The sequence below is a fragment of the Clupea harengus genome, chromosome 15 (assembly GCF_900700415.2).
Source record: "Clupea harengus chromosome 15, Ch_v2.0.2, whole genome shotgun sequence".
In the NCBI taxonomy this organism is placed as follows: Eukaryota; Metazoa; Chordata; class Actinopteri; order Clupeiformes; family Clupeidae; genus Clupea; species Clupea harengus.
Genome location: NC_045166.1, coordinates 4,312,381 through 4,554,707, shown reverse-complemented (window position 1 = coordinate 4,554,707; position 242,327 = coordinate 4,312,381). Strand labels below are relative to the sequence as shown.

Sequence of the window (242,327 nt, the reverse complement as noted above, 5' to 3'; positions counted from 1 at the left end):
AAGGAAGATAAAGAGGGGAGAAGGATTAGCCAGCCTGACAGAGGAAGACATGACACTGATCCCAGAGGTCATCAAATTGATGTCCCCTCTGAAAGTGGCAACCACACTCCTCAGTGAGGAAAAAAACACCATCTCAATGATCTTCCCAATCCAGGCCAAACTGCAGAAGCATTTCCAGCCAGATGAGAGCGATCTACTGGTAATTTCTCTGATGAAGGAGCGATTCAGACAGAACTTTGATGGTCGCTACACATATCTCCAAAACCTCCTCGACTATGCCGTTTGTTCTGATAGGAACTGTGCCAAAAGTTATAAAACAATGTTGATTTTAAGATGCATGTATTATATATAGTGCTGTCAGTTTAACGCGTTATTAACGGCGTTAACGCAAACCCATTTTAACGGCGTTCATTTTTTTTTCGTTTCGATTTTTTTTTTTTTTTTAGATTAACATTCTTTTTGGCCTCGCAAACTGTGTAGTAGGCTAACGTTACGGTTTGAGTGAATGGTGAGCGCGATACGGCGAAATGGATGATAAAAAGCTTCAGAATGGAAAGTTTACTTTTAAAAGTTGTGTTGTGCAAAAGAAGCGAGCTTCACTGTTGTCTGAAAATGGCAACAGGCAGCTGGCTGAAAGCAAAGAAGTAGTAGGCTTACCTTTTATTGGTAACCTAACTGTTACAGTTCATTGTTTCTGAAATAAGAGGCCTGACTGCTATGTTCCCCGCAAACTTGGAAAAAAGAAAATATTAAGCCATGGTTTAACTGCACTATAGGCTGAGTCCTTGTTTACCTGAAATGTGCACTTTATAATTTTATTTTGTACCGCCCTGTTTGGCAATGTTGGTTTTCAATCAAATAAAACATTTGCATAAAGCAAGCCAATCCACTTTTCCATGTTGATAAGGGCATTCAAATAAAATTAAAATGATGGAAAAAATACATAAACAAAGGGACATTTAGAATAGATAAAAATTGCGATTAATCGCGGTAATTTTGAGTTAACTATGACATAAATGCGATTAATCGCGATTAAATATTTTAATCGTTTGACAGCACTAATTATATATATATATAGTTTTATAGTATTATTTAAATACATATATAGTAAGATAGTATTGTAAGCCATAATTTTGACATATTTTTTAACACAACTGATAATCCACTGTGCTATTCTGTTCCATTCCATAGATGATGTCCCCCCCCCAAGAAGACAGCCTTGGACCAGATGTTTGGGGATTTCCTCGCTGCGAGAGCACCAATGAAGACCACAAGGGAGAGAGCTAGGGCAGAAATCTTAAAGTACAGAGAGGGGGATTATTTAGCTCTGAGTGGTGATGTGTTGCAGTGGTGGAAAAAACAAGTGGATCTTCCACTGCTTACAGCCTTGGCAAAGAGCTACCTGTCCATCCCAGCAACAAGTGTACCCTCTGAAAGAGTGTTCAGCACAGCTGGTGACATAGTTACAGCACAGCGCAGTTTTCTTCATCCTGATCATGTGGATCAACTCATATTCTTAAAGAAAAACCTTAAAATAGGACAAATGAGTTAAATTTGGTGTGTGAGGCAGTTGATCCACATGTTTAGGATGAAGCAAACTGAGTTGTGATTGCCAGGTATAGTTAAAAAAAAAAAACGTTACATTCAGAGAACACTTACACACATATACACATACATGTTATCTTTTGTCAGAGACCTTGTTAATGATTTGTTGTCTGACAAATAAATGAATCATTATGTACCATATTAAATTGCATAGAATTATATTTTTTTGCATCGCAATAGGGGTGAATCGTATCGTATCGCATTAGTAGCTGCTTTTATGTATCTTTAATGTATCGGATTGTTGGCAGTGCATCGAGATGTGTATCGCATCATCCTCAGTGATGGAGATGCACATCCCTAATGTATATGTGAATGTATATTCATGTTTGGTCTTTAATTGATCCTAGTGATAATCCTCTGTGCTATTCAGCTACAAACAGCCAACCAAAGGGTTGCTTGAGCCAAACGGTATGGCCTTAGGACACATTGGATTGGTTAGTGGAACTGTATGGAAATGGAGATTATGGTATTTCTTTTTTTTCTCTCGTTCTCCATCTCATCTCTTTATCTTATTCACTCATTCTGGTTGGGTTTCATTTCTCTTGATGCATTCATTGATGCAATCATGGTTTATCAAGTTCATTGGGTCATTCAAGGGTATTTTGTTTAATTAGCATCAAACCTGTTTTTTCAATTGTTATTATTTACAATTGTACTCATCAATTAGGGTTACACCTTACAATCAGTTTGTCGATCCCTGTAACATTTAAGCTTAGCCTATCATGTATTGCAGTAATAAACTGTTCATTGATGAACCATCCATTTGAAGGCAATTCCCCAAAAGACCACAATATTCCTCCAATGGTTAACTCACTGTGTGCCATGCCATTACTATGCCACTAGCTTACATACTGCTTAGTAATATTGGAGCTCCTTTAATAATTTCATGGAGTCAGATTAATCACGTTTTCTGCTATATTTACCACTCTAATGCATTCTTCTGTCCCATTAAGTTCAGACGTACGTACTGTATGCCTTCCAGCCTGGTGTTTTTCCATCAATTTTTGATGAAAAACACTTTTGGCTGTCTTGTACAAGTACTTTCAGTGATATCATTGACTGGTTACTTTGAAGGCTGTGTGCAATGGTTAATGCACGAGAGGGCCCACTTACGACAGTAAAGCAGCAAAAAATTGGCCCCCCTACATGGGCCCCTGGCAGCCTCTGGGCTCTGGTGCACTGCACTGCTTGCACCGTCGATAGTTACACCAGTGAAGAGGTCTTCAAGGATGAACCTGGAACCTGAATACCATCATTTGTATTAGTGCTGATGCCACACCACAATTGTATTGCCCCAGGTCCATGCCCTTTGCCATGCTGGCAGGAGGTGACCAATTCTACAAACTGGACTGGCTACATATACCAGCAAATTACGATGGATGATAGATAATAAATAGCACAAGGAATTTACCTTATCCTGTGTAAAACTAATATGAAAAATTGCCATGCCGGGCAACTTCTCCCTCTTCTTATACCGCTTCCTTTTTTATATACCATATTGTACATGTCACGAGTCTGGGCAGCGATGGCCACGATTTCGGACATTGGTGGTCTCTGGTGGTCAAAAGACATTATTACGGACGTGGTTATTTGTGTTCACATGTGTCTTTGTTTTCTTTGTGTGCCCTCACCTGTTTCGCATTGGGCGATTGCCACTTGTCTCAATTAGCCAGGATATAAATACTGTGAACCTTATCGGTTAGATTGTTCTTGAAGACACGCAGCGCCTAAGAACACACGTAGTGCTCTTAAGCACTTTTTGGCTTAGTCTTTTCCCAGGAAGACAAGTGTGTGCCCTAGCTAGTTTAAGGTACGTGTCGCGTTGCGGTTCTCAAGCCGTCTCGGGTAGCTATTGTTCAGGTCCACCTGAAAGATGCATTTGCATCTCTTTAGTTTATGGCCTTTTGCCCTGCGCCTTATCTTCTGTGTTTTTGGAGTTTCCACTGATCTTCCGTGTGTTGGGACTACCGCTGTATGGAAATATCCCTGTTTGTAACAATAAAGAAACTAAGTTGACAACATCCGATAGATTTCCGGTTATGGAGAGGTGCTGAGAGGCTGCACTAAAGACATTGGCCCTCATTCTCGAACATTTTCTGAAGTTTCTTCTGAAATGTTTCTTACGGGCTTCGGAAAAACAACGTAAGCAAAAGACATCCGCCAAATTCATGCACGCTTGAAAATGTGGTCTTACGCAGCAGAAGTTTTCTGGGCTGTGTTCCCCCGGAAGAGTTTTCTTAAATTGAAAGCGCGTTCTCGTGCTCCTGAATTTGCATACATACACGCCCTGCCAGCTCCTTATAAGGGCACGCAACCGTAGTGACGTGTGCAGTCGGAATCGACCGAATCTACACGAAAGCAACTCGTAAACGAGTCATGTCAAAGCGGAAAGCGATCACCCTCGAGTAAACGCAGATCTAACTTCAACTATATATGTCTATGACTTGAACGGTGCAGAGATGGACTGTTGCAGGATGTAGATGTGTCCATTCTATTCCACTATAGCTATATCAACGTAATTGAGTTTAGTGCTTATTTATTTATTCACTTACATTTGCAGTGTTCGTGTACATTACATTTAGTCATTTAGCAGACACTTTTGTCCAAAGCGACGTACAAGGGATAGAACAGTCAAGCTACGAGCAATAGAGACCTAGTGTAACAATAAATACTACTTTACATAAGAAATAGAAAAACGAAATAGGAAATAAAAACGAAGTGCAGGAATGTAACTGCTATAAGTGCAAGTTAAGCACTAGTCGAAGTGCCAGTTAGGAAGGGAGGTGCTCTCTGAAGAGTTGGGTCTTCAAAAGCTTCTTAAAGGTAGAGAGGGACGCGCCTGCTCTGGTAGTGCTAGGCAGTTCGTTCCACCAACGTGGAACTACTTGAAAATTCTGGATTGCCGTACTTGCACAGACGGCAGTGCCAAACGACGCTCACTAGACGAGCGCAGCATTCCGGTGTAGTGCTTTTATTTATTTTATGACATCACAGTGCCTCGTAGAATCATGACTATAGGCCTACATGTGAAACGTAATTGTTAATGATACTTTAATCCGAGGATCTGTAGAGTTGATGTGAACGCAATCACCAACGATTTCTCACAAATTCATTAACACGGAGAGTTTTCTTAAATGCGATTCCTCAAAAAACCACAAGATGGCCCACGGGGCCATCTTGTGGTTTTTTAAGGAATCGCATTTGAGAAAACTCTGGCCGAGTTACGACTGCTATTTCGAGTTCGGAAAGTCTTCTGAAGTTCAGAGCAAATCCCAGATGAGAAAACTTTCATGAATGCCAAATGTTGTCCTAAATCCAATTCCTCTTAAATTCCTCTTAAATTCTTCTTAACTGCGTTCGAGAATGAGGCCCATTGACGCTAGCATTAGCACTAGCCCTATCAATACAGATGTCATGAATGCCATGAAGGGTTTGGTCCACCCTGTAGGATTATTTTCGAAGAAATTTAATAGTAGCCAAATGCACTATTCGACCATAGAACAGGAGACGTTGGCTTTGCTGCTCGCGCTCCAATTTTTTGAAGTTTATGTTGGGTCTAGTGCGGAGCCTATGGTGATTTACACAGAATCCACTGGTGTTTCTGCATCGCATGCACAATCACAACCAACGACTAATGCGTTGGTCTTTGGTTATTACAAATTCCAACCTGGTGATCCACCACAAAAAAGGCACAGAAAATGTGTTTGCAGACGCTCTGTCTCGTGTGTAACTATTGTGGGTTAGTGGTTACTGGGTTTTGATTGATTTGGGGTTTTTTACTATTTAAGTTGGGTTTACAGGATGGTTTGAGGTATCGTCAGCCATGGGCTGACTCTTTATGGGAGTGTTACGTACAGTGTTCTGTATGTCTTGAATGTATACATGTTATAGGCCTACATGTATTGTGTTCTGTTTTGTGTTGTTGTCGTCTCCCCCTCCTGTTTTCATTCTCCTACTTCACCGATGTGCACACCTGCTTTCAATCATCAAATCACCACACCTGTTCCAGATCTCCCATCAACCATTCCCCTTTAAATAGTCCTGTGTTTGTTAAGAGTTGTTGTTGCTTTTGGGTTGAGCTGTGGCAGAGCTTTGGTGGAGCTCTGATTGCTTGTGTTTGTTAGCGTTTGCTAGTGTTTGCTATTGCATGTTTTTTTTGCTGGTTTATTGATTTGTTATAACACATTTGTTTAAACTCTATTACTTGTTATCAGCCTACTTTTGTTTTGTCTTTGTCTTTGTTAATTATTTTTGTTGTGCGCACAGGGTCAATGAGGATAGGTAAGATACTCCGGGGTTTACATATTACATACACGTAGGTTTACTTGTTGTTAATACCCTAGGTTAGAGTGAGCACCACCCACTGTACTTTTGGGTGCTAAGCACCGGTCAATGGGGGGTGGGTTTATTTATGTTCTTTTCTTTGGTGCCACTGACAGTCCTTGTTGATCCCTGTGTTGCTTTCTGTAAATAAATACTTTCTTGACTTCATATTGTGTCTTGGCTTTTGTGTGACTGCACCCTCACTTGCCCAAACCTGTTGCCTTTATGTTGCGTCCTACTCCGAGCCACCAGGGGGCGTAACAGGGATGGAGAAACGGGGTCACAAATAAAATAGACGGTGTGTTCCAAGTAATTAAAGAAGTTACTCAAAGAATGAAAGTTGCAGAGGAGCACATTTCAGGGGCAGAGGATGAAATAATTCAGCTTCGGACCCTCACTAAAACTTTGGATACTCAAGATAAGTTGCTGACTGAGAGGGCTGACAATATGAAGAACCGAAGTCGGAGGAATAATCTTAGGCTTGTGGGACTGTCAGAGAATGAAGAAGGGCGAGATGCATGCACGTTTTTGGAGAAATGGATTCCTTCAGTTCTAGGAATGAAAACTAGCACACCGCTAGCATTGGAGCGCGCACACAGAATTGGCCCACAGCCCCAGAACATGAATAACAGTACACCTCCACTCTCATCATGAAGTTTCTTAACTACAAACAAAAAGAAGAGGTGCTAAGGGCAGCTAAAGTGAAGGGGACGTGTAAATACAAGGAGTACACCGTTCAACTATTTCCAGACGTTTCTGCCGAAACTCACAAGAAACAGAGAGCCTACGATGGAATACGACAGAAGCTACGTGAGAGGGGAATTGACAAACATAGGATCATCTTTCCATCGCGGCTGCTTCTGACACAACGGGAACAATCCAAACTGTTCAACACGCCCGCTGAGGTGGAACATTTCGTCGAAGTATTGGATAATGAGAGAAGGTAGAGAAGGACAACTATGTGCATTTAAGTTTATGCCAAAGATAGTCAGGGTGTTTTTATTATTTAAATTTCCATAAAAAATACAGAAGAGAAGGCTTAAAGTTTTCAAATGTTAGGCAGTGTGCTGTTTTCTCCACGTGTGGGCAGTAGGCTAGTATAAAATAGCTAACCTTGATTTGACCATGCTGCCTATAGGAATCTTTTTTGTGTGTGTTGTCGTTAATGGCAGCGCATTTGGAGGATTTAAGTGGACAAGGGCACTCATTTTTTTTTCTCTGGAGGAATCAGGTACTTATTGATGCCAAGGTACTATTTACATTTTTTTGCTCATTCTGTGCATTTCTCTCAGTTCTGAGAATTTAGGTCAATATAATGTTGCATTGACCAATAAGTGTTACTTTTCTCATTTTGAAATGGCTTGATTTCATTACAGTCTAGATTCAAACTAAACGGCATGTTCATAACATGAGTAGAAGTAGACTAGCAATGTTAAGGGTTGTAATAAGATAACTGGCGAGAAGAAAGAGGGTAGGCCCATCAGCTGTTAGTTCCTCACATACGTGTGGACCAAACTACCCCATATAAGAAGCGAACTTGAGGGGGGAGGGGGGATTTAATAGGATTTGAATTTATGTTGAATGTATGTGTTATGTTTTCTTTTCTTTTCTCCCCACCAGGTTAGCTGTCCACGAAGCTCAGTTTGCGTGGGCTGCTGGCTCTCTACTCCACTGGGGCTCCGCTTGTGCCACGGCGGCCCATTCCTAGCCCACACACCTACAGCATCCTCTGTTTCCCGCCGGAGGAATGCTCCAGACCCCCATTGTCGATCACCGTGTCTGCTGTCCGGTCTGCTGGTGCCCCTCCAAACATCTTGGCCCCTCCAGTAAGGACAGACCTGTCCCAGGTCCCTGCCTTCTACCATGACCTGGCTACCACTCTCTGTCCTCATCGGCAGTATGACTGTGCCATCGACCTCTTGCCTGGAACCTCTCCCCCTAGGGGGCATCTCTACTCCCTTTCTGTCTCGGAAACACAGGCAATGAAGGATTACATCTTAGATGCACTGCGCCTTGGGCTGATTCGCCCTTCTTTGTCTCCGGCTGCAGCGCCTTTCTTCTTCGTCAGCAAAAAGGACGGCGGACTGAGGCCGTGCATAGATTACCGTGGACAACATCACACGGAAGACCAAGAACCGTTTGCCCCTCATGTCCACCGCCTTCGAGCGCCTTCAGAGAGCCATGGTGTTCACCAAACTAGACCTCAGGAATGCCTATCACCTGGTACGCATTCGGGCCGGGGGATGAGTGGAAGACCGCCTTTATCACACCCAGCAGTCACTACGAATACTTGGTGATGCCATTTGGCTTGTCAAACAGCCCTGCGGTCTTTCAGGCCCTAATTAATGATGTCCTACGCAAATTCTTGGAAGTTTGCGCATTCGTGTACTTGAACTTGATCTTAATCTTCTCCAAGTCCCTCAAAGATCACATTGGTCACGTCCGAGCCATCCTGAAGGCCCTCCTACACAACAAACTGTTTTTCAAGGTGGAGAAGTGTGAATTCCACTCCGAATCCTAAGAAGGTGGTGGAGGAGTAGTCGGTCCCCAGGGTCCCTCTATGGACTCCGAAAAGGTCAAGGCCATCGTGGATTGGCGTGCACCGACCATCATCAAGCAGGTCCAGAGATTCCTGGGATTCGCCAATTTCTATCGGCGCTTCATCAGCAACTATAGTGCCCGGGTGCCCCCTATTATAGACCTGGAATACATTTGGGAATCCAAACGACTTAACCCCAGGCAGGCCCGCTGGGCCCTGTTCTTCGTCGTTTCAACTTCGTGGTTACCTACCACCCAGGCTCTAACAATGGTAAGGCTGACGCCCTTTCACGCCTCCACACATCTGAGGCCGAGCCAGCAGCTCCGGACCCCATCATACCTGTGCTACACCTCCAAAGACCCCACCAAGTGGAGTCAGAACCTTTTGTGGGTAGAGATTGCCCACAACCAACCCACGGCTACCTCTCCCTTTGAGATAATTTAGGGATATCCCCCACACTTGTTCCCTTCCTCCCCAGAGAATGGGGATGTTCCCGCAGCTCACAGTTCGGTGGCTCTCCTCCGCACCCGCTGGCAGCAGGCTCGTCAGGCCCTACTCCAGTCCCAGAGACAGATGAGACAGCAGGCAGTCCGGTGACGACGACCAGGTTTTGAAGCTGCATATAGGCCAGCGAGTCTGGCTGGCCACCAAGGGACTGGCCCTGAAAGGGGAAACCCAGAAGCTAGCCCCACAGTACGTCGGTCCATTCCGTATCCTCCGGAGGATATCCCGAACAGTCTTCCATCTGGAGATGCCACGCGCTATGCGGGTTCACCCCGTCTTCTATCGCTCAGCACTACGCCCAGCCACCTCTTCCCCCCTGTGCCCAGAGCCCCCAGCTCCACCACCCGCCAAGTTCATCGGCGGAAGTGTCACTTACACCGTTCACTGGCTGTTGGATGTGCGCAAGGTTGGGAGATCCACCCTGTACTTGGTGGACTGGAAGGGGTTTAGAGGAGCACAGCTGGGTTCCGGCCAAGAACATTGTGGACAATACCCTCATCCGACAATTCCGGGCTTCTCCCCCTGGGCCGTCAGGAGTCGCCCCTCGGAGGGGGGGAGGGGGGTCCTGTCACGTCCGTGCATGGTCGCCACTCCTCAAGAGGGCAACGCCTGTCCTAAAGCACCCTAGCACTAACTTTTCCTCTACACTGGGCTCAGTCGGAACTCACCTGCGGTGATCACCTTCCTATTTAAACACTGGGTGTCCTTCCCTCTTCACTCTGTCATGGAGTTACGTGGGTACGAGTCACTGCTTTCCCTCTTCTCTCGTGAAGTCTTGTTGGCTAACCTCGTTACTACTTATTGAATGCGAACCTATGCGAGATTAGCTTATGCTAAGCGAACCGCGATTACCTATTGTCTGTTGCCATCTATGTGAACACCGCGGACGTGGATTATACTTTCTGTTGGAAATATACCTTTTGTGGATTACTGTTCGTGGATCAACTGTTCTATTTTGGAATATACTTTGTTGGATTAGACTTTCTGTCGCAGACTTTACAAACTTGAACCTGTGTATTACACTTTGTGCATCAGGCTAGCTAGCCTGTGCTGAAAGCCTGTGAGTTAATAAACTTGTTTGTTGCACCCGACCTGCTGTCTGCAATTGCACCTAAAAACCAGAGCCTGATAGAAAGTTATGATTCCTATATATTAATGTCTTATGATTCTACTCACACGCCATTGTGTTTCTTAGAATTAGCGTTAAGCAGATATCTCTGTGTTGTGCAGTATTGCCAACATTGTGGTGTGCCAATCTGTACTCAATGGTTCAAAATGAGTATTTTCCCGAGTAAATTAGTATTTTTCCTTAAGTGAAATCTGTACTGCGTTAGTGGGTGCCACAGCCAAAATTTTGATATGTACTTGTAAAAGAAACACTATTGTGGCATTCAGCCTACAAACATAGAGTTATTTGTAGTCTGTAAGATCACTTTTTGAGAGGGTCTCTTTTCTTAATCACGTGAATTCGGCTGTCATAGTGTATTTTGGCAACCCTCAGTAAGGCAAAAAAAAATGATCATTGTCTACAAATTGAGCGAAGTAAGAAGAGAGCTCGATTAGAAGGAATACCGTCACGTGGAAAGTACTGCTCTACGACGCCTAGAAGAACAGTGACAGCAGGGGTGCTCGTGTCAGTTTGTTGCCATGGGGATGACAACAAATGTCTGTTCCAACTTCAGTCTTTTGCCTTACTGAGTCGTTTCATTTAGCTCAATCTTTTGAAAGAAAAATACCTTGATTCGATGGAAATTCTGCGTTAACCATTCGTATTTGAGTTAGAAAAATATATAGCTGGAGTCAAAAAAGTTGTATTCTTGATCATTAGTTTAATATTCTTTCATTGGGGGCATAGGCGGAGATCCCGGGGGAGACGTGTCCCCCCCTACCATAAAGTTGTCCCCCCCAACAATCATTGGAAACTAAAAAAAAAAAATTTGGGAAAAATATAGTAATATGAAATAAAAATATGACACAAGCGGTGCTAATTATAGACGTAAAACAATGTGTTTTTTTAAGTGTTGAAAAATAATGTTCCCCCTATTCCTCAAAGTGGGTTGGTTCACATGCTGTTTCCAACGGGCAGGGCTACCTGCAGCTCCGTGTTTCAGTTAATCTACAGTAGCCTACACACCATAGACATATATACATGTCTATGCTACACACGGTCAGATTGTTTCCTCCTCTGTCCCCTGTCGCTGCCGCTATGATACACGATATGTAAAGAGATTTACCTCATTCTCGAACGCAGTAAGAACATGTAAAGAAGAATTTTTTTTCTAAACTTCATTTACGAAGTTCAAGTCACTTATGCTTGCCTACAGAGTGCTTGCTGGTTCTGCTCCCACCTACCTAAATGCTCTTGTAAGGGCAAATGTTACACCCAGGACGCTGCGCTCGTCTAGTGAGCGTCGTTTGGCACTGCCGTCTGTGCAAGCACGGCAATCCAGACTATTCTCATTTGTAGTTCCACGTTGGTGGAACGAACTGCCTAGTACTACCAGAGCAGGGGCGTCCCTCTCTACCTTCAAGAAGCTTTTGAAGACCCAACTCTTCAGAGAGCACCTCCCTTCCTAACTGGCACCTGACCAGCGCTTAACTTGCACTTCAGCAGTTACATTCCTGCACTTCTTTTTCCTTGTTTCTAGGTCGTTGTTTTCTAATTCTCATGTAAAGTAGTATTTATTGTTACACCATGCTTTTTATTGCTCTTAGCTTGACTGTTCTCTCCCTTGTACGTCGCTTTGGACAAAAGCGTCTGCTAAATGACTAAATGTAAAAGTAAATGCAATCGGCACAAGTATACATACGTTTATTAATGGATTGGCATGACAACGTGAACGTTTGCCGATAACACACGCATGCCGGTAATTAACACCGTTAAGATAGCTAGCTAGACAGTCTAGGACACTGTCCTGTCAGGGGCAGGTTCACGCCAGTTAATAAACGTAGGTCTACATCTCAGTGCCTCTCCAGAGTTGTTAAATTATCTGAAGGTAAATTAATGTCATCTTTTCCTGCGGTCCATTAACTATGCTGGTATTGCCACATGGGGTGGCAGTGGTACAGGGGGTAGAGAAGTCGTATTATAATCAAGAGGTTACTAGTTCGATTACCTGTCAAAGTGTCCGTGAGCTGTCTTATAACTTATTTTGAGCATCAAGTTCTCTTGAACTTTGGACATTATTTGTCTGTAAATAAATACTTTGTGTTAGTACATTTAATGCTGTTTAGAGAATTCTAAAATGACTTCGAATTTCTGTTTGTAAATGTGATAAGAGAATTCTGTATTTAGCAGTTCATGCTAAGTCTCGTGAAAGCAATTTTTTCATGTCCCCCCCCGGAATTACTCTCTGAAATGTGACCATGTATTGTCCCCCCCTATAATGAAATGGGATCTCCGCCCCTGATTGGGGGTTCCATATTAAGCAGTAGTTGATAAAAAAAACATCACAGAAACTTACCCAAACCTGTTGGTAAGCTGTAAACTAAGAGCAGACGCTAGAGGGTAACTTTATCCATCAACGTCAAAAGTCAATAGGCTTCATATAGCGATTTTGTAGACGTTAAAAACACATTCCCAATCGCATGTGCACGCATAAAGGTACAATGAACCGAGCTTACCTATTGGTTTCCGTGTCGCTGCAGGTATAATATCGACCAATCAGCGCAAGCGTATCACGGCGGTCAACGTAAATAACAAATAGCTTGGGTGTTGGTAAGCAGGAGGCCAAATTATAGCACATTTTTGCTTATTTCTCGAGTTACCGCAAATATTCTATTAATTGAATAATATTGCACGTTGACCCCAAATTTGTATGAATTAGTCATGATATTCGTATTGCCGTATTTCCACCACATTTTCGTATTAGTATGGATCAATTAGTACGAGTTGGCATCACTGGTTGTGCCATTTGTGTGCCAGTTCTATCTATGTACCTCTGTGATAAGGATTGGGGTGTTTTGATGTCTTAAAGGCCATAGAGTCGCTCTGACCCCTGACTGTAATCCGAGCTCTGTGATTAACACCCCTCTTCTGTCAGACTTCATCAACATACTTAAACTGAGACTTTTACTTTTCTAGCCAGAGAAGCTGGTGAATCTTTATGTGAAGCCATGCTTTTTCTCCCTTGATGCACATCATTGTAAACAAAACCTTGTTCCTGATTTTTCTACCATTGCCTGACTGAAGTCTCCATTCCTGTGGTATAAAATTAGATTCTGGAGGTAACGTACCGAGATGAATTGATAAAATTACTCAGATTCAACTCTGCTGTCTGCTGAATGATCCTCCTCATCACCCCGGTTAGCAGAGCACTCTGTTAGGTGAGTACTATTCTTTATGTAGTACTTATATGGCTTATATTGCTGTAAAAAGATTTTGGGATTGTGGAAGTAGACCCCTGTGATTTCACATCAGCCCATTTCTTTTTAACTTCAGCCGATGTGCGCCCCTGTCCTGACACCACGTTGCAGGTATAATATCGACCAATCAGCGCAAGCGTATCACGGCGGTCAACGTAAATAACAATGGCGGCCTCGATGTTGGTAAGCAGGAGGCCTCACGTGTTAAGCCCATGTCCCATGCTTCATTTTTCTGGGTGGGCTTGTACCCCTTATTAACACTGCTGAACAATATGTGACGCTTATGCTCCACACCTTGCAGCAATACCTTCACCTCTGCACCGGTGAAGTTAGGTCTTTGTTTACTGACCTGTGCACCTAGCCTGGGTACCAGACGAACTTAGCCCCGCCCACAACATTTGAGGTCGGGAAGTTTGGGCTGGCATTGCTCCGTTGAGGAGGAATTATGCCCGAACCAGAAGCTGTACAGACCAATCAAATTGTCATGGCGGGCTTTATACGATGATGGACAGATGTTCAACAGTAACGTAATCAACCACGTCACCAAAGAGCTTGGGTTGAATTCGTTTAAAAAAAACATGGCTGCCGCTGGAGAGCTGAGATGTTTAGATTCGAGTCTGTTTTAGAAGACATCGACAGCGCATTCATTTTGAAAGAGGAACAGAGAAACGTGATCAAGGCATTTGTCGATCGAAAAGATGTTTTTGCCGTCCTTCCTATGGGATCCGGTAAAAGTTTTATTTATCAGCTGGCCCCGATGGTCTACGTCAGTGGTTCCCAAACATTTTACAGTCTGCTGCGTCCCCCCCCCCCCCCGTTTTCACCTTTTACTTTAATTCCGTTTTAATCCGTTTCGGCTCATTTTGTTCACCCAGAGGTAGATTGATGGCTTAAAATGAGTGAATAATATGTGCCACAAGTGACCCAAACCTTCTAAGGTTGTTGTTTGCCAGCCATCAACAGAACAGAAGACTAAAAAAACATTATTTGCAGGCGATTGGGAAGATGAGCGAATTCATTTGACAGGCTACGGAGGTCTGTGTTGAATAGGGGGGCGTGGCCTGAGCGGAGTTCAGCACAGACGTGACATTTTCTCTTGTTTTCTAATTAATGCTTGTTCATCGTTGCGATCGTTGTTGTGTTTATAAGAAAGAAATACAGCCTTGCAGGAAAAAATACAGGGGAATTTGGGCGATTTTGATGCACAAAATGATGTTTCCGTCTGAAAGTTGCAATTCTGTTTCAAACGGTACATCCTGCGAATTCCGTCCGTTTTCTGTTATCGCGGAAATTTTCTCCCCGCGTACCCCCTGAACCACTTTGCGTACCCCTGGGGGTACGCGTACCCCAGTTTGGGAACCGATGGTCTACGTTATGGTCATACTACGTTGCTCTGATTGGTTGTAGGCATATCAAATTGAGCGAAGAGGCATTTTTTTTCCTGGTTCGGTTGAAACACGCCCCATAATCACAGCCTAATGGAACAGTATCAGACTCATATTCTGACTAGAATTATGAGTATGACAACGTCAGGCTACTGTGCACCACCAGTGTTTGATTTCCGCTTAGACATGACTGTCGATTGTGCTTCTTTTGTGTTGCTTTCGCATTGATTCTGTCGATTCTGACTGCACACGTCACTACGGTTGCGTGTCCTTGCGTGTGTGTATGCAAATCCAGGTGCACGAGAACCCGCGTTCAATTTAAGAATCCTCATTCGGGGGAGCACAGCTGCGAACACTTCGGGTGTGTAAGAAACCCATTTTCAGGCGTTCATGAATCGGGCGGCGATCTTTTCTTACGTTGGTCTTCCGAAGTCCGTAAGAAAACATTTCAGAAGACACTTTAGAAAATGTTTGAGAATGAGGCCCACTGTGTTTATCAAGAAAATGGACAAGGGATATAAAACATTTAAAATGTGTTAAGTTAATATAAAACTAGTGCCAGCACTCAACAATTCAAGGGCCTGTCTGGGGTGTCAAGGTAGGTCCGTAATGTTTAAGCGCTGTGTGCGTCAGTCTTGTTCCCAGGCCGCTCTTCTGCCTCTATGGTCAGTCACCCACAGCACAGCATGGTCAGGGTCAAAGGCCTGCAGTCTCCAAGCAACCCTCTCGTACTGGACCAACCTTAATACACGGACACCCGGCGTTAGACAGCACTGCCGTCAGCTTGTGAACACAGGTATAAATAGGAGCTATGTGAGAGGAACAACCTAGAGAGGAGTGGCATAGTACTACGCACCTGTGACCAATTAGTGATTATGCTACACGCATGTGGCAAAAAAGGTTTGTGTCAAGTGCTCATTAAGGGTGTGCCAATTACCACTACAATCGCTGTGAAACACAACAAGTCACCCAAAACTTACTGTGGACCACTGCGAGCCAACCTCAGGCCCAAAATACCATGTTAAATCAAACACAATAAGAAAAATATAAAATGCATGGACTTTCCGGCCCCCTGCATCGCCACTGCTGCCTATGATTGCTTTCTTCTGTCGGACAAATTTGTCCCGAACTTTTCTTCATCTTTGAATGCATTCCGGGACCTCCAAACCTACGTTGCCCGCTATTTCCCTCCAGGAATTAGTGGTCATCTGTAAGTCCTTACAGACCTTTCACACCTACGCGTTAGAATGCTTGATCCAATGGATGTCGGAGGAGGAGTCTGGCGCGTGGGGTTCTGTTGATACCAGAGACGTTATAGTGAGATTGACAGGTCAACAAACCAATCACGCCACTAGCAAGCTGTTTACCTTGTAAGTAGTAGCATGCTAACATTAGATAGGGGACTCAGACACCTCGCAAATCCTATCAGACGTATTTTTCAGTTACAATAAAGGGGTTTTTACATTGTACAGTGTCTATTTCTCTGTAACTTTAAAAAAATCTAAGCAAAAACAAGTAAAACAAACAACCTTTAGGTACAAATGCGACCATCTACGGAGTTTGGTCCGCCATCTCTTTTCTTTTTTGAGCTTCCCGCTTTCCAGACGTGAGCATAAACGCGATCTGATTGGCTGACGCATGTGTTGCCTCCCGAAAAATTATTGCTGAAAGCAACGCATGAAACGCAACGGAACCCAACGGAGCCACAATTCAGTACGGCAAAGAATGACGTCAATGTGAATGGGGATGCGTCAACCTTGCCGGATCAACGCATTCTGACGCAACCGTGTGCATGCTCTATAAGTGTCTGCAATGTGTTGACATGGTTATTCAATTAGGTTTTGTGTCTTTCTCTGAGAAGTGTGTTAACTGTTTTGAAAAGTGTGTTAAAACTCAAAGAAATGTGTGTGAAAGCAATGAGAAATAGTTAACCCATTCGCCAAAGAAGACTCTTGCTGTGCAAAGAATGTGTGAGCATATGTGTATATATATATATATATATATGTTATATGTTAATCTATTGTATTGTTTTTGTGTCTGAGAGCTGCTACCTTAATTTCGTTGTACTTGTGCAATGACAAATAAATATATTCTATTCTATTCTATAATGCGCTTTGGATTGAGACTTTTTTTCCTTCTCAATCATAAAATCGTATTACAGTTGACGCTCTAAGAGCTCCACTCCAGCGTACTGCAACAGAGGAAGACTCAAATCAATGAGGTCATTCAGCAACTCCCAGCCACCTGAGAAATTGCTTCAAATAAGAGGAGCACAAGAAGAAGATCAAGTGTGTAAGCAGCTGTCCTCCCTGATCCACACAGGGTGGGAAAGAAACAGTTCTGTGCCACCTTTTGGCAATACAGAAACAACCTGTTGATGGTGGATGGCCTGTTGATGAAAGGAAAGAGAGTACTGATTCCAGCAAGCATGCAACAGGACATCGTGGACAAAATTCACCAGGGAATGGTGAAATGCATGGCCAGGGCCCAGTGTGGTGGCCTGGGCTGACAAAACAAATCAGAGAGAAGGTACGTCAGTGTGAAATTTGTGTTAAAGAGAGTCAAAATGCCACAGAACCTCTGATGACTCCAACTCGATTTACTCAAAATGGTGGAAAACAAGACTGGGCCCTAGCCTACTTTGCGTATGTATATCCATCCGTGTGTGTGTGTATGCGCGCTTGTGTGCAAGTGCAATGTGTGTGTGTTAGCGGCTGATATCCGAGGCAGAAGGGTGTCTTTCATGTGTGGTCGCATCACTACTGTCACAAGGACGGAAGGAGCAATTTACCTTGAAGTTCCAGGTAATACCAGGCAACATTTTTGAGAAATTGTCCTTGTGGTTTTCTGGATAGATCCCCATTTCTTCATAACTGGACTGACTGGGATTCATTGTATATCACAACACTCATCATTACTATCATCAGTGCTGCTTGGATTTGCAATCGAGTCAACTAGACATTATTCAGTGCAGTCTTTATGCTTTCTTGACTCATGCAATGTGAATGTAAGAGAAGACCCTGGATATCCTCACACTTGCTACATAAGTCAAAATGACATGTTAAATCTCCTGCACTATCCAGTCTAATCATATTATTTCGATAAGTGTGAAACTTGTAGGCTTAAAACTTAGAAAAAGCTCTTGTGCGTTTTGTTACAACAAATCAATGGAGGATTACATCTTACCCCAAACATTTGAAAAAGCTAATATAATTTAGCTTACTAAGCTATCTTTCTAATTTCTAAGTTGACTTAAAATCATACGTACAAAATCAATCCTGTGGCTTAAAAATCAAATACATCAACACAACGATATGAAATATAAATCGACAGAAAGATAAAACATTTTGTCCACTCTAGCAGAGGGGAGTATGCGAGCTAATGTTAGCTAAAGTTTGGTAAGATCATAATTGCCCAAGATCATAACTCAATAAGTAAACCACAGGAAAAGGATGAATTAAGGTGTGCTGTGTTTTTTAATACATTTTGTATTGGCCCACCACCACCCCCCGCTCTTCAGAGGACATGTTTATTTATATTCCAGTGTAGTTACAATCAATTGAAGCCGTTCGGAAAACACCCACCCCAGTACAGTGTGGGAAAAAAACAGACAGACAGACCAAAAGACAGATAAGTAGACAGACAATAGATCAACAGACAGGCAAGCGGACAGACCAGCAAACAAAGTGTGCTGTATGCTGTGTTTATAGGTGAGGAGGAAAGCAACATGTGTTGGATTGACCATTCAGGTACTGGCAGGCTTATAGTCGAGGTGAAAATCGTCTTCTTCGATTCTTCCTCTTCTTAATTTTTCCTTCCATCTTGAATAAAATCACGGACCTATAATATTTTACGCCTATATTTAAATTTCTTTACGTTGACTGTGTGCTAAATGAGGTGGTGGGATGCAATGGGATTTTGCTCAGATGAGTTTGGCGTGTTTACCAAGAGTCAGACTAATTTAATTGAAAAAGAAAAAAATACTGTAATATATACCGTAAGATTGCACAGTAGCTTACAACAGCAGGCAGCAACATTTACAGTATTCAACAGTATTTACGGAAAACAGCATAATAATTCCTGTATTTTCACAGCACTTTGACACAGTGATACTGTATTCTTCTGTAAATTTTACATCAGCATTCTGTTTATGCAGAATGTCCTTTCTGGCTATCAAAAAACTTTTTTACAGTAATTTCCTATAAATAGGGAAAACGGTCCAATACTGTAAGAAATTGTATGTATTTGTACAATTTTTTTTTTACAATTAACTTTCTCCCAAAAACTTTTTCCAAAGTGACTTAGAGTACAGCTGCACATTTTCAATAGTTTGCTCCCTTCGCTGATAAAATTAGAGTTTTGTTTATTTCATGCTGCAGCAAATCATAGCTGATAAGATTCCCAGCAATGGTATTTTAAGGTACATAAATCTGTTTAGATAAAGCAATAAATGGAGGGGCAGAAAAAAGTATAGACCTATAAAAAATAACAGTCTTTGCTGTAGATTCACGCAAGGTACAGATATAATTTCAAACACTGCGATTAAACTTATGCGCTGAGAGACGTGTCTGCAACGGCAAAACTAGTATACCTTGGAGACACAAATGCATATGCATCTGCGTTGTGCTTAAACTTTTACTCACAAGGCAGTGGTGGCAAGGAAAAACTCCCTTTTAAAAGGAAGAAACATTGAGAAGAACCCAGCTCAGAGGGGCGACCCATCTGCTTGAGGATGGCCAATAGAGGGATAGAAGGATAGGGGGGCGGCAAGGGGGGTCTACATATTGGGGGTCTTATTGTACACATAGGGTTACTAACATTAGGTTGAGTGGATGCTTGTGATGGTATGTATTAGCGAAGTAATGGGTAGGTAGGCTGGCAATCAATATGTGTAAAGCATTGTAAGCAATGTGTAGTAGTACATTGGACATGATCATTAGGTAGGAATGGGCAGCAAGAGGCAGGGGACTTTAAGGATCAATGGATATAATGTGGCACCACCTCGGGGAAGAGACATGGTGAGATCTTGGAATTACCAAACTGCCCCCTTTTAACAAAAGACTAACAGCTAATGTCAAGTCATTCAAGATAATGGAGTTAGATATCCGACTAGATATGCCGAGCATATGTATGTAAAGGTCAGTTATAGTGGTGGAGAACAATGCTCATCAGCCATCAGGGTTGCAAACAATGTAGTACTACTATAGGGAGAGAGACAAGTTAGTAAACAGATTAAAAACAATGGTACTTTTATAGGGAGAGAGACAAGTTAGTAAACAGATTAAAAACAATGGTCATTCAACATCAGGGCCTGTATTCATAAATCATCGTAAGGCTAAAAATAGCCCCAAACTTGCAGATTTAGGAGAAACTTCTGGGTGTGTCAGGCCTAACTTTGGAACTCCACATAGCCCCTTAGTACTAAAAGTAGCACCAAAGTCTGAGAGAACTAAGTAGTCGAGAGGACTCCTAACTCACTATGACCAACTCCCAAAGAATGTGTGTTGCAATGATTTGGAATGTAGATGAAGAATTAGTGAAAAGATCCGGTATCAACCATCAGGGAATAATGATGACGCTTGTAGGCCTAAGGAATGATATAACATCACCAACCAACCAACAAAATCGAAATTAAACATTAATAAAACTAAGCAAAAAGTATTGACTAGCAATGCGATATTTATGTTAGTGAAACATGTGATTGTCCTATATTTTGCCTATGGCACAGTCATCCTCTGGTAACCCCCAGCCGTTAGGAGTCCTCTCCAGCACTTCTAAGAAAAACCTTGGGATAGGAGTGAAATTGTATCTTCAGAATGATGACATCCTTTTATTCCTACGTCTAAAAGTATGTGATGTCATTGTGATGACCACATTTGTTGGAGTCCCTGTCATACAACCATTTAGGCTATTTTGTACTTATGGATATTCCATATTCAATTCCTATTTGCCAGAGACAGGATTGCAGGAAAACGTATCCTTCAAGGACATTAGTGTGTGCATTTGGTAGTATAATAATTTAAAGTATTGTTTCTAATGGAAGCCCTAAGATACCATCTGTTTACATTTATTTTAGACCCTATTTTCTCGAGCTCTCGACTTATTTATGTCATGATCTCAAGATAACAAAACTTTGTTTCCCTGAGATAACTACATAAATAATTTCATATCTCATATCTTGGGAAAATGATACATAATGAAGAGGACGGCTAGCAAGCTCCACCGGCAGGGCATCAACATGAGCTTGATGTTGTGCCAACAGGCCTTGGTTTTCTGATGAATGATTTAGCAGGAATAAAACAAACCATGTTGAATCTTAATGCTTTCATCCTTAAAGTAAAAGCATGCTATGTGGCTGGTGTTTGACTGGGTCAACGTGAAGCCTAGCAAATAGGTTGGGATACCCCAACATTTCTGGGGTGGATATTCTCTCCAGCAAAGCAAGCTATTTAAGCAGCCATCAAGGCTTGGGAAATGTGATTTCATTGATCTATGGAGAGAAAAATGTCTCAAAATTATTTGTAAATGCATGGACCATGATCCACAAATATGCAATAGTTAACAGATGTGCTTTTCTATCCACAAATACTCCTTACCTACAAGTTCTAATGTCAGTAAATGTACTATGATGTACAAAGTAATGTCTATTTGTAAATATATACTTTATAAATAGTAAAAAAATACATCATACTTTGCATGTGTATTTGTTGTGACATGTCATTTGTAAATCTGTAATTCTGTGTGTGAAGAGTTGAATCTGCATTTGTGGATCATCCAACACGTCACACACAGATTTACACATTTCACGACAAATGCACATGCAAATTATGATGTAGGATATGTATTTTATTTTTATTTTTACAAATCAAGTATATATTTGCAAAAAGACAAGAATTTGTAAATCATAGTATGTTTATTCAAATGATAACTTATAGACACAAGTAAGGAGTTCTGTATTTGTGGATTGAAAAACATATTTGTAAACTGTTGCATATTTGTGGATCATGGTACATGCATTTTCTCAATGTAGGCTACTCCTGCTCCATCTGCTGTAGGCCAGGACACTACATGGACTAGCCTGTTCATTTGTCATCATGGGAAAACAATTAATTGTTTTCCTGAGATATCGAATTAATTATGTCATTATCTCTGGGAAACATTGTTTCGTTATCGCAAGATAATGACATGGATGAGTCGACATCTTGAGGAAACGAAATAAAATAACTCAATATCACGTGAAAACAGAGACAACATTCAAATGCAAATTGATGCAGCCTAGCACAGAGCCCTTTAATTAAGAGCCATGATGGTGATTTCCTTCTGAGCTTTTGTGTTTCCTCACAATAAATGTTTCGTTATCTCGCAATATGTTTTCATTCCCTTGCAATAGTTTTTGCAGTACCTCGAGATACCTGTTCTGGAGGTAAGGCAAAAGTACTGCGAGGAACGCAAAAATTGATCGTAAAAAAATAAAGAATCATCACCATGAGCCTTAGGGGGCTATGTAGCCTCGGGCTTCCGTAGTGGCTTTTTTTGCCATATATACTTTCGTTGTTTTTGTAAATTAAGAGTAGACTGAATCCACCGAGCTCTATCCGGTGCCCTACGCAGGCTACTATTTTCGTCATGTTTGGGCATGATTTGTGATGTGTCAAAGTCGACCAGAGCTTATTGTCCTGGTGAATCGCAGAGGGAGTTCCCCGCCTGCAATGCACCCTGAAGGAGCTGAGAAGCGAAGCTTCCAAGCTCTCCCCGTCTCTCCCTGCCCTTTCCGTGGGTCTTAGCCTCTCTCTGGGACACGCTGGGGGATCCAATGACGTCACGGACGAAACACACTTACACACTCATACGATGTAGCAGACTTGCTATTCTGGGAAGTGAAGCCAGGAATAGGCCGACTCACCCTGTCTCTTTATCGCGAGTATTTCCACTTGTCTTCGCGTGTCGGGGGCACAAGAAACAGTAATAATCGTCAGATTATGCAAGAATGGTTATGGAGAACATCGGTTCAAATTGTATTTGCGGAAAGTGAATGCCTCTTGCGTAGGCTGTGATCCTTCGAGAGGTACATAAACGGCTCAGTATCATCTCTGGTAGTTTATGCTGTTAGACATTACATGCAGCGCACTTCAGATGTGAAACGGTAAGTGAATCGTTGAAGAATAACTACATAGATTGAGATGTCATTGAATTGGAAAAGTTTACTATGCTTATGCACGACGTGTTGCTTATACTAGGGGAATACCCAGTTACTTGCATGAAGACTTGGAATGTTGCGTAATATCCTGTGGAATTTGCTCTATACATTCAGCAATCAAAGTGTTCCATATTGGTATTTGGGAACCTTCCTTATGATTGATTAGGGTTCTATGTATACTGAGAGTCAGCGTAACTTGAGGAAATTAGTATCTTCATCTTATGTGCGTGTTTGTGTATTTATGTGTGGGTGTGTGTGAACAAATAGGTGTATGTCTGCGTGCGCTGTAGAGAGAGTGGGAGGGACGCTGGCTCGTTCCGGGAATGTTCCATGACGTGTTTGCCGTCAGGAAGGGCGGCGGAAGGGGGTTTTCAGCCAGGCGCCACTTTTTTCTCTGTTTTCAATAGACTGCAGTAAAGATGTAGACAACCTTCTTAGTTGATTATTGAGCACATTTGACACACTACCTGAAAGAATGGCCGCTTCATTTGGATAGTAACCGAAGTTAAACTGCATTTCAATTTCTGTTCTGTATTTTTGTAAGATGATGTCAGAGATGTAGAATAGAAGCCTGTCACTGTGGATGCAAATGTACAGCTAATTTCTCTCACGTCTCACATATCACAAGTCTTACGTGGTTATGTCATTAATTCATTAATTTCAGATGCATCCATGTCAGACCTGTGAATGATCCATTAGTGAGAACTACTGCCCGGGTCAGCCACAACTTTACTTATAGAATGATTTATGTCTCTGTGAATGTTGTTCCTTGTTGCCATATTTTTCCACCTCTCTCTACCTCTGATAAGAAAGTAATAGGCATGCTTGGTCATAGGCTTCCAAAACCCCTCAAAGTTAACCATACTGATTATGAGCTACAGCATTATTACCTCCACCAAGGTTGTTATGTTTTCAGTTTGGTTTGTGTGTCTATCTTTGTTTGTCCGTCAGCAGGATTATGCAAAAGCTAACAGACCGATTTTCATGAAACTTGGTGGAGAGCTGGATCCAAGGGCTGGATCCACTTTTCACTTTCTTTAACATTGTGAGTTAGGGCATATCGGCCTTGGTGTAGGTCTGCGCTCTCTGAGTGCCCTATTTAGGCTATAAGGTTGATATGCCACTTAAATAACCATCTGTTTCCAGCTGTGAATAATACATTCATTTAAGTGTATCGAACAGAGTCAGTGGTTACATTGGTAGTGCGCTGAAAGTAGTCAATACCCATAAGTGGCTATGTAATAGGCCTGCCTTTTAAACCTCATCCTGAAGTGTAACCTAGCAGCCGTGTACATATAGGCATGGTTACCCAATAGATACTTCTACAAATGGTGTCGGCTAGGTTTTAGCAGTAATGTGTCTGCTGACACGTTCTAGGAGTGTGAATGTAGTGTGACGTCAGCGCTGATCTTAGCTGCACAGTAAGAGCAGTCTCCCCTCTCTCCTGGGCTCAAAAGAGGTCTGATCTAAGTGTAACACCCTTACTTTACATCCTTACTTCTTTGTAATCTCTCATTTCTGTCTGCAAGCGGAGCTAATTGTAGAGAGAGTGAGAGTGACAGAGAGAAACTATGAGCAATGACAGGGATATATGTCTTCATTTAGGACTGTTAACAATAACTGCAGACATCTTCTTGGAGTCAATTAATCTCAGACGCTTGGATTTTGTGGTTTGTCCAATGATGATTTGTACCGAGACGGCCTACTACGACTGGCCTGAGTCTGCACTGGCTGTCCAGACTGTCCAGATTCTGAAGAGTGAAAAGAATAGGAGAGATTTGGTATCACTGGCAGCAGACTTGCACAATGATGCTGCTTAAAAGACAGAAATCAGTGGAATGCTGTGTGTATGGGTAGAGTGAGCACATCTGATCATTTGAACGGACCTAGGTTCAGATTTTAGCACATAAGCAGTTTTGTTTAAATAGCATCTTTCCACTGTAGGAACTTGTGGGACTTTCAAGTGGCTTGAATGTTTACAAGTAGCCTAATATTTTGCTCTTCGATCGGAACATCAATTCCGAGCATGGCAAAAGAACTATATATTTCTCCAGCGGCAGCACTAAGATTAGACCGTTAAACCAGAGATGCTTTAAAGTTGCAAACACTTTGTGGCATTACTTTATTTAGTTTAGTATTACTTTATAAATCAATATACCAGTACCACTATGATTAATTAAAGGCTATATTTTAGTGGACATTTTGCTTGTGTCCATTCAGTGACTGTAACCTCAACAAGCTAACTATGTAAGCTATCATTTATTTTGCAGTGTTCACCGTGTAACCTCTGTTCGCATTTAACAAATAAGCATCAACCATCACTCAAAGCACCACCCAGCAGTTTCAGGGCAACACAGAAGTACCTTCCCCAGAGTAGGTACTTATTTCACCCCTGAAAACGGCCCTGAAAGAGGTCCTACAGGGGCGGTTTCTGCAGTGGAAAACCGCCTTAAGGTGCCGGCCCCCCTAAAACAGCCTGTGAGTTCCTGAAGTGGAAAAGTGCCTCATTAAACCAGAGAATCTGTAGATAGGATTAAACCCACGGTCGAGTTGACAGTTGAATTTTGCCTTAAAGTTGTTAACGTTTGATTTAAATGTCTTCATGGCAGCTGTAATATAAGCGTGTATTGATCTGATGTTTTGCTTGTGTTCATTCAGCGTAACAGGGTAACTCTAATTCCTTTTTCTGTATCCTCCTCATAACCTCTGGTGAAAATATGCTTGCTGGTTTTAAAAACGGCCCTTGTTATTGTCTTCCACCCATGTCGTGTTTAACCAATAAGCACCAATCATCACTGCAAGCCCAACCCAGCAGTTTTAGAGCAACTCAGAAGTACCCACCCCTAATTTCTCCCCTGAAAACGGCCCTAAACAGGGTCTTAGGGGAGTATTTCCTTTGGTTGAAATGTGCACATAGGTTCAGGCTGCCCTAAAGAGACCCTTGAGTTCCTGCAGTGGAAAAAGGTTTAAAGATGCCTCTGTCAACATCTCCTGAGTTGTCAAGCCTATCATGTTCTCAAAGCAAATAATGCAACTATACTGATTCTGCATTCAGAATCTTTGCTGATTCTGCAACAGATGCATGTGAAGTCTGCAGGTCATCATGCTGATGACTAGTTGCTGGTTACACTGTAATGCCATGCATGACCCAGCCTTAAAGGGACACTTTGGGATGTTTAAACCTGGGCCCTATTTTTTAGATCTTTTAGGGTCCAAACTTTTACTAAGGACAATTAACGATTGAAATCTTTCCAATATTGAGTTTGAACGCTATAACCGGCAACCGCAAAGCAGCTATACAATTTAATCCCATGGGGCAAGCGTGTACGTCACAGAAAACTGCTTGTTTTCACCACTGACAGGCTCATAATGTTATTATAAGTATCTGACCTGTGTTTGTTTACCTCAATAACTGTAAAGAAACTGTAGAAAACAGTTACAGTTTCTGTAGTTTAAGTTTCAGTTTCTGTTTTGGTCAATGTTGCAGAACACTGTGGCCAGCGAGAAACATTGGACCACATGACTTGCCCACTAGTTTTACTGCACAACGCAGAATTATTTTATTGTGTTGTTTACTGCAGTTTCCATGTATGAAATTGTTTTGTGCACATTTTGCTATTTTGAAAGGTTTAAACACAAAATGTAGTCTTATTATTTTCTCTGCAAATGTCCATGTCAATCATAGGTGTACAACACAATTGATAATTTCACAGTTGGTTCGCCCTATCCTAATCAGTGTCATGTTTTGTGACAATTATTACAGTAAAGCACAGAAAACAAATATGCCTTGTGTACAAGATGCAAGTCATGTGGTCCAATGTTTCTTGCTGGCCACAGTGTTCTGCAAGTGAGTTGGGTGTGGTGATGCAGTCACCACATAGCAGGACTACCGCATGGCTCTGACATTCTTTGGGATGGATGTTTCCTTTGTGGTAGAAGAGTTTGCCTCAAACTATCCAGTCTGTCAAGTCATGTGAGGGCAAGAAACACCTAAGACTCAACCTTTTGCAACGACATTTGTTTCCTGTTTTTATTGTGGGTCATTGTGTTTCAATTCATTAATTATCAGAAAATGTTTGTAATGCAGGCTTGGTTCAAAGCATGGTTACATAAAGGGAAGCCACACATAGTTTGCAAATAGTAAAGTACATTTAATAAAGAATTTAAGGACGAAATCATAGTGAATGATCAATCAAAAGTCTGTGTAGGGGAGTCAAAACTGTCAAATGGAAGTGGAGGGAGTGGGGAAAGTCAGCCAGAGTGGGGAGAGCAGGCCTCTGATCCAGAGTGTGGGGAGAGAGCAGGCCTCTGATCCAGAGTGAGTGGGGAGAGCAGGCCTCTGATCCAGAGTGAGTGGGGAGAGCAGGCCTCTGATCCAGAGTGGAGAGAGGAGAGAGCAGGCATCTGATCCTCTGATCCAGAGTGGAGAGAGCAGGCCTCTGATCCTCTGATCCAGAGTGGGGAGAGGAGAGAGCAGGCCTCTGATCCAGAGTGGAGAGAGCAGGCCTCTGATCCTCTGATCCAGAGTGAGTGGGGAGAGCAGGCCTCTGATCCAGAGTGGGGAGAGCAGGCCTCTGATCCAGAGTGGGGAGAGCAGGCCTCTGATCCTCTGATCCAGAGTGGGGAGAGGAGAGAGCAGGCCTCTGATCCAGAGTGGAGAGAGCAGGCCTCTGATCCTCTGATCCAGAGTGAGTGGGGAGAGCAGGCCTCTGATCCAGAGTGGGGAGAGCAGGCCTCTGATCCAGAGTGGAGAGAGCAGGCCTCTGATCCTCTGATCCAGAGTGAGTGGGGAGAGCAGGCCTCTGATCCAGAGTGGAGAGAGCAGGCCTCTGATCCAGAGTGGGGAGAGCAGGCCTCTGATCCAGAGTGGGGAGAGCAGGCCTCTGATCCAGAGTGAGTGGGGAGAGCAGGCCTCTGATCCAGAGTGAGTGGAGAGAGCAGGCCTCTGATCCAGAGTGAGTGGGGAGAGCAGGCCTCTGATCCAGAGTGGGGGAGGAGAGAGCAGGCCTCTGATCCAGAGTGGAGAGAGCAGGCCTCTGATCCAGAGTGGGGAGAGAGCAGGCGTCTGATCCAGAGTGGGGAGAGGGGAGAGCGGGCCTCTGATCCAGAGTGGGGAGAGAGCAGGCGTCTGATCCAGAGTGGGGAGAGGAGAGAGCAGGCCTCTGATCCAGAGTGGAGAGAGCAGGCCTCTGATCCAGAGTGGGAGAGAGCAGGCGTCTGATCCAGAGTGGGGAGAGAGCAGGCCTCTGATCCAGAGTGGGAGAGGAGAGAGCAGGCCTCTGATCCAGAGTGGGGAGTGGGGAGAGCAGGCCTCTGATCCAGAGTGGGGAAAGGAGAGAGCAGGCTTCTGATCCAGAGTGGGGAGAGGAGAGAGCAGGCCTCTGATCCAGAGTGGGGAGTGGGGAGAGCAGGCCTCTGATCCAGAGTGGGGAAAGGAGAGAGCAGGCCTCTGATCCAGAGTGGGGAGAGGAGAGAGCAGGCCTCTGATCCAGAGTGGGGAGAGGAGAGAGCAGGCCTCTGATAGTCATCCAGAGTGGCGAGAGAGCAGGCCTCTGATCCAGAGTGGGGAGAGGAGAGAGCAGGCCTCTGATCCAGAGTGGGGAGAGGAGAGAGCAGGCCTCTGATCCAGAGTGGGGAGAGCAGGCCTCTGATCCAGAGTGGGGAGAGGAGAGAGCAGGCCTCTGATCCAGAGTGGAGAGAGCAGGCCTCTGATCCTCTGATCCAGAGTGAGTGGGGGGAGCAGGCCTCTGATCCAGGAGTGGGGAGAAGCAGGCCTCTGATCCAAGAGTGGGGAGAGCAGGCCTCTGATCCAGAGTGAGTGGGAGAGCAGGCCTCTGATCCAGAGTGAGTGGGGAGAGCAGGCCTCTGATCCAGAGTGGGGGAGAGCAGCTCTGATCCAGAGTGGGAGAGGAGAAAGCAGGCCTCTGATCCAAGTGGAAGAGCAGGCCTCTGATCCAGATGGGGAGAGAGGCAGGCGTCTGATCCAGAGTGTGGAGAGGGGAGAGCGCCTCTGATCCAGATGGAGAGAGCAGCGTCTGATCCAGAGTGGGAGAGGAAGAGCAGGCCCTGATCCAGAGTGGAGAGAGCAGGCCTCTGATCCAGAGTGGGGAGAAGAGCAGGCGTCTGATCCAGAGTGGGAGAGAGCAGGCCTCTGATCCAGAGTGGGGAGAGGAGAGAGCAGGCCTCTGATCCAGAGTGGGGAGTGGGGAGAGCAGGCCTCTGACCAGAGTGGGGAAAGGAGAGGCAGGCCTCTGATCCAGAGTGGGGAGAGGAGAGAGCAGCCTCTGATAGTCATCCAGAGTGGCGAAGAGCAGGCCCTCTGATCCAGAGTGGGGAGAGCAGGCCCTCTGACTCCAGAGTGGGGTAGAGAGCAGGCGTCTGAATCCAGAGTGGGGAGAGAGCAGGCCCTCTGATCCAGAGCGGGGAGAGGAGAGAGCAGGCCTCTGATCCAGAGTGGGGAGTGGGGAGAGCAGGGCCCTCCTGATCCAGAGTGGGGGAAAGGAGAGAGCAGGGCCTCTGATCCAGAGTGGGGAGAGGAGAGAGCAAGGGCCTCTGATAGTCCATCCAGAGTGGCGAGAGAGCTAGGCCTCTGATCCAGAGTGGGGAGAGCAGGCCTCCTGATCCAGAGTGGGGAGAGCAGCGCCTCTGATCCCAGAGTCGGGGGAGAGCAGGCCTCTGATCCAGAGTGAGTGGGGAGAGCAGGCCTCTGATCCAGAGTGGGGGGAGAGCAGGCGTCTGATCCAGAGTGGGGAGAGGAGAGAGCAGGCCTCTGATCCAGAGTGGAGAGAGCAGGCCTCTGATCCAGAGTGGGAGAGAGCAGGCGTCTGATCCAGAGTGGGGAGAGGGAGAGCGGGCCTCTGATCCAGAGTGGGGAGAGAGCAGGCGTCTGATCCAGAGTGGGGAGAGAGCAGGCGTCTGATCCAGAGTGGAGAGAGCAGGCCTCTGATCCAGAGTGGGGAGAGAGCAGGCGTCTGATCCAGAGTGGGGAGAGGGGAGAGCGGGCCTCTGATCCAGAGTGGGGAGAGAGCAGGCGTCTGATCCAGAGTGGGGAGAGGAGAGAGCAGGCCTCTGATCCAGAGTGGAGAGAGCAGGCCTCTGATCCAGAGTGGGGAGAGAGCAGGCGTCTGATCCAGAGTGGGGAGAGAGCAGGCCTCTGATCCAGAGTGGGGAGAGGAGAGAGCAGGCCTCTGATCCAGAGTGGGGAGTGGGGAGAGCAGGCCTCTGATCCAGAGTGGGGAAAGGAGAGAGCAGGCCTCTGATCCAGAGTGGGGAGAGGAGAGAGCAGGCCTCTGATAGTCATCCAGAGTGGCGAGAGAGCAGGCCTCTGATCCAGAGTGGGGAGAGCAGGCCTCTGATCCAGAGTGGGGAGAGCAGGCCTCTGATCCAGAGTGGGGAGAGCAGGCCTCTGATCCAGAGTGAGTGGGGAGAGCAGGCCTCTGATCCAGAGTGGGGAGAGCAGGCCTCTGATCTCCATGCCAGTTAGGGAGGAACCACCCACACCTGAACACCATTCCATCTGCTGCAGAGAGAGGGGCGTGAGCACAGGAACACAATGTGGGCAGGGCACTAACAGTTTAGAACTCAGATTTGACTGTGTTTTTATAATGAAGGTATATAGCCATATGATTTGAAATGCAGAAGTATATATTACAGAAATAGGTATGGAGGAGCATAAGGTCCTAATATTGATTCATAAAATGACATAAACCATGGCATGGCAAATTGATGAACATATCAATTGTTGCTGTATTGAATATCACAATGAGCTCTCACAGTTTGCCTCTGAGTCCCATAGATTGAAGTAGATCTATTTCACTGTTCTGCTCTTGGCTGCATCAGCTACCCAGAATTGATTCGGTAAGCTTGTGTTGATACGCAAAACACATGAAAAGCAGTCTGAGGAGCAGGAAGTGAGTATAGTCCGCCGTCAGAGAGCACGAGTGCAAAGCAAAGAGTACTTTCTTTTTTCCATTTCCCCTTTGGTGCTCATGCAAATGATAGACTGAGAAACTTGGCTGCTGTGTGCACTTCCTCTTCACATGTGTGGCCTACATGCATGCACACACACACACACACACGCACACACCACACTTACACTGGCTTTCCAGCGCAGGTGACTAACTGCTCAGAGGCTTTGATGACTGATGTGCCTGAATGTTGTGGTCTGAAAGTTGGTATGAGTATGTGGATACATACTGGTATGAGTATGTGGCTTTATTTAATGCTGAAGGCATAACAGATAGGAGCACACTATGGTTCAACAGGAGCACAAAATACTGCATTTCAAATCTTTCCTCAGACTTTAAATCTAGTCCAATCTCTGTTGCTTAGTTACAGTGTAACATAGTTGCTTCTATTTGCGGAGGTGTGCTATATCTGCTGAATTGTCCTTGTTGTAGAAAAACAAGATATTATTTGAATGGCTTAATGTTATTTTGTTGCATATAACTGTAGCAAAATTCCAGATAGTTAGCAAGAAATATGTGCAATGAATTATTTTCACTCAAGGACTCGTGCCTGCATCCTCTTGTGTTTCGTACAGATTTTGTAGTTATATTTTGATGGTTTGACAGCGGCGATTGATTTGAGACTGCATGGGAAGCACTGCTTCCCCTTTAATTTCTTACAGTGAAATATGTCAGTAAAATATAGCTTATTTGCATGTCAACATTACACCTCATTGTTGGTTCAAATTAATATATTTTGAGAATATATACCGGTCTGACCAGCACAGCTGCATTGCTTGGTTGCTTTAACTAAATCTGATTTCACATGAAAATCGTTGTGTAACGTTCGATTGACCACAATATGCTGTGGAAGCACGGCCCTTAAGGCCCCAGTGATGGCAGACTTCAATGGATCCTATGGCAGCTTGAATTACACTTTATTTAAATGCAGAAACTATCAACGTACAGTATATTGGACAATAGGCTTTGAACTTGTCATTTTGGGACACACTTGGATGCTTGACTGGGAGAAGGCATTTTGAGAATGTAAAGCTTGGTAACTAACTCAAACTAGCTAGGCTTGCTTTCAGTGGGAGAGTTGGCTGACCAAGAAAATATCAGTTTGTGAATTTTTGGTGTTAGGAAATCAACAGCTCAATAGTGCTTCTCCTGTGTTCAAAAGGACCAGCTGCCACTTAGGAAATGTTTGGGTGTAGTTTGCTGTTTTTTTTTCAACCTATTCTTACAGACAGACACACATACACACACATATAGAGGGGAAAGACAAACAGACAGAAACATAGACACACAAACCCACTGCACATGTCAGATACTGTGTTGGAAGATATAGCCTCTGTCAAAGTCATGTGTCTGCCACATCCTGGAGGGACTGCCTTTACTGAGTTTACCTCAAGTAGTACAATGCCTTCACTGACTGGATTGGAAAATCTCAATAGCAGGCATTATTATTCAGTCTTTATTATAGCTGTTATAACTCCATTTCCATCAAGCTTGTGTGTACTATTTCCACTATGCCACTCTCTATAACCTCTCTTATTATCTCTATTATCTGCCTCTGCATGGGCTTTTAGTGATGGCATGAAAAACAGAATGAATATGTGTTGGCAAATGGCAACGGTTCTGACTGGCAGTGTTATATGGAATGATTTCTATATACTTACTCAGAGTATGAGAGATTAGATGAGTGGTGGGGTGATGTACTTCTTACTAAACACATGCCAAAGAAAACATGAATGTGCGCGTGTATGCACGCATGTACACAGAGCAAACCCAAAATGTGCACGGACATATATCGCTGTTTTCTCCTTTCCTGAGGCAGTGAAGCTGTAGGAGAACAGGTGGTAAGGTTCCTGAAGCACCAGTTGGTATCCGCAGAGCCTTGAGCTGTGCCAGGCAGTGACTAAAGCGCTTACTCAGTCCACCCACACACAGCGAAGAGAGCGAATGGCGAGAGTGTCACTAAGCCTGTGCTGACGGATGTTGCCTTTGAGTGCAAAGGCAGAAGAGGAAACCGAAAGGGCAAGAGAGGCACTTATCAAGGTAGTGCTGGAAGAGGAGTGTGTGGAGAAGTATATGGAAGTTAGCATAGAAAGAAAGAGGAGAAGAGAGAGAGAGACATTTTTCTTTGCAAAAAATAATAATAAAATAATAAAAAGCAAAAATTGTGTCTATGTGTAACTTAGATATAGTCCGTGGTCAGAAGTCCTGGAGTGTGTCATCATGTGATGGAAAACAATATACAGACACAATATACAATATACAGACACAAAAGACTATACACAACACAACCATAGACTAAAAATATGCATGCAAATTTGCAATATGCTTAATATGGATATAAATTAAATGAAAGTGAAAAGAATGTGTACAATAGACAACACTGTACAAAAGCTGCGTGTATATAATACATTTAGTTGGCAGTGGGGTGGGACCAAAGCTCATGTTAGTGAAGGCTCTGAGCCTTGTTAATGAGACTGACTGCGCTTGGGATCAGATCTGTTCTATTGGTCCTGATGGAGAGTTTAAAAAAAAATATATTGTCTGGGGTCGGAGGGGTCGGCCATAAACTTTACTGCTCGCTTTACGGTTGTGCAGGTTCTGAAACTATGGCAGACTGCATCCAATCACCCTCTCAACGGTGCAACGCTCCACTCTTATCTTTGACAGTGGAAGCAGTGAACCAGATGGCGATGGAGCAAGTCAAGATGGACTCAGTGATTGCAGTGTAGAAGTACACCATCATTGCCTTTGGCAGGCTACACTTCTTCAGCTGCTCTGCCTTTTTTTCTTAGGGATGTAATGGTTAGCTCCAACTTCGGATCCTGGGTGATTGTGGTGCCCAGGATGTGGAAAGACTCCACAGTGCTAATTGGGGAGACAGGGCAGGTGGGCCTAAGCTCTTCCTGAAATCCACAAGCTCCACTCCACTTTAAGAGTATAGAGCCCCATTTTGTTTTGGCCACACCAGGTTACCAGATGGTCAGTCCTCCTCCTGTAGCCACTCATGCCCACCAGAAATGAGCCAATTGATGGTTGTGCAATCTGCACACTTCAGGAGCTTGGCAGTCTGATGATTGGAGGTGCAGCTATTTGTGTACAGGGAGGACCATAGAGGGGAAAGAACACAGCCTTGCGGGAAATCAGTGCTATTGGTTAGGGGGTTGTAGATGTGTTCATGTGCTTAACGTACTGCTTCCTGTCAGTCAGGAAGTCAGTACTCCATCTACAGGTGGGGTGAACATACCTTTCTCCTCTGTCCGAACACTGCTTGTCAATGTAAACGGACTTGTTAGATTCCTCTACTGCTTGAAACTGTCATGTACTGGAATAGAAATGTATTTAGCAACCCATAACACAGGTAGCCTGAAGACGGCTCTAACATAAGCTAGCTATAGATATAGTTCAGATAGCAAGCTACTCTCAATTGTTTACATAAGTGAAGGTAACATTAGCTTGTAAAGCACACCGTGGCTAGCATAGCATGCTAATCGTTTCATTCAATAAAATAGTTTTAACAATCATGCAATAAATGTTTATTAAATATCCATATATCCATATTTCATTATCACATATCCATGTGTTCATTTGAATATCCATATTTCATTATCACATATCCATGTGTTCATTTGAGGCATTAGTGTTTATTAAATATCCATATTTCATTATCACATATCCATGTGTTCATTTGAGGCATTAGTGTTTATTAAATATCCATATTTCATTATCACATATCCATGTGTTCATTTGAGGCATTAGTGTTTTGTATTGAAATATGTTGAGATTAGATCCATGTTGTGGATCATGACATGCACAGTGTCAATAGCCTTGAGGTAGTCGTGCAACTTGAAATTTTTTAGCTTTTATACCCATCAAACAAGTCAGAACGGCATAAACAAACATGGCTGTGAAAAAGGAGACGTTTCCTTTTCACCTGGTCTCTACATTTTACATTTAATCATTTAGCAGACGCTTTTATCCAAAGCGACTTACAAGGAAAGTACATTTTTACATCAGGAGCAGTTAGGGGTTCAGTGTCTTGCTCAAGGACACTTACACACTTGTTAAGGAGGAAAGGGGAATCGAACTAGCAACCTTGCGATTACTAAACAACTCCTCTACCTCCTGTACCACTGTCACCCACTGTCTCACTCCCAATGCTCTAGAACTGTTCAGGGACTTCCATTGCCATTCTCAAGGACATTGCGCACATGCGTACACTTAGCTTCTCCTTTACATTTGAGGGGTATTTCATTTAATTATGTTATTAGCAGCAGTGTTCTTGACTACAGGATCCTCACAAAACAGATATATTTGAAGAGAGTAAATAATAACAACAGAAAATAATAAAAAAAGGTAATTGATAAAAGAAGACATAAATAGTTTTAGAAGAAAATATATTGTACAATAACAGACCTGTAATAATCTGGGGCTGAGGATGAACTTACTGTATAAACTGCCAATGCCTACAATAGCACATGTTATACAGATCAGCATTTTGTTTTGGAATTCTCTGGAAGTAGTTGACAGTTAATAAAGATGATTATAAAATGATGTTGGGGGTGAACTCATCATCCTTGTCAGTTTCGGATTGGGGAGCTCAGCAAGGGTTCATTGTGCACAGCCATTGTTGCAGTCCATCTGCAACAAGAGACAGAAAGATTAAAGATAATAACATTCCCACACATATCCACCATGATCAGCCAATCTTGGAAATGTCTGAAATGGTAGGCTGTTCTTCGCCATGAATCCAGTAGATTCTTCACTACCTGGTGTCTGACATGAACAATATGTCTCCAGTATCAGTGTCTGAGCCAGCTTTTCTGTCACAATGGCTTCTGAAACTTCTGGTGCTGAAAGCATGACAAATCCAAACGCTCTTTTTGAAATTAGTTTATGTATCCCTTATCCCTTTTGTCTGTAACCATGCAAAATGGTTGGCCTCAGGTTTGTAAGCCTTGTAATTTGTTATTGTGAATGGCTAGACCTTCTTGTCTGCAGTGATATGGATGTGCCTTCACATCAGGTCGATCCCTGGTGCCCCCCTTCACACCTTTCCTATCAGGGGGATCCCTGGTCCCCTTCCTGCTATTCATATGTCACACCTTGTATCACCCCAACCAGCCTCCGAGACACACACACCCCCTCCATAGCTACCTTTATGGTTACCTCAACCATGGTGGTCTTGTTTTCAGTTTGTTGATCTAGAAGCAGGTTTACGCAAAAAATACTGTTTCAAATTTTAAAGTACCACAGATTTTAAATTATTATATTTTATACTGAAGGTGAGCAGTAGTTTCTTGCAGTAGGCAACAGCCTCTTGTGTTGAAGGAGCAAGTGCAACAGTAAAACAGCTTAATTAGGACAATGCATTTTAAGTAAAGTTTCATACATACCCAACGGCTGGCAGCACCACAGCGGAGCTCTGGAAAGGCATGGATGATGGACTGAAATTGACTTCATTTACTTGTTCACTTCAGGCTGTAAGAGTGTTGGTCTGCCTGTATCTTGTGTCTTTGTTGCCTTTTGGGTTACCATTTAATTGGTCTCGTTGTGTCAGGTTTGCAAGGTAAAGCAATTAGTATAAAGTGTTCTAATGACTACCCGACCAAGAGGTCTTTGCCTCAAGCTTTGTTTGGTGGAACAATTTTGATGTTTCTTCCTAGTTGCTTAGTGCCTGGGTGCCTTCACTGACTCAACAGCTCTTTTTTAAAGCTAGTGTTTACAGGCTTCTTAGTTCATGCATTTTCAATAAGGTATCATGTTTTAATACATCATTATTTGCAATTTTAAATATGTAATTGATGACTTTATTTGTGGTCATATCTAGTTTAAAAAAAAATGTAATACTGGCTATTTCTCTATAGTGGAAAGGGAAAATGACTTTGTGTACTCTGCAAAAATGGAGCACAACAGGCACCAAGACTGCGAGCTGTAGGGCTGCTGGAAATGCCTCTAAATGTAGTCTGTTGTATAATCCCTCTAGGGCCCCTTTTGCTATTTTTGTTCCTGGATATGCGTCAGGACTGGGTATTTTCTCTGGTGACTAGCTTACATCAGTAGCCTAGGTTTCCTAGCATATGCTCAGTGAGTGGCCTTTGATTGATGGGACTTTCTCCTGTTATCTGGTTTGTTAGTGACCTCAGAGAATGTACACAGTGAAATTTGGCTTGACAGAATGCCATGGACAAGAGGGATCATGTAAAGCAGGTTAGTGGTGAAATCATTTTCTTTCTATCTCCCCTTCTTTTCTGTCTTTTTTTTCTGTTGATCACCAGAACCTATTTTTTTGGATGTATGTGTTAACATAGAGTTAACCGAATCTGTAGACATGTGTGCACTTTGTTTTCTGTTGAGTGTGTTGTTTTTGGGTGTATAGATGACGTTTCTCTGAAGTTGAGTTACAGATTGTGAGTTTCTAGTTTTAGTGGTTATCTGACGGCTTTGCTCTTGTGGTTACCTCAGCCTGGGACAGATCCAATAGTTGAACACATACATACAGTACTGGAATCAGTGGTGACATAATGACATAACCTACATCAGGCACAGTTGTTTACACATCACTTGTCTGTCAAATGGAGTTTCTTTTTTTTTCTCTCTGGATCTAAAATTGTTTTGCTAATACATGGTTTTTGTGAACGAGTGGCTGTATTTTAAATGCCCCCATCCCCCCCACAGCTAGGAGACGTTGCAGAAATGTTGTTATTTTCCATGCAGATGTCCAGCTCCAGCTGGGATCTGTTACAACTTGATCTTTAACTGTAATGCTTTTGATCTTTGGCCAAGGACACAAACAATAACATGTTTATTGACCATGTGTCAGTTACTACAGTTATAAGATCCCACCCTCACATAAACATTCAAAGGTGAGGACATTTCTGAAGCATAAATTGGCTGTGAGAAATCCATAACTGAAGAACTGAGATGGAAAAAGGCTTCTTAAAACATGGATTAAATGTATTACAAATCATTTTCATCAAGGTCTTGATATCATCAACATCCATCTTGTTTATTGGTTACTCTCTCTGAGCTTGGGTTCTCAGACACCACCCATCACTCTAGTACTGACACCACAGATGACACTGGATATTAGTTGATGGCCTGTTTTTTTTAAATGTAGTGTGCTGGAGGTGGCATGATGACAACTTCTAAATGACTTAGTTATGTGTGGTGGTTTCAGGGGAGCTGGTCCTGTTAGAGGTGGTGTCTTTAAGTAGTCAGTTGTGTATGTCGGTAAAATCCTCAGGTCAGTCTTAGGATTCTCAAAACCTCAGAATTCTATACCATCCGCCTCAGTGTCTGTTTCTGCACAGGTGCCCTCGCAGACCCATGCAGTCATGCTGGGGAAAAAGGTTTCAATCCTACTAAATTCAAATGTGTTGTTTTCTTTACACTGGTTAGTCAGAGGATCATGCACAGGCCTTGATGAACCACTCACACAGAGTCTGTCAGATTGCTTGAGTTCTTCACTATGCCTCTCAGAACTAATGCAAAGAGGAGAACGCAGAAATAAAACCAGACAGCATGGAGTCAGCGTTGTCTAGTATATCAACTGGTGAAGCAATGGGCGCTTTTCCACTGCAGGAACTTGCGGGCTGTTTTAGGGGACCGGCACCTTTAAGGCGTTATCCACTGCAGAAACCGCCCATTTTTGAAGGTCTATATAGCAGCTATGATTTCATGTTTGTTTGGTGGTTCAGTGCTTTTTAATTTGATGTAGTGAATTCATTTCTTACTGGCATGCTTCATTTTTTCAATATCGTATTGTCTCTGTGGTGTTCGGTTCGGTTCTGTTCATTCCTTCTGAGCTTAAACTAAATAAGAGCTGTCACCAGGCGGTGATCGCTTTCTACATAAGCTCCTCTTTTAACACTCACATTTAACAGGGATCGTCTCCATTTTCCAGTGATAACAATGTGATCTATCTGGTTCTTGTCTCTCAGGTGTAGAAAGTACAATGTCAAATTATAATCTCTTATGACGCAGTTGTTTGTCATACATACCATTTTCATTCATGCTACCACACCCATTGTTTCCAGTAACTCTTTCAAAGTTTGTGTTATTTGATCCAACCTTTGCATTGTCTCCCATACTAATCTTAATGTCATGCTGTTGGCATCTTGGTTGGTGTCATTTGTTGGGGCATAGCATTGGAAAATTGTCATATTGACTTGCTTTCCTTTCAGTCTTCCCATAATCAACCTAATAAAGGTTTTTTCACACCATCTTAATTCCTTTCTTCAATATGACGGCTACACCTTTGTGATGTTGTCCATCATCACATCGACCTGGCGGTTTTCATGTTGGCTGTGTTGAAGGCCTCACTAGTCTAGTGCTGGATGCTGGACATGCTCTTTTCCTGCTGTTTCTGTATCAAAAGGTTTTTCCAAGTCAGGGTTGTTAGCCCTGAACTCACCCCCCTAAAACCTGGAGGACCAGTGAATTTTCTGTCGAGGTATTCCTCCCCTTATACGCATGTTCCAGTTATTGGAAGGCGCCGGAGGCTTGCCTTTGGCCACAAGACACAGCTATAAAAGCGTTTCCAGGGTGACCAAACATGTAGGTGTCACCGTTTTGGTGGTGAAACTTAGTGGCAACAGTTGCACCCCTCAAGACCATCACCAGCATTTGACCCCTATCATAACAGAAATTCATGGTCATTTGTATCTAAGGATAGCGGCCCTTACAGTAACCATTTTGTCCATCGTGCCACTACACCCGACCTGTTGCAATATCAAGAGCCACTTGAACAACAAATTTGGCCCCATCCGCCAAACGGATTTCAGATTTATTTACTATTGTGAATGGCCGATTTTCATTCAATTTTGACCGCTCACACTGAGGACATGATCTTGTGAGATCTTGTCAATTGGGGGTGTTATATTTGACACATTTCAACATCTCTAAACCTCAACATGCAAAGCTGAAATTTGTTGTATGTTTACATGGCCACACTTAGTAACATTTCCTAAAATTGCATTTGTTTCATTTCACTTATTGCATTGTTGAATCATTCGTTTTATTTGTTGAATCATTTAGAATTCTGCCATTTGCTACAACTGTACCTTCTGTTTGGACTCTGATTGCTGATTGCCACTTGCAGCTATGTTGCTCAAATTATTTTCACTGTTTATTCTTAAAGTTGTTGTAACAAACAATCTAACATCCAGTCATACTGCTATGTCTATCTACAACATTCAAGTTTTCTGAACTGTATGTTGACCGGAACACCATAGATACTATTCCACTCTCATTGTCTTTCATATGTTGTCATTGCTGATTCATAGCCTCCTCTGTTGTAACATGTTAATGTGCAAATGTACAAATAGGAAAAAGCACATGCCTTTTATGTGCTCGAGAAAACATGAAGAGAGAAACTTTCCTGAGGTCTAAAACTACATGTTTAGTGTGTATGCCTGGCTTTTGGAGAGGCAGGAATGTGGGAGTTGCATTGAAAGTCTGATTTTCCATTCCTGCTGAGTGCACATCCCATTATCAGTTTTATATGAAAGTAGGTTCATTATAGTTGCCTGAGGGAGCACTCATTGAAGGGGCAATGCCTGCTTGGCATGCATGGCCCTGTGTTGTCCAAAAGAGCCAGTTTAATTGTCATATAAAACTGGTATGTTACTACACCCAGAGCTACGCTGCAAAACAACTGCACTTGTGGCGATAATGCAGCTCTGGTGATCATGCAGTTCAACTGCACTTGTGGCGATAATGCAGCTCTGGTGATCATGCAGTTCACGTGGTATTTAAACTTGACTTTCTTGTCCTTGGATCAATATTATTGTGGAGGTGGAAGTCAGTGTGATTTCTCTTAAACAATTAGATGGAGAGCATTTATGTAAGAGTGTTCCTAAATTTCTAATGTATGGCATAGCATACAAAAATGTTTTCTAAGTCAGTGCAATGGAATTTATGTTGATTATAGTAGAGAAACTATGTACTCTCTGCTTTAGAAGACAAGACAAAATCCATAAAGCAGCATGGAAACAAAGAACCTACTTCATTCAAATCAACTAACATGTGAGGCAGAGTGCAACACAAGCATTAGCAAAGTGAGGAGAAACAATCAAGAACTGTGTTGTGTTAAAAAAAAGTTTTGGGAACCTAAATGTAGACATGGCTGCATATACATAAGGACATAAGTAAGAAGTGCATAAAGAGATATGATATGGTAGTGAGTGATGAAAATCTTTTTCTTGGAGAAACATTGTTTATGAAGAACTTCTTCAGTGTTACTTTATTGTCAGCCTCAACATAGCGAACCATTGAGTCTCCAAGAAGTCATCTTTATGGAAGTGTGGAGTGATTGTTTATTTGCGGACACTCCATACCCATCTTTCTAGGCGTACCTCCAGACACATAAGCGTGCCCACAAAACACACATAGACACATAGTATGTAGGTTATGTGGGCTGTTTGTCTGCATAGGCAGTGACTTCAGTGTGCCTCCACCCTGGTGAGACAGCAGCTGTTGCAGTTACGTAACCTCAGTTAGGTCACTTGTGCGACACACATGCGTGCACACGTATGCATGCACGCGCGCACACACACACTCCCATAGCCACACACTTATGTCTCCATCTGGTTTAGGATGAGCATATTTTACTCACTCATAGCATTCTGAATTAGACTCAGTTCTAGACAAGTCAGTTATATATATGTATAAGACAGCTAATACTATGCATTGAATTGTCTAACCTTGAGTGGACAAACTACTAATGTAATCTCAGTATTTTTACATGAATTTACATACAGTAAGGGAATGTATTGGCACCACGTTGTCTATGCATACATCATTAGTAGTTCTCTGATGAAAACAAAAGGAGGTGAACTTAGAAACCTAGAAAACAACAGCCCCTCACTCAGTACCCAGTAAGGTTTATAGGCTTTTATAGTCGTGATTCTTTTAAAGAAACCTCTGTTGTGTGCTCTCCTCATTCTCTTTTTGTCAACTTCCAAGAGTGCCTGAATTTGGGATAGTCATATCTTCTGATTGGTTGCAGGCTGAGGAGCACAGGGAAGTGTCAGAAGGGAGTATCTCTGTAATGCTGCCCATATTGTTGAATGACACACGCCAGCCTACAGGCAGCCTTTGATCTCATTCAAACAAATACGCTTGGATGTTGTGTCTTTTCCTCTACTATTTACTAAGCCTCTATTCACCACAGTTCTATTATCATGGTCACATGAATTGAAGCTTTCGTACAAAGTGAGTAATAAATGACATGATTAGTAGCCTCTATATATTTCTCATTAAATGATGTAACAGACTGAAGGGTGCATGGAAAAAAGCTTTTGTTATTGGTTAGCTCTGACCATCGTAGTTGTCATAGTGATCCAGGCTCATAAAGTGCCCTATCCTCAAGTAAGGGATAAAGGATGATATTAACAAGAAATAATGCCAATTCAAGAGGGAATTAGTGCATTATTTTCTGCTATGCAAACACCATGTCTACCACTGTCTAATATCTCACTTCTACCGTGATCACCACCCTTCTGTCACATTTATGTTAATTTGTGGATATCATTTTCATATTGTGAACTTCTCTTAAGTTACTGGTCAAACTGCCAGTGGTTGTAAATGGATGGTTGCCATGGTTATAGTCCAGTTTTTGTTATAGCTTTTCAATTGTCAGATGCTTAGTCAAATGTTGGCAATAAATGCTAAAAGTTGGGAATGAGATGAGAGACACATTTTGACAGGGCCATTTATAGATGATGCGTTCACATAAAGTAAGTGCACCACTAAAAATGTGTTATTACGCAATAAAATAAACATCTTTGAAAGCATTTCTCACAATTTCTCAAAACTCTTTGACTTTGAATATCTGAAGGCAAAACTTTGAGACACAACCAAATAAGCATGATTCATAAGCAAAATTTGGTCTGTAATCAAAGCTAACGATATTTTCCCACAAACTATTATCATTAGCTGCTATTATTAACTATGGTTATTATTAATTGATTGTTAAATTGATACTTTTTATCGTTTATTATTTGAATGTATCAGAGGGATGAAAAACCATATCATGATGATATCAATATTGCAGAGAATGATAGGCCAGATTAAAGAGGTATGTTTTAAGGTCACGTTTAAAGTTTCCACCGTTTCAGCCATGGAAGCCATTTCTATGGGAGCATAGAAACTGAAAGCTGTCTCTCCATGTCTCTTTGTCCTGGCCTTTGGAACTGTTAAGAGTTCAGTGCCAGAAGATTGAGGGTTCTACTGGGTGTGTACCTTGAGAGGATGTCTGACATTTATTTAGGTGCATGACTGTGGAGTGATTTATATACTAGTCAAAGAATCTTGAAATCTATTCTGAAACTAACAGGTAACCAGTGCAGTGATTTTAAGACTGGTGTGATGTGCACCCTCTGTCTTGTTTTGGTGAGGACTCTCGACAGTGCTGCTGCATTCTGTATTATTTGTAATTGACTAATGGCTTTTTTTGGTAGACCAGACAAGAGAGAGTTACAGTAGTCTAGCTTGGTCGTGATAAAAGCGTGCATCACGCATTCAGTGTCAGCCTGAGAGAAAAAAGGTTGCACGGTTGTTATTATTCCATAAAGGTAATAAATCTTACTAGTTAGTGTTGCTTTTTGCAATGCAGTTCCAAAGGAGTCAGATGAGACAAATGTCCACCGTATAGAATTAGGGTGATGGATAGCATGGTTCATGTTCCATGTGACCAACTGAATGAGTTTTGCTATTGTGATAAATTCATCAGTGTTCTAGATGATACCATGCCATGCATTTCTGGCATTAGTCCACAGATTCCCTGGGTTGTGCCTTTGGCTTGATGATCAAGTGCTTGTTGAGTAAACTGCATGTGGCCTTTGCTGATGAGAAACAATAGTCCCATGTAGTGGCTGCCCATGACATGATCTTTTGGTTAGATTGATGTTGCCCTACTTTGGCTGTTGTTGCAGGAAATGGATCAACTACAAGAGATTGAACACTGGACTTAGAGCTCTCTGCAGGACTGGGAAATGCCATTGAAGTTATGAGGAAGGCATAAGCTGATTTCTCAGCCATTGACTCATGACACGAATGCGGATGGCTCTGCAGCAGAATTGGACGGAGAAGCCTGACGTGTCGAAGTACAAGTTTGTAGATAAATAATTGTCTAGGAATGTCTAGGGCTTTGCCTTACTATGTTTCAATATTGCAGTGATATTAGTCATGGTTCTCTGTGTGCTAATGTGGAATAACTTTTTCTTGACAAACTCAGTGGTAAAAACACATACAGAAATTGTAGGCTCTTTCCTTGTTTCCACTTCCTGTTTGGTGGCTTTGCCGTCAAATTTGAAAGACTGTATCGGGTGAACTGTTTTGAAAATTTAAGAAAATCAGTGTGATAGCTTTTGTGAGGCTTTGTCCAAAGATAATCTGTGCTAATTTGGGGAAAGATTGGACAAAATATGTGGCCTGTGAAAACTTGTTAAACCTTTCAATAAAATCCAATATGGTGGACGCATCAATGAGGTTGTCAAGTTGGCATGTCTCAAACTTGACACCTTCCACGGTAGTGCAAAAGTTATTTTTTTAATGCAAACACATATTAGCTATTAGCTATAGTATTTAGTCAAAAAGCATTTGTGCTTATTGCATGACATGAAACAAATCAGGGGCCTGTCCTCAGTAAATGTGTCAATTTTCAAAACTTTTTACCATATGGTTCTAGGGGCTGCCTTAGACTCCAATGGCAGAAGAACAAAGAAGAAATCAATAAGAAAAAGTAGAAAACAACGGCAAGTAGCCAAGCAGGGCATAGTTTTCACTATGTCAAGGGCATTGCTGTAAGTACTCACAGCAAGTTTATGTCAGTTGACCAAAGATTAGCAAAGATAGGAGCTCACTTCCAGTCTGATCAAATTCTATATGCTGTATTGCAGCGTCTTCAGTAGTTTAATGGTGTCATTTCTGAGTCCTGACTACATATCCAATAATACATAAGTTTGGTGTCAATTCATGATACAGCTGCTAAGACATGATCTGAATTTTGATTGGCTGTACCGGACAATTGGTTTTGAAAATCTAAAATCCATCCGACCCAACCAGGTTGAACATGGCTTGATCCAGCACCTAATTTTTGAAAATCGGACATACGGTTCAAAAGTTACTTGCATTAACGCGCCTCCAAATTTGACCTGTTGGTGGCGCTGGAGTGCCCGAGGCACAAACTTGTTGAAAAGATTTTAGGGCACTGTCGCCAATCAGTGTGCCAAATTTCTAAACTTTTTACCATACAGTTGTAGGGGCTCCAATGGCAGAAGAAGAAAGAAGGAGAACATGAATAATAAGAAAAGGCTAGCGCAGCCTCACTGCTTGGTCCCCCAATAAGAACAAGTAGAAACACTCTGGACCCCAGATATTATCAGTAACTGCTGTACACCTCCTCTTGCACTTCCGTAAATGCAGACACCTGTTCAATCAGCACTCAAGTGGGAATAAAGGGGGTGGCAACAGCACTAATTAAATAGCTATGTGAGTGAGAACAATCTGTATCACCAGTATATTCTGTTATTCTGACTTGTTAAAATCCATGTGTCATAGCCCGAAATGCTAACTACCCACATCATACTTATACAGTTATGGAATTATGGAGCACTATTTCTCTTTTCTACATTGCTTATTTGGAAACATTTCAGAGATGGATTCAACAAAGGCTGGAATGAAGAGAGTGTGGATGCTAACCTTTAGAGGTCTGCAGATTAATATGAATATTGTGTTATGCCTTTAGGAGGCTCTGATGTAATTATTATTACAATGACAATTTTACAATACGTTTATTTGATCATGATTTTGGTCTGCCATGTTCTGTTCGCCACTTGTTATTTGGGAACAATACCAACTGCACCTCAGTGTAGATTGATGATGGACAAAATTCATTTAAATCAGTCATAAGGCTGCAACATAACAACATGTGAAAAAAGTGAAAGTCTGAATACTTATTGAATGCTCTGTACTTTGGAGTGGCTGGTCTGTATCATTGTACTCAAACAAGATGACATTTCAAGCTCACAATGTCCATGCTTTTTACAGTCATCAGGAGAAAAGTCAGTTATGTATTTTCCCCAACATGTTGCGTTTCTGGGGCATGCCATTTAACAGGAGTGTTACACCATATTATGTAATGATGCTGCATTTTGTAATAACTTTCTAAAATGTAATACGATTTTACTTTATTATCCTGCAGGATGCATTTTCTAACCACTTGTAGGCAGTGTGTTATACATTTTTCTGCATTTTGTGTTGATATTTCTTGGAAACATTCATGACAATGTAATAACACTACACATTTTGTAAGAAATGAGAGATGAGCGATGTAAACACCTTTACATGGATTGATTATATAAAACTGGGGAATATTGAAGTTTATTCATTCAACCTGGGAAAATGTGTTGTTTTCATTGGCCATTGCATGAATCGTAATACTGAGTTAAGAGGTCAGATCGACCTATGTTGAACACAATGATGAATTAAAAGTTCTGCCAGGGCATGTATTCTGGACACGGGTCACTGGACAGCCATGGCTGCTGAAAGAATATCCGTATCCATTTCTCGTTTATATATACCTCAATACCTTTAATACCATTCTGCAAGTTGCAAATGGGTGCCATTAGTATGCATGTTAAGCATTTTTAGACATTTCACTGATTAACTAAAAGTTCTAGAATTCAGAGTTGGACAGATAGATAGACAGAGTGAGTACTTTATTGGTCCAGGCAGCAATTCACATAAAACACACATAAATAACAAAAACAAAAAACAAACACACACATTATTTAGAATATTATTATTATATATACATATTTGTATAGCTCCTGTACATATTTATGTATATATATATTCACAAAACTAATACACTAGATAAAAATAAGTTGAATAAATAGAGTTTAACTTAAATGCGAGATGTAAGATAAGATAAGATAAACTTCTATTAATCCCGTGAGGGAAATTCAGGTGTTAGGTATTACTGTTGCCTGAGATAGTTTCCAGTGACCTACCCAATCTATACCCCATCCCATTGCCATACTGTAATTGGTTGCTGTCACTGACACCTCAGTTGATTCTGAGACTCCAAATGACACTTTTGTAGCACGGTTTAGATTGTCATGATTATTGACAACCTTATCAATCAGTATCTATGAGATGTTTATGATCAATGGCAGAGAAGCCAATTCTTTTTCAAGCTTTTTTTAATGGTTGATGGTGGCCATCGGTGTATAGGTAAATCTGTACTATGTGCATGCTTCACCATAAAATTGGTTTTAAGAGTTTGTGTATCAGTAAACAACAATCTCATTTAGATATTTCTGCAGACCTAACTGCTTTTGTAAGGAGTTGTGTATTTGGCCTGTCGGGTACCCATGGTCTAACAAAGGAAAGGGAATAGAGCAAGGGACATACATTTACATTGATCATTATCGGTACAGAGGTGTCAGGTTACAGCAGATGGAGATGACAGCACTGTTGTTGGTTCCCATGGTTTCACCCTTGTTGAGAAGAACAGAATTGTTTTGAGAACTCCACAGCCCTAAGGCCTTTTGAGAACTACACAGCCCTAAGGCCGTTTGCTCTAATAATATCTATATATAAATTACCAAAAGCTGGAGCAGTAAACACTTTTTAAACCACAGTACAATATTGGATGCTTTCTTTTTGAATCTTCCATTGCCTTGTGGCTTGCTACAGTGATGCTGCTTCTTCTCTTTAAGACAGAATGTAGTACCATGTGTCCTTGTCTTTGTATTGGGTCATTCTGTGTTGTTCACCTATACTACAAGCAACCAGTTCACCATCTCATAATTTCTTGATTTTGTTTGCAAGTATCTGCACATACTTGAAGAACCATTGAAGATAAAAACACATCATTGTTTCTCAGCTTTCTCCACATGTGTATCTAGATAGCCTTTAAAATAGTTTCAAACTCCTTTGAAACTCTTTAGAACTTAACTCTGGTTAAGTCACACAACATAAACATCTCTTAGGCAGCCTTGTGTGGTCCTCAGCTCTGACATATGTCAAGGGAAACAGAATTGACCTGGTCCTTGGTCCACTTTCTTCAAACATGATTTCAGTGTAGCAGTGCTTGGTGATGAAACAATTGTACTTTCGAATGAATCTGTGCATGTCAACAGTTTTAGATTTTTGTGTGCTCTGACATGTGGCATGAAGATAATTAATTCATTGCACTTCAGATGGCGGCACCATCTGGCTGAAACGTTGTGTCTGTGGCCCAGTATCACAGTATTTACAACACAGAAGTACCCTGAACTATGACACAGTACCCCCAAACTGTCTGGTTTAGGATGAGGTACGTCACAGTTGGAAGGAAAAAAAGGATTGCCTTTAAGGAAATAAAGATCGGATGGTCAACTGTTGGCCCTGTAGACTCCCAGGTTACTCTGAAGATCGTGGTGTGCATAATAATGGGCTAAACAAGCTGACTATGTTGATACACCAGTCTGGTCTGATGACAACTCCTAGAATCATGTCTCAATCAAATTTCAAAGTTCATAGAATCATGCTTACATTAAAATGCTCTGTTTCAGCTGTTGTTGCGATCATGTATAAAGTTAGTTTGCCACTATCAGATATGGCGGTATAACACACATTATGCACAAATATGGAAAACTTACCTATTACCTTACCTTAACTAGTCCTTATGGTGCAGCAGAACCAGTAAAGTTCACATTGGAAAGGATACAATTAATGCAATTATTCAAACTTGTTTTTCATACTATGACCTGACTCCGTCTACAATCATTTACCCCAGACAGGATGAAAAACATTTGTTCACTTCCAAATGCAGACGATATAATTATCATAATTGGAGTGATCTTCACATTTAAAATGAAGGTTTTCTTTTTTGTGTATTCCCAGTGGTCTGCATCGTCTTTGAATTTTGGCCAAGGGATGTGTCTGACTGATCACGGGATGCACAAGCCTCAGAGAGAAGAAATAGCCTCGGACTACAGACGTGTCCTACCGTTCCCACTGTGTCACTGAATTCCTCTCATCCGGTCACCCACAGCCCTAGTTACAGGTGAGCTCACTGACAGTTCATTGCATTATACATTTAACCTAACGAAAGTTAAGTTCATCACATTACACTAGAGATGATCTAAAATGATCTGAAATTGGAACATTTGTTTGAATCTGGGGGTTAAATTATCAAACTGTAATGACCTGGTCTAAGTTTACAGTCCATGAGTGCTTCAGATCGTTTCAAGTAGGTTACTTTGTGGTTCAGCAATGGGTGCTCTTAAAATTCAATATCAGGTTGACGTATTGTCACCTTATTGTACAACGAGAAATCTGAGAACTCTATTAGGGGTCGTATTACAGCCGGCAACGCTAGAATGGAGGCCAGTCTTGGGGGAAAACAATTCCAAGAAAGGCTTGCTGTTCCATTCTCACAGTATATTCTCATCCAACACACACCTGATGAGAAAGTGTGATACCTAACTTAATTGGACACTTCCAGGGTGGATTCCTACCTTTGCATTATGTCTGCTTGCCGTTACTAACTTAGCCAGTTAGCTGGTGTGAACTAACAAAAGTTACAAATTTGGGGTTCAGCTTCTCTGCTAGTGAATTATAGGAGTTATAGGGGATGTGTATTAAGATTACATTTGATACAGAGGGAGTACATTAGGGGGCTGCTTCTAGAGTCTTTGGGCTAGCACCAAACAGCAGTTATCTTTCACTTTTAAACAAGACTCTGGGATAGCCAGCAGATCAAGGTTAGAGGACCAAAGAAAACGTAATGGATACAAATATCACTGATATAAGATCCCATATGAAAAACATCTGCACAATTCATATATGATTTTATCAGCAAATTTATGTAGTTTAAATATATGTTATACGAATGTTCATTTTTATGTAGTCTACAATAACAGGGTATCATCACACATAATTATGGCCACTTTCATATACATAGAAACATAGAAAAACAATGAATGAGACAAATGTACAGCAAATGTGTGATCACATTTCTAAGCATCTAAAAGCTAACAAGTAAAAAGCAAACTAAGAATGTCCAAAAAAATGGCAAAACATTAAAAGATATATATAAAAAGTAAAATGCGTAAGTGTTGGGACAATGTATAGGCTCATTTTAAGTGCCTCATTACCCCAATCAATCAGATCATATTTATTTAAATGTGCCTGCTGGCAGTAGGCTTAATGGAATGAATCATCAAATGAGATCTTGCTAGCGAAAATAAATATCTCAGCTCTTTCAGAATAAGTAGATAAAAACAAGCCCAAAGAGTATCTAATTGATACAATTTACTAGATACTTATGAGGATATATGTACTGTATGCGCTTATGTATCATGTTCTATATATGTGTATATACATGTATGTGTAGATGACCATATAGAAGTAGAAGTTTGAATATGTGTGTGCGAATCTGTGTATGGGCGGATCAGTATGTATGTATGTATGTATTTCGATATGTGTGACAGTGATACAGGGGGTAGAGGAGTTGTTTAGAGGAGTAGTTTAGTAATCGGAGGGTTGCTAGTTCGATTCCCCACTCCTCCTTACCAAGTGTGTAAGTGTCCTCCTTCATATTTTAATTAAATGGGGAAATATTGAAAACTCAATTACCTGCAATTCCATAAAAGCCCTCTTTGATTGCATTTACTCGGACATGGCCAGGGAATGTAATGAACACATCCATACGTTTCTTAAGCGCCAAATAAACTTTACGAACAGCATGACATGCAGCGGCTTTCACTGTACAAAAATGAATGTACCACTCGCAAAAAAGCGCAAGGCTATGCATACAGTCGTCTCGGTTACTTACGTAACCTCGGTTCCTTAAGCAGGAACCAGATATAACACAATGGTACATGACAAATGTCATGGCTACAAATCGAAGCATTTATCTATTCACGCCTGAAAGGCCGCGAGATCTGTCAGCGCGCGCTCCTGGCCCCGCCTGCCAGGAGTACTATAATACCATTACGCGCGCCCAGATCTGCCTTGGAAAGAAACTGAGCAAGACAATCAATCCAAGGTAACACTGTACACGCCAACCTTGTTATATCTGGTTCCTGCTTAAGGAACCGAGGTTACGTAAGTAACCGAGACGTTCCTTATCGCAGTTCACTGCGATATAACACAATGGGACCCTATACATTCCCGCGTGATAATACAGTGGCAGCCAATTACACACACCAGCTCTACTGAAGCCTTTGCCCTCATAGAGGTTCATACGGCCGCTGGCGGTGAACATATTAACAGGGCAACCTTTGTCATAGGCGGCAAGGATCGCGATCCTGCGCCTGTAGTAAACCACCCTGGAGTGTTTCATGTGCAACAAACATGTAGACACCGATGAACACACTTATCATATACATCGTTCTCAGGTCAGGGGATTCAGAGATCGCTCGCCTGCAGAACACCAAGAATTTAACAGGGCCACCTTTATCATAGGCGACAGGGATCCGTGATCCTGCGCCCGTAAGAAAACCCTGGGATGTTTCATGTGCGACATAACATGTAGACACTAATGAACACACTTATCATATCTATCGTTCTCAGGCCAAGGGATTCAGAGATCGCTTGCCCGCAGAACGCTATGAAGAAAACTAGGTTCAGCCACATCTAACATATAGAATCTAATGAAAGTGTGGCGAGAACTCCAGCTTGCAGCTTTGCAAATATCTTCCACTGAGACGCCCTTTAGTAAGGCCCAGGAAGACGAGACCCCCCGCGTAGAGTGCGCATGCAACTTCTCCGGGGGATCTAAAGACAAGCTCTTATAAGACAACACGATAGCCTCTACTATCCAACGGGAGAGGCTCGGTTTTGATAGAGGTCTGCCTTTTGCGCGTGCACCGAAGCACACGAATAGCTGATCTGACTGTCTGAAAGCTCTAGTGCGCTCTGCGTAACAGCGGAGAGCGCGCACTGGACAGAGTTTATTCAAACGTTCCTCCTCTGCTGACGCAAAAGGAGGAGGCGAGAAAACTGCTAATTCAATCACCTGATTGCGGAATGGGGTTACCACCACTTTAGGTGTGTAAGCAGCATTAGGTCGCATAACCACTCTGTCACCAGCGATCGAGAACTGAAGGCACGATGGACTGACTGACAGGGCTTGCATGTCACCAACGCGTTTTGCTGACGTTAACGCCAGCAGCAGCGCGGTCTTTAAAGAGACAAACTTTATGTCCACTGTCTCCAGGGGCTCGAACGGAGGCCCTGTGAGAGCACGTAACACCACTAGCAGATCCCAAGAGGGTATGAGGTGTCTCTCTGGCACCCTGAGCCGTCTCACCCCCGCCATAAAGCGTGACGCTAGCGGGTGACTGCCAGGAGAACTGCCATTAATGCCTGCGTGGCAGGCTGAAATGGCAGCCATGTACACTTTGAGAGTAGAAGCCGCCTTCCCCTCATCAAACAACTGCTGTAGGAATTCGAGAATAACGCCCAGCGCGCAGTTAACGGGGTCGTGCTGACGCGCAGCACACCACTGCTCAAAACTGCGCCACTTCAGCGTATACAGAGCCCGTGTTGATACAGCTCGGGCACTCTGTATTGTAGCCACCACCGCGTCCGACAAGCCTGACGCTATGAGCCTGCACCTTTCAGGTGCCAGGCTTTGAGACGCCACCACTCCGGATGGGGGTGCCACACCGTCCTGTGCGCCTGCGTTAGGAGGTCTCTCCGTAGAGGCAGCTCCCAAGGCTGCTGCACTGACATATTGACCAGATCTGCCACCCACGGCTGGTTGGGCCAGTGGGGGGCTATCAATATCAATTCCCTGCCCTCGCCCGCAATCCTGCACAGCACCTGCTGGAGGAGCGGGATCGGGGGAAAAGCATATAGGGGTAGGGCTGGCCACTGGTGGCCCAGCGCGTCTATGCCTAGTGGGGGATCGTCGCCCCCTAGCGAGAACCAGAGCGGGCAGCAGGTGTTCTGCCTGTTCGCGAACAGGTCCACCTGCGCCTTGAAAAAACGCACCCAGATCTGACCTATCACTTGTGGGTGAAGGCACCAGTCTGCTGCTCGAGGATCGCCCCTCGATAACAGGTCTGCACCGTAGTTGAGGTGGCCTGGTATATGAACTGCCCTGAGGGACAGGACGTGCCTCGCTGCCCACAGGAGCAGGCGAGTCGCCCAATGGTGTAATGACGGGGAGCGCACTCCGCCCTGGCGATTTATATACGCCAAGGTCGCAGTGTTGTCCGTCCTCACTAGTACATGCTGACCACTCAGCCTGGGCAGAAAGTGTTGTAGAGCTAGGACTACTGTTCGCAGCTCTAACACATTTATGTGAGACGCGGCTTCTGTCACAGACCAGAGACCGTTCACGCCTCTCCCTTCGCAGACCGCTCCCCAGCCTTTGGTGGAAGCGTCTGTGGTCACCACCACGCGACGCGACACTATGCCCATAGTGCCTGACGCGGCGAGAAACCAGGGGGTTCTCCAGATCGCCAGGGCTTTCCTGCATCTGGAGGACACCACTACTCTGCGATGCCTGTCTGTGACTGCGTTGAGCTTCATAGACAGGTACCATATTTGGAATGGCCGCATACGCAACATCCCTAACGGGAGCGCTATAGCGGCCGACGCCATCATTCCTAACAGGCGTTGGCAGCGCAGCGACGAGACTGACTGTCCCCGTCGGAACTGGCGCACGCATGCTTTGATGGCACTTATCCGTTCTTGAGACAGCCTGACCTCCATGGAGGTGGAGTCTAAGATCATACCCAGAAAATGCGTAACTTGCCTGGGGCAGAGAACGCTTTTCTCTCTGTTTACAACAAAACCCAGTCGATACAGGTGTGCCACCACTAGATGGCCATCCTGCACTGCTGCAGCTTTTGAATGGGAAGCAATTAACCAGTCGTCCAAATAGTTGTACACGCGTAAGCCGCGTAGACGTAATGGGGCGATAGCTGCCTCTACGCACTTTGTGAATACCCTCGGCGCTAGGGACAGGCCGAATGGGAGTGCGTTGAATTGGTACGCTATTCCTCCGAACGCAAACCTCAGATATTTCCGATGTCTGTGGTGGATCGGAATGTGGAAATAAGCGTCTTTTAAGTCTATCGTGATAAACCAATCGTTTGGCCTTATAAACTGCACAAGCCTGCGTGGGGTCAACATTCTGAACCGTAGCGGCATGAGTGCTTTGTTTAACACACGTAGATCTAATATAGGCCGATAATTCCCGTCTCTTTTGGGTACGAGGAAGTAACGGCTGTAGAAGCCTGCATTCCTTTCTTTGAAAGGAACTCTGCTTATGGCCTTTTTTCTGAGCAGGGAGATAATCTCTTCCCGTAGGAAGTGAGACTGTTCTCGCTGTATCACAGACTGTATTACTCTGCTGAAAGGCGGAGGGGAACGGGCGAATTGCAGAACGTAACCCTTTGAGACCGTCTTTAGCACCCATGGTGACACTGCGCATGCGCGCCAACTTTCTGCACAACCAGGGAGGTTGTGCTCTGAGTTGAATTTGTCGGGGACTAACCCGCTCATGGTCAATGAGTCTAAGCCTAGATCTACACCCACTCCGCCTAGGGAGGGGGACGAGATCTGGGGCTGCCCCCTCATGTTTTCGAAAAAAATTTGGGGGTGCGATTGCACTGTGTGCATCGCGGGGGGAGTTGCACAAGCATGCCTGGGCACTGCGCCATCTGGGACAGGAGTTAGGACATATGATTGTGGTGCTTGTGAAAACCTGCTTACCGTGCTGGACATGATTTCCACATGTGAGCGACGGGCTGATTTCTTTGGAGGCGGTGTGGGCTCCACCGCTCCCCCCTGTGTGACGAGTGGCTGACTGTCACGGTCAGGGAGCCTGAGGTCTCCCTCTGCCTCGCCCGCGGCGAGCGGAGTGCTGCCGCGGAGCCTGGGCTGCGCCCTGGGCAGGGCGCGCAGCTGGTTGTTGTGCTGCAGGCTGCGCTGGAGGGCGGAAGGGATGTCTCTGCCAGCCTCGCCCGGTGGATACCTTTGCTGGAGGCGCTGGCGAGCGGAACCCGCTTCTCTTCCGGCCCGGTGCGGGTGTGGTGTGTCCTGAGGAGGACGTCTCACCCGCGCCACTAGAGCGAGGCATCCAAGCCTGGAATACCTCTCTGCTCTTCTGCTGTTCTTCGAACTTGGCAGCCATTGTGACCACTGCCTTCCCCGAAGGCGCCCTGGACAGAGACCGGGGGCGTCGAGGAGTGGTGCTTTTTCTCTGTCTGACAGCTTAGCCAGTGATAGCCACAGAGACCTCTGGGTAGCCACCGCGGCACCCATCACCCTCCCCAGTGCCTGTGCCGTGCACCGAGTTAGTCTGAGCGACAGATCCGTCGCGCGACGGAGTTCTGCCACAGACGGGTGATCTTCCCCCAGCGACAAGGCAAGCTCAGTCAGGAGCTTTGCCTGGTAGCGCTGTAGCAATGCAGCCGTATTGGTCGTGCAGGCAGCCTGCCCTGCAGCCAAGTAGGACTTCTCTGCCAGCTGAGCCTGGTGTCTGCCCACCCGCGTGGGCAGGAGAGGCTTCTGGCCGAGACGCATCGTGGGGGATGCGGGCGAGAGGTAGCCCGCTACTGCATCCTCCACCTGAGGAAAGGAGAGGTAGCCCCTCTCCTTAGCCATGTGGAGCTGCATGTAGGGCGCGAACCCCGGCACCGGGGCTCGGCCCAGTAGGGTATCGCCCATGTCGCCTGCAGTTCCTCGTGCACCTCCTCAAAGAAGGGGATGCTGGAGGGAACTGACGTGGCGGGGCCAGCATAGAACTCCCCGTCCAGCAGCGAGGACCGCACACTGGGAGGGGGAGGGAGAGGGAGCCCGAGGCAGCTGGCTGCTCTCAGCGCAACCTCGTGGAGCTGCTGGCCCAGGAGCCGAGACGAGGTAGGAGGTGTCTCCACCCGCAACCTGACGTCATGGCTCGTCTGCATTGCTTCCGCGATTGAGCTGTGCCATCGGAGAAGTCTAGCAGACTATCATCATCCAGGCTGATGTCCAGCTCGAGCGCATCGTGGGGGGATTGCCTGGACACCGCTTGGTTGAAGCTCCTCCGCCTCGCTGCCCGCAGCCCCAGGGCTGACAGGCGGCGGAGACGGGGAGAGACCCGGGAGCGGAGCTGCCGCCTGCAAGGCGACTGCTCACTGCTCACCAAGTCCAAGGCTGAAGACCGCACTCATTCCTTACGGGGGCGTCCAGCCCCCGGATGGAACTAGTGCAGTCTCCTCGGCGTCCTTGGCGCTTCCAGAACGCAAGGCGCCTGGTAGCCTAGCTAGCGGGAGGCTAGCACAGATGGGAACAGACAGGGCTTCGCCTGAGAAGGCGCCCTCTCGCGTGGTCCCTGCCTAGGCAGGTCACGCACCGACGGTGGCGGTCGCCCTTGGGACGGACCGTGACCGCAGTCGGGGTAGTGTCTGGCCATCTTTATCAATCTGAAAGTAGAGAAGAATGTTAAAACACAAGCACACTATCTGCAACGAACACGTTGTTAGCAAGCTAGCAGGCTAGTCAGAGACTTAGCCAGCCAGGCAGCAAGGATAGCAGCAACTACTTTCAAATGAAATTAAGCCAATGAATTTCGTGGCGCCCTGAGCTAGTGAGGGTTAAGGAACCCGATAACTCACCAACCCGTAGAGAGCGAAAGCACACAAAACTCTTTTGACTGTGGTAAGCGTTTGAGATATACTCAGAGATGTTCACTCCGTCTTGCGAAGTTTCAAAAGAGGCAGATCTGGGCGCGCGTAATGGTATTATAGTACTCCTGGCAGGCGGGGCCAGGAGCGTGCGCTGACAGATCTCGCTGCCTTTCAGGCGTGAATAGATAAATGCTTCGATTTGTAGCCATGACATTCGTCATGTACCATTGTGTTATATCGCAGTGAACTGCGATAAGGAACTGTGAGACAGTCAATGCTCGGCTGCGGCGTGTGGTGTTCGCAATATATGGCTCGAGAAGGTCTTGTAAATAAATGATTCCTTGTCGGCAGAATCGATAGCGCTCATATAAGAAGTCATCATGATGTGATAACGGATCTTGGCGATCTTAGAATAACTCTCTCCCTATAAAATGCTAATCTAACTGATATCGCTCCTTCATCAATGAGATCTCTCAGGAAGGGAGTTGCCATTTTTTTTCCGGGGGAGTGGTAAGCTTATCCAGCTCGCTTAAATTAGCCTGCACTGGAGCAGGTTCAAGTTTATGGATGTGTTGCTATGGTGATTTTGCCAAAGTTGCTTAGTGGAACCGAAAAGGCTGACTTTTATCTTGAAAATTATCTCGGTAACTCAGTTAGCGAGGTACGAGGAACGGGGCCCAGGACTGAAGCACAAGGACAACAATAACAAAAACAGAGCACACGGTGATAACAAAACAGGTAGAGAGTCCTTGGCAACCTCTAAACTCCTGACACCATGACCCTAAAGCTAGCATGTTCCTGTGGGGTAAGTATGAGGTCAATTAAATAAACTCTTTATAAATGGGTGTAGCCATGAACAATAACTATATAAGAGTAATTTTGTAATTAATTGGAAAGCTATACTTAATCAATCAATTAAGCAATCTTAATTTCTAGATAGTAAAAAATTAAACTTGGACTGTTACCAACATTAACCTTGGATAACAACAATTGAAACTTGAATTGATGGGTAATAAAGGTGACTCTTATAATTTGTTGCCCACTTTCCTTGGAAGTACACAATTACATCTAAGTTATTACCAACCTAAACCGGCCACAACTACCTGGTACTTAGTTGAGTTGAGGGTAATAGTGGAGCTTTGCTTGCCAAATAAATATGGGTGCAATTGTACATAAATATTAATACTCTCCCACCAAGAAAATGTTGGTACTATCCTGACAACAGCACCAATAAAATGTTGGTGATCTCACCCGACTGGATAGGCATCAACTATTCAACACAAAAGCAGATCAGTTAAGTTGAACACATGGGGGCGCCACACATAATATTTACAATCAAAATTACCATATCAATAGCTAGTAAGGGTTGAAGGTCTTTGTAGTTCTGAATAGTAGAATTTGGCAGCATTCACTCTTGTGCCACAGTAAATAGACCAGCATATATAATCAAAAGTATTTATTTACAAAATGATCAGAATAAACACACAATATGTAATCTAACTATATGTACCTAACTAATGAACTAAAGTCGGTGTGTGTGTAAGTGCGCAAGCTCGAAGTGTGCTCTGTACCAGAAAGAATGTGTGCGTGTTTCTCTGTTTAAAGAATGTGTGCGTGTTTCTCTGTTTGGTCTATGTATGTTCTAGGTGCATGTGTGGTCGTGAGCACAGGGTGAGGTCAGACAAAGAAGTAGCCGATGTGGAGCCTATTTTTGAGTTTTCACTCCGTGTGTGGAGCTATGTTTAAGGCCAATGTATGTGTGTGATAACGGTGCCAAGTTAGAAGAGAAAAAAGCTTAGTAAGGCATGCAAGACTGTCTATGGGGAGCATAACTAACATTAACCCTTGCATGGTCTGGCAAAGCCAACTACCTAACAACCTAACCATGAAAATATAACTAAACAGTGATGTTCAGTGAACAAAGCAAATCAATAAATGAACATTGACAAATATTGAGCAGTCTTCTGTTTAGCCGTGTAGCGATTTCTGTTAGCTAGCTAGATGTGCCCAGTTATTGTTACCAGTTCATGAAAGGGAAGCGGTTCCTTGATATGCTTCTCCTGTTGGCCTTTTACCTAAAAAAATCTCTTTACCACAGATACATCATGCAAGTATAGTATATGTATAAGGCTACTTCCGAGCACCACTTGCCCATATGAAAGCCCCTCTGCCATCTGGCCCACATGATCATGAGCAGTGGATGTAGCTCAGGCTCAACTGCCACCAGGCCGTGTGATTCAGTGATTCGGTGTTTGATAGTGATTCGATGGTACTGCTGCTGTTTGTTCTGCAGTCTTCTGCTCGCCGTTACCATAGAAACAAAGACGACAGAGGAAACACTCTTTTCTGTGGTTTGTTTCAGTGTTTTTTTATGCAAATAAATGATTCCGCCCTCTGCTGTCGACTGGCAGCGCCACTCTATCTGACTCTCAAATTAATTATTCCGCCCTCTGCTGTCGACTGGCAGCGCCACTCTATCTGACTCTCAAATAAATGATTCCGCCCTCTGCTGTCGACTCTATCTGACTCTTCCGGGGCACTCACACGTTGTGGACTTCCACTGAGATGCTTCTTATTCGATTTACGACTGCATGGTATTAATACTTTCAACTCCCACACAGGAACTGTCACCTACACTGCTCACCCCACCCTAAGATGACTATGCATCATACGCATGTTATTTCTTCACTGTAGCTTTTTTTGCAGACGCGCATACATCCAGACACGCTTTCTCACTCATTCATGCACATACGCATACACATAAAAACGCCTGTTTCTTGTCTCTCTTCACTGTCCTATCCAATTAAAGGAAAAAAGCCCAAAAATAAATCTTTAAAAAGGAGTTTCTTTCAAAGAACGAATCGAGTTGTTGCACTGAACGTTAGCCATCTTGACAAAATGTGACTTGATCAAAGCCGTATGACGTCCTTATACGCAGTTACGTTTGAGGATAGCACAGTGGGGCGAGCCCTCCCGGAAGCCATAGAGATTGCATTGAGAGCCCTGTTTTGTAAAAAAAATGGATTTAACATGAGAGTCAATGAGAGAGGTCCGGGGCGATTTTCATTTCGCCCAAAATCACCCCAAAAAGGGGCGGGACCATTTGAAGCACGACTTTAGCCTGATTGGACAATGACATTCAGAGGCAGATCAGACGGTCTAGTGAATCGGACAGAAAAAAAATATCTCCTTTTCCCATTTGGCAGTGCGTCGCCCAAATCGCCCTTATGGACAAACCGCCCCTGGCCTGGGGATATACATTCTGGAGGCCCTAATGCTCAGTGAGATACCAACTGCCAGAAAGCATGTGTGTGAAAAGCCCGCGCCTGGGTTGAGATGGAACCTCAACAATTCCTTGGGCCTGCCTGCCGACTATCCGGTCTTATCCCGTTGACTCTGTTGGGAATGGTGGTCCTGACCAGTGCAGAACCCTGTCAGGGTTTTGATAATAGTCTCATGTGTGACAGGCACCACAAAGTGAGAGTCAACAGTCTGAAGTGCATCAAAAACAAGATTGTCCAGACCAGCCTCCTATTTGAGACCTACCTGTAGCTTCTACATTTCCCTTTACTTTTAGCTAAAGATGTTCAATCCCCCTTCAATCCCCCTTCGGACTCAGCAGTGGACTGTTGCAAACAGACACATGTATACCATGTCTAGAATTCCTCACTTGTACCGCTGCAACATACATGTTTGAGTTCAGGAGACTGAATAAATCTGCAATAAAACAAGCTGCAAATCCTTTTGAACCATGAAGAAGTATTCCTGCAACACAATGCAGCTTGGCTTCATAACATCAAGCACCAGTGCATCAGTGGATATGCTTGTTTATGTTTCATATTATACAACTGTTTGGTTCAGTTCAGTCTGGTCGAATGATTTATTCATTTCTGAGACATCCTGGACCAATCTCATTCAGACTCCTCACTGTTAGTAATCACTCTGCGTCTGATATATTTCAACAGCAGCAATTTTATAATGTTACATTTGACAGTTTTCGAGTGTGGAAAGGGAGCAAATTGAGTAGTAGGAATGTAATAATTAACATGTAACTTGAAGACAGGTGAGTGTACAGTTAATGTGCTCAAGTAGCCTTTCTGACTCAGAGTGACAGTATTCGTTGCTTGGCAGCACTTGGCAGGAACTATTTTTGGGGAACGAGAATGAATGAATAATCAAAATGGAAAAAAAAGAAAAAATACACAATCTGGTGTCTTCAAACTCAATTAGTCGATAGTAGAACTGTTCCATAAAAGCAATATGATTGGCAAGGGATGTCCTTACAGCTGGGATTGGGCTGGGGCACTCATGCTATATTGCTTAAATAAGCAATGCAATTCTTAAGTCATCGTTGTATAATAATTTACAGCCCACAAAATACCCTGCTAACAGACTAACAGCACTTTTGTCCTTCTCTGTGTAGATCTGATCATTCACACTGGTCTACCTATACTCTTTCAATCAATGTTATGTATTGATTTGATCATTCACACTGGTCTACCTATAGTCTTTCAATCAATGTTATGTATTGATTTGATCATTCACACTGGTCTATCAATCTTTCAATCAATGTTATGTATTGCTATAGTGTCATTAACAATAGACATTTTCTCGAAGAGCATATGGTGACAGTGGCAAGGGAAAACTCCCTTTGAACAGGAAGAAACCTTGAGCAGAACCAAGCACAGAAGGGGGGGGGGGGTCTGCTTATAATGAGCAGATCATTCATACATCATATTGGCATACATGAAGCCATTGTACATAATGCATACATTGTTGAGAATTAGAATCTTTGATATTATATGCTGTATATTTCAATGTCTGGTTGAGTCTAACATTTATGTTTTTCAGGGTCCTGTGACCTTTATCAATGAAAGAACCTTTTTTTTCAATGAGCTTGATGCATTCAATTTGAGGGTCTAGGCCTATTTCAACTGATCATATTAGCTACTATATGAAGTATGCTATAAATAATAGTGTGTGTGTAGATGACTTGAACTGTTTGTATATCAACTACAGCTTATATTTTCATGACTATTCTCCAGTGTCATTGTTAATTTTACTTACAATTTTCTTACATTCATCATTTAGAAGACACTAAGGTAATGTAAAAGTTTGTAAAGAATGTATCCATGTAGCAACCACAAAACATTTTGTGAGCTTTTCTTTCTGTTTTTTTTTTATAGATAATACGAGGATCACACCATAGTTGACACACTGGAAAGACCAGGACAACATCAAGCTAATCATCAAGGAGTTTTTCTAGTACGAGGTGTGACAGAAAAGAAATTAACTGATGGGAAAGGATTTTATATCAGTGAAATATGGAACAACCTGAAAAGGATGTATCTCTTCTGATGTTTGGCACATCTGTGAAATCAATTTAACAAGCATCATAACACCATAGAAGAAAGGGGACAATGGAGCATCATGAATCTGCTGCAGAACAGAAATGCAACAAAGAGACTAGAGAAAAGATTCTCCAGAGGAAGTGGGTTTCTGAGCCATCGCCTGATATTAGACTGTATTCTGATCTAGATGGGAAAGGTCACACAGAACTTGAAGGTCTACAGGGTGGGGGGAGTGGGAGCAGCTCTACTGGGTTGGGACAAAAGTATCACCCTGGGAAAGTTCTGTCATCGTCAGTGAGTCAGTCATATCAGAGCAACCAGTATCCACAGGTCAACCCCAACACTTACTCCCAAAAGTTACCACATGCATATCCACAGCTAATGCAAGATTCTGTCTTGCCTGGCACAAAGCCACAGCCTGGTCTGGATACCTGGCGCCTGAAGTGTACCACCTCAGATGACATGTTCCTTGAACACACCCACGGCCATGGAGCCTTCCCACGACAGAAGTCTCCAGGTTCACCTATGTTATTTGTACAGTATTCTCAGCCAGGATCTGAGCAATATGAGGAAACACATAAAAAGGAACTGAAACCCAAAAAGCCAGGAAAATATATCTGCAACTACTGTGGCAGGGCTTGTGCTAAACCCAGTGTGTTGAAGAAGCACATCCGTTCACATACTGGGGAACGGCCCTATCCCTGCGGCCCGTGTGGCTTCTCCTTCAAAACCAAGAGCAATTTGTATAAACACAGAAAATCCCATGCCCATGCTATTAAAGCAGGACTTGTTCCATTTTCTGAACAGGCAGCTACACGTGCAGACATGGACCAGGCCTCCTCCGTGGGAGAGGCAGACATACATTCAGATGGAGAACAAAGTACAGACACAGAGGAAGAAACCACAGAGGGTATTTTATTCCAGGACAAAAGTTGCCAAATTCCACAAATATCATTTGAGTCTGAGTCAAGCACGAGGGAAAAGATTGGACAAGCAGCATATCTAGACTCAGCTGAGGAGTGTTCAATGGCATCTATGAAAGTGCCTATCTTAATTATTCCCAAACAGGGGATCCCATCAACAGCAATGGAGTGCACCAATTCTCAAGTTGGTCAAGGTGATGAGTCTCACGCTATCAAACAGAGGCTTGCTTTGAGACTTACTGAGAAAAAAGGCCAGGATTCGGAACAGTCTCTTAATCTTTTGAGCCCACATAGCAAAGGCAGCACAGATTCAGGATATTTCTCGAGGTCTGAGAGTGCAGAGCAACAAATTAGCCCACCCAACACCAACGCAAAGTCCTACGAGGAAATAATGTTTGGAAGAACCTGGCCCAATTCCAGACTGAGACAGTCCATCACTGTAGGTATGGCAACCAGCCAAGACAATAATATCATCGGCATGAATGAGCCTGAAGCCATGCTGGACATGGGAATGAGCTCACAGGAACATAGGTTCTTGACAGGTGATAGTTCAGAGTTGCAAATGCTACCCAGATGTGACGTAAAAGTATATGCCACTGATCCTCATTGCAACAGTAGTCTTTTAGAAGCTCCTTCTGATTCAGGCCCTCTGATGCGTAGCAACTCAATGCCAACATCCTCTTTCACAAACCTTAATGTTCCACCAGGCCTAAGAGGGAGTCACTCATTTGATGAGATGATGACCCCAGATGATGTCTTCTATCCTGGTGCAGCTGGTTTGCGAAGACTAAGGAGACAAGCTGCTTTTGAACATTCAGCACATGAGGGACATGCTGATTCAGAAAACTGTAGTATACTTGTTAAGAATGCAGTTCCACCATTACAGTTTTGGGAACGAGGCCATCTGATTCAAGATTTCAGGACCTCGGGAAAAGAAGGTGTTGGTCCTGAAATAGAGAGAACCCCTTTTGTCTCACATAGTTATAAAGTTGGTATTGTTGAAAGCACCACCAGAAAACGCAGAAAGGAAAAAAGTGTTGGAGATGAGGAAGACTCTGTCGGACACTATGACAATAGTCCAAGTGGTTGTGAAATTGTTGGTGATTATGATTCAAATATGGGTCAGAATGCTTCAAGAGGTACATCCACTGGAATGGGAGCCATCTGTAGTTCACATAGCCAGTCAGACAGTTTTGATAATGGGGTTGCTATTAGTTCTGAGGATTTAGTTATTGTTCCAGATCTTGACAGGAAGACAACAGGTCATGTGATCTCTGTAATACAGCACACCAACTCATTGAGTAGGCCAAACTCATTTGAGAAGTCTGAGTCCATTGATCTTCCATCTTATCAAGACAAGCCAGTCAGACAGTTCTCGGAGCACTCTGACGCGGATAACATTGAGAATGGTAAAAGCCCTGAGTTTGTATTTAGATCTGAAAGCATGGAGCGACAGCAACAAAGTGACAGTGAGCTTCCTGGTCTATCACCAAACCAGCAGTATCATATGCCTCACAAACTAGTGAGGCAGCCAAACATTCAAGTGCCTGAAATCAGAGTGACAGAGGAACCAGACAAACCAGAGAGAGAGCCAGAGGCAGCGACTAAGGAGCCAGAGAAGCAACACGTGGAAGAGTTCCAGTGGCCTCAAAGAAGTGAGACTCTGTCACAGCTCCCTGCAGAAAAACTGCCTCCCAAGAAAAAGCGCCTTCGTCTGGCAGATATGGAGTACTCTTCTGGTGAATCTAGTTTTGAGTCTGCGTGCACCAGCCTGTCGAGGAGTCCCAGTCAGGACAGCAATCTGTCTCATAGCTCAAGTTTCTCTATGTCATTTGAAAAAGAGGAAAGTATAAAATCCATGTCCCCAACCAAACTGGACGATTTCTGCAAACAATCAGAGTTTTTAACTGTTCCAGGAAGTGGGCATTCCCTCTCTATACCAGGTCATCACCAGAGGGAAATGCGACGTTCCTCATCAGAACAGGCTCCTTGCACATTACCTGCAGAGGTACCAGAGATTCGTAGTAAGTCATTTGATTATGGAAGTCTTTCCACCTCTTCAAGGCAAGGGGAGCCATATGCAAGTCCTTCATCTTTAAAAGAACGAAGACGGGGTTACCTTGTCAGGCAAGCATCCTTAAGTGTGTACCCTGAGACTGCTTTGCAAGAACAGAGTGTAGATATAAGTATGAAGCAAGAACATTCTGAGATTGTTCCCCATCTCTCAAGCTTAGGTTGGCATAATGGTTCCCTTACAACCTCTCATGGTGCAACCACTAGTGAAGAAGCCAAATCAAAGAGAGCACAAGAATCATCAGACTGTGAGCATTCTACACAAGAGTTCATACATCAAGAGGGAGCCCTGACATTTCAGTACTGGGATAATTCCCCCACACAAAGGCAACCGCAGTACCTGTCTTACAGTAAACATCACCTGCCTAAAATACGTATCAGACATCCCAGTTTGCTGCCAATTCACCAGCAGCTTCCCCAAACTCTTCACCAAGAGCAGTGTAATTCAGAGACAGATAGAGGTTGTGGTCAGAGCTATTGTTATCTTCATCATCTTCACTCACATTCCTCTCAAACACCCACCATAAGTTCAGCTACCCTGCAGCACATCCGGCCAGTTGTTTCCAGTCTGAATGTAAGTTCACTGTCATCTCCCCCAGGACTGCTGGTCCCTGTCAGAATCCAGACTCACATGCCATCATACAGTAGTGTCATGTACACAAGTGTGTCAGAGATCTTGGCTACACACGGACGGTGCACAACCTCACGGGTTATATCCACAGAAAAAACATTGCCAATTTCACTGACAGGAATTGCTTCAAAGCATGACACAGGGCTCCACTTATCGCACCTGTTTGGACATCCAGATGTATCTGTGCAATATCCAATCTTGAAAATTCCAGAGTCATTGTCTGGAAGATTAAACACAGGGATTCCTTTGTCGTTGACCTCTGGAACAATCTCAACTACAGATGCTTCATCTGGCATTGGAGCAAGCAAACGCATGTTATCACCATCCAATAGCCTAGAACTCTTTATCGAGACCAAAACGCAGAAACGGGTCAAAGAGGAGAGAATGTATGGGCAAATAGTGAAGGAACTTAGTGCTGTTGAGCTTAGCAACACGGGTGAGAAGGATTTCCTTGAACAGGACAAAATCACATTACCCCCAACATCTAAATTTCCTCTCACAAAGGGACCTGTTCATTTGACTGCACTACTGCCATCTGTTGAAAGTTTAACTCCATCCTTGCCAACTTTGCCAGACACTCAGGATAGAACGCAGTCGCCAGAGCAGTTGGATGTTGATGAATGTGCTCCAGAGGCCCACTGTCGGAAGACAGCGTTCCTCCCCAGAGATGCTCAAGGGGAGAGCAAGCAGGACATGGGCAGTAAAATGCCTGTGAACATGCTCATACAACTTGTTGCTAATCAAGTAGGTGTGGGTCCTGGGAGCAATTTTCTGCTCACTGATCTAGCAGACGCACAACAGTTGTTTCGGTTTCCAACTCTTCGGACGACGACTAGTGTGAGCTGGTGCTTTCTTAATTACACCAAGCCAAACCATTCTCAAACAACGCCCATAAGTTCTGTCTATGGCTCCTGGAGTGTTAGCTCCTACAATCCAAACCCATTTAGCCTTAGCACAAAGGCCACCTTAGCACTACTTTGCTCAAAGCAGAGGAAGAACACTGAAACCTATACGACTGCTGATATGCATCATCTTGGGTCTGGAAAACTTGTGCCATCTCTCATGTGGAAGCAGAGGTTTGACCAGGTACAAAGTGCGTACGTGTGTGTGAATGAGTGTGACCACATTGCACTAATGTTATAATATATTTTGTACATGTACTGTTCAGTTGACTGATTTACTGTGTGTTGCATATGAGAAGTGTAAAGTACATGATGATATAATGAGTGTAACTCACTGTGTAAGTTTATTTGTATGACTGTAAGTTAATGTGTGATGTCATAACTCACTTCCTCTCTATATTCCATCTCTATCATTTCAGCTGAAGTCAGAGGTCATGCAGCAAGATTCGGGCAAATATGGTCATCAAAAGAAGAGTCTTAGCACAAGAGAGAATGGAAATAATGACCGTGGAGAAAAAGAGCCTATCTCAAAGCAAGCTGAGCCATCTCGCATAAAAATCTTTGAAGGAGGGTACGTGAAAGTGGATATTATAACTTTTTAACAAACTGCCTTATGATATGGCTTTACCATCGTAAGTGATTTTGGTTGTGAAAATAATTAAATAACTCACAATGACAGATGAATAATAATAGCTGACAATTTTGTCTTGTGTGCATGTTGACAGAGTTTTTATGGAAAATTGTGTTCAATTTTATAACTCTATTATATCGCACGTACAGTATACAAACTGCCAATGGGTCAAGATGGAGGATAGTGAGTAACTAGGATTCAAAATATCAGTCGTACAGCAACTTAGTGGGTGCATATTTTGCGCATAAGGTTACTTTTATAAGGTTAGGTGGGGTGATGAACCTCAGAACCATGACAGTGAAAGCATTCATTTGTATAGTTATGTGTACATAGGCTGTCACTCAATATAAACATCTACAGTTTATGAGGCCTTATAAGCAGAGTAGAACAATCTTAATGAAAGTTTGGTTAGAATGGGCAGCAAACCACTCAGGAATACAAGCCTGGACTAAGGTAAGGGTTGAGATTTGAAACAAACCCAGCTTAGAGTATAGGAAAGGCTTGAAGGTTGGCCCCCCAGAGATCGGAAAGCACACCGGGATAACATCGAAGGACATGCAGGCCTCTCTTTCACTGCTTAATGTTAGTCTTGATCAAATTGCTTCCTTTGCTGAAGACTACCTGGATGAACCAGAAAAATAATACTCCTGTAAGAATAATTGTGGATGAGTTCAAAAGAAGTGTGTGGCTTAGATGTGATTATATGTGCTTAGATGTGTATGGCATTGTGCTTTGTGAAAATCAAAAACTGCCTTCCAACACAAAGAGCACCTCATCTGAGGGCAAGGTGGTGGTTTTATTGTGGTTTGGGGCTCAGGACCAGGGGGAATAAGCTTCAGACAGTTACCATTGGCATAGGCCAAGGTTTGTTCCCCGTGGGGTGGTTTCAGTCATGCAAAAATGTGGACAACCAGTGAAGTGTTGGTTACTGTGGTCATCAGTCATGTGCAACTGGCTGTTACAGAAATTGGCTGTTCAAATTTTAGTGCCAAAATTAAGCACCTTGAAAAAAAGATTACCTCCATAGCATTGGCCATGGAAATTAATAGGAGTGGTAATCTGCCACTCTTTCCACGTTTGTATTACATAATCCGTTCTCATGTCAAAGACGGATTGCAATCATTGAAAGGAATTTTTCAAAACTGTATCATTCCAGGAAATTCTTCATAATGTCAGGGTGTCCATCCATGAACCCTTCAATAGGAGGTGGGTCTTCCTACAAGACAACAATACTAAACATAAAAGTTGGTCTACCAAAACATGGTTAAGACAAGCAATTTTTATTTGATCATGCATGGGACAGGTCAACAGCTACAAAAAACATTTATTTGTTATTTATTTATTTGTCATTGTTTCTAAATGGGCTCACCCAGACAGTTGCTGAAAAGATGGATTTTCATACTTTTTCTCACATACTAAGGTTATTTATGTTGGATAATGTGGTCAATACAGTCTGAAGTTTGAATATTCCAGTTTATTTAAAGACCTTGGGTCCTAATTTGATATATTCACCAAGGATTCTTGTGCGCAACAAAGAAGGGCATCGTGTAAAGGTATTTTTCATTACTAGGGGACAATCATTTGGTATTTTCATAACATGGGCAAAGACCTAAGGGCCTTTGAGGGCGGGCCGACGGCTCATTTGGGTATGTCTATGTAATCTCTACACAGTTTGACAGCATAATATTGACCATTCAGTTACTAAATTGACTGATCATTTAACTCAACAAAATATGTTCCCAAATGGTTATGTAGGCTATGCAACTACGCCATACAGATAGTGAATACAATAATTTAGTACCCTATCATTCATGTGGGCCTTAAATCTTAACAAAAAGTTAAATTTTGTTGAGTTAAATGATCGGCCAATTTAGTAACTGAGTGGTCAATCTTATGCTGTCGAAGATTAGAGATTAGATGCAGAGGCCCCAGGACAATAGCCCTGGTCGGCCCAAAGATGGCCATTAGCCCCGGTTGGCCCAAAGATGGCTCTGGCTCGCACTGCCCGATAGTGGAATTACGGCTACTGAATGTTTATTCATGAACTGAAATATGAAAAGTAAAGGAGTCATTTTCTAGCTTGTCCATAATGATGAGTAGCTTGTCATCACAGCACATGTCAGAAGTCCTGTTGATATGACACAAATGAATATGCTGTTTCACCTGTCCCGTTCTATCATCCTATGAGTGCATTCATGCAAATAACAGTGCCTCTCAGGTCCTTCCTTTGATGTGCCATTAGCTTGTCATGCGTAACGCATAGCTCGTTGCCCTATAAAATTAGGGCCCCTTCTTTCATACTTCTACATGTGCTTACTTACAAGATACACAATTCTATATAATAGATAGTGGACCCCTCTTATGGTTGCATGTATAGTCCACATACTTTCTATTGACTTTAGTAAGACCAGCCTGCTTTTCATTTCAGGTACAAATCTAGTGAGGACTATGTTTATGTGCGGGGCAGAGGAAGAGGGAAGTACATCTGTGAAGAGTGTGGAATCCGCTGTAAGAAGCCAAGTATGCTGAAAAAACACATCCGCACACACACTGATGTGAGGCCGTATGTCTGCAAATTCTGCAACTTTGCTTTTAAAACTAAAGGTGAGTCTCCAGCTCCAAAATAAATGAATACATAATAATATAATATATAATAATTTATTATATAATAATATATAAAAAAAACATTATATATTTGCAAAATCTCCCATCCTGAATGTGAAAAAATATGACTTCATCACAGATCCAAATTTGTTTAGTGAAGTTTCTAGTGTTGTTTTTGGAAAATGACCAATACTTCAATTTTGGTTTCAGGAAATCTCACAAAACACATGAAATCCAAAGCCCACATGAAGAAGTGCTTGGAGCTCGGGGTGTCAGTGACATGCATTGATGATGTGGAAGCAGAGGAAGCAGGTGTGAAATAGATTCCTTGTGTGCAGACAAATAATTGTTCTCTCCATTTTACCAATAATAAACAGTAAATCCTATGTTTCATTAAATTCAGTTGTGTAAATACAGTTGGTGATTAATACAGGTACATTGGTCAAAAATATATAAGTTGTATATTTGTAAAACGTGTGTTTGTTCTCTAATTGACCAGATACTGCTGAGGAAAACCCCAGAGATTCTGGGCAATTTGACATGGCTGACCATCAGTTCTCTGATGCAGATGACTCAGACGGGCCAGAGGATGATGGAGAGGACATAGATGAGGATGAAGAGGATGAGGAGGAATATGATGGTGATTCAACACCAAAGACATGTTCTAGAAGCACAAGCCCTCAGCCCCATAGCCTCGCTTTGCTTGCCGCTACTGTGGTTACGGCTTCCCAAGGGTCTTCTGCAGACTTCTTGCACTCTGGCTCGAAACCCCCACTGTTCAGTTACTTAACAAGCCTGCCCAGCATCCAGGTCACACAGCTTGTGAGTTGTGAGCCCATGGGAGGCAGGGTCCATTTGCCAGAGTATCAGAATCTCTTGCCAGGGACCTTAGCAGAAAACTACAGGAATCAACTGAGGGTGCCCAATTCTATGGATGAAGACTCCAGCCCATCACCAGAGCATATCTCCCCCTTGTTTGACCTTTCCCCATCATGTCTATCCTCTCCAGGGTGTGACTCCTCTCCTCTTAGAGAGCCTTCTCCCACATCCCAGAGATATCTCTCACCCAGGGGGGACCTCTCACCCCGTAGACGCCTGTCCCCCAGAAGAGAGGCTTACCATGTCCGGCATCTATCTCCTAGGAGGGACATGTTCCATCGAGATGTGTCCCCCAGGGGTGACCACTCTCCTACAAACCTCCTATTGCCCATCTCTAATACGGGGAGACCCTCATCTCCAGGGCGTGAGCTGAGCAGTAGAAGAGATGTGTCCCCAAGGAGCCGCTATAGAGTGAGACCTGTGTCCCCCAGGAGGGGTGTCCATCATCACAGCTCCTCATGGAGCCCGGGGCAGAACCTACAGGCAGAGATGGGAGCCCCGGGGCAGAACCTACAGGCAGAGATGGTATCCCTGGCCCAAAAGACAAGGAGTCCATCTGAAACAGTGAGTCATGTTCTATTTTGTCTCAATATTTTCAGATACTGTAGTTACTGATTCTACACTTACTTTACATTTTTTACTAATAACATTAAGTCGAACTGATTTGTAAGCCATACTACAGAAAACAATGTATGTAGTTTGAGAGAAGCATGCAAAAAGGGAAGTATTGTATTGTACTTGTAATGTCCATACCTACATAACTGTGACACAACAGGTTTGAACTGAGAAATGAACACATATGTGTGACACTTTTTCAGTCATTAAGCCATATTGTGGTGCTCCAACTCCTATGTAATATGTCTGAAATATTATGAAGGAAAACACTTGCTAGCCTAGTATAGCTACAATTCCAATCAAAATGATCCAGCTCCTGAGCTGAGGGAACTTCTGGTTGATCATGTCAGCAGGAGAGTATTCTTGGCATTACCTACTTTTTTCGCATTACGACAATTTCCACATGTCAAACACAGGTGCATTTGTTTCAACTAGTTAGATTATTTCCTCTAATGAGAATCATCACATCAGAAAAGTCAGGAAACAGGACTAATGTGACCTCTGCTGCTCCTTCTATATTGGACTGTCTGGCCTATGCTTCGACTTGTAATGTTGCCATTCCGGTGTCTGTCAAGCTACCTGTTGACTTGGACAATCTTCAACAGCAGCCATAACCCGACAGCGGCCATGGCACCCATCAGTGCTACTCTTGAGAGGTTCACATCTATGATTAAAGCACAAGGCCGCCACATAACTGAATTGCCTTTATGACAGAGTGTTTGTCTGAGGTGCTGGGCTCTGATGTCTGTCCACCCCCGCCAGTCCTGGACAGAGAGCGACAGAGCTCAGTTCCATTCAGTTCAGGGGGATGGAGACAGAGTGAGTGGGTAGAGTTGGGCTACCAGACGTGTACATGTACGTAATGGGTATGGTGATGAGGAACAATGTTTCCACAGCCATCAGCATTTGTGAGCAAAGGTCACACTATAAATTTGGTTAGTAAACATCAATTTGATACACAGCCTGGTAAAGAAATACATTTAGGTAAACAATAACAGTAGTTAATATGGCCACTTCATCAGTATCCGTATTAGCATAATATGATATAGAAGGAGAGAGAAAGGAAGAGGCTGCCCGGCAAGGTGCATGGGAATTTTAGTTAGGATAGCAAGGGTGGCAGGATACACAACAGTGCCCAAATGGCTGGCGACAGCTACAACACGCGCCACAAGCTGTACCAAGGTTCCGTAAAGGCCCTCCTTCACAGTAGAATATGCACTGTAAATGTCTGTAGCCCAACTTTATTGATATTGTGAATTTAGTATTTGTTTCATTGTGAAAGGGTCTGCTGTTCCTGGTGAATCTTTGATGAAACGCCAAAGTTGTTTCCTTGGTTAGCTGATAGTGAGTAAGAGAACTCGGGAAGGCGGCTTAGCGAAATAATCAATTTATATTCCAATAAAGTGTTAGCCTCGGAGCACAGCACAAGTACTCTTCGTGGTTATATTCCGCGGTCTTTTGCCGACCATCTTCTCTCGCTGCCATCCTTCTGAATGGAAACATAATTCTGTAGCTCTTATAGGGCTACAGAATTAACATACTAAACAATGGCATACAAAATGACCCACAGGTGTTCATCTGGGCAGGATTTTGGGAGATCTAAAAATCCGGCCTACCTTTTGGCAGGAAAGGATGTTGCAGATGTGTCACTCTTTCTGTGGGGGAATAGAATGTGGACAATAGGTCTACTAAAGGGGAGTTTGATATATGTGACGGTGTAGTGTGTCTGCGGCTCTCCATGGTAACAACATGCAAAACAACAAACAATAATTTGCTGATTATTGTCGTAACAAATCTGTGAACATGGTAATATATTGTACTTGATTACTTATGGTCAACGAATATGCCGGTAGCAGTATGACATTGGCCATGTAAGAGTAACATGTTTTACTTCTTAAATACAGCTATCGTCAGTTGAATCTATGCAAGCAAAACATGATGCATCAGGTTTTGGGTCATCAGCTATTTGCAGTAGCTATCCTTTAGCCTTTCATGACATTTCTGTTGTCTAGTTCACATAATATGGTCCTCTCTTAAGAAACAAAATAAAGCATTGCTCACTGGTAGTGTTGTCTTTTATATCAAATTCAACCAATTTGTTGAATATAATAAGTGATTTTTCTCATATAAATGTAGCCTTTTAAAATTAGCATCAGCTTTAACAAGAGACAGAACAATACTGTGGCTGCCCTCTCTATTACTTGAATTGAGAAAACAATGGCTAAAGTGCTTGAACCATGCAACACAGACACAGACTGAGTAACTAAAGCTTGGCTTCTTTTACAGCTAGAGTAACCTATCACATATTCTTTTTTCAGGAGCAGATGAAGAAGCTGGATTTTGGCCGAAACAGCAGCAGTACAGGAACAGCCTCCTCCCACCATGGCCTGTTCAGCCACCTGCCCTTACACTCCCAACAGCACATCCACAGCCCCTTCCCCATGATCCCTATTGGGGGGATCCAGATTGTGCACACTGTCAGACCCTCCAATGCAGGCCTTATCCATCCTGCCCATCTGCCCTTACAGAAGACCACATCAGAGGAGTCCAATGCTAATGAAGTGTTTATCCAAGTGGCAGATGGCAAGGTGCCCACTGGTAGATATGTGGTGGACTCCCCTCGGACCCAGGGAGACATATTGTTTTCCCCAAGGGGAGAGCGAGCACTGCCTTCAGCTAGCATGCTTTCTGACAAATCTGAAAGGGACGAGGATGAGATCTCAGATAAGGATATCAAACAGGAGGAGAGCATACAGACTTGTACCAAGGCCATTGCTTCTCTCCGGATCGTCTCAGAGGAGCCCCGAGAGAAATCCCTGTCCGCTGATACTACACCATATCAAAAACCACACACATCTGCTCATTCTCCCTTACACCTGGACAAGGTTGCACCAATCAAAATTCATCCCTCAAACGAGTTAGACACCAGGCAGTCACTGAACAGCTCTGCCATGCCTCTCCACTCCAGTAGGGAACATGTGTTAACTTACTCTCCTCTCAGCAGTCAAAGGAGTGAGGACAAACTCCCACTTTTACAAAGCCAAGGGGAAACGTCATTAAATGTAAAGAGGGTAAACAACTGTACAGAAAATGGTTAAATGTGGCTACAAAGGGAAATTCAGCACAAACATTATATCTAAATGTTTACACATGCAGAATACATGCAAACATCCATATCATAATTCATTAAGCAACACAATACATTTGATTTTTGTAGTTGAAATGTATGTGCATAGCATGCCTTTTTGGAAGAAAAATGTTTCCTGTTTTTAACATTTACTTATTTAAAGATGAAGAAGATACATAAACCTATAAATGAACTTGACCAAACATGCTAATTGACATTTGCCTGGTACTCTTACGTATGAAATATGTGTGCCTTTTCTTTACTTTCTGCATATAGTCTTACTAGCATCTGAAGCAGGAAGGCATGTACATTACCATGTGTTTGTGTCTGCTATGTAATAATGCAATATTCTGTGTAATTTGGACGACAGAGATTGAATGATGTGATTTACCAGTGTATGTAAGGTTGCACTAAAACATATTTTTATATGATACAAATGAAATTGCTTTTCTGTATAATAATTCTATTTATTGTATCATGTTTCTTACATTGTACAAAGTTCTTAATGTTGTGGATGCCTTTTCTATGTGAAGCATGGGTTTTGCTATTTTATAATTAGAGCTACAACTGTGCTGTGTATATAAGCTTTATATATGCATACACAGTAATAATATAAACATACATCTTGATTTCCCTTTATGTACTCTACATATGTGCATGTCCACCCATGTTTCAGATATATTGGCATATAATGTAGTATGATGATTATCTCTATTTTTGACATCTTCTCGCCTTGCTGGATTGCCTACAGCAGTCGTGACAGTTGTAGTATCACATTTTGCTCATGTACTTTACATTTTTAGTCTCTACATAAAGCATTAAGTGAATTGACCTGAATCAACACAAGCTCTTGTGCATTTTGTATTTTTGCTGTCAACTCAAGCTTGCTGCACTAGTAGTGAAGTATTAAACACATTTTGAACTTCCGTGAATAATGTGATGTACTTGATTCATTGATTAGCATAGAAAGCATTCCAGCAGAAGCACATATATAATTCCTTAGTGAAGAATGTACACATATATAATTCCTTAGTGAATAATGTACACATATAATGTACACATATATTCATAATTATGGGCATGTCCTTAAGGCCATGCCCTTGTAAAAAGCACTAGTACATATCTTCTTCAAGCAAAACTCTAAACATGCACCTTAAATTTCAAATCAATTGAGGTAGTATCCCATACGATGTCATATTTTGAAATAAAATTTCAGATGATTTCGACACCTCTTCAGCAACAAAGTTTATCTTACTGTATTATTGAGTGCATTCTTGTATGTGCATCCACAATTGTCATTGCTTTCATTATATCTGTATAATTGCTCTTGGGCTTTTTCTTAGTCGTACTTGCTGCATAACTGTTTTAACATTACCTTAAATTCTGAGGTGTCAAAGCACAAATCACTGTATACAAATGGGAGACTACATAAAAGGGTTCATAGCGATGTTTGGTGGAAAAATGAAATACAATGTTTCTAGTATGTATTTCCGTACAGGTGAAAAAAAATGGTTATTTCAAATAAATAAAGCAACAATACCTTTCGGTCTTTTTTCTTTGATTCCTGTTTAAATAATTGTATGTCATTTTCAGATTTTGTGTACATTCACTACATTGTAAGTATGGGAGCAAAACCACATCCTTTTGGTTTTAGTGCAGTTCAAGGAAATGTTTTACACCCATCAATTCTTGCAGGGATGATTATGAAACACCAACATGTGTAGTAATTTGCAAAGCATGCAAACACTACAACAGCCTGATGGAAGAAACCCATAGGTAAAGTAAAAACAGCTTGAGGTAGGATGTTTCAAGAACGCACTTTCACTTTCCTGAAATGTAATTAAACACAGCGGCTTCTAGTTTGGGAGTAAAATGATAAGCAAAATATTGGAAATGGCAGGAGCATGGACAATGTTCCAAAAGTAGAAAAACTCCGGGAAATTTGGGAAAGGTAGGATTCCAAACACCTGGACTACATATTTGAACATTAGTTAATGAAATGTAAGGTATAACCAAATGGTAAGGTATGACCATACTTTTTAGAAGCCTCAGATGTGGTTTCCATGAAAATGCTTCAAATTTGATTCTAGATGTTGGAGGTTCTGATGCATGTTCTCCAAATGTGTTATCAGATGGACAGATACCCTTGTGTTATCAGATGGACAAATACCCTTGTGTTATCAGATGGACACATACCCTTGTGTCATCAGATGGACAGATACCCTTGTGTTATCAGATGGACAGATACCCTTGCAAAAAGGTAGTTCATAGGTCTAGTACTTACAATATGCATTACAATTGGACTAGCTTTGACACTTCCTGGCTCAGTAGCGTAGTGTTTGAGCACCAGTTAGGTTAAAGGAGGAAATGAGCGAGTGAAAAGTGGCTCCCGATAAAGCCACTGCCATTAAATCCACTAACAAATAAAACTATTGTGTAAAAAGTATCTAAAATAAGTGAAACGTAATGAAAATTTCTGTCACCTCACCGGAAAAAGGCATTATTGCATACACTTGGTAAGAGATTAGATTATAGATTAGAAGTAACTGTCATAGTGCAGAGTACGGGTACAAAGCCAATGAAATGCAGTTAGCATCTAACTAGAAGTGCTACCTAAATATTGTACTATTTACAGATAGAGCAGGAAAAGTAAGTAACTTGATAAATAGTTTTGGTTTAAGGGAAGAGCAAGGTCATGTGGAAGAAAGTCCATGGTAAACTCAAAATATTACCGATAGCCAGGGGGTTACAGCTGCCTTATACCAGCCTGTTCCTAATATCAGCCTGCTATTGCGGACGACGAAGGCTGTGGAGATCTCATCTTATATATCAATGAAGTTTCACTAGTTTACCCATCAGAATGCTTGATAATAAAGGCTTGGTGGCTGCCATAGTCCTGAGAGTGATAGCCCGAGGGCTACATTTCTCCTAGCATGTGGCTTCTGTCTCGAGGTCTTGTCGGTTCACCCTTTATAATATTCAGAAGATCAGACCCTCTCTCACACAATATGCAACTCAACTCCTTGTGCAGGCCATGGTCATTTAAAATCCAAAAAGGACACCGGTTACTCCTCTGGCGATTCCCCTTCACTGGCTCCCTGTAACTGCTACAATTACATCTAGATCCCCTGCTTATAGGACAGTCCCTGGATTGATGCCTACATATTTAAATTCTATAATTTTGATTTATTCTCCCTCTCGATCACTATTATTATTATTATTATTATTATTATTATTATTCCTCCAATAAATGCTGGTTATCTTTACCTCCTCTCCACAGTAATAGATTGCAGTCAAGACTACTTTCATATATAGTACCTTGGCAGTGGAACGACCTACCTAGTGCTGTCCATTCCAGTGAAGTGAAGTCTTGGTATATTCAATTAAAAACTCATCTTTTTAATCATCATTTGTCATGCTCATTTATTTGTTACTAGTCATACAATTTTGCATAATTTATAGTTTTGGAACTTAAAATGGCACTGGACATGTACCTTTCAGTCAGAATATGTTGGTTTGCTAGAAATAAAGCATTAGAACATTTCTGCACTCCTTTTACATTCATCAGTGTGGCATTACAAAGGTGATGTAGACTAGTGTTCTGAATGTCTCTTGACAGTGTGTTCCTGTAAGGGTAGTCTGTGTTCCTGTAAGGGTAGTCTGTGTTTATGTAAGGTTGGTCTGTGTTCCTGTAAGGGTAGTCTGTGTGGTCAGTACAGATTGCCCAAAGACAAATTCTTAACAATTGGAGATACTAGAAAGAAGACAATTTGTTATAGATGGTGGCCCGTACGGGGACTGTGTGTATGTTGGTGTATTGTAACATTTTATTGTAATATTAGATATCCACATGGAAACCATAATGCTGGGCAGGTAGAGCCAGTTCATGATACAATGGCTGCTTCAGAGTCTCCTCCCTTACGTCCGGACCTGGAGTTATTTATTTATTTATTTATATAGTTAGTTATTTTAAACTCTCTTCCTGTAGCCAAGATAAGCACTCTTTGAGGGACATGTATGTTAGCGAGATAAGCTCTCTTTGAGGGAGATGTATGTTAGCAGGGAGGATCCAGAGAGGGAGGAAGATCGTGACGAACATAACCTCGTTGGGAGTGTGATTGGAAGGCTTGAATCTGAAGTTTTAGGGATTCATCAGACTTTTGTGGGCTACAGGGTGAAGTGGATAGACTACAAGGCAGTTTGAAGAGGTAGAGAAGATGAAGAGGCAATCTGTAAGTCAGCTAGAACAACGAGTGATGGAGTGGCTGCTGATAAGGGACGAAGAATGGAAGAAGGCGGTCACCCGCCTGAAGTCTAGAACTCCAACATCCAGGTCTTCCTTTTTTCCAACTACCCCCACGGATATAGAAGCACCACCTTCTATTCTACCTGCTCCATATTCTAAGCCTCCTATTCCCAATCTTTGGAGAAATGAGAGAGACACGTGATATACTAGAATTCACACAAAAACGTTTTGTCACTTAGACCAATGTCAGACCTCGAACTTATGGCCCGGAACTCTTAATGTCGAGCTCACTGGTCCGGCTAGAAGCTGGTGGGTGGCAGAGAAGAGCAAAATTCATAACTGTGCTGAATTCAAAAGAGCATTTCTAGCAGCAACGGCAGCAACGGTCGGTGTTGTGACAGATAGCAGAACTCAATACTCAGAGAGAGGGGTAAGGAATTAGTGATGTTACCCTTGACACCTAGGCTTCGAAGCTTGTGTCGGGACTTGTGTCTCGACTTCCAGGCTGGGCTTCGTATCGAGGCTTGTATTGTTTTGGCCAAATTACGTGACTGGTGACGTCCAAAGCCTCGTTTGAGTCAACTGCTTCGAGAAGTGGTTTGTTCGATCACTTTTGGCGGGACGATACGACTATAAGATGTCCCAATTCCCATCTCGTGACAGTGGGTTTGTTGTTAGTGGTTGGAGAGTTAGCGGTAGTTGGAGATTTAGATTATTTGCAGAAGTTAGAAGTATAGATTATTTGAGATTTAGGTATGGAGCCAGTTAGGAAGAGAAAGTTTGGGAATTCTTTGATTTGATTTCTCCTAATAAGGTCTGTTTGTAGCTTGTATGACTTGTATGACATTAGCATATTATTGTGCTATTTCATGTTGTCATGGATCTTTTTTTAAATGTCCCACATGTATTCTCTACAGTACATTCTGATGTACCTTTAGTTCAATGAGTATCTTTTTTATTCGTCTGTGAAATGTGTGATCTGTGACAATCTGTGAGTTACAGTAACAACACCTCCTCCATGTTGACTCCATGTCCTCTGGCACCAGAGGAGTATTTTGTTGTTGGGGAGTGCCTGCATGTCCTATCACCCTTTAATGATGCCACAGTGGAGCTGTCCGAGGAGAAGCAGGTGTCTGCTTCAAAGATCATTTCACTGCTAAAAATGCTTAACCATGCATTGGCTGAGGAAATGCCTACTAAAACATTTATGATGGCCCAGCAGCTGGCAGACAATATGTTACGACAACTCTGAGAAAAACTGCATAATTTGCAGTCACTGAGCATAATGACACTGCCAACGCTGCTGGACCCACGGTTTATGTCACTAGGCTTCCTCAGCCAGACCAAGGCCAATGAGGCAGTGAAGAGACTCACCTCTGAGTGTGCCTACATTATCACCAAACACACACCACCACCACCACCACCACCACAGCCAGCAGCAACAGCCAGTCAAGCTGAGGGACCTTCAACCTCCTCAGGTATGTTCTTCATGCTTTATACTGTGTTGATATTGAATTAAATCGCCCAGTTTTCTTAAATGCAATTCCTCAAAAAACCACCAGATGCCCCACGGGGCCGCTCCGTGTTAGAAGGGTTAAGGGCTGAATTTGTGAGAAATCGTTGGTGATTGCGTTCACATCAACTCAACAGACATCCTCGGATTTAAATAATTATTTAAAAAAAACTGATGTATAAACGCAATATCCTTGTAAGTCGCGTAAATGACGACATGTAAATTTAAATGTAATATTTTTTTTTCTGTCGGATTCTACCACTAGACCGTCTGATCTGCCTCTGTATGTCATTGTCGAATCAGGTAACAGTCATTCAGTCAGCCTAAAGTCGTGCTTCAAATGGTCCCACCTGTCGCTACCTGATGGTAGTCCTCTACCGGATGGTAGTCCGCATGCGCACTACCCGATCAGTCGCCACTTTGCGACACTGTAGACAGCGGAATACAATCGCTGGCTAAAGCTGATGGAAGTTCGCGAAAGACGGTATACTTTAAGAAGTTTGGTTGTTGTATACAGCTGTAAGTTCTTAACGTTTGTATAATAAAGAAGTTAAAGATATACTGGATATCCTCTTTTGTTCTCCCTGTCAAGTTCTATTGGCTAGCACAGCAATGCTTTATTTGTTTTACCTACTGCTATATTTTCTCACTTCTTCATTATACAAACTATTTGCCTTTTACCCTTACTCCGTCTCCACACTTTTAATAATTAAATATTACATTAAATATACCCACATTATGCGTTAAGACAGCCCCATAAGTTGACGTTGAGCCTTCTGCCGTAAACCGTTTGTGTCTGAGCATGCGCGATGTGCGGGACTACTATCCGGTAGAGGACTACCATCCGGTAGCGACACCGCCCCTTCTGGGGCGATTTGGGGCGAAATGAAAATCGCCCCAGACCTCTCCCATTGACTTCCATGTTAAATATTTTTTTTCACAAAACAGAGCTCTCAATGCATTCTCTATGGCTTCCGGGAGGGCTCGCCCCTCCATGTCGTGTCATAAGTAATGGACGTAAAAGCCAATACGAACGTCATACAGCCTTCGACAGAGGCATATTGGGTCAAGATGGCTCCTGTACAGTGCAACAACTCGATTCGCTCTTTGACAGAAACTCCTTTTTAGTCGGCATACTAATGAAGATAAATTGACAACAAAACAATTAGGACTTCCTAGACCAAATGTATCCATACAACAGATTTATACAAAGGGAGGGAAATCCTACATCCAAGAATTGGAACGAAAAAAATCGCGGTCATGAAGTGGCTAACGCGGTCTGTATTTCTATATACCACTGTCACTTTTCATAGGTTTCACAATGTGTTTCACCGTTCGCTTCTTGCACTAACACTGAATTATTTTTTATGTGATGACTTATTTTGCTTTTGTAAGCCAATACTTTCAAGATCAGTCAATAAATATTGTTGGTTTTGACTTATGTTATCCCTTCTTTTTGTTGTTACTGGATATATCAAGTGTCCTGTTAAGCTATGTTACATCATACAACATTTGAGACACGTGGATAATGAAAAAGTGGGATAATTTAATGTGGAGCATGTTTGCTTATGAAGGCTCCTGGATGCAACTTTCTTCCATAGCTTTCCACCTGTAACTTGCTACTCTAGCTATGTAGCAAGATATTACTGTTGTGTGCTGCCAATAGTGGACAAAAAGGTATTGCTGTATGAGTTAATCAGCTAACTAAATGTACCTACTGAATGGGACGCCTTAATCATTATCAAAAAAGAAAATGAGAATTTTTTCAGGAGCCGCCACTGTTTGTTAATTACATTAACAATTACGTTTCACATTTGTAGTCATGATTCAACGAGGCATCGTGATGTCCTAAAATAAATAAGCACTAAACTCAATCGATTGGATATAGCCATAGTGGAATAGAATGGACACGTCTACATTCTGCAACAGTACTTCCACCTCTGCACCGGTGAAGATAGGTCTGCGTTTACTCGACCGGTGCTCGCTTTCCGCTTTGACATGACTGTCGTTTTCGCGTTGCTCTCGCGTGGATTCTGTTGATTCTGTCGCGCGTTCAATTTAAGAATCCTCATTCGGGTGAGCACAGCTGAGAACACTTTGGCTGTGTAAGAACCCATTTTCGGGCGTTCATGAATCAGGCGGATTCAGAGATCTTTTCTTACGTTGGTCTTCCGAAGTCCGTAAGAAAACATTTCAGAAGACACTTCAGAAAATGTTCGAGAATGAGGGTCACACAAACACATCCACTGCCCAGTTACACAAAGCACTTTCACCCCCTTTTCTTTGAAAAACTGCCCATCACTGCCCTGCACTTTCACTGACCAGTTGTCAAAAAGCACACTCCCAGTAGCCCCAGTAGCCTTCCTCAAAGACCATTCCACTGATTGTTTGTTCTTAAGTGCAGAAGTGATGTAATTTCAAATTTAAATTGTTAGAATCAAACTGTTCGTTTCAAAAGAACAGACAATAGTTTTTGGCCAGTAGGGCAACAGTTGTCACTAAGATTATCCCCTTTATACAGTGGCAGCGCCCATACTTTCAGAACTCTTCTAGATAGGTTAAAGGTTAAAAATGTACATTCATAGAACCACTAAAATGTTATTGAAATGTTACAGCAGACCGTATTAATGTCTGCTGTTGCATCTATTTATTCTCACATGACTATTTTGTCCTGGTTCTTTACTTCAAATAGAAAGCACTATGCTTCTTTTCTTCTTCTCCACTGCTGAATTTATTCCTACAGTCTTGTACTTCTCCACAACAAAGTTGTTCTGCTTTCTCAGTTGTTCTACTTTTTTGCCTTGCTTGTATTTATTTCAGTTTTTTGTTCTGTTTCCTCTGTGTTTATTTCTGTTCTTTTGCACTTATTTCTGTTACCCTTTTTTATCTATTCTTGTTTTAAATGTTCCAAATGTAAAGCACTTTGAGCTGCATTCTGTGTATGAAAGGTGCTATACAAATAAAGTGTATTATTATTATTATTGTCAATAGTAAGAGGCCAAAATGCAGACCATTTTCCCCAGCTGACCTTGTGATATCAATAGCAATTTATTTTTTTTTTTTCTTTCAATATATTGCTAAAAAGAACGTTTTTGATTAATATACTTTCTAGTAACATGTGAGTATAATTATTGATTTCTATTCAATTTAGCTACACTTACTGCCACTTATACCTCAAAGTTCCATAGTTCCATTTACTGACTCCCTGCCAGACCCATCATGTACTTCCCACAGGATGTTGTCGCATAAACTGCTTCCATTCCTCTGATGTGTTCTCAACGCCCACCCTCCCCCTTTCTCAAATGTATGGTAGCTGTAGCCTGGGGTTCCATGACTAAAGATGTTTTGTGTTTTCCCAAGTCTTTAATTATCCCTCTTGAATGCAAACGTAAATTTAATTTCATCTAATGAGAAGTCAGAAAGTAAGCAAAATAGGACTGAGGTGAGACTATACTGGCTTTGTGGTTTAGCTTGAAATACTTCTAAACGCACCTACTGTGATTAGATTACAGGCCCCATTTCCAACAACATACAGGGTACACTGTGTTGTTTTTTTCATCATTTATTTAAACTTATAAATCCATACACTATCATATGACAGTGACTGAAATGACCCCTGTATATAAATCATACACAGAGAGGTATTAGATAGACTGTGTGCAGAAAAAAATCCATACAGAAAATCTGTTAGACAGATGTTTCAACTGAGATTTTCAAACAGGTCATTATTGCTTTAATTAAGATGTAGGTTTACCACAATGGGCTTCCCTTGGTTCTGTAAAAGGCATGGTGCTCCCCTGCTCCCCACTTTGAAGACAATAATCCCACAGTCTTTTCTCTCTGTTCATTTCCAAACTTAGGATCAAACAGCACAGTGTACCAAGCACTATACTAACCCAGTCCTTTATCTCACAGTATGGGCAGCTAGTGATTGTTTGTTTGTGATGAGGCTAAATAGAAAAGTCTAAATGTCTTTTCTAAATATAAAAGTCCTTTTTAAACCTTAAAAGAAAGGTGTGGACAGGCACATGGACGGACAGACAGAAAGGCACACATACACACATAAAACATGAAGGATATGTTACCCAGGGACCTGGACAGACAGAAAGGCACACATACACACATAAAACATGAAGGACATTTTACCCAGGGACCTGGGCTCATTAGGGAGGACTGGGAGGACATGACACTTCAGTTAACAATTTACTGTTTCTTTCCATTTAGATAAATGCCCTGATAAAGGCTGACATGTAGACCAGGCATTTGAAGTTGATGTTGTTTATTTTAGTATATATCATAGGCTGGGGCTGAATCAGATTCTTCAACAGGCTTGTACTCATCAGCATCCACATAAAAGCTGTCTAGCTTCTGTAATACATACACAAAAACAAGGTCATTCAAGTGTGTTTACAAATACAGTCTGAGGTTTCTAGTATTAGCATATTAGCATTTAAACTACAGAAAAACATGAGTTGTTGAAATGCTTTTTGAGTTTTATCAAATACTTTGCTTCAGGTTAGGTGTAGCACATTCACCTAACATAGGCCTCCAAAATAATGTCCAAAATGAATATGAAATTGTCTTGCTGTATACCAACCACTGGGCACCTCCAGGTTTTTTCCAAAGTTTTCTTGGAGAACTATGGGCATGAAAATAGTGAAACATGAGTTTGCCAGTGCACCAGATGATTTTATAAATTCAGCCATTACCTGGTAGCCATTATTTCTATACCTCTGTGTATACCGATAAGTACTTGTACATGTACCAACATGTACTGTTCATGCCCTTTACTAAAGGAGAAATGCATACATGGAAACAGTAATATTCAACCATTCCACTACAAGTACAGATGTTGTAGCCACAGACAATTCTGGCTAGCATTCCTTACGGATTGCACACACACACTGACACACACACACACACACACACACACACACACACACTCATACCACATCTGTGTATGGGTATTTAGAGAGTAGGAAATCCTGAGAGTACATTTACTACAGACTCTGGGTATGAGGATGTGTTGGAACACCAGGTGTAAGAAACATGGGGCGCAAACTCCGGATTCCCTGTCCATTCTCCACTCCACACCTCCCTCCGACCAGGATTGCCTTCTGTCTGTGCCATACTGCTGATCATCGGATTGCAAGTTTCTCCAATTTTGTAGCCTATTATCTGGAGGAAGTATGCATTTCACCACCGCTTACATCGTGATGAGCACTCTGGCTTTTATACTGGATCAAGAAGGTAAAATTGGAAGATTTTTTATTTCAGATGGTTTTAATGTAATAGTGATAGCCTTTTGAATGTGTTCAACATCATCTTGTTTGATTGCATGTATTTAAACTGATCCTCTGACTTGTTTTTTTATGCTAGGATATAGTACCTTCTTAAAAATGTGTATGTAATATATACAACAAGGTGTATGTATCGGACAAATGATGGTGTAGTGTGTATAGAGTGAGTCTAGAGTTCAAAAGCACACCGTCTGCCCTGTTTACACATTAAATGTTACATACACATTAAAGAGTTCACATACAGAGCTCCAACAAATTATACCAAAATACAGGTTTTAGCAAAATAAAAAGACATACAAACAAAACAAGTAAGGACACAAAATGTAAAAAGATGAAATGATTAAATGATTTAAAAAGTGTTTTGGTGGAGAACACTATCGTAGAATTTTAGCCATATGTAACTGTGGTTGACATATTTATCAGATCAGCCACAGCTGTACACATTCAAAGCTGAAAAAGAATAGTTTTGTAAATAAATGTGAAAAAAATCAATTCGCTAGCTTCATAGAAGTAGTAAGTTTAATCAAAGTTGAAAGAGAAGAAGATGGTATCAAGGAACTGGAATTTATTTAAAATGTTAAAACAATAGTTTTTTTTCATGAATTAAACTAATAAACAATTAACAAAATAACAATTAGTTTGACGTGCAATTCATTTCGACATTTTAATCAGTATTTTTTCGCAAATTATTATTTGCAGGCTAGTCTTGTGCCATGAATGTAGCACAACAACTAACTGTTGTTTTGGATTCTTGGTTGTTACAGTACTTTATGATGAGATCAAATGTCTGGGGACAACTTGTTTAAATTCTAGTGTGGGACTGCACCAAAGCCACCTCAAACAAAGTTGGCTGTCTCGAAAACCTAAACTTGACGGAAGCATAATTAACTGTTGCTATTTGCAATTCGAATCAGCATCCTAACTTTAAAGCTGCAGTAGGGAACTCAAATCAAAATAACTTTTTGACATATTTGCTAAAAGTGTCATTATGTCCTGACAGTAGTGCATGAGACAGATCATCTGTCCTGGCTCCACCTAGTGCTCCTAATGCCATTAACAAAACTCCACTGCGACCGATTGAAAACAACCAATCAGAGCCAGGGGGAGTGTCTGACGGAGCGTGAGAGTTGGCAACCTTGCAGTGTGTGTGTGTGTGCCCATGTGAGAATCTTGTAGGGTACTGTGAGGATCTTTGTTCCAGCACATTTCTTTTTCAATAAATAACTACGCCTTACATCTTACGCCTAGCCCCTGCTAATTATTTTTGTCCTGGTCAGAATATTTTCACAAACATACATACAGGTCATTGTTAATATTTTGAGTGCAAATCATAAAATTGATGCAGGTTTTCTTTTTTTGGTTTGTGAACAAGTTGTTCCTTAAATCAGCCTGATGCTGTAGACAAAATTTGTGTTTGGAAATAATGCTGTGATAATTAAATGTAGATTACCCAGCAGAGATGTGTTGGCCTACACCCTTCATGTAGATTCGGCAAAATGTCAGAGTGTATGGCCTTTAAACTGAGTTTTATATTAAGACTTCTCATAATAGCAACAGTAGATGTTGTTCATTTTTGTTTTGTAAAAACAGGACTATGTGTGTTAGCTATGAAGTTACTGTAACTAACGTGGGTTATGTTGATTTTTCTCGTAAGTCAAACTTCTTTTTTGTCATAAGACATATTATCTATGTTGCTGAGCAGCTCACGTTAACTGTCACTGGCTTACGGCAAACCTCTTAGGTCAAAAATATACAGGGTATAACATTATCATATCAAAATGATTATCTCTGTTAATACACACAAAGTCCTTCATGAAGCAGGTTACATGATGACAACACAATAAAAACACTGATGAAAATGGGTGAGATTGACTTTCGTTTTGGTGCACTGTCTCTATTCTGTGATTGGCTGGTCGATACAACTACCTCTCCCATAATGCGTTTGTTGCACAATGTAATGCTTTAAGTACGCACAGAGAAGAGACAGCAAGCAAGTGAGGAAGACGTTGTGTGAGGAAGTGAACATTGAAAGTAGAGTGCACATGGAATAGATACTTGTGCACTTCAACCAAGTTTTTTTTACGTGCTCAAAGTTGCCCACTGCGTACTCAGCAATGAGGCCCAATAAAAAGTCAAAAGCTTCTTCTTTTTACAGTGAATTCAAAGCTATGCACTGCATTGTTCTTCGAACACTTCTTCTTCTTCTTCTTCTTCTTCTTCCAGAATTACTTTAGCTTGAACCACTTAACGTAGAAACTTCAACAGAAATGTCCTAACTTTGTTGCGTACATCTTGTCTATTGCACAACTTGGAAACTTTCTATATAAGCTTTCTAAATTATTAAATAAAAGCTAGTAACCTGCATTGACTTACATCTTAAGTAAAGGTACACTGAGCCATTGTGACATCATAATTGCTTGCACCTGTGCTTAACTGTCAACTTTCATCTGTGCAGGTTTCTTTTCTTTCTGTGTCTCTCAATATACCTCTGTGACTAGGATAAGAAGCACCTTCTATACTCTACTCGTTTTTCTTTCCACAGACAGATGAAATAAAATTAGAGCTTTGTGGTAAATCACATAAACTCTATGGCCCTGATTTACAAAGACCTACATTAGGGGTAGTTGCTCAAGCAGACATATTGCAGCAGCAGTTGTTTTAGGGCTTGCGGGTGTTCAAGTAACAATAATTATGTAAATGACTTCAGGGTCAAAAGGTGCTAACTAGCTAGAGACAACCTCATTTAAATCAGGATTTTGCATGCTTTGTTGGAGAAGGCAAATGAAAAACACGATACAGCTCCAAAAAGAAAACCAAATTTAGGTGCTATGTGAAGATTAAATTATAAACTGGGAGACATGACATGTAATGTTGAGTGTAAACGGTTCTCATACCCGTTTAAAAGAACTCTGACAAAACATAATGCTATGGTACAGTCAAGTTTTCTTCTAAGTGATTTTCTTCTACTCACTCTTTTAAGAGAAGAAAAAAGCTGAAACAAGGTGATGAGATTGCAGATGTATGGACAATTCAGAAAATGCCCTTTGCAACTCAGTGTTCAGGATTCCCACAGTCATGGAATTTTAAAATCCAATTTTTCAGGCCAATAAATTATACCGAATGGTTTGGAAAAGTCATGAAAGTCATTTGATTCTGTTGTTTGTAGGTCTAATGAAAGGAATTGTGTTATTGTTCCATGGTGACGTTGTTTCTGCAGTTCAAGTTCTGAATTTCTGGGTGGGAAATCTGAGTGTCGTGAGTGGATAACGCTTACAACAACTTCAAGCCAAGTTGTCAAGTTTGGCAAGTTGAAGGACAATATGAAATGAAAGTAAACCTAGCAAATGTGGAAGTGTGTCTATCAGTAAGGGAAATGTGGCGACAGAAAACTTTATATTGATGGTGAGGTAATTCCTTCTATTTTAGAGAAACTGGTGAAGAGTTCAGGCAGGTGGTACAATTCCACTTAATTGTGAAACGCGATATATACTTTCAGAACCCGTAATAGGGGACATTTCGGAAACAGGCCTGGTTCGCCTTGAGATAAGAAGTTGTTCAGAGATGCTGAATATTGAAACTTCGTTGACTACTAGCCTAAAACGGCTACACAGACATAGTGAGCCACACAGCATGAATATAACAGTCTCTTACTCACATTGCACAGCAGGAAGAATGGACTTTCTATGCTATTGTGAGTGTAAATCCATGATATTCAGTGTCACGTACAAGAGACATGAGTCTCACGGATAAAACGAGGCTTGACCAGTATGGTCCTGGTCCAAGACAGAGTACAGAGAGGAAGAGCCAGAGGAAGAAATTCTGCCACATCCATTGATTGTTACGAAATTGAATAAACTAAAACGGGTAGGGCTATATGGTTTCTATTTGATAAGGTAGATGAATAGCTAGAAGCTATGGATGGGTATGAGTAACGTTACACTATTAGGCCTCGCAGTTTCTGTCGTAGGCTATATTTCTGTCACACTGGTTGTTGCCGACGTAGGAAACAGTCACTTCTCCGGTGTGACTGATGGCAGTACATTAGCATGTGTTCGCATGACCACATTAGCCAGCTCTACTTGGGATCACTTCACCGGCTGTGTGTCTCAAATACTTGCTGCCTCCATAACCCAGCTGCACACTTACCACTAGGGTTGGGTACCGAGAACCGGTACCAATATGGAACCGGTTCCAATACAACCGGTACCTACCCTGACCGAAATGCAACGCAGATTTCGGTGCCTCATTTCGGTGCCTGAGCCAATTGAAAACGGTTGCTAGGCAGATTCCGCGGGGCACATGTAAAACTGCCCCAGCTCCCAATGTAAACTTTGTCCTGTGTCGCTCACGCTCATTGGTGTTTTCATAGCAACAGTCTTATGACAGTGAAAAGCATGCAGCATTTCACAGAGCAAGCACAAACAGAACTAGCCATCAACCTTTTAACAGAGAAAATACCGAAAGGTAAACGGTCAAAAGTGTGGCTGTATTTCGCACCAAAATATTCAAACATCGCGACGTGCAGCAAATGCAACAAAACAATTGCGTGAAAAGAGTGGAGAGAAGGCAAAGAGTCAACGGCAGATCAGCAACTGAAGACTGAAAAATAAACGGAGATGACAGCTATACTTAATCTATGTTAGTCTCTTAAAGGGGCAGTACACATTTTCTCGTACTCAGTGTGTTCAAGTAACAAGATTAACTATAAACAAGATAGAAAAGATAGGTATAAACAAATCATAAAATGGTGACATTTCATGAAATAAATGCAAACAAAATAATACATTTTTGACTCCAAAGGCAAATATGCTCATATTTTTGCAAAAGAAGTTTGAAGCTGTTTTTTGTATTTATTTATATTTATGTAAGTATACTATAAACTGTTGTTTACAGTTAATATAATGTTCATAGTTTGAAGTTAAAAAGTTTGAAGCCAAGTGTTTTGTATGTATTTATATGTATAATATACTTTAAACAGTTAATATATTGTTCAATTTGAAGAAAAAAAATTGAATTGAACAAGATAATTGCTGAAGTATTGAAGCTGTAGTGTGTGTACAGAGTGTGTGTGTGTGTTTTGTATTTATTTGTATTTATTTAAGTATAGTCTAAACTTTTGTTAACAGTTCATATATTATTTAAGTTTTAAGTTAAAAGGTGTTTTGTAATTATTTATATATAAAATTTACTTTAAACAGTTCATATATTTGGCAATAAAGCCTTTCTTAAATGTTGTCAATCGTAAAAATTTTTTTATTTTTTATAAAAGTATCGGTTCCGGCACCGTTTAGGCACCGGTATCGTTTTAAAAGTATCGGTTATGTACCGGTATCGGATAAAAACCAAACGATACCCATCCCTACTTACCACAGGGTATGAATGTGAGTACTGGAATGTTGAAATGACTTAAAATGGCCATCCCTACTACTAGGAGAATATACTGGCTATAGCACTGTTGTTGGAGAAGCCGGTATTTAAGCCAAATTCAAGCCTGTGTATAAGCCAATATAGCATTACTTACTCTCTTATGACATATTTTGGTTATTTTCTGATTTAGTACAGGAAATGTATTACATATTGGTCCTGGAAGCCAGGTAACAAGGTTGGCAAGCATACACAAGACCAGTGGAGATGGGTATTAGAGGCTTTGTAGCCAAATCAACCACATCGCTTCTGTTGCATTTTGCATTTTTCGAGAGTGGTCACCCAAAGGAGTTTTAAAGGAGTTGTTCGAGGCTGCTGAAAGAGCTAGCCAGTGGTTATGGCTGTGGTGCTCACAGACTACTTGGGGACGTGTGAATGAACCATTATTACCTGAAGAAGCCTGCCATCGCAAGATGATCTGGAAGTTGGCATGCTGGCATACTTTGCAAGATGGTCTGGATTTCTTAAAGCCTGTCAGCTAACCAGGCTGTCGTAGGCTATATTTCAAGACTAGCCCGGTCATTTCACTATGCCTCCTGACTAGAAGCCATCAGTATGGAGGTCGGGGTGCACCCTGGTGTGTTACATACATAGCCTATGTTGTTGGGTATGGTTACTTGCATGTGACATTGAGGGGTCTAGCTGCTATGGGAAGTCTCCACAAGTAATTCAACATTTTCTCCTTTGTGTAAATGAAATGAAATCACTTATATTATCTGAAGAGGAAGCGACTTGTGTATGTATGTTTGTGAGTTAAGTTAAGTGTATAAGCTACTGGATGACCTAAATTTCCTTCGGGATTAATAAAGTATCCATCTATCTATCTATCTACTATCAGATTCTGGTATGATTTCACTTGATTCTGTGACATGACCTTGACCACTGCCTTTCTCTGATGATCCTGTCACTTTGGATAGTATACCATTGTGTGTTAAACCACAGTAACAGGGGTGGGGTGTGTAACAGGCATTTTAATGGCACAGACACTGGCATGTTAACTATAGCTGCTTACCATTTGCAAGATACATTTAGTTAACATCTGATGGAAGAATCACACGTACCAACCTAACACAGGGTTTACATTTTACCTGGTTTAGACACAACCTAGACTGACAATACTTGTTCTGCAGTGCAAGTGAATACATATCAATAAAATTGAACAAATTATGCAATCTTAGTGGAATTTTAGATGTCATAATGCTGCCATGTTCTCTTTTTCAGCATCTGTTGATGCTATCTCCGGCCCTGAGGTCCAGAAGAAGCCCTACCCAGACATACTGCACCATCTCCAGGCCATCCACAGAGACAAGCGCTGCTCTTGTGAGAATCTCAAAGATAAGGAGTGTGTATACTTCTGCCACATTGGGATTGTGTGGATCAATACACCAAGGTAATTTCAGACCATGGATTCTATTTGTATTTAGTTGCACTTGATGTTACATGCTGCAGTGTTGTTAGAAGGTTTGTGAACCCCTTAGAGATTTCTGGAAATGTGCATCAATCTGACGTGAAGTAGGCTACATCGTCATAAAAATGAATAAACAGTAACTGCTGGAATATCTATTCACAACAAAACTGTGTACTTATTCTTCCATTGATTAAGCAGGGTGTGATACACTTTGACAAAATGTCTTCAAGCATTTACATTAACTGTTCAGTCCTGCCTGCACTTTTCAGTCATTTAAGCACGTCACAGGAGGAAGAGGATTCGTCTAGTAAACGTAAGGTTGATAGTTTGATCCCGACTCCTCCTCACCAAGTGTCGAAGTATGCTTGAGCAACACACTGAACCCCTAAATGCTCCCGATGTGCAGCTTGGCAACTTGGGTAGTATCCTCTGCCTTTGTGTATGGATGGGTAGATGTCTGAGGCATTAATGTGTAATGCGCTTTGAGTGCTCTCTGATTAGAAAAGCGCTATTTTAAACGCAATCCATTTTCTATTTGATTAGATTACACATACTCCTCATTAAAATACTTAGAAAACAAGGTGTATGGGCTGAAAATGTTGAAAAAAGTACTGTAATGGAGCTTAAAGATAGAGAGAAAGAAATAAAGAAACAGACAGTGATATAGTCATGGTGTGATAGAGTGACTGAGAGAGAAAAAGATGGGAAAGTTAGATATTAAAGTTTAAAAAAAAAAAATTTAAAATAAAGAAATAGATAGATACATAGATAGAAAGATATAGAGAGATAGATAGATGAGGAGACAGAGAGAGCTACAGAGACTACAGACCAGCTTTGCCTGTACAGACAATTTATTTCAGCATCTGTCAATGGACAGTTGTTCTCCATGTTGTCATGTCGACACTCTCAAACAGTACAGAAGCAATGACTCAAGCAGTGAACGTTTTTTGGCGCTTGTTTGGATCTGGATATGGATCTATGGATATGCCAAAAATCAGATTTTGGCTGGCAGTCTGAACAAGGCCTAAGGGTATACCCTCATTTAACCTAACTTGGATGCCCACTGACATGTACCTCAAGGTTCATTTTTGATTACCCCTTAAAATGGACCAGCCCATTATTCACAGGACATAGCACCACACTAGAATACTAGTCAGTGTTACCCCTGTTGCACTACCTTAAAGGGAGCCCAACAGACATCTTGAACTATTTTACAGGAGAGGTGTACTACTGTAAAATAACATAATGTCTGTCAACATCCTTACTTATTTGTAAATGTCCGCTAAATCATGCAGGACCTCTGTATGTGTTAAATTCCCAATGGAGTCTGCAATTTAGGTGAAAGGTTGTTGATATTTGATCTAAACAGTCCCCTCCCTTCCGTTTTCCTGAAGCAATGTGTGATTGGCTGAAATTGTTTATGGCTCGATCCGAGACACTATGTTTGTTTCCATTCACATTGCCAGGACTGTGTACAAACACCAGAGTGCATATACTGAACGGACAGCTAGAGGATTGTAAGGAGCAACTAGCTGAATTCGACAAAAAGTGTATTGAATGGACTGTACCTTTAATGTATTAACCCATAATGTGCTTTTCTATCATATTTAACGTGTTTAGAACGTGTTTTGTGGTGTTTAATTCAATTCCACGTAATTTACTTTTACATCTGGTCTCATGTGAAATGTTGCTTCTTTTTCAGTCAGATTGCACCGTATGGAATGGGATCACCCCGCCTGAGGAGGAATGTTCAAAGATGCTTATGTGTTGAAAGGAATGATCAGGAGTGTAAGCAGTTCTGTTCACAAAGGCATCCTATGCAAGCTAGTGATACTTAGTGAAACGTGTGTTGCCCAGTGTTCAGAGTAACCGATTAAGGATGTTTCTCTGAAAGTTTGTAATTCCCATCTAGATGAGAAATGTATTTACAAGGAGGGAATATTTAAGATGACATAAATCACAGCGTAGAGTTCATGGCATAATTGTTTGTAACTGTTTGGCTTCAAAGGCCCCATCACATTGGCACCCTCTGACCTCTGAAAAGCACCTTAAAGAGCAAGCACCAGTTATTTAATTGTAGTAATTAAGTAATTTAACTGTATGGGTAGCTTTGTGTTGTACATTATTAGTCTGAACCACTCAGAACCACTAAAAAGGTCAAAATGAGTGTTGTAAGTGATGCTTGTACACCCCTTCCCCATTAGCCTGCTAGCCTGTTAAATCAGTGTTGTAAGTGATGCTTGTACACCCCTTCCCCATTAGCCTGCTAGCCTGTTAAATCAGTGTTGTAAGTGATGCTTGTACACCTTCTCACCATTAGCCTGCCGTGTTAAATCAGTGTTGTAAGTGATGCTTGTACACATTCTCACCATTAGCCTGCCTTTTAAATCAGTGTTGTAAGTGATGCTTGTACACCTTCTCACCATTAGCCCGCCGTGTTAAATCAGTGTTGTAAGTGATGCTTGTACACCTTCTCACCATTAGCCTGCCGTGTTAAATCAGTGTTGTAAGTGATGCTTGTACACCTTCTCACCATTAGCCTGCCGTGTTAAATCAGTGTTGTAAGTGATGCTTGTACACCTTTTCACCATTAGCCTGCTAGCCTGTTAAATCAGTGTTGTAAGTGATGCTTGTACACATTCTCACCATTAGCCTGCCTTTTAAATCAGTGTTGTAAGTGATGCTTGTACACCTTTTCACCATTAGCCTGCTAGCCTGTTAAATCAGTGTTGTAAGTGATGCTTGTACACCTTCTCACCATTAGCCTGCCGTGTTAAATCAGTGTTGTAAGTGATGCTTGTACACCTTCTCACCATTAGCCTGCTAGCCTGTTAATTCCTTGTATGACTTGGGGAACCACTGTGATTTTTCAACAGGTGATTTAGAAGTGATACAGATACAGTAGAACACGTCAGTTTGAGGATTAGATCCAATTAGTATTGTGGTATGAACACATATTTTAAATGATTATCTATTTTTGAATCAGGCATGTCCTTTGACTCTACCTTTACCTAGTGTTTATTTCCCATAACAACATGAGATGTATCTAATCAATCAATTATATAGTTTAAGTGATTTACAAAAGCAAAAAGGTGTTGAATAAATGTGTGTTGAGTGTGACTTTCTTTTACTGTTTACTAGACCTTTAATTAATACTTTCTATTAATGAATTAATAATATTCATGAAATTGTCAGCAAATAACAAGAACATTTCTGTTATCATCACAACATTGAGAGACACATTCATGGGCACTTTAGGTTGCAAGTGTGCAAGTGATGTATAAATTAAAGTATTATCAGCCATGTCTATAATAATTATATTACATAAATTGTAATAAAGTTGCACATTCAATACTCTGGGATACTCTGAGAATATAGCAAAATGTCTAACATGCAAGAGTATCATGTTTCATGAGGCCTGTTGTGTAGCCTACACCATACAGAAGATTTATAAAATGCAGATTTAATTGGTAGGGAGACTCACTACATGAATTTAACATTTTTGTATTTATTTCAAGAACGACTTTGATTTGAATTTTAAATCCAGCTTTTGTCAATTTATTTTCCCAAGATGGGTGAAAAAGTGCCTTGGGGTACATTGACTCTCAGCTCTACGCGTCATTTTATAGAAACTGTAAGGAATAACTGGGATTCTCTATGTATATGCACACTAACCCATCAATCGGACCTGAAACACAGTGGGTCCAACATAGAGGCTGCTGCTATACTATTGGACTCTGGTGAGATTCAATCCAAAATATGAGTTATAACTTCCTCCAACCCAACTTGTGAGTCTAAATATATGACCCTAAATGTGTGATTGCTATTTAAAATTACCGTAAGCAAATCATGCTTTTGCACAAAGAGAGCAAATAACTTCCATATCCTACATTGGCTGTGACTGTGGGTCAGGTTGAACAGAATATCAATCCACATGTGTCACTTGCATGATGTCTTCTTAGCTTCTTAATCAATTTTAAGCCAGTTATGATTAAGGAACCTCTGACTCATCCGTGGAATGACAATAAGGGTATGTGTGCAATGAAAATGTGATCAAGGTTTGCTGTATGTGGGCTTGCGATAAATTATTGATTACTTTAATTATTGATTTGTCAGTATTTAGGAAGCTACAGCAAACCCTTACATCAGCTGCAAAGGTTTGCTGGTATTTACATTTTTTTAAATTAAATAAGATATTAAGATTGTAAATGCAGACACTTTTTAAAAAGAAATAGCCAATGTTCTAATTTTTTCAGTTCAGTTTTTTTCTTCAACAACATTTTTTGTTTTTCAAAGCCAAACTTAAAACTCTCTGTTTCAGCTCCACGAGGCCAACAATACACAACACAGAATGGTTGACCATGATTGGATGCCGTTGTTTTATTTGCTCCAAAGTCATGACCAGAGTTTACGTTTTTATACTGAAACACTGCGGAAGTACAAATAAACAATCGCAAATAATGCAGATTTTTTTTCCTATGCATCTTGTGTGTTTTTCCGTTTAGAAAAAGAGAGAAAATTTGCAGGAAATCATTGAAACTTTGTGTGATTGCAACATTCTACATTTCTGGAGGGACCAAGGTAATACAACGCACCACACCCTAAAGTTGAATTATTTATTATGCAGTGCATCAACAAATGTGATTGGAGAAATAATGTTTTTTCAATGTTATTTAAGTCTTTCCCTTTAACAGCTCTGTCATGACCATGGACATGTGTGTTCAAACTATTCCTGTCTTCATTTAGCCAACGACAAAATAAATACGTTTTGACTACCTAAAGAAATAGCTTTTCTCATATACCAACTGCTTAAATGTTCTTCTAGTATGGCCAGTAGTGACTAAATATGTTACATTAGATTTATTAACTATGTTTCATCAGTAGCTTGTCATATGATCACAGTGAAAAAGGAGACATTTTATGGCACAATGAAAGGCTTATCGTGAAAACATGTCCTCTAGGATAGCATTACAACAACAATAAAATGGCAAATGAACAAAACCTATCACATCAAAAGTGTTTTCAAAACGTGCTGATTATGATTAGAATGATCAAACAAAAAAATGACACAGACATCAAAATAGAAATACATAACACAAACAGTAGGTTTTCAGTTCACATCATCGTACATATATATTCCATAGTCTCACTTCCCCCATTGTGAGATGAATACAATTCTTTTTCTGAATTGTTCATAATAGAGCTCTTTTCTCTGCTCTTTTGATAAGGCACAAGGAAATGATCAAAACCTTACGCCATTCACTGCAAAGGGTTCGATTCTAGAACTTGGTGTTGTGGTTGTAGCTGTCAGACATGATGAAGTTCTTGTAGAAGTGATCTGAACGCACTGAACAGTACCCTTTGACCTTATCAATCACATGGTGCACTGGATTGATAGAGGAGGCCTCTCCATCAGAAGGGCATTTGGTAGGGCTGGAGGACATTTTGTCTGAAACAGGACAAAGTGAAATAGGCAAAACGGTTAAGATTTCAACATATTTTAGAGCAAAAATCTTGACATTAAAATCACTATATTAATTTAAAAGGTTCCTGTTGGATACCCACAGGTCAAAGGTCCAAAGACTTGTTGGGCCCCGGAAACAATTTCTGACGAAGAAATTCACACTACCTTTTCAACAGGTCTGTATCTACTGTATGTATACCATTTCAAATGAATATATTGTTTTATACCACTTTGTTTTGTTCCACATAACCTTAGGTTAATGCTGAATCACTTTGATAAAACACTCCAATGAAACACATGGAAGAGATGGGTGAACAGTGAGTCACCTATGTGACAGAGGTGACAAACTAAGCATTATTAAACATTATTAAACAAACTAAGCATTATTATCTTTAGTTTCTCTTTTGTGTAACAAGCTACATTTTGTAAAACCATTGTTGTAGTACTGTAGTACTCTCTACACAGTAGTAATAATATCAAGCTCACATTAACCTGAATGATGGCCTTGTGTGGTTTCTATGGGGAGCCCTGGAATACTCTACCCCCATAGCCATACTTTAGCAAACACATGACACGGACTAGCTCCACCCACAAAACCTGCCTTGCAATCCGAGAATAAATACACTCTCTACTACAAAGATGTCAAACACAAATCTAAGAACACATATAAAAGTGATTATTGCTGTTTATTAACACATGTTCAGAGAAGTCTTTCTGGAAGGAGGTTTCTGGACATTGTATACAAAACCAAAGCTGACTTTCTTTGCACTTTCCCATGAATAGTGGGATATTAGTCTTTTTGGTTTATGTATGACTTGTGAACAAGTTTACTTTTGCAGTAAACTCAACTGAGTTGAATTATTTGCTGGCATGTGACTTTTTTGCATTATGTTTAAAATACCGATGTATTATAATTTCATAGGAAATATAATTTCATTATTTTTACATGAACTAGCCTGAACTGGTTTTTCTAAGTTACTTTACCAAACCAAACTAGATTTCTCCCTATCGTAGCTCTGCTGTAGTTCTTGGTAAGCAATTCATTTTTTAGTTTATATGTGCACTGTACAGTTATTTTGATACATTGTTCAACTGCCCCTCAGGTGACCGTGGTTCTCTTGACATCAATTCGATTTCATACCACTTCAAACCATGCTGTTTCATAGGATAAATGAATCATGATCCAGGCCACTTTACCACAACATTAGTCAATCGCATTTCTGTATCCCATATGTGGTGTACAAAGAGGTCATGAAAATGCTTTCTATTAACACAGACAAATTCTTTCTCCAACGGTGCCTTGCAAATTGTCCTTTCATTTTAGCCTGATCAACGACATTGTATGGGAACTTGGGTACCTGGCTGACATACGGATGATCCCATGATCCCACACAGTTGGCATGGCACGACTCAATGACAGCTGGCATAGTCCTGACTGCTCTGCCAATTCCCTCTGGAACGCCCCTGTTACCAAGAAGTCCAGTGTGGTAAGCACTTGTAAGGGAAAGGCCAATATATGACTCGTCGCCATGTCCTTCTCCAGACCCAGTTCAGATGGGCCTAATGCACCACAGGGTTCTAAGTGTATAGCTCATGGAAATCTGAAATGGCTGATAAAACATCTGCCTGGTCTGTAATTATCCGTTCCTGTCTAATTCTGCCATTGGAAGATTCTGATTCTAATTCTGCCTCTAAGAAGGCCAAAGCTGCCATTGTTATAAGTAGCTTATAAAGTATTGCACCCTTTAGCATGCTTTTAAGCTTTTGTTTTTTTGTTCGTTATTATTTCCAATAAGGCCCATGTTTCATGTGACTATTGTTCTCCACCATTATAACTTAAGTTTACATGAACATATACAACTCAATTAGAATACCTAATTCCATTCTCCCATAATGTCTATTTTCCCTCACTTTAGACTGACGCTGCGAGGTGTTGCTGCAGCCTGTCCACTGTTCCCTTCAAAAAGTGCCTAGCTTCCAGCTGGCCATTCCTACTCAACTTCCACATCCAGTGTTCTACCACACACTACTAACAATGAACCACACACACAGAACCACACACACAGAACCCCTCCAAAAGTCCCTTGCTTCCTGTTGCCCATTCCCACCTAACAAGTACATTCAAAGCTCTACTACACATTGCATACCCAAAAACCTAAATATTATTATGTGGAAAACACAATTGGCATAACCTTCTATACACAAAATATGTTGTGTATTTCGGATGGAAGATTCCAATGGAAAGAAATGCTTTTTTCTCAAAGCAATGTCTTGGTTTTCCAGGGCCAAATCACGTCCTGTTAGGTGTCGACGTCTCCATCTCTGTCTCTTTATGATTATTTATTCAGAATATGCAGGATTTAAATTTTAGTGTGTGATATTTGACATATTATTTTCAAGACAAAGAAGTGTAGATTCAGCAACCGGACTGATTTCGTGTTATCTCTCTGTTTTAATTAGTATCCTTCTTTTGGGGTTTTTATAACTCACATATGAGAATATTTCCCCAAACCTTGCCAGAAATTCCTGAAAATGTACATATCTGCATATCAAAAATCAGTTAAATCTAAACATGACCTGTCCAATAAACAAAACTAAATGTGCCAAAGATCAGAGGATTTGAGAATATACCATATCTTGGTTTAAACACCTAGTGCAATGTTGCAAAAAAAAAAAAGAACCGCTTCAGGAAAAAAGTCAAATGTGTGATCAAAAGTACTGAACGGGCTGAGATTGAGTGAAGTTAATTAGTGAAAGGTGTGGTTGAATCCAACCAATAGCATTTCTTAACAAAAAGGTTCTGGCCTGCAAGGGAAAAAAACAGTAACCTCGTAAGAAAGGTATAGGCTCTTTACAGTAGGATATAGCCAAGGTCAACTCTCCAAGACACAGATGCCACTCTGAATGGTGCAAAGCAAAACTATTTTGGTGCCAATAGCTGTGCAGGAAGTTTGTTATGGCTAGTTTTGGTGATGTGCCTGTGTGGCCAATCAGTGTAGGGCGTTGGTTACTGTGGTCGTTGGTCATGTGCCGTTTCCAGGTCAGGCCACACACAAAACTGAGCATCACATTTCCTGGGCTAAAGTAGCCAGCATTGCATTGGCCATTGTTATAAATGGGAGTGATAATCAATCAGTTCTAGAGGCTATAATCCCTCCATTGCCCACAGGTAAACGACATGCTAGAAATGACATGCAATTGGAGTTAGCACATCATTGGAGTTAGTCAGACATACTTTTTGTCTCTTCAGACTGGCTGTTATATTGTTCATCAAAGCATGTCGTTTTGAGTATCTGTAAAAAAGAATAGGTTATATTTTTAGAAGTCTCACCAAGAACCGGTCAAATTGCATTACAAGCTATTTCTGTAGGGATAATAATTAGCCTATGCATGCCCACACACATTCTATAGCATAGTGGCTACTTGCACTGTATCAGCATGCTTCAATGGCATCTTATTAGGGCCACTAATGGCATTAAATAATTATTTGTATAATTCACTAATATCATAAATAAAGACACTAAAACTCTGTCGCTTAGGTCTTGTAAAGGACAATTCAGCTAGGTGGCTTTCATTTTCCTGCACTCTATATTATTTTTACAATTTCTACCATAGACTTCCATTGGGCCATCGTGACATCGTACTCATGGCTTGCACCTGTGCTTCACATTCACCTGCACCAATATGAAGGCTCCCTTTGTCTCAGTCTCTCTCAATATAACGGTATGACTCGTTTTTCTTTCCATCTCTCTATCCTTTTATCTTTCTGTCTACCTATCCCTCTACAACTCCTCTACTTTACACTCCATCGCTCAACATCACTCAATTTTCTCCTCACCCTGTCTATATGTTTATTCACTCTTCTTCCCATTTTTCTATTATTGTTCGCTGACCATCAATTCCCACTCTTTTTCGCCTTGTTCATGTCAGCTTTCTTTGACTTTCAAGTTCTCTTTACACCCTTCCATCTTTTTTCCTTCTTTCTTCCATGTCATCTCTATGTCTTCCACTCTATCCTAAGATCATTCAAACCATATCCTTCCTCCACCATGTCTTTTCTCTATTTGCCACTTTCACATTTTGATTCTCTCTGTGTCTCTCTCCAGAACCGCTCTCCACTGTATCTGTCTATCTATCTATCTCTCTCTCTGTCTATCTATCTCTCTCTCTGTCTATCTATCTATCTATCTATCTATCTATCTATCTATCTATCTCTCTCTGTCTATCTGTCCCTCTCCAACTCTTCTTTCTCATACTCCATCTCCCTGTATCACTCCCTGCATCTCCATTTCGCTCCTTCTCTCTCTATCTCACAACACCATAGCAACCAGCATAGCAACCATTTCAATGATCATAGCTTCCAAATAACTTCCAAAGCAACATCCTAGCAGCCACCTCAACTACCGTAGCAAAAAAATCCTAGCAACCAGTACCATAGTGAAAATCTAGCAACCACCATACCAACACCCTAGCAACAACCTTGAGTACTAGTACCAGGGGCGGACTGGGGGAAAAAAGTGGCCCGGGAGTTACTGTCAGACCGGCCCAGTCAGTACACAGCGTGTTGCCCAGTCAGTACACGGCGCACTGTCCAGTCAGTACACAGCACGCTGCCCAGTCAGTACACGGCGCGTTGCCCAGTCAGTACACGCCGCGCTGCCCAGTCAGTACACGGCGCGCTGTCCAGTCAGTACACGGCGCGCTGCCCACTCAATGCATCACACGTATCGACCAGTCAGTGGCCTACTTGGAAAAATACTCATATACTTAACATTATTTTGGATGATTACAAAGTAATTACATCATATATGTTTGTTTTTTAATAATATTTGGATCCACCAATTTGCCTGGATGGACACATGGAATAAAATGATACCGGCATATTGTAACACTCCAAGGTAGGTATAGTTTGCTAGATGAATATGCTTAACTCTGGGCTAGTATCAGATACTGTACGTACGGTATAACTACAAAGCCTTAAGGAATATGTCAAAGTCACTGTCATCTTCAGCCTACATGAGTGGTAAATAGGGATTATTATGTAAGTATGTTAAACCATTGACACAACACTATCAGCAAACTATGGTAGTATTTAGTATTAGTGCCCCAGGTGGAAAAAAAACTACACTTAAGTACATTACATTTAAGTGTACTAAGTATACTTTTTTGTACTTAACTTTCCACTATTGGTTAGTACACTCAAAGTGTAGATAAAATATATTAGATAAATATACTTTAAATACATGTGCTGAATTGAAATACACTATTTACTTAGGTGTACATTGTACCCTGGGTCTTATCTTGGCTCTGGGGCCCCTGGCTGCTGCTTCTAGCAGCAGAATCATCAATCTAGATAACATATTAACATTGTTTACAATGTAAGTGTTGTGTGTAACACGGTGATTTTAGCATAACAAGCTAGCTGGTTAACTTAAGTTATTAGAAATGATAAGATTTCCCTCTTTACAACTACCACCATGGATAGCTTGCTCATCGATTGTAAGCAAGTAACTACGGCTAACATGTTAAATAGATAATCTCAATGATGACAACAGCGCCAGCTTGCTTATTTTACCAGATCATAACGGTCTCAATTTTGGACATTTATCTACCTAACGTTAGCTACGCTAGCTTGTAGGGAACGTTACCTCATCTGTGAAAAGCAACAACTTACCTTCTTATCACTGTCAACAGTCGGTGGTTTCCCGAATAAATCAGAGATTTTTGCATATTTTGATGCACCTTCCTCCAGACATCTTTTTTTTTTCTCCCTGCCACCTTTGCGTTTTGGTGCCGATGCTCTCACTCTCAAAAACAACTTTGTCTGCTAGCGAGTGACGCAGGTGTTGAGTAGGTAAGGCAAGGCAACTTTTTTAAATTTATTTATTTATGGAAGTCAATGTGCTTTACATACACAATAACAGGAAAGGCCACAAATAATTAAAATAAATTAAATAAAATGTAGGCTAGAGTGATTGACATTTAATAACACAAAACAAAGTTAGACTGAGGGAAGAGATTAGATGAGTAAAGCTTTCTTTTGAACGCTGATGTTTTAGGGCATTCATGAAAGTTTTCTCATGTGGGATTCGTTTTGAATTTAGACCAGAATATCAGAACGCGAAATAACAGCCGTACATTTGTACCCAGAGTTTTCAATCAGGCTAGGGCTGACTGCACACTTCACTACGGTTGCGTGCCCTGGCTGGGCGTGTATGTATGCAAATCCAAATATAAGAATCCTCATCCTCAATCCGCACAGCTGAGAACACTTTGGCTGTGTAAGAACCCATTTTCGGGCGTTCATTAATAAGTTGGAGATCTTTTCTTACGTTAAACTTCCGAAGTCCGTAAGAACACACTTCAGAAGATTTTCGAAAAATAGGCACCATGAGTGTGAATACAGATTGCGAGGAGGAGTATAAAACTCAGACAGTGCTACCACTTCAGTAAAGTTACAAACTATGCGTGTTCTGTGTAAAAGGGAATCTGTGAATTAGACCGGCGATCAAAGAGGGTGGGCCGGTAGGAGAAAACGTTGGCCGGTATTTTGGACAATCCCAACCCCGTCGGCCCACCGGGGATTCCCCCGGTATCCCCGATGGCCAGTCCGCCCCTGACTAGTACCAACTACCAAACTGTTTCCACAATGCTACTCTAACTTAACAAATAACAAGTGCCAGTTATGAGCATAGCTTTGAGTCCAATTGAACATTAAGGCAATCCCATGAGAATTTTGTTTCTTAAATCTTCCATCCTCTCATTGTCAGGTGGAGTAAAGAAAAATGAGCACTGACATGGGGATTGAAAAAAGCTAAACCACCCTGGATAACATTATGGAGATGGCTTCCAAAATAAGCAAACTCTATGAAACACACATTTATAGCACAGGACATTACAGCAGTCTTTTATTTAATTTATCTCTTTTAAGAACACGGTGTGACATAACTTGATCATGAACTTCACAACAGTGTATAGCTCATTTTGTAGGGATTTAACATGATGTTTCTACCAACCAGCATTGATCGGATGGTGAATCCAACACAAAGATGGAAAAGTATTTTTCAATCAAACAACGAAAGAAGCTTACAAGGATGTAGCCTGTCACGGCAGATACAGAGGCAAAGCAAGAGGGCTTGGGTATGAAAGAGAGGGGAATGTAGAGTCGAGTGAAGAGGCTGAAGAGGCGTTTCTTTGCCCTAATGGCAGCCACTAGTGACTTCCTGCAGAAAAAAGAAAAGTGACTTAGAGAAGATCTCTCCACAATTGAAGGAGTCTCTAGCAGATGGTGCACAGTTTTCACCTACTTTTAATCAACTTTTAAAAAGGAAAAATGTAGCAGTCCTTGCCTGCTGCTAATAAGGTATAAACCAAAATGTCATGCAATCTGTTATCTTCTGCTGAAAAAGACATAATTGTGAAATACAAAAGACCTTAGCAATAGTAAAAAGGAAACATAGGTCAGCTCTGAGATGTTTTCCAGATTTGGGAAAATGTTCTGGGGTAGACTTGGTTCAGAAAGACCCTTGGCCATGTTATGCAATGTTAACTAGCAGCTCCCTCCCCATGTTTTCCCCTTTTCTAATTGTCTACTGGGCAGGCGTCAGGCAGATGGGTCCCCCCTTTTTGAGCTGGGTTCTGCATTTCAAAGTAAAGCAAATGGCTTCATATATTATAAATATGTATTAATTTTCAAACTCACACATGACATTTAACAGGTATATTTCAAGAAGGGAGAATTTCATCTCTGCATCACATCTGGTGGACAGGGCGTGACCCCTCTCATGAGAACTATGTAATGCTTTATGGCACTACCTCACACAACAACAACTAGACCCTTCTGCTATGGACATCATGGCAGAGGTGATGAAGAAACCGAGGAAGACATCAGAGGAAGCCAGGAGGAGAGAAAGAGAGTATCCGGGCAAGATACCAAACAAGAGTCAGTCTCGGACTGGCTTATACTCATTGGCGAGAGCCAAAAGAGCCAAAAGGATGCAAATCAGATGCCAAAGTGGCTTTCTTTCTGTTGGACTAGTCAGCAATAGCTTAACTTATTAACTGTCTTGCTAGGTCTTGTGTTGGGCTTGCTTGATGTTTGGCTGTGTTAGGAAAGTATTTTAGTTCCCACGATGCAAAGTATTGGGAGAGAGGGCCTGTGCACCACTTCCTCTCTCAACTCTCACACGCAACAGACACTCAATTAGAATCTACATAGACACTCAATTAGAATCTACGTAGACACTCAATTAGAATCTACATAGACACTCAATTAGAATCTACATACAGACACTCAATTAGAATCTTAATACAGACACTCGGATGAGACAGAGAGAAGCAAATTTGAAGAAGCACCATCTTTCAAATCCGCTGTGTGGGAACATTTTGGAGTCAGCGTTCAATACGATGGCAAGAATAAGATGACTGTAAACAAACAAAGTAGAGTCTGCACACATTGCTTTGCCACTGTTGACTACTCGAGTGGAAACAGTTCTAACATGATGTCTCATTCACGTTGCCATCACTCGGCACTATCCCAGGTGGAGCAAGGAGAGTCCACTTGTTAATGAAAACACAACAATCTCTCGCTGTTGACTTCCAGCATTCATTTGTGACAGATAAAAAAATTTAAATAAATAAACTAGAGGGGCACTCGGAGAGCAACGTTACTGAAAATTAAACTAAATTCGTGGAGCCGCCCCGTGAGACGGATCCTCTCCAAAATGTAATGGGTTATTCCGTGGCCCATGTTACACCGTTCATGTAAATCGAGCCGGTAGTTTTAGCAGAATCCCGCTTACAGACCGACAAACTAACTAGCAAACTGCACCGAAAACCTTGGCAGAGGTAATAACAAAAGCAGTGGGAGTATTTATAGCCAAAGATTTGGAGCCCTTTTCGGTGTTTAGTGACGTGGGGTGGTGACATGTCACCTGATGGAAAAATTAACCATTTTAAAATATCCCCTCCCACACACATTACAGCAGTAAAGCTCTATTGAACATCAAAGAGAGAAATTGAAAAATAATTGACTCAGACACCCTGTCTAGCTCCCTCCACTGATAGTTGGACCTCCTGAGCAAGTGAAAGCTACATCACTGTAGTAGAGACAGACAAGGCCTATCAGTCATGGTGCCATTTTACTGAATAGAACGTTTTATTTGTCTAGTGGCAAAGTAAATTGTTTATAGTTTAGAGAGTGATTTTATTTTACCGTTTTCCTGAGTGCACAATGTGAAATTGATTCCTTTAACATGTAGCATTGATTAGCACACTTGAAGGTGTCACAGAGTGGGGCACCTAGTATCTATCTGTCCTGACTTATCTATCCCCTGCTGGGGAAGTTAGTGGGTCAGTTCAACTGTCTGTTCAAAACACTTCCTTCCATCCTAAATGAAAGTTTTCATTTACATTTAATTAAGTGAAAATTCTTTGCAAAGTAGATACAGTCTTACTTCAGAAATATGTTTTACCAATACATTTCTGAGTCATGAGAAATGCTGCATATGTGCTCTCCAACAGGACTCACACACGACTGCATATGTGCTCAATAGCTGTAGACCCAAACCTACCCACTCCTACTCACATGAGTACTGTGTTGTGCATGATAATCTGCTGGATGGTGTATGGCATCATCGTTTCATTCACCATATATTCATTTCACAATAACACGATAGCTATGTATGGCCTATAATATCACTGTCACTTAGCTGTATATTGTAGTTAAATATAGTTTCAGTAAGAATTAATGTGTGGGCGGTGGAATTCTGGGAAATGGTTAATTAACATGTGTATTGACAGTGTCAGGTTCCTGCGGAGCTCCGCTCCGGCCACGCCCCCTTCAGCTCACTAACTCTCCCAGCTGCACGCTCATCAGCTGCATTCAGGTCCCCAATCACACAAGCACATACACCTGTTCCACTCTCTCGCTTCACTCACCGGAATACTGATCACGTACACCTGTAGCCTCACTCACCTGCACCGCGTTTACATTCACCAGGTTCATAATCACCCACACCTGTCACAGCCCTTACATATACCTCACACTCCCTTCACTCAGGTGTCTGGTATCGCACTTCAACGGATAAACAACCATTGGATTTCCCGCAACCTGGCTTTCCGAAGGATTACGTTCCCTTCCGTCATTGTTAGTTTTAGTTTAGTTCCTCTCCTTAGTTCCTGTTTTGAGCACAACCTTAGTTATAGCTTAGTTAAGTGTCTTGCCGAGTGTGACTCGTGTTTTGTTTGCCGCAACGGCTTGTTTGTTTATAGTTTGTTCGTTCAGAGGTTGCCTCTGCTTTATTTAGTTCAGCGATTAGATCGCGAGCGCCACCAGTGCCCAGCAGAGCTACGCGCCTGCGCCCCTCCGAGGGTTGACACTGCGTTGTTGAGGATTCTCCCGCAGCCTCTCTGTGTTCGTATCAGCATCTCTGTGTCTGCAACCTGTTGTCTGTCCTGTGTGTTCCTGGCTGTCTCCGTTTGCAATAAACTCTGTTCCAAGTATTCAAATCTTGAAGTCTGTTCGTTCCGTGACAGACAGAGACCTTGACTGGCACAACAAAGAGTATGGATAACTACAAATACAGAAGAAGTTGCCACAATGAATATTTCAGTTTTAGTATTGAGTTAATCCAACTTTGATCTTTGATCAACTTTGATAAAAAATTGAGTGGTTTGAAATACATGTGCAGTCCAGTTAAGTGGAAAAGATTAAGTTACGCTGTACAGTTATTTTGAGTTCTCCAAGCTCCATTGAAAGTATGTCTAAATTAGATTTGTATGCATGTAGCTAAAACAGAGACTTTAGAAAAAAACGAAACACAATGTATGTACATAAATTCATCCTGAAAGTATCCAGTTTGGCTAGGTATCGCAGTTTCTCATCAAGTGTTAAATGATCAATGAAAACTCTGTGAGTTGAGAAGTGCCATTGAATGGGTTTACATGGGATTTTCTCTTCTTCTTTTTACAATCCCCATATACATCCGGCCACTCCCATGCTAAGGGATGCGTTACCCACTGGATCTATGCAAAAAATGCCCCCCCTCTTGTTCCCCCCAACAGACTCCCCTCCCACACCAGAAAAAAACATAAAAAACATCTTCTCAGTGCCCAAAGTTAATTTCAGTACAAGTTCAATGTACGTTCAATGCCAATGTTCTATTTTTCATCAATGCCGATTTCGTTTGGTTGAAAACTCTTTCAGAGGTCTGCTTAGGAAAATAAATTGAAGTTGTTGCATGTCACAAATTCAATAAACTTCTGTTGAGAGAGACAGAGATCTAAAGCTTATGTGTGGGCCAAAGTTTACAAACCTATCTTAACACATTAGCCTATTTAGTCCCTTGTGACCAGTGTGAATTATGCAATAGTAATAGTGTAAGTTTTATACTGAACTTAGACGGTAAAGCACAGTTCACAATGTGTAAATGTTTCGACTCCCAAACTGCTACTTCTGGCTTCTTTGGGAGGGGAAGAGTTTAATGGGGGGTATGAGAAGTATATGGTATATGTACGATACATTTATCTTTTCAATTACTATAAAAAAGGGTACCTGCTTACCTGTACTGTTGTTATAGTTAGCAAAAGGGTTTAAGGAGGCTTTTGCTTTCGATGTCCAGTTAGCTGTACTTGAGCTGAAAGAGCTGGAGGACAGGGACTTGCCCAGATTGTCTGAGCTAACTTTTTTGGTGTTGTTAGTAGCCGTCTTGCTCCAGTCTGAAATAATAACATTGAATGCAGTTTTACATAATCACCTACTCAGACTGCTATATGTCACATTCAATAATTGAAATTCATTGTTTATGAGATAAATCTGATTTTCCAAAAGTAATTTAATACCCATAGTTCACTGATGTTAAAAATCAATTCAGTATGCTCAGAGAGAGCTTCCATATGAGCACATATTTAACATTTGACCAGGACAGGCAAAATAAGCATATAATATCTAAGCCTGAGATGATGTGGGCTGTTCTAATTAATATGGGATACCTGAGTTGTCAGCTAGACGTAGTTGTCCACAACATAAATATCTCCTCCACTGTTTTTGCACATTCTCTTTCAATGCACAGTGAAACACAAATATGAACAGTCCTGTTGGAAGGGAGAATAAATAGTGAATAAGCAACTGAATAATGTTAGCATTTCTCATTTCAAATGATTAAAAGATAGCAAAATATTATTAAAAACTGTATAAAGACTTCAAATGGAAAGACATTTGTGTTCAGACAAAAAATGCACAAATATGTGTTGTAAAACTAGTATATTTACCATGAAAACCTTTACAGCCACATTTCCATGTTCTAGAAATACTGTAATATCACTATTATTTCCTTCAGTATATACTGTGTACTATGTTTCTGTTTTGAAATGTTTATGATGGTGATGTTTATTTATGTAGACCGACAATCTGAAATCTCATTTTTGATTAATGGGACAGGAATACAGATGGTTTGTTGAAATGCAAGTTCAGTGTTTCTAATTGTTGACTGAACATCACTTTAACCAAACCCTACCTTTAACCCTAACTTTGACCATTAATTATTGTTAACAGAGTTTTAACGGATAGTTTTTTTTTTATCTGAGCATCCATATTTTGAAAGTTTTCTGATATTTATAACAGGACAGAAGTATACACTATCATAATAAAAGTTTAAATATAGCCGCAAACAGCGATTATCTGGGTCCGAGCAGAATTTCATTACATTTGAACCTTTAGATCAGAGGCAGGTATTGGCTGCTGAATTTTGATTGGCCGTTGACTACCATTTTGTTTAGCAAGCCAAATGGAACTTCAAGGGAACCAAATTAAAAAAAATGTAGCTTAGGCAGTTCTTGAGATATTGAAATGTGTTAATTGCAGCACCCCCTATGGACAACATTTTAAAAAGTCTATTGCTTTTAGGAGGTACATAATTGAACTCTTCTATAGGTTTTAGTATGACTATAGATTTCTGTCATTGCAAGTTACATTAGCCAAGCAATAGCACCCACAGCAGCCTAGATAATGAAAGAGACCAGGAGGCAGAGGTAGACGCAGGGAAAGAGTGTGCTCATGCACAGAGTGAAGGAGACGTGGCTCCATGTGACTATGGAGAGGGGGCTGCAGTTAGTGAAGCACTCCTTTAGGCCTACTTATGAAGGAAGGAGTGAAGACATACTGAGAGAGAGAGAGAGATTCCTTTTACTCTATACAAATTATATACTTTACCTGAAATACTATACTTTAATCATTACAAGTACAATACCTTAAATACTATACTGTAATCATTTTTCCTCTACTGTGCTTGAGAGATGGTTTCTTCTCGTTCATCCAATATGTAAGCTTAGATTTGTCTGTCTGTAACATTTTTGCAATCATCTTCCACCCAGTATCTGTTTCCTTCTGCCCATTTTAATCATTGGCCACTCTCAGATATGGCTTTTCCTTTAAAACCTAAATAAGACCAGCATTCCAGAGCCTCTTCACCCTTGAAGATAAGATTGGTGTTTTCTGGGTACTATTTAGTAAGATTGGTGTTTTCTGCGTACTATTTAGTAAGATTGGTGTTTTCTGGGTACTATTTAATAAGATTGGTGTTTTCTGGGTACTATTTAATAAGATTGGTGTTTTCTGGGTTCTATTTAATAAGATTGGTGTTTTCTGGGTACTATTTAGTAAGATTGGTGTTTTCTGGGTACTATTTAGTAAGATTGTCAGTTGAAGACCTGTGAGGCATCTGATTCTCAAATTAGGCCTGCAGCTTCTCTTTCCATCCTGATTAAAGGCAGCTTGCACCGTTCTGTTCTGTGAAAGATGTGGTGCAGACCTTTGTCAGATATTTTCCATTTCCTGCCAGTTTCATGCATTTAGTAGCCTTACTTTCTGAGAACAACAACGGACTGACGAGTTTCTTAAGAAAGCTCTGACTTTCCAACCATTTCTAACCCATAATCAAATCCTGAAGTGCTGATGCTCCAGATAGCCCAAAGAAGGCCAGTTGTATTGCTTCCTTATAAAGCACAACAGCCACACAGATACAATTGCAAAAGGGTTTTCTAATGTGAATTAGCCTTTTATACATGATAATTTAGGATTAGCTAACATAATGTGCCACTCAAACAAAGAAGTGATGGTTGCAGAAAGCTGACTTTTTACGTCTATAGGCCCCGTCACACCATGACGTTCTGGTCAACGTTCTCTGAACTTTCTAATCGTTCAATTTCGAGCGTTCTAGGGCGATGTGGACACATCTGGCGTGTAAGTAACGAAAAAATAGCGTAGGACTGACACATGACAAGCGTGGGACTGACGCATGAGGAGTGTGTAACACCGACCAAGTGACGTGTCACTGGTCCGCGACAAACGTGTGCTGACGTGTCACTCCATCGCGACAAACGATAAGTCAACCTTAGAAGAGCGTGTTAAGCGTGTAATTTACGTGTGAATAATGACAGAAAAGCGTTTTGCTGGCGTGTGGGTTTTATGGTCAAACGGGTATAAAACGCTGGAAAATCATAGTGGATTCAGTTGATCTGAACAGTGAACATCATGCCGCCAAGACCACGAAAAGGTGTAAGGGGGGCTTCTGCTACTAGCGCTGCTGCAAGTAAGAAGATGATAAATGCTGCTGAAAGTAAGAAGAATACAAAGCCTCTTTCACTAGCAATATCTTCGGACGAAGATTTACTGTTATTATTAGGCTACGGTGATTTACGAAATAACGGGCGTTATTCCTGGGGTTTTATGTTATTAAAATAAATGATTTAAATTTGACACTGAATTTGTGTTTCTCAATGTTTATTATTAGAAAACATCAACACATCCACACACATTGTCCATGTCACAAGAGTCTTCATATCATATCCATCTGCCATGGAACAGCACCAGCTATAACAGTGCTCAGCTATGTTCAAGTTCAGTACATCTACTTCATGCTGGCTCAAGCAAGCATATACCCTCCACTCCGCTTTTCGCTAGATTATGCAATGACCTTGCATGACATGATAGCATTGAATATGTAGATGTATAGTGCACAGAATAACGTTTGCAATGATGTAAGTTGCGTTTGTTGATCACGTATGGTTAATAACATATTAATTGTAGAAGGGACATGATAAAATCAAGATCTTCCCTTGGTGAAAAAACTTTCGCCGATATCTTCCTACGAGAGATGGGTTAGGTGCTCAAATTTTCCTGGATCAAAGAGGACGTTAGTAGGCATGTGCAAACTAAAAATCACGTCTCAGGATTGCTGCGCACATAAGTTATTTCGGGTGCATCAACTGTACTCAGTTTACCCTACCCCACGACTGACTACGATAGCCAAACGCGTGCAAAGTTAATAAAACGTTCCACGAAAGTTCTCCAGCGTTTAAATTAAACGTTGAACAACGCTGATCTCCATGATAACTTTTGTGCATGTTCAAAACTTTTTTTTTGGACCAGCGTTCTCCTCCGATCACCGACGATTACCGACGATTACAGCGTTCACCAGCTTTCACACAAAGCTCTTCTGGCGCAATACCAGCGACCATGGACGATTACCAACGTTTCCTCTAACATCATAGAACGTTGACCAGAACGTCATGGTGTGACGGGGCATTATGTAGATATTCCATTTAAAAACAACCGATTCCAGCTGTAATTGTCCTTTACATTAACAATATCTACACAGTATTTATGATTGATTTCAGGTTATTTGGATGAAAACAATCTTTCAAAACAAGGATATTTCTCAGACTTCTCAAACTTTTGGTAGTGTATAACTTGCTTGATTAACCTTTTTGCTTTCTTAGACCCTTATATTGAATCTCTTTTACTCACCTTGAAGTGAGTTGAAGATGGAGAAAAGGTACATGAAGGCCAGGTTGACAGGGCCCCAGGCAAAGAAGGCAAAGCCCCACGTCATACCAAGAAGGAAGGTCAGGCTGACCACACTACGCAGGTTACGAAGGATCTCCTCTCGCAATGTTCGGTTGCTACGCTTACCATTGCGACCACAAATCTGGATCATCACAACGATGAACATGGCCACATTCATGAGGAAGATGACGGAGAAGTAACCCACACATGTCACATAGAACACCATGTTGCTTCTGATCCAGCAACTATGGAAAAAGAGCATTTATAAAGTCATAGTCTATATCTGCCTTTCAGAAAAAGAACAGCATTGTGAAACATTTTACACATGAGCTATATATTTTGGGTGACAACTTATGAAACGTATTTTGTGTAACTCACAACTTGGATGATTCTTGTCCGATGTCACCCCTCCCATAAAATTCCAGCCCATAAGCGTGTCTGTCAACTGCTACTACAGTGCAGACGATGGCAGCAGGAAGTCCTGAGAAAAGGGACAGGTCAGTGTCACAGTTGTATTATATTAATGCACTGCATCGTTATGACATATTTTACTTTAAGAGGTGTAATTGTGAATTTGGTTGTACCCCATCCAACAAGGCAGAACTTCAGGATGTATCTCCTTATGTAGGTGTTGAAGACCTTGACCAAAGCAATGTACATGTGTATTGACTCTAGTCCCATCCAAGTGAAGGAGGTGAGCAGGAAGAAGTGCATGAAGACAGCCACAGTAATGCACAGGCCTTCCATGTCAAATGACGCCAGCCAACCATCAAGAAGAAAGACCATGTTAAGGAACAACAGTGATGTACTGAGGTTCATTAGGATCTTTGCTGGGTAGTCTCGGCGCAGCTTTCTGGAAAAAGACATTACCCAACAGACAAGAGATGTCAATGCTGTGTGAATGGCTCAGCCAGCAGCTTCTCTTCATAAGCATACATTAAAGACAGGCATTACAAAGACATCTGCGTGACATACAAAACAAGTGATGCCTCTGCAATGAAGCACAACGACACTTCAAACCTCTTTAAGTCAAGACACTCACTCAAATGTGATGTAGGTGAGAAGGGTAGCTGCCGAGAAGATAGCAGACACACCACATCCAATGTAGGTGATGAAAGTCAGAACCCTTGTGTTCTGGTAATCAATTTGTGCTGCAGTGCCTGATATGTCCTGAAAGAAAACAGATGAATACTCTCAGTGTAGAGTGAAACTCGTGGTCTCATGTTAACCATTATGAACACACAACACAATCACCTCACCATTAAAATCCCAAAGTGAGTCAGATGATTACACAGACACACGGTCCTGTTGTCACTTGATTCAGGGCTCACTTGGCAACCCTCACTGTTCCATCCACCGGTTCCATCTAGGTGAAAACAGAGTCAAATGTTTTTTTCTGAAACTTCAGAAACTTTCTTTAAAGTATTTGTCATTCCTATGGTTCAACACTTCATCAACCTGAAAGATTATTTTTGCTGAAGATGAGGAGACAACCAGAATGATGTTTGAAGTCATTGAGTAAAGATTTGCCCTTTTCTCCATAAATGCTTGGGTAAAAAGATCAATTACAGTAATGGTTCTGGATTTGGCTGTCCTTATATGATTATTTTTGTTGTTGTGTTGCTGACAGCATCTTCTTTTGCCATCTTTCTGATTGAGCTCCGAGCACTGGCAACTTTTTAAAAATGTTTAGGATGATTGCTGTGGTAGCCTGGAAAACCATTGCAACAACTGATATTTGAACTCATTTACCTTGTTCAGGCACATTCTAACCTGCATGGAGTCGTTCTCTTCCTTTAGAAGCAGTAAAACCAGTATGGGATGTAGGCTATGTACTATGGAAGCGCTTTTGATTCTTTCTCGGTTTAAAACACCGGGACACTGGGTCTTTCAGTAATGTAGGTGGAATTATCATTAGTATGTCAACACTGCACAGAAATCTGAAGTAATTGGGATCATTCAGGAGAAAAGCCCATTCTGACCTACTACCAACTACCATCGTTAAATGATACATCATTTTGAAGACTCTCGCCATGGTTACTGCAGTGGTTGCTAGACAAACTTTTGGGAAACTCAGTCTTGATTGGCCACAAAGGCTAGGCGAGTGACAGACATGGGTATAGTGCACATTGGAAGTTCAGCCAACATCAATTAGATATTTGTGTGCTCAAGTTTTTCATTTTGTGCGTGCACTCAAAGTTGCCCAATGCAAGCTCAGAAATGAGAGTCAAACATACCGCCACAAACCTTGCCTTGAACCCAGATAAATTGAATTATTTAACCCAATATTTTACAGTTGAGAGTTCCAATGCTGCTTGCTGTAGCCCATAAATCAAATTACTCAGCATAGGATCCAGCCTTAACCTGTCCGAAGGTCAAGGATGGATCTGTTCCTGTGCCAGCCATTTTCAAGGTGACACCCTGTAAAGCCTTATTATCTCCAGCCATAGCCTAGTTGCGCTATATATTATAGCATCTTATTATAAGGCTCTTCAGAATGTTCCAAAAAGTTCTGTTGATTTGATTGGGCCACCCCAACGTTCTCCAGACATCTGTAAATATTTTTTTAAATATCTAAATTGATAAGTTCCATGATGCTGGTGTAGAGCCCTCCTAAATGTATGAACTTCATGTGTGAGTTTAAAAACAATGAAAACATATAAAAAACCACGTGTGGTGGTTCATAAGAATGTGTTCATGTGAATTCACTTATTGTGTGGTTTTTGAGACAGGAAAAGATTCCTATAGTTATATATGGTTCCTATATATCCAATTGCAATATAATTGCAAATGCTGACAAGATGATTTCTGATCAAATTGAAACATTGTGTACATTTTTGACTGTTGGCAACCACTTTACGATGAGTTAACGAAGATAAGAGACATCAAATTTGTTGAAGGAATACCTAGCGTGATAAATGGCGTTATTATACGGCTCTTCAGAATGTTCCAAAAAGTTCCGTTGATTTGAATGGCCCACCCCAACGTTCGCAGGTTTGTAAGTTCTTGATATTCACCGCTGCGAAAAGTGAATGGCCGCTGTCATTGGCAACGGGTTTTGTGATTCTAATTTACATCTTTCATATCATTCCGCAAGTAGTCCGGTCATTTAATGTAACGGAAAGTCATTTTAACTTGAAGTCAGCAAGTAATGGGTTGCTACGCAACGCCTGAAACTTTAAAGTTCTATTTGCTTGAAGAACTATTTTTTCTTAGCGGAAATCACGAAACGGCAACAAAAATCATTAAAAAGAGGTATTTTTGGAGCAATGTCTTCTATCGTTTTGGCAAGTAACCGTATAATAAGTGGGATAAGGTATTGAATATGCAGCTCATGACTGTATATTAGTGCTGTCAAACGATTAAAATATTTAATCGCGATTAATCGCATTTATGTCATAGTTAACTCAAAATGAATCACGATTAATCGCAAATTTTTATCTATTCTAAATGTCCCTTCGTTTATTTATTTTTTCCATCATTTTATTTTTATTTCAATGCCCTTATCAACATGGAAAAGTGGATTGGCTTGCTTTATGCAAATGTTTTATTTTATTGAAAACCAACATTGCCAAACAGGGCGGTACAAAATAAAATTATAAAGTGCACATTTCAGGTAAACAAGGACCCTATAGGCTTAATATTTTCTTTTTTTCAAGTTTGCTGGGAACATAGCAGTCAGGCCTCTTATTTCAGAAACAATGAACCATAACAGTTAGGTTACCAATAAAAGGTAAGCCTACTACTTCTTTGCTTTCAACCAGCTGCCTGTTGACATTTTCAGACAACAGTGAAGCTCGCTTCTTTTGCACAACACAACTTTTAAAAGTAAACTTTCCATTCAGAAGTTTTTTATCATCCATTTCGCCGTATCGCGCTCACCATTCACTCAAACCGTAACGTTAGCCTACTACACAGTTTGCGAGGCCAAAAAGAACGTTAATCTAAAAATAAAAAAAATCGCGTTAATCGCGCGATAAAAAAATGAACGGCGTTAAAATGGGTTTGCGTTAACGCCGTTAATAACGCGTTAAACGGACAGCACTACTGTATATACATAATATTGCTGGGCGTCGGGGTCCTGTTTGTCCCGTCGGGATTTATTTTTGGATAACCGCCAATACATTATCCCTTACTTATTTTTCATTAGAACTACAAAACTCAATTTTCATGTCCATACAGTATTGGCTAATATCGCTGGTTTGGCTGTTTTTTTGTTTGTTTGCAGAAAAACATCCCAATTTAACACTTTCCTGGGATGGAGTGGATAAATCTCACTCATTGTTTTGCTACATTGTCAATAGTCATTTGCACAGTGATGCAAACACATTATTTTACCACGTAAAAATGCAGATCACACAGTTTCCCCAGAAGAAGGTCTGACAGCATTGACATGACTTTGTCAGCAGTGGTCCAATGGGCACTGCCTTCACAATTAATAATATTCACAAAGGGTGTCTCAAAGGTAAAAATTGTATAGTTGGAAAAAGGTTACATTGCAATCCCAACAATCATTGCATGATGTGACGGTCGTGGTGCGACCGCACATGAACCGCACAATCCGCCCCATCTTTGCAACCACTAGCGCACCCAAACAGGTTTGCACATACACGCACACACAAACACTCATACCAGTGATTACAATTGGATTCACCTCATTGAAACTGCTAATTGCCTAGACGGGCGGAGGGGACCTTAAAAATGGTCTGGGCCAGACCACCTGGATAAAGTGGTTGGTTTTACAAACCTTTGAGACATTATTTATTACATAGTTATCTCTTTGTTTTATGATTGTGAGGAAATGCTATGTTCGTGTCTCGGGGTCTGTCTTGTCATTGTGTATTGTTTAGTTTTTGTCTACACCCTGTGGCATCACGATGGGCCAGCTGTCAGAGGGGGTGGTGTTTGTGTGGAGGTCTGGCTGCCACACCACAAGATGGCTGCCAGTGGCACTACATCTCCCAGAATACAGCAGAACTCAACCAGGTGTAGGTGCTTAAGGCACCTGATGGAAGGAGCATTTAAGACAGGTGGTGCCTGTTGTGAGAGAGCGAGCTACGAGAGCAGGAAGAGCCAGAAGGGAGAACAGAGAGCACTTGACGGGCGGGTGAAGCCGTTGTGGAAACGCTTGCTGAAGCGCTTGCTAAGCCGCATCCGGAAGGGGGAAGGCTAGCCCCAAGCCGGGAAGGACCTGGACGGAGGAACTTTAAGCTGCAACTACAGTGGGCAGGATGTAAGTGAGGAGCAACTTTATGAAGCCTATGTTTTTGCCTTTGAAGAACTTTTATATTTGCCTCCTGAAAGACTTTGTGTTTGGTGAATAAACCTGATCCTCGTTTGAAAGCACTTTTGCCGGCTCTGTCCTGTTAATTATGCACTGCCCTACACCCAGCTCAGTGGTAAAGCCTCTCATGATACCACAACCCGTGTGTAAAAATGGTGCTGGCCAAATCTCCAATAAAATGACCTGCTAAGCCTCTAAATGTGGTAGAGGACAATAATATACAACAAGACCTGACTAAACTAGACAGAACAATGAACATATATATGTTTAGTTTAGTCAGGTCTTGTTGTATATTATTCTTGTTGTCAGGTATATGCATTTATGTCGACCCTTTTTGGACTGCTGATTGTCCTCTACCACATTTAGAGGCTTAGCAGGTAATTGTATTGGAGATTTGTACTGCTGCATGCTGTCCTCTACAATATTTAGAGGCTTAGCAGGTGATATTAATGGAGACTGCATGCTTTTTGTCCTCTGCCTATTGAGAGGCTTAGCAGTCCTCCAGAATATTTGAAAGCATAATAAACCTTATATTTGAACCCTCATTCTGTCTCTGAGCTTTTCGAACAAACCCACATTTTGACGGCAACCGAGGCTCGGTCCGTCACACATGACAAAAATAACTTACTTTTGATGGTAAAATCCCAAAATACACAGCTTCGCTTTGGGTCTTGCTGAAAGATACAAAAATAGTGATGTCATGATCCATGCTCTTTTGAACTGAAAGAGGCATCATGAAACATTCAATGTGCATGACTAATGTAGACTGCATTGTCATGATGAGGCTTGTATGGACAGGGGATCAGCAAACAGGTCAGACTTAGGCGGGGAATTAAAGGAGCTTACCATGTGCTGCAGATGAGCGATCTCTATTCGCACAGGATCCCTGAGGTTTCGGATTGAGAAATTGCCCACACTGCTGGCAACTACATAACTATTCAAAGATAAGCCATTTCTCACGTCCTAAAAGAAGTAAAAACAAGGATACATTTATAAAGCAGGAATACAATAGCAGGATTTTCTTTTTAGAAAATGAATAAAACACAGAGACAAACCTGAAATAGCCCAGTCTTGCTAAAGAATACAAAGTTTATTCTTGAAACAATATCTGCATTTGAATTAGTTAGGTTGTGCAGTAGTGTTGCTGGCAGTGTGACCACAGCCAGAGGATTCTGAGATTCTGACAGAAATTCAATCTGAAAGCAGAAGGACGGACAATAATGAATACAACTCTTGATCTGGCTGACTCTCAGTACATCTTTTATCTATAATAATTATAAATAACCATAATAATGCAAAGACAGTACAAAGTCAATACAAAGACAAATGTTAATACAAAAGAGAGCCATCAATATCATATGTTTAAATGGCATTCTAGATGAAAGTTCAGGAGGTGAGTGACCTCTTCCTATGCATAGCCAGTTTTGATTAATCATAATGTTTATCTTGTGTTGGCTCCACACACTCTTAGTGTCTTTGAGCCTCAATAAATAGACAAACTTAGCCTGCCATTTGCCTGCTTTTATCACTTGCAAACCAGCTAGCTAGCTTGTCCTACCAATTAAGGTTGACTTATCATTGCAAATCATGATTACACTGAAGCTATTTGGTTTCATATGCCTACAATGCAAGGGGATTCTTTTCATAGACTAGTCTTGAATGAAACTACAGGTGCACAGGAATTTTGAAGGGCAGTTGCTCTGCCCTGGAAAAAAGGGGCAACACGTTTTGTCACCGCCGCCGCCACGCCCCCGTCCCCTGGACGCATATTTTGCCTATATGTCTTGAAACTCTCACTAACCGCCGCCGCCATGCCCCCGTCCCCTGGACGCTTATTCCGCGATTATTTTATCTAGGTCTATATGAAGTTCTGCAGCCGTAATACTATTTAAAAAATATATATATTTCCTTCTGAGGGGCAACTTTAGTCGAGGAGGGCAAACGGGCAGTTGCTCGAGCAACCTTAGCCCCCTTCTGTGCACGTCCCTGAAACTAAGGTATGGTTCAATTAAGGTATGGACGGATTTTTTGCGAGCGTTTGTTTCTTTGGCATTTCTCATCACTTTTAGAACTAAAAGACATTTGACAGATGCTGATAAGCATCTGAATGTTGTTCAACATCACTAGTTACACCACGGCTTGCTAATGAAGGTGCTTGGTCACAGAAGGTCTTTTCAAATGAAATAAATAATTGCATCAGAGTTTGAGTGTGCAACCACTATTTTCTAAAGAGGTCTTACCACCAGCCTTCCCTCAAAAGCGTAATATCAAGGAACAGAAACAGTTTTGAAAAGAACTCTATTATCACACACATGAATGAAATAAATTTTCTCCAACTCAACTGTGACCATCATAAACACCAAAATTAAAATGGTTCATTAGAATTTCCATTCCTTCTGACAATTAAAGCACCATGCTTTGTAAATTGACAGATTCAGTCAAAGCTCGTAAATATTTTAACCTCTATTCTCAACAGGAATTCAGGATTGTTGACAATAAAATGTCAACTGTAAAATTACCTTTCCTTTATTAATTCTGTACATCTGGAATTTTTATATTTAAAGACGATGTACCTGATCTAAAACAGATCTAAATTACGATTTGTACTTCGATTTGTACATCAACTTGTGAAATATTTCAATATTTTGTAAAAGTCGTAATGCTGCTGCTTGTGAAGGGGGTGCATGTATGTAAGTGGATGTTTGTTCAGGTACCTTGGGGTCTGTGGTGTTGGGAGGGATAAAAGCAGTGAAGGTGGTCCCATTGAACTCACTGGCATTCAGAGCAGATATACCCACAGCCAGGTTCTTAGAGGAGATGGTCAAGGACTCGCCATCAAATTCAATCTTCTGAACCAATTCATCCACAGCTTTCAAAGCACTGGCCAAAAGGAAAAATATATGAAGGGATTGCATTACAGGAATACTCAAAAAAAAATTGTCATATTTCTTACAATCACCCTTGAGGTCGCAGACAAAAAGGGAAGGGGAATACTTATTTTCAGTAGTGGACTAGTTTTTGACTTCTATTAGTTATATATATATATATATATATATATATTGCTTATTATCTAACCAATAAATAAATCAAATTAATTAATGAATTAATTACATTACTACATGTTTATGACTGTAAGAGACACACTTGTAGTATAAGCAGTCTGTCCCTTCAGGAATTTGTGATCTTGGAAATGTAATGATTTCCCACATTATATACAATTTGCGGCAATTTTCTCTTTTTTCCAAATAAAATCACACATTATTCGAGATTGCTTTCATTGTTCATATTTCCGTTTCAGCATAAAAATGAAAACTGCAAACTTTGTAGTACTATCCCATATGTGCACCGTGGGTGGAGACTTTATACCAACAAAAACATATGTGATGTACTCCATGCTATAAATAACATTGTCACACGTCATTCATCCTTGGAAAACTTTAAGTGTACAAGTGACGAGTAGCTCTGGCGGTCATTTGACATTCATGCCTTTCATGCCTCCTGACCGATTGAGCTTATGAATGAATTACGTATATCAGCACAGTCAGGATTACAAATGCATCCCACTAAGACTTGATTGCTTGACTTATCAGCTGCGTTTGATACAGTCAACCACTGCATCTTTCGGTCCATACTGTCAAGTATGGGCATTTCTGGCAAGGCACACTCCTGGTTTGAATCTTACCTCACTGGGCGCTCGTTCAACGTGTCAGGGCAAGGTCAGCTGTCTGCACCTCACGCCTCACCACAGGGGTGCCCCAAGGCTCGGTGATGGGACCACTTCTCTTTGCCATTTACACCACCTCGTTGGGCCCTATCATCCGCTCGCATTGTTTTTCCTATCACTGTTATGCCGATGATACTCAACTGTTTCTGTCTTTCCCTCCTGAGGACACCACTGTCTCGTCGCGGATCTCGGACTGTCTCGCTGATATATCCACATGGATGAAAAATCACCACCTTCAGCTGAACCTGGCCAAAACGGAACTGATGGTCTTTCCAGCCACAGGGAAGCATTGTAAACCATCCTGGGAGATAGAAGTAAATATCTTCCAAACCCGACTACAGCCCTGATGTTTGCTCCTTTTTCCGAACACAAAGTAGTTTTCAGCAGGGTATCACTCTGTTCGCTCACTCTCCGCCATTGGCAGTCCACTACCACTTCTCATCGGCTCGTCATAATTTTGAAGTCCTCCCCTTGTCCAGCCCTACCCAATTAATTAAGGCCTAGGGAACTAAATTGGGGAGTGCTCTGATAAGAAAGGGGGGGGGGGGGGGGTTATTGTTGTTTTCATTAAATTGTCTTCGTCCCACATGAAATATTACAAAATGTGCCAAATGCAAATTCCTAATCTAAAATAAAAAACGTTATCAAGAAATTGCCATAAAGGCCTGATGTATCAGATATGATACAAAAAAGTATAAAATGTAAAATATTTTGTCAAAAGGTCCAATAAACATTTCAACTTAAATAAATATAATTATCTAGCTGACATTGGATGTGTCAGTTTTTACAGTGTTAAATTACACACACACACATATGCAGTATTACGCAACGCTCGGTGGTACGTGTAGTTATCAATGCAAATGTGAGAAGGAAAAGAGGAAAGTATGATAACGCTATTCATAACATGAGGCACATCACACATGACTTGTTGGTATAAAGACTCAATCCTCACTGTGCAGAATAGATAGTACTACTAAGGCATGCTACTGCATGGCAGTAGGGAGGCATTTAAAATAACTGCAACTTTTGAGAACTGCCAAATTTCAGCTAACTTGGCCACAAAAATCACAACAAATTCTTGCAAGATCCCGATGGGACTGAGCAGTAACAATCTTCTTTGGAAGCAGGTGTAAGTACTGACATTTCAGAAGCAGCTGCCTGTGCTGAGTTGGAGCTTGTCATCACATTGGAGATGATGTTTACCACAGCAGTGGCCAGAGTAGTATTGATTCTGGCTAAATTAACCAACTCCTTTACTTTTGTAACCACCTTGGACACCTCTGCAGTCGACAGCTCATTGTTACTGATGTCTGCCAACTGCACAGCCACTTCTCCAGCATTATCTGTTGAGATGAAACATGTTTTTAAAGTACAACATACATTTAATGTTATGAAACCCATTGTATGTCTTCATTCAAGGCATGTTATATATATAATTCAAGCATGCTTTTCTTGGCTGTGATCAGTGCGATATTAAACCTACCTTGGGACACTTCAATGTCGTCTATGTCTGTGCAGTTGGTGAGGTCTGCTACATTCCAAGATGATGTGTAATTCTGTAAATTGATTGAACTGAAAGCAAACAACGCCGTTGATTAATACACAACTTTTTTGTATGTACATGACTGCATGGAGTGACCACTGGACTAGAAAATGTGAAGGACCCCTATGTTTTGTACTAATCAAGAAGACCTACTTTATTAATAAAAACCTTTCTTTACAGTCTGGCTCGATTAAGTGTCGGCTCAGTAATATGACCGGATATTTCACCCAATGTCAGTGTTATGTGTACATATCTGCTTGGTTATGAAAGATTTTCCAGAGCCATTTTTACCACGGTTTTCACAAACCGTTTAAACCACACCATTAAATATATTTTAGCCGACGGTAACTGACATGGCTGGTTGCCTAACCAATGTCAGTGAGTAGCGATTTTCCCAAACCATTTGCTTACATTGAGTTTAAGATTTGAACCCATTTCTTAGATAATTTTGGAGAAACCACCAACACAGTGGATTATTTACAGCCTACAAACCAGCTGATGTTCTGTTTGTGTAACGTAAAATTCTAAGTGACAAAGTAATATCTGAAATAACAACTGACTTACTCAGTCAAATAATGATAGCTATCTAGTATAGCTATAATTCAGTACCAGCCAACAGTTACCGTTAGCTCATTTAGATTTTCCAAACCATTGAAATCTACACAGCAAAGCAAGGGCAACTGCACAGCTACGACATCATTCATCTACAGACATTCTTCTTTTTGCCTCAACAACATCGGATCCGCCAGCATGACCCCTTTTTCCTCTTCTAACTTGGCACCGTAATCACACAGATTACTCATACATTGACCTTAACATAGACACACACGCACACAGGGAACACTCTTCACGATTCACAAAGGCTCGTCTCTGCAGGATCTGCTGTTGTGTTCAATGGTTTAACAGTAGCAAGCTAGAGTCTATATAGCAACACAATTGCATTGTGCCCACGATTAACAGTAATAGTAAGCTAGGACAGAATATAATTTAGACATTAGCTACCAGCTTGTATAATGATATATATATAATATAATTTATGTTATAGTGTTAAAACTTAAATAATTAATGTCCATCTCACCAGGTTCTGGATGCATTTTGGTCCTTATTAGGGAAACAGGGAGCATACATGGTCACTGTGGGTCTGCTCTCAAGCCACTTGTAATGGAAGGGATTTTCCTCTGCTGGACAGTTTTCTGTGATTAATCAGAATAAAAAAGACAGGTTTTGTCTCATATATTGTGTTAAAGGGTTGATAAAGTTGGTAGTCAGTCTAAAAGAAGTACCAATAACAAAGGTCATACCAACAGTTTTCACTTTAACGGTGCTGAGGCTCAAACCAGTTCCATTAACCGGTGTTCTCTTCAGTACGGTCTCTATTTCTGCCTCTTTGGTACCGGTCATCTTGTACACCAAAAGGGCCTGGCAGTTGAACCTACCCACAAAATGAGATCTCTTAAAAAATTTCCTCTACAAATATTACAGAAGATCAGGCATAAATGTTGTTTATTTTGTAGCTGTGCTCTTTGGCTGGGAATCACCATCACACTGGACACTAAAGACAAACACTAATAACAGAGACATCAAAGGGATACAGTAGTTCACGTTGAGAAATGCAGTTTATTATGGAAAATTAAATCTCTCACCTGATACAGTTTACATGAACTGAGTTTATCCTGTCCTGGAGAGTCTGTCTGAGCTGTAAAACAAAACTTTGAAATCATCTTTGGCCTTCCGGGTTAGAGCAAATGAAAAAGTAACAAATGTCCAATTACCCATTGGATGAGTATTTCTTGCACATCAGCCTCATTCTTTTCAGTGGTATCATCACTGACAACAAGGTTAACTCTGAAGAATACCACCTCTGCAATGAAGAAAGGAAAGAAAGGTTGTTTGTATGATTTAAGGGTGAATTCCAACATCCCAAATGTCTGTGATGCATAGCAGCATTCCTGAGGAGCTGTGGTTGAGGACAACTTAAAATATGCAATATTGATTGAACAAAATAATATATCTTTCCAAATGGTGTTTACAGTGATTACAACCTTTTGCAAACTCATTTTGTTACTGCTATGCCCCACAAGACATCCCAGAGTAGATCCCAAGTATTACGTTGTATTGTTAGTGTATATCTACAATATACATATATTTATGTTGTATTGTTAGTGTATATCTACAATATGCTGTACATATATTTATGTTGCATGTCACAGTCTTAGGAGACTTCTATGTAGTATTTTGAAAAAAGAGATTGGTTGTTCTGAGTTTACCTGTTCAAACTTTGTCACAGTCTCAACAGCCTTAATCAAAATGTAAAAAAAATGCATAGGGATTGTGGTCCCTAATGGGTTTGATATCCCAGAAGGTTTGGAAATCTCCTAAGAAGGCAAAACTAAAACTAAAATGATATGTTATACACTGTAGTAACACTTAGGGTGACCAGATGCAGACAAACTAAATGTGGGAAGAGTAGTACGTTTGTGTGGGACATTGTGGGGGAAAGGTACCAATGCTGAGCGGTAACCTAAAACTTGAATATAATGTCTATCTAGCTGAATAAGCCTTTCAGCTCGTAAACCTATACTTGTCCTCTAGTCAAATCCACAGCACACCAGTTAGACCAAAGAAGATACAGACTGCAGCTTTTGGTATATAAAAGACATGACGTGGTCTGGTAGCTTTTATCTGATCTGCAAGGTTTGTGTACATTTTTTTTTTTGTGACCTAGCAGAGGATGTCACTGGCCCCATGCTTGCACAGTTTGATTGACAGCCATCACATCCTCTTGATGACCGCCTCCACTGCTCTCTTCTTAGCCACTGGATGAAAGCTACGCTTTTAGAAGAGCTTGCCTATGTTGCATTTGTATGAGTCAGGTTGCTGCTTTTGACATAGAGCTTTTAAATAAAGTAGAAACTATATGAAGGCAGTCACCAAGAGGCTGTGACGGCTGTCAATCAAGCGGCTAGGTAAAAGAACACAGCTCTTATTTCTGACGATTCAAAACCAAATGACCAATGAAAATGCAGGAAATTATCTGAATATGCGGGATGCAGGACAAAGGGTCAACATTCTGAGCAGTACAATGCAAAGTGAGACACCTGGTCACCCTAGCATCACTAGCTTTATGTCTCCCAAGCTACATTAGAACAGTTGATTTGGAGAATACTACAAAATGTTAATGAACTAATGCCCATTTAGAAAACATGTATGATTATCATCCCTCTAGAACTACTGAAAACGAGATTAGATTTTTTTTCACCCATTGGGAAAAACTATAATGCCATTACTATGACTACAAGCCCAAATGTAGTTATAATGACTGGAAAACATACTGTTCCCGGCTGCAAGTCCACACAGACATATAATATGAGAGTGAGCTTTACATGGACAGGGTGCAAGTTCAGTCAGGTCTGGGAAGCTCCATGGGGTGGTGCTAGCAGGCACAGTGGTGCCCACAGCAGTGACTCTATTGGGTAGTGTGGAGACTGGCCTCTTTGTGCCAGAAGAGACCAGAGGAGACAGCGTGGTTGAAACCTGGGTAACAGCCACATTGTTGCCGTGTCCTGTTTGACTTGCTGACTCATCGGCTGGAAATGGATGACCAGTCGGGGCCTCGTGTCCATCTTCACTGTACTGTGTCCCCCTGCTTTGGTTAGTAGAGAGCCCAAAATTCATAGATGCTGTAGGCTTGGTGTGAGATGGGTAAGTGTTGGTTTTTGCTATGGATGGGGCCTGTACATTCAGCAGTGGAAACCGTGTGAGTTCTGATTGACTTCCAGGAGGAATGTGGCCCTGCTGAGAAGCGACTGTTATTTCAGTGTGTAGAGTGGAGACCGATGCAGCACTATTAGCATGCTCAATGACTGTGTTAATCATCCCTGAAGGAGGGTCCTTGTGTGAGCTCAGCTCGTCCCTTGAACATGAGGAGAGGTGTGTTACATCACCATTTAAGGATGATTCAGAGCTGTGCAGTCCTGAGTTGTGGGTGGTTGTAGGCTGTGCTGCATCCATAGCAATGGATTTGGTGGAAGGATTCATACTGGCAGAGTGGACCAACAGTGGGTTGATAGAGAATGGCAAGTGTAATTTACTGAAGCCCCCCTCAAACCATTTTCCCTGAGACAGAACTGTACTATGCTCTATCAGATAACTGGGACTCATCTGTAGATGAGAAAGGTCAGCATCTGCTGACAATGTCTCAATAGGAAGATCCATGGATATATCTCTGGGATCAGAGGGTCTTAAGTGTCCATGCTGAGGTTGAGTTGGGTTGAGACGAATATGAGAGAGTTGACTCTGTGTGAGTCCTGTTTCAGAGCTTTGAGATGATAATGAGATTGAGGGTAAAATACCCAACATCATCTTACCTGATAGAGACACTGTATTCAAGAATGAGGACATACGTATGCTTTTCATCACAGTAACATTGTTGGAGCTTGAATAACGATTATGACCTTTACTCCCAACCATTAGAGTTTCTGTAAAACTGTACATCTGTAACAGATCTGAGGTAAGAGGCTCTATTTGGGATGTCCATGTTGAGTCTGGCATTATCAAACCAGTTCTCATGGCCCAGTTGGAGCTTAACTCTCCAAAAGGGATGTTAGTGTCTTTAAGGGACTGAGTGTTTTCCAAATAATTGCTGACGATGGAGGTAAAATGACTTCTCAATGAAGGTAAAACTGAGTCACTGACATTGTTGGAGTAAAACCTGGTGCCCGGTGTTTCAGGAGAGTCAGGTATCAAGTCAGTAGCAATTGCGGTGAGGTGTTCCAAATATAACTGAGAGGAAACTATATCATCTGTGGTTAAGTCATGTTGTAAGTAAACAGAATGTGTCAAACTAGCTTCTAAGGGCTCTCTATTCTGTGACAGACTGAGGGGCATATTTTCATGAAACGTATCAGTGAGAGGCTGAATCTTTTTCTCTGTAATGATAAGACCTGGTAGGGACAAATCAACTTGTTTTGTCATGCTGAAAGGCCCATTACTTTGTGTTGAAGACTTGAAAGTTAACAGCTCTACAGTTTTATTTGTAGGTTTCTGGTTGGTAGGCATTAAACTTAATACTGGTGTAGGAGTCAATGTGCTTTCAGAGGATTTATGGGGGACTTCCACTGAAGACACCACTGGTGTAAGCCACGAATGTGTACCCATTAGATGGAAGTCTGTACGGTAGTTGTGCAATATTATTTCACTAGAGATAGAGGTGCTGTCAGTCATTTGCCTACTTGGCTCATACATCTCTATCCCTGCTCCTGTTGAAACCAGACTGACTGAATGGAATGGGATGGACCACCTGCTCCACATTGTGCTTTGAGGTGCAGTAGCTTCCCTCTCACCCCAGGGCAGAGTGGCATCTGATTTACTATGAGAAAGTTCATTCACTTCAGCAGGAAGAGTCATTAGGCTTACCACTCTGTCACTGCTGAATATTAGCACATCATTGTAGGGGGTAGCATCCAGGTGGTCGGAATTCATGCTCTCCACGTGGGAATAGATTGAGTCAAAGTCATACAGGCCAAAAGGGTTGCCTCCCAGATCAGAGTTGTAAAATGGTTCTATTCCAGATGCGTAATCCAATGCCTCAGTCAAAGTGATGTTCTCTCGATCAGCACTCAGCACCATCGGACGGCCCAGTGGTTTGTTTTTACGGTTGCTGAGAGGTACTTGGAACGATTCCATGTCTGTGCTTTTGTTCTGGTCATCTGCCTGTTGCAATGATATATCCATCTGGTAATTATTGAGGTTCTGCTTACTGACATCTGCTGATGTTTCTGGTCTCAGAGATTGTGGGGCTGGTGGTTTAGTTACACGTGCCAATGGCTGTTCTTGCATCTGGGTGGTGGTGGTCTCCTGCTTCTTCCTCAAAGGCCAAATAAGGGGGGTGGAAATGAATCCCAAAGAGAATTTGGAGGTTCTGAGAGCAGGAATGCCAGGAGGCTTCACTTGTGTTGTGGTGGCCAGTGTCACAGGACGTTGAGTGAATCGGAGCGCAGACCACAAATACACAATTCTTTCTCTCTCTGCCCAATCCAGGATCAGCCAGTTTGAAAGTGGGGAGGTCAAAGCAATCTGTTATTTGCTGTATCGCGTGATTAATCTGCATATTTCTGATGGTCACAAGGTAATGTTGTTAGCACCTCTGAAAGCAATATCATGAACCTACATCACTGCAAAATAAAAGACAGTACGCTTTTTCAATGTGCAGTACAATACACATGCTGTTTTTGTTAAAACGGAACGAATGACGTGAATATACTGTATACGAAGACAGAATTAAGAATGAAAAAAGAAAAAAGGAGGGAAGCAGCTAAACTGATGACAGTATGACACAACCAGAGAGCAGGACTACCATCCCAACACAGAAAAGTTAACTGGAGGCTTCTCAAAAAAGAAAAGAAAGCTACAACACAGGCCTTCTCAAACTGTAACTGATCCCCAAGACCCCAAATGGGGTTGCTTTTTTTTAAGGGGGAAATCCCTCCTTACCATGTTTGCCTTTTTTAAATGTAAATGTATGATGTTGATACATGTTGATATCCTAATATCATATTAATATTAATATGCTATACCTTAACATTGGCCTTTGATATCAAACGTGATTGTGAAATGCATAAAGCACAATGAAACAGTCACAAATAAAAATGTATTGGAGAACAAACAATTAATTAGGGTTAGGAAAGAGAACAGACATCAGAGAACAGACAACAGACTAGTGTCGTCACCATACCAACATTTTTGTTTCAATACAGTACCAAGTCATGCATTTTGATACTTTTCGATTCCATACCTAGAAAAAAAATTCATGAGACCGATTATATATCTTAATCTAGGAGTAGGTTGGGCTTTGTCTTATTTTAGGCTAATGTTGAACAAAAGAAAAAAAAATCCAATGCCATCTTTATACAGTATGTATGAAACATTAAATGGGTAATGGCCATATCTGTCTGTATGAAATCACGTTAAAAACAACATGGAATAGATCACAAATTTTCATTTGCACGCGGTCCTCCATAACAGTAAAGTCACAGATGTTGTGTATTACTACCTGACTGTATATCAAAGAATAATACGGAGCACGAAACTCTATGTATTTGAGGGCCAAGCAGAAAAGCTGCACAGGCAGTCTGAGGGTTTCTACCCTAAGTTAAATTGAGACTGTAACGACACCTACATAACTGGCTATTATTTCATGAAAATGGAACCATTTAAACCTAAAGCGTTCCTTAGTTAGCTAGCATAGCAACTAGGCAACCATAGCAACCAGGAAACACCATTTGCTGCATAGCCTGAAGCAAAGTTTCATTTTCTCAAAATCAGCTCACCAACAAAAGATAGTCTTAGGTTCAAAGTGATCACAACCACTTGCGGATGATGTTAAATGGCTTCACACAGACATCAAACAATCCTGAGAGAAATAATGGGACATCAATAGGGCAAGGGCCATGTAATGGTAGTGGTAGTGAAAGAAGGGGGAGCTCTCACCTCCCCCTTGCCCTTTTCGAAAATGGGAATCTTGTGTTTCGCATTCACATTGGAGCCGTGGCAGAAGATTATGGTTAATGTTACTAGGTCGCAAGGGGATAGATAATCGGTTCAACTTAACCGTTCTGGCTATTTTGGCCGTTTCTGGCAACATCACCGCTTTTAGCATTGTGTTTAAAGAGACCGATCACTATTAGCCAGAACATAAAGCCATGCATGATACAAATATCTTTCTTTTTTTTTTCAAAATGCTGCTATCGCACCGTTTTCAAGTCTCCAGTATCACTCTACTTTTTCAGTCTCGTTATACCTCTATATATATATATATACGTAACTATAATTTCAAAAGAATCATGCCTAAGTGTGTTTACAGGCCTGTGTTGGATTGGGAACCCCTGTCATGTAAACTGCAGAGGTACTGGTACAATAGGTGGTTACAATTCACTTAGCATTAAACAAAATACTATAGTTAGTCTGACCCAGACACCTGCTATAATATTTTGTTACTAGCAAGGTAGTCATATAGATGATTCATTCATAATACATTCATGTTTCCTAGGGAAGAGAGGAATAGATAGCATAGATGGAAAGGAAAACAGTAGAGTATGTCTTAAACACACTTGATATAAAGGAACACAAACAGAATAGTACACATTATTTATCTCGATATCATGGTGTTAAAATTTCTTTTTAAAACAAAACATGACCATGTATGAAATGACAGTTCAAATCTTGCCCTGAAAGTGGTCAACAGCACAGGGTTGAGTTGTTATCACAGATATAAAGATGAAGCTGACAGGGACACATAGGAGCAGCACATCAGGTTCAAATCAGTTAGACAAGTTAGAGCAGGCAGATGGATCATGCGCCGTACAGTACATGTCATAGAAAAGCAAATGACATCATATTTATTCATGTTTGAATACCTTATTGTTGACATGTTAATATCTTATATTCAGTGTTGACATGTTAATATCTTATATTCAGTGTTGACATGTTAATATCTTATATTCAGTGTTGACATGTTAATATCTATTGAACAATCTTCTTACCCTGATGGTTCTGGTTAGTAGCGGTAGCAGGCCAGTTAGCAGTAGCAGAGAAGGTACTTGAGGCAGTGACTGGCATCAAGGGTGAGGAAAATCAAATCACAAAACACAGATGGTGGTTTGTTAAGGGCTGACATATAGAAAATCAGGTATTGTTATATAAGCATTGTCTTGCGATACAGTATGACTTCAGTTCTTTAACATTAATATTTGGGCCAATTTGATCAGTTTTTTTTATACCTGTGTGACTAAATATAAAATATAGTGTTGCTGCCTGAGGCAACAATATGTAATCAATTGAGTAACACATGATACATAGCATAGAATTGACTGACTAGCACAAAAAAGCACACTAATAACTGGGAATATTCACGGAAGAGAGGCATGTATGGAAGCAAAATGTTTTAAGTATAGCACATTACACTTACACTACACATAAAAATTAGACTATGAGTGTCTGGCAGTGGATTTAAAGCTGTAACAGTAATCATGTACAAATTTGGTGTATCCATGTCGAGGGGAACGATTACACAAATAGATGAAAAGCACACAAGTAGATGGTCATCTGTAATCTCAGATTGAACTGTGTACATAGAAACATTGGTTTGTCTTTATAAATTTAGGTTTTCATATGTAATTGAACATACTTATACCAACACCAATGAAACTACTTGCATTATTAAATATTTTTTCGTTCACAAAAATGTATACATATTTCATAATCGCACTATAGCAAATAAACGTTCTTAACTCATACAACACATAATACTGTTAAAGCTTCTACTGTCACAAGGTCTATTCTACATGTACAAAATGCCATTGCAGGTTTGTATATAATGGCAACATTGTTCTTCCACAGTCTTGGCAGTTTCAGAACCTGTGTCTTCTATATTATATCTCAAAAACTGATGGACAAAGACAATGAGTAGTACGTAGTATTAATGAGGTAATTCCTTATGTAATGATTTAATGATCATCTTTGGTCTCAATCTTAAATATTAAGTTAGCCAAAGTGTTTTTGAAGGTTGAACATGGGCTATTAAACTGAATAAATGTGAAAAGTGTATACTGAATCAGATGCTGAAAGAAATGGAATACCTAATCATATGCTTGAGAACACCAAATGTATTTTAAACTAACTTGACCAAGGGCTCCACAATATGACAGGTTTCTCATTTTAAACTAACTTGACCAAGGGCTCCACAATATGACAGGTTTCTCATTTTAAACTAACTTGACCAAGGGCTCCACAATATGACAGGTTTCTCATGCCGGCTATAGTCTTAACATAATATTAGTTAGGGAAATTTGTGGTTTATTTCAATCTAATCCAGAAATCTTAAAAAGGTGGTTTTGACTGAACTTTTTACTATTAATATAATAAAGACTTGAACTTGAAATAGATTCCCCTTAAGAGTTTGACAAACATCTGTTTGATTGCAGTGATACATGATAGCCATTGTGAGGTGTCAATGAAATAACATAACCAGGGGGAATTTTTCCAAAGAGAATGTGGGAAGAGTATGAGGGAGTCATTCAGGACATGTTTTATGAGCTAAAACGCTTAAATACAACCATTTTTATTGAATTGAGTCTTTAAAGTGACAGCATGAAGGTTGTAACTGTTATTTAAGGTAGGTCGTTTTTATAACATCCTCAATTTCATTTTTATTGTGCACATTCATGTGAAGAGGATACAGACACACCTAATGTCCCCATCAGCCGCCAAGACTATTCATTTAGTAGTTTTATGGTCCGTCTACATTACAAAAGAAGTCATGTATTGACAGGCAAACAAAGTTAGAGTTCTATTGTAATCTTCTGCAGATGGAGGGGTCATAATGTAGCCACTAATCTTAGCCCTTACCCTAGTTTAAACATTTGGATCCTAAACATATAGGATTACTATTTATCAGGCTGCCAAATGGATGGGGCAATCTACATTATGCTGGGATCAGACTTCATGATATTTTTGTCTTTCACGATGGTCACCATGTCAGATTAGGCAACCATAGTACCATAAATTCTTGCCGTGTCTTGGTTGAGAGACTGGCAAAACTCCAAGTTTGACCCCGACCAATCATCATTCACATCCTCGCGTGAGTTCAAAGGTCATCGAGGGTCAATAAATGGTCAATCATGGCTACTGCTGGCGGTGCTGTGGCGACTGTGGACCCATTCCTGGGTGTCACATGAGGACAGTCTATTCTCGAGAGAACATTACATTAATGTAGCTAGCTACCAGGTTTGTTGTATGTAAATAGAAGGTACTATGTTAAACTAGGGAGGAAAATACAAACAATTCTGACATGCAAGACTTTGGTGTCGTTAGGTGTCGTGGGGTGTCCATGTCACACTAAAAAGCCTGTCCGTCATTCCTGATGATCATTTTCAGGCCCAACGCTTGAAATTTAACGGCAACAATAAAAATTGTGTCAAATTCAGGCTGAATTTGTGTAGTCTGATCATGGCATTAGGCATACTAAAAAAAACACCTACGCTCTTGCTAAGGGCATAGGCAGGATGTAAGGCTCAACAACGTGTATCTAATATAAGGTACAACTGAAAAAGGTATAGGTATAAAGTATAATGTGAAGTATAATGCTAAACTCTACCGAGATAGCATCCCAAAGTGTGAATGCAGCCAAAAAAAAGGAAAAGAAACTCTTGTTTGGACAGAAAGTGCATTACAAGGCTGGGTTAACAGTACAAGCACTACTATGACAGCATCCAGTTCAATAGCCAGTACCAAAAATGAAGTGTAATATTTTAGGTTAAGACCAAAGATTTTGTCTTGTTTTTCTCAGTACAGCATAATCATTTATTGGCCTGAATATGAGGCAACATGGTAACAGCATGATGCCTTCATTTTGCTAGCTAGCACTGTTGTTAAATAACTTATATTGGACATATACTTTTTGACCCTATCCTCTTTTATAATCAAATTATTGTATTACTCATTTATTTGACTTGATTGGTCAATTTCGTGTAACACAAGACAGCCTGATTTCACATCATATTATAGTCACATATCAATAGCAATATAATCAAATTGAAAAGCAACCAAGCATTTGAAAGAACTTTGAACCATCTCCTCTTGTTTCAATGTAGAGTCCAGATTGGAACACTTGAAGCTTCTTTTAACTGGTCTTCCCAAGAAGACTGTTAACTGTTAAACTGCTTAAAAAGCTTATTCAAAATGATGCTGCTAGAGTTTTATCCAGAAGCAAGAAAGCAGAGCATCTTACTCCAGTTCTAAAATCTTTACACTGGCTTCCAATTGAAGTGCTGCTACTAGTCCATAAATAACTAAATTCCTCTCTGATATGTTTAAAGAATATAAACCAAGTAATTAGATCCATGGACTCAGCTAGTAGAGCCCAAAGTCCAAACCAAATATGGTGAAACAGTATTTAGCCGTTATGCTGTATACAACTGGAACAAACCATCCCAAGAGCCTAGATGTGCCCCAAATGTAGCAATTTTTAAATCCAGGTTGGATCCAGATTTAAATCCAGCTGTAAAACTTTCACTCTATTCTAATTGCACTTCCCTCTTAATTTAATTATATTAATTATCTTTCAATTATGTATTATGTAGTATTATGTACTATTTGGATGTTCATTTTGCTTTCATGTATGTTAAGCACATACAATTGCCTAGAAGTAGCCACATGTTTTCCAAGTAGTTTGTCTGAAGCATCTGTTTAGTTGTGGATATGTTCATTTTCAAGGCCTACAAGACCTGTTCATGTTTAATTCCTAATGTATTTAATATATATATATAACTATACTATAACTAAATATAACTAATCACATTCGGAAGACATTGACAACTTAGTTTTTGTCTAAACATGCCTTATATTCAGGCCAATTATGAGCAAACACAATGGTTGATTAAGTAGTCTTATTTTTTTGTCCAGTTTCAACAGTGTTTCTTTAAGCATGAGGATAACGCATGTATACCTTTTCAGCAAAAGTATTTTAAGAAGTATTTGAAATGGTAACGCTTACCAGTGCTTGCTTTTAAAGGCATGCTAATGGTGGTTACATGTGCGGTAGGACTCTGAACTGATGACCAGAAGGCAGAAACAAATAAACATATCAAGATGAAGCAAATACTTACTGTATGTTGTATCTACCATGGTATGATATTATATCAAAATAAAATAATATACTTTACAGACATGACATCTTACTTGTGCTGCGGGAGATGGCTGGTATAACAGTGGTGACTGACACTGGTGCTGTTTGTGCTATTGATGGTATACACAAGGTTAGATGGTTAGTATTATTATTATTATTGTTGTTGTTTTTGTTATTGTTGTTGTTGTAGAATGTCCTGTATTTGTGACATTGAAACATCAATCTGCCTTTTCTTTCTGCCCTTCATACATAGCATCATACAAGTCAAAACAAAACACATGTCTACTGTGATTCATGATCATGATCACGCTCATCAAAGGAGTAGAATGATATCCTTGTAGGAGTCACAGGTCATGTCCCATAGACTTGGTACAACCAAAATCAATGCACCAACCGTTTGAGTGTGACAACAACTACCTGCTCAAGGAATAAATCTGACATTCTGTATCTACAATAAGATAAAACAGTCATGTGCCTAAATGATTCAACCTGAATGCATCGCAGGACTGTAAACTAATAGAGGGAATCCCTTCTGGTTTACATGCAAAGCACTGTGTTCCAAAGATCAATAGCAATCAGAAACCACCATAGTATGCTGCAGGTGTATACACTTATATTAAAAATGCTATGGGCCTCTTCACTGAGATGAAAACCAAACAGTGAATGAAAAGCAGTAACCAGAAGCACATCACTGTTAAAATCCTTACCATAGGTTGTTGCATTAGTAGCAATTATGTTAGTTGTGACTCTGGATAGGGTTGTGGGGATTATTGATGCTGGTGATAAAAAGTGGGAAAATGTTAGCTTAGCATTAGGTAGAAATTAGCAATAAAACAGGTCAAGACAAGTGATTGATGAGTAATTAAAAGTATCATTAATCTCCATATGCAGCTTAATATACATATTCCACTAACCAGGCTAAAGGGTTTTCATTATATATATTTCAGATAAAACAGACAGACTGGAATTTTTGGGATCTTTTCAACAGCAGTTCACCAATAATTGCCACTGGGGCAGCCTATCCACAAAGAACACAGGTGTTATCCTCACACATAAAACCCGTTTGATTGTTTCAAAAAGTGCAATAATACATTTATATTTTCAATAAAGATCAATGATCCTCTGTGACTTAAAAAAAATAATCTTCAGCTGACACAAGTGAAATTGACTCAAATGTAAACTTCATCTAATGTGCCTTCATTGTCTTTCTGGACTGATTTTATACATTAGAGTCTGTGCCTCAGCATACCGACTACCTTGGAAACACATACCAGCCAATGGAGAAAAGAAAACAAACAAACAAACAAACAACAAAACAACTATCACTGGAGATATTTTATAACAGGGGCTTTCTTATACATCATGCAGTGAGGAAAGTATTCTCAATGCTCAATGTTACATGCACATATTTCTCAGTAAACCAAGATGAGCTTTACTGAGTCAGCCCTATGCCTTATCTTAATAAAGAAAAATAGGAAATACAATGTTCAGACCATTATGTCTACCAATTGTTGAATATATTCATAGTCATTGTCAATGTGTCTTGTCGGATAATACACTGTATGTATGGGCTTGGAACCATGATGTAAAGTTCCTAAGCCTAGAATTACTGTGATCTGTTCAGCCTTACAGGAGTCCTGGGAACACTATGGTGCAGTCATTTAAGTTATCTGTATTTAATTGGCTGGACGTTTAGATTACAGATAGCAGGTTTCTAAGTTTACTCACTGTACATTGACTTCAGGCATTGGTTCACATTACACCTGGATTCCACAGGATTTTCATAAGGTCCAAAAGAAAAGGATAAAATGCCTAAAATACACATGTACAGGGGCATGTACAGATGACCTCACAAAGGTGAACTGTAAATTGTTGGTGGTTTCACTAGACAAATAATGTTATACTCCACACTCCTAGGGTGTTGGGGGCAGTATATAACCAGAACATTTGTTATGGAACAACTATATGTATGTACAAATGTATGTAAATGTATCTACAAATACGACCATCTACGGAGTTTGGTCTGCCATCGATTTGTTTTGAAAAAAAAAAATGTTGCGTCCCCACGTTTCTGCCAGTGAACTGCTTTGCAACACCCACCAACCGTCGGAGAGCTGGATACAGCATACGGCGCTTGTTGCAGCTGTCACCAGCCAATTGGGCACTGTTGTGTACCCCGCCACCCTTACAAAGCTTCTGACTAAAACTCCCCATGCACCAAGCCAGCCAACATAACTAAACATAATCAGAACTAAACACATACAAAATCCCCCAAATCAATAAAACTGGGCTACAGACAGCGTATGTTGTATCGCAAAGGAGATCCTGGGTACAGCATACGGCTCGTGTTGCAGATGTCTCCTGCCAGTTAGGCACTGTTGTGTATCCTGCCATCCTAACTAAAATCTGCATGCACCATGTCAGCCAACCATAACTATACATAACAAAACTAAATGCTAAATAATATTCCTATACACCTAGCCAGGCAGCCTCTCTCTCTCCCTCTCTTTTTATATCACATTGCTAATGGCTATATTAATACTGATAAAATGGCCTACTAACAAAAAATGTCTCTCTCCCTTATAGCATGATCCAATTGCTGATGGATGTGGAAACATTGCTCCTCACCACCACTACTCCTCATCTACGCATATGGACAGACAAACTCTTCCCACTCACTCCGTCTCTTTCTTCCCCTCCCAGTCTAGACTATCTTCGCTATGGGACGCTGCTGTCTCTCCACCCGATCTACCTATAGAAACCCTCGGCCCACATGCACCCATCACCACCGTACTGCCGTACACTTACTCTACCCCATACCCTATGCTAACATTTATGCATAACAATATATATTATTGCCACCACCGACATGTTTTTCTGTTCCTACTCTCCTTACCCCTGAGCACAGTGTATACCCACTAAGCTGTTTTTGTATGTATCATGTATATACCACCTGATGTCTGTATATATATTATGTACATCTACCAAATGCATGCTGTGTACAACACTTGTTGTTTCCCATCCCCTTCTGCCACACAACCCTCCCCCCATCCCCCCCTTCCTATCTCCACCCGGCCGACCTCAAGCAGAAGGGTCCCCCCTTATGTGCCGTGGTTCTGCTTAACAGGGAGTTTTTCCTTGCCCCTGGTGCCATTATGCTTGCACTAAGGAGGTCCAGGCTCTGGGCTCTGTAAAGCGCCTTGAGACAATTGTATTGTTCTGGCGCTATATAAATAAAATTGAATTGAAATTAATTGAATTGAATTGAATTATTCGCCATGCATTCTTTTCTCCTCACATACCCCATTCATTAGGGTAAAGCGCAGTAACAATCCTACAAAAATTAGCCAATGCCATATTTTATGTGTATCAGTATTCAGTCTGAAAGGTGTCTAACTATTTGCAAACAAGAATGAATAATTATTAATTAAATGTATTTCAATTTCATTTTAGAACTTCAGGAACACTTTGCCTATGATCCTACTCGTTTAACTACATGGCAAGTTATTTAAAATGTTTACAAATTCATTTGTAAACCAATTAAGTGAGTATCTGTCACACATCTGTTTCATTTGGTTCACCTTTAGGCAGTTTGGCTTCTGATCAGTCTCAGATCTTAGGGTGCCATAAAACTGTGCCTAAGACTTCTGAGAACCCTGTTTATTCTTCGTACAACAAGCATAAACCAAAGGCCTATTGAGCATCCTTTCAACAGGCTGCATTTTTCCAAAGAAACATGTATGAAAAGTATCAAATGGGCACACAAAACACAGTGTCTGTGAGAAATGACAATATTCTTTTTTCACTGATGCCAATGCATAAGAGGGATTCACAGAAACATCAACAAAGAGTTTCTTACAAAAAATATGAGAAAACACTGCTAATGCTAATTATGGCTAATTATATATCAGAGAATATATTACTCAGAGAAAATACTAGTCCATTTATTAGGAAAATACTATGTATCTGCATAGTACACAGTGCTGAATTTATTATATTTATATTATGACCACTATATATTACTAATGAAAATAATAATGAGATAATTCCAAAATAAAACAACTTTCTGAGTCAAATAAATTCACAATTCCAAGTAATAACAACATAAAAATAGTTTTACAGCATTATTCAAGATTAAATAGAGTTTCCTACCTGGGCAGCCCAACCCCGGAGAGGAGCAACTGGTGGTTTGTGAAGGCAAGGTGGGTATGGATGTACCTTTACATAGATAAGATTTACAATAAAACAAATTAAGTGATCATGAATAACCCTCGATTGAATCATAACAGCTCACTATAAGAACATTTTAATATACAATGGAACTATTCAACAAGCATGCATTAAACATAATGACAATTTATCCCAAACCCTTAACTGGATTTCCCGCATGGAATATACAAAGAAGAGCCGAGTTAAGATTAGTAGGCCTTTGGGACATGTGTTGTTTGTTTAAACAACAACCTCTTGTACATTACATAGTCTACATAATGTCAATATAGGAAAAGGCAAATATGCAGAAATTAAAAACAATGTAAAGGTTCACAGAAAATTGTAGAATATAAAACATAATGTAATGTAATTATTTAAAGATAATGTAATGATTTTTAAGATACTTTGTCATCTTGTGGAAAGATGCACTCTCTCTGGACATTACCTTAATTCAATCATGCATTTGCTGCTTGCTTTAAGTGTTGATTCATTATTTCAGAAAGCTAAATCTCGCTATCACAAATGTGGTCAAATCTTTGTTTAATTGATCGTCAAATAATTGGATATTGTGGATATTGTACACTATCTTGTATTTGTTAAGCTACATATGAGAAAAGGGGCCCTGCAATGTAGAACATGTAAATCCTCTGTCATTCTGTGTTGTTGTCAACATTAACTTCAAGGCTCCACCTATTCATTGCATCTCATCTTATAAACATTGAAACCACACATGGCATAAAGTACAGTAGCACATTCGCACATTAAACAATGCAAAAGTCAGGCCTGATGGGTTCACAAACATTTGTTCTTGCAAGTGTGACCTAAAAGAAAGTATTGTCATTGAATCATTACCATAACAGCTTCTTTAACCAGTGAACAAATCTCTATTTTGCTGAGAGTTGTATTTGATAAATAGCCTATTCAAGTAACATCATAATGAATTTGAACCTGAGAAAATGCAGTAGATAAGAATATGCATATAAATGTTAACATCCATGCTAATATTTCAATCGATGTCATCTTCTGGCATCACAGCATGCACCGCAATAAAGGAGCAGGCGATCTGACCAATCAGTGTGTTAACAGCAAACTCACCACTAGATGGAGGGGTTGTTAAATGAACACAATGAGGGAAACAGACTGTAAAGAGAAGATTAGAATTAGTAAGCATTAAAACAGAGTCAGTCAGTTAACCTAGGTGGATACAGTGGTTTATTTAACTGATTGTTGTGTTCGGTTGATGCAATGCTTCATGATCCTATGAACTGCTAAACAGCTCCAGAGACAGTGAGTGAACATGAATAGGAGAGACTTAAACACTGTTACTGAGGAGGCGAGTATAATGAACAGTTTGGTAGAGATTAAGAGGGATGTGAGCAAAGTGAGAAACAGGGCAAACCTGGTTTTGCCAATGAACCAAACAATGCTAAAATATAGGCTGCAATTATGGTGTTCATTTTTGAAAGAGACAAATTAAAAGTAGGGGAAATTAAAGCTCTTGTCATGTGACTAAATGTTTTGTCAAAATTGTAATAACAGATAAATGTAGTAAATCAGTACATGACAACATTCTGCAGTTTAGTCAGACTGGACTGAATGTCTGAATTAATTGTGTATCTAATTCATCACACAGAGAATATCCTCTGGATGTATTGGCATTATGTCTTCGCCAGCCTAACTGGTATGGGGGAATTCAGCACTACAGGGACTGGGCTGTTGGACTTCAACAACATTGGACAACTACCACCAGCATGAGAGAGTTCAGTCTGACCAGCACTGGACAGGTCGGCTGTATTAGATTCTCTAATTCTATTAGATATTAGATATTCTATTACATTCTCTAATTCTTGATTAGATATTAGATTCTCAGTATCAGCACTGGATCATTTTTTGACCGTTATACATCCACAATCCACACACTAAATAACACACTCTTTCAATAAACCACAGAATTAAGTGGCATCTCTGCTCTGCTCCACATGTTTGGTTAAATGTGTATTACAGTGATGAAAAGCTTGTCAGCTAGTAGAAGTGAAATAGGCCCTTTCAAAAATAAACTTTTCCAAAACTATTGATTTTAGAAATGCAAAGATAGTGGGATGACATTGGGATGACTTAGTGTTTACATTTTTAAGGCTGTAAATGGTCTAGCTCCAGCCTACATTTCCTATCCCCTGACCCATTATGCTCCGTCAAGGGCTTTAAACAGATGGGTTTTTACTGGTTTTACCCAGGTCTAGTTTGAAATCAGTGGGTGATTGAGCTGAATGTTAGGGTTTGGGTGGACAATTGTCTCACAGCATTGAGAGAATTGCAGTTGTGTGGTTGGGGGCATTTGATGGGAAATGTTCCATTGTTGTAGCTCTACTGTGTGGGACCTTCATCTCAGGGAAAGACCCCCAAGGTTCACTATCAAAATCACCTGTCATCCCACTATCTTTGCATTTCTAAAATCAATAGTTTTGGAAAAGTTTATTTTTGAAAGGGCCTATTTTACTTATACTAGCTGACAAGCTTTTCATCACTGTAAAACACATTTAAACATCTTAATCTTAAAATCCATCCTGAACCTCCCTGGGAGCCAATGTAGTGCAGCTTAAACAGGTGTGATGTGTTGAAACCTCCAAGTTAAAAGTCTAGCTGCCCCATTTTGGACCACTTCTAATTTATGAAGTGATGCCTGGATAATTCCTGAGTATATAATTCTGGAAGATATAAAATCAATGACCACATTCTCACAATCTTTTGTGGAGAGGAAATTCCTTACTTTAACAATTATTCTCAGATGGTAAAATTAAGCACTAACAACAGAATCCATCTGTCTGTCGAATCAACATAACAGTGCTTTCTGAATATCAGGCCAAGGCACAATCGATTTTGAACTTTGTGGAACTCAGGGGTGCAACATTTGTATTGACCATTTTTGTATAGCTGAGGCTGATGTAGGTAATATAAATAACGCGAGAGGCATCTTAACTGATGCATTACACACTAGCATAATGTATTGGCATCTTAACTGATGCATTTCACACTAGCATAATGTATTGGCATCTTAACTGATGCATTACACACTAGCATAATGTATTGTCAATATTCATGGGCTTAGATTTGCCTCATTTCACTCAAGTGGCATAGACTAGTTGAAGAAGTGATGCTAACTGTATGAGTTGTGAGAATAGAATACAGGGAGTTCTGGAGTCATCTACTGCCTCCAGACTGAAGCACGACAGTGACTGATTGGCCATGCATTAGTGAGTGAATGAGTCAGTCCTTTCAGAGGCTGAAACTGAGCTGTGCGTGGTTAATATGGTGGCCAAATGTTACAATGATACATTCTAGTAAGGACTTTATACCTTAACATAAGGTTTTCTACCAATGTATTTCATTATGTAATAGATTGCAATTACTTTTGTAAGCCATTCTGTCTTTCTACAAGGCTAATGGCAGACTAAAGAGAAATGTGTTACAGACACAGGTAGCTTAATTAAACAGGCACAGCAAATGATTTTTAGCAATTTCCTAATTTATGATTACAGGGCAGCCAACACTCAGCCTAAAAAAGTAAATGTTGCAGAAATTATAACAAGATGAAACTGCAATATCACAGCTTAATTACAGCTAATACATTACATGTATAATGTATAATTATCTACAATTAATATGCAGTATGTTTATACATAAACAATATGACACAAGTGAGAGTGGGATTGGTAAAGGATATCCTCAAGCTTGTGATTCTCTCATAGGTACAAGCCAACCCCATGAACACAAGTGTCATACTGCTTTTAGACCAAGTTCTACCACCGACTAATTCTGTTTGATGACACCAGATTGTTTTCTTTCGTCTATTTAAATGCTGTCTATTCATTCTCTGCCCCAAATATAGTAAGGCTATTAAACAGAAAGGCTATTTTTATAATTTACTGTGTAATACATGTTCATTTGTACATTTGTGGACTCCATTTACTCCCTGTCCGCACTCAAATGTAAAGTTTATAAAATTGCTGCCAGCCATTCTGTTCTCTTGCTTTGAAACGAATGGAATGTTGATGTCCTAATTGAATGATTCAAGGACATAACACACAGAGTGATTACCAGTGGTGAAGAGTCTGAGTGAGGTTGTTCCAGGATATCCTCACTCAAGGAATGCATCTTATCCAATCAGAAATTAATAAATCATTCAACGGGATCTAACTACTGTATAAGGATTGTTATAATTCCTCATGAATGCATAATAAGATGTTATGAATGCATTCATAATACATTATAAATATGGACCCATAATTTACAAATGTTAAATGTGATGTCTCGGACATATTTCAACTTTTCAGATCTGACACTGTTTTGTGCTCTTTAAAACCATGCTGTGCATCACTGCCTTAATGCACGTCCTGTTTCACAGTGCCCCCGATAGGCACCTATATTGGCACAGACTCAACCATTGACCAATGAACAGAAGTTGGGGACATTTTGTGCAGTTAATCAAGAACATGAGTTGCTTTAAAGTGCTTGAAAAAGCTCCTCATATGTTACCAATGGTAACCAACCTCACAAACACTTACACTAATGAAACTTTAGGTTGAAACACGGCAACCTTCTGCCTAAACTGACAGTAGTACTGTAAATTAAGACGTGAAACTAAAAACGGCAAACTCGTTCCTCTATATGCCTTCCTCTATAATGTAAATACTAAAAATGTGTTGAATCAGAGTGAGGTAAGTTTGTATGTGAACAACAGTGAGGTTTTAATCTATACTAATGTTAGAAATAAAAGACATTTCAGGACTAAATGTAATCATGCAACAATCGGTTAGTCAGCATTTAGTATATTTATTCCATCTGAATTCACCAAGAGCCACTCAGATGACTCCATTTCTTTCACACATACCTGCAGATGTGTGATGAACACATGCATAGATTTCCCCCTTTTTTGTTGTGTTTTTAAGGTTTATCAGATTTATATATCTCAGCTGTGCTGGTTGCCTTCAACCTCATCCTGCATTATTATCAGTCTTATCAGTTTAATACTGTGCAAACAGGGCAAGCTGTTACATTTTTGCCATGATTTGTAAATTAAATAGCCACCTTCAGATTACTTGACCTCTGTTAATAAAATGAGGGGTCTTCATTGGAAGAGTCTTGGCAGAATTTTACTTTGTGGATGTATGTTTAAAAATATCAACTTGGTATGTCAGCATACACATAAAAAGGTAAAGGTAAAGGAAAAAGCTTGGATATTTAGCAGCCACTTTTATCCAAAGTGACGTACAGACAACCTGCAGCGAGGAATGAAACCTGCGTATAGTAAGAAAAATCACAAAACACTGTTTTGTACTATAAAGCTCTTAATATTGTTAACCCCAAAGAGCTTAATTACCTAATTAACATGTTAACCATAACTAGGGAAATGAACATGCCTCTTAACAATAAAATGACAATGACAAAAACCTATACAGTTTAATAGTAGTAACAGTAAAATATACTTACTGCAGCTCAGACTGCTATCGGTCTGTGCAAAGGAGGAGGGAATATCCCAGAAGTTGTTATCCCAGTCGACTAGGTCTCCCACGGAATCACAGGTTATGGAGGACAGTTCCAAAAGGGTCATGGCATTTCTCCAAAGTCGGAAATTGTAGATAAAACCATCAAAACTCCCAATGTCATCTTCATCATCATCATCATCACCACTGTCTCCTGCTCCTAACTGAAGATTTTCAAATTTGACGCCTTTGTTGAGGTCAGCACAGACCTTGGTTCTGTAGTTGCCATCAAACTGTAAGGCCAACTCTCTTGTATGCGTTGACCATGTGAGGCACAGGGGCTTCATGGTTGAGGTGAAATTAGCACTGCTTATTATGCTGTCTATCGAGCACTCTTTAGTATCTATGATCAGTGCCATCCCATTAGCGGTCTTCCCGAAAGCTATGTCATATCCCTTTGCACTGTTAACAGAGAAAATGATTTCATTGTCCCTCTGGGCAGACCGAGCTATCTCAAAGCATATAGTGAACTGGTTGAGATTGGGCATGGAAATTCCACCAGATACTTTCACAATGTCTCTGGTGCTCCTTGGCAATGTCACTTTCTGATTCCGCAGTGACACGGCAACTACAGTGGAAAACAAACAAGAGTGCATGTTCAGTATAATGAGAACAAACAAGAGGGCATGTTCAGTATAATGAGAACAAACAAGAGGGCATGTTCAGTATAATGAGAACAACTATTCCACAGTAAACAAAATTCAACTAGTCAGTCCTAACTGTTAACAAAAGATAATCAATCAATGCATATCAAACATTTTTGTATGTTTATACAAAAGATAAAGTACATGTCCTTTCTTTTTCACCCAAGAGACATACCTGAGGGGGAACCATAGGTGACTGGTAACCTATTCATTATTTAATGAATATCAAGGATCCTCAGTAATGAGCCAATTTGGTAACATGCATTATTTCAATAGTAGAAGCAACTAGGGCCCAGCTGGCCAAACTAGGATCCAGAGGTAAAAGAAACTAAGGTACAATTTGATCCCCAAGTTCAACAATTACAAAATGTACCACAGAGTCAGCCAAGAGTGTCATGAAATTATAAAATGAATTTCAATATTTCATCTTTACACAACAGTTAGTTCTGGTCAAACATCATTCATTTCTGACTGGACAAGAGACATTCCAGTGGGGATACCCCCACTCACACACAGTGTTCATGGTTTGTGATTGGTATATTCAATGTTCCTCCATCATGGAGGAATAAAACAGTACACCCATATCCAGAATATCGCCTCAGCAGAAATCTTATCACCAGAATTCAACAACCTGTCTGGGAAATATCCACTTAGTTTTCACTGCCAAACTAGGAACCACTGTAGGTCATAATGTAATTGAATCCAGAAAGTGCCATAGCACCTTGTGACTGTTTTTCAGAAACTGAGCTTATTATGCTTGTATAACTAAAATCCCCATTCACCAAGTCAGCAAACATAACTATACATAATTCATCAAAATTAAAGACATATAAAATTCCCAATATTAATACAATTACAGACAGTAGCATGTTGTACTGTGAAGGAGTGTTCTTACGGATCCCGGGTACAGCATACTGTTGTTGTATCCTGCCACCCTTGCTATCCTTGTATAACTAAAATGTGCATGTCAGCCAACCAAAACTAACATAACTAACTTACATAAACAAAATTCCCATACACCAAGCCGGGCAGCCTCTCCCGCTCTCCTTCTATATCATATTATGCTAATACTGACACTGTTACAGATAAAGTGGCCATAATACCTACTGTTAATTGTAAAAAAAAGTCTGTGCTAGTATTTACCTGCAATGTAAATAATTGCCACCATCAACATAGTTTTCTGTTCCATTACTATACTTACCCTTGTAATAGTAACCTCACGAAAACAGTGTCTACCCACTAAGCTGTTCTACAATACTTGAGTGCTCTCTTCCCACCTTTGGTTTCAATGGTGCCAACAGTGCACATCTTGGGCTGTGGACAATGTGAAACATGTATTGTTCTTTCTCACATCTGGGAGAGTTGTGGAGAACAGTGTGGAGAAGCCCCAAAGAGGTTTACCACCCGGACTGTTGGGTGTCCATATCTCAAAACCACAGTGCCAAAGAGGTTTACCACCCGGACTGTTGGGTGTCCATATCTCAAAACCACAGTGCCAAAGAGGTTTACCACCCGGACTGTTGGGTGTCCATATCTCAAAACCACAGTGCCAAAGCCGGTGAAGCCGTGCAAAAAAATGGGTAGAGTAATCAAACTTAAGAAGAACAATAGCGTGATTGCTCCAATACACAGCATTGCAAACCACTGTGAAGTGATACTGCACAATTAACATAGTGGACCTTTAATGTAAAAACTGTTACATAGTAGAGCTTTCATTTAAACCCCAGCATGAATGCACGTAAACCTTCTTTTGCTGCTGTCCGCAACAGTAATTGTCAACAATTACGGTACTCAGCTTTCTAAAGAAATGTAGCCTATATGACATGGTTGCCAAGGTTGCACAGGTGTTAGGATAGGCTATGCCATCCTAAAGTGAAGCTCGAGCTGCTTGAAACTGACACATAACCTTGACATATGAGAGTTGGATCTGTCTATGCAAACTGTACATTTCAGTTAGGAAAACCATTCTGTCCCTCTAATAAGGTAATGTTGCAAACGTAAATGGCATAAAAAAGCAATTGACCTCTTTAAAGTAGGAACTGTTGGAGAATGAACAAATAAAATAAGACATTGTAAAATATGTGCAGAGAGGTAAAACGGATTGATAATGCAAAGTTTGGCTACTACATGACTTTCGAATTTGCTTTCGAAATTGGAACGCAAAGACAGTCAGAAGCAGGAGGCCGTCAACATTATAGTGGAACTAGCTTGGGAGGCCGTCAACATTATAGTAGAACTAGCTTGGGAGGCGAGCGGGCTGGTGGTGTCCATGGTTACTTGGCAGCATGGTAACAACGCAGACTTCATAGAAAAACTAATGGCATAACGATTCTAGCCTAAATTAAGTCATCAAAGTACAGTGTGGGTCCATCTCCACCTTTCTAGTGTACTGTGGGTCAGAACTCTGAACAATTCATAATATTCGTAAGCATTCGTACATTTAAAAGTCATTCTCTGTGTGTTTACAAATAACATAATCAGATTCAATAATTTGCATGCAGTAACCATACACATACAGGTACTAGTGGGGGGGGGGGGGGGGGTCCTGAGATGGTCAGCCACGAGGCTCTGTGAGATTCATATGGAATGATCCCTAAAGGTTGCTACTATTCCCCCACAGTGGTGTGAGATTCATATGGAATGATCCCTAAAGGTTGCTACTATTCCCTCACAGTGGTGTGAGATTCATATGGAATGATCCCTAAAGGCTGCTACTATTCCCCCACAGTGGTGTGAGATCACATTGAAAATAAATTGCGATCCTTTGTTCATTGGCGTCAACTATGGGGTCATACAGACGAAGTCTAGTTTGCCTGAACCCGGAGAGAACCGTCTCCGGATAGCCCTATCGTGCAGACGAATGCACTGTATCCGCACACTGTATCCGCACTCCCTCGAATCGGGGGTCCAAAGTGAGTAAACTCGAAATCCGGTCGCGGGTTGGTGTTCGTATGCACGCTATCCGCAAACCTAATCGGATTGCCCAACGTGATCGCATCATTAGACCAGCCAGAACAACGGACACAACCGGCAACATTTAATAACTGAATGGGTTGCCATGGCGCAGTGAGTGTGGCAGCCAGTTATAACAGCTCTCCAGTTTAAAAAAAAAAGTCTTCCTATTACCTTGCTGCTTTTCCACGTGAATTTCCCTAACGGGATTAATACAAATTATATGAATGTGTCATACCTCGACCGGCCAGGAGATGCCGCCAGAACCCACAAGCCCCTGAGTTCCGGCCTAGGAAACCCCATGCCAGGTGATCAGAGGAATCACCTGGTCCTCCTTTCAGGCGGCTGTCTTAAGCCCCTTGTTTCTGAGCTTCGTTGCTCAGTCATGAGATTTCTAACCGAGGGACAGTCAACTCTGTATGCTCACCTGCTCCTAGCAGGAACTTGCTCCTGTGATTATTGATCCTTGTTTGCCGCAGCTCACGGTCTGTTGGACTTTATATTGTTTCTGTGATTTTTGGATACTTTGTGGACTTTTTGAGTTTGTTACCTAAAGATGGCGTTTTGTGTTATTTATTTGGAAGGACATCTTTTGTTTACCGTGTGCCATTGAATCCGTTGTTGTTTCTGGAATAAACCCTCTGTGAGTCCTCCAAACCTTGTCTCCTGCAGTTGTGCTTCACAAGATCCTAACAGCATGACTGAGCCACAAGTAAGCGCAGCGGAGACAGAGGACGTGCACACAATCCTGAGCAGAATGGGTATGGCTATGGAGAGGCGCGTTCACACCCTGGGGCAGTTCCTGCACCAGCTGAATAGCTCCGTCCCGACCACCTCTCAGGCGGGGCCCAGGAGTGATACAACACCTCAGCCGTCAACCCCTGCAACACCACCAGTCGTTTCCAGCCCTCGTTCTGGCACCCGCTTCCCACTACCCAAGCAGTTTGAGGGAGACCCGGAGGTCTGCCGGGGCTTTTTGACCCAATGTGCCTTGGGTTTCCGACTACAGCCAGACAGCTTCCCCACAGAGGAGTCCAAGGTGGCTTACATCACCACCTTGCTATCTGGAAGAGCCCTGGAATGGGCCACGGCAGTTTGGGAGAGGGATCTACCCATCTGTCACGACGCCGCAGCATTCATGACCGAGGTCCAGACCATCTTTGGGCGCCCCACCAGTCGTCGTGAGTCAGCCAAACATCTCCTCCAACTCAAGCAAGGCAGGCGGTCGGTGGCAGACTATGCCATAGCGTTTCGTACCCTGGCTACACAATCTGGCTGGGAAGGGGACTGCCTGATGACTACATTCTATCACGGTCTCCATGAAGATCTGAAAGATGACCTGGTCAACCGGGAGTGGGGACACAGCCTTGAAGAGTTGATGAAACTTACATCTGACCTGGACCGAAGATCTCGTGAACGTAGACGGGAACGCACTACTAACGTCCAGTTCTCCTTAGCACCCCCCAGGAAACAGCCTCCCAGTCAGCTCCCTTACAAGGAAGTGGAGGAACCCGTGCAGCTTGGGCGAGCACGAATCTCACTTGACGAGAGGGAACGACGGAGGCGTGAGAACTGCTGCCTGTACTGTGGGGTGACCGGCCACTTCAGGGATAGATGCCCAGAACTCTTGGGAAAAGACAAACGCTCGCTAGGACAGAGGGGACCACTAGTGAGCGGGGCGGCTAGGTCCTCTCAACCATCGTCACGGCTGCAGCTTTCGGTCACACTGGAGTGGGAAGGTGACTCCAAGACTTCTCTCCCTGCATTGGTGGACTCCGGGGCAGAGGAGAACCTCATGGACCTCACTCTGGCTAAAAGACTCAATATTCCTTATGTGGTGAGTCCCTCCACTTACACTGTCCAGGCTCTAGATGGACGATCCTTAGGGTCAGGACTAATTGAGTTTGTCACTAAGCCTTTGAAGATGCAGGTGGGGGTCAAACATGTGGAATGGTGTAGATTCTTTTTAATTGACTCCCCAAGAGAGCCTTTGGTACTGGGGTATCCCTGGCTAAAAACACACTCCCCCCAGTTTAATTGGAGAAGGGGTGTTTTAGTAGCTTGGGGACCAGAGTGTGAAGGGACCTGCTCCGGCGAACTGCCCAGAGGACACGGCGTGCACAGGACCATGGTCCAGGGGTCGCCAAAGCTTTCTCAAGTAGTTCCCGAGGTGGACCTAGCATCGTTGCCTCAGCAGTACCATGACCTGAGAGAAGTGTTCTCTAAGTCCAAGGCTAGTACTCTTCCTCCACACAGACCATACGATATGGCTGTTGACCTCCTGCCTGGCATGATGCCCCCACGGGGTAGGCTGTACCCGCTGTCCGTACCTGAGACCAGAGCAATGGAGGAATACATTCAGGAGGCTCTTGGTAATGGGTTAATCACAACATCCACATCTCCTGCTTCAGCAGGTTTTTTCTTTGTGCCCAAGAAGGATGGGGGCCTACGCCCGTGCATTGATTACAGAGGCTTGAACAAGGTAACGGTCAAGAACAAATACCCTCTTCCCTTGATGTCCACGGCGTTTGACCTACTCAGGGGGGAAAAGGTTTTTTCCAAGCTGGACCTGCGTAACGCTTACCATCTAGTGCGCATCAGAAGCGGTGATGAGTGGAAGACTGCTTTTAGTACTCCTAGTGGCCACTACGAGTACCAAGTCATGCCCTTTGGTTTGTCTAACTGCCCTTCTGTGTTCCAGGCTCTGGTGAATGACGTGCTGCGGGAGATGATTAACCGGTGTGTATTTGTCTATCTAGACGACATCCTCGTCTTCTCCAAAGACCTTGAGTCTCATGTCCAGCAGGTCCGGCGGGTACTCAACCTTCTTTGGGAGAACAAGCTTTTTGTGAAGTTGGAGAAGTGCCAGTTTCATGTGTCTAACACGTTTTTTTTAGGCTTTCACATCTCACCCCAGGGCGTGTCTATGGATCCTGGAAAGGTGCAGGCTGTTGTTAAATGGCCAGAGCCCACGTCTCTGAAACAAGTACAACGCTTTCTTGGTTTCGCTAATTTTTACAGACGGTTTATCTGTAACTTCAGTTCTGTTGCAGCTCCCATTACTGCACTCACCCGTGGCCAAACATCCAGGATAAGATGGACAGCAGAAACCCAGGCAGCTTTTGAGGCCCTGAAGAAACGGTTCACCACTGCGCCTATCCTACGGCACCCCGACCCTGCTCTTCCCTTCATGGTGGAGGTGGATGCCTCCAACACAGGGGTTGGTGCCATACTCTCCCAGAGGTCATCCCAAGATGGTAAGGTCCATCCGTGTGCCTTCTACTCGCGGAAGCTGACGCCTACTGAACAAAGGTATGATGTCGGGGACAGAGAGTTGCTAGCCATTAAGCTTGCATTGGAGGAGTGGAGGCACTGGCTAGAGGGGGCCACTCACCAGTTCCAAGTACTCACTGACCATAAGAACCTACAATACTTGAAGGAGGCTAAGAGACTAAACCCCCGCCAGGCCCGGTGGGCCCTGTTTTTTAACCGTTTCGATTACATCCTCACCTACAGGCCGGGTTCTAAGAACACGAAGGCGGATGCCCTTTCCCGTCAGTACGATGCCTCCGAGCAGGATGCTCCACCCGAGAACATTATTCCACCATACCGAGTGATAGGGCAAGTACGACTGGCCTTGGAAGACTCCATCCTTCAGGCTCAGCAGGTGGAACCGGATCCAGGAGGTGGCCCATCCGGTTGCCTGTTTGTCCCGACAACATTACGGGCTGATGTGCTTAGGTGGGGTCATGATGAGCACCTAGTTGGGCACCCCGGAACACGTCGGACGTTGGAGTTCATCCGTCGTCGGTTTTGGTGGCCCAACATGAATAAGCAGGTGTTCGCTTACGTCCAAGCCTGTGCTGTGTGTGCCACACAAAAGTCTTCTCACCAAGCTCCCGCAGGGCTGCTTCGCCCCCTCCCTATCCCCAGTCGCCCTTGGTCCCACATCTCGATGGACTTTGTTTCAGGGCTACCACCGTCCGAAGGTAACACTGTCATTTTAGTAATTGTAGACCGTTTTTCTAAGGCTGCTCATTTTGTCCCTCTTCCCAAGCTACCCACAGCCAAAGAGACCGCCGAGGTCATCCTGAAAGAGGTGGTTCGGTACCATGGAGTGCCGGCCGATGTGGTGTCCGATCGGGGTCCACAGTTCAGTTCAAGGTACTGGAAAGCGTTCTGGTCCCTATTTAAGACCTCTGTCAGTCTCTCTTCAGGGTTTCACCCCCAGTCAAATGGGCAGACTGAAAGGGTTAACCAGGAGCTGGAGAAGTACCTGCGCTGTGTGGTCTCCAAAACCCCCAAGACCTGGAGTCGCATGCTCATCTGGGCAGAGATTGCACATAACCAGCTGGTCAACACCTCTACGGGTATGTGTCCGTTCGAGGTGCAGTTTGGATTCTTGCCACCATTCTTCCCCTCTGAGCAACCCAAGGTGAACGTCCCCTCTGCTGAAGCTGCTATTGCTAGGTGCAGAAGAACCTGGAAGCGAGCTGGTACAGCCCTGAAGCGTGCCTCCGCATGCTCTCAGCGTCAGGCCAACTGCAAGAGGAGAGCTACCCCATCATTCCGCGTGGACCAGAAGGTGTGGTTGTCCACACGGGATATCCCTCTGCGTGTGGAGTCCAAGAAATTCAAGCCACGCTTCATCGGGCCCTTTAGGATTGTGAGGCGGATAAATCCAGTGGCGTATCAGCTTGCCTTACCAAGGTCGCTTCAGGTGAGCCCAGTTTTTCATGTCTATTTACTGAAGCCTGTTCTAACCTCCCCTTTGTCTCCTCCAGCCCCCCCACCTCCACCTTCTCGTTTTGTGGCAGGCGGTCCAGTGTTCACAGTTAAAGAACTCCTGGACTCTCGGCGAGTGGGCCGGGGAACACAGTACCTGGTTGATTGGGAGGGGTATGGTCCGGAGGAACGCTGCTGGATACCAGCGCGCCACATCATTGACAAGTCCCTCATCCGCGACTTCCGAAGAGACCAGCCTGGTGTCGCAGGACCGTCCGGTGACGGTCGTAAGGAGGGAGGTACTGTCATACCTCGACCGGCCAGGAGATGCCGCCAGAACCCACAAGCCCCTGAGTTCTGGCCTAGGAAACCCCATGCCAGGTGATCAGAGGAATCACCTGGTCCTCGTTTCAGGCGGCTGTCTTAAGCCCCTTGTTTCTGAGCTTCGTTGCTCAGTCATGAGATTTCTAAACGAGGGACAGTCAACTCTGTATGCTCACCTGCTCCTAGCAGGAACTTGCTCCTGTGATTATTGATCCTTGTTTGCCGCAGCTCACGGTCTGTTGGACTTTATATTGTTTCTGTGATTTTTGGATACTTTGTGGACTTTTTGAGTTTGTTACCTAAAGATGGCGTTTTGTGTTATTTATTTGGAAGGACATCTTTTGTTTACCGTGTGCCATTGAATCCGTTGTTGTTTCTGGAATAAACCCTCTGTGAGTCCTCCAAACCTTGTCTCCTGCAGTTGTGCTTCACAAGATCCTAACAGAATGATGAATGATATGAAGTGATACCATTAAATCCTATTGCATTTGTTTGATGTTCTCCCTCAAAATTAAGAATCATCTTGCTATAAACTGCACTATTGGATATTAAACGTCTCTTCTGGTAAGTGTTACCAGATTGTCAAAAACATTGGATACACACTAAAACTATGCATCAACACCTGAAGTGTAAACATAGCTTTAGTGGCTAAGCCCTCCTCATTGCACCTTTCCATCCTTTATCTTGGAGAAATGGCTCTAATTCTAAAACAGTCACTCATTTCATCCAAGCCATCTGGGGCCACATATGCTTCTGTCATTATTTGACAGTGTTCATTCTAGTCTGTGTATATGACTCCACTCATGGCCTACTCCCTCTCACGCCATTTCTTTGTCCTCAACTTCCATCTGACACAAAGGTGGTCTTTATAGCTCTAGGCTCCCACCACAGGTCACTTACCAGAAGGACTGGAGAAAGACAAACAGCAGTCATTGTCAACAACAGAGCCAATAGCTCACACACGGCCTCTAAACCACAACGCCCAAGAAGTTTTCCTGGTCCAAAACCCAGACTAGCAAATCCACATTAGCAAAATTACAAAGCTGTCTCTAACAATAGTTCATGTCAATAATGGGCAAAACATTCTTATTTTATGATATCTGACAACAAACTTAATGGGAACTTAAACTTAAAGAAAACATTTGGGAACATGCCAGCAGCACTACCTTTACTAATAAGAAGGAGGCTCAGAGTGGAGGGTCAACATGAGCGTACACAGTCCTATGATAGAGAACGTGGGGAGATATAATGGTTGTAAAGAAAGACCAAATGTGTTGTTCACCAAGAGGCCCTCCAGATGTGTGCCAATGGCTACAGCTATGCAGTTCACTCTGAGGGAACCCTTGGAACCATCCCAGAACACACTTCTCAATACTAAGCTGTTAAACCCCGTTGGAATGACCTCCAGTCTCACACATGCTTCTCCTATGGGGGATATCTGCTGTCTTTACAGCAACAAAAAAAAATATTTCTAATATGAGATAATCAGCAGCCCATCCCTCAACACATACAGCCTCAGTGCACATGGGGACCAGGATCAAACCTGACCCACAGTCATTCCCAATCCCATTCATTTTCTATCTCTCTCTACTGTCCTGTCTGAATAATAAATAATACACTTTTAAAATTACTGTCAGCACTTATTATTTTAGATATAAGTGAAACATTTGATAATGAATCTTTTAAGTAGACTAGGAAAAATGTGCCAGTCTCTCTGGGCCTGTTTTAAACTAGATTAATTTGTCTTACCTCAAGAAAGGAATTGACTCAAAACTAAGTTGACTTTTCTGCTTGATCTCCTCAGGAATAAGAACAAAATTAGACCCTTTACCTCTCTGCATTTTCCAAATTGACTACTGCAATGCAGGCCTACCAGTGACTGAAAGACTACAGATACTTCAAAACACAGCAGCTAGAAAACATGACCATATTATACCTATCTTGGTATCTGTACTGTGTCTTGTTCAGACATTTTTATTTTAGCACAGCATAGAGTAGCACCTTGATATATCACTGAGTGCCTGGGGGAATAGAGTAGCACCTTGATATATCACTGAGTGCCTGGGGGAATAGAGTTAACTCTTGATATATCACTGAGTGCCTGGGGGAATAGAGTAGCACCTTGATATATCACTGAGTGCCTGGGGGAATAGATTCTGCACTGTTCTTTGAGGTGCTTTGACTCCAGTAATGGTGGAACACATTACCAATTGAAGTCTAGTATGAGGGACTATGCTGGTTGTTGTTACATATTTAGCTTTACTTTAGATATTTTATTTCATTTTACTTATCTATTGTATCTTTCATCTATTCATTTTTTTTATATCTATTCATATTCATTCATTTAATTTGCAGTACATCTTATCTGCCGTCTGTTCCCATATCTCTACCATACTGAAAGTATTTTACTCTATGATTTTATAAAATTTTATGTTTTGCTCTTGTGCCTCTTTCACTTTTTATTATTTATATAAATAAAGATAAAATTAAGATTGCTATTATTATTATTACTATTATTATTATGTCTCATTCAATGCTGATACAGTAAATAAACTGATGACACTACATAACCTGTGATGATATTGGTTCTTCATGACAACATCTATATAATATAAATATCTGGAATCAGATGAAGGAAGTAAATGCATCTTTGCGTCTTTCAGAATGGCAATGCTAATTTATGTATGATCAAAGTTATTTGTATGTGAAGAATATTCGTGGTTTTCATAGATTTTCAACTCATATGAATTCTTCTCCCATAAGAATGCGTCACATTCACGCCACCTTCATTAAAGTAACACTATGGAGTTTATGGAGCCGCCAGGTAGGGGGCTACTTTCTGCTGGACTATTCAGTAACTTATATGCTGTCTTGCTTTGTCTTGTGTTGCACTTGCTTGATGTTTGACTGTGTTAGGAAAGTTGTTGGCAAGCTAGCCAACATAGATATCACAATAACATTACAAAGAAGCCGACACGAGAGCACTTATCACTAGCATCAATGTCCAAGTGTGTTATAACAAGCTTGCTAACATCGCTAACGAGATATTTTGCTAGCAGTTAAACTTAGCGAAACCTGTTGAAATTTGCTTACTTTGTTTATGACAAACTAGCGAGTCAACAACTTTCCTAACACAGTCAAACATCAAGCAAGTGCAACACAAGACAAAGCAAGACAGCAAATAAGTAACTGAATAGTCCAGCAGAAAGTAGTCCCCTACCTGGCGGCTCCAGAAACTCCATAGTGTTACTTTAAGACACAAATGGTCAGCAAGACCTGATGAAATTCACAACTTTTCATACATAGGTAGACCCCATGCCTATCCTGCCCCAAATCCTTGAACCAGACCCAAGACACACCCATTGTGCTAAGTTGTATATTCTACCTTACTATAACTAAAATGTAACTTGCATGCCTAGTGTGTCGTGTTGAAGAAAGAACATCGTAGAGACACCAACCACTACGTGTGGTGAGAGATAGGAGCAAGGAGCATTGAGGAGACATCGCAACCTTTGAAGACAAGGCCAACAAAAAGAGAAATTACACTATGGACCATATCTTTCTCCTTACCCTATCCATCAGACTGGCATTCCACTGAGTTCTTTACTAAAATCACGCAATTGCAAATAATGTCAGAGCTCAAATAGAGGTCTGTTATATTATAGTATAACAGTGGTGTTTTCACGGGAAATCTATCGGAACACGCCGATCTTCCATTTAGCATTTCCACCCAGCCCCAATGATATCTTTCATATGTAATTATATGCCTGGTAGCTTACTGCAATTCGCATGCCTTTCTGTAATTACAACACACACTTCAAATAGGAAATTACAATTGACCTCAATACACTGAAACATCAAAATGTTTCCAGTACTGTGACAATTGAACATGGTCTCTCTTATATTTAAACATGTTGCCATATAGTGAAATCTGCTATGATAGCTTGCATGCTGTTTCATGCAAGCTATCATAGTTTTCAAATGAGAAAAGAGATTTAAACAAAGAATACATTAAATCATATATTGCAAAACATTTTTTTAAAATAATGAAGTACATGCATGATACTGAAAACATATTTGCAACTTTCTTGCAGACATACCTTGTTTGTAATTGATACTGAATCCCTTTTTTTGGACACTAAAGTCTGAGATAAAGGACACCTCCATAACATTCCCACTTGAGTTAAGCGTCAGTCCATTGGCTGTCAGGCCACAAAACTTGACATCATTGGTTCCTGTATTCACGATAACCTTGTCATAGATACACCCCAGAGCCTCTTCAACCTCAAAGTCAACAAAGTTAACCTGCACAATAAATCCAGCGGGGGCCCGTAAGGTCCACTTGCAATTCTGACTGGAGGGGTAGTCAGAGGGGTAGCATGGGGATGTGAAGCCGCCCTGGGAATTGGTGAGCACCAGATTGCAGTTCCCTTGACAACTCATCACTGCCGAACCAAAACAAGGATATGTCAAAAACCAACTTGATCAAGAGAGGAATTAGGACCACAGCAGACAGAGCAAGGGATAGGAGAACAAGCCAAGGAGTTGCAGAGACAGTGGGAGTGGACTAGTGGACAGCCAGCGGCGAGTTGTAAGTTAGACAGAAAAAAGGTGCAAGGAATAGACTTGATACAGTTAGCTGGAACAAGGACTTAGTTTCCTATTTGCATCTCTAGACCATTTAGGTTTGCCACACAACAGAATATGGGCAAACAGTAGCTGCCAGATTTTTTTTACCCTCACCCTTTTTCTACCCTAATCAAATAAATAAATTCTCATATTGTGGAAAGCATGGTGTTCAAAGGTTTGGTATAATCCAGAATTATAAATGTATTATATTTTTATAAATTGATACTTTTGTTCATCAAGGTGGCATTATAATTGGTTATTCACACAAAACCATATTCCAGCAACCATTACCTTAAAGTGTCAATTATCTTAATTCAGCCTTAATTAATCACATTTAAGTGCTAATATAATAGCTCACCTAATAACCAGTATATTTTATCCAGTAAAACAGGTAAATTGTCTTTCTTTAGGCTGCAGGGACTATCCTGCTTAAAAAACATTCTAATGAAATTATAATGGTTTTAGTGGACATTGTAATGGCCTGTCTCTATTGATAATGTGTTCATACTAAATGGATAAAATTAACATTTTCAATAAAAACAGAAATTGATAAAATAAATGTTTACACATGGTAACATACACTGGATATTTGTCTCTGTATTGTTTAACATGTGTATATATAATGTTAAACATTAGTTGAACTTTATTTGAGCAATAGAATGTTCAAAAAAGATAATTTAAATTGTTACTATTTGTATAACATCAGTTGAGTGAATAGTTCAAATTCAGTTAAATTATTCTGAGAATATGTAGGTATGTTCATGATTCATCACATATACTCTACTCTACTGTATATAATCTGTTAAACATCTACAGACAAAAGTGAATTGTTGAATCTCACCTAATAAGTTGTTGAAATACTTTGTTAACCCTCTGTACACCTACGACTACCCAAATAAAGTGTTACCAGACCTTTTCCCACTGACAATAAATATTGCCATGCGTTGTATAAATGACCCAGCTGTTTTTTTTTATTCAGCAAAATTACTTAACATGTATATTGAAATGTGGAGTAGTGTATTACTCTAGAATGTACATTACAATGTATTACTAGGTTTGTCCACCTCTCTCTCCTCTCCCTTCACCGTACCCAAAAAGTTTGTCCAAGGTGGTGGAGGCTGAATGCTACATGTAGCATGAAAATATGATTGAAAGATATCTAGGCTACCATTAGTGTCTCCATCAACATCAATTGATATTTTATATGTTAACTTAGTCCCTGACCGCACCTTGCTTTGCCTAGCTTTTTTTGCTACAGTGACTCAATAGCGCCCCTTGAGATAAAAAGTGATATTATCAGAGAGGCCTGCTGTACCACCAGGCCACCATGACTAGCTGTACCGTTTCCCCATTATGGCTTTTGGCCGTGGAGTGCCATGTTGCGCTGCGCTATTTTGCATTTCCATTAGAAGTTCAACTGCGCCAAACTGCTCCACGCCGTGCTATAAAATGGTCCTTCTCCTGAGGGCCAAACTGTGTCCAAGTGCACTGAATATGTTAAATCTTTTGTGATCATCTAGCAACAAGACGAAATGTAGCACCAATAAATCAGTATTGTTGCTGTTGTTGCCGAACTTCAGTAATCTATGACAAGTTTTTTAACATATAGAAGGTCGACGGGATTTTCATAAAAAAATTATGCAAAACTGCAAAATAATTTTGACTAGTCAAAATTGCAATTACATGTAATTAATACAGATATTGAAGTGAAATCTATTAAATGTTAAAACCGCTTACCATAGTGTTTCTGTGTTTTTGAATATCAAGATACGTATGAAGCAGATTCGGTTAAAAAAGTTCTGATCTGGTTAATAAGATCCTGATCTTGAAAGATTGAATAATATACTGTACATAACAATCATAGTAAATGGCAAACTGCCCATTAACATTTCTACCACAGTGAGTGTGTTTAGGCAGACGTTGAATTAAAGGAATAAACATATTCCGTTATTGTGACAAGTGGTATAAACTCAATAAATTCCATGGTTAAATAACTTTATTATTTATTGCTATTAAACTGGCAAACTTACTTTAGCCCACATAGAATTATACAGAATAGCTAACGTTAATGTTAGCAAGCATTCAAGCTTAGCAATAATGGAATCAAATTTAACCAAGCTACCTCCAAATAAAAGCTTACTAGCCTACTGATCTCTAGAAAGTACAGGTTGAATATTGGGACACTTGGCGGCCTTTATCCCTTACAACCTTACACCCCTTACACAGATGATGGAAGCTCAATATGTGCCCATGGTACAAACTGTTCAAGGGAAAGGAAATTAATTGACTGGTTTCAACAGTAATACAGTCAAGCTTTGTAAAGTTTTTCTAATGATTTGCTTAGTTCAATCATGACAACTAGACAGTCATGGACAAGCTTTGCCATTTTTTCAAAAAAAGCCAGCAAACCGGCAGAGAGGGAGATTAACAAGCCTTGGAAAAGTGAAAGGCCAAAATTTGAATACTTTGAGCAGATGAACGTGCTGTGGGTTTGTCCAATTGTGACTGCCAGTGAGGATGGTGACTGGCCATATTGGTAAGTAGCTGTAGTAACCTCTTAGCCAGCCAGCTAACATTAGCTTGTCAAATACTCTGACGCTAGCTAGTGCTCATAGAAAAATGACTCCAGTACCAAGGTAAATTATTGTCACCTACTGACCATTTCTTATGCTGTGGGTGAAATTGCAATACAAAATATAAATATACTGGAAGTACTATTAATACAAGCAACTTTTATAAACAATAAAACAATAGTGTAATCCTTCACACAGACTGTGTATAGCTCTATTGATTTGTGAAATCAATATACACATCAACAATCACATATCTGTGCCACACTTTTGTTTATGAACACTTAATTGGTTATTTTATTTAACAGCAGATTTTTTTAACAGTTCCCTTAGATGAGGTGGTTGAAGAGATGGTACATGAAGATGACCATGATGTAGACGATGAAGGTGAATAAGCTGTGCAATGGCACCAAATATCCGACATAATACATATATCAGTTAATTAACCGAATTGATCATGTAAACATTGTGAATTGGTCTGGTTAATTCTTTAAAGAGGAAAGAGGATGTTTTCTTGTTTTCTGTTGCATGTTATCTAATTACATTACATTATGTTTTTCTTTACATTGAAGCAGCTTAAACCATTGATGAGGAGGACTGTTAAAACCTTCACACCCACATTAAACTGTTCATATCACAGTTAAACACTGCAGAAATGACAAGCAGTGCATATATGGCCCATCAGTTTCATTCACTAATGGTGAAAGTTTGAAATGCTTGCGTAGCATCATATTGCACATTCTGTGTTGCATTGATAGGTTGGAAGTCGTCCTTGGCAGTTTTTTGACAGAAAGGGAATGTACACACAGATTTAGGTTTGAATTCACACTTGATTGTCTTGTCTTGTCTTCTGTATGCAGCCAGTAGGCATGCAGTCATTTAAAGCCTGATATACTCAGACACAAACCACACAAACTCACTCATTAGAAACAACCAACATGTTCCTGTTTGTGATTTCAACCAACATGTTCCTGTTTATGATCTCAACCAACATGTTCCTGTTTATGATCTCAACACACATGTCCTATGAGACCAATTTCATGACAGCATAACTAACTCTCAATCTAATGACTTAACTGGAGTGTTTGTGTAGTCAGGTAGAATAACTCAGTGACTATAGTGTACAGTGAGGTAGAAATGAAGCAACTATGTTCCTGAATGTTTCAGTTTTTTTTCTTCTCCGTAACATTTTATTTCTACTCCGTAACATTTCAATCGTACTGCTTTTTGCGGAGGAATACATTCAACTTCCTCACACTAAGTAGAACACAGCCAGTGCAACAGCATTCAGTCTGGCTCCAGAAATCTGTTTTTGTATATTTTCTTAACCGTATTTTGCTCTTTGAAACGCTCCTCTAAGATCATCTAAGGTTTGCGGTTAAGCACTGTGAACACAACCTTCAATAGAATGAAATGAATTTGCTCTCAGCACTGATAAGTCAGAATGGGGAAGGAGGAAAGAGCAGAACAAAAGCTTGCACTTATGTTAACATCCTAAAGAAGATTAATGTGTTGACTTGTGTGACACATTCACTGTATGGGAAAGAGGGTTGTGAGCATTCCATGTCAACAATAATCCATGTCTCATGTATTCACATCTACGCAGATGGACAATGATCCATGTCTCATGTATTCACATCTACGCAGATGGACAATGATCCATGTCTCATGTATTCACATCTACGCAGATGGACAATGATCCATGTCTCATGTATTCACATCTACGCAGATGGACAATTATCCATGCCTCATGTATTTACATCTACGCAGATGGACAATGATCCATGTCTCATGTATTCACATCTACGCAGATGTAGGGATATGCTTTTCTACACGAGTGGATGCAAGTACCATCCCCTATATCTGTCTGTAATCTGCTCACAGCTCATACCTGTCTACCATGACCCAAATGTCTGGAGAGTGAAAAAAAAATTGTACTTTTGGAATGGAAAGAGAAATTAAACCATTACTTTAAAAAAAGAAACACTAGGTTGCCTATTGACAAATAATATCTGGTCCAGGGGCAGATATATGGTGAACATACAGGACCATTATCACATGTTCAGATGTCCTCTCCAATTTCAATTTTTTCTTTTTTAGATTTTGCTACTGTCCATTAATTGTTCTAATAAAACAATTTTGTGATCAAAATTATGGATGCCATCCTCCCAGAAATATAACAATACTTAATGTGCAACTTTGTTAGTGGAATGAAAAGAGCTGCTTGCATTAGGTAGAGAGCGTGTTCATGTTAATTCCATTAGAGATCTGAGACAGTAAAGCTTGCAGAAGCATGTTAGGTGACATAAAAGACAAAGGCAAAGCAATAGCAATGAGATGAATGCAGTGTGGAATCAAAATCAAGAACATTCAGTTCATTATGCCTGGCAGGCAGCTATGTATGATCTGATATTAAATAACATGTAGAAGGAAAACTGTTCTCTGCACCTGATTGATGGAGGTATATCAACTGCAGGGCGACTGGGAGCAAGAGCTGGACCTTCCATCTCCACCACCTACCAGTGATTTCTAGCAGCCTGAAACATAAATGATGCAGACATTGAAATGTCATAATAATACAGAAACATTGTAGAATGTATGGAGTTCAATCAGAGAGTCTTTGAGGGTTAATGAGTAAAGATCAGCACCCTCTGGTGGAGTCTGACGTGCGTCAGGAGTTTAAAACGTAGTTATTTTTAACGGGGCAACGCCAGAGTTAAGAACTTAGTTCTAAAAATATATCAACCCAAGAGTCAACGATTGAAAAAATAAAAGATATGATAAACAAACTTCAGAGGTGATTCAAAGGGATTTAAAATGTAGAAATACATTAAAAGATGAAATGCAAAGTACAGGATGACAGACTGTCAGCACCATTCAGAATGAGCTGTAGCTGATAGACCACATAAGACTGTTCTTTTAGTCTGCCCTACTTATATTATGGCTGCTGGAGGAGCAACTGCTAGACAATTGCAAGAAGAAGTGTCACATGCTTTCCCGCGTTTTCAAATCAGACTTTTTTAAACTATGAAAATCAAATGAAAACATGTTAAAAATATAAATTGTTTAAAACTTGCACATTCATTCATTCAATCATTATATATATATATATTTTATTTTTTGAATAGCCCAAATAATATTATTATTTAATTATCTTTCTTTTCCTACTAACTTGAGTTCTCCTGTGCTGCTTTCAACAAACTTGTCAAAGACAGCATTAAATATAAAAGTATAAAGGAGCATTATCAGCAACCGATCATACAGCCAGCAAATCTGACATCATGGTTGCATCATTCAGATTCAGATGGTCCACAACCATGTTAGGGAATTGCTTGGGGAGATACAATGACATGTCTCCCTGTGTCTGAATGGGTGGAGTTAGAATGATGTATGAATCTGTTTTTTTTTCTCTCATTCAGTCAGCAGAGACAGTAAAGCCAAAGAATATATCACACCATCCTTTTTTAAACAGAACAGATTTATGATTTTTATTATATCCCTGCTCCAAATCAAGTAGACTATAGTTACATTGTACCAGTTGATGTTTATGGACAGCAAATCATGAAGCATCAAGCATTTTCTTTAGCCTGGCTCCTATAACTGGCCTCTGGTAAAGGCATTTCAATGGCAATGGCTAAGTACTATCGACTCCAAGCCTTCTGATCATTATTTCTATTGTGCAAACCCGTGTATTCCAGTCTTATAACTAACTAAGATTTTGGTGACCTAAGATCACTGTTAGACCAACAGCAATGCATTTCTACCCAGCAGCAGTAATCCTTAATTGCCCCTCTCACTAAGAATGTGCCCCAGGGTTCGGTCCTTAGTCCTCTCCTCTTATTTATCTGCTACCTCTTTGGAAGAGCGATCATGTTCTCACTCTCTATTACTACTCAGACAACACACCGATTTAAAGCTCCAGCCATAAAGGCTTTATTCATTTTGCGTCTCTGACATCAAGAAGTGAATTCATGAGGGCTTAATGTCCTAATACTCAACACAGGCCAAACGGACCATCACACTCTCAATAACATTGCTCACTCTATCCTAACCACTAAAGATAGAGAAACTCTATGCATTCATCACTTCCTGCTTTGACTACTCCAATGTCCTTTTCACAGGCCTTACAGCTAAATCTTGTATATTCAAAATTCTGCAGCAGTTTTCATGCACACAAAACTCTACCACCCTCTATAAAGTCCACTGCCCTCTGCTCCCTGAGCTTGTCATCGCTACCTCTATATGCACCTACACAGATCCCTGGACCCTGTGACACTTCTTGTGCTTCATTTCCAGATGTCCTCAATGAAAGGTGGGGCATTTAGTTCAGCTGCTCCATAACTATTGGGTGCTCTCCCTGATCCCTCAGTGGCCTTTGCTCCATATATAGTCCTTCAAAATCCATCTAGTATCTCATAGCTTTCAAATCATCTGGAATTTTGTAGTTGTTAGTGTTAGCATTTTTAGCTGATTCCACAGAAAAAACATCCCTCTGGAAAAATGAACGGGTTTTTGCAAAATCTATGAAAATAAGGTGTGAGCAAAAAAACGCCAGTAGAAAACCATTTTGTGAGTTAAAATGTAGGCCTAGTTATCAGGCTGTCTTTTGTAACTAGTCTGTTGTCTTGTCTCGGAAAAATGAAGATTTTTTGCTACCAATGTGCTTAAGCAGAAAAAAGAAGGACTAAATTGTGTCGCTTGCTTCAAGTAGCACGTGGGACTCTAAAGTGATATCCATGGTTACAGACAACTATTAAACTCACAGCCTGCGGTTCCTTATTAAACTTAACGTTACAGCTCTAGTGCCTAGAACATCAGATTTTTTTCTTTGCGACAAATTGCAGCTATCAAATCCTTAGGTAATCAGTGCATTTATTTAAGTCAACTGCTGTTGTGAGAACACTAGTGATGCCTGACCTATAAAGCTAGTTATGGTTAACTTCTGCTCACCTTGTGAAATTGGTGATGCATTATCTAAGTGACTTGCTTTGTAGTCTGTTATATAACAGACATATTGTAGAGATACAATGGGTCTTAAGTCCATATGGAGACAAACACATGCATTTTTCAGAACTGAATGTGGGGTCAGTCATTTAACTACCACTGTCGATTGTCGATAAAAAAAAAAAAAAACGATTCATTCTATCATTGGATTTTTTTTTTTTACAAAGCAGAATGTATAACTGCCTCACAAGCATAAGCAGCACAGTTGTGACTGAATAGATTGTAACTAAGATTTTAACTATGAATTTGTATATTTACTTGATTTTTAGTTTAATGCCAGAAGATAAACCTTAGTTGTTTTTTCACTACAGGAGACCTGGACAAATAAAAGATGAAGTGTGCTGTTTGTTTCAGAACCTCAGCTGTGTGCCCTACCCTTTTCACAAGTTTTTCCACTTAGGGGGAGTAAATGATGTCTAAAACTAGCAAGCTAACTAGCTAAACCTTCCTTGAAAACACCAAGCACAGCACAGCACAGCCGCCACATGGTCTAGCTATATAAGGTTCCTTTCCCAAACTACAAAACTTCATAATAAATACCCTAGGTGGTTAAGTAGGAACAACAGGTGTGTAGGCCTTCCATTCAAATTCATTTAAGGATGTTATCATCAAAAACATACTTTGAAACTTTTTATTTTTTTTAAACCTGTAAAAATGGACACATTACATATTGTCACATTAAGTTAAAAAAATCTAGAGCTACACCACTGAATGCAGAGGTATAACTTAGTTTGACAGCAGTTTGAGTTCCAACACTGGCGTTTAGACTTAATCATTCTAGGAGTGTACCTCTTAGGCTACAGTGTGTAGTGAGCAGATCACATGTAAAGAGACTGGCAGGTAGGAATGCCAGTGTCATTAGAATTTTCCTAACTGGTGAATATGGACCACCGTAGTTGCTGATAAAACAGTCCAGGAGAATCCCAGACTTATGTCTGTTATAATTATGTGTCACTACAGGAGACCTGGTAAGCAGGGCACACGAAAATAATTGGGATGGGATGCAAGTCCATGTCTTCAGAAGTTTCCTGATTGGTCAATACAGTTACACCAGGTTGCAATTTTAGTTGCTGATAATGTTCTTCAGGGAGGCCCAACAGTTACAATTATTTTCACAACAGAAGAACTGGGTAAACAGGACTATATAAAGCAATTTTCAGATGTGTTGTTTGCTTCAGACCCTTGGTGAGAGCCCCACCCTTTTCACTCATTTATTTTAAGTAAAAACAACTAAAGGTACACCACTGAATGCAGATATGTGACTGTTTGCATTTATGGTGACTCACACAATTCACTAAGGGCTTAAATTCATTACATCACTGTCTTCACAGCTACAAAAATAAACAAAGATAAAATAACCTGGTTTGCATAAAATTATGTTTCTACGTCATATGTTCACTCATTGAAAAGGCTTACTGACATTCCACTTTAAAAATGTACTGGTAACGATACAAATCCAACGACCGCATTCAAATAGTCATTGTGTTATCTACTTTATTCACTGCAACAAATCAGATAACATGAAAGGTTGCCTTTTCCTCATAAATATCCAAATACTACTTCAGTTCTACATTTATGAATTTCTCCATAACAACGTTTTATTGATCAAGAAAAGCAGTTAAATTCTGTTACACTGAAATACTTTTAAATAAATATGCCATCAACTAATGTTCTCCAACAGAGCCAAACCTTTCATGTAATTTCAAAACACAAAAAACCGTGCTACTGTATCTGTGGCAAAACTCTGGGCTAGGTAGCCTGTCCTGAGAGACTTTTAGCCTAAGTTATAAAATGTCACTCTACATTGAACTTTCTCATGTTTAATGAAAGCAATGATAGCATTTTTACTTCTAGGCACTTATGGAAGGCAACGGAAGACTATATAGAACATAATGTTTGAACTTACATCGTGCGTCACTGAGGCTCCCTCGTATGTAGAAACATCTCGACCGGTTATCCAAGTATTTATCAAATTTCAGAGCTGTTAGTTGCCTACAACCTGCCGATGCTTCACTACAGCGCAGTAAATATTCAGTGATAACAGTTCTTAAGAAAGTTTTGAACAACTGTAGTCGCCTCTGCCTCTATGTGCAACAAGCCAATTGTAACTGAGGAACTCGATGCAAGTGTTCAAGTCAGGGCTCCAGATCTTGCGCCCCACCCTGTCTCCAAACCCTTGGGAGTATGAAAGTGACCTTAACATAGTGAAATGTTGAATAATTTCACGCATAGCACGCATGATTTCGCGTTTAAAAACGTGTCTAGTTTATAGTTACATCTTGCCTTTTCAATACAAAACAAGTAAGGGCAGATAAAGAACATGTCTTTTAACAGTGAACATTCTAAACCGAGTAGCTGCCACCGTTGTCGAGCATCAACCTTTATTTAACGTTTAAGCCATGCCATTAAACATTGTTTTACATTTTGATAGTTCCCTTTCCAAGACAAAATTTCTACCTACGAAAGTGTTTATCGGTTGAGTTTAATGGTGCCAGATGTTTCTCGCTATTAAACCAGGCAAATGTTTGTCTTCGAGTGAATATTTTGACGGCAGCTATTTTGATGCTTCATTTGCTGGGGAGTATTCCTTGGATTACAATTAGTATTTGTTATGATCTCAGCACAAGGGATATGGGTTTCCTGCTAATCTTCATTACTTCTGCAAAATGTACATTAATTTATTCATGACAATTATCTCTTTTAACAACTGACATCAGAAGAGGTTTCTTTTGGCAAGCACATATGAGTCAGTATTACACAAACAGGAAAATCCCATTTGATTTAAATTTGCATGGCCTCTACAGTCATGGGCATGACAGAAGGAAAGGATTCAGGCAAATATAGATGGCCACCCTGATTGTACATTGATAAGTCAGGTGCCATTTTCTTACACTTATGAAAAAGACTGACCACAACAAGGGCAGCGGACACACTGGGCATTCATCATTTATGAAATAAACTATAATATATAATTTCCTGTTTCTATTGAATGCATGCAAACATAAAAAAAGAGATATTAATTATTTTTGATAATCTAGTTCATGATTTTAAACTTTTCAGTGTTACAGTGTATGCCATACATACAGTAGTTATGCTGATATATAAGCACATTTATGTAGTTATATATGGAGAATATAATAAAACAAGTATATAGCGTATATCATATACAACATCCTCAAACAAATGTAGGATCTTAAAAAGCAAGGTAGGATAAGGAGAGGAAGGGGGTTAAGGGGAGGAGAAAAGGGAGTAGAGGCGAGAGAAGGGGACAAAATAGGAGACAAGGGAGCTAAGGGAGTTGGTAATGGGTGGAGGGGGAAAAACAGAAAACAAATACAACACAAATAACACAACAATGTCCATGTACTGATGATTTAAGTGCTTGCGCAGATTTGGTCTTTAACTGTAGTCTAGTTAACAGTGAAGATTATTCCAAGTACTCAAACGTATATTAAGACATATACTGTGTACAACTTAGACAAGAGTAAATTGCAGTCATCTTAAAGGTGCTTGATTATAATCCATTCGACTTTTCATCGAATTCAGCGAAATTCTCCTCACATTACTCTTAGCTGTCTGTCCGGTGTGTTTCCTGTGTTCCTGCAGTCTTGGCTCTAGAATGGGAGAAAGGTGGCTTAGACCAAGCCATATACTATTCCAGCCAATCAACAACATTGCTTCGGGAGCACGGACGGGAGGGCTGTATTTGATTGGCAGTTGAGCTCAAATATCAACAACCTTTCTCCAGGATAGGACCACACCTTTACATAAAAAAACCCTTCCGATTTGTTAAAACAGCAGAGAATGTTGAGGAGTTAAAGATCAGTTTCAGGTTTTTATTTGTGTCAGAATAAAATTCCAAAGCCAAATAAGAGGTACAGTGCAAATCATTTCTACTAACTTTTTTTCTTAAGGTTTAATTTAATGCAACACACACTGCTTAAACATCAACAGAATGAGAATAGAAGCATATTTTAAACTTTCAGCAAAGAGCCGTTCGACTTCAACATTTTGTATATCACAGAAAGAGTATCTAGTCTTCCAAGACATACCTCCATACAGAGTACATGCAACACATCCGAATCTTCATTTCATACTATACAGTAGCAAAGGACTACTATGAAAGACATTAAAATAGGTTAAATGTTGAGACACAGTGGCCATTGTATTTGTAGTAATTTTCTGTGCTCTGAGAATCACTCTTTCCTGAACCAGCTGTGGCCTGGCTCAAGGCTCTGTAGTGGGGCTCTTTTCAGCTAGATGAGTGATAAGTCTGAACAATGCTTTCATTCTTTGCCGGTGGCTAGCAACTTGAGGGCCTTCTGCAAGTTTTGAATGGCAGTGGTCACATCCTCATACTGCAGAGCGCTGCCAGCATATTTGCAGTACTTCTGCGCCCGGGTAAAGTCTTCTGCTGTGAGCCGCACATCACCTGAAACACCAATGATAGCCAAGGGCATACAATAATATTAATGTCTCATTATGTTTAGCTTTTCATTTTTATTTCTCACTAACCGTACAGAAAATGAAGGTAAATCCAATAATTCCTGTCAAATTCCGAATTCTCTGTTATTCACTTATACATAAAAGAAAGTTTATGGTTAAAATAATAAATCTACACAGTAATTTATAATATTTAACAAAACATCTTCTGTCTCTTTTAAAATGAGAAAAAATACTCTCAAAAGCTACATGTTTGCTAGGTCAAGCTATACAAAAAAAGACAAACTGACATTCCCCGGTAACAATTATTCTTTTATCAATAGACAATAGTGACGGCCAAATCCTATAAAGGGTTTTAGATTGTCATGTCTTCTTAATCCCTTTCAAGAAGAATTTGTTTTCCAATGTTGGGTTTCGAAGGAACCTTGCTGTTAGCTGAGATCATACCCTGTTGGCTCGTGTTCATTAGAGACGGGTCCACTACTGCCATGCTCCTGGGGACTGGCACTGGCTTTTCGGGCTCTGCTGGAAAAATAGAAAGAAAAGAAGAAAAAATACATTGTGAAGGACTGTTAGGCCCTCCATTTTTTCTGTTCTATGATCTGCCCTATGTTTGTGTGCAGATGAGCTTGGAGACAGACTCCAGTCCTAATGGCTTATGAGATTCACCGGTGTGCAGGCTGTCTCAGGCTCGAGTCCTAATGGCTCATGAGATTCACCGGTGTGCAGGCTGTCTCAGTAGCTATACAAGCTGCTTCCTCTTCCACCCGGAAAGCACTTTTGATTTGCAGTATTGACCTTTTTATATAACCAGCATTCACATTCCAGCGTCTCTAAAAGAAGTAGAAAGTCTCAGTACCTGCTGAAGAAGGCAGCTCTGCAGGTGTGTTGGCAGGAGCGTGAGCACCTGGGGATATCTGAATGTTGTTGAAGTTGGAAGTGGGAGGACCTTGGTCAGGGGTGTAACCGGGAGGAGGAGGAGATGACGGGGCCTGAGCAGATGGTCCATCTTCTGTGGAGAACATATCATCTGCAAGGAAATGAAGAAAGTTGTCATCTTAGTTCCCAGCCTGTACACAATGTCCTTCTTCCACTATTCAAGTGAAGTGCTTCTAAAGCCTACTGAGCTAAGCAAAGATTTGACGTGTTCATTTTAGTGGATTCTAAAATCTGCATTTTTTGGAACCAACCGTATTGACGCTATGGGGCTATTTGAAAATCATCACCGTACAAAACTTTTAGCTAGCGAGTCCTTAATATTTCTGCCCGGATGTGCCCTTGTTTACGTTGTCTACTAAAACCCATTTCTTTTTCTTTTTTTCTGTTTTTAGTGGGAGGACATGGAGGATGACAGATGCAAAAAAAATTGCTAATTAACAAGTAATGTTACTTCTTCCTTCTCAGTGGGACAAATCAATTTAATATTTTACTGAGATTATATTTTTGTTGTATTTATATATAAATGTTATATATGAAATTAATATACATATACACCTGATGAATATACTACTAATGAAATGTTTGTATTTATAATAATTAACTCAGTTACTGAGGAGTACGGTAACAGCGAAGGAGATACTGACAATCACAACTCAAATATTGGTGAAGGACAGAAAAGGAGAAGCAAAGACACAACTCTTTCCTTAGCTGTAGACAAATAAAAACACTTTGATAAACTGCACCACAAATAAAGTTAAAAAAAAGATCCACTCCAAAGACTGAACAATGAAATCCCATTGAACACTTGATCACAGTGACATTGCATCTGTAAGGCATTATTTATGGCTCTCTAGAAAGTATTTAAAGGTACAGCGTGTAGGACTTAGTGACATCTATCACTGAATACCTCTCCTTCACCCCTTCCTTTCCAAGCGTGTAGGAGAATGTACGGTGTCCGTCATGTGCCAGAAGCTACCGCCAAAATGAGGTAATGGTCTAAAAGCGCATCGAGTCACAATAATACGTGACTAAGTGATGAAGTTACTTTAGATAGATATTTAGAAATCGTATTTAGTTTTTTAGTCTGTAAAAGGTATGGGCCATAGCTTAATTTCACAATTTACAGTCCATTGAAGCTATGTTAGTTGTGGGCTGATATAGCGCCAAAGCTTTTTTGTTTAACGTTACACATGTATTGGCAATTTTCAGCAACTGTGGGTTGATGCTGGTAGCCTTACTGGGTCTTTTGGGTTCAAATAACGAACATAAATTCTAGTTTTGGTACATAAATGTAAAATCACCATCCTGGTAGCAATTACATATTTTTCTAAGGGGAAAACTAGGTATGCCCATGGCAATGTTCTAGCTAAATGAAACAACAAATTGCATTTAGGTTGGTATGCTAAATCACCTGTCCAACAGAAAACAGGCAACTTTGGCATCAATCTGAAAACATTTGTCCCTTATCAGTAATTTCCATCTGGGAAAGGCCACACCAGTGTTCATTCTTGTTTTCTGCAGTTACCGGTCTCGATTTAGTTTTGTTTGTTTCTTTGACAACGAGGATTCACGCTCCCTTGCTTTTTCTTGTGCTAAATAATAAGTATGATCCTGCATTTGTCAAAATTTGGGTTCCCAAACACAACATGGTCAACTAGCACTAGCAACCACGGTTTCCTCTTCTTTCTTCTTCCTCTTCCAATCAGTGCCATCAAATTCAAGCTGTCACTTCAATGTAAAAATGTGCAAAGCCCTCTCTAGACAGACTTATGTCCATTCTGGGGTCCTGTAGAAACATGGTGGGCTCCATGGAAGAAGACTCTCTATGTAGATATGAAGGACTTGTTCTAAGCTAACGAATGACAACAATTTGTAGTTACAGATGATTATACACTAATAAAAACATAATTATGAATACTATATTCCATTGCTGCTAATAGTTCCCCCTTCATCCTATAAGTGTATAAGCTACTGGATGACCTAAATTTCCTTCGGGATTAATAAAGTATCCATCTATCTATCTATCTATAAACTGCACCTTTAATAAATTAATAAATCCTACCTTTATATTGGCAAATTAACTTAACAGTTTGTGTATACAATATGCTACTATTACAAAGTCCAAGGGGGATGTTTGGGGGGAAATTTTATTCCCACGATAACTAGTTCAGTACTACTGTAATGTTTGGGTTATTCATCAAGGTAGAGTTTCCCAGTGAGATAACAAACCCCTTTGATTTAGTTTGGGGAATTTATATACACTATATACATTACACTGCTCAGTTTTACGACCTGATAAGGCAAACAATAACAAATCCTCTATATACTAATAAAGGAACAATGCAAGAGGCCCAAAATGTATTTTGATAACAGCAGCAGCATGTCTCATGCTTTACCGTATTGTTCCCCATCCATTCCAATGGGGCCTGGTTGAGGGGTCTCCCCATTCTTGAGACAGGTGTGGATGTGGGTTGCCTTCCACCTTGCATACTTCCTGTGCTGAATGTTCTGGAGAAATGTTACATTTTTTGTGAAAAGATAACAATTGTTAATTGAGGAAGGTTGGGATCATTCATACCAAGATATTCAATACAATGCTAAAGTGTCAACCCATCCAGCTGACAGCAAAGTTCAAGAACAGAAGTGAATATGTATAATATTAAGAACCATGGGCTTCAAAATGGCATTATGAAGGGCACAGGCTCAATGTCACATTAAGGGTGCCTCAATTGTCAGCATGTTTAGGATGTAGTTACTAGCAAGTTCAATTCAATTCAATTTTATTTATATAGCGCCATAACAATGCAATTGTCTCTAGGTTCACAATATAACATCTAAAACAATTAGTTCACATAAGTTTCAAGATCAACAAATTGTTCAACAAACTGATTAGGGGGCTGATTTATTCGTGGTAAAAACAATAGTATAGACAGGTTATAGAATTGAAAAAAGTGTGGGTGCTTGTGTTCCCAACCACCAATACATTGCAGTCAGTGTACAATGTGACCACAGGAAGTACACTGCCTTTTCATGCACACAAAAAAAGACTGGCAAGCCATGTGTTGCTGCATAGTTGACAACCACTTCATGCAAATCTCGTGTCAGACACAATTTAGGAGGTCACAAAACCATGACCATGAGGACATACAGTGCTTCATTAATAAAAATGAGGACATACAATAGCTGCTCTGAGCTCTTGTGCTTCCCTCAGGATCACATTTGTACTTTCATTTCATCCTTTACGAATCCATTCCATTTGAAAATTTCCATACATTCTTTTTTTGTTTATTTTCTATCTGTCTGTTTTATCACTGTGCTATTCTGTACCGTCTTAAACACTTGGCATAAACTGGTGCTCCAAGAAATGTAAATCTCAGGAACTTATGACAATAAGTCAATTGCATAGTAATTCCCTCAAAACATGACTTTCCCTTCACCGTCTACCACTTCTTATATACATCCCAAGTCTAGTGCTAAAACGTTTTCTCTTTTTACTGGTAATCCAACGCCACCATTATGTTCAGCACAGTGTGAGAAAGCAAGGTAAGAGTAGCACTCAGTAGGCTCATTGTGAGAGGGCAGTGTTCCCAAGGAGCTCTCTCCAGAAGGGAAATCTGCCTCCCCTTGGGGGACTTGTGCACTCAGTGAATCATTGTCAGTTACTCAAACACAGGTCAGTTCTCTGCAGTAAGACATCTGCGGCCACACTGACCAGCTGACAGACTTGAACAGTATTAAGGTATGATTCAGTGGAAGCGTCACTATTAGAAATAAAACTATGAAACTATAAAACTTGAAATAAGCACTTACCTCCTCTGATAATTCCCCAAATACTGAAAGAACATCTACCAAGAGGCTTGCTGTGTAGAATGATTTGATCATATTTCTGTGGGGGGGGGGGGAGTGTTGTTAAAAGGTTAATCCTCCTCTCTATACTGTCTGATTTAAGCATTACTAGTAAAATACACAGGTTGGTTTACATTTTCTCTCACAGGATAATCCTTTAACGTGTCTTGGCAGGCACAAGTGCCTAAGCCTCACCACCTCACCACTGGAGTACCTCAGAGCTTGGGACTGCTCCTCTTTTCTATTTACATTGTAAGGCAAGATTATTCACTTTATTATTGATCAATTTTACAAAACCCCAAACACCTCTCTTTCACTCGCAATACCTAATACCTCTTCTCTGTACGTGCTCAACTTGCCTTACACACACTCACTCAATTTTGCAGAGTTACAATCATGTCACAAATGCATCATGGGAAATGTAGTTGCATCGATCAACCAGTCACAGAATAGAGACAATGCACCAAAAAGAAAGCGAATCTCATCCATAGGAGTACATGACAGGTTTCAGTAGCGTGTTCTTATGCAATTGAACACTGCTGTAATTACAGTTTCCGAAAGGATTATGCTGAAGTAAAAATTAGGATGTCTTACAACAATTGACAAAAACTGGGAATGTCAGTCAAAATATCAAGGCTAAGGTCTGTGTAGGCCAATCTTTAATGAGGTTTGTGTACAGACCACAAGAAGCAGCTGAAAGCACTCTTACTTGTGAAAGCGTCCAGATCGATCTTCATTGTCAGCATAGAGGAACATTTTTAAGGCATAGTTTTCAATGTGAGCGTGGCCAACAATCTCCTGAGTGATGGATTCGTGATTACCCAGTGCGTTCTTCATCTACAGGGTGGAGAAAAGGCACATGGTTAGTATCATCTCATTTCTTACCACCATCTAACAGTTGGCGAATATCATTTGCATCGGAATGCAGTAAAACCACATACAGTTTTGTGCAACAGCATATTTTGTTGACTTTCTAAATGAAAGTTACAGAATTTCTAGAGAGCAAACATAAACATCAAGTTATTTATTCATATATAATGCATTACTATTCTTAATAAGAGAAATGTAGGGTGTGTTAATGTATAGACACTCCATCAGCAAGTCTACAGTGATGCCTCCATCTGGAGCAATCTCACCATATATGCACACATCTAACAGAAATCCACAACTTCTGCAGTAATAACATATTTCAGAGACTCTGGTGAACTATTCTGTGCCCTGTATATTTAAGATCTATCCATAGACTTTCAATCCAAGGACAATCATATCTGGGGAATGTGACAACACAGAAACGTTTGCCCTTTGAAGTAGTCCATTGTTAAATATGAGACTTCAAAGACAAATAATTTTGAGTTCATCAATTGTTTTACTTTTACAGCTATTGCAAAAGTTATTGATATTAGGGAGGATATATTTTCAGATATGTAAAGACAATAATGTCTGTAATCTGGCGAGATCAGAACCATGATGGTGGGACAGTATGACTGAGCAATTTGGAAAAACAATATGTATGTGCTAGGGGGACAGAGACAGACAGACAGACAGACAGACAGACAGACAGACAGACAGACAGACGTGTTTCCCCTCAAAGCTATTAACACTTTGTGAATTATTCAGCTATGATGTAGAGGTTTGGAAATGGGTGAAGAAATGACCAATGATTCTGACTTTGCTGAATTCGATTTGATTGTTGTTTTCTTTTTTCTTTTGGTAGGTGGTTCAACGTTTCCATTCAATGGCGCTGTTATACCGGGTGCCGCATATTATGGTCAGAAGAAGGTGGTGACTTATTTGATATGGTTAACATGATCAGCCACAGGTTTAGTACATTCAACATAACATAAAAAGACCTAATCAGAATGTTTGTAAACAAAGGTTGCCAAGGTACTTGTTCATAACTGAAGTTTTAAAATAATAAATCAAATAAAAATGTCCCATAAACTCTTCCATACAAAGGAAAGGGTGTCAACATCTGTACAGGCATTATGTAATGTAGTAGTTGTGCATGACTTTACACTGATTAATGAGGCAGTGGGCTGTGGCCATTTCACATTTGATTCTCTTGGGGCTGAAGTCAGTTTGACCTTTAAAGTTTGAATTGTTGGGATATTCTAGGCCTATCAAATGGTTTGCAGTTACTCGCACCCAAAAACTCCACTCTCTTGTTATTCCAGAGAGGCACTCTCCGAGATGTGAGATGTTACAGTCTGGTAGAGAGCTTTGGGTTTCCTTGTAAAAATCTGTAAAGCAAATACTGATTACATTTCAACAGGTGGACTGAGGCCGTATGAAAGGGCTCACTGTTCATGCTTTAATGAAATCTCAATGAATCTTTTAGAAGAGGGCTGTACATGACACAATACATCACTTGTGTGCAAAAAATGTGGAAAATGACTGAATGTGGAAAATGGAGAATGCAAGTTGGGGCAAAATGTGATTCTTTGCTTTTTCTGCTTAAGTGCCACTTGGATTGAAAAAGTATAACTTTTCTGAAGATCTAAGACTATGTTGTAAAAAGTACCTGTTTAGCAAAAACTCAATTCTAGTTGGATACACAGCATGTGAAATGTTAGGGTTGAAACCCTTTTAGTAGGCTTGTATGATATCTTTTCTATTTAACAACTGTGTACAACAAAGAGGCTAAGGTTACAGAAACCTGACCCAATTTGTTTTTACAACATTTTGCCTGGATGTGCACCCTTGTATGGAAGCTAGGGCTTCCTGTTGTTATAACATTTGGCCCTATAAATGTCACCACTGTTGAAATAAAGGCTGCCTTAAATCCTGAAGCCTTCCTAATTGGTTCCAAAATGTCTATAAAAATACCTGTGCATAAACAAAAACAGCACTAGGACACAGCTTGCTGGCCCCTTCTAAGAACACCAATAAAGTCTGTCTTTTGAACTCTGACATAACTAGGAAAGTGAACTTTGTTTCATCTTTAGTCCTGGGGAACAAACTAGGGGTTATATATATATATATATATATATATATATATATATATCTCTCTCAACTTAATATATATCAACTTAAAAATATACGTTGAGATTTAAGTTGACAAATCAAGCTGAGTTTCCCTAAAGATTATTATATGTTAAAAGGCTTTTCCACAATGAGTATCTATCACTTAAACACTTGACCAGTACTATGGAACACGACCTCTTTATCTCTTGTTCCATCCAAAACAGCAAGAAACCTGGGGGTCATTATTGATGCCCAACTGACCTTCACGGCCCATATCGCCTCTGTCTCCAGGTTGTGCCGCTTTGCGCTATACAACATCCGCAAAATCAGGCCGTACCTAACCCAGTATGCCACCCAGCTGCTGGTGCAAACCTTGGTGAGTTCCCGCCTTGACTACTGCAACGCCCTCCTAACGGGCCTTCCGGCTTGCGTGGTGAAACCACTACAGATGATCCAGAACACGGCGGCGCGTCTGGTGTTCAACCAACCGAAAAGGGCACACGTCACCCCGCTACTCATTGAGCTCCACTGGCTGCCAGTAGCTGCTCGCATTAAGTTCAAGTCACTTATGCTTGCCTACAGAGTGCTTGCTGGTTCTGCTCCCACCTATCCTAAATGCTCTTGTAAGGGCAAATGTTACACCCAGGACGCTGCGCTGGTCTAGTGAGCGTCGTTTGGCACTGCCGTCTGTGCAAGCACGGCAATCCAGACTATTCTCATTTGTAGTTCCACGTTGGTGGAACGAACTGCCTAGTACTACCAGAGCAGGGGCGTCCCTCTCTACCTTCAAGAAGCTTTTGAAGACCCAACTCTTCAGAGAGCACCTCCCTTCCTAACTGGCACCTTGACTAGCGCTTAACTTGCACTTCAGCAGTTACATTCCTGCACTTCTTTTTCCTTTCTAGGTCGTTTTTCTAATTCTTATGTAAAGTAGTATTTATTGTTACACCGTGTTTTTTATTGCTCTTAGCTCGACTGTTCTCTCCCTTGTACGTCGCTTTAGACAAAAGCGTCTGCTAAATGACTAAATGTAAATGTAAAATGTAAATGGAACACTCTTGTTGGTGCTAATCAGAAACAAATGAGAAACAAGCCTTTTATATAGATCCAATTCTGAACTGAATTTGACACTTTGTGTGTACCCAAAGTGAGCAATGCAACAGAAGCAACAGAAGCAACAGAAATGTTAAAGAGGACTATTATGCTTTTCTGGTTGTTCTCTTTCCTTTAGTGTGTTACACAGGTTATTGTGCCTGTAGACGGTCTGCAGAGTTACAGAGCCTAAAGTACATGCTAGAGGGAGTAATGCCCTCTGTATTACAGTTGGTCAAAGCTGCACAGGCACCCAGAGGGTTTCTACCTTTTCCCATTATCATTTTAGAAGATACATTGAGGGGACTGTAACATCAGCTAGATAGATATAATTTCATACAAATGGAATTCTGCCATTTAAACCGTTTAAGGTTATTTAAAAGTTTAATTTATGGTCACCAGGGGACCGATTAACAATTTGACTCAAACCTTTAGTCCATTCCCACACGACACCATAACACTAAATAAACGTTCAATAAATGGTTTTCACTGTGAGTTGGAATGAGGTATTTGTGTTTGTGTGTGTGTGTGTGTGTGTGTGTGTAACACACAAGGTGTTTCTGTTATTTGGCCAAGACTCATTGATTGAAATGGGATGGTCAAAATAATAGAAATATCTTCCAAAATAAGCCTCCAAAATGAACGCACATTTGAATCAACAGCTCTCTAAATTACTTTAAACAAATACTGAGTATTATAACCTTCATGAAGCCAAGATTTACTGCTGGATTGGTGTATTAGACTTTTTTTTATCTCAGTATTCCCACTAAACTGGCAACTGAGTGTATATTACCATCGTGCATTGATCATACACACACTTGATCATTGATCATTGATCATACACACCTTTGAAGTCGACCTGCATATTATCTCACAGCAGTTGCAGATTTTTTGTAAAAAAAAAAAATCCGTATTACTAACAACTAACCAACATAACATGTCTGGTTGAGTTCTCATGTCTTATAGCGCACTAATAAAACCAGGCCCTGTACCGATTATTTGCTTGAATTGTAGATGAGGTTACACACTGAGGCAGAGCCTGTGCAGTTAAGCGGCTCATCATGCTTTACCAGACTGCTCACTTCAGCATGATGAAGATGAAGAGTGTGTCACATAGTTTGGCATGAACAAGCATCCTGCAGACATGGCATAGGCCTAGGAATCAGGTGATGCATGATGTAAAGCTATGTGACATAATAACATTGCTTGTATGTGAAAGCAAGGCATCACGATCATACATTTTTTGTTATCCCCAGAGGATCATTGCTTAAATATACTAAACTATCAATTTGGAACACTGATCAATAATTCAATTAAAAACTATAACCAAAAATGACCAAATGATCAATAGCTAGTAAAGGTTGAGGGTCTTTGGAGATCGGAACTCATCACTCTTAAGCAAGATTAAAAAGATTATGTATAATAAAGAGTATTTATTTAAACGGTTATCAGAAGTAAAACATTCAAAAGCTGGTCATCTAAGGAATGAACTTACTTCATTGCTCCTATCGCGAGGTAACAGTATTAAACTTTATATGTCTAGCTGTGCTCAGCACTTAGTTAACATGAAACCTTAGTCAGGCTCTCGCAATCGTCTAAACAAAACAAGGCTGTGTGTGTTTGACGTCATCGCACATGCGCATCGGCACTGGAATCGATAGCGGAATCGTTAAGGACTTTGGCTAACGATTCCAAGGAATCGATCCACTGGGAACCGGTTCTCAATTCCCATCCCTATAGATCATGGGCGTGGTTCAGGTAATATCAGGTTACAGCAGAGATATGCAGAGGTGACTGGGGAGTGTTACTGTTTACATTACAACTCACGTTTTACAGTACAAGTTCAGTTTAGATAAACTGAACAAATTAATCAGATTCCAAATTGTGCCTACAGTTGATCAGGTAAACCTATTGTATGTGTTGAACACGTTTCTTACCGTTTCCAACTGATCCATTAGTTTGACAAGAAACTTCCGGCACTCTGGGGTCTTACTGTCCAGTTTCATGCCTGCCTGCATAGCATAGAGGCGACCTGGAAAATAACAAATGATTTAAAATTAGTATTCATTTAATTAAAATATATATATATATTATCTCCTCTCTCTGTCTACATGTACATTAGGCTTTTACTAGAGCACTCATGTGTTTTTTTTTCACTTGAGGATTCTTTCTATTAAAGAGGATAGCGAAACTAATAACCTAAATAGCTAACAGCCAATAGCCTTGCCTTGCACTAACAAAAGTTTCCGAACCTAGAGCACAAAACTACAAAGTGAAAAGCCTATAAGGCTAGGGGAAACACCCTGTTTGTGTATTTCTCCTACACATGACCATGACCATGTATCACAATACAGCAAAATATATTGAGTATATCCAAGCGACATTATTCTTACAGACAAAATTATGCTGCTGCTTGAATATCATCCAGCAGACAAAAAAGTAATTAAAACTATACAAAATAACTGACTAAACCATGTGTATTCTTTTGAAAAGAAATAATGAAAAACAGGTCAATATGAAGGCTAATAAAACATTTTTAGCTGCACGCTGATTTAGATATAAAAAAGAAACAGTGCCGGCTACGCATGTATAATCATGGTTCATTTATTTGAATGATGTACAGTACATAGATAACCAAAACCAAACCTATCTACTGTCAACCGGGGAATTGTAAAATGAATGAATGAATGAATGAATGAATGAATGAATGAATCTCATCAAAACAAACAAAAAGTCCTCTTCTGACTAGTGTACAACCCATACTTCCATGGAAAATGCAATTAGCCACTTCTGAAGTGCCCAAAACAACATGCCGTTTTGGCTTGTAGGAGCATCCAGGTGAGAAAGAAGGAAAGCATACTTATGGAAGATAAAATCTGGGGTTACATAGTTATGAGGTATGATGTCGGCTGTGGGACCCTCCACATGTTGGGGCGAAATTTACAAAGACAAGTACAAACTTATCAGGTGTGCATGTAGGGGTGGCCTATTTACCAACAGACGTCATGCAGTTGAACTCAATCACAATTTAGGCCAATTCAGGCACAATTTAAAGTTCTGTTGCTCAATATTCTGTCTGTATGGCCTCACTAAATATATTCAAGGTCTACGGACACAACAGCAGAGGATGACTTAAGACATCCCTCAGGCAGAAATCACAGTACACTGAGAAGGAGTGTTACAGTGTACACAGACGTCATTAATATAGATCCCTGCCCCTTGACAAAACCCATTACAACAATCATGCATAGACCACTGACTGTGGTCCCCAGGAGAAATTAAAAACAAACACCTTTTAAAAAAAAAAGACATGGCCTTGAAAAACAAGCCTTGTCAAAACAAAGACAAGAACACAACAGTCAAAATGCTGTTCTATGCATCTTAAATATCAGAGAGATTAATTTCATTAATCTCAATACTGAAAGTGTATGACTGGGGTACAGGGAACCCATTGCAGTTTTCATCTGTGGTGTCCCTGCCACTTATTTAGTCATAATTACAAAGCAGTTATATTCAATGTCTAAGCATAGAGCTACAGTGAATAACCATATATATATATATATATATATATATATATATATATATATATATATATTTTTTTTTTTTTTTTGCAACAAAATGTAATTAGCAGACATAAGCAAATTGCAGCCTATTCAATTCCATGACCTAATCAAGCTACTAAAGTAAATTGTTAATGGAAAAATAAAGAATTATCATTACTTTCAATACTTTTACTTTCGAGGTTCTATCTCAGCAATAATAAACAATTACCAATGCATTTACTCAATGCCCTATTCTAGAATGATCACTGGTGCAGAGTGACTGAAGGTAGGGAGAAGGCTTTGGTTAAACTTTGGTAACTTGGCAGCCTCTTCAGATTGTGCATTATGCTTTCTTTTCTGGTAGCCGTCTTTCTGTTTCCAAGGGAAAGGAATATTTGCTGCAGCTCATACCACTCTGCACTCAGATGAGGTTGCTACCATTTCAAGTTTCTTGATTTATACACCGTATTTTCCTGACTATTAACCGCATTAAAGTATTTTATTCAATTTTACAAAACAAACCTGTGTATTGACCATACCCGCTTATTAACCACAGGTTATTCAACGTTATGTTATGTGCCACGTAAAACTAAATGCGATGTAGTTGTGGTGCGAGTGCTACCAGCCATTTAAACATTGTATGAGGTAGGGATGGGCATTTCAAACAAAAATACTATTAATATATTTAAAAAAAAATGCATTCCCATGTATAGTATTATAGTATAAAACCAAAGTGATAACTGCAGGGCTGTTACAAAAGCAATGTATAAACCATGGTTAATAGTTCGTAAATGATGGTAGCGCCATTAACAACAGATACTGCTTCAAAGAGCTTTACAGAGCCCAAGGCCTGAAACCACCAGGAGCAAGCACTTTAACAGGCAGAACCTTCCAGCTCAAGGGGGACCCATCCGCTTAAGTTGGACCATTAGAGGGGTAGAATGGGCCGGCATTGGCATATGGAGCAGGTTCACTTTTAAGTTTAGAAGTGTTTAGAATCACCCAGAAAATTACACATTTTCCAAGAAATCCAATGAAATAAGGAGCCAAATGAATAACGATTTCAACTTGAGAATTTGCCTTCATCAAGACTTCGGCGCATTACAGCTTGACTGCCTCATCAATAAATAGGTCTTGCATAACTTGGAGCATTGCTTTGGGTCACTGTCGTGTAGGATGAAAGTAGTTCCAGTAACCCTGCACAAATAACATACTTTGCCAGCACCAAAGTACCCCAGGCAATCCTATTCCCTCTAGCGTGCCTGAGAGATGGTGTCAAGACCTCCAACAGCATCTTTTCATTTGATTCGCACCTCACAAAGTTCCTTCTCTCGCGCTCAGAGTTGCGTTAATTATATAAGCTACATACGTTGACGTTTGTGGTCTTAAACAGCACAATAGTTTTCAGCCACACATACATAATTGCAAAAGTTGCTCCTAATGATGAATTAGCTTTTTTAACATGATAGCTTACTATTAGCTAATTTAATATGCCACTGAAAAATAGTGTGATGAGTGATGGTGGCAGAAAATGGGCCTTTTAAGCATCTGCAGATATTCGATTCAAAATGAGCCGTTTCCTTTACAACATTAACCATGTCTGCACATTATTTCTGATCTATTTTAAAAAATTTGGAGAGAAAAAATAGAAAAACGTTCTTTCAAAAACATGGAAATCGCTCAGTGATTCGAAACTTGAATGGTAGCGTACATCACGCGTGCATACACATTTGCATAGAGTAGAGAGGGAGAGAGCATAGCCAGCGAATGAATGGAACATATTGGGGGTCTACACATAGGGTTACTATTAGGGCTGAACGATTAATTGCATTTGCGATTTAATCGCGATATGATAGAACGCGATTTTCTAACCGCAACGTTCACGATGAAAAAACGTGGTCTAAAAAAAAAAAAAAAAAAAAAAAAAGATTTTTTTTTTAAGATGGTACATTTTGCACACAGTGTTTAAAAAGTGCATGCCTAGTGTTTTTACTTGAAATTACTTTTTTTAAATTACTTAAATGCACAGTCGCAAAGCCACCAATTTGTTGTTCTTGTTTCTGTAATGAGCAGTTAAATAAAAATGTAAAATGTGGGAAAGAATATTTTACACTAAATGTATGTAATATTGTGTTGGTCATATTTAAATCATTCATCACGTTTTGTTGGGAAAAAAAGAGGATAAAAAAAAAAAAATCGCAATCGCAATATTTTGGTAAAAAAATCGCAATTAGATTATTTTCCCAAATCGTTCAGCCCTAGTTACTATCATTAGTTTGAATGGATGCTTGTGATGGCACATATCACCAAAGTAAGGCCTTGCATGCCACTGGTCCGGTGAGACCAGGCTGAAATGAGAACAAGGAAAAGCCCCGAGGGAGTGTGAAATGCCAGAACAGCACTCTTCTGTATTCAACTGTGCTGCCATATCACCTGGTACATTCAAATAGCTATAGAAAATAAAAGCCAGGAAGCACATGGGTGAAGGTCAGCATTTTACAAGAGCCAAGCGACGCTTGTTCCTGCTAGCCCAGGGACTACTGCACTATTTCCTACAATGGATATACAACACGGAGAAGAGAAGAAAACATTTGATCGGTTAAGGGTTCCTGGCATAGAAATGTTTCGAGCAAAGCCTTTGATTAATCACTGAACCTTGCCAGAGAGATCTGAACAATGTGACATATGGTCTATATGAAATCTAATTTCTTCATGAGCACTGATAATGCATTCAAGTTGTACATTCCACTGTCATGAAACCTGTACTGCTCCAACATTTCATTTTCTTCATCAAAGTAAATGAAAACCTGAGACTGTTCAAAATACCCACCAATACAACTATTAGGTCATAACCCACTGCAGTCTAGGAACAGAGCAGTCACTTATTCTCAGTCATTTTTCTATATTCTCACAAACCACCATTTCTGTCATTTTAAGAAGACATTAAAGTACTTTCGGATGTCACACCACAGCACAAAAGAAATGACAGCAGGGGGGAAAAAAATATAGATTGTCCCATCTAAACCTACAGATATTTAGGAAAACATTCAGATGTAAAAAAATAATAGTAATATAATCTTATCTATCTAATCTAATCCTATGACATCAAATAAATTCCATACTGAACATGTTGAGGCTCAAAGCAATTTGCGAATCAAAATACTTCCACTTTATAAGGACATCAAAATGGCTATTACATTTTACAACTCATCCTGACTATATTATTATCAATCCCACCTCATGTCTTCCTATCTCTCTCACTCGCTCACCTACAGGTGATTTGGAATCTGGTGGCAAGGTTCCGGACTGTTCTCAGGAAATAGAACAGTGTATCTCTTGTCCTCGCCTCGCATCAGATAAACAAAGATTTGAGTTTTGGGTTTATCATTCTTTTTGCATATTTTGTTATGGATTTTGGCGAGCACATTTTCCGAACACATGCTGCAGTCAGGGTGTTATTGTTAATTCAGATATTTGAGACATTCAAAAGACTACAAAATGAATGTGTAACTATCTAACATGATAATATTCAAGAAAAAAGCATTGTGGCATATGACGCAAGTCTGACAATTTACTCATGAAATACTGTCTTGAGTCTCAACATGGCCCAGTATTTCTACATCTGAAAGCAGCCTGAATTGAATATTCAGGAATGCAAACCCGCGCAATATGATTTCCTCACAACAAGGACTTTATTATGTAGCTTCAGCTCCATTTGAGGGCAGACTCGTCCACGGAAAGTGGGAGGAACAATGTCAATCACCATTTCCATAGATTTTCATCACAGTGCCAGGACTCACTGGCACAGCCCAGACACATTGTCTTTAACAAGGCCTTTTTCCAGAGCACAGTACAGCACAGCACAGATACAAAAACAAGTCACCTATTTTCCACGTCATAGGGCATCATTCTGTTCTCAACACGTCACACAGGGAGGCAGAACAGAAACTCACTATCTGTGCCATCAGCCAGAACCAGCTCTGGTTACTTCACCCGTTTAAGTGAGGATTCTAAGCATTTTATGTTGTGTGACAAAAATAATACCAATACCCATGATGCTGTGCAGATGCTTCATGTGTAACCACTACATAAAAAGAACATATTAAGACATGGTGCTAACAGGCTAATTAGCTAACCAAAGCCAAGCGACTTGCCCTGAAAACACCAACAACTGTACAATTGGCACTGATAAAAGCTATCTTGTCAACTGATGTATTTTGACGATAAACTTAGCGAGCACTTACCCAGAGCACAACACTGCAGTCAATAGCTTAGGCAGCTAGTGGGAACAACAGCTTTATCTGTGGTTCACATGCCCATATACAATCTAAATTAATTTGGGGAAGATACAAATACCATACCGGTAAATCCCTGTGTATTGTTGCTTTAAAAACTACAGGAAAATCAACATAACATCAATCTAGATGACTCTAGAAGCTCTAGGCTACAAAACCTTGAAAGCATTCATCCTCATGCCAAAGACAAGGCAGTGAGCCCAAAATCAAACTGGCAAAAGGGAGGCAGGTAAAACAGTTAAACTATAAACTTAAATAATAAAATAATAATTAAGACCTTTGTCAAGTTTTTAATGGCACACACGACACACTGGAACACACACGTGCATATATGGAGGCGACACAGGACACACACACACACACACACACACACACGCAGGTAAGCCTGAGATCGCGGTGAATTTAGTTTCTGCTTTTTCCCATCCTGGACTGTCCTTCCTCAAGGACCCCCCAGGAGCAGTGGGCAGCTTGTAGCGCCCGGGGACCAAGTGAAGTGAACTGTCCATCTTTGGTCAGGGATGGACATGTGTTCTGTTATTTTGCATGTTTTTTCTGTTGGGGTTCTTACTGGAGGAAACCCCTTGTGAACACGGGGAGAACATGCAAACTCCACACAGAAAGGCCCGGGAGATAGCCCACTTGAGCACTGTTCACTCTGGGGAGGACCTGCCCCCCAGAGCCAACAGCGCCCCATGTGGGAATCGAACCCATTACCTTCTTGCTGTGAGGCGGCAGTGCAAGCAACTGAGCCACCGTGCCACACAAACCATCAGACTATATAGAAATACATCACATCTACTTTCACCTGTCTGCAAAAACAAACCAATAGGCCAAGACGAAAAAATGCTTTTTGCCTGTCAGTTTTAAAATGCCAAGGCTTGCCTTTTCATCTAAGAATTAATTAAAGCATTTTGTTCTGGTTAATATCTCTTGACCTCCATCCCCCTATAACTGGTTCAGTCTCACTGGGCCAACACTGACCTCCAGTGGAACATTTCTACTAGTCATCATTGCTCCATAAACAAGCCTCAACTAGACTGCAAAGAAGTGGGTACACTATAGATTTAAATCTCCATGCTAAAACTAGATTTCCAAAAACGCAGCACAAGTAAAGAAAAGTTTACTCAAACAGGCATCAAACATGTACTGTATAGATGTATAGATCCAAGCACTGTATAGATGTAAAACATCCCATATGATTATGGCCAGGTTTGGAGTAATTACAACTTCTGTCCCTGTCCATAGACAACAGAGGCCAAAGTCAGTGATACTGTATGTGAATTAAACAACACCTTGTAATGTAGATAGTGAGATTACTTATCTATACCCAATTCTTATCCATTGTAGCTTCTTAAAAGCAGAGGGTGTGTCATTTCTGTATCTGAAGATGTTTTATATAGTCCTAATTCTGTAGGCATTACTGTAACAGGGGTAGAGAAAAATATCTGTGTACAGTACAGCTTCACACAGCAAACTGAGAAATTATCAACTGGGGCAAATGCTTCTAAAGCAACACTAAATTATGACCAAATAAGTTTTTTTTCTACCTTTGAGAACACTTACAGAAACACTTTGCAATTTGCTGTTTTCTGAGGCATGATTGTACGTCGCTTTGGACAAAAGCGTCTGCTAAATGACTAAATGTAAATTATTTGAAGCGCAATTGCTTTCGCCATCATCTTCAAATTCATTTTGATTGTACAGGGCCATATGAAGGACAGATAAGCACACCAGTCAGCCATCCAGGCTATGTACTACGTAGCTCTGGTGGTGCAAGATGGCACAACACTCAAAAATGCAAGACACTGACCACTATATTGCCAAAAAACATCAGCGTACTAGCGAGCTTTTATCAGTGCCAACTTGGCTGTTGTTTGTCTTTGCAGGGTTTATGAATGCATGCCTTTTAGGCAGGGGTTCGACTGGGCCAGAGCCAATCAGAGCTGAGCTCGGCCTCCTGACATCCCCATCCACGACCCGCCAGAGCTCAGTTCCGTCTCCTTTAGTATCACAGCACCGCTGTTGTCTTTTGTCAAGAAGACCTTATGAATTCTCCTTAACATCTTTCCTTGACCTCAGAAAAGCACCTACCTGTTAACCATTTGTAAATGGTATGCTCAACAAATCATTTAAATATCACTCTCCTTCCCTACATCTCTACCAGTAGCCATTGTTTTGCAAATATGACAACCTGCTAATGAACACTGGATGAACTAAGCCAACATCAGCCAGGTATTGGTCATTATTACATGATCACACCCTTTACAGAATGCTGCCCCACCCCACACACAACTCATTCTGACTCATTGCTTTTACAGTAACTCTGCAATGGTATTCTATTGTGCTTAGAGAAACCCCTTGAAAACTGCCATCATGTGTTATCTAACAAGACAAAAAACCTATTTCACATTTAACAAAGTATTTAGTGGAGTAGACCTACTTTAGTGTAGTAGACCTCCGTTTAACAGCTAGTCATCATATGAAATATAATAATCACAAAAGTCTTTCAGCGTCACAAATTCAGTGGGTCATATACTTTGCCACAGACCGTTCCAGGGGAGAACCTAGAGATAGTGTGCATCAAGAGCAGTGCGCATGAATTTGATGAAGAAAGCGGGCACACTTGCACTTGCTCCAAGACTATAGTGTAGTGTTCTAGGCTTATACCAAGTCAGGGTACTGGGACAGGCCCAATGTTTGGTTAGTCTATTATTGAATGGTGCATAAAGTCATACATGCAAAGAAGACAATAAGCTAGGTTCATCAACATATTGAATTACTTTTATTCTACAAAACCAATGTTCTTTCTTATTAGTAGTATGCGAGTACCCAGTTGGAAATTTCAAATGGAAGGCCACCTGAAGTCAGATTTCCGACTCATAAAGTCAGACAACTTCAGCAACCCCGGCTTCAGAATTCAAGATGGCTGCACCCACACATCAACAGTGTGAAAGCTGTAGTAACATACTTTATTCAAACTTCTGTCTTATTTGTCTCATTAAATCAGTCATACACACAGCACTGTCCGACTTCTATCTGTGGACATGTTGCTTCGGTGTTTGTACACGCAAAATACAGAGCAATGCATTGTTATCAACTGATATTGCTGGTAACTTCAATAAAGGTATTGCTTTTGTAGTCCGACTTCTTGTACTGGAACACGGATAACTTGCGGGAGACGTAATTTCCAGCTCTGAGTTTTGACTTCCAAGGTAAATGGAATGCAGCATAATCTCCCCTCCATCTAGCAAACAGTGACGGAAGTGGTCCGGTGTTTGCAGCTCTCCTTCACGTCAATCCTCTCTGCTGCCATCATGACGTAGTGGTGTACCGAACGGCCTTCTATACGTCGCAATGGTGTTGTATATGGTGTGTCGAGCAAATTTCCACACATAAAATGTGATTTCTTAAAGGAAATATTGATATCAATATGAATACCAGTATTGATGTGTTTCATCACAGTTCACTCATATACTTTACTTGACTGCTTATTATTATTATTATTATTAATAATAACTTCCATTGAAGTCAAGGTAAAGTGGTTAGGAAAGGACATAGGACATTTTTTGACTACTCAACCACAGCCTTCGTCTGTGCAGTGAAAAGTATTTGAGATAATACAAGAAGACAGTCGAGCAATATTTCTGATACGTCGTAAAGTCACACACATATTCATGCCACGGCTTAAGAGACTGTATGGGTAACATCGTTTTATCGAATATCGCAACCGCTTCACACTGCACGTCAAAAAGCCAATGTAACTCGAACTCATCCTATGGTGTAAATAGTTTTGGAACGAGCTAGATTTGTGAAGTTGGCACGACCACCACACAAGGGTATTGTAATGACTCACTGGCCCAGTTGACCAGCTATCTAACCTAACGTTAATAAGTTTATCGGGAGTGTCAACTTTACTATACGGTGTGAGACTAACGTCACTCCACCGAAATGACTGCTCAGAAAAGTGAAAAACTCACAGTAGTACGCCACAGCTGGGTCCCTTTGTTCATGTTCCTGCGCTGTTCTTAAATGGTGTTGGATTGCTTTCAATTGCGGTGGAAGACTCATATCTTGCCCCGGGCTGATGGTACGAGAGGTAATCAAAACGCTTCGGAGGTGTGAGAGTTGGATAAAACGGCCAAAACTGAGACCATACTAAACATTACACCAAAACAAATGGATACTCCGCGCTTCCGCATTCTGTTTGGAAATACTGGCTAAAAAGATGGCCGACATCTACAGGTCTGGAGTAAACACTACACGTTCCTCACCGAAATAACAGATTCAATTTTTTTTAATGGTTTTTTTTTTTCATTAGACATCTCCGTGTATAATTATTTTCTATGTTTCATTAGCTGAAAATTAGGCCTACATTTCAAATTTGATGACATAAGCTGTTTGTAAATGCCAGTGTTGGAGCAACAATGAAATACAGAATCCAACATGAATAATCAAAAATGGATGTAATTCATTTTGGTTTTGTTACAAAAACAGAAAAAAATTACTGTTTTCCACACTCGTTTGGAATGAAAATTTTTAGGCTAATGAGCAGTCTAAATCAAGAAGAGCTTTCTGATATGATATGATACATAGGCCAAATCTAGACCAAATACAGATTGCCTAACTGCAAAAGGTTCAGACCTTACAGAAAGAACTGCTGAAACTGACAGGACTGGTACAGATATTCATTTAAATCACATGTTCTTGACCTAGCTAAGAAGGTTAAAATTAAACTGGGTGCTCTTTATAGAATAAGATCTTGTTTTACTTTTGAAAACCGAATGGAAATAGTGCAATCAACAATTTTGTCAGTTCTTGACTATGGTGACATTGTTTACATGTATGCTGCACCCTCTACCTTAAAACTCCTGGACTCTGTTTACCATAGTGCTATTCGCTTTGTTACAGGAGACGCTTTCAGGACCCACCACTGTAACTTATACAAGAATGTTGGTTGGTCCCCTCTAGCAGACAGGAGGGAAAAACACTGTCTTTTATTTGTTTATAAAGCCTTAGTGGGAAAACTGCCTAATTATCTCATGTCACTTTTAAAATTAAAATCCATCTGTCATAATACACGGTCACAGAGCCTCATCTCCCTTGAAATCCCCCTTACAAAAACTAATATAGGTAAAATAGCTTTTAAGTTCTTTGCTTCCCATTAATGGAACACTATTCAAGTGGAGTTGAAATTAACCAAGTATTTGTCTGTCAACCAATTTAAGAGCCTTTTAGATAATAAGGATGTGCCTCAATGCTGTTGTTTTGAATGATTCTCTGATTTAATTTTTTTACTTTATGTTATTTTATTTATTTATTTTTTATGCTTAATTTCTGAGTTGTTTGGTGTGTTTTTTTTTTATTTATTTTGTCTGTTTCGTTTTGTTGTGGTTTGTTTATGTATTGTTCTTCTGTACTATGTGGCCTCAATCAGGGCATTGCTGCAAAAGAGCCCTGTGCTCAGTCAATTTCTCCCTGAATAAACAATGATGATGATGATATTATAAGACGAAAGTATTATGTGATACTAATGCACACACTAATGCCTGATGTTGGATGGATGCCCAGTAGAAGAATAAAAGAAGAAAGTAATGCTTTTCTTTACCTGACTGATGTGGATTTCCTAGGTTTTCATATATGTGACTAAAGAGTAAAACTTGGATTATGGCCAGGCCTTTTCAAAATAAGTCTGTCCAAAAAAGGAAAAAATAGGCTAGACTGGGAAGTTTTGTTTGTTATCTCTCATGAAATGTATTACCGGTTTCAACTATGCTCGACTACATATTATGTTTATTGTTTTGATATTTGATATTATTGAGTATTGAGTTTGTTGCCCTGGATAGTGTATGGCTTGGTCCAAGCCACTTTATTTGGTTCCCATTTACAGAACCAGGACTAGAGGTGCAGTGGTACTGAAATGTCCTTACGGCTGGCTCACACGGATGCGTTGCTTGACGGATGCTTGACGGATGATGGAGGGCGTATCTGGCGCATGGGGTTGTGTTGATAACGGAGACGTTTATAGTGAGATTGACAGGTCAACAACCAATAAAGCCGCTAGCGAGCTGTTTACCTTATGGGTAGTTACATTGCTAGCATGCTAACATTAGATAGCTGGCTCAGACACCTTGCAAATCCCCTCATATGTATTTTTCAGTTACAATAACAGGGTTGTTACATTGTACAGTGTCTATTTCTTGGTAACTTAAAAAATCTAAGCAAAAATAGTCAAACAAACAACTTTTATGTACAAATATGACCATCTACGGAGTTTAGTCTGCCATCTTTTTTTTCAGCGTTTCACTCTTTAGATATTAGCATAAATGTGCTTTGATTGGCGAGCGCCTGCGCTGCTGTATTTGCATAAATGCGATTTGATTGGCTGACGCATGCGTTGAACATTTTCCAACTTCTGGCGCCAGCAACGCAACGGAACTACAATTTAGTTCGTCAACGGATGACGTCATCCCATTCAAAGTGTCAATGTTGACGGATCAATGCATCCGTCTGAGACAGGCGTTATGGTACGATCACACGGTCTGTCGGATGCTTCAACGGAGACACTTCCCAATTCATATTGAATGGAGGCAGAAAAGTGGACACGAGGCACATACTAACAGGACTGGCAAATGGGGCTAAGTGTGGGATTGATTATTGCTGGCTGATGTCGGTAGACAACTTCAAGTTCCACAGTGTGCTGTTATGACTGCTATTAGACCATTCATTGTGTTGTATTCTGAGTGTGAGCGCAATGTTTACTTTATTGAGTTAACAATTCCCTTCGAAGATGTGATTCAGGAAGCATTTGAAAGGAAGAAGCTGAAGTATACAGAACTGGTAGCTGAAGTAAGGTGAACAAAGCTGGCAAGCAAACACAAGATCAGTGGAGATAGGTGTTAGAGGCTTTGTATCTAAATCAACCACAACTCTTCTGCTGGATTTTGGTTTTCGAGGACGGTCCCTCAAAGGAGCTTTAAAGGAGTTGTCTGAGGCTGCTGAAAAAGTGAGCCTGTGGTTGAAGTTCTCACAGACTACTTGGCAGTGGTGGAATGTAACGAAGTATTTTTACTTTGTTACTTTACTTAAGTAAATTTGTACGTATCTGTACTTTACTTAAGTAAAAACAATAGTGCATACTTTTTACTTTTACTCCATTACATTTTTTAGCTATTATCTATACTTTTACTCAGCTACATTTCTACAATATGTGCTGTTACTCGTTACATTTTATGAACATAGTTTCGCCAAAATGTTGTCTACAAAAAACTATGGATTGCGTTGCTGTTTTGGAAGTTTAAACCAATCAGGTGGCTCTATCAACTCCAATGATATCAGAGTGCGCGTTTGGCAGCAGCACTAGCGGTAGCTTTGCCTGTTATAGTTGAACATTCAGCCTGACTACTGCCTATTCAACATGGATCCAGAGTCGGCCTGAACTGAGCCCTCGGATATGAGCCACCCTTGGCCCTATTTAAAAGATATGTTCGAGTTCAAAGGCCCCAAGAATGACTCCTGGAGGTTTCAATGCGTTTCCTGTCTCCCTCAAAAAAAGGAGTTGCTAGCCTTCAATAATTCGCCCTCAAATTTAAAGTAGCATATCAAGGTAAGCAGAGTGATTGCTATGCTAAGTTAATGTCCCTGACTTTTGAATATTGATATATGTATTTAATTCGTTTACTGACATGATATTATAATGTTATCTAGCGAAATGCATGTTGACATACAGCAATAGCATAAAAAATCATGATTGGACCTTCATTATATATTTAACGTAGTGGTAAGATAAAGCTGGTAGGTTAGCTATGTCAAGCTAGCGTGCCTTGTTCTGTCCAGTTTTACAATCACATTTGTTTTTCATGTTCCATGTTTCCCTTTTTTACACGTTTACAATTAAATAAAAGATTTAAAGATATCACATGGTGTCTTTATTGGTTTGGCTTAATGGTTTTAACTTTGCAAATAATCCCTGGTAGATAACTTGTCATCCGCAGAATTGTAAGATATAGTGTGAACAGTATTACAGATGGTAGGCACAATAAGTACACCAACCTTTCCAATTAACAAATGTTGTTGCTTATAATTATTACTAGTAGTGACATCTGTAGAGGCATTTATTACCAGTAGCGTTTTCTTTATCAAAATGGCACAGCATAGACATTGAGAGACAACCCATTGCGTGAGTACTTTTACTTTTAATACTTAAAGTAAATTTAAAAGTAAGTACTTTTTACTTTAATTAAGTAGGATTGTTGATGTAGTACTTTTACTTTTACTTTTATCTTCCTGGGTACTTGTACTTTTACTTAAGTACTAAACTTCAGTATTTCCTCCACCACTGCTACTTGGGGTCGTGAATTAACCTGAACTTAAACTAAGATATGTGAAATCTTGTCAAGGTGTATCATTAGATCTATCTGTTATTTCTAACCCATCTGTTTGTGTTCTAACCCATCATGAGTATGGAGGAGAGTGGATCCAGGATGCCAGACACAGTTTTTGAGCCTTCGGTTTTTCTGTGATATTGTCTACAGAATTTGCTGATATTTAGTGGACTCCATATAGTTTTACCTGTCTCTGACATAGCACCCCATTCAGTGCCTGTAGTCGATTGGCCTACCAGGTGGTGCTAGAGAGGACACTCAAAGAGGAGCGCCTCCATTCGATAATCGACTACAGGCACTGAGTGGTTATGGCAGAGAACTCTTCATTCTACAATACTTCATCAATGTGATTTTCAAATACATATATTAGAGGTGATATATATTTAACTATATAGTGCTCTTTCTGTATTCTGTGAAACCTGGTCATCTTTAGTAGCCTAAGCCCAATCGAGTAAACAATTAAATGAGTCATATTTGCTTAGCCGCATTAGTGTAGTAGCCTAATGTATGACAGAATTGATGTTTGAGCCATTTTTAGAAATCCGTCCACAACTCACAATTGCTGCACATTAATTAGCCATTTTCTGTTTTATCAAAGAACTTTCTCTTGTTTATCAAGGGCTCTGACTGAAAGCTGAGTGTGTGAGAGAGTTAGTGTAAAACTTGATATCCTTGGGAGGAGTTATTACGTGGTATTGGCAAGAATTTCACAGAGACAGACGAGTTCAGAACTGATAGGCTTTACTTCTCCAGCAACATCCAAAACACTCTTCTTCTTCTCTGCCCTAAACTCCCTCCAAAACCTGCTACACCCCAGACTCCAAACAAAGCAGTATGGGAAATGTAGTCAATATGCCTACTAACAGTCAACAATATTTAGAAACCAACCAATTTTCAGTTCTTACATTAGAATCACGTGATTAATGAGAACTGATGTAGCTGCTCAATTACTCGAATACTCATGTACTCTGTGCCACCCCTAGGATACACTAATGTGTGTGAATACTCGTGTACTCTGTGCCACCCCTAGTATACACTAATGTGTTTGAATACTCATATACTCTGTGCCACCCCTAGTATACACTAATGTGTTTGAGTGAAAGTAAGGGGATTTGTTGTTGAAATATGTATTTGAAATTGTGTACGCGTGAAAGATCTGTTTTCTGCTCTCTACCTTTTTGTCTATGCTTTCTTTTTGTTTTGTGCACTAGTGATATCTATTGCAAATGCTATGACACCTCTTTGCCACTAGGCACAACTAGTAAATTTAGTTAAATTTGGACTTGTCTCTGAAACTATTTTGGGAAGTTGTCTGTCGCAGCTGTTGTTTGAGATATCAGTTCCATTAGAGCCTGCCCTCTCCTCTCCTCTCTTTCTCTCCTTTGCTTCTGTGGAGTAACTTGCTTCATCTGTCCTGCATTCTTACACGTGGTGAGTTTCACTGTTATAATTATGTTCAATTGCGTACAACCTGCATGTTTAATGTATGCATGCTGTATAGGTAGAGACTGTACTTTGATTAAAGTCACTGAAGTGAAGGCTGTCATCATATGGGGTGTGACGGTGCTGCCTACAACATTGGAAGTGAAACATTAACTGAAGAATTACATGTTTTGAGATAGATAACCCCCAGAATATCAGTTTTATATTTCATTATTTTTTTGCCACACAGTTTGTGATACGGGAGTTATCATTTAAATCCACTGGCAGTGGTTTGGAGTTGGAAAAAATGACAAAGGTCCAAAAATAGTGTGTTATTTCAGAACAGGTGCTATGTGGCTCTTTGCTGGAATGTGTGTGTGTGTGTGTGTGTGTGTGTGTGTGTGTGTGTGTGTGTGTGTGTGTGTGTGTGTGTGTGTGTGTGTGTGTGTGTGTGTGTGTGTGTGTGTGTGTGTGTGTTGGGGGTGGGGGTAGGGGTTGCTAATTTTATCATGGCTTACTGGAGAGCACTAGTGTTTCTGAAAACATCGCTTCACTTAAGTAGCTTCCAATTTAAATGATATTGCACTCCCAAAATATGCCATATTGTCTTTCCTGTTCATTATGAGTGCCTCATAATAGGTTTATAGACTGAACTTTAATTGTTTCCATTAACTTTGATGCTCACAAGCCAGTAAAAATGTTGTTTAGTCTTATTCATATTAATGTGTTTCAATATTGTAACAACTTGTATTATCTTCTGTAATTTGACAGAAAGGTGGATATTTTAGTGTGTTTTGAACATGTGCCTTTGCATATTTTCCATGAACCAACATTTACACATTTGACACACTTCAAATACTCTAATGACATGCCATGCTTTTCTCAGTCTGAACATACAAAAGAACAGTACCTTTTGTTTTCAGCAAGCCCTGTTGGTGAGCAAAAACAAACCATGAAATAAACTACTGTGGGACATAGGGCTGGGCGGTATGACGGTATATACCGTGCAACGGTAGAAATGTGTCTACCGGGAGAGATTTGGCCATACCGTTTCAACCGCGGTATACTCTTATTTTGAAATCCAATCGATTTATTTTTAGATAATGACCTCCGAACTATACTTCATCCCTCTTATTATACAGTAACTCGCCAAAACAATAGACATTCCTCCAAAAATACCTCTTTAACGATTTTGTAGCCGTTTTGTGATTTCTGCTGAGAAATAAAATAGAACTCTAAAGTTTCAGGTGTTGCGTAGCAACCCATTACTTCCTGTTACGTTAAATGACCGACTACTTGCGGAATGATATGAAAGATGGTCAGCGGTCATTACATTTTCGCACCAGTGAAAATAAAGAAATTACACACCTGCGAACGTTGGGGTGGCCCATTCAAATCAACGAAACTTTTTTGAACATTCTGAAGAGCCGTATAATACGATACCCAGTACAATTTTTAAGCACATAACCTGCAAGGACTGTCATGCCTACTTGTTGAGTAATCCTCGACTGTTGGGCAAGATTCAATATACTGAAAAATATGGACTGAAAAGTGTCTAGTGTAGGCATTTATTTTTCAGTATTTCAAAGTGAATGAGCTGTGAGAGCACAAGAACAGTGAGCGTCTAGCAGCGATTATCATATACATGTATGTATGTCAACGGCGATTACGGCCAAACCAACAAGATTCTTAGTAATATTTTTTTTGGTACTCCACGTAGATCATAAACCCTTGAATATAAAAACGACTCAGTGAAATCGGTTGAGAAATATAAACGCTATCTATAGTGCTTTTTATCCAGAAAAACTGCAGCTCCATGATTTACTTGCGTCTGTTTACAGACCAGTCATCACCTCGTCATCACGTTAGCACGTCGCAGCAACGGGCTGAGGCGGTCAATGGAGCGTCTATGTACCGTATTTTCCGGACTATAAGCCGCTACTTTTTTCCCACGCTTTGAACCTCGCGGCTTAAACAACGATGCGGCTAATTTATGGATTATGATACCTGTGACTGTATACGGTGGCTTTGTGTTTACGGTGGCTTTGTGGAGCTAGGATGCTAGCATGGATGCAGCCGCATGGATGCTTAGCTCCACGCGATTTCTCAGTATCTCTCAATAACTTAACTAATGTCAAAATAACCACAGTCTACCAGCGTAGACAGAACACAACTCAAAACACTTTAGAAAATAAAATAAAAGTTTACAACAATACAAATCCAGTCTTCAAGTTCTTTAGCTCACTGGTTTCAAACTAGCGTCTGTCTTCAATCTAACGTTCTAGTTTCTGATTGACTCTTGCGACTGTGCGCTCTTAAAGCAACAGTGCACTTATCTAACTGGCAAAACTAACTATTGTATTAGTTTTGATATTCATTTTAGCCTGTGTAAAGTTAATTTGTTTCAATGTTGCGGTAGGCACCTGCGGCTTATAGACATGTGCGGCTTATTTATGTTAAAAATAATTATTTTAAAAAAATTCAGTGCGTGAGGCTTATATTCAGGTGCGCTCAATAGTCCGGAAATTACGGTATATATGTCTATGTGTAATGGCCAACTTCTTAATTTTTTTATTTTAATATGTGGCCATATAAAGAAAATATCTCATCATTATTGCGTTAACATATGGACACACATTGAAAAGAAAGTTTTAACACTTGAGTTAAATAGAACCATTGAACATTGAACATTAATAGAACCACTGAAACATAAGCACTGGACTAAATGCCACAGAAAGATTTTTCCTTTTTCTTTTTTTTTTTACATACACTTTGCTTTTATTTTACTATTTAAAGATTCAATGGATACTGGCCACTATTGCTTAGGCCAATAGCCTATTGAGGCAGTATTGTTTCTGCACCTTAGTGTTCTTAAGGGTCAATAAATAAATGTCTGTGGACACATTTCGCCACCGCTGAAGTGTCCACTTTTTCAAAAACCCAAATCTGGTCACCCTACGTATAATAAACCGTGATATATACCGTAACCGTGATATAAAATTACATATACCGTGATAGAAGATTTTAGTCATATCGCCCACCCCTAGTGGGACACTTAATAAACTCCTACTTTTTTGGTTGCTTGAATGATGTCTTAAGTTGTCATAAATGTCAGCCGAAACATGTTTTAGAGGACTGTAACTGCAATTTTATGTCATAAACATGATAAGGAAATTACTCAAAATGTTTGTCGCCACATTTTCACAGTCCATATGTCTTTATTTTCTTAGTGGTTTCCCTTACACACTCGTATTGTTTATCTGTCTCTTTCTTTGTCTCTCTCTCTCTTCCTCCCTTTCTTTGATTCTTCAAGATTCAAAAGTCATGGAGAAAAATGCTCAGTGTACATCAGGAAGCCCTGATCCAGGGAATGACAGTGAGAATGAAGACACTGACCCCATGGAGGTCTTCAACGAACAGCTGGAGGATATCATCAAAACCTACGGGTCTGCAGCCTCGCTCATGGAGCAGCAGATCTCCAGTCTGGAGGCGGGTGAAGATAGGGGTGACCAGAAGCAGGAGGAGCCCGGTGGGGATGGGAAAGACGGATCTGGATCGGCTCGTGGTACCAGATCAAGCAAAGAGGCAGCAAAGAAGCCCCAGAAACAATCTGGTAGGTAGATTTAGAGCCCATAGAGGATTCTCAACCATGCCAACACTGAGTGGAACAATGGTCATGTTATCAGCTAAAGAACAAGTACCCAAATAAGCAGCCTTACATAAATCGAAGAGATTCAGTGTAATGTTAAACTTCTCATGACAGTAGTCTCCGATGATCACTGGGATCTTATAATTACCTGGTAGAATATACTAATAGATCAAATCAGCCTTGGCCGCTAATAAATAATCTCTAATAATTTAACTAATAATATCTAGATAGACAAAGATGATATGTCTGCATTTACATCAGCTCAAACAAAACAGAAATGAAATAAAGAAACGTACATTTTCAAAATTCACAAACCTTTTTCACGTATTTTCATCTTATTGTTAACACAAAATCACCAGTAGTGGATGCATTCAAACTTAGTTACTGTTATGCTTCATGTCCATGCAGGGAATGACATCACCCAACTCCTTCAGAGTCTGGACAAGATTAAATCACCAGAGGAGAAAATGAAGATCATCCTGAAGAAGTATGCTGAGCAGGTGAGTGGGAGTCACCAGGGATAGCTGTATTTCATTATTCGAACTTTCTTTAAAAAAAAAATACAGTACTGGACATTGACATATTTATACCCTTTTTGAGCATTTATGAAGCGTAAGAAGCAGTGATGTCAAATCCATGGCAAATTTTTACTTTTGAATGTATTCTCTCCTCAAGAAAAAATCGATTGACCAAAAAAAATATGTGGTTTGCTAACCACAGTGTAATAACATTTTCAGTAATCCATTCAACATTACATGATGTACAATATACCATTCAGACCTATTTAGAACAAACGCATTGGCACGGCTACATTTTTCGTTTGTGGACTGACAATATTCATGACAGTCGCTCTAACCCTTTTGCTTATACACCATGTACGTGTAAGCACTTTACAGCTATGTGCTTCCGAAGGCTGTAGTAAATCAAGCAGCACTACAAGGCATATTTTAGATGTTCTTTATACAGAATATTTTTATAATATACAGTATATATAATATTTATTAGTTTGACTGCTCAGTGACAAAGCACTGTAAAGCATTATTATTCTTACTCCACCTGTTTCTTGGCAAGAGTTCTGCTCCTACCGCTTTTGAGATATCGACACCACTCCAACACTCATGTAACACCTGGCATTGGGGCGTGGGTCATCCGATCTCAAGTACATCAGTTCACATCTGGCATTAGGATGTGTCTCCACATGCGTCTCCATTGACCACTTGGGATCAGATCTCACTTCCCCGCTCTATATTCAAATAACACGTACATCATTTCAAAAAATTCTCATTGCATTGTCTTTTTTAGTGTTAGCTTTGCCATGGCTTTGCCACATTTTCTACTCCGCTTCTAAATATTCAACTTTTCCTGAGGCTTGCTAAAGATGACCTTGAATTTCATTAGATGGATAAAGAAGGAGCGCAACTTACACTAAACATGTGATTTCCATAGCTGGAGCATCAGCGGGGGGAGCAGAGGAAGAACATCAATCTGATGATGCAGAAAGATCAGCTCCAGTTCGACCTGAGCAATGCTGTCCTGGCTCGCACCAAGCTGGAGGGCCTCTGCAGAGAGCTTCAGCGCTACCACAGGACACTGAAGGTGAGTGCTAACTGCTCTCCAATCATCTCTACATCTCTACTTTTTTGTGTCAGTGCATTTTGTCCAAATTGTTGTGAAGCTGTGTACACACATGACCCCAATGTGCGAGTGCAATGCGTGTGGTGCAGATAGAACAGCGGATCTGTGTAGAACAGCATTTCATTTTGAAGGTTTATCAGTGAATGTCTCTTCTGAGCTTGTACCAACTGAAAGTCTGGTGTATGCTGTGATGAGTGCTGCTATATCAGGAATTTATGTTGGTTTGGTATGAGTAAGAAAGGTACTGATGCATATTACTATTAATACGAAAGATATCAATATCAAATTGATTTAATATAATTACATACTTTTTGACATAAACATTTTGTGTTGGATTGACAACAGTCCAAACCACCAAACAGCAATGACCCTAACCCTAAGAATAGAGATACAAGCAACAGTAATGAAGTTGCACATGCTGGCTGTGTATAATGTATACTACATTGTCTTAGTATCCACTACTGTCACCAAAATATAGTGTATGTGTATCTATTAAACCCACATACCATTTAACTCCATACATTTGAGGTTGAATAAAAAAAAATAGAGTTGGATTTCCTGAATAAAAATTTAAACTGTGATTGTTCAACATCAGCAGAGGATGGCTTACCCTTGCCCAGCACATGATAGATCATACAGCCCTAACACAAACAAATATGAGATGTGTCAAGATGGGAGAACATTTAAATTATAATATTAAAATACTAGCTATTTCGTTTTAAATCTTAAATAGTCTCTTTTGAAGTATATAATTATACGTGAGAAAATAGCAGTCATCATTTGGTAAAGATTTCTTGTGATGCCCACAGTATATGTAGTGTCTCATGATTCTAATTAAAAAAGTAGTGAGTGTAACAGTGTGATTGCTTCATGTTTTATATTCGCACATTGGCTTCTTTGCCACATAGCATTCCATTGTAACCACATTGTCATATGTATTTATTCAAAGTGATAGCTCGAAATGGCAGAAGATTGGCCACTTTGCCATACTACCACTGAAAAGGGATGAACACATTTCACAGTCTCATAATAGGGGGAGGGAGGGGCTGGGGAAGGGTCCAATCTTACAATGAATGCTGGCTGATGTTGAACTTCTATTGGCTTGCAGGGCGAAAACCTCCAAAGGAGTCGTGAGGACGAGATGAAGAGAAAGGAGATCACCACTCACTTTCAGAACACGCTGACTGACATCCAGGCTCAGATAGAAGAGCATAGCAACCGCAACAACAAGCTGTGCCAGGAGAACTCAGTCCTGGCTGAAAAACTGAACTCCATCATTCGCCAGTATGAGCAGAGGGAAGAAGTAAGTAAATGCAGCCTGTGTCAAAATTCAGGCTCCTTCCTTGCGGTAGAATATCTTACAAAGTAAGGCCAAGGCTGATATAAAACCTAAGTAATAACATATCATATGGCAAATCTGGATTGCCTGAACTGAACGTATAGCATGTACTGTCTGTGAACTCTTGTTTTCTGTTTTTTTTTTTCATTTAGAGCTTAGAAAAGATCTTCAAACATCATGATATCCAGCAGAAACTGGCTGAAACCAAATATGAACGAGCCAACCTATTGCTTAAGGAAGCCGAGGTCAAACACAAGACGGAAAAAGAATATGTGAGTCTAATGTGAATGTGAATCTACACAGCAGATATATTATTTAAATTCAGGAGGTGTTCAGATCAGTGTTCTTTTGAAGTTCTAGTCAGCTTTTGAGAGCTGTATACATGTTCAAACTTGATTTTATTAATGTACAAACAAAAGTATTTTTTACTTCAAATTGGAATGGTCAGTGATCCTTAAATGATGAACAAAATAACCTCTTTGTGTTTTTGTTGGTAGTTGCTTAAAGAGGCCATTGAAAAAACAAAGAAATGCTACACATTGAAGGAGCAGGAATTGCACATGAAGAAACAGGTAAACACCTGGCTATTTGTTGTGAATATGAGGCTGTGTCAAGTACACTCACAGTGATGCAGGCACGGGTGAATATGTAGCTGTGTCAAGTACACTCACAGCTCGTCCTACATTGTCATCGGGTCATAGTTTGGTCAGAAATATCAATATTAATAGGAATTAAAGCCCATAATTACAGCAGTGCAACTATCATTCCTCACAGGGAAACACTATCCCAATGTGCAGGACCACTGGATGCACATCATGGGGGAATACATTCATAATAAAGTCACTGTAAGTTTTGACTAATTTGTCCACACATTATGTGTACAGTAATATTCTACCTCATCTAGATAATCTTCAGCTAACCTTGAACAGAAAGCAATGTTCTTCTTGGAGAAAAGGGCTATCCTCCTTGGTACCCTCCCATGCATACAATCCTGGTTCAGTGTTCTCCTGATAGTGGACTGATGGATATTGTCATAAGGCAGTGCAAAAAGGCAGATCCTTAGATGTTACGACCGATTGCTTTTTGACCACTTGTTACATATTCTGTCTTGCTCTTGGAGGGGATTTTTAGCTGGATAGCAACTCCTAGTGAGGGTGAGAATGGTGCTGAACTTTCTTGATTTGTACACTATCTGCCTGGAAATGGATTGGTGAAGTCCAAACTCTTCAGAAATGGTTTTGTAACCGAGCCTGATGACCATCAACAGTGGTTCAAAGATCTTCACAAGTCTACTTCGATCTGTGTACTTTGTACCGTCCTCTGTGCTGAAGGCCAGATGTCCATAGTGAAGATGACCATCTAGATGTTTAGGTAGAGGTGCATACTTGAACATTGGAGGAACATAAATACTAGAACTCTTTGACAAAAAATGTCTATAAAGTTGCTATAAAGTTACTGTCATGACATACACGCCATACATGTCATGGTCCACAACACTGGTGGATCAAATCTCAGTATCTTTCAATAGAAAACCCCACTGGCTCAAAGGAACACAATATGTATGGATGATTAATTACCATCAAATTCAGATTGGGCAACCATTAACGCAAATGTATTGCTAGGAAAAATTATATGTTAGCCCACGCAAGTCACTGCTGTTCCAGTCATGTTATAAATAACCTTGTGTGAAAGTTTTCTTGATCAATGAATTGTTAATGACGTTGAACATACAGTGGCATAAAAGCAGAGACATTTCGATTTGCACAACTACCAATTACAATTTATGCTTACAAATTAACAAAGAAGTGAGCTTACCTCGTGTTATAAACATTAAGCAGATGTATGTTATAGAAATGGCGTGATTGTAACTGTGTGTAATGACATACAGTATAGATCTAATTTCAACATACTTCAGTACAAAATTCAGCTGGCTCAAATGAACACAATATGTATGGATCTTTAATATATATTATTTATCAAAATCTAATTTATTTCAGTGATTGGTTAGCATGAGACATGGTGTGCTTTAAACACAGGCTAACGTTAACTTCACTTGTGTAAACAATTGAGACTAGCTTGCTATCTACTGTGAACTATGCCTATATATGGAAGTTATTTGTATCTATTTGTATTTATCTATATCACAACTTTTAAAATCTCTGTTGTGACACAGGAACATGATAAAATGTCCCAAACACATGTGGCTACACACATAAAATAGTAAGGCATGGTTCACAGCCAGACTGAAACTTGGTCCGGCCAAGGAGGCCAAGGGGATAGAGGCCAAGGGGATAGAGGCCTATACAAGCAGTCTAGGAGTGGGGATAGAGGCCTATACAAGTACAAGCAGTCCAGGAGTGGGGATAGAGCCCTATACAAGCAGTCCAGAAGTGGGGATAGAGCCCTATACAAGCAGACCAGAGACTCATTGACTAAGGAGTGGGGTTAGAGCCATATACAAGCAGTCCAGAAACTCACTGACTAAGGAGTGGGGATAGAGCCCTATACAAGCAGTCCAGAAACTCACTGACTAAGGAGTGGGGATAGAGCCATATACAAGCAGTCCAGAGACTCACTAAGGAGTGGGGATAGAGCCCTATACAAGCAGTCCAGAGACTCACTGACTAAGGAGTGGGGATAGAGCCATATACAAGCAGTCCAGAAACTCACTGACTAAGGATATACGTAGTTGATGCTGAGTCAAACATGTTTGCTAACCATCCATATGCGCTAACATTAACTTTTACATTACCAATGACCAATGACTGAACTATCTGGGTGCATTTTCAGGTGCCTGATGAAGTTTGATTTGGTCGATACAGACATTTAGCGATTCTTTTGTTTGGGCCTTGTGTGAAGTTATTATAGCCAAAGGATATGACAAATAAATAGCTGACCGGTATGACTACTTATACATCACAGTTTAATTCCCATACGTGATGCATATTATTGTTGTTTGCACTACAACACACACTTGCACTTTATGTATATTTTTTGTCTTTTATATAATCTGTATGTTGCTTGCATATTTTGTATTGTCTGTAAATAATATGTATATTGTCTGTATTGCTTGACACCAGCGGTTGGATCCAAATTCCTTGTGTGTGTTAACATACTTGGCCAATAAATCTGCTTCTGATGCATGCATTACAGACAGGCAACCTCAGAGTTTTACGAGCTAAGTTTAGAAAGCTAAAGATATTCTAGGCTGGATGTAATGTTATAGGCCTAGTCTATGGGGCAAACGTTAGCATTAGGTTAGTGAGTGGTAGTGTGTGGTTTATTCTATTTAAGATGGGATTGACATAGTGTCTGATTAAAGGCAAGCCGAGATGTGTGTCATTTTCCATATCTCATTGTCCATTTTGTTTAATGGACATTCTTCACTTCCACTATGTCCCAACCATAGTAGGTGAACAGTAGACAGTAAAATGGTACTCCAATACATAAAACAATAACATCTTTAGTAAAAGGTCAAAATATGAGAACATAAACATGTGACAATTCCCCTTAATCAGTGCATCATCCTACAGTATCAATTTATTTTTAATAAAAAAAAAACAGTAAGCAAATAAAAACTAAGGATGAGTAGAACATTGGTATTATGTTATTCATATCTTATTTGCTATGTCAGTTGAGAATATATCCGTATACCCTGTACGTTTTAGGCCTCATATTCATATAAGAGCACAACACCTGTTTATTTGCTTTTGTTTCTGTGCTGTGTTTACACTTTTACACTTGTTTTTCTGTTATTGGTTGATATTATTTGTGTATGCTAAGTAGGTCATATTACTTAGAAAAACAATAATTAGTTATTGTAACTATTATAATAATGGTCAAGCGCAGCCTGTCTAAATCCCATTCTTTCCTTTGTCTCATTCCCATCTTCTCTCTTGTCTTTTCAGCTAGTTCTGTACTCCCAGAAGTTTGATGAATTCCAGGAAACACTATCAAAAAGTAATAATGTGTACACAAGCTTCAGAAATGAAATGGAGAAGGTTTGTGATTCTTTATCTTACCCTTTCTCTTCAAAGTCATTAGCAAACTGTAACATACTAAGTTATGTTGTATGTATGTATATATATCTTCTTTACATCTATTGTTGTTGACTGCAAAAATATACAATTTGTAGATGACCAAGAAGATGAAACAGCTGGAAAAAGAGTCAGGCGTCTGGAAAACACGTTTTGAAAGCTGTAACAAGGCTCTTGTGGAAATGATTGAGCACGTATGTACTGCGTTTAAAATATTCACATACAAATCAAAGCAAGTCAGTGGTAGATAATAGAAAATAACATTATGATACATAATTATAATTGTATCAAATCACATGATATATTTGTTCCTTTATCTTCGACACAGAGAAAAGAGAAAGCAAAGGAATTTGAGATTTTTATCGTGAAGGTGGACAAACTTGAGACTTTGTGCAGGGCTCTGCAGGAAGAGAGGAAGGGCCTGTATACCAAGATCAGAAGCATTCGACATGACATGTCTCAAGACAACGTGCCAGAGGAACCCGTTGCAATAGCCCTCGAAAAAGACCCAGATTTCGGTCTCACTATCGAGATGGAGAGGTTGACACTTGAGCAGAATCGATTGCAAGAGTTTGCTGCCGCTTTTACCACCTCAAACCTAGCTGAACTAGAGGACTCAGATACCGAGGAAGAGTCCATGGAATGTTCTATTAAGATGCCTTCTGAGGCAGAGGAGCAGCTGGGAGCTGTCCCCGTGAGCAATGAATCAGGTCCCTGCCACCTAGAGGTGGGACAAGAGCAGATTAAACCAGATAGAATTGAAACAGAGATTGTGCACTCCACAGAAAAAGGAATTATTCAAGCAGAAAAGGTTAAAACAGAGGAGATCCAACCAACAGCCCAATCTGTAAACCATTTGGAAGCCAAACCAGAGGTACAGGCCCCAGAGCAGGTCAATCAAGAGTATACCCACACAGAGAAAGCATGTGAGCATCATGTTACACCAGAGGTAGGTTTGTCAAAGGAAGCTGTACCAGATGCAGTTGTTCCTAGAGTGTTAAAGGAATCTGTACCAGATGCCGTTGTTCCTAGTGTGTTAAAGGAAGCTGTACCAGATGCAGTTGTTCCTAGAGTGTTAAAGGAATCTGTACCAGATGCAGTTGTACCTAGTGTGTTAAAGGAATCTGTACCAGATGAAGTTGTTCCTAGAGTGTTAAAGGAATCTGTACCAGATGCAGTTGTACCTAGTGTGTTAAAGGAAGCTGTACCAGATGCAGTTGTACCTAGTGTGTTAAAGGTGGACGCAAACCAACTAGAATCAATAAACCCACAGCCAGTCCAGGCAAACCCAATACCTGTGACAACAAAACCAGAAATGGCTAAACCAAAGGTAGACACTGGAAAAGTACAGGCTGGAAAATCAGCGCGTAAAACCCCCCAAATGCCCCAGGAGAAGCCTGTTGTAGAGGGGGCAGCTGAGGGGGGAGCTGAGGGGGCAGAGGCATCCCCTAGTAAGCCACAGACTACCAAGTTACCATCTGCCAAACCTCAAGGGAAAAAACAAGGCAATCTCAAGAAAAAAAGTGCAAGAAATGCAAAAAAATGATGGATCATATTTATGAAAGTTCTTAAGTCTTTATTCAACCCAACAGGAGTGGTTTACTTGATTGTTTAATAATGTGTGTTGTGTAGTAGCTGTAATCTTGTACATTTTCTTCTGGATGTTGACAAAGCTAAACCAGCATTTTCATTTTGAACTGAAGCCTGTGGCAAGCTCTTTGAGAACTCCTTGACAATGCTGATTAAACCTTTTTAATGTCATCATGTTTGACATTTATACATCTTCATTGCATCTGTTTTCTTTTTTCTCAAGATGGCTGAACTAATACAATCAGTCTGGGGTTACCCTCCAATAACCATGCAAATTCATGTGTGTAGTATGATATTTTTGTCATATTTATTACACAATTCATATTTCTATCTGTGTGTGCAATTCTGGAAAACGAAAAAGCTAAACATTTGGCTCAGAAGGGGTACCCTGGGATAATGGAGTCGGGGTACCGTGGGATAATGGAGTGGGGTACCCTGGGATAATGGAGTCGGGGTACCGTGGGATAATGGAGTCGGGGTACCCTGGGATAATGGAGTCAGGGTACCCTGGGATAATGGAGTCGGGGTACCCTGGGATAATGGAGTGGGGTACCCTGGGATAATGGAGTCGGATACCCTGGGATAATGGAGTCGGGGTACCCTGGGATAATGGAGTCGGATACCCTGGGATAATGAAGTCGGGGTACCCTGGGATAATGGAGTGGGGTACCCTGGGATATTAGTGTCGGGTACCCTGGGATAATGTGTATTGGGGTATTTTGGGGTACAGAACCAAACATCCATCCATACCTATGAATCATGGGAATGCACACACTCGCAACCACAAAAAGAAAAGTATAGCTAACAATTAATCGAGTTTTTGTGATTTCACAAGATATTGGAAGTCATTTGATTAGCTCAACCTAAAATTGAATCAGAGCTTAACTTTATTAAAGCAGATATAAGGAGTTTGGTTCTAAAACTAGTGACATAACTAACTAGCTAAAAGGTATGGAAAAAACTAACAAAAAACACTATTAGCACACTTGGCTATTGAATAAAAACTTAATAACATACTAAATGGTGTCTTTTAGCAATATAATTGGCTGTGAAAACTTTTTTTTACATTTTTGTGGGGTGCTCTGCCCCGGACCACAGAACTACATAGTGTGTTGCCTGGATGGCTATTGGGATGGACACGTGTGTTTATCTGTCTTTCACATGTCCAAATACCATAAAAATAAATGTGTAGAACACCTAGTTGCTGCATAGTGCTGCTTTAATGTAAGCGTTAAAGCTCTGTTAATAATCCCAGTAACTGATCTGTTTGTTGGTGAGCACGTCACAAGTGTTTTGTAATGTGCCTTCGGGGACTGCAGTGCATCAACACATTATTTTTGGCACAGTCCTGGCTCATTTTCAAAGTGCAGGCCATGATTTGCACACGGTGACATGGACAAGGTGTCATAAACATGACCAATCACAATCGACCTGCAGAGCAGCATTGCAACATTGGAGACTGGAGCCTTAAAATATCCCCAGGAGATAAACACAGAAGTTCAGTTCAATCGGAGACTGGAGCCTTAAAATATACCCAGGAGATAAACGCAAAAGTTAAGTTCAATTCAACTTTATTTACATAGCGCCAATAACAATTGAAACTGTCTTTAGGCCCTTTGCAGAACCCAAAGCCTGACCCCCCAGACAAGCACTAAGGCGACTGCAGCAAGGATAAACTCCCTATTAACAGGAAGAAACCCTGAGCAGAACCTCAGCTCAAAGGGGGGGACCCAGTTAAAACCAAATAGAAACGTTTCAGATTTGGATTTGCTTGGGGCCAGCTGGGTAGAGAAAAGAGATAGAAAAGGGAGGGGGGACAGAAGTGAAGGGAGGAGAGAAGGAGAAGAGGGAATCAGATCCATAGAGGATGCAGCATATTAGCACACATGCAGGATCTGTACAGGATAAATACATGATTCCATGAAACATAGAGGAAGGCATACATATAGGTGTTCACAAGGGGTTTCCTCCACTAAGAACCCCAACAGAAAAACATGCAGAAGAACAGAACACTCTCCTGTCCGTCCCTGACCAAGACGGACGGATCACTTGACTTGGTCCCCGGGCGTCATAAAGGCTGCCCACTGCTCCTGACTGTCCCAGAGGAAGGACAGTCCAAGATGGGAAAATGCAGAGGAAAAATTCACTGCGACCTCTTCGGCGTGTGTGTGTGTGTGTCCTGTGTCACCACCCTAAAATGCACGGTGTGTTGCTGTGTGTCGTGTGTGCCAAATAAAAAACTGACTGACTGACTGACATGAAAAATACAGAATTAATAGCAGCACCCCCTAGTGGAGATCTGAATTAATAGTGGATTAAAAAGGAGAGAGCCAGCATTCAAACTATTGTCTATTATACGGATAGGCAGAGTAATTGACTATGTCAATGATGGCATTTGCTTTTGACCAATGACAGAGCAGTCATTTACAAATGTTGGTTCGTTCTGAAATTATATGATGGGAACGCAAACTACTGTACATTATGCGACAACTGTAACAATCTAGTCCCTGGTGTAGATAAAAGCAAACAAATTGTAGATCTGAAAACTAAATATCAGTAAATTATGACATGATGGCATTTTCAGTGGATACAAGTGAATGACAGTATTAGGTAGGCTATATTAGCAACAGACACAAATTGTGAGTGAAATGCCCAATAAATACTGTATAGGCTATGTAAGGGACAATGTATAGTGCGGGGGTCATTATCGAAAAATAAATCCTGATGGAACGAACAGGACCCCGACGCGCAGCCGAGAATAGTTTACTATTAGAATAGTTTACAATTATATTAAATGTTTTAAAGGAAATTACCATGATCAATAACAAGACCAGCAATAACACATTCAAAACATTCCTTTTTAGTGCATCCTAAAGTTTGGAAGGGTGCATAAAGATCTGTGAAAAACAATAATATGCCGGGCAACCTCTTCTTCTACATCTTCTTCACTTGTCTGGTACATCATGTGTGTCCTTGCCACCGTTGCTTACATGCTTGCTCTATAGGGGGTTCAAGCCTTGGGCTCTGTAAAGAAGGTTTTATATTTGAGCTCAACAGCAGGTCAAGAGCCTTCCGTGATTGGATGGAAGAGTGTACTGTATGGCTCTGTCCGAGCCAGGACACCAGAGTTTTTTATGAACACCATCTTTTGAGTGTGCACATAGAACAGACAGCTACAGGACTGTCAGACTGCACCTTTAATACCTTTACTAAATGATGGCCAATTCAAGGTAGTTCACAACTGACTCAATAAAGGTTCATTCATGATGCTAGACCTCTATGAACCTTGTGTTTCTTGGTGAAATGGCCAGGTTAAAAAGCTTCCATTGGACACATCAGTCTGTGACAGTTTTGAGGCCATATCCCATGCCACCCCAAACAGAAAATGCGCGCCCACACCCACTCCATGGCCACACAACACATGTGGCCACACCCACTCCATCCCCACACAACACATGTGGCCACACCCACTCCATCCCCACACAACACATGTGGCCACACCCACTCCATCCCCACACAACACATGTGCCCACACCCACTCCATCCCCACACAACACATGTGCCCACACCCACTCCATCCCCACACAACACATGTGGCCACACCCACTCCATCCCCACACAACACATGTGCCCACACCCACTCCATGGCCCAGATGTGCTGTTGAAGTTTGTCAGCAGGTATGAGGCATATTTGGAGCATTTAAAGTGTTTGTTTGTCTTCAGATTCTGTCTGTTTAATATGATAGCATCTATGTCTACTCTCTGCCTTGACTATTTTTATAAGGTTGGAAAGATTTCTCTAAGTAGCTCTACTAACCCCTAGGTTTAATTGGCTGGAATGGTCAACCAAACAGGGTAAAGGTGGGGGGTGTTAGGTAACCTTTAAATATGTTATCTGGCGGATCTCTTTCTAGATCTAGATCTAAATTCCTTTTAAGAATGTCGTATCCTAGTCGAATGGCTGATTGAGACATTGCATGGTATGCAATTCAGATGCAACAGTAGGCCTAGGCTGTTCCCATCGCCACGCATTTGTTGGCTGGGTCAGTGGACGTTGTTAGCCACAAAGCTAAGTGAACAAGTCACAGTAGTCCGCTATTCTTGTGAAATGTGATACTCTCACACTTAACGTTACACTCTTACTCACATTGACAGTCTAAAGAAAGTCTTATGTCGTTATTACACATTTTGAAAATTCGTTCTGAATTTTTGTTATTCTGTTATATGTAAACTATAATTGAAACAATGTTTTGGTTGTACGTCATTCTCATGGACGTGGTCATCTGACTGTCACTTCTCCGAATGGCTTGAAAACCTCAAGATTCTATCTATAAACTCTTTCCTAGAAGCACAGTAACTTCTGCTCACATGTTCTCTTTAAAACAGTGAACAAGTCATAGCCTATTCCAGCATGCTGATGTCCTTCAGTTAAGCCTTTTTATCCTTTCCCTTAATTCAGTTTCTTGTTCGGGACTGACATTACACAGTTAATGCACATTGTACAATACCCCATAAACTGGCATTTTTCATTATACAACGTGAACAACAGAATATGAGTTATACTTCATACACAGACCTAACAAGCAATGTTATTTGACTTTGTAGTTAAATCTGCGTTACATAAGTAATGGGTCTCTGACATGTAGGAACAGAAAAGTCACATCACATTTGGATGATGTATCAATAATGGTGTATCTAATTTTTTGACGTACATGTTGCCGTAATGCAGAGTGTGCACTCGAAGGAAGGTAGATGAACAGTAGACTTCTGACAGACTCACAGCCCAGTTTGTTTCAGCCTTTTATTTGACTTGATACATGAAAAACACAGAAGAGTGTGCAAACATACACACAATCACGTGATTGATGGTGGTGGATGCCTCTGTGTCAGCTCAGGAATCATTTCAGTGGCTTGGCGCAGATTGATGAATGAAGATGCGTACAAGGTGTGTCATTCCAGCATTTTCCAACTGTAAACATCAAAAACACAGAAGTCAGGCAATTCTACACCAACCAAAACCTGAACGAGGCCACACTCACATCACTACTCACAGACAAAGACATAAGACAAAAGCTACGTATGAACTGAGGAACCAAAGCGATTCAAATGTGAAATGCAGAAAGTATTGATCTCAAGATCAACCTCAAGACAATTCGATTTTACTCTAAACAAAGCCATGTGTATTATTTACTTCTGATTTTAACTGACAAAAATGCCATTAATTTACAAAATGTACAAAAACAACACTACTGCCTTCAGTCATTTAATAGTATGCTCTTAAGCAAAACAATGAGTTGTGACTTACTTCCAACATTCATCTGTATGCAGCACTCAGTTAAGGTAGTATCAGGTTGTGCAGCGCACCAGTCAGCATAATCCATACTTGTGCTATCCATCCAAAACCAACGGGTTGACTAAAAAACAGAAAAGAAAGAGTATATGTATAATAAAATAGTGTATAATATAAATCATTCTCATTCTATCAGTACCATCAAAACATTGTGTAGTGAAATATTACCACTTGGCAATCTGTGCCTCCAATCCATGATGGGATTAAGTCTGCACTTGTCAGCTCCTTAACAAACGTAGACTCTTCAAGGCTGTGAATGGATGCAAGGTTTGCCCCCTCCTTCATACAGCTTTCCTACAGTGGAGATGTGCAGTCAGACGAAGATGTCAAATAACCGAGCATGCAAGTCAATACCACCAGAACAGTTTCAAATCAATCTGAATTCATTCTGATTACCTGAGCGTCAGCCCAATGCAATTGTAAAGGATTAAAAAGGAAACAGCGACCATTGAACATCTTCCAATCAGTGGGACATTCTGAGGACAAACAGAGTGAGAATGAGTAACATGTCTGATCGCAGGAAGGGCAAGAGTGTTTAATCCTTTCATTTGTTTAACTGAAAGAGGTGTGAATCACAATTAATCACATTTGTTGTGCCTATATGAATGTGTACAGGATTGTTTTGCTGTGTTTTGCTTTTCTGTAAAGCACATCGTATTTTCATTGGAATTAAATGTGCATGAAGTTCTTGCTTACAACTACACAAAGCATGAACACAGTACTGCCAACTGAATGTAACAAATTAATGAGTTGATCTCTCCTGCTTTAGCTGACAAGTTGTCTGTCTCTCTCTTTGACTATTTTACATGCTATTTCCACTGAAATTATAGAATTATATGGCATAATATATTTTTATATTGTAAAACCGAGGCAAAAAAGTCATATTCAAATCTTAACTCAATTTTGAAAAAATTTCTAGTTTAGTGTGTTTTGTTTTTGTAATGCAGAATTGATTACCTTGGTTTTTGTTGTGTTAAATTACATGTTTGTCAGCACATTATGTATTCCTGCATTTAATAATATGTACAATATATGGTTTCAGTGTTTGAATAAAGTTGCTTACAACTACACAAAATAAATGTCTCCAGACTGATACTCACCGTCAGCAGCCCTAGTCAGAGCCACGATGGCACAAACGAGTAGAGACACAGTCAGCATCCTGGTAGTGGAGATGACTTTGACCTTGATGACCTTCAACAAGAAAATACAGAGTGAGAAATAATCAGTGCAGGGGAGCCATGGTGACTGTGGTGCTCCACAGGATGAAGAACACAAGACGATAAGAAAAAAAGAGGCTGAGAGCAAACCTGCTGGAAAAATATCTTCTCTTCTGTCTGCACAATTTCAGTCTGTTGCCTCTGCCTTCCTGTGTGGTACTGCTGGACAAGAAAAAGACCAGCTTTTATATACAGTTACTTAAATTTCACAATATTAGTATTCATTCGATAACCTTCAATTGTTCTTGTGGACACTGTTATCAGTTTGAATCCTGTCAACACATCAAAGGGCACCACATTGCACACCGTTGGTAAATATTTGCTAGGAGTACATTTCTGGAAGCTTTTATCCAAGGCTATTTACAGAAACTATAATGATTAATGATTATATGATTGAAACACATTTATATCTGACTGAACCTGATCATATTGCAAATTAGTAGTGGTTAAATAATAATGATAATATTATTATAATGATAATAATTCCTGATAACATTGTTTAACTTTTTACACAGGAATTTAAAATTGTATATCCATTGCTAGAGACAGTGGCCTGCTTTTGAGTGTAAGGCTGTTTTGAGTGTTTTGCTACATGTCTTACATTACTATGACATTTTGCCTGTTTGCTACCTTTAAAAAATGTGACACAATAGAGTGGTCTCAGAGTCTGCATCTTACTGGGTCACATCAAAATGGAAATCTTAACTTGATGATGGCGCTAGATGAAAAGTTAAGAGATCACCAGAGTTATTAATTATCATCCTGGGGGGTGCGTAAATGTACAAAATGTCATGGCAATCCAGGGCTCTCAAGTGTCACGCATTGAGCGTGACAGTCACTCATTTCCGTCTTTAGTCACGCACTCCCGCCACACATCGTATTTCTCACGCTGAAAAAAAACTATAGGCTATTTAATGTGCCGCAGCGCGCAAACATGACCTGGCCGCGCTGCCCTTACCATTGAGGAATCAAGCACATCTCCCCGAATCCCCTGGAGTTCTGTCGTGAGGTGCCACTTATCAGCCAATCAAAAAAAAGAAATGGGCTACACAATAGCCAATCAGAAAAAAACGTATCTTTTGTATCTGTTGTATCTTGGTAAAATGTAATCCAGCAACCAATGAAAATAAAGCATCCTGGAATTGCGCGCGATTGATCTTCCGAAAGTTTCGTTCACCTGAGGAAACCACTGGAGCTCCGAGCATCAGTCTTCTACAAAGAGTAAGTCGTCTCCTGTTTTAATGTTACAACAAATTCACAATGGTTTGACACAAGCAATGACAACTTGACTGCAGTTAGAGAATATTTCCCAGATAATTAGCATCAGTTTTTAATGAGTGTTTGTAGCCAACACAGCCTGCCTTTTCACTATAGCTTTGACTCCGAACTTCGTTAATAGGCTATAATAAATTAGAGTAGGCCTATTAAAAATATATATAGCCTATAATTCGAACGAATATTAGGCAGCCCTTAATATTCAATGGGCATTATTTTTTATAAATGTGTTTGCTTGAACATTCTATTTAGATTCCGAGGCTTCTTCACGCCTGGTGAAGTTGTGAATCGCGAGCTCATTAGGCATACTAGCATGTTATAAATATCCTGGCCATGGATGCATTAATCATTGCATCCGACTTTCAAAGATGTCAGGTAAAAAACAAATAAGCATCCTGTCCTTCGCCCAAAGAGGAAAAAGGCCAGATTAGGCCCAGAGAAGGTCGTAAACACATTAGAGGAGGAGATGGTGGAAGAAGAAGACAGTACAGGTGGAGGAGGAAGAGACAGTGCAGGTGGAGGAGGAGGAGACGGTGGAAGACATGGTGGAAGAAACAGTGGAGGAGATGGCTAGAACAAAAGGGAGAAAAGTCCCAGGAGCAGCCACCTACAAGACCTCTTTTAATAGTGAATGGACCTCTAAATGGCCATTTATTACTGTAGGAAGCACCAGCTCATATTACTGGTGCTCTATCTGCCGCCAAGAGAACTCCTGCGCCCATCCAGGTGTGCAGGATGTGACAAGGCACATAGGCAGTAAGGGGCATCAGGCCAAACAGCAGGCGCTGAAGTCATCCAGCACAGTCAAAAACTTTGACTTGCCAGTGGCTGCAGAGATAAGTGTGCAATCAATCAATCAATTCAATTTTATATAGCGCTTCTCTATATACCCGAAGTCGCTTTACAGAGTCCAGTAGTCATACACACACAGTCATACCGGTGGTGGTAAGCTACCTCAGTAGCCACAGCTGCCCTGGGGCAGACTGACAGAAGCGTGGCTGCCAATCAGCGCCAACGGCCCCTCCGACCACCACCAACATTCATTCATATTCACACAATGCAATGCATGTCTTTATGATGGCGGGGGAAACCAGAGTACCCGGAGTAAACCCACGCAGGCACGGGGAGAACATGCAAACTCCACACAGAAAGGACCTGGAACGACCTGGAAGGACCGGGATGCGAACCCAGGGCCTTCTTGCTGTGTTAATTCCTAATTAATACATCCAATTCTATGACTATGGCATATATAATGGGAACCAACACCAAAAATTATAAAAGAGTCCAAAAAGGCAACAAACACAAGTCATAATTCTCTCTCTCTCTCTCTCTCTCTCTCTCTCTCTCTCTCTCTCTCTCTCTCCCAAATTGAATAAATACTTTGTAATTGGTTGAATTGTCAGTGCCATGTGTCAAATCTTTTTCTGTAAGTCTGAGCAATTATTAACAACAACAAAACAAAACACTAATAATAATATGGGGGGGTGGGGGCTGGTCTGGTCTGTGGGCATACGGCAGGGGCGGGGTGGTCAAAATGGGGGCGGGCCGGGGGCGTGGCCGGGGGGGGGGGGTGTATGTCACTCTTGCCTGTCTTCCAAACTTGAGAGCCCTGGCAATCCATCAGATAGTTCTGACATCTGACATTTCACTCAAAACCACAAGCATGAGGAAAAGTCAGGGAATCCTCAAAGTGATTATCCTCTGAGCTTAAATGTTATGGAAATCCATCTAGGAGCAGAAGAGGGCTGGAAATATTCACCCAAAGGGGTCTGAGTGACTTCTGAATGAGGTATGAATTAGGTTGGAATAACATTTTATCTAAACATGAGCAAAAAAATATTTGAAATATTTGAACGACTCTCCTGGAACCCTTTGTATTCCAGTTGCAGTTCAACTGGTAGAAACTTGACCACACATGAATATGAGGTGCACATGATTTGTTGTTGTAATTTTTGGTGCAGACTCAGTTTCTGTGGATTGCGTGACTGAGGCTGGAGCAGATCCTTCAGAGCATGTTGCAGGAGGCCTTCCCAGGCAGGCAGTCCTATGGGTGGGATTTCGCTCGAAAAGGATTAGGACAGTGAAGAGATGACAGGAAATGAGGAAAGGGTTGAAAATGAACCAGGGATGCTGCAGTTCATGGTCAGCCCCTTAAGGGTTGGGTTATGCCCGATCAGAACTAAAAATCAAAAGTTTTTCTAATTGTTCTGTGCGACCACACTGAAAGCCAGCTGTCATAGGGGGGAGATGTGATAATCATTCAAATATGGGGATAACGGTGCACATTTTCAGACAGTCTCTCCTAGAAGGCATTCACAGTGTTGCACTGGGTTCTTCACATGAAAAGAGAGAAGTTCCAACCCTGGCTCATTTCTCACCTTCACACAGCTGGCCAATCACTGTGTAAAGTATGTGTGACCGGATTGTCGGTTTCAGAACGTTACAGAAATTGTAATCGGATGACGAACCAGTGTCAGGGAGGAGGTCTCCGAAGCTCTCTGACCATCGGACAAGCACTTAAGAAGGAGCATGCGGGCAGTTTAAGGCCTCTGGTGGTGAGATGTACGCTTGGAAGTGGAGAAGAGCCACAGAGAGAATGATGAAAAAGGCCAGTTTATAAACGTTGAACCGATTTACAGTAATTGGATTCATGAGATGAAGTGAGGAGAGACTGAACCAGAGTGAATGGCTCGAACAAACCTGTTCATTTGTATGTTCACTTGATGGTCTAACATGACAAGACCTGCTTTTTTCTTCCTCTTCCTGCCTTTTAATACAACCAGCAGAGTCGCAATAGAAGTTCAGGGCTGCAGTATTCAAATGAAATAATCAAAGCAAAATGGAATTTAATTTGCTGTTTGGGTGCTCATGATATAAAACCAAAGTGTGACACTGTTACCTCATCAGAACCTCCACGGAGCGCTCAGAGTCTAATCAAATACCAGTTGACCTGGGCACCACATTGCACACCGTGGGTAAATATTGGAGTAAATTCTCTGGCAGCTTTTACCTGAGTATCAACAGGAAAGGCTATTTACTGATTAATGATTATACTGTATGATTGAAACACATACGTACATCATCATCATCATTATTTATTCAGGGACAATTGACTGAGCACAGGGCTCTTTTGCAGCAATGCCCTGATTGAGGCTACATAATACAGATGAACAATAAATAAACAAACCATAACAAAACAAAACAGACAAAATAAATAAACAAAACACATTATACAACTCAGAAATTAGGTATAAAAAAAATAAGATAAAGTAATCATTCAAATATGGGGATAACGGTGCACATTTTCAGACAGTCTCTCCTAGAAGGCATTCACAGTGTTGCACTGGGTTCTTCACATGAAAAGAGAGAAGTTCCAACCAATTCCAAAATGGAATTTAATTTGCTGTTTGGGTGCTCATGATATAAAACCAAAGTGTGACACTGTTACCTCATCAGAACCTCCACGGAGCGCTCAGAGTCTAATCAAATACCAGTTGACCTGGGCACCACATTGCACACCGTGGGTAAATATTGGAGTAAATTCTCTGGCAGCTTTTACCTGAGTATCAACAGGAAAGGCTATTTACTGATTAATGATTATACTGTATGATTGAAACACATACGTACATCATCATCATCATTATTTATTCAGGGACAATTGACTGAGCACAGGGCTCTTTTGCAGCAATGCCCTGATTGAGGCTACATAATACAGATGAACAATAAATAAACAAACCATAACAAAACAAAACAGACAAAATAAATAAACAAAACACATTATACAACTCAGAAATTAGGTATAAAAAAAATAACATAAAGTAAAACTTTTTTTTTTTTTTTTAAACAACAGCACTGAGGCACATCCTTAGCATCTAAAAGGCTCTTAAATTGGTTGACAGACAAATACTAGGTTAGTTTCAAGTCCTCTTGAACAGTGTTCCATTTATGGGAAACAAATAACTTAAAAGCTATTTTACCTATATTAGTTTTGATAAGGGGGATTTCAAGGGAGATGAGGCTCTGTGACCGTGTGTTATGACAGATGGATTTTAATGTAAAATGTGACATGAGATAATTAGGCAGTTTTCCCACCAAGGCTTTATAAACAAATAAAAGACAGTGTTTTTCCCTCCTGACTGCTAAAGGGGACCAACCAACATTCTTGTATAAATTACAATGGTGGGTCCTGAAAGCATCTCCTGTGACAAAGCGAATAGCACTATGGTAAACAGAGTCCAGGAGTTTTAAGGCAGAGGGTGCAGCATACATGTAAACAATGTCACCATAGTCAAGAACTGACAAAATTGTTGATTGCACTATTGCCATTCGGTTTTCAAAAGTAAACCGAGATCTAATTCTATAAAGAGAGCCCACTTCTTAGCTAGGTCAAGAACATGAGATTTAAATGGCAGCCTATCATCTAGCCAGATACCTAGGTGTTTATAGCATTATATCTGAACCTGATCATATTGCAAATTAGTAGTGGTTAAATAATAATGATAATATCTGGTGTTTACTTAACATTGTTTAACTTTTTACACAGGAATTTAAAATTGTATATCCAGTAGCCTGCTTTTGAGTTTAAGGCTGTTTTGAGTGTTTTGCTACATGTCTTATCATTACTATTGTAGCCTTGGCCAGCCTCTCACCAGACTACGCCACCCCTTGAGCTATAATAGAGAGCAAGGGGAACTCCGTCCCAATAATGGTCCAACACAGGTTCTTTGGAAAGATATAAAAGATTAGGTTTAATTTTGTTTCTCGTTAAAACAAGGTGTCACTTTGGTTGTCAATAAATAAATACATAAATACATGAAATGGACTTCAGGGGAATGCCCCAGCCGTTGGGTAAGAATCCGGAGCCACTGACCACACAGACTAACAGGGGCCTGCCTCCAATACCACACGTGAAGGAGAGCACACACTACTAGCTCATTGGCCACACCACCGCAAGCACACCACTTGGGCACATTAAGAAAAAGGGGTTCACACTTCACTGCATTACACTGCACATCTTATCAAAGGTGAGAAACTATCTTAGAGGAAAACCTGGCCAACCTGTAATCTAGGCTAGGGCCCCAAACGATACCCAGGCTATTGCGGCAGGGGAGATGACACAGGGGAAACAGATAACAAATGAATGACACAAACAAACAAAAATAAACCCTCTAACCTGTGGCTCACAATATCCTCTTAACCACATATACACACCTAGGCCCCCAGGCTAGAGGGGAAAACAGAGATACATATATTCTAAAAGCAGCACCCGGACCTATAACTAACTGTAAGAGAACAGCAGCTAACAATGCTGTATAGCTGTGTGCTTCAATAGCTTCTTTGCTGTCTAAACAGCTGCACCCGAGAACGTCATGCACCTGGTATCTATACGCTGCCAGCAACCACAATAACCACCGCACTGATACACTGACTGCTACTTAACACGTTGCGATGTAAACGGGATATGGAGTGCAGTTGGTAGGGAAGACGCTCAACTCGTTCCTGTTGGCATCCGCTCTATAACACGCTACCGTGTCGCTGAAGACAACGCTCCAGAACGCGGCTTCACTCCACAATCAGCAATGGACGGCTACCGGCATAAGGACCCAAGGTGTATATATCTATGCCTGTTCGCACTAAACTAATTGGAACCCAGCCCAAGCCCCTACTAGTGACGTACACACAGGAGAAAGGTGACAGAGGTGAATCAAAATAAAAGTTCGCTACACCCATTGGTCCCACCGGCTACACTATGACATTTTGCCTGTTTGCTACCTTAAAAAAATTTGACACAATAGAGTGGTCTCAGAGTATGTATCTCACTGGGTCGCATCAAAATGGAAATTTTGACTTGATGATGATTTCATTGATTTAATTTGCTATTTGGGTGCTCACTGTACACGTTCGTTCATTGAACACGCAGCCTGCCCAGCAGCCAAATAAGCCTTCTCGGCCAGAGCCGCCTGGTGCCTGGCCAATCGCGTCTTAACAGTAAGTCGAACTTGTAGCACTCAGAGCTAGTGAGGCTAAAAGAACCCGAATAACTCACCAACTCGAAAGAGTAAAAGCACACAAAGTTTAACTTAGCAGAGCGTAGAAAAGTGTCTGGATTGACCACTTCAAAGCGAAGTTTCTTAAGAGGCCGATTCGACCGTGGCCATCCCTACTTAAAGGCTCCTGAGGGGGCGGGCTCAGGAGAGGGATTGGACGAATCTCAGCTTTCCGGCGTGAATGAATAGTGCTTCGATTGGTTCCAGTGACTACGTCATGTCCCATCTGTTATATCGCAGTCCAACTGCGATAGGGAACCAAAGTGTGACATTGTTACCTCATCAGAACCTCGTTCAGAGTCTAATCAAATTCCAGTTGACCTGCCAATTTGAAAGAGAAGGTTGTCCTCTTGATCAGAAAGTATTGACTGTCTGTATCTTTATTTATACAACTATTTATATAGCACATTTCATATGGCATACATAGACACAATGTGCTTTGAGTGTAGGGATGACATAAAATTATCTAACATAAACAAACACACTTAGCAAAATAAATAAATACAAAAAATATATATATATGTATATACATGAAAATAAAAACAATAAAATGAAGTGTTAAAAACAAAGACCTATAGTCATGAATTAAAAGCTCTTTTAATTCCCTTTTTAAAAGAGAGCACTGATTGTGATGACCAGGCTATTCCAGAGGGTTGGGGCACAGTAACTAAAGGCACCATGTGCAGCATTTGTGTTTATTCTGGGGCTCGTGAGAAGACATTTACTGGAGGACCTTAGGCAACGTGCTGGATCATAAAAAGAATCGGAAATCTAGGGTGGGACAAGGCCGTTAAGTGATTTATAGACAAGAAGGAGTATTTTGAACTCAGTTCTTTGTTTTACAGGGAGCCAGTGAAGTGATTTAAGAACAGGGGTGATATGATTACATTTTGATGTTCTAGTGACTTTTCTAGCAGCTGCATTTTGGATAAGTTTAAGTTTGTTTAACATCTGTTTTGTTAGACCAGCATAGAGTGTGTTGCAGTAATCTAACCGACTTGAGATAAATGCATGAACTAATCTAGCAGAGAAGGAATACAGCAAATACATTTTAGTTTGCACAGTTTAGTCCGACTCAATGTTGACCATGACAATCCATGCCTTGTTCATGTTGATTGGCAGGATTCACGCCTAGAAATCTTCCTGGAAAAGTTCCTCCTGCATGATACGTAAAAGCTTTTAAAGTTAAACAGTTTTAGTGAGTGATTGATATGATGGACATCTGTGTGAAGTAGCCTACCATATGTTCAACGTGAAATCAAAATACATTTTACCATGAGGTTCACATTTATGGTTTTGAGATAAATGTCTATTTTTTTCAATTGTTTATTCTTTACTATTGGATATGTTAAATGGGGACACTGGCTGTACCAAATTACATGGAAATATATCAAGGGGGGTCAAGTTTATTAAGGACAGGGCAGAATAGGCTACTTGCAACATTCTGAAAATGACTATTCAGTATACAGCCCTCTTTTAAGTCCCTTACAACGCGATAAAATAGCCTTTGATGTAAAATACCTTCGAGAGAAAAGACTTACTCTTGCCTAAATGTTTTGGGGAAAATGGTCTTATCTTTTCTCATTTCAGATCTTTTTTTCAGTGTAACGTTGTATGGCATGTGACATGACCGCCTTTGGGCAAGAATGGGTTGCCAACATAGCTTGAGGGGCGTAAACCTCCTTTATAATGAAAACATAAATGCCATAAATCATTTGCTAAATAAACTAAGATCGAATTTACAGTTATATAGATTCAATAGTAGCACAAGAGGGACGGTAGAACGGCGGTTCTCAGTGATCTGATCAGGTCAGGTAGTGCAGAAAAAGGGAACGTTACACTCTTACTCACATTGACAGTCTAAAGAAAGTCTTATGTCGTTATTACACATTTTGAAAATTCGTTCTGAATTTTTGTTATTCTGTTATATGTAAACTATCATTGAAACAATGTTTTGGTTGTACGTCATTCTCATGGACGTGGCCATCTGACTGTCACTTCTCCGAATGGCTTGAAAACCTCAAGATTCTATCTATAAACTCTTTCCTAGAAGCACAGTAACTTTTGCTCACATGTTCTCTTTAAAACAGTGAACAAGTCATAGCCTATTCCAGCATGTTGATGTCCTTCAGTTAAGCCTTTTTATCCTTTCCCTTAATTCAGTTTCTTGTTCGGGACTGACATTACACAGTTAATGCACATTGTACAATACCCCATAAACTGGCATTTTTCATTATACAACGTGAACAACCGAATATAAGTTATACTTCATACACAGACCTAACAAGCAATGTTATTTGACTTTGTAGTTAAATCTGCATTACATAAGTAATGGGTCTCTGACATGTAGGAACAGAAAAGTCACATCACATTTGGATGATGTATCAATAATGGTGTATCTAATTTTTTTACATACATGTTGCCGTAATGCAGAGTGTGCACTCGAAGGAAGGTAGATGAACAGTAGACTTCTGACAGACTCACAGCCCAGTTTGTTTCAGCCTTTTATTTGACTTGATACATGAAAAACACAGAAGAGTATGCAAACATACACACAATCACGTGATTGATGGTGGTGGATGCCTCTGTGTCAGCTCAGGAATCATTTCAGTGGCTTGGCGCAGATTGATGAATGAAGATGCGTACAAGGTGTGTCATTCCAGCATTTTCCAACTGTAAACATCAAAAACACAGAAGTCAGGCAATTCTACACCAACCAAAACCTGAACGAGGCCACACTCACATCACTACTCACAGACAAAGACATAAGACAAAAGCTACGTATGAACTGAGGAACCAAAGCGATTCTAATGTGAAATGCAGAAAGTATTGATCTCAAGATCAACCTCAAGACAATTCGATTTTACTCTAAACAAAGCCGTGTATTATTTACTTCTGATTTTAACTGACAAAAATGCCATTAATTTACTAAATGTACAAAAACAACACTACTGCCTTCAGTCATTTAATAGTATGCTCTTAAGCAAAACAATGAGTTGTGACTTACTTCCAACATTCATCTGTATGCAGCACTCAGTTAAGGTAGTATCAGGTTGTGCAGCGCACCAGTCAGCATAATCCATACTTGTGCTATCCATCCAAAACCAACGGGTTGACTAAAAAACAGAAAAGAAAGAGTATAAGTATAATAAAATAGTGTATAATATAAATCATTCTCATTCTATCAGTACCATCAAAACATTGTGTAGTGAAAAATTACCACTTGGCAATCTGTGCCTCCAATCCATGATGGGATTAAGTCTGCACTTGTCAGCTCCTTAACAAACGTAGACTCTTCAAGGCTGTGAATGGATGCAAGGTTTGCCCCCTCCTTCATACAGCTTTCCTACAGTGGAGATGTGCAGTAAGACGAAGATGTCAAATAACCGAGCATGCAAGTCAATACCACCAGAACAGTTTCAAATCAATCTGAATCCATTCTGATTACCTGAGCGTCAGCCCAATGCAATTGTAATGGATTAAAAAGGAAACAGCGACCATTGAACATCTTCCAATCAGTGGGACATTCTGAGGACAAACAGAGAAGAATGAGTAACATGTCTGATCGCAGGAAGGGCAAGAGTGTTTAATCCTTTCATTTGTTTAACTGAAAGAGGTGTGAATCACAATTAATCACATTTGTTGTGCCTATATGAATGTGTACAGGATTGTTTTGTTGTGTTTTGCTTTTCTGTAAAGCACATCGTATTTTCATTGGAATTCAATGTGCATGAAGTTCTTGCTTACAACTACACAAAGCATGAACACAGTACTGCCAACTGAATGTAACAAATGAATGAGTTGATCTCTCCTGCTTTAGCTGACAAGTTGTCTGTCTCTCTCTTTGACTATTTTACATGCTATTTCCACTAAAATTATAGAATTATATGGCATAATCTATTTTTATATTGTAAAACAGAGGCAAAAAAGTCATATTCAAATCTTAACTCAATTTTGAACAAATTTCTAGTTTAGTGTGTTTTGTCTTTGTTATGCAGAATTGATTACCTTGGTTTTTGTTGCGTTAAATTACATATTTGTCAGCACATTATGTATTTGTGCATTTAATAATATGTACAATATATGGTTTCAGTGTTTGAATAAAGTTGCTTACAACTACACAAAAAAAATGTCTCCAGACTGATACTCACCATCAGCAGCCTTAGTCAGAGCCACGATGGCACAAACGAGTAGAGACACAGTCAGCATCCTGGTAGTGGAGATGACTTTGACCTTGATGACCTTCAACAAGAAAATACAGAGTGAGAAATAATCAGTGCAGGGGAGCCATGGTGACTGTGATGCTCCACAGGATGAAGAACACAAGACAATGAGAAAAAAGAGGCTGAGAGCAAACCTGCTGGAAAAATATCTTCTCTGTCTGCACAATTTCAGCCTGTTGCCTCTGTCTTCCTGTGTGGTACTGCTGGACAAGAAAAAGACCAGCTTTTATATACAGTTACTTAAATTTCACAATATTAGTATTCATTCAATAACCTTCATTGGTTCTTGTGGACACTGTTATCAGTTTGAATCCTGTCAACACATCAAAGGGCACCACATTGCACACCGTTGGTAAATATTTGCTAGGAGTACATTTCTGGAAGCTTTTATCCAAGGCTATTTACAGAAACTATAATGATTAATGATTATATGATTGAAACACATTTATATCTGACTGAACCTGATCATATTGCAAATTAGTAGTGGTTAAATAATAATGATAATATTATTATAATGATAATAATTCCTGATAACATTGTTTAACTTTTTACACAGGAATTTAAAATTGTATATCCATTGCTAGAGACAGTGGCCTGCTTTTGAGTGTAAGGCTGTTTTGAGTGTTTTGCTACATGTCTTACATTACTATGACATTTTGCCTGTTTGCTGCCTTAAAAAAATGTGACACAATAGAGTGGTCTCAGAGTCTGCATCTTACTGGGTCACATCAAAATGGAAATCTTAACTTGATGATGGCGCTAGATGAAAAGTTAAGAGATCACCAGAGTTATTAATTATCATCCTGGGGGGTGCGTAAATGTACAAAATGTCATGGCAATCCATCTGATAGTTCTGACATCTGACATTTCACTCAAAACCACAAGCATGAGGAAAAGTCAGGGAATCCTCAAAGTGATTATCCTCTGGGCTTAAATGTTATGGAAATCCATCTAGGAGCAGAAGAGGGCTGTAAATATTCACCCAAAGGGGTTGGAGTGACTTTAGGCTGAATGAGGTCTGAATTAGGTTGGAATAACATTTGATCTAAACATGAGCAAAAAAATATTTGAAATATTTGAACGACTCTCCTGGAACTCCAGTTGCAACTGGTAGAAACTTGACCACACATGAATATGAGGTGCACATGATTTGTTGTGGTCATTTTTGGTGCAGACTCCAGACTTTGGTTGCAGGAGGCCTTCCCAGGCAGGCAGTCCTATGGGTCAGATTTCGCTCGAAAAGGACTAGGACAGTGAAGAGATGACAGGAAATGAGGAAAGGGTTGAATATGACCCAGGGATGCCGCAGTTCATGGTCAGCCCCTTAAGGGTTGGGTTATGCCCGATCAGAACTAAAAATCTAAAGTTGTTCTAATTAATTAAGACCTTTGTCAGGTTTTTAATGGCACACACGACACACTGGAACACACACGTGCATATATGGAGGCGACACAGGACACACACACACACGCAGGTAGGCCTGAGGTCGCGGTGAATTTATTTTCTGCTTTTTCCCATCCTGGACCGTCCTTCCTCAAGGACCCCCCAGGAGAAGTGGGCAGCTTGTAGCACCCGGGGACCAAGTGAAGTGAACTGTCCATCTTTGGTCAGGGATGCACATGTCACATGATGCATGTTATTTTGCATGTTTTTTCTGTTTTTTAATTGTTCTGTGCGACGACACTGAAAGCTAGCTGTCATAGGGGGAGACGTGATAATCATTCAAATATGGGGATAACGGTGCACATTTTCAGACAGTCTCTCCTAGAAGGCATTCACAGTGTTGCACTGGGTTCTTCACATGAAAAGAGAGAAGTTCCAACCCTGGCTCATTTTTCACCTTCACACAGCTGGCCAATCACTGTGTAAAGTATGTGTGACCGGATTGTCGGTTTCAGAACGTTACAGAAATTGCAATCGGATGACGGACCAGTGTCGGGGAGGAGGTCTCCGAAGCTCTCTGACCATCGGACAAGCACTTACAGTTTTTCTCGATTGATTACATTCAAAAACTGGAACTTATGGCACAATGACCACAACCTGTAACTCATGTGCCAACTCCCTAAACCAATTCTGCTAAACTATAAGCACAATTATGTGCTTTAGACACAAATTTCAATTGTTAACCGCACTTTCTTCAAAACACAACACACAATTATCTGCTTTAGACACAAATTTCAATTGTTAACCACACTTTCTTCAAAACACTAAACACCATCCTCTCTACTTTGCACACTTCATCAATGCCAAAACCTCCTTGTGTTCAGACAGAACACACTGCTATTCAATTGGCAAAACTTCCATTTCAAAGGCTGTTGTGCAATTTGAAATCAAAGCTTTAGCAATATGATGGCCACAGGTTAGCTCCTGGTTTGGAGAACAATTGATGGCAACATTGAAGTGAGAGGTGATTAGAAAGGCAGAGGAGTGAGAGTAAGAGGAGGAGGAGGAGGAGGAGGAAGAGGATGAAGAGAAAGAGCAAGAAGGAGAGCCATTATCGCTGATGAGATTCGGGCCACTGTGGTCAGCCATATGGTCAACCATGGTTTGACCATGCAGGAGGCTGGCCATAGGGTTCAACCAAATATAAGCCGCTTCTCAGTTGCATCCATTCTCTGGACATTCAGAAGAGGGAATAGGTAAGAAACACTACTATGACAGGAAAACACTAGTTTGAATGCCTTATCAGGAGCATAGTATTCTTGTATTTTCCATTGTACTGTATCTGTAAAATTACGTAAACAAATACAAAGTGCAACCATTGATGACCAAGACATATTCCTAAACATCAATACAGTGAGCCTAGCCACAGTGGACTGTGTTCTAAGGCGGAACACCTTGAGAATAAAGCAGGTGTACAGGGTGCCTTTTGTCAGAAACTCCGACAGTCAAACAGTTATGCTATGACTATGTGCAAGTAAGTCATATACATTTTCACAACTGATTGCGTCCTATCAGCACTGACACATTACTGTACTGTATTGTAATCCAATCCAATGTTACAGTTTTTCTCGATTGCTTACACACATGAAGCATGCCTCGTTTTCTCAAAACTCTAAACACAAATCCCTAAACCACTCACACAAAATGCAACAACATTCACAACACTGTGTAGGTCTATTTCTGATAGCACATTGTCAATATTGTCTTGAGCTAGAACAGGATGCAGTAGTTTTTTGTCCTTTTTTATTTTACATTTTTCTTTCTTTTTTTTGTTGACTGTACTGGCCTATATCCTATTGTTTGTTCTGTGCAAATCATTTACACATTCACTTGTGTTTGCTGTGATGTATAGGCTACAGCACTTTTGGAAAAAATAAAGAAATATTTTAGTTGTTACTGTATATTTGTGTGTTGTTTTATATTTGCGTAAAAACATTATACAGTTATATTTTACTACAGGAGTAAGCGTATAGTAACATAATGTTCCTGATAAGGCCTTCATACTGGTGTTTTCCCATTTCATAGTAGTGTTTTCCATTGAGCACATCAGTGTTCAATCGATGCTTAGAATGTCTACTCATATAATGGGCTGTGTTTGTCATTAGAAAACAAAGTACCCTTTTGAGGTGACATAACACTGTTTTGAAAGCAAAGTTGCCTTTTGCAGGATGTATAAAGGGTTTTGCATTTTGTGTGAGTGGTTTTGGGATTTGTGTTTAGAGTTTTGAGGAAACGAGGCATGCTTTCAAAAAATGTGTGTTAGCAATTGAGAAAAACTGTAAGAAGGAGCATGCGGGCAGTTTAAGGCCTCTGGTGGTGAGATGTACGCTTGGACGTGGAGATGAGCCACACAGAGAATGATGAAAAAGGCCAGTTTATAAACGTTGAACCGATTTACAGTAATTGGATTCATGAGATGAAGTGAGGAGAGACTGAACCAGAGTGAATGGCTCGAACAAACCTGTTCATTTGTATGTTAACTTGATGGTCTAACATGACAAGACCTGCTTTCTTCTTCCTCTTCCTATTTCTGCCTTTTACAGTTGTTCACAGTTGTTAACACACAAAAAGCGAAAATTCGGCACAATTTGCACAACCTTCACTTCATGTACCAATCGCTCGACCCAATTTGGCACTACTTCATACTCCCTTATCTGCATTAGACTCTGATTTTCCTTGTTTACACTCTGATGTCAATTACACATCACCTTGTTGTCAAAACACTACACACAATGTTCAGTTGTTGCACACACTTCTCAAGTAAAATCTCAAAGCATCAACCTACAACACACAAATAGTCAAATCTCTAAACATTCAGGTCGGTTGAGCAATTTGCAATGAGAACTGCAGCATAAAAGTGCCTTGAGCCTCTGTTTTGTTTGGTAAACAATGGAGAACTTTGAAGAGATCAACAACCAGAGAAGGAGAGGGGTAAGAGTGAGAGGAGGAGGAAGAGGAGGACAAGAAGGACGGGGTCAAGGGGGAGGAGGAGTAGGAGGATAAGGAGGAGGAAGAGGGAGGAGGAGGAGGAGAAGAGGATGAGAATGGTCATCTCTAATGAGATTTGGGCCGCTGTGGTAGACCATGTGCTCAACCATGGTTTGAGCATGAGGGAGGCTGGCCAGAGTGTCCAACCAAATCTCAGCCGCTTCACAGTTGCTGCCATCATTAGAAACTTCAGGATGGAGAACAGGTACGAAATATATTTGCCTTGTAATACTTTATATCAATAGAATACATTGTGCTCACAGTATTTGTATTTTGCAGGACTGAAAGTGAACCACACCGTGGAGGAAGAACACACACTTTCACCGCCGAACAGGAGACTGAAATTGTAAATATGGTTTGTGAGAACAACGGGATCACACGGTTTACAGTACTGTACTGTTCTCTGTGTGTACCGAAATAAAACTTTTTTTGCTGCATATTTGTGTGCTGTTTTATGTTTGACTATGAAAAAAGTGGGCCTACACTGACATTTTACAAAAGGAGAAATGGCTCATTCTCCAGAGTCATTGTCATTCATATGGTGTGTTCCATTTCGATGATTGTGTTTTCTTTTTTGCACTGCAGTGTGCTCTAAATGCCTGGTAGTGTGCAGCACATGCTTAGTTGTGTGTACTCAATGAATGTATTTGTGTCTTTTGAAAATATGGCTGTGTGTACTAAATGAAAACACGAGTTCCATTTTGTGAACAGTTAAGAGATTTGATGGCAAAGAGTCATCTTGCAAAGGGAGTGTCAGGTTTAGCATTTTGTGTGTGAGGTTTTCAGTTTTCTGTGTGCAGTTTTGAGAAAGCCGTTATTGTTTTAAAAAACGTGTGTTAACAATTGTGAAAAACTGTAACATATCCAATAGTAAAGAATAAACAATTGAAAAAAATTGATATTTATCTCAAAACATATGGTAGGCTACTTCACACAGATGTCCATCATATCAATCACTCACTAAAACTGTTTTACTTTAAAAGCTTTTACGTATCATGCAGGAGGAACTTTTCCAGGAAGATTTCTAGGCGTGAATCCTGCCAATCAACATGAACAAGGCATGGATTGCCATGGTCAACATTGAGTCGGACTAAATTGTGCAAACTAAAATGTATTTGCTGTATTTCTTCTCTGCTAGATTAGTTCATGCATTTATCTCAAGTCGGTTAGATTACTGCAACACACTCTATGCTGGTCTAACAAAACAGATGTTAAACAAGTCACTAGAACATCAAAATGTAATCATATCACCCCTGTTCTTAAATCACTTCACTGGCTCCCTGTAAAACAAAGAACTGAGTTCAAAATACTCCTTCTTGTCTATAAATCACTTAACGGCCTTGCCCCACCCTAGATTTCCGATTCTTTTTATGATCCAGCACGTTGCCTAAGGTCCTCCAGTAAATGTCTTCTCACGAGCCCCAGAATAAACACAAATGCTGCACATGGTGCCTTTAGTTACTGTGCCCCAACCCTCTGGAATAGCCTGGTCATCACAATCGGTGCTCTCTTTTAAAAAGGGAATTAAAAGAGCTTTTAATTCATGACTATAGGTCTTTGTTTTTAACACTTCATTTTATTGTTTTTATTTTCATGTATATACATATATATATATATATATATATATATTAATTAATTCATTTTTTTTTGCTAAGTGTGTTTGTTTATTTTAGATAATTTAATGTCATCTCTTCACTCAAAGCACATTGTGTCTATGTATGCCATATGAAATGTGCTATATAAATAAACTTGACTTGACTTGACTTGCTGCTTGAGGTTGTATAAATAAAGATACAGACAGTCAATGCTTTCTGATCAAGAGCACAACCTTCTCTCTCAAATTGGCAGGTCAACTGACATTTGATTAGACTCTGAACGAGGTTCTGATGAGGTAACAATGTCACACTTTGGTTTCCTATCGCAGTTGGACTGCGATATAACAGATGGGACATGACGTAGTCACTGGAACCAATCGAAGCACTATTCGTACAATCCCTCTCCTGAGCCCGCCCCCTCAGGAGCCTGTAAGTAGGGATGGTCACTGTTGAATCGGTCTCTTCAGAAACTTCACTTCGAAGTGGTCAATCTAGACACTTTTTCTACGCTCTGCTAAGTTAAACTTTGTGTGCTTTTACTCTTTCGAGTTGGTGAGTTATTCGGGTTCTTTTACCCTCACTAGCTCTGAGTGCTACAAGTTCGACTTACTATTAAGAAAGTCGAGTCGCTATCCTAGCTAGTTCCCTATCGCAGTTGGACTGCGATATAACAGATGGGACATGACGTAGTTACTGGAACCAATCGAAGCACTATTCATTCACGCCGGAAGGCTGAGATTCGTCCAATCCCTCTCCTGAGCCCGCCCCCTCAGGAGCCTTTAAGTAGGGATGGCCACGGTCGAATTGGCCTCTTAAGAAACTTTGCTTCGAAGTGGTCAATCCAGACACTTTTCTACGCTCTGCTAAGTTAAACTTTGTGTGCTTTTACTTTTTCGAGTTGGCGAGTTATTCGGGTTCTTTTACCCTCACTAGCTCTGAGTGCTACAAGTTCAACTTACTGTTAAGAAAGTCGAGTCGCTATCCTAGCTAGTTAGCTGGCTAAGTCCCTGACTAGCCTGCTAGCTTCTTGCTACCCAACGTTCAGTTTCACTTTCTCATTTCAGATAATGTCCAGGCAGGCTTACCCCGACTGCGGGCACGCCAGAGACAAGGGCAGGGCCCACGCGGAGGCGGCTCTCAATGGCGACGACCCGGCCTGCGACATCTGTGCTAGCATGACGCTAGCAAGGGCCACCAAGCGTCTAGCGTACTGGGAACGCTCAGACGCTAAGAAGGCGACGCCAGCTCTGTCCGGGGAGATTCCCCCGGTAGGACTATGCGCTCCTTCGGCCCCAGGCAGCGTGGTGTCAGGCAACCGCTGTTTAGCCGCAGCCGCACCCGCTAGCCTGGTGGCCACGGACCACGAGGCGGTGGAGCTACCTCCTGGGTGCGAGGACCAGCCCATGCCAGAGCGGGACTTCGGCCTGGACAGTGAGAGTCTGCTCGACTTCTCGGACGAGCACGCCTCGGACGAGGAGGAGATGCAGCTTGAAATGGATGTGAAGCCGCGGGCAACCTCTCCCCCGTCTACATCCAGGACCTTGGGCCAGCAGCTCCACGAGGTGGCGCTGAGGGCGGCAAGCCACCTCGGTCTCCCCCTCCCTCCCCCTCCCAGCGTGCAGGCTTCGCTGCTGGATGGGGAGTTCTACGCTGGCCCATCCGTAGCAGCCCCCAGCCCCATCCCCTTCTTTGCGGAGGTGCATGGGGAGCTCACGACCACATGGGCCACTCCCTACTCGGGACGTGCCCCGGTGCCGGGCTTTGCTGCTTACCTCCACCTCGTCCGAGCCAAGGAGAGCGGCTACCTCTCCTTTCCACCGGTGGAGGACACGTTGGTGGGCTACCTCTCGCCCGCCTCTCCCACGATGCGCCTCGGCCAGAGACCCCTCCTGTCCACGCGAGTGGCCAGGCACCAGGCGGCTCTGGCCGAGAAGGCTTATTTGGCTGCTGGGCAGGCTGCGTGTTCAACGAACGAACGTGTACAGTGAGCACCCAAACAGCAAATTAAATCAATTAAATCATCAAGTCAAAATTTCCATTTTGATGAGACCCAGTAAGATGCATACTCTGAGACCACTCTATTGTGTCACATTTTTTTAAGGTAGCAAACAGGCAAAATGTCATAGTAATGTAAGACATGTAGCAAAACACTCAAAACAGCCTTACACTCAAAAGCAGGCTACTGGATATACAATTTTAAATTCCTGTGTAAAAAGTTAAACAATGTTATCAGTAAACACCAGATATTATCATTATTATTTAACCACTACTAATTTGCAATATGATCAGGTTCAGATATAATGCTATAAACACCTAGGTATCTGGCTAGATGATAGGCTGCCATTTAAATCTCATGTTCTTGACCTAGCTAAGAAGTGGGCTCTCTTTATAGAATTAGATCTCGGTTTACTTTTGAAAACCGAATGGCAATAGTGCAATCAACAATTTTGTCAGTTCTTGACTATGGTGACATTGTGTACATGTATGCTGCACCCTCTGCCTTAAAACTCCTGGACTCTGTATACCATAGTGCTATTCGCTTTGTCACAGGAGATGCTTTCAGGACCCACCATTGTAATTTATACAAGAATGTTGGTTGGTCCCCTTTAGCAGTCAGGAGGGAAAAACACTGTCTTTTATTTGTTTATAAAGCCTTAGTGGGAAAACTGCCTAATTATCTCATGTCACATTTTACATTAAAATCCATCTGTCATAACACACGGTCACAGAGCCTCATCTCCCTTGAAATCCCCCTTATCAAAACTAATATAGGTAAAATAGCTTTTAAGTTATTTGTTTCCCATAAATGGAACACTGTTCAAGAGGACTTGAAACTAACCCAGTATTTGTCTGTCAACCAATTTAAGAGCCTTTTAGATGCTAAGGATGTGCCTCAGTGCTGTTGTTTAAAAAAAAAAAAAATGTTTTACTTTATGTTATTTTTTTTATACCTAATTTCTGAGTTGTATAATGTGTTTTGTTTATTTATTTTGTCTGTTTTGTTTTGTTATGGTTTGTTCATTTATTGTTCATCTGTATTATGTAGCCTCAATCAGGACATTGCTGCAAAAGAGCCCTGTGCTCAGTCAATTGTCCCTGAATAAATAATGATGATGATGATGTACGTATGTGTTTCAATCATACAGTATAATCATTAATCATTATAGTCTCTGTAAATAGCCTTTCCTGTTGATACTCAGGTAAAAGCTGCCAGAGAATTTACTCCAATATTTACCCACGGCGTGCAATGTGGTGCCCAGGTCAACTGGTATTTGATTAGACTCTGAGCGCTCCGTGGAGGTTCTGATGAGGTAACAGTGTCACACTTTGGTTTTATATCATGAGCACCCAAACAGCAAATTAAATTCCATTTTGCTTTGATTATTTCATTTGAATACTGCAGCCCTGAACTTCTATTGCTACTCTGCTGGTTGTATTAAAAGGCAGAAATAGGAAGAGGAAGAAAAAAGCAGGTCTTGTCATGTTAGACCATCAAGTGAACATACAAATGAACAGGTTTGTTCGAGCCATTCACTCTGGTTCAGTCTCTCCTCACTTCATCTCATGAATCCAATTACTGTAAATCGGTTCAACGTTTATAAACTGGCCTTTTTCATCATTCTCTGTGTGGCTCATCTCCACGTCCAAGCGTAAATCTCACCACCAGAGGCCTTAAACTGCCCGCATGCTCCTTCTTAAGTGCTTGTCCGATGGTCAGAGAGCTTCGGAGACCTCCTCCCCGACACTGGTCCGTCATCCGATTGCAATTTCTGTAACGTTCTGAAACCGACAATCCGGTCACACATACTTTACACAGTGATTGGCCAGCTGTGTGAAGGTGAGAAATGAGCCAGGGTTGGAACTTCTCTCTTTTCATGTGAAGAACCCAGTGCAACACTGTGAATGCCTTCTAGGAGAGACTGTCTGAAAATGTGCACCGTTATCCCCATATTTGAATGATTATCACATCTCCCCCCTATGACAGCTGGCTTTCAGTGTGGTCGCACAGAACAATTAGAATTTTTTTTAGTTCTGATCGGGCATAACCCAACCCTTAAGGGGCTGACCATGAACTGCAGAATCCCTGGTTCATATTCAACCCTTTCCTCATTTCCTGTCATCTCTTCACTGTCCTAATCCTTTTCGAGCGGAATCCCACCCATAGGACTGCCTGCCTGGGAAGGCCTCCTGCAACATGCTCTGAAGGATCTGCTCCAGCCTAAGTCACGCAATCCACAGAAACTGAGTCTGCACCAAAAATTACAACAACAAATCATGTGCACCTCATATTCATGTGTGGTCAAGTTTCTACCAGTTGCAACTGGAGTCCACAGGGTTCCAGGAGAGTCGTTCAAATATTTCAAATATTTTTTGCTCATGTTTAGATCAAATGTTGTTCCAACCTAATTCAGACCTCATTCAGCCTAAAGTCACTCCGACCCATTTGGGTGAATATTTACAGCCCTCTTCTGCTCCTAGATGGATTTCCATAACATTTAAGCCCAGAGGATAATCACTTTGAGGATTCCCTGACTTTTCCTCATGCTTGTGGTTTTGAGTGAAATGTCAGATGTCAGAACTATCAGATGGATTGCCATGACATTTTGTACATTTACGCACCCCCCAGGATGATAATTAATAACTCTGGTGATCTCTTAACTTTTCATCTAGCGCCATCATCAAGTTAAGATTTCCATTTTGATGTGACCCAGTAAGATGCATACTCTAAGACCACTATAGAGACCACTCTATTGTGTCACATTTTTTTAAGGCAGCAAACAGGCAAAATGTCATAGTAATGTAAGACATGTAGCAAAACACTCAAAACAGCCTTACACTCAAAAGCAGGCCACTGTCTCTAGCAATGGATATACAATTTTAAATTCCTGTGTAAAAAGTTAAACAATGTTATCAGGAATTATTATCATTATAACAATATTATCATTATTATTTAACCACTACTAATTTGCAATATGATCAGGTTCAGATATGTGTTTCAATCATATAATCATTAATCATTATAGTTTCTGTAAATAGCCTTGGATAAAAGCTTCCAGTGTGCAATGTGGTGCCCTTTGATGTGTTGACAGGATTCAAACTGATGACAGTGTCCACAACAAGAACCAAGGTTATTGAATTCATTGAATTGAAGGTTATCGAATGAATACTAATATTGTGAAATTTAAGTAACTGTATATAAAAGCTGGTCTTTTTCTTGTCCAGCAGTACCACACAGGAAGGCAGAGGCAACAGGCTGAAATTGTGCAGACAGAAGAGAAGATATTTTTTCAGCAGGTTTGCTCTCAGCCTCTTTTTTCTCATTGTCTTGTGTTCTTCATCCTGTGGAGCATCACAGTCACCATGGCTCCCCTGCACTGATTATTTCTCACTCTGTATTTTCTTGTTGAAGGTCATCAAGGTTAAAGCCATCTCCACTACCAGGATGCTGACTGTGTCTCTACTTGTTTGTGCCATCGTGGCTCTGACTAAGGCTGCTGATGGTGAGTATCAGTCTGGAGAAAATTTTTTTGTGTAGTTGTAAGCAACTTTATTCAAACACTGAAACCATATATTGTACATATTATTAAATGCACAAATACGTAATGTGCTGACAAACATGTAATTTAACGCAACAAAAACTAAGGTAATCAATTCTGCATTACAAAGACAAAACACACTAAACTAGAAATGTGTTTTGAATGACTTTTTTGCCTCTGTTTTACAATATAAAAATATATTATGCCATATAATTCTATAATTTCAGTGGAAATAGCATGTAAAATAGTCAAAGAGAGAGACAGACAACTTGTCAGCTAAAGCAGGAGAGATCAACTCATTAATTTGTATCATTCAGTTGGTAGTACTGTCTTCATGCTTTGTGTAGTTGTAAGCAAGAACTTCATGCACATTGAATTCCAATGAAAATACTATGTGCTTTACAGAAAAGCAAAACACAGCAAAACAATCCTTTACACATTAAAATAGGCACAACAAATGTGATTAATTGTGATTCACACCTCTTTCAGTTAAACAAATGAAAGGATTAAACACTCTTGCCCTTCCTGCGATCAGACATGTTACCCATTCTTCTCTGTTTGTCCTCAGAATGTCCCTCTGATTGGAAGATGTTCAATGGTCGCTGTTTCCTTTTTAATCCATTACAATTGCATTGGGCTGACGCTCAGGTAATCAGAATGGATTCAGATTGATTTGAAACTGTTCTGGTGGTATTGACTTGCATGCTCGGTTATTTGACATCTTCGTCTGACTGCACATCTCCACTGTAGGAAAGCTGTATGAAGGAGGGGGCAAACCTTGCATCCATTCACAGCCTTGAAGAGTCTACGTTTGTTAAGGAGCTGACAAGTGCAGACTTAATCCCATCATGGATTGGAGGCACAGATTGCCAAGTGGTAATATTTCACTACACAAGGTTTTGATGGTACTGATAGAATGAGAATGATTTATATTATACACTATTTTATTATACACATACTCTTTCTTTTCTGTTTTTTAGTCAACCCGTTGGTTTTGGATGGATAGCACAAGTATGGATTATGCTGACTGGTGCGCTGCACAACCTGATACTACCTTAACTGAGTGCTGCATACAGATGAATGTTGGAAGTAAGTCACAACTCATTATTTTGTTTAAGAGCATACTATTAAATGACTGAAGGCAGTAGTGTTGTTTTTGTACATTTTGTAAGTTAATGGCATTTTTGTCAGTTAAAATCAGAAGGAAATAATACACATGGCTTTGTTTAGAGTAAAATCGAATTGTCTTGAAGTTGATCTTGAGATCAACACTTTCTGCATTTCACATTAGAATCGCTTTGGTTCTTCAGTTCATACGTAGCTTTTGTCTTTTGTCTTTGTCTGTGAGTAGTGATGTGAGTGTGGCCTCGTTCAGGTTTTGGTTGGTGTAGAATTGCCTGACTTCTGTGTTTTTGATGTTTACAGTTGGAAAATGCTGGAATGACACACCTTGTACGCATCTTCATTCATCAATCTGCGCCAAGCCACTGAAATGATTCCTGAGCTGACACAGAGGCATCCACCACCATCAATCACGTGATTGTGTGTATGTTTGCATACTCTTCTGTGTTTTTCATGTATCAAGTCAAATAAAAGGCTGAAACAAACTGGGCTGTGAGTCTGTCAGAAGTCTACTGTTCATCTACCTTCCTTCGAGTGCACACTCTGCATTACGGCAACATGTATGTAAAAAAATTAGATACACCATTATTGATACATCATCCAAATGTGATGTGACTTTTCTGTTCCTACATGTCAGAGACCCATTACTTATGTAACGCAGATTTAACTACAAAGTCAAATAACATTGCTTGTTAGGTCTGTGTATGAAGTATAACTCATATTCTGTTGTTCACGTTGTATAATGAAAAATGCCAGTTTATGGGGTATTGTACAATGTGCAATAACTGTGTAATGTCAGTCCTGAACAAAAAACTGAATTAAGGGAAAGGATAAAAAGGCTTAACTGAAGGACATCAGCATGCTGGAATAGGCTATGACTTGTTCACTGTTTTAAAGAGAACATGTGAGCAGAAGTTACTGTGCTTCTAGGAAAGAGTTTATAGATAGAATCTTGAGGTTTTCAAGCCATTCGGAGAAGTGACAGTCAGATGGCCACGTCCATGAGAATGACGTACAACCAAAACATTGTTTCAATGATAGTTTACATATAACAGAATAACAAAAATTCAGAACGAATTTA

General features: G+C 40.7%; 7 protein-coding genes across 9 annotated transcripts; 3 read left to right on the top strand and 4 right to left on the bottom strand.

The window, feature by feature from the left end:
• Nucleotides 1–22,301: 22,301 nt before the first annotated feature.
• hivep2a (HIVEP zinc finger 2a) lies at nt 22,302–75,785 on the top strand. 2 transcript variants are annotated; one of them, XM_031581824.2, is made up of 8 exons: nt 22,302–22,864; nt 48,781–48,943; nt 61,697–66,574; nt 66,810–66,961; nt 69,450–69,625; nt 69,836–69,937; nt 70,125–71,068; nt 73,438–75,785. In XM_031581824.2, the coding sequence occupies exons 3-8, from the start codon at nt 61,931–61,933 to the stop codon at nt 74,215–74,217; spliced, it is 6,798 nt and encodes a 2,265-aa protein (XP_031437684.1). In that variant the 5' UTR covers nt 22,302–22,864; nt 48,781–48,943; nt 61,697–61,930; the 3' UTR covers nt 74,218–75,785. The 2 variants fall into 2 exon arrangements, with proteins under 2 accessions (XP_031437684.1, XP_031437683.1); XM_031581823.2 differs by lacking the exon at nt 22,302–22,864 and adding an exon at nt 34,965–37,092.
• A 20,954-nt stretch (nt 75,786–96,739) lies between these two features.
• adgrg6 (adhesion G protein-coupled receptor G6) lies at nt 96,740–164,923 on the bottom strand. The gene is made up of 22 exons (XM_031581634.1): nt 164,720–164,923; nt 159,173–159,517; nt 146,375–146,995; nt 140,831–140,896; nt 125,769–125,857; nt 125,640–125,692; nt 125,298–125,428; nt 125,075–125,189; nt 123,937–124,025; nt 123,595–123,796; nt 121,444–121,609; nt 119,785–119,925; nt 119,576–119,692; nt 119,358–119,403; nt 114,705–114,811; nt 114,488–114,615; nt 114,030–114,298; nt 113,824–113,926; nt 113,407–113,690; nt 109,593–109,694; nt 109,164–109,319; nt 96,740–97,586 (listed from the first exon to the last, which is right to left on the bottom strand). The coding sequence occupies exons 1-22, from the start codon at nt 164,841–164,843 to the stop codon at nt 97,417–97,419; spliced, it is 3,624 nt and encodes a 1,207-aa protein (XP_031437494.1). The 5' UTR covers nt 164,844–164,923; the 3' UTR covers nt 96,740–97,416.
• Nucleotides 164,924–171,097: 6,174 nt separating this feature from the next.
• On the bottom strand, nt 171,098–192,600 carry vta1 (vesicle (multivesicular body) trafficking 1). Of its 2 annotated transcripts, none has more exons than XM_012819125.3 (8): nt 192,374–192,600; nt 182,497–182,591; nt 177,213–177,340; nt 176,468–176,543; nt 175,054–175,165; nt 172,578–172,748; nt 172,166–172,240; nt 171,098–171,707 (listed from the first exon to the last, which is right to left on the bottom strand). In XM_012819125.3, the coding sequence occupies exons 1-8, from the start codon at nt 192,462–192,464 to the stop codon at nt 171,562–171,564; spliced, it is 894 nt and encodes a 297-aa protein (XP_012674579.1). In that variant the 5' UTR covers nt 192,465–192,600; the 3' UTR covers nt 171,098–171,561. The 2 variants fall into 2 exon arrangements, with proteins under 2 accessions (XP_012674579.1, XP_012674578.1); XM_012819124.3 differs by having other exon boundaries at nt 172,166–172,243; nt 192,374–192,599.
• A 5,502-nt stretch (nt 192,601–198,102) lies between these two features.
• txlnba (taxilin beta a) lies at nt 198,103–210,638 on the top strand. Its single transcript, XM_031581866.2, has 10 exons — nt 198,103–198,208; nt 201,513–201,812; nt 202,257–202,348; nt 203,295–203,444; nt 204,592–204,786; nt 204,975–205,094; nt 205,320–205,394; nt 208,731–208,823; nt 208,958–209,053; nt 209,188–210,638. Exons 2-10 carry the CDS (start codon nt 201,524–201,526, stop codon nt 210,403–210,405), a joined length of 2,328 nt encoding a protein of 775 aa, XP_031437726.1. The 5' UTR covers nt 198,103–198,208; nt 201,513–201,523; the 3' UTR covers nt 210,406–210,638.
• A 4,598-nt stretch (nt 210,639–215,236) lies between these two features.
• LOC116223802 (type-2 ice-structuring protein) lies at nt 215,237–217,173 on the bottom strand. Its single transcript, XM_031581825.2, has 6 exons — nt 217,107–217,173; nt 216,900–216,990; nt 216,196–216,275; nt 215,968–216,093; nt 215,755–215,863; nt 215,237–215,418 (listed from the first exon to the last, which is right to left on the bottom strand). The coding sequence occupies exons 2-6, from the start codon at nt 216,955–216,957 to the stop codon at nt 215,348–215,350; spliced, it is 444 nt and encodes a 147-aa protein (XP_031437685.1). The 5' UTR covers nt 216,958–216,990; nt 217,107–217,173; the 3' UTR covers nt 215,237–215,347.
• Nucleotides 217,174–226,829: 9,656 nt separating this feature from the next.
• LOC116223794 (type-2 ice-structuring protein) lies at nt 226,830–228,729 on the bottom strand. Its single transcript, XM_031581789.2, has 6 exons — nt 228,696–228,729; nt 228,490–228,580; nt 227,787–227,866; nt 227,559–227,684; nt 227,346–227,454; nt 226,830–227,011 (listed from the first exon to the last, which is right to left on the bottom strand). The coding sequence occupies exons 2-6, from the start codon at nt 228,545–228,547 to the stop codon at nt 226,941–226,943; spliced, it is 444 nt and encodes a 147-aa protein (XP_031437649.1). The 5' UTR covers nt 228,548–228,580; nt 228,696–228,729; the 3' UTR covers nt 226,830–226,940.
• Nucleotides 228,730–239,820: 11,091 nt separating this feature from the next.
• LOC116223793 (type-2 ice-structuring protein-like) lies at nt 239,821–241,731 on the top strand. Its single transcript, XM_031581779.2, has 6 exons — nt 239,821–239,882; nt 239,998–240,088; nt 240,693–240,772; nt 240,875–241,000; nt 241,105–241,213; nt 241,550–241,731. Exons 2-6 carry the CDS (start codon nt 240,031–240,033, stop codon nt 241,618–241,620), a joined length of 444 nt encoding a protein of 147 aa, XP_031437639.1. The 5' UTR covers nt 239,821–239,882; nt 239,998–240,030; the 3' UTR covers nt 241,621–241,731.
• The last annotated feature ends 596 nt before the right edge of the window (nt 241,732–242,327 follow it).

Bases quoted from the DNA above. Each gene is read 5' to 3' on its own strand.
- hivep2a (XM_031581824.2), top strand. From the start codon at position 61,931: ATGGAGCATCATGAATCTGCTGCAGAACAGAAATGCAACAAAGAGACT. The intron at 69,626-69,835 runs GTGAGTCTCCAG...TTTTGGTTTCAG, and splicing joins CTTTGCTTTTAAAACTAAAG to GAAATCTCACAAAACACATG. The intron at 71,069-73,437 runs GTGAGTCATGTT...TTCTTTTTTCAG, and splicing joins CAAGGAGTCCATCTGAAACA to GAGCAGATGAAGAAGCTGGA.
- adgrg6 (XM_031581634.1), bottom strand. From the start codon at position 164,843: ATGACATTTCAATGTCTGCATCATTTATGTTTCAGGCTGCTAGAAATC. The intron at 125,429-125,639 runs GTGAGAGATTTA...TTTTGTGGGTAG, and splicing joins GTTCATGTAAACTGTATCAG to GTTCAACTGCCAGGCCCTTT. The intron at 114,812-119,357 runs GTAAGTTATTTT...GTTTTCACCTAG, and splicing joins TTGGGATTTTACCATCAAAA to ATGGAACCGGTGGATGGAAC.
- vta1 (XM_012819124.3), bottom strand. From the start codon at position 192,464: ATGAGTCTTCCACCGCAATTGAAAGCAATCCAACACCATTTAAGAACA. The intron at 177,341-182,496 runs GTAAGAAACGTG...TCCACCCTGTAG, and splicing joins TAATGGATCAGTTGGAAACG to ATGAAGAACGCACTGGGTAA. The intron at 175,166-176,467 runs GTAAGTGCTTAT...ACATTTCTCCAG, and splicing joins TTGGGGAATTATCAGAGGAG to AACATTCAGCACAGGAAGTA.
- txlnba (XM_031581866.2), top strand. From the start codon at position 201,524: ATGGAGAAAAATGCTCAGTGTACATCAGGAAGCCCTGATCCAGGGAAT. The intron at 201,813-202,256 runs GTAGGTAGATTT...ATGTCCATGCAG, and splicing joins GAAGCCCCAGAAACAATCTG to GGAATGACATCACCCAACTC. The intron at 209,054-209,187 runs GTATGTACTGCG...TCTTCGACACAG, and splicing joins TTGTGGAAATGATTGAGCAC to AGAAAAGAGAAAGCAAAGGA.
- LOC116223802 (XM_031581825.2), bottom strand. From the start codon at position 216,957: ATGCTGACTGTGTCTCTACTCGTTTGTGCCATCGTGGCTCTGACTAGG. The intron at 216,276-216,899 runs GTGAGTATCAGT...GTTTGTCCTCAG, and splicing joins TCTGACTAGGGCTGCTGACG to AATGTCCCACTGATTGGAAG. The intron at 215,864-215,967 runs GTAATATTTCAC...TCTGTTTTTTAG, and splicing joins GAGGCACAGATTGCCAAGTG to TCAACCCGTTGGTTTTGGAT.
- LOC116223794 (XM_031581789.2), bottom strand. From the start codon at position 228,547: ATGCTGACTGTGTCTCTACTCGTTTGTGCCATCGTGGCTCTGACTAAG. The intron at 227,867-228,489 runs GTGAGTATCAGT...GTTTGTCCTCAG, and splicing joins TCTGACTAAGGCTGCTGATG to AATGTCCCACTGATTGGAAG. The intron at 227,455-227,558 runs GTAATTTTTCAC...TCTGTTTTTTAG, and splicing joins GAGGCACAGATTGCCAAGTG to TCAACCCGTTGGTTTTGGAT.
- LOC116223793 (XM_031581779.2), top strand. From the start codon at position 240,031: ATGCTGACTGTGTCTCTACTTGTTTGTGCCATCGTGGCTCTGACTAAG. The intron at 240,089-240,692 runs GTGAGTATCAGT...GTTTGTCCTCAG, and splicing joins TCTGACTAAGGCTGCTGATG to AATGTCCCTCTGATTGGAAG. The intron at 241,214-241,549 runs GTAAGTCACAAC...TGATGTTTACAG, and splicing joins CATACAGATGAATGTTGGAA to TTGGAAAATGCTGGAATGAC.